The sequence below is a fragment of the Geotrypetes seraphini genome, chromosome 3, assembly GCF_902459505.1.
Source record: "Geotrypetes seraphini chromosome 3, aGeoSer1.1, whole genome shotgun sequence".
In the NCBI taxonomy this organism is placed as follows: Eukaryota; Metazoa; Chordata; class Amphibia; order Gymnophiona; family Dermophiidae; genus Geotrypetes; species Geotrypetes seraphini.
Window position 1 is genome coordinate 184,922,209 of NC_047086.1, and position 235,041 is coordinate 185,157,249.

The 235,041-nt window shown below is 44.2% G+C and overlaps 2 protein-coding genes across 4 annotated transcripts; both read left to right on the top strand.

The window, feature by feature from the left end:
• Positions 1–13,853: 13,853 nt before the first annotated feature.
• On the top strand, positions 13,854–153,531 carry AMHR2 (anti-Mullerian hormone receptor type 2). Of its 3 annotated transcripts, none has more exons than XM_033939718.1 (11): positions 13,854–14,035; positions 36,138–36,308; positions 43,119–43,280; positions 62,389–62,475; positions 101,845–101,981; positions 110,910–111,134; positions 118,872–118,986; positions 126,601–126,761; positions 137,071–137,218; positions 137,857–137,993; positions 152,773–153,531. In XM_033939718.1, the coding sequence occupies exons 2-11, from the start codon at positions 36,251–36,253 to the stop codon at positions 152,911–152,913; spliced, it is 1,371 nt and encodes a 456-aa protein (XP_033795609.1). In that variant the 5' UTR covers positions 13,854–14,035; positions 36,138–36,250; the 3' UTR covers positions 152,914–153,531. The 3 variants fall into 3 exon arrangements, with proteins under 3 accessions (XP_033795609.1, XP_033795608.1, XP_033795610.1); XM_033939717.1 differs by lacking the exon at positions 13,854–14,035 and adding an exon at positions 30,424–30,767; XM_033939719.1 differs by lacking the exons at positions 13,854–14,035; positions 152,773–153,531 and adding an exon at positions 30,424–30,767 and having other exon boundaries at positions 137,635–137,991.
• Positions 153,532–187,865: 34,334 nt separating this feature from the next.
• On the top strand, positions 187,866–208,501 carry PRR13 (proline rich 13). The gene is made up of 4 exons (XM_033939299.1): positions 187,866–187,978; positions 190,210–190,263; positions 194,898–195,301; positions 206,450–208,501. Exons 2-4 carry the CDS (start codon positions 190,242–190,244, stop codon positions 206,501–206,503), a joined length of 480 nt encoding a protein of 159 aa, XP_033795190.1. The 5' UTR covers positions 187,866–187,978; positions 190,210–190,241; the 3' UTR covers positions 206,504–208,501.
• Positions 208,502–235,041: the final 26,540 nt, after the last annotated feature.

The window sequence follows — 235,041 nt, forward strand, 5'->3', positions numbered from 1 at the left end:
ATCCTATCATTCACTCTAAGAACTCCCTCTCCCCCCACACACACCTTTATTTCCTGTCTGTCCAAATTAAATTGTAAGCTCTTTAGAGCAGGGACTGTGTTATTTGTCAAATGTACAGTGTTACATACATTATAATAGTAGTAGTTAGAGGTATTGCATATTATTGAGTGACTCAGATAAGAGCAGTCGTGGAGTACTTTCAGGCATATCGCTATAGGCATTGGATTGCACTGGAACAGTCCCTAGTGGGTTCAGTGTCTGCTCTTTTTTTTTTTTAATGGCTACCCTGATGCTATAGGGAGCTGCCTCCTAACATATGTCTCGGTAGTTGCTGCCTTTCAATATTGAGAGCCACTATATTGGGATAGAATGTATTGGGAGCCAGAAGCCCTAATGTCTTAGCATACTCCAATCTATTCTGTGGATTTTTATACCATCTGTATCCTCACAAGAAGTCCTAAAGTGGTTTACAATAAACAAAATATACAACTAATATAAAGTAACATAAAGGGTTACCAAAGTAAACAGATTTAAGACTACAATGAAATATTATAAACATTTAAAGTCCTAATCTCCACTGTGATAGCATTCCAGAGACTTTGCAAAGAAAAAGGAATGTTTATGAATTCATTTAAAGCGAACAGATTTGAACAAGGAGAACATTTAATCAAGTGCTGATGCTGTCTTAAAGACAAATCACTAGAAAAAAAATTCAAACTGTTAGGTTGGGCCAATTAGGCCTTAGGCCCCTCCCCGGTGCATCCCATAGTAATGTAATGTAATGTAATTTATTTCTTATATACCGCTACATCCGTTAGGTTCTAAGCGGTTTGAAGAAAATATACATTAAGATTATAAATGAGAAGTAAGAAGGTACTTAAAAAATTCCCTTACTGTCCCGAAGGCTCACAATCTAACTAAAGTACCTGGAAATTAATAAAGAAGAGAAAATAAAGATGGTTGAAAAAAGAAAAATTCTATGTGAACTTATAGGATGGAAATTAAACTGACAGTGAAGAACTGTATGAAAAATACATATGGAATTCAGTTAGAGAGGGTAGGTTACAATCTATTTATGGTATTTGTTTAATTGGAAGGTGTTAAGGTGGGTAATTTGGGGGAAGGTTATCTGAAGGTAGGTGAATCTTCTGGAGGTAAAAGAGGAGGGGTTAAGATATTTGGATGAATTTTTTGAAAAGCAGGGTTTTGATTTCTTTTCTGAATGTTTTGAAGTTGTCTGATATTGTCATAAGATTGGAGATGGAATGGTTGATTTTTGCTGCTTGTGTTGCTAGAAGGTTGTCAAACATTTTCTTGCGTTGTGTGCCTTTTAGTGGGGGGAAGGCGAAAGGGTTCGAGGTTCTTCTGTGTCTTGAGGTGGAGATTTGGTTTAAGCGGTTGTTTAGATAGCATTTAGATAGCCATTAGCAGCTAAGTTATTTTTTCTTGCTTTTGCTATGGATGTTATGAGCTGGATTATACTGCCTTTTGTTACATTCACTCACTGACTTTCATCTGTATTAGGCGTGCCGTTTGATACCACCTGGCAGGCTACTTTAGTTGCCTTGTTTTCTTGGACTATTTTTCAGCATTTACACATAAACAGCTTTTGTAGGAGTGGAGTTTTTTTGGCCAGATGAAGCTGAACTGAGGCCTTTTTCTCCACTTCTTTTCTTTTTCCTTTTTCCCTTTCTCTTTGGGGAGTGTGAATGTTGTGGGTTGTAAGTAAGGCCTTGTAGTGTTGCTGGGTGTGTGTATCGTTTGTCTGTGTGGGGCTTGTTTTTGAGTGAATAAGGGATATATTCGGGCCCTAATCCTTGAGTATTTATTTCTAGTGGAACTAATTGTTTGGATTTGGATATGGCACAAATGTGGAATTCTGGAGCGGGATTCTCTGACACCTTGAGAGCCGAGATTCTAACGGCTCCGTCTCTAAGTATTGAGAATGCAGCAGGTATGCTTGATGATGGATGGATGGATGTGTTTAACAAACAGAAAGACCTTATTCGTTTAGAACTACATAATGCTTCCCTTGTGGATTATTGCAAATTAGAGATCATTCCTAGGGGTCTTCGGATGACCTGTGCCCCTCGGTTATTTGAGGATGATTCAAATTTTGTTTATCATTGGAACAAAATTTTAAATTGTTGTTCCTTAGATCTTATGTTATTATTGATCCAAACGGCTCAGTGGCGCATTCAGGGTGAACAGCAGGTTGTTACTGAGGCCTTAGAGGCCCTTAAGAATACTGAGGCCTATGAGAGTAAACTTACTGATATGAGGGGCAAGGCTGACGGCTTTAAGGGTGAGTTACGTCAGCAGAAAATTAAAAAATTTCAGCGTGACCAGAGGGATTATTCTTCTGGGTTTGTGTATGCGTGGATGAAACGAGACACTAATGGTAACAATAAAGGGAATCAGAAGAAGACCACTAGATTTCAAACTTCTTCAGAGAGGTCTAGTGGTAGTGAGGATCCCCAACCAAGAACTGAGAAGGAAGGGGAACTCAGACAACCCAGGGGGCGTGGCAGCAACCGCAGGGGTCGCAAGAAATATCAAACCAGGACCCAGTCCAGAGCAGACCAGCTGTGGTAAACATTTCAAGTTATGTTTTATCGGCAGCTGAGGAAAGTGTGTTGCCTAAGGGTTGACTTTTGTGCCCACTGAGACACACTCTCCCTTCCAGTTCCAGGTTGAACTTGAAAATTTTATTAGGAAGTTGCATTTGAGATTGTTCTTTGATTCCATCCCGGGTTTTCCCCTAGATCGCTCAGTTGTTAGAAATAAATCTTGCTGGACTCCCCCGGGCCTGTTAGATCCGGTCCTTTGTGCCTTCCGTTTAGCAATATTGAAAGATATTACAACTTTGGAAGTGACCGATAGGCCCTTCCATCATAATTTGCTGCGGGAGGAGCGGGAAGCACTGGGGAAGTTGAAAACGGAGACTTCAGTAGTGATACGTCGAGCTGATAAAGGTGGTGCGGTGGTGGTATGGGGCGAGAACAATACCTAGCAGAGGCACATTTGCAGCTCCAGCAGGCCAATAATTATGTTCCCTTAGATAGGGACCCTTCTGATGATATCTTTGGTATGCTTGTTGGAATTGTGAATGTTGGTAGGAAGGCTGGCTTCCTTACTAAAGCTGAATATAATTTTCTCACGTTTAGATATTTTAAGGTGCCAGCCTTCTACTTACTTCCTAAGATACATAAAAATTTGCAGAGGCCTATAGTCTCTGGAAGGGATTCTCTATTAGAGCGTGTGTGTAAGTATGTGGACATTCATCTTCAGCCTTGTCTCTCTTTAGTAAAATCTTTATTAAAGGACACTACACACTTTTTGAACTTTCTGGAGAGTTGGGAATCTATGACATCTGAGGTGACGTTTTTTGTTACACTTGATGTGTCGTCCCTATATACCTCTATTCCCCAGGACGAGGCTTTGGAGATATCAGATTTTTTGAATCGAATGCCTCGTCCGTGGTTGGTGCCCCCGGAGTTTTTGCTAGAATTGACTGCTCTGGCTAAGAAAAAGAACTTTTTTGTTTGAGGGTCAATTCTATATGCAGCTGTCAGGAGTTGCTATGGGTGCAATTTTTGCCCCGACTATAGCTAATCTGTTTATGGGAGCGTTTGAAGAGAAGTTTGTTTACTCTTCTGGATTTTTTCCTTTGATGGTGGGAAGGCTCCGCTTTATAGACGATATTTTTTGTCTATGGAGAGATTCTTTGGAAGAGCTGTTGGCATTTAATGCTTACATTAATGGGTGCCATCCCTCCTTGAGATTTGAAATGAAGTTTCATCAAACTAAGATTGCTTTTTTGGATGTTTTGGTGAAATTAGTGGATGGAATTTTGTGTACCACGGTGTACACTAAAGATACTAATCGTAACGCCCTGTGCAGTTCAGTAGTATGCATCCTCATGCTATGAAAACCAGCATTCCTTTTGCCCAGTTTCTGAGGTATAGGCGCATCTGTAAGACTACAGCTGAGTTCCGTCATCAATCTGTGACCCTACAGGATAAATTTATTGATAGGGGGTATCCGGTTTCTGTGGTGGCTCAGGCTATGAAGAGGGCTTTGTATAATCACAGGGAGGCTTTATTACAGTATCGGGATGGGGTTCCCACTCAGGATCTGGTACCTTTCGTCTCTACTTACAACCAGTTGTCTAGATGTTCACAGCGGGTGATCCGCCGACATCTTAACATTTTAAAGATACATCCTTGTTTTCAACAGCTCAATATTTTGTTCTCTTATGTGTGTAATCGAAATTTGGGCGATGTTTTAAGCACCAAAGTTCCATCTGACACATATGCAGCCATAACACCCGGACATCAGATGTGTAGTCATTGTTCTGTCTGTTCTCTAATGATCGAATCTGATGTGTTTCAACATCCTAAGACTGGTTTTGTCTATAAGTTGAGGTGTTCCACTTCATGCTCCACTGAGGGGGTGATTTATGTGATTCTTTGCCCCTGCTTGAAAATTTATGTTGGACATATTTACCGTCAGTTCAAGACAAGACTTATTGAACATAGATCATGTTTGAATACACGGCGTTTGGAGGAACCGCTGGTGATGCATTGTTTAGAAGCACATCATGATTTTGGAGCCCTACGATGTATTGTGATTGAATATATTGCACTCCCGGTTCGACGGGGGGATTGGAGACGTCTCCTGTGGCAAAAGGAGCAGAGATGGATTTACCAGCTACAATCAGTCCATCCTGAAGGTTTAAATGCCTGAATAGAATGGTCCGCCTTCTTTTGAGTTTGAGTGTTTTTTGATTGGTGGCTGCATGTGGAGGGGCGGAACTTTTGGCCTTTTTAAGAGCCGGGGTGAAGAGTCTCTCTGTGCCAGTTTTGATCGATGAAGTGGTGAGGATGTTTGAGGAGTATGATGGGTCTGGAATATCGGGATGTGAAGCAATGATATGAACACCCCTGACGCAGCTATTTGATGCGAAACGGAGGGTTCCCCGTTGGTTGTAAGGACTGCCTGGCCTGGATTTGGAGGCCATTAGCAGCTAAGTTATTTTTTCTTGCTTTTGCTATGGATGTTATGAGCTGGACTATACTGCCTTTTGTTACATTCACCCACTGGCTTTCATCTGCATTAGGCGTGCTCTTTGATACCACCTGGCAGGCTACTTTAGTTGCCTTGTTTTCTTGGACTATTTTTCAGCATTTACACATAAACAGCTTTTGTAGGAGTGGAGTTTTTTTGGCCAGATGAAGCTGAACTGAGGCCTTTTTCTCCAATTCTTTTCTTTTTCCTTTTTCCCTTTCTCTTTGGGGAGTGTGAATGTTGTGGGTTGTAAGTAAGGCCTTGTAGTGTTGCTGGGTGTGTGTATCGTTTGTCCGTGTGGGGCTTGTTTTTGAGTGAATAAGGGATGGAGGCCTCCCAGCAGGAGGGATTGGTCACCCTCCTGCTGGCAATCTTCAGGGGCTGGTGGGTGGTGTTTCAGGCAGGAAGGATTGGGCATCCCTCCTGCCGTGATCTTCAAGGGAGTAGGATGTTCTGACAAGAGGAATTGGGCATATCTCCTGCCACATTCGTGGTGGGTAGGGGGTGTTTCAGGAATGAGGAAGTGGGCATCCCTCCTACTGTGTTCATGGGGGGGGGGGGACTGGCGGCCGCTAAACTTATAATAATAATAACTTTATTTTGTATACCGCAATACCACAAGCAGATCAGAGCGGTTTACAGAGGAAGAGACTGTACATATACAGCAGTGGTTTCAAATATGCGGCCCACCAGATACTATTTTGAGGCCCTCGGTATGTTACCATTGTTCTGGAACGTTGCTCGCCTCACTGCTGTAACCTCACGCAAGCGCTTTCCTGCATCTTTCTGCATGTTGCACTGCTTTTAGCTGTGTATAGCTGAAATTATCAGAAGCAATTAAGGAAAGATTTATAAACTACTAGCTGATGCCCCGGCGTTGCACGGGTATTTAATTATAGCAATAACACTGTAAATGGATTCAAATAAAGATATTTTATAATGGTCAATGAAATTATTTTTTTACAGCTTAATAAAAAGTACAATATTCAAATTATAATGTGAAATATTTGACAAAATGAATACAATACAACTAACGCAAAACGTGATTATAAACAACAATTTTAGATTCACCTCCTGGAGCAAGAACATATAAATTCTTGGGTGAACCCACCCTTGAGCAAGCAACATAGAGTTGTGGGCCGCGAGACCCCCAGAACATATCACCCCAGGTAGTGAGGGATCTGCAAACCAAGTTTCGTTCAAATCGGTCAAGCCGTTGTTGAATTACTGTGAGAATGGCAGCTTTTTACATTTTTTCCATTGACATGAATGGGTGAAATCTGATTTTCTGTTTGTAGCACCGCCCACGTGTGCAGGTGGGCCGCGAGACCCCCAGAACATATCACCCCAGGTAGTGAGGGATCTGCATACCAAGTTTCGTTCAAATCGGTCAAGCCGTTTTTGAATTACTGTGAGAATGGCAGCTTTTTACATTTTTTCCATTGACATGAATGGGTGAAATCTGATTTTATGTTTGTAGCTCCGCCCACGTGTGCAGGTGGGACGCGAGACCCCCAGAACATATCACCCCAGGTAGTGAGGAATCTGCATACCAAGTTTCGTTCAAATCGGTCAAGCCGTTTTTGAATTACAGTGAGAATGGCAGCTGTTTACATTTTTTCCATTGACATGAATGGGTGAAATCTGATTTTCTGTTTGTAGCACCGCCCACGTGTGCAGGTGGGCCGCGAGACCCCCAGAACATATCACCCCAGGTAGTGAGGGATCTGCATACCAAGTTTCGTTCAAATCGGTCAAGCCCTTTTTGAATTACAGTGAGAATGGCAGCTTTTTACATTTTTTCCATTGACATGAATGGGTGAAATCTGATTTTCTGTTTGTAGCACCGCCCACGTGTGCAGGTGGGCCGCGAGACCCCCAGAACATATCACCCCAGGTAGTGAGGGATCTGCATACCAAGTTTCGTTCAAATCGGTCAAGCCGTTGTTGAATTACTGTGAGAATGGCAGCTTTTTACATTTTTTCCATTGACATGAATGGGTGAAATCTGATTTTCTGTTTGTAGCACCGCCCACGTGTGCAGGTGGGCCGCGAGACCCCCAGAACATATCACCCCAGGTAGTGAGGGATCTGCATACCAAGTTTCGTTCAAATCGGTCAAGCCGTTTTTGAATTACTGTGAGAATGGCAGCTTTTTACATTTTTTCCATTGACATGAATGGGTGAAATCTGATTTTATGTTTGTAGCTCCGCCCACGTGTGCAGGTGGGACGCGAGACCCCCAGAACATATCACCCCAGGTAGTGAGGAATCTGCATACCAAGTTTCGTTCAAATCGGTCAAGCCGTTTTTGAATTACAGTGAGAATGGCAGCTGTTTACATTTTTTCCATTGACATGAATGGGTGAAATCTGATTTTCTGTTTGTAGCACCGCCCACGTGTGCAGGTGGGCCGCGAGACCCCCAGAACATATCACCCCAGGTAGTGAGGGATCTGCATACCAAGTTTCGTTCAAATCGGTCAAGCCCTTTTTGAATTACAGTGAGAATGGCAGCTGTTTACATTTTTTCCATTGACATGAATGGGTGAAATCTGATTTTCTGTTTGTAGCACCGCCCACGTGTGCAGGTGGGCCGCGAGACCCCCAGAACATATCACCCCAGGTAGTGAGGGATCTGCATACCAAGTTTCGTTCAAATCGGTCAAGCCGTTTTTGAATTACAGTGAGAATGGCAGCTGTTTACATTTTTTCCATTGACATGAATGGGTGAAATCTGATTTTCTGTTTGTAGCTCCGCCCACGTGTGCAGGTGGGCCGCGAGACCCCCAGAACATATCATCCCAGGTAGTGAGGGATCTGCATACCAAGTTTCGTTCAAATCGGTCAAGCCGTTTTTGCGTGATCGCGACACATACACACATACATACATACATACATACACACATACATATCTCCGATTTTATATATATAGATAACGAGTTTTACCTCATGCAAAGTTGTTATTTCTTTAATAAGGCATTAACTATTTTTTCTACGGCCCTCCAAGTCCAAAATGTGGCCCTGCAAAGGGTTTGAGTTTGAGACCGCTGATATACAGCGATGTTACATCATGGCAGGGAGATCCTTTGCCACGATAAGCTTAGTGGCCGCATCTACTTACATTGTAAGTGTCTCCCACTCTACTTGGGAGATGTGTACAGCCACCTAGGTTCACCTAAGGCGACATCTGGGGCAAACCATACCCACAGCTAGCCTTAGGCAGGCATGAGGGCCTCCCTAGGCTCCGGGAGGCACCTCTAATGTAGGCAGCCTGCCTTGGGAGCTTTTTTTCTTAAAACGTGCATCCCGATTGGCTGGTTAGACAATGGTAGGACGCCTACCACTGCCTACAATCGGGACGCAGTTTATAGAATCAGGGCCCTAATGTAGAAAATTGAGTTCCTGTGTTCTTCAACGGGGAGGGGGGAGGGTATGTCAAAGAACCAAAGTGGTCTAGTACACAGTTCTTCAACCGCCAGTCTGCGGACTGGTGTCGGTCCGCAGAAAATTCCTGCCGGTCCGCGCAGGGCCGGTGAGATGGATGCCGTTAAATTTCCTGCCCCGGAAATCTTCTGTTCCTCCCAGCCTCGGGCGATTAGGACAGGCTGCCGATGTCGGGCATTCCCTCTGTGAGTCTCGCCTATGCGGAAACAGAGAGTTGAAACAAAATAGGCGGGACTCAGAGAGGGAATGCCCGACGTCGGCAGCCTGTCTTGATCGCTGCCCCTGCCGAGTCGCCGAAGAGGGCCTCGGGGAAGGTGCAGGTAGAAGGGAGATGGTCAGCGTGCACGGGGGGGTGTCAGTGTGTGGATTGGGGCCATCAGCAGCGTCTGTGCTGAGTCTGCCCATGTGCAGGATGCGGCGGGTAGGGGCCTCCGGCTCGTCTTAGGCGGCAGGGCCTGCGGTGCAAAGCTGTTTTTGCCGGCTAGGGGGGGTCGCAAATGTGCAGGCACAGCAGGAGTAAGATCATGGGGAGCCTTCAACAGTGGCTGTCTCCTCTCCTAGCAGCTCTGTACTTACCAGGGCAGTGATTCACTTCGGCAACTTCCCCTTTCCTCAGAGGCGGCAACAGACCCAAGGCTGCCTAAGGAAATCACTGCTGCAGGCAAGTACTGAGAGCTGCTGGAAGGAGAGGAAGTCACTGTTGGAGGCTGGGAAGCTGCTGGATAAAGGGAGAGCTGCTACTGCACCTGGAGGGAGGTAGAAGGAGAGATGCTGCTGAGAGGGGAAGAGGGAAAGGGATGGGAAGAGAGCTACTGTTTGATAGGGGGGAGGAGGGAAGGGAGAAGGAAAAAAGGAAGGAAACAGCTGACAGGGAGATTAGAAGAGGGAAAGGGGAGAGACAGGAATGAGAAAGTAGAGAGATTGATGCTGGAAAGGGGGTCAGCAGAGAAATGAGAGAGGGATAAAGATGCTAGATCTGGTGTAGGAGAGATAAAAATGAAGAAAGCAGTGAAGCTGGAATGAATGATGTAAAAAGGAGAGATGAGGCACAGGCTGGATGGAAAGGGGAGAGGGGCATAGAAAGAAGTCAGATACATATGGAAGGGGGAGAGGCCAGACAGTGGATGGAACGGGCAGAAGCTGGAAGGAAAAGAGTGGAAAGAAAATGAAAGCAGAGACCACAAAAGGTAGAAAAAAATCATTTTATTTCTATTTTGTCATTACAATATATCAAATTTGAAATAATATATCCTGCTAGAGACATAACTGGGGACTGCAAAGCCTAATACTTTTCCTATCATGTGTGACTGCAGTATTCTGTTAGCATGATATTTCTGTGTAGCATTCTGTAATAATTTGGCTTGTTCAGTTTTCTTGATAGTAGAGGGGATATATGTGAAGGGGAGGGGAGACAGGGGTTTTGTTGGTCCTTGCTCTGAAAATTTATATTTATAAAATGACAATTGTACAGAATATTGTTTCTTTTTATACTTTAATAAAATACGTTCAATATAAAATCATAACTGAGGCTTGTGCAGATGGGATCAGATGATTTGTGGGGACCAAGCTTGCGGAGACGGGGCGGAAATGTGTTTTTTTATTTCGGTCTTAGTAGTTTGCCGGTCCACAAAATAATTCTTTTATTTTTGCTGGTCCACGGGTGTAAAAAGGTTGAAGAACACTGGTCTAGTAGGTTGATGTATCTGTAGTGTGGCTTTTAGTATGGAGGATAGTTGGCCTCTTGGTTATAGGATAAGTTGTATTGTAAAAAAGCAGTAGCCTCTTATCTCTCATTTGAATGTTCTGATTTGTGCTTATTAGGTGTTTCATAAGTTTTATGCTGACATTGTATTTTATCTCTTATTTGAATTTCAGTACTGTTAATATGCTTATTTTTAAAAAATGTTTCATGGCATTCATATTATTAAGTTTTAATTTGTATTTATGTTTATATTTGGTCTTTTTACTACTGTTATACTATTAACAAAATTCTAAGCTCTGTGTTGAATTATAACTGCTGTACACTGCCTTGGGTGAATCTCTTCATAAAGGTGAGTAATAAATCCTAATAAATAGATCACCTCGACCTGATGGTATACATCCCAGAGTGCTGATAGAATAGAAAAATGAACTTGCCGAGCTATTGTTAGTAATTTGTAATTTATCTTTAAAATCTAGCGTGCTACCAGAAGAGTGGATTTTTTAAAAAATGGTTCCAGAGGTGAAATTATAGTCCAGTGAGTCTGATGTTGGCGCCAGAACAAAATGACAACATGTGCATAAGCATGGATTAATGAGACAAAGCGAACATGGATTTAGTCAAGGAAAATCTTGCCTCACCAAAGTACTGCATTTCTTTGAAGTGGTGAATAAACATGTAGATAAAGGTGAGCCGGTCGATATTGTGTATTTGGATTTTCAAAAGGCATTTGACAAAGTTCCCAATGAAAGACATCTGAGGCAATTAGAAAAACCATAGGATAGGAGGTAATGTCCTTTTATGGATTGAGAACTGGTTGAAAAACAGAGAGTAGGTTTAAATGGTCAATATTCTCAATGGAGAAGGGTAAATAGTGGGGTTCCCCAGGAGTCTGTGCTGGGACCTTTGCTTTTTAACATATTTATAAATGATCTATAGATGGAAATAATTAGATAATTTTCTGATGACATAAAATTGTTAAATTGCAAGGGGATTGTGAAAAATTGCAAGAGGAGACTGAGAGACTGGGCATCAAAATCACAGATAACATTTAATGTGAGCAAGTGCAAAGTAATGCAAGTGGGAAAGAGGAATCCAAACTAGCTAAGTGATGCAGGGTTCCACATTAGGAGTTACCACTCAAGAAAAGGATCTAGGTGTCATCATTGAGGATACATTGAAACTCTCAGCTCAGTGTGTAGCGGTGACCAAGAAAGCAAATATAATAGAAACATAGAAATAGATGGCAGTTAAGGGCCACAGCCCATCTATTCTGCCCACCCCAATGACCCTCCCCTACCTTTCTCTGTGAATAGATCCCACGTGTCTATCCCATTTGGCCTTAAAATCAGGCACGCTGCTGGCCTCAATAACCTGAAGTAGAAGACTATTCCAGCGATCAACCACCCTTTCAGTGAAAAAGAATTTCCTGGTGTCCCCGTTCAGTTTCCCGCCCCTGATTTTCCACGGATGCCCCCTTGTTGCCGCGGGACCCTTGAAAAAGAAGATATCTTCTTCCACTTCGATGCGGCCCGTGAGATACTTGAATGTCTCGATCATGTCACCCCTCTCTCTGCGTTCCTCGAGTGAGTACAGCTGCAACTTATCCAGCTGTTCCTCGTACGGGAGATCCTTGAGTCCCGAGACCATCTGGGTGGCCATTCTCTGGACCGACTCCAGTCTCAGCACATCCTTACGGTAATGCGGCCTCCAGAATTGCACACAGTATTCCAGGTGGGGCCTCACCATGGATCTATACAATGGCATAATGACTTCAGGCTTACGGCTGACAAAACTCCTGCGTATGCAACCTATGATTTGCCTTGCCTTGGATGAAGCTTGCTCCACTTGATTGGCAGTCTTCATGTTCTCACTGATGATCACCCCTAAGTCTCGTTCTTCAGTTCTTGTTAGAATCTCACCATTAAGGGTGTAAGTCTTGCATGGAAAGGAATGGAAAACAAAGATGAAAATGTTATGTCTTTGTATCACTTTATGATATAGCTGCACCTCAAATACTGTGTGCAGTTCTGGTCACTGCATCTCAAAAAAGATGTAGCAGAATTAGAAAAGATACAGAGAAGGGCGAAGAAAATGATCAAAGGGATGGGACGACTAAAGCGGCTTGTGCTCTTCAGCTTGGAGAAGAGATGGCTCAGGGGAGATATGATAGAGGTCTATAAAACTACTGAGTGGAGTGGAACAGGTAGATGTGATGAAGCTTCTAAGTAGTAGATTTAAAACAAACCGGAGAAAATTAAATTCTAGAATTCATTGCCAGAGAATGTGGTTGAAAACAGTTAAGATTAGCAGAGTTTAAAAATGGTTTGGCTAATTTCCTAAAAGTCCATAAGCCATTATTGAGATGGCTTGGGGGAATCCACTGCTTATTCTACTACTAGCATTATTGCTATAGCGCTATCCATTAAACATACATGAGAGGGTCCCTGCTTGAAAGAGCTTACAATCTAAGTAGCATAAAATCTATTTTACTATTTGGGATCTTGTCAGGTACTTGTGACCTGGATTGGCCACTGTTGGAAACAGAATACCAGGCTTGATGGACCTTTGGTCAGACCCAGTATGGCAACTCTTGTATTCTTATCTTTTTTATTATGAAACTTTTTTTATTGGTAAATAGAATAACAACTCACAACCACAGAATACAGAGAAGGATTGTAACAGTTACAAGAAAAGTCAAAGGAGGGCACCTCCCCCCCAAAGAGGACTGGACTCTGATGTCCTCTCAGGGAACGAAGAAACCCAAACACCCCCAAACCCCTCCACCCCCAAACCCCAACAGAAAGAATCCCAGGTCAGACAGGTGGAGCAGAATACAGTTGCAACCCATTCACAATTCGACTACGACTCCGCGGCGGCAAACTGTCCAAGTAGGGAAGCCAAGTATGAATAAAGTTCTTGTATTCTTATCTTTGATGCGTATGTTTCTCTCATTGTAATCCAGGTTACACAATGAAGAGAGATCAGACCATACTACATCAAGCAACCATGTGCTTAGGCTCCCTGATTGATATGTAACAGGAGAGAGACAGAAAACAACATTTTAGGGATCCAGCCCTGATTCCAGGCAATACACACTTTTAAGCCACATTTGGCTGCTGCAAGCTCCAAGGCCAATTTCTCTTACACCATAATGTTTTCTTCTCTGTCACACAAGCCCTCTCTTGTACAGGTCCTGTATTCCAGAGTACTACTGGAAGCATTGGATATTAAATGATATTTTTCAAGCGAAAAGAGAATTTGCTGTCAGTTCACAGAGTTTCTAAATTGCTTTGGTTCTCTCCCAGTAGAGATTTATTGTATTATTTGATTCAAGAAATTATATTTCTGTGATTAAGAGCACATTCTCCTTCAGTGTTGGTGCTGGAAGGGAGTCTGTACTGTCTCTTCCACCCCCCCACCCCCGGGCAGCTGTTGGTTCAAAGGCTTTTCCTTTCACAGATCAGCCTACTTGGAACCTGCCCCATTCCTCTTGGCTGCCACAACCACTGGGGGAGAGAGGCTGAAGCATCAGAAAGTATCCACAGCTGCCAGTTATACTACCTCTGGCTTTGTTTCCTTTTAGTTGTCCTGTGTACCCAAATGTAATTGCCTTGAGCTACCCGTGAAAAGCCACGAGTGAACGAGCTAGCTAAATGTGTGTGTACAGAGACGCCAACATTGCACAAGGATTGGAGATGCCAAATACAATATAAATTACAGCTGGATAAAGTGGAGGAGTTTGCTTAATATTGGGGGATGCTCAGCACCCACTAGCACCTGCAGAGCTGGCTTCTTTGTGTGTCAATCTATCTACAGGGTAAGGCAAAAACAAAAAAAAAAACAAAAAAAGTAACTTTTACATTTTTTGCAGATTTGTTTTAAGCAATGGCTTTGAATTCCATGAAAAAATTTTACATGCTTATTTAGTCATCATACTTATGTATGTTAAATAAACATTTAGGGTGTGTCTTACAAAGCCGTGCTAGTAATGCTGCCGCTGTAAATACACCAAAGCCCGTAGGAATTGAGTGGGCTTTGGTGCATTTACTGCGGCAGCATCACTAGCACAGCTTAATTAAGGGCCCCTTTTACAATCTTAAGCAATGTTGATGTTACATATTAGCATTATAACCTGGTGGGTTTTTTTTTTTTGTTTTTTTTTAGGCTTTTAAAATGTTCAAGCTGAAACACAGTAAAATGACGTCATTCAAATGATACAGTTGAGAATGTGTTGGAAATTTGCAGTCATTTATTTTATTTTTGGTATTTATATACTGCTTATAGCCTAAGCAGTTTACATTCAGGTACTTCAAGCATTTTCCCTATCTGTCCCGGTGGACTCACAGTCTAATGTACCTGGGGCAGTGGAGGATTAAGTGACTTGCCCAGGGTCACAGGGAGCAGTAGTTCTTGAGATGATACGCAGCCACTGTCGTCTTTGCTCTGAAACTTTGTTCACCCAGTGTCTGAAGTCTCATTTTGTCTGCTTCCAACACCTTGCCTGTGATTGCAATTCCACTCTGAAAAGATTTTAAAGAAATTATCTGTGAAATGTCATATTAACAAATACAAATTATTGTGTACAAAAGTCTTGTCACTGTGCCATCATTTGAACCAGATACAAAGAGCATCAAGGTCCTTCAGAATCTGAGACAAGCAGGTGTTTGTTTTGGGCCCGACAAGGGCCGTGTTTCATTGTGAAACGCATAAGGGCTCATTTGATGAAAGAACAGAAATGGAAAAATAACTCCAACTGTCTGAAACACCCAATCGGTGCTATAGTAGGCACAGACCTGCCTTGTGATTTGCAGATTGGTTCACAAATAGATCTTATAAGCACACCCTGATTGAGATTCTGAAGGCCCTAGGTGCTTTTTGTATCTGGTTCGTATGGTGCACGTTTAACCCTCTCCTACATTCTACAGTGACATCATTAACAGTAAGCTGGTAACCAGTAGGTTTTTCTTTCCAAATAATGGTAGCTTTACAATGCAAACATTTTTGAATGCATGAAAATTGCTGGGTGGTCATGCTGAAAGGTCTATAACTGTAGCATGTTTAAAGATAATTTCATTCCACTTAGCACATACAGTACATGTGGATAGTAACGGCAATTAAAGCTGTAAAATTTCACATTGAAATTCCAAGTGGTTGCTGAGAAAACAGTAAAAAAAAAACCCAAAAACATCTAGGGGGCTATTTTGTTTTACCTCACCCTGTATATATAGATATAGATATAGATATAGATATATAGATAGATAGATAGATTATAGTTGATTACTAACATAGCATAATATTGTATTTCTATACCGCATAACCATAAGTTCAATGCGGTTTACAAGTGTTACATAATCTACAAAAAAGCCAGGCCAGGGGCAAATACAGGCTTAGAATTTACCCCTGTAATCTGTAGTCTTGAAGGCTCAAGTAGGATAAATAGGAAGACTCCATTTATGCTATATGAGACTGGAAAAGATGATAATAGTAGAACCGTGTGGACAACTTGCACTAGGACAACATTTCTCTTGAATCTGTATGCTCCAAATGGTCCATAAAGGGTCATGGATTTGATATCCCACCTTTCTGTGGTACAACTAAAGTAGCTGACACATATGGAGGTATGTTTTGTGTCCTTAATGGGCTCACAGTCTAAGTTTTTGTTTTGTACCAGAATCAATAGAGGTTTAAGTGATTTGCCCAGGGTCACAAGGAGTTGCAGTGGAAATCAGTCTTGGTTCCCCAGGTTCTCAGCCCACTGCACTAACCATTAGGCAGTATCCATTTTCCACTCAGGGGTCTTTGAGAACTCAGATTATTGAGAAGTGGTGGGGGGCATAAACTATGGGGCTCATAATCGAGTAGGATCTTTTTGGGGGTTCTCAAGGCAGGAGGGTCCTGAAGGTGTGTAGTCTTTTTTTCTTCTTCTTGCAAGTGAACTTACAAGTTTGGGGTATAAGGTGGTGGTTTGGAGGCCATATAGGTTGGTACCATGTTGTAGAAGACTTTGTAGGCAATTACCAGCCCCTTGAATACACATCATTTGTTGATAGGTAGCCAGTGCGCTGCACACAGTTCTGAGGCGATTGGGTCACAAATGAGAGAGTTTTATAGGAGGCAGGTGGCGGCGTTTGTACTCGTAGTCGATGGAGATTATTTGAAGTAGCAACACACTCCCTTAGGTGCCTGAACCAATCAGAGTCTTAGGCCCCTGAAGGGAAGGGCCTGCCATTTTGAAGAGGTGGGCTTACCGGCAGGAGTGAGTGGGCATCCCTCCTGCTATCTGCAGAATAAGGTACAGGGGTGGGTCAGGGGCATGGGGAAGGGGGAGGGGTTCGGGTGGCTGCCGAGGCAGGGAGGAGTGGGCATTCCACCTGCCAATCTTCACAGGGGGCTGTCATCGGGAGGGGCTGGTGTTAGGGGTGGGGGCAGCACAACTTTTTTTTTTTTAATAGGGACAGATGTGTATGAGTAACACATGCACAACATCTGTGCCCATTAAAAAAAAGATAAAAGGAAAGTCTTCCTGCCTTGAACTGCTGAGCGTTAGCAGGCTGCTTCGGGGCTTCCCCTGCTGCTCAGCTGTTCAGACTTCCCCTGCCAACTCTGCACGTGACAGTCGCTTTTCCAACGACTGATTGGATGGGATTATGGTGGATGTCTGTGAAATTAATTTGCATGAAAAATTGTTTTAACATTGATCGCCATTTTGAAATCAGATAATTTACCAACAATATTAGAGATTATGCCAGGACAAGCAGGCAGCATATTCTCACTAATGGGTGACATCACTGGAGCCCCAGTACAGACACTTGAAAAGTGAATCGCAACTTTAAGCTTAGAAAGTTTGCGATTAGCCCGCACCACGCATGCGCAAGTGCCTTCCCGCCTGAAGTAGGTGTGCGGTCCCTCAGTTTCCGCTGAGCTAGAAAGATGCGTTTTTCAACACCTGTTGAATTTTTTTCTCTTGCTTGCCTTCCTGCTCACATGGGTTGTGACCATTTTGTCACAGTTCTTTCATTTTTGGGGTTTTTTATTTTCTATATCAAGTTAAAAAAAAAATCTCTCTCTTTCTTTTTTGCCGTTGCGGGCTTTGGCCCAGCGGGGCCTTATGGACTCTTTTTGCCATAGAGTTCGATTTGTCAATGGGCTGTCTTCCCATCCATGTCCCGCCCACAGATGGGTTTCAAAAAGTGCAGTCGCTGTGCTCGGGCCATTTCTGTAACCGACCCTCACTGCTGGCTTGCAGTGTCTGGGACCCAAGCACTGTGCCAATTCCTGCTTCCGCTGCTCGACCCTTCAGAAGTACACTCTCAAAAATTGGTTGCTTCAACAAAAACAACTTTGGCGCCGCAATGGACACGGAGCCCAGTTCATCTCTAACACCGTCCGCGCCGACCAAGACTGCACCGACCAAGACAACACCGAGGATGGATCCCACCAACTTTGATTCTGATGTCACAACTCACTCTGCGTAAGCCAGCTAAGAAGCCTTTCACTACCCCTTCCGGGATGCAGGTCGAAGTTGCATTGAGTCAAGTCCTGCCTACCTCACATAAGTCCCGTAAACGCATGGCTCCGATATTGGTGAGTGCCTCTTCTTTGGCCTTATCATCCCCGGACCATGTTGACCAGCCATCCGTACCAGCTAAAAAGAAGCAAACGGTACCGGCACTTTCCCTTAAGCAGAAAATTGACAGTTTGCTTCAGGAGGAGTTAGGAGAGCATTTTACCCTCTTCGCGCTGATTCACTTTTTAGCAAGCACGGCACCGACCCTCCAGGAGCTGGTCCGGTCTGAGTAGCTCATAGCACCGACCACTCCTCTTAATGCAGACATCCTTGACCCTGGACTCGAGCATTCCACTTCGGCACCAATCCTCCTCGGCCACATCTCGAGAGGCTACTCCGGCACGGTTAGGCAAAGTCTCCAGTAAATCTAAACATTTGGAGACCTCGACACCGAGCTGTCGACACCGATCCCATCATTTCAGAGATTCATATTTATTGGGAGAAACTGAGCCTGAAATGCCATCTACTACCAATGTGGACTCTTCTGCTTCTGGGTCACCTAGACGTTCACCTACCAGAGCTGCTTCTTCTTCAGAGAAACTTTCTTTTTCCAAATTTTTGCGACAGAAGGCACATGATCTGGATGTTTCATTGGAGGCTGATTCCAAATACAGCAAGCAGTACTTAGACACACTTGATTATGATCTCCCTCCTAAGGAACGCTTCCACTCCATGCCATTCTGAAGGAAACTTTCTATAAAAACCTGGAGACTCCTCTCTCTGTGCCAGTGGCTCCTAAACGTTTGGAATCTCTGTATAAGGTGGTACCCTTACCTGGCTTTGATAAGCCTTAATTGCCCCATGAGTCTCTCGTGGTTAAATCTACTTTAAAGAAATCCTTTGGGGCAAGTGTGTATGCATCCATTCCTCCTGGTAGAGAGGGTGGGACAATGGACAAATGTAGTAGACATCTGTACCAAAACTCAATGTTGGCAAACAGAGCATCCAATTATACCTTTTTCTTTTCCTGTTACATGAAATATCTTCTTAAACAAATTTCATCGCTTCAGCAATATCTGCCTTCACGTAAACCCAAAAAATTTAAATCTCTGGTCTCTACCTCTCTACAACTTCGAAAGTACATGGTAAGATCTGTTTATGATACTTTTGAACTCTCATCTCGAGCAGCAGCTATGTCGGTAGCGATGAGACGTTTGGCATAGTTATGTGTTTCAGACTTTGACGTTAACCACCAAGACATCTGGCTAATGCTCCATGCCTTGGTGATGAGCTCTTTGGAGCCTCCATTGACATTGCCACCCAAAAGCTGTCCGCTCATGAGACCAGATGGGATGTGTTGGTTAAGCCCAAAAAGAAGCCTCCACCTGCTCAGCCTTTTAGGTTCAAACAATTTTTAATGATGCAAACACAGCAAATACAACACTAGCGCACCCCAAAGGTGCACAGTACAAATAATGCATCATATACAATAATAAAACAAGCATATACAATAAAAGAGTAACATCAACCAAACTCCCTCCTCTTCCTTCTCTACATAGGGCAAGTGAGATTAATGAGAGTGGAAAGGTACTCCAAAGCCCTGCACTCTTATGAACCCCAAAAATGTCACACCACCCCTTCCCCCCACCTGAATCACTTATCCTATCTTTAACTAATTGCCAGAACCTTCAATACACCCCATTTCCCCTCCTCAAAACCCCCCTCTCCTCCCCCCAATGATACTCTCCACCCCGCCCCATCAGAACTCACCATTACTCTCCCAACCCAACTAACTAACAAATTAGGACACCCATCTTAAAACCGCACTGCGACCCTTAGGATGTAAGACTTGCAGATAAGGCTCCCATATATTCAAAAAATAACATCTTTCATTTCCTAGACCCTCCGGCATCTCGCGCCTCTGAAATGGCCAACTGATGCAATTGGTTCTGCCAGTGCCAATATGCCGGAGGGTCCGGAACCGTCTAGCACTGAAGAATACATTTCCTGGTCAGTAAACTCATCTTCCTATACAAAGCTCGATGCCCCCTAAGTAAATGGCCAAAAGACTGGCAAATCCAAGACAAAGTGGTCCGGGGTACTGCATAAGACTCTCCCAATTAACCCTGACATATAAGAGATTATATGCCTCCAGAAGTGGCCTTTTAAACCTGCTTCCTCTTATCAATGCAGATATACTGCCAAACCTACTCCTCAGGCACCTATCCAGCCTCGTTGACAACCTAAACAACCGTCTGCTCCTTAGAAACCTGCACAGCCTTTTTGATGTGCTCCTTCAGAGCATAGCCAGCATTCCTCTGCTACTTTCTCTGCCTCAACCAATAGGGGGACATCTTCAGATTTACATCAGTCGCTGGGAGCTCATTACATCGGATCTTTGGGTCATTTTCACTCCCTTCCTCCAGACCATCCTCCAAAAGAGTCCTCTCTTCAACTCCAGGAGGTTCAATCTCTCCTCCTCCTCAATGCCATCGAGGAAGTCCCTCCCTCTCAACACGACCAAGGCTTTTACTCCCGATATTTCTTGGTCCTCAAAAAGATGGGAGGTCTGTGACCCACCCTGGATCTCCAAGCTCTCAACAAATATCTTGTCAAAGAGAAGTTTTGAATGCTCTCTCTCGCCCTCCTTTATCCCTATTGGCTCAGAACGAATGGCTATGCTCTCTGGAACTCAAGGAATCCTACACGCATATACCAATTCAGCTGACTTCCAGGATATATCTTTGCTTTCAAATCAGTCGTCACTACCAGTACAAAGTTCTTCCATTCGGCCTAGTATATTCTCCCAGAGTCTTCACAAAGTTCTTGATTGTAGTGGCAGCAGCCCTCAGATCCCAAGGTTTTCAGGTGTTTCCTTATCTGGATGACTGGTTGATCAAGGCTTCATCGTCTCAGGAGGTGACCCTGGCGATAACTCACCATTTCTTTCCTTCAAACCTTGGGCTTCGAAATCAATTTCCCAAAGTCCAACTTCCAACCAACTCAACATCTTCAGTTCATCGGGGCTATTCTGGATACTACTCTCATGAGGGTGTTTCTTCCTCCAGATCCCCTAGCTGCCTTGCTTCATCTAAGTCAATAGATGTTTCAGCTACACACAATCTCTGCAAGATGCATGATGGTTCTCCTGGGCCACATGGCCTCCACGGTTCATGTCACCCCACTAGCCAGATTGCATTTTTGCACTCCTCAGTGGGACCTAGCTTCTCAGTGGTGTCGGGCGACATATCCGCTCTCACAGCATATCTCTGTAAGCTCATCTCTTCTGCAGTCACTCCACTGGTGGATGACCTCTTCCAATCTATCCAGAGGTCTTCTTTTCCATCTTCCTCCGCATCACCAGGTACTCGCGACAGATGCTTCTACTTATGCCTGGGGAGCACACATAAGCGGCTTTCAAAAGCAGGGTTATTGGACTTCCAAAGAATGCAAATTTCACATCAATTTGCTGAAGCTCAGAGCGATGTATTACAAGCTAAAAGCTTTCCAACATCTCCTGACCGACCAAGTTCTTCTTCGCACAGACAATCAAGTAGCGATGTATTACATCAACAAGCAAGGAGGCACGGGCTCTCTTCTCCTTTGTCAAGAAACTCAAAAGATCTTTTTCTGCAAGTAGTCTACATACAGAGCAAACAGAATTCCTTGGCAGACAACCTCAGCAGAATTCTCCAGCCTCACGAATGGACACTCAGTTTGACAACTCTTCAGTCCATCTTTGCACAATGGGGCACTCCTCAGGTGAACTTATTCGCAGCTCCACACAACCACAAACTTCCCAACTTCTGCTCCAGGCTTTACTCTTCTCACCGCCTGGAAGTAGATGTGTTTCTTCTGGATTGGACGCAATTGTTCCTCTATGCGTTCCCTCCCACTCCTCTCATCCTGAAAACTCTTTTCAAACTGAAGCAGGAGTCAGCCACCATGATACTCATAGCTCCTCGGTGGCCCAGACAACATTAGTTCTCCCTTCTACTTCAACTCAGCACCAGGAAACCCATACTTCTTCCAATATTCCTACTCTGCTTACACAGAATCAAGGAGCTCTTCTTCATCCCAACCTGCAATCATTACACCTGACAGCTTGGAATCTCTCAAGCTGACAACATTGCATCTCTTTTTGATGCTTCCAGGAAATCAGCCACTCAACAGTGTTATCAACAAAAGTGGACTCAATTTTCTTCCTGGTGTCTTCCTCATCATCATCATGATTCAGCTTCCTTGTCTTTGGAATTGGTGCTGGATTATCTCCTTCATCTCTCTGATTCTGGTCTTAAATCTACATCTATCAGAGTCCATCTCAGCGCTATTACAGCTTTTCGCATGCCAGTCGAGAGAAAGCCTCTCACTGCTCATCCATTGGTCTCCAGATTCATGAAAGGGCTTTTCAATGTTAAACCACCTCTCAAGCTTCCACCTGTCTGGGACCTTAATGTAGTTAGTTCTTTCCAGGTCATCTCAAATTTCTCACCTGGAAAGTAGTTTTTCTCATCTCGCTCATTTCTGCCAGGAGGGTCAGTGAGCTACAGGCGTTGGTCATAGATCCACCTTTCACAGTTTTTCACCATGATAAAGTGGTCCTACACACGCATCCTAAGTTTCTACCAAAAGTAGTTAGACTTTCATCTCAATCAATCCATTGTTCTTCCAGTTTTTTTTCTTAAGCCTAAGCTGCACACTTTTGACTGTAAATGTGCATTAGCCTACTACATCGATTGGACAAAGCCTCATAGAACATCTCCCCAACTCTTCATCTCATTTGATTCTAACAAGTTGGGTCATCCTGTCACCAAACAGACTATATCCAACTGGTTGGCTGCCTGTATCTCATTCTGCTATATTCAGCCCGGACTGCCTATGGAGAGTCTTGTCCCTGCTCACAAAGTCCATGCTATGGCAGCTTCTGTAGCTTCCTCAGATCTACTCCTTTTGAAAAAATCTGCAAAGCTGCCACCTGGTCTTCAGTTCATATCTTCACTTCACATTACTGTCTGGAAATTTTTTCCAAACGGGATGGGCACTTCGGCCAGTCAGTTTTTGCAAAATTTGTTTTCTTAAAGGCCAACTCTCCCTTCATCCCTTTCTAGTTAACTTGGAGGTCACACATTAGTGAGAATATGCTGCCTGCTTGTCCTGGGATAAAGCACAGTTACTTACCGTAACGGGTGTTATCAAGGAACAGCAGGCAGATATTCTCACAACCCGCCTTCCCTGGTTGGCTTCTTAGCTGGCTTATTTTAACTGAGGGACCACGCGCCTACATCAGGCGGGAGGGCACTAGCGCGCTAATCGTGAACTTTCTAAGCTTAAAAGTTGTGATTCACTTTTCAAGTGTCCATACCGGGGCTCCGTTTGACGTCACCCATTAGTGATAATATCAGCCTGCTGTCCCTGGATAACACCTGTTATGATAAGTAACTGTGCTATCTGGGCCCATGTCAAGAAGAAGCCAAAACCTGGGACTGCACAATATCAATAAGAGCCTGTCTAAATGCCATGTACTGGCAATGACTACAAATCAGTGAGCAGAGAAACATTGTCAAGTCAACTACTGACTGGTCTTTGGGTATTATAGTGGCAAACTGGTTATTTTTTAAAAATGGGACTACCACAAGAGGACCTGTCTGCATCAGGATCTCACAACAACAAAAAGTACCCCTATATTGTTCCACTATGCCCTATTGATAGTCTGGAAGTAGAATCTAATGTGTGCATCCCTCCAGCTCTCCTAATCTCCAAGACACTGTTCATTACAGTGACTGTATGAATATTTGGGTTATACGGACCCTGGTTAGCTATGTGAGAACCCATGCATGCCAACACTACCTGGGAAAAAGGAAATCAAGATGTGTGGTCTGGGATATTTCTAACAGACCTGAGCACACCAATAAAGACATTCAGCAATAGGAGATTCACCCCAGCAGAAGAGCCCTTTTAATCTGTGCCAGAGAACTGAGATAAAGCAGACACTTTCCTTGGAAGGAAGATCATACACAGCTCTTCCTATCGCTTCTATCTCACTGTTAGGATTTTGCAAATGATGGTCTTTTTGTACTGTGTATTTAACAAAGGTTGCTAAGAAAACAAATAGAATGTTAGGAATTATCAGGAAAGGAATGGAAAAGAAAAATGAAAATGTTATAATGCCCTTGTATTGCGCTATGGTACGGCTACACCTCGAATACTGTGTGCAGTTCTGGTCACTATAGCTCAAAAAAGATAGCGGAATTAGAAAAGGTATAAAGAAGGGTGATAAAAGGGATGGGACAACTTCCCTATGAGGAAAGGCTAAAGCAGCTAGGGCTCATCAGCTTGGAGAAAAGATGGCTCAGGGGTGATATGATAGAAGTCTATAAAATAATGAGTGGAGTGGAAAGGGTAGATGTGAATCGCTTGTTCTTTTTCCAAAAATACTAGGACTAGGGGAAATGCGATTAAGCTATTACGGTAAGTAGTAGATTAAAAAAAACTGGAGAAAATATTTCTGCGCACAATGTGTAATTAAACTATGGAATTTGTTGCCAAAGAATGTGGTGAAATCAGTTAGCTTAGCGGGATTTAAAAAAGGTTTGGATAATTTCCTAAAAAATAAGTCCATAGGCCTTTATTGAGATGACTTGGGAAAATCCACTGCTTATTCCCAGGATAAGCAGCATAAAATCTGTTTTACTACTTGGGATCTAGCTAGGTACTTTACTATTGGAAACAGGATACTGGGCTTGATGGACTTTTGGTCTGTCTTAGTATGGCAATTCTTATGTTCTTTGATTTTAATGACGTGAAAGAACGCTAAGGCCAAGGGTCCTGGATAGTGCAAAGTTTGGGGAGGTTGTGAGTTTAACTCTCACTGCAGCTCCTTGTGAGTCTGGGCAAGTCACTTAACACTTCATTGCTCAAGGTACAAAATAAGTACCTGCATAAAAAAAAATATGTAAGCTCCTCTGATTGTAACCACACAGAAAAAGCAGTACAGTGCTCCCCTGTGAATTTGCGGTCCACGATTCATGATCCCGGTCATTTGCGGTATTTTCTTGCTGCGAATGACCGGGCAGGAGAGGGCAGCCGGAGCGCTGGTGAATGAAGGAAATCATTTGCGGTATGCTCCGACTGTCTTTTCCTGTACTAAAGTCGGGCCTCACCAATCAGGAGCTGCTTGTCAAAGCAGCTCCTGATTGGTGAGGCCCAGCTTTAGTACAGGAAGAGATGGTTGGAGCGTATCGTGAGTGATTTCCTTCACTCACTGGCGCTCTGGCTGCCCTCTCCTGTCTCCCCTGCTAAAAACCGTATTCGCGGTTCTTCAACATTTGCAGGGATTCCTGGAACGAAACCCCCGCGAATATCGGGAGAGTACTGTATATCAAGTCCCATTCCCTTTACTCTTTATGTGTTTAGTGTACAACACTATGTATATCTAGTAGCACTGTAGAAATAATAATTAGTAGCAGTCGTGGTAATCTTTTCTGTAACCGCTCCCTCACTGTGGAATGCTTTACCTCTGACCTTGAGACAAGAAAATAATCTCAATAATTTTAAACCTAACCTTAAAACATTTCTTTTCAGAGATGCTTTTGAGATTTATACTTAATTTTTTAATCCAAAATCTCAGACATCAGGCCTTACATTAATGATTCCCTTTGTACCTTTTGTTTTTTTACCTCCCCTTTCTTTTCTTTTATGCAATGTATCCTTCCCATTTGCCCATGTGTATCATGTTAAGTCTGTATGGTAATTGGGAATTTGTTCCCTTTATTTTATTTTTTAAAAACTTTGTATTAATTAAAGATTTTTTAAAACTTTGTATTAATTGACTATAAAAGCGGTATATCAAGACTTAAATAAACTTGAAACTAGTATTTTTATTTTTATTTTTTTTTTGCTGTGGTGAGCACTTACTGAAGCTTTGCAAAAGGACCTCTACATTAGGAGCAGTCTGAGAGTGGCGTTTGGGTAGAGCCATAACTTAGCCAGTCAGCAGCGAAATTCGGTCCACTATGTAACCAGCTAAGTAAGCACAACAAGTTAGGGCAGTAAAATGACTGTGCTAACTTCATGCACTGAATTAACCAGGCACTGATCTAAATATCAACTGGTGCTCGGTTAACATCCGGGTCAGCACACACACATAGATATTCAATGCTGGTAGCCACGCTTGTCCTGGCGTTGAATATCTGGGGTTAGCTCAGCCCATAGCTGTGAGCAGCTTACAAGACACTCAGTGGCATAGCGAGGGTGAGAGGCGCCCTTCCCAAGCCCTCATTTCCACCACCACCACCCCCCCCCCCGATCCCCCCTTCCCTTCCCCCGTACCTCTAGTTGAAGTTGTTGCTCATGGCAACCCCCATCGGCTCTCTCTCTGATGTCACGTCCTATACGCGGCACCCGGAAGTGATGTCAGCAGGAGAGCCGACTGGGGTCATGAAAGGCACTTTGTTGACTGCTGCGAACAACAGCTTCAGCTAGAGGTACGAGGGGGTGGAGAGGAGGAGGGGTGCTGGCACCCCCACCAACATGGCAACCAGTGCAGACATCCCCCCCTCGCCTTCCCTTACTACGCCACTGAAGACACTTACCACTGCAGGCTAAATATTAACCCTTGTGTTATGCATTTATACTTTAACTAGTCTTTAAGCCTGTTACATTAACGGGTGCTAGAACAGATGTGTGTGTCTATCTTTCTTTCTCTCTCTCTCCTTGGCTGCTGTCTGTCTTTCTTTCTTTCTGTCTCTCTCTATCCTCGCCTGTCCACCACCACCCCTTGCCTGCTCCTCTTGTCCAGTAGTAGCCCTTCTACCTTCCTTTTACCTCCCCACTGTCCAGCAGCACCTCTTCCCTGCTCCCCCTGTCCATCAATACCTATCCAGCAGCACCCTTTCACTGCTCCCCCTCTCCAGTAGTACCCCTTCTCCCCCTGTCCAGCATCCGCTAACCTGGGCAGCCCCCAGCACTGCCATCCCCCCAAAGCAGCCCCCTTTTCCTCTCCCCTTCCACTTCTTACCAGCATGGGACACCTCGCAGTCAACCGCTGCTCAATCTACTGCATGCGCCCCAAGCTGCATGCGCTGCAAGCCGCCCCAAACCGGCACATGCGCCGCAAGCCGCCCCACACGCCGCAAATGGAATGCGGCCACGGAAGCACACAGCACAGCGGCAGGGAGCACAGTCTCCTAAATGCACATGCGCGCTTAGGGTTTTATTATAGAGGATTCTGAAAAAGAATCTGAGCGTTATTATCTTTCATGTATTGTAACTGTGTGAGTCTAAGGTTAACCCATCCTGTAATTTGACATGCTTTAAGGATGGATATAAATTGCACATTGTTTCGTTCATAACTGCTCTGCTGCAGCCAAATTACTGGGCAGACTGGACACACCATCTCATTCTTCATTTAATATTTTAATGTAGTATTATCACGATACTGCCTAATTGTGGTCCAAATGTGGTGTCAGCCTGGACTCGATCCCTGTTTCCATTCACCCTGCAAAGTGCACAAGGAGCAGGTGCACATTAATTCCTTATTAACCAATCCTTAGGGGTATAATTAATGTACAATTAAATTTATGTGATTGGAGTTTCATAGTTCATTTCAGAGCTAAATTTGAATATAAATAGAAACAACATCACACTTAATCCTGGGGTGGTACCACAGTGTGAACAGAGCCAGATTTAAAAATCCAGAACTGAACTCTATATAACCCTGGAATAAATAAGGTGGATGCAACCTGACTGGCCAGTCTCCCTCCGCTGTGCAGTCTTACTGTGATTGTGGAGGGGAAGCGAATAGTACGGGAATAGGAAGGAGCCCCGGGGTGGAGTGCCCTGGGAGTACGGTTACCATAAGGCTCCAGAAAAAGGAGGACGGATTGAGACGTCCGGGTTTTACTTCCATTGTAAGCAAAGGAAGTGAGGAGAACAGACTGAGACATCTGGCTTACTCCTACTAAAAGCAATTGAAGTAAAACCTGGACGTCTCAATCCATCCTCCTTTTTCTGGAGCCATATGGTAACCCTACCTGGGAGGATACAGTAACCAGGTGCTGTTGCCTTTCCCTACCAGCCCCTATTTCATTCTCCCTAGGGCAGTGTATTACAAAGTGTGTGCTGCCCGAGATTCCAGGTGTGTTGTGAAACGCCAGGGAGGAGGAGAGGTGCCGGCACCAGTTAACTACCTAGAGGACGTGCCTCTCAAGGTGAGAGGGACATCCTGTAGGTGGTCAGCTGACCCCAGCACCTCTTGTTATTTCCTCGCCTCTTCCCTTCCAGCAGCCCCCACTGGTAGCTCACTCCCCATTTGGAGGGCCTTCACACACGCATGGACATCAATGTGATGACATCATGCATGCACGTGATGCCATAGCATCAACATCTGCACACTTCCGAGCTGCAGCCACCACATTTAGTGTGCCGTGGCTTCGGAAAGTTTGTGAGACTCTGCCCTAGGGGATAGGGTGGTCTCCACTGGGCAACTTGGCTGAGGGAAAAACCATGGTGTGGGCTGGAGATGCAACTTAAAAGGGGGTGAACCAAGTGGTTTGACCTCTTTTCCATTCCTATTCTTAGCTGGTGAGCAGAGTTTGCAGGGAAAAATGTAGATGGATTAGGTTGTTCCACCTCAGAAAGGCGGGTCCTTGAGATAATATGACCCATCCAGGAGGATGGTACATAGAAAAGGGCACAGTATCACCTATCTGGGGGAGCTCCATGCTATCCAAAGGGATCAGGTGGAGGCAGGGCCGGATTTAGATGAAAAGAGGCCCTAGGCTATTCCACTTATGAGGCCCTTTCACCTCCCATTGAACCCCCCCCAACCCCCCCCTCTGATGCCAGCCTGCCTGCCTCCCATCCCCCTTCCACTGAAACCCCCACCCCACCCCACCCCCGATGCCAGTCTGGGCCACCCTGTCCTGACGGATCCACGTTTTGCCTCTTTCCCCGCAGGGCTGGGCTTTGCCCAGCTGTTTCCGGACTGACGTCTTTCCCTCCCCGATCTCCTCCCAGGGCGAGAAAAAGAAAGGGAGAAGCCGAGTCGGCGCCCCATTGCGGCTGGAGCCGGTTCCGATCCCGAAGGTAACCGGGGAGCGGCTAAAACCTGAACCGGAGGCAGGATCGGACCGGGGACCAGCGCTCGCCCTCACCCGGGGCTGAGACCGATTCCCCTCCGGAGCCGGGAAAGGGGTGTGGGGGTGGGAGAGAGGAGCAGCGGGATCCGATCCAGAGCTGGAGCATGTGTGCAATTCGGATTCCCCACCCCCGGCTGAATTTTGATGAGTCGCTGGCGCAGGCGCCGTGAGGAGTGACATAGAAGCACACCTCACGCCACCAGGACTCATGATATTTCAATAGCGCATGCGCGCTCTAGGATTTTAATATTTATGATATAATCATGAAAATATAAAATAAAGCACGTAATATACATTTTAAAATATGCAAATTAAAACATATGTTAAGAACTTACTTAGAATTCCGTGAAATGAAGATATTGTCACAAAAAAATTTTTCAATAGTCTATAAACACTTCGCTAAAGTATTGAACCTACTGAACTCAAAAGGCGAGAATCAAATGATCGTGTACGCAATCCTAAAATAAGAATCTTTTCTAATAACATTAACACGTGTTTCATATTATCGAAGTAACACGAATATAACCGAACGTCGGGATATCAATAGGTCTGTTCGTTTGTCTGTTCCAATCTACACCAATCTGCACTTTATTTATGCAAGAACAAACCAGAGCTTAGTAGCATAAGGCACGTCAATATTTGCCATAGCAATCAGTGAACGTATGAACTATACTTTGGTGCAATCTAGTATATACAAACGAACAGACCCAATGAGCCGAACGCGTTGATTTTAACCAATACATTTTTGTGTTTGTTATTAGTCATATGCGTAGAATTTCTCCTTATTTTCGGTTCAGTGTTTTAGTGTTCACTGTTTTTAGAATAGTGTAATTTTAATTTTGCTAACAATTTTAATGTAGGCCCCTCTTGATCTTGAGGCCCTAGGCTGAAGCCTAGTTAGCCTATAGGAAAATCCGGCCCTGGGTGGAGGCACAAGGAAAAGAAGTGCTGGCTGGCCCTTGAAGATGGGCTGAGGGCTGGATGCAAAAATGCACATTGGGAAGAATGATTGACTGGATAATCATACTGTATGTTCGACCAATAAAGCTGAGACCTTGTATGCCAAAATAATTTTGTGTGTTTATTGTGGAGGTAGGATGAGGAGAGGGAGATACGGCTGCCTGTGTTACTGCTGGTTAAAAACAATTTTTTTTTTAAAAGGGATTCCATTTCCTGGAGCATAGCCATTCATCCTCTATTTGGACTCACCCCCTTCCTGGTGTCCCCATGATGCTGAGCAGAGACTGGGGTGATGTCTACCTAACCTGTCCATGAACCTGCAGTGTTTTCCTTCCGTCCTTCTACCCCCTTTCTAGCCGGTCCCACTAGGTCCCTGGGAGGCTTGCCCACCAATAAGCTCAGCTGCACACTTTTTTCATGTGTAATTTTGTTTGATATCTTTGTGAGAGTAGAACTGCCCTATGAGAAACTCTCACTCCCACAGTCACCTGCTAAGAAAAACAGAAGGGTTCACTCCATGAGCAAAGAAAGAGCAAAAAAAAAATCCCAGCCAGACAGAAAAAACAGGAGAAAGACACAAAAAGAGGGAGGAGAGTGATCGAAGAGAGAGAGAGATAGGAAAGGAGACAGAGAGGCAGACAATAGAAGAGACAGACCGCAATGAGGAGAAAAAGGCAGTCTAAGAAGTAAGCAAAGAGAGACCGTGACGGATGGCAAGAGAGGCACAAGGACAACATCTGGGAGGAAGATAAGAGAGGGAGGCAAAGAAAAGCATAAAAGAATTGCAAGGAAAGGAAAAGTGGGAGATAGGGAGCAGTCACCTCTCCAGGCACCAGAAGCCCAGTGAAAAACCGTGGACCCAGCACCTGCTTCAATGCTGCTGGTTCCTTGGCTGCAGTTATCGGCGCTGCTGCTCACTGTGCTCAGGGGAGCACCCATTCCTGGTGAGTGTTACATGGGGGGGAGAAGGTTTGGGTCACAAGAAGAAGAAGAAACTGCTGCTTTCAGGCTTCGGGAACAAATTATAGCTGCCAAGTCATTTTCTCATCTATTCTTTCAGCATAACTAAACAGCAGTATGAAATGTAGGCGGAGTTGTCCTTGTGGGACCCGGTGTCTGGAGGGAAACCTTTGTCCAGTTATGGTCCATTGTGGTGGTTGTAGTTCCAGGTTTCCAGTGTCAGAAGCAAGAATACGGCTACCACAGTAAGGCCCAGGCTATGTTAAAGTTTTCCTCCAGAATATTGGTTGCTGGACAGAAAGGTGAACGAAAAGTGCCACCAGGAGTTGGCTGGTGCTGTCATAACCCCAGGGCAAGGGCAGACTGGCAGTGTTCTGGGCCCTTGTGCAACAAGAGCCATGGGCGCTGTTCCTCTACTGAGTGGCAGTTCTCCACCTATAGTCCTGCCAGTGGGAGGTGCTATTTCACTATCACATTTTCAATAATGAGGTTATGGTAAAAATTTTAATAAGATTTGAGGCCCTTTAGCAGATTTTGTTATCCACCAAGCAATAGACCAAGCCTTCCATTTTATTGAGTTTTACACACCTCCGGATTGGGAGGGGGGGGAGAGGTTTATATTATTATTGTTGGTAGTACGTGCTGTTATTTGGTGCCAATTGTATTTTTGTGCGCACTTTGTATGTTATTAAAATGAATACTTACAAAAATAATAATGAGGTATGGGCAAGCTCTGCAGAACTCCCTAGTGATTGAAAACACAATATTGGAACACCCACACACACTGGCAGCAATGCAGTTGGAAGAGTCCTGCTCAGCTTAAGAGGGAACAGTGGCCATGGGCCCTTAACCACCTTTTAAAAGTAATTCAATTAGATGGAAGCTAGGGGAGAGTGGGCTCCCTACTATTCTGAGTCCTCAGGCACTGTCCTGTTGTTCTAATCCCAGAGGAGTATTAGCTTATGCTCAGATCTCAGGGATTGATTCTTACCGTCACGTCCTTGCAAGGACTATCTCTGGCTCTTAGACTTTTCATATCCCTGCAAGGCTTGGCTGTCGCAGTCATAATGCAGTGGAAGAGTTAGAACAGTGGGCTGAGAACTAGGGAAAGCTGATTCAACCCACTGCTGCTGCTTGTCACTTCGGGCAAGTCACTTAAGCCTCCATTGCTTCAAATATAAACTTACATTGTGAACCCTTCATGGACAGGGAAATACCTAGTGTACCTGGATGTGTGAAATGAAAACCTCCTTCCGTCTTTAGGGATCAGCTGTTACTGTCTCACCTCCCCTCCCTGTGTCACACTTCCTTCAGTTTAATTGGAGCTGCCTGTGAAAGTGACACACAGTCTCCCATCCCTACAGGAAGCTTTTCCCCGTCCCCGCGGGAACTCATTTTCCTGTCCCATCCCGACGAGTTCTTTTCCTGTAATCTCTGCCTTAACCACACAGGCCTCAAGTTTCAAGTTTATTTAAAATTTCTTATACCGCCTAATCAAACCTTCTAGGCCAGTGTTCTTCAACCACCGGTCCATGGGCCAGTGCCGGTCCACAGAAATTTCTTGCCGGTCCACAGGGCTAGCATGTGCATCAGGCCCAAAACAGTATTCTTCAACCACCTGTCCACGGTCCTATCGATGAAGCATTACCCTCGAGCCAGCTCCCTCTTCCTAACTGATTCAGTGCACAAAGCCACGGACAGTGGCTCCTACAGGCATCCTGCGCCTGAACCGGAAGCCTTCTCTCTGATGTTGCAACGTCAGAGGGAAGGCTTCCAGATGAGGCACAGGACGTGCAAGGTGCAATTAGTACTATTATGGGGGCGGGGTCTGGGGTGGAGATGGGCGGGACCTGGCCCATGACTTAGCCCAGTGTTCTTCAACCGCCGGTCCACAGAATAATTATTTTATTTCTGCCGGTCCATAGGTGTAAAAAGGTTGTTCTAGGCGGTGTACATAAATGTTAAAACCGTCTATTAACTAAAATACAGTTTAAAACCACACAACAACACTAGGGCAAATACTAACTTTAAAAGACTAATTTAAAAAAAAAAAAAAATTTACAAACAGAGACATGAGGGAGCGAAGCGCTAGAACTACAATTTGTAAAGAAAAGAAAACATGTAAGGGAAAAAACAATAAGAAGGGGAGCAGATATTAAGAATCCTTCTAGGTACTAGGTCATCCTTAAAAGGACAGTTAGGTTTCAAAAGCGTCAAGGAATAGAAATGTCTTTAATAGTGTCTTAAAGTCTGTTAGTGTAAGTTTTTCGCGTAGGTAGTTTGGAATACTGTTCCAAAGAGAGGGGGCGCTAACAGAAAAAATTGCAGACCTTAATGTATTTATATGTTTCAATGATGGAATAGTAAGAAGGTTTTGAGCTGTAGATCGTAAAGTCGTTGTAAGGGGTAAGTAGGTTATTAATAAATTCTGGCTGGTTGTTTTCTCTGGTTTTAAATGTTAATAAAAGAATTTTATAGGTGATTTGTTGTATAGGCAACCAGTGAGCTTTACGTAAAAGAGGGGTGACATGATCATATTTTTTTGCATTAAATACAATTTTTACTGCAGTATTTTGTACTAATTGGAGTCTTCTTTCCTTTTTTGTTGTGCCTGTGAAGAGGGCGTTACAATAAGGCTTGTGCAGATGAGGACAGGCAGGCAGGCAGGATTTAGGAAGCGCATCCTCAGCTAATTCTAGAAGTTGACCTGGAGTGAGGCATGGGAGGAAATAGGTAGGGCTATAATCACATGACCTTTTTTTAAGATCTTAAAATGGAGACATAGCTAATAGTAACTTGGGAAACAGCGGAGATTGACTTTTTACTGATATTTATCCTTCCCATGCTTTCATGGTTTGTCAAAGGGTTTCTTTGTGTCAAGACTCTGCCCATCCCAAGAAAGACTCACTACCACTGCCATACTCCTTGCCATCCCTTTACAGGGATTGGTTGATGCTGCTCCAGCTCTCTCCATTTATGCTGAACGTGACATAAACAGCCCCTATTCCTTCAAGGATTAGCTATCACTGTCGAGCACAGTCCTATCCTTGCAATGATTGGCTGAATTTGGCTCCACTGTTGCACCCTTTAATATTCCTTGGTTGTTGCTCCCAATGCTGTGCTTTCTGTGTCACACTTTTCCTAAGCAATTCTGAAATGCAACCAGCGGCCTCCCTCCCTGCTTTCTTTCTGCCGTGGTCCACCCCCAATGATGCAACTTCCTTTTTTCCATCTAGGCGGACCACGGCAAAAGGAAAGAATGGAGGGAGGCCGCAGGATGTGTTTCATAGTTGCTGCTGCAGCCACCAGTTCCCTGGAACTAAAAGGATGAGAAGTTGTACAAAGGTGAAGGTGACATTGGACTGGCGCTAAATAGCCCCCTGGACCAACTGGTTGTTTTTTTTTACAAGTAGAATGGAGGAGAGGTTTCAAAGAAATGTCAAACTGGCGGTGGGGAGGAGTAACGGGGAAGAACTTATAAGGCCAGAAACAGGGGATACTAGAGAGAGCCTTGCAGTGATCTGGAGGGAAAGAAAAGAAAGGGAGAGAAGTTGGACATGGGGTGTTGTGAAGGAAAGGGGAACGAGATACTTGAAGGGAGGACAGTTGGGAAGAGAAAGGTAGAGAAGGTGGACCTGGGGGTGGTGTAGAGGGAGGGAGTGATATAGAATAGGAGGATATGATAGTTTGAAAGAGAGAGAGAGATGGTGGACCTTGGGGAGGGAGGGAGAGATATGGGATGGGAGGGCAGTTGGGAAGAGAAAGGTAGAAAAATTGGATCTAGGGTTGAAAGGAGGGGAGGGAGGGAGAAATGTTAGGTCTTGGGGGTGAAAGGGAAAGAGAGATGCAGCATCTCTTTTTACCTCTCTCATCAAGAAGGGAGAGAAGAAGAACAGAAAAGAGAGTGAGAGATATTGGACCATGAGGAGAGAGGGTAAAAGGTGGACCCAAAGAAGGCAAGAGAGATGGGATAAGAAGATGTTAGGGGATGGAGAGAAAATGACAGGGAGATATAGCTTGACAAGAGAGGAAGGGGGGATGCTGGAGGTGCTAAGCCATGTGGAAGAGGTCAAATGGGGATGACAGGATGTGAGAGAGCAGTTAGTACAGTGGTGGTAATGGGGAGTAGATAGAAGGAAATAGGAGGCTCGGAAAGGAGTGAGATGGGAAATGGGAGAACTACAGAATAAGAGGAGATATAAAATTGATAGGTAGCTGAAAATTTTAAAAAAGGATGAGAAAGAGGGTGAGATTTGAGTGGACCGAAGAAGAAAAGAAAAAAAGATGAAAGTTGAAAGGGAAAAATCAATATGTTGGACACAGGCATAGTGAGGGAATGAATGGAGTAAGAGAGGAGGAGAAAAAATGGACAGCAGACACTGGAAAGACATTTAGAAGATAGACAAAAATCAGAAAGAGAAACTGGGACCAAGATGTTGGAAAAGCAAAACATCCAGACAACAAGGTAGAAAAAAGTGTTTTATTTTGAATTTATTAACTAAAATATATTAGCTTTGGGATATGTACATCACAAATATATTTGTATCTATTCAGTGGCATGTAATTGAGGGGGGGCGGCTAGCCCAAAATGAGTGGATAGGCACCAAATTTTCTCCCCACCTGAATGCAAAATATAAATACTTGAGCTGCTGAGGATCCCCCAAGCCCTGTCAACTGAAAACCTTCTCCTCTGGTCCAGCAAACAGAAATCTCCAAGCTTTGCACCTGGTGGCCATATTCTCAAGCTGCCACTGCTTTCATGGATGCATGAAAGCCAAGGGGGTGGAGAGGCAGCAGCAGCAGCTCTGAAATACTGTTGCAAGCTGCAGAACTTGGAAAGTTCAGGTCACTGGACCTGAGGAGGGGGAGGAGTGGTCATCAGCTGGTGAGACTTGGGGATCCCCCACCAGCTACAGCAAGGGAGATGTTCATTTTGAGGGGGCCTAAGCTCAAAGTAGGAAGCCCAGCCCTCTCTCATGGTTATGCCACTGATTGTGTTTAGTACAAAACGAAGTACTTGCTGAGTTTAACGTTTTGGGGTTTCCAGTTCAGATTCATATTTCTATTTCTAATTTATGATCCATTGTTCTGTATTTGGTGAAGGTCTGTCTGTGTTTTGTGTGTGAAGTCATTTAAAATTGTTTTATACGTATATGGTAGAAATGGTGCATGGGGAAATTGGGAGAAGGGCCCTCTCCTTAATTTCTGCTCTGGGCCCTAGCATTATTGGACAAAACAAATGTTTTGCACATACATTTCTTCTATGTTATTTTTCATAAGGACTTACTGGTGCCATGCATACTTTTCCTGTTTTAGAAAGTAAAGTGCCTCAAACTTCTATTTCCTTTTGAAAGAGTCCAGAACAGGACCTGTCACCTGTGCCTTTTACCAGGGGCCCAATATCAAGCAGGAGACACCCAACCAAGGGGAGGTGTTGAACAGCAGCAGGATTCGCTGTGAGGAGAATATGTGCTGCTATGGAATCTGGTACGAGTCCAGCGGAGAGAGAGAACCTCAGGTACAAGGTGAGGACAGAGACACCCCCGATGGGTAAAAGGTGAGGGGAGATGCACAGGAGAAATACCTACAGATATGACAAGATGAAAAGAGAGACAATCTCTCTTCAGGAAGAGGATGAGGACAAAGACAACCCCATAGATACATGTTGAAGAGAGTGATACCCCCATGGGAACGGGTTGAGGGGGTGACATATAATAGGTAACAGGGGTGTAGCCAAAAGCTCATTTGGGGGGGGGGAAGAGGTGGACTGAGAGGTTCAAGCATTTCCTCTCGGCTCTCCCCCACCCCTTCCCCACTGCCACTTTTAAATTGTACTTTTGTACCTTTGCTGCCAGCCAAAGAGATCTGATGCTTGATGCTACTTGTTCTGCTCAGGCAGTGAAGAAGTGAGCAACATACGTACTTTAGCTGTTGACTCCGGCACTCCCACACAATCTCAGTTCTGGCATCAGTGTCTCCAGCAAAATTCTTAAGGTTTTCCATACCCTTTATCATACGTGTAGCTCTTCTCCTCTGAGTCTCCGCTTCTCCAGGGAGAAGAGCCCCAGTCTGTCTAGCCTGTCTGCGTATGAAAGGTTTTCCATACCCTTTATCATACGTGTAGCTCTTCTCTGGAGCCTCTCAAGTATCGCCATATCCTTCTTCAGGTACGGCGACCAGTACTGGACACAGTACGCCCGCATCTGGAGTACTGTATCCAGTACTGGTCACCGTACCTGAAGAAGGATATGGCGATACTTGAGAGGCTCCAGAGAAGAGCTACACGTATGATAAAGGGTATGGAAAACCTTTCATACGCAGACAGGCTAGACAGACTGGGGCTCTTCTCCCTGGAGAAGCGGAGACTCAGAGGGGACATGATAGAGACATATAAGATCATGAAGGGCATTGAGAATGTGGAGAGGGACAGATTCTTCAGCCTGTGGGGAACTACAAGAACAAGAGGGCACTCAGAGAAGCTAAAAGGGGACAGGTTTAGAACCAATGCCAGGAAGTACTTCTTCACTCAGAGGGTGGTGGATACCTGGAATGCACTTCCGGAGGGAGTGATAGGACAGAGTACTTTACAGGGTTTCAAAGAGGAATTGGATAAATTCTTGAAAGAAAAAGTTGTTGAAGGATATAGATAGGGAAGATATAGGATAAAGAAGGATACAGTTAGAAGGATATAGATAAGGAAGGACAAAAGGGATGGAAGGATATAAAGGATCACTTACAGGTCATGGACCTGATGGGCCGCCGCGGGAGCGGACTGCTGGGCACGATGGACCTCTGGTCTGACCCAGCGGAGGCAAATTCTTATGTTCTTATGGCAGCAAACTTCTTTGGCCGACAGGGCTTGAACATTGCTGGCAGCCATTAAACCAGTGCCTGCAGTTTTGGAGGGGGCTTGAGCCCAAAGTGGGGAGATGGGGGGGGAAATCTGCAGGTCCAACAATGCAAGGAGTGAGGGAAGGGGGGAGGGTCCAAAGAAAGGGAAGACACCCCTTCTCCCAAAAATACAAACTGAAAAGGAACACACTCACAGTTACAAGGAGGAGCCAAGCCCAGCCACATAAAAACACAGAAAATGATGGCAGATAAAGGCCATGTGATCTATCTATTCTGGCCTTTCAGACCTACTTCTAAGTTCTACAATCCCTTCCTCTCCCTTAGAGATCCTCTATGCTTATCCCATGCTTTCTACTGAACCCCCTGCTATAAATGTCATTAGGTACTGGATGAGAAGAAAGACAAAGGTTGTTTTTCATGTACAGAGTCTTAAGAAGCCAAATTCCTTATGGGTCTGCTCCACATTGCCCCTTCCTCCATTAATCTCACCTCTAACCTTCCTGGTTTAATTCTTCTGAGCTGGCATCAATGTTTTGTTGCTGTTAGGTATTTTTGTTTATATATCTTGTCTGTCTGGATTAAACTGAACCAGCTAACAAAAGTGGAGGATATCAATATCAAACATCAAACATCAAAAATATATTATATCCAAAAAATATCAATGCTTTATCAATGAAATGCTGAACATATAACAGTACAGTACTTCACAGAAGGAGAAAAAAAAAAGACCTTAGATTCCTTTGACAGGCAAATGAGATAATATACGCCTGTTACAAAGGGTAACATCAATCATTGGTCAGGAAAAATAAACCTCTCCTTAACCCAAATATTGGATATAGCTTTGACATTTCTTGGATATACAGGGTGCCTATAAAAACACGCCTTGATTTTAAATGGTTACAAAATCAAAACTTATTGGAATATGTTTATAAATAAGATGACAGCAAATACAAGTCCCAAAAAGCACAGTTAGCAAGATCTTATTAATAATAATAATAATAATTTTATTTATATGCCGCCGTACCGGGAATGTTCTAAGTGGTTCACAGCATGAGAAAAAGCAATACATACATACATTTTCGATGAAAATCACAGTAAAATTCAATAAAAAGCAATGCATACATTTCAATAAAATTGATCGGAATAAAAGTACAAACATTATAATAAAATTGATCAAGATAAAAGGGCAAACCATGCAAGTAAGAAGCATGAAAATCAAATGGAAACATGGTTAAAATTAAAGAAAAAGTAAGATCATTCTGATGTCAGCCTATTAAATAATTGAGTCTTTAGTAATTTCCTAAAGTCTTAAGTAATTTCCTAAAGTCTAAGTAAGAAAAAGTACAGTTAGCAAGATCTTACACAATCGCTTGCACAAGTGGCGTACCTAGCATATGTGACACCCGGGGCCCATCATTTTTTGACACCCCCCCCCCCCCCATCTATATCAAAAATATGATTTTTAGTAACAATCCACATATCGCACAAGAGTATACCTAGGAAAAGGCAGCATCTTAAACACTGCAGTGAGCACTAGAACACCAACACATACATTGTAAAACTAAACAAGCCAGATCCCGCACAGTCAATTGATCCTGTAGTCAATGCCAACTGAAAACTATGTCCTTTTCATACACACAGAACAGAGATACACCCTCGCCCAATATGGAATAATCACAAACTAAAAATAGAAATATGTAGACAAAAGTTAAACTGAACCGCCAAGAAACCAGACTCTGCATACAATGCAACACCATAACACCACAAAAACAGTGACACATGTCCCCTAATACTGTGCAAAATATAAAGTAGATGTAAATTTGAAAAAACTGATACATAACAATCACCACTTTACAAATTAACAAATAAAAATAAAACAAATAATGAGAAATAAGAAAATACCATTTTATTGGACTAATCCATTTTTCAATTAGCTTTCAGAGGCCAAATCTTTCTTCAGAACAGTACAGTATACTGCTGTTATGGTATCCTGTCCTGAGGAAAGGGTTTTAGTCCAAAAAATTGCCTTATTTCCATTTCCTATTTATAAACTTTTATCAATACAGTTCCAATACTACTTAATTCTAAGTAAAGCAACAAAAAATCTTTCTACCTTTTGTCGTTTCATCTTCTCTTTGCTCTCTTCTTTCTATACAACATTTGTCCTCTCCTTTCCATGCAACATCTGCCCTCTCTTTGCCCCTTCCACCCAGCTTCTGCCTTCTCTCTCTCTCTACCCCTTCCATCTACTGTCCACCCTCTCTCTCTTCCATATGGCATCTTCCCTCTTTCTATGTCCCTTCAATAAACTGTATATCTGGGGTCCCTTCTCTCCTTTGCACAGGATTCATTTCAGCTTCCCCCTCTCCATTTTTCTGTCTCCACCCCCTCCCCTATGCTTCGGCATCTCTCTTTTTCACTTCTCCTTTCCTTCCTTCCTTCCTTCCCACTCTACAACATGGTGTGGTATCTCTATCTCCTTCCCTTACCTCATGCCATGGCATCTCTTCCTCCCCCTCCATGGTCTGGTATCTCCTTTCCTTTTTTCCTTTCCCTCCCTCCCATGGACTTGGCATCTCTGGTTCCTCTCCCTTGTCTTCCTTCTCCCTCCTTCGCTCTCTCTCCCCAATTGGGTGCTGCTGCTGCAGCATTTCTCTCCCCCCTTCCCTGTGTAGCAGCAGCATTTATCTCCCCCTTCTCTGTGCAGCAGCAGCATTTCTCCCCCCCCTTGCCTTTGCAGCATTTCTTCCCCTCTTGCCTGTGCAGCAGCAGCAGTATGTCTCCCCCCTTGCCTTTGCAGCATTTCTACCCTCCCCCTTCCCTTTGCAGTATTTCTACCCTCCCCCTTCCCTGTGCAGCAGCAGCAGCAGCATGTCTCCCCCCTTGCCTGTGCAGTATTTCTACCCTCCCCCCTTCCCTGTGCAGTATTTCTACCCTCCCCCCTTCCCTACCCAGCATGTCTGGCCAGTTCCCCTGCTGAAAGCTGCGGGCGTCTACATCTCACCGATCCGCAGCTGCGTCAGAAGCCTTCTCTCTGACTTCATGACATCAGAGAGAATGCTTCCTACGCAGCTGTAGATTGCGCGAGGAGCGGACGCCCGCGGCTTTCAGCAGGGGAGCCGGCCAGAAGCTGAGCAACGCTGGAGAGCACCTGCGGACACCCCTGTTTACTGCCGCTGCTGCTGATTAAAGAAAGGCAGCAGTGGCAGAATAGGGAGGGTGGCCGGCTGTGCACCCCCTTGGGGCGTGCACCCGGGGTGGACCTCCCCCCCTTGGTACGCCACTGGCTTGCACTTTCACCCTTATAAGCTGCAATTGGTGCAGAATTTACAACCTATACCATATAGCTTCCTATACCCCACAAATTTTAACAAGGATGCATTGTGGCTTACAATAAGATTCTTAGGTAATCAACAGATACCATATGAAACTTTATGAATTGATGAAACTGTAGCTTCAAAAGGTGAAAGAATAATCCAATAAATTCTGGTTTTGTAACCATTTAAAATCAAGGAGTGTTTTTGTGGACACCCTGTAATATATTTTTGATGTTTGATATTGATTTTTTTTTATATTGATATCCTCCACTTTTGTACAGTAGTTGGTTATTCAAAAAGTGTGTGGTGGTTTTCTGTCTACATAGTAACATAGTAGATGATGGCAGATAAAGACCCGAATGGTCCATCCAGTCTGCCCAACCTGATTCAATTAAAAAAAATTTTTTTTTTTTTTTAATTTTTTCTTCTTAGCTATTTCTGGGCGAGAATCCAAAGCTTTACTCGGTACTATGCTTGGGTTCCAACTGCTGAAATCTCTGTTAAGACTTACTCCAGCCCATCTACACCCTCCCAGCCATTGAAGCCCTCCCCTGCCCATCCTCCACCAAACGGCCATACACAGACACAGACCGTGCAAGTCTGCCCAGTAACTGGCCTAGTTCAATATTTAATATTATTTTCTGATTCTAAATCTTCTGTGTTCATCCCACGCTTCTTTTTTTCTTCTCTGGATTAAACTGAACTCCAAGGAGTAGGAACCGTCTCTGTAAAGCTAAACTAAACTAAAACTTAGCTTTATATACCTGGTCATCAATCAAAGGAAGCTCGACTCGGTTAACAGTAATTAAGTAAAAGGAGCATTAATAAAACAACTGAAAATTACAAAGAATTAATTTTCAAAGTGTTTAGCAAATAAAAAAGTTTTTCAAAGATTTGCGAAAGAATTGAAAAGAACTAGAGCTTCTCAAAGGGCTCCTTTTACTAAGGTGCGCTAGCATTTTTAGCGCACGCTAGCTGAAAAATTACCGCCTGCTTAAAAGGAGGCGGTAGCGGCTAGCGTGCGCACTAAAACCGCTAGCGCACCTTTGTAAAAAGAGCACAAAGTTAAAGGGAGTTCATTCCATAATTGAAAAAATTTGAAAGCCAAAGAATTACTAAAATCCTTGACTCCTTTAATCCCTTTTCTGGAAGGGAGGGAGAGTTTGAATTGTTGAATGCCTCTTGCATGGGAAAATCTGTAAATGTTCCATAGCAGAGGAACAAGAGGAATAAAAATACCATACAAACTTTTAAAAGTGATGTAAGCATATTTGAATGGAATCCTGAAATAAACTGGGAGCCAATGAAGGCTCAAAAGCAAAGGAGTCATATGGTTGAATTTGCTTTTTCCAAAGATCAACTTTGCCGCAGTGTTCTGAATCAATTGTAATCTTTGGAGACAAGTCTTTGTAATGCCAAAATAAATAGCATTACAATAATCTAACCGGGATAATATGTGTATGGTTGGTAATTCTCTATAAATGTCTAATAATAATAGCAGGGCCTAGAAGGGGCAGAGAGAGACATCCCATGTGCAAGGTATGAGATGAAGAGAAGCAGTCGTAAGTATTAGTTGAGGGGAGAGAGACTCTCACAAACATAAGATAAACGAGAGCCACAATGACTGAGGAGAGAGAGGAAACATAGAAAGAGATGAATATATAAAAGAATTAATATGGAGATAGAAGAATAACATGGGGTGATTCGGTAACATTAAGGGAGCAATTTGAGTAACAGAGAGGAATGTAGGGAGAGCTGTGGGAGTGGCGGTGAAATATTAGAAGTGGGAATTTCCCTGGTTTGTGAGGATGATACTGGTTTAAAGCACTGTGTAGGTCTAGTAGCACTTTAGAAATGATAAGTAGTAGTAGTAGTAGTATATAAGGAGAGGAAAGGTAGTTGTACTTTCCCTTCCCCTTTCTTTCCTTTCATACCCATTGCAATCAAGTCTTTGTTTTGAACTTAATCCCCCTATTTTTATTTAGATTGTTGTTGTTCTTATACATAACTTTAATATTTTAAATAGTTGTTTATTATTGTAAACCGACCAAATACTTATGATGGTCGGTATATCAAAATATTAATAAACTTGAAACTTGAATATGTGCTGAGTTCAGTATGACTGTCTTTCTTCCGTGTCTGATGCTGCTTCTTCCTTCCCTCCAGGATGCTGGAATAGAAAAGCCATTACATGTACGGCGACCTGTGAGGCTCTGCTTCAGCCCATCACTTCCACCTCCTCCCTGTACGCGTGTCACTGCCTAAGTGACATGTGCAATGTGAATATCAGCACTACCTTGCCTCCCGTCCATCATCCTCACACCACTTGTAAGTAAAAACGCAGCTCCAGAAAAGAGAGGGAGAGGGTAGGGGATAAGAAGATATTAACATCTCAGCTGTGGGTAAGCGGTGCTTTGTGATGAATAGCTATGGTGCTTGTCACATTCAGATAACTTTATTACTTTATTGGCATTACACTTTTAAATGTGTTGCTAAAGTAAAAATAAAAAATAAAAAAACACCCCAGAAAGAAATGATTTACAAAATAGTAATTACAAAACACAATTACAGAAACAAGGAGGCTGATTGGTCAAGCTACGTTCCTTAGAGAAAAGCTGGGCATCTTTAGGATAAATCTTCAGATCTATCAGAAGCATGCTGGGGGGAGTCCTGGGGTTCGCTGTAGTCATAGATAGTGGTGTAAATTCTACCGCATGTGATACAAGCAGCTCCTGCAGGGAAGGGTCCCCATGGAGGTGGGGGAGGGGCCTTTGTAGCTGCTTTTATATCTTCTAAGGTGGATCCTCCCCTGCTTTGGGAACCCTTTTATTGATGTTTTGTTAAGGGGGTGCTTCATCTGAAATTTTACCACTGGTCTCGGAACTATGGGCTAGATTTACTAACCTGACTCTCTGTGGCCGATTCGTGGAGGCCCAACCAATTCATGAAACAGAAAAATTAAAATGAGAGTGATCGGAGGAACGCCCCCCTCCAACCGCATGAATCGCTAGTGTGCGATCCTGATGCATGCGTAGACCATCTTCCTTGCCAGTAGATGGTCTGCGCATGCTCTCAGCTTTTTTTTTTTTTTTTTTTGCAAGCCCTTCGTGCCCGGCAGAGCTTTTTTTTTTTTTTTAGTTTTTTACTGTTTTTTCTACTTCGCGAACCCATGGTTTTAACCCGCGGGTTAAAACCACGGGCTCGCACTGCGGGGAAGGGAAGGCGAGTCAGGGGCTGAACAGGGCAGGAGATCAGCTGGAAAATTGGGGGCTGAGAGCAGGACATCAGGGCAGAGAGCAGGTCGTGGCAGAGAGAAGTAGAGCCGGGGGAGGCAGAGAGCAGGTTGCAGCAGAGCAGTGGCGTACCTACATATGTGACACCCGGGGCCCATCATTTTTTGGCACCCCCCTCATCTGTACGAAAAACATGATTTTTAGTAACAAGCCACACGTCACACATGAGTACCTAGGAAAAGGCAGCATCTTACATATTGCAGTGAGCAGTACAACATCAATACACCCATTGAAAAACTAAACAAGCCAGACTAGTACAGATCAATCCTGCAGTCACTCCTAACAGAAAACCATGTCTTTCGAACACACCGAACACAGAAAATACCTTTGCCTAGTATGGAATATGTCATGACAAACTAATCCCTCCCTCTTTTACAAAACTATAGTGTGGATTTTAGCCACGGTGGTAACAGCTCTGACGCTCATAGAATTCTGAGCATCAGAGCTGCTACCACCACAGCTGGAGCTAAAAAACGCTCCACAGTTTTGTAAAAGGGGGGATAAAATAGAAATACATAGACAAAGGTTAAATTGAACCAGCAAGAAGCTGGACTCTGCATGAAATGCAACACCACAGAAACAGTGACACATGTCTCCTAAAGCAATAAATAAATAGAAAATTTTTGTTCTACCTTTGTCTTCTCTGGTTTCTGCTTTCCTCATCTTCTTGTTACTCTCTTCCTTTCATCCACTGTCTGCCATCTCTCTCTGCCCCTATATGGCATCTTCTTTCCTTCTATGCCCCTTCCATAAACTGTATGCCTCCCCCTTCCATCTCTCCTTTCACCCCTATTGGTCTGGCATCTCTCTCCTCTCCTTCCCTCTCCCACACCTCTCTTCTGCAATCCCTTTCTTCCCTCATTTTCCTTTTCAATTTATTTTCTGCATCCATCTAGATTACGTTCTTACTACCCTCTCAACAATTTCCTTTTTTACTGTCTACCTACAGCTCGCTACCTCTTTCCCTCACCACCTCCAGTATTTCCCTAACTCAATCCTTTTCCCCCATCATGTGACCTCCTTTTATTTATCCCCTCCTCCATCCTCTGCCCTCTTCTCTCCACTTCCATCATCTGCCCCTTCTCTCTTTCCCCCACTTCCATCATCTGCCCTCTTCTCTCTCCCCACTTCCATCATCTGCCCCTTCTCCCCACTTACATCATCTGCCCCTTCTCTCTCTTTCCCCCACTTCCATCATCTGCCCTCTTCTCTCTCCACCTTCTCCCCACTTCCATCATCTGCCCCTTCTCTCTCTTTCCCCCACTTCCATCATCTGCCCCTTCTCTCTTTCCCCCACTTCCATCATCTGCCCTCTTCTCTCTCCCCACTTCCATCATCTGCCCCTACTCCCCACTTCCATCATCTGCCCCTTCTCTCTCTTTCCCCCCACTTCCATCATCGGCCCTCTTCTCTCTCCCCCTTCTCCCCATTTCCATCATCTGCCCCTTCTCTCTCTTTCCCCCACTTCCATCATCTGCCCTCTTCTCTCTCCCCCTTCTCTCCACTTCCATCATCTGCCCCTTATCTTTCTTTCCCCCCTCCTTCCATCATCTGCCCTCTTCTCTCTCCCCACTTCCATCATCTGCCCCTTCTCCCCACTTCCATCATCTGCCCCTTCTCTCTCTTTCCCCCACTTCCATCATCTGCCCCTTCTCTCTCTTTCCCCCCACTTCCATCATCTGCCCTCTTCTCTCTCCCCCTTCTCTCCACTTCCATCATCTGCCCCTTCTCTCTCTTTCCCCAACTTCCATCATCTGTCCCCTGCTCTCAATCTCTCCATCCACCACAGGCCCATCTTTCTCCCTCACCGTTCCGATTTTGGCAACAAGATCGGCAAGCCCCCCCCCCCCCCCCCTGCTTCAGCACTGAGCGGCATCGGCGCCCCTCCCCCTCTGCGACGGCACTCAAATTTGGCCTCCTTCTTCTGGCATCAGCAGAACTTCAGATCGGCAACAGGTGCTTAGTCAAGCTTCCCCTGACTGAACTGCCTGGGTAGAAACAGGAAGCTGAGTCAGGGGAAGCTTTTGACTGAGCACCTGTTGCTGATCTGAAGTTCTGCTGATGCTGGAAGAAGGAGGCCGAACTTGAGTGCTGTTGCGGGGCAGGGGGGGGCGCCAATGCCGCTGAGTGCCATTGTGGAGGGGGGGCGCGGAGGGGGGGTGCCGATGCCGCTGAGTGCCGTCGCAGCCCAGGAATTTTCCGGACCTGTCCAGCTGTGCACCCCCACTAAGGCTGCACCCGGGGCGAACCGCCCCGCCCTTGGTACGCCACTGCAGCAGAGGCAGAGAGCGGGTTTATTTCAGGGCTGCAGGGCTGGCAGGACAGTTGGAAAGGAGGTGAGCGATTGGTCCCCAGCAGTCGCTTCTTGTTGATCGGTCAGCCCAGTCGGTGTTCAAGATTTTTGTTTTGTGAATCACGTCCCTGCCTACTTTGCATGCCGTTTCCCTCATTTGCATGCACAGATCGGAATCGGATCGGTACACAGGTTAGTGAATAGGGTCAGAGGGAAATTGGGTCGCAAAGGGCTCACAAACTGATTGGTACACGATTGGTTTGCTTATTCAATCTAGCCCCAAAATCTGTCTAATATTTAGTAGTTTGGGGGGGGGGGGGGGGTTATGGTCCACCACCAGCATTAAAACCAGAAATCTGATACCAGGCCCTGTGAGGGCTTCGGCATTGAATTTTGGTGTGTGTGTATGAGGGGGTGGGGGGTTCCAAAGCCTGCTAGCGCATGACTGGTCAAGTTAATATTCAGATTTATCCATCCATGGGCTAGCATATAAAGATAGGACAGCTATTTAAATGGTCCTATATATGCACTAAACCTGGCTACCAACAAATACAACCGTATCCCCAAAACACAACCTCAATACTCTCAATCCCTGCATAAAATTCTCTCAGCCCCACAACTCCCTTTCCATTTAAAAACACCCCCCACACTCCAGTTATGCACCCTTTGTCCACATCCCACACCTTTACCATGCACTCATGCATCACCTCCACTTTACCTCACTCTTCATTGTCCCACACATAACGCCACTACTCCTCAGTTCATGACTACATTTACAAATCTGTGCTGGAAAACATTCTCAAAGTCACGCCTTCACTTGCTGTCCCAACTTGTTATTTTAGTTTCTTTGTATAACTTTTGCAGAACAATAATAATAATAATAATAATAATAATATTAATAATTTTATTCTTATATACCGCCATACCGAAAAAATTCTAGGCGGTTCACAACAAGCTAATACATGGGATACAGATAAAATACAAATTAGAATAATGGACTTAAAAACAGCTAAAGACAGAAAGCATTTACATTATAATGCAGAAAATACTGGCATGGCAGGGAAAGAAATAATACATAGAACAGATAAAATACATCAAGTTGACTATAAGGAACTTGATTGAAAAATGAAGCAGAATGCATTAAGATATCAGCCTATCAAAGAGTTGAGTCTTAAACAATTTTCTAAAATCAAGATAGGAAGAGACCTCTAACATAATTTTTCCAAGCCATACATTCAATTTAGCGGCTTGAAATGAGAGGGTTCTCTCAAAGAACTTCCTATAACGACAGGATTTTATGGAGGGATATGAAAACAAGTGCACTCTATGTGTGGTCTTTTTGGCGTGACTCAAAGAAAAATGAGACACAAGATAACCTGGTAACAAACCTGAAACTGATTTATAACAAATACAGGAAAATTTGAACAGAATTCTCTACTCTGTTGGCAACCAATGGAGTTTCAAATAAAAAGGAGTAATATGCTTCCATTCATTTAACCCAAAAATGAGGTGAACGGCAGTATTCTGAATTACTCTCAATTTTTTGGAAAAAAAAATGTTACTGTTAGTGCGAATTTCTCTCTTCATGAAGTGCAATTGCCGTACTAATACAGTGAATCTGAAAATAAGGAGCACACATGGAGCTGGCAGGGGACTCACTAAAAGCTACAGAAGTGAGAAGTATTCATAGGAGGGGGAGCCATGTGTGCCGACCTGGAACGGCACAGCTTTAACTGTTTCTGAACTCTCTCCTATACGGCTGTAGGAATGATGTGATGTCTAAATTCTGACAGTTGCACTAACAGTAACATTTTATGCTCAAGGCTGCAACAACAAACAAGCCAGGCTGAGCCAGAGAGAAGTCAACTCCCCCGGGCTGTGAGGATGAAACACCAAAGAGCTTCTGAACCGAAACTATGCCAGGATCCAACTGAATCTGCCCCTTCCAATCCCCATGGCAAAAAAGACACCCACCGGACAGCTGCCCAAAGAGATGGAAATTTGCAAGAGGTTTTATGGAGTTTCTGCCAATATTTCCAGCCCCTGTGTTTTCATGTCACTAGAGCCTCTGAGATTCCAGGTTTGGAAACTCTTTAGCATAGTGCTGGAAGATTCTCTAGCATAGTTCATACCAGCCGATATTCATAGTAAGTTAACCAGCTGGAAATGGCCGATGACTGGTTAACATGCTTGATCGTGGCTAGTCAGTCATTTTCAGTGGCATTTAACCGATCATCCTCCTGAGGCGGAGTCTTATTAAGTCCCAATATTCAGACCTAACTATTAACAGCCTTTTTCATGAAGAGATTCACCCAAAACGGTTTACAATACATTGAAAAACTTTTGGATGGATCTTACCCCTCATGCCCGCAGTAGACTTTTGAATGTCTGATTTGGAGTTGTGATTGTTTGAATGCTCATGCTTTGAGTTTGTAGGGTGGGTTGGGAGGGTGGGGAGGGGGGATAGTTGGGGATTATGTTGTGCAGATATATAAGAAACCTGTTTTATTTTGTTACCTTTTAGAGAATGACACGGTGGTTGTTACCCGCGGCTAGCCACAAGTAGCCGTGGGTAACCCGCCAAAACGGGGAAAGAAAAATAGTAGTTGCTGCGTGGACGGTAACAAGGCCATTCACCGCCCCGTGGAGCGGTGAATGGTCTTGTCCCCGCAGTGAGGCAATCAAGGATCGCGCGGTCCAGCAGCCCCCACCCGCCCGATCGCAGCGTTCAGCCAGCTCCCTCCCTCCACCTCACCTTATATGCAGAGTTTGCCGGCTTTCTTTTTCGCCCCGCAGCACGCTTTCAAAAAGCCGCACACACGCGGCTGCTCGAGTTGTTCAATCTTCTCCTCTGTTGCAACTTCCTGTTTCCAGTTGTGTCAGAGCAGAAGATTGAACAACTGAGCAGCCGCACGTGCGCGGCTTTTTGAACGCGTGCAGCTGGGGGAAAAATAAAGCCGGCAAACTCGACATCTAAGGTGAGGGAGGGAGGGAGGGAGCTGACGAAACGCTGTAATCAGGCGGGAGAGGGCTGCTGGACCCCGGCTCACACTAGGAAGGAGGGAATGAAAGGGAAAGAGATTCTGGGCAAAGGGGATGAAGAGGGAGAGAAAGAAACCCACAGCAGGAAAGAAAGGGGAGGACAGGCAGGTGAGCCAGATGCTAGAAGCAGGGGGGGGAAGAAAGAGGGAAAGAAGCTAGATGGGGTTGAAGAGAAGAGACACTTTGGTGTGGAAGAGGAAGATAGGGGAAATCTGGACACAGGAAGGTAACAGAAAGAGAGGAAATTATGTACATAGGGACAGAGACATAAAGGGGACAAGCCCTGGGGATGGTATATGGACCGGGGGGGGGGGGGCGGCAAAGCCAGATACATAGGGGAGATATTAGATATGGGGAAAATAGGAACACAGAAGCGAGATTGTTTGGGGACCGAGCTCGCAGGCTTCGGCGGCTTGCACAAATTACATTGTAAAGTGCCACGAAAGTAAGAGGGAGGTAGATAGATAGGCCTCGCGAGAGGATCTGAAGGGTGGTAGAAAGGAACAGATGGTAAAGGAGGGAGGGAAGGGTGGTGGTGGAAAGGAATAGAACAGGCATTGAAGGAGGGTAGAGAGGAACAGACCCTGAAAGGAAATGTGGAAGACAGAGTGGGGAGAAGACACTGGAAGGGAAGAAGACAGATGCCAGACTATGGGGGAGCGGAGGGAAGAAGATGGGTGCTAGACCAACTTGGGGGGGGGGGGTGAAGGGAGAGTCACAGTAACAGCAAATGGAAGATGCAGAGAGAAGACACACAGTGGATGGAAGAAATTGAATGAGAAGATGAGAAAAGCAGAAACCAGACAACAAAGGTAGAAAAAAAAATTATATTTATTTTTTTTGCTTTAGGATAAAGTAGTATATTAGTTGTGTTGATAAAAATTTATAAACAAAGCCCTGCCAGCTGAACATCTCTTTCTCTAGTTCAGCAGCCAGAACTTTGATTTATAAGGAAGGAATAAGCTAAATAATGCAGTACTGAGGCTTATATGGATGCTGTGGGGACGGTGACGGGGTGGTGAATGGGATGGCAGTGACGTTGACGGGTGGTGAAGGGGATGGCTGTGACAGTGACGGGGCGGTGAAGTGGACGGTGGGCCGGCGATGGGGCAGTGACGGGGACAGATTTTTTCCCCGTGTCATTCTCTATTACCTTTTTTTTGCGTGCACTTTGCTATTTAATACATATATTTCAACATGCTCTTAGGTATTATATAGTGATTGAAATGTGTCAGTTTTGAAAATTTATATCTGCTGTGTATATTGTGTGTATATGAAAAATGAATGGAAAAAAATTGCATTACAATTAGTAAAGGGGGCGGGATCTGGGGAAGAGCTTGGGTGGAGCTTGGGAAGTCTGTGCTTGGGGGGTACTCAGTTGATATTTGTTAGACTTCCCTGCTGGCACGCCCTACTGGCATTTCAGGACCTGTCTGGAGGGCCTCTGCGCATGCGTGGATGTCAACGTGATGATGTCACACATGCGCGTGATGTCATCACGGTGATGTCTGCGCACTTCTGGGTGCCTCGAGCCGCGAGAGACACTGCCCTAGGTACATTATGTAGAGGGTGAGCCTGCCAGGACAGAGAGGGAAAAATGCTTGAGTACCTAAATGTAAACAACTTAGGCTATAGTAAAAGTGGCATATAAATACTAGATAAATAAATAAAACAGTTAAGATGTCGGCAAAAATCTAGCAGATTGTTAATGAAAGAAAAGATTTCATGAGTTGGCAGTCCTACTGAGGGAGCCTTTAGCAATCTGTAAGCAACATGTTCTGACTGTTGATTCTATGCCTGTGTGCTTGGATAGGGAAAAAGATGCCTTATCGCTGGAAGGTCAGGCGGTACAAAGAGGAGAGTTCTGTGAGAGGCCTGTGACTTATATTTCTGCTATCTACTGTTACAGCTATGTATAAGGGAGGGCAGTACAGCACCTGCAAAGAGAATAAGGATTTGGTGTGGGGTTTGGAGGCCCAGCAATGCACTCTGGGATTGTTTTTCCATTCTGACAGTCAAGGTTAGTTGAGTCATTCTGAAACCTGACTCATGCCTCCCAGGCTCCAGTTCAGCCAATTCTCCAGTTGATGGGTCCCACCTCATGTGGGTGAGGATTTTATGTTTTCCACAGCCCTATAGTTTGTCTTCCAGCCTGGGATCTTAAGAGCTGAGCCTGCAACCTCTGGTCCCACACCAGGGACTCTGCTGATGGTCTTTAGCCTACAGGAGCAGTTCCTCTTGCTGGACTATGAGGACAGCCCTGTTAATGTAGCCTGGCTGCTCATTCCTCTCCCATGTCATATATGTGACTTGGATATTTACGGTGCTTCTGTTAGGAAAACTAGAAGTCACCTAGAGTGCCAAGATTCTGATAAAAGGCCAGTACTTACTATTTCTCTTTTATTTCTTAAGACTTATTCAGTACCTAACCTTTGTGAAGAAATTGATCCAGGGCAGTGTACAGCAAGTAGTGGCATAAATTCAAATCTGGGGATCCCAAGCACTTTTTCTAACAGTTCCCCCAACCCCTAGCAAAACTTTAAAGTTAGCAGGAGGAAGAAGCATGTGACAACACTATGCTTTGCAATGGGACCTTCAAACATCTTTCTTCAATACAATTAGCTGAATATTAACCCAGACTGTTGGAAGGAAGGTAAGCACAATAACAATCACATAATCATGCAGCTGCTGTCATAAGATTTGCCCCTCAAGTAGCAGGAGATGATACATTTACGTACTTATTTGGCTTTCCTGTGGGGGGTGAAGGTCACTGGGATCCCTTCTTGACTGGACCCCACCCCACCCTCTACACTGAAAGGCCTGCTTGAGTGAAAGTTATGCCCCAATAGCAAATGTTCTTCCTGCCTCTTCCCCAGCAGTCATAGGGGAATATGCCACAGTGTTCACGGTAAAATCCGATGGGCCGCCATCACGGTCACGCTGACCCTCTAACATACTTCAGTAGCATAATTAAAATGAAATAACTACTTCTGAAGGTTAGGGGGGACAAGCGGGGATGGAAGAGATTACATGCGGGGACAGAATTAATCTTAGCTGGAATAGGTTTGATTTCTGTCCTATGCAACTTTAGTCCTTACTTTATCCACTTATTTAAGTGGTTAGCAATCTGAATATCACCACTAACCCAAGGACCACCCCAGACAGTGGCTGGGCAGTCACAAGATGTATTCAGCAGCATTCCTGCGTAAGTGCAACTGAATATTGCCAGCTGGTGTAGCTATTAGAAGTACACAGAAGTAGGGAGGGGGGTCCAAAGAGACTGAAGGTTGTGGGGAGATGAAGGGGAAAAAATAATAGGTCTGAAAACAAAGGAGAGGGAGAGAGTTGGTGGACAATAGGATGGAGGGAGGGAGGGAGGGAACAGAAACGGAGAGAAGTTGGATCCAAGGGTCATTGTGAAGGGAAGGGGATAGAAATTCTGGATAGGAGGATAGTTGGGAAGAGAAAGGGAGAGATGATCGACCCTGGGGTGGTGAGGATAGGACGGAGAGATACTGAATGAAAGCAGAGTTGAGAAAAGGAGAGATGGTGGATCTGGGGATGGTGAGATCCATTGCTGTAGCGCTCTTTCATTCTTCGAGCTGCCGGCAGTGTGAGTGAAGTAAACACACTGCCTGCCGCGGCTGGAAGCTTTCCCTCTGATACAGCTTCCTGGTCCCACTTAGACACGAAGCAGTAGCAGAAGGGAAACTTCACTCATGCTGCTGGTGGCCCGAAGAGCATAAGTTTACTGCCTTAACAGATCCCATGGAGGAGAGGATCGCAGGCAGGGGGAGTGGTCATTAGAGAAATGCTGGACTGCGGGGATGGAGACAAAAAAAAAAGAAAGAAGCCAGACCTCTAGGGGAGGGAAGGGAAATGGAAGGGGAGGACAAAGATGGAAGATGGATGGTGTGCACGGAGAAAGAAGAAAACGTCAAATGGGCAGGAGATCCTGGCAAGTGAGTTAACAGAAGACAAACAAAAACCAGAGCCTGGGACCAACATGATTTGAATAATAAAATGACCAGACATCAAAAGGTAGAAAAAATCATTTTATTTTCTGTTTTGTGATTACAATATCAAAATAATAAACAACATGCTAACATCAAAAAATGAAAATATTCTACTGATAGACTTAATTTTTACAAAGGGATGTAATGCTCAGAGACATGGAGGAAAAAGGGGAACGAGTTCCCCCAAAAACCTCACCACCCAATCAATGCAGTACTTTCCAATTAACAACAGATAGTATTTTTCAATGTACTGGAATGAAATAAAATGAAAAACTTATCTTTTAGTTATAATTCTTTGGCCTCGACGTGCCATGTTTCAAATCTTCATCAGGAAGCCAAACGGAAAAGATTGATAAGACACAAGTCTTACTTACAGGGTGTCAGTCTCTCAAGAGCTTTACAGAAAAGGCTTTAAAGAAAAAATTAGAAGGGGTGTATATTTTTCCTCCAATTGTGATTACAATATGTCAGATTTGAAACGTGTATCCTGCCAGAGCTGGTGTTAGACAGCTAGTATGAACTAGGACCTAACAGAGAGAGGAAAAGTCTTTTTTGTTTATTTTGTTTACACCACAGTGCCAGTGTGGGTAGGAGAGGGCAAAGGGGGTGGGGTGGCAAAAAAACTACAAAATAAACCTGCCAGGATGTTTTAAAAAACACCCAACTGGGCAGGACAAATTGAAAACTCGATTCAATAGGCTGAATCAAATCGAATTAAAAATTTTTTCCTGAATCGGGCAGCACTAGCACTCACCCCATTCAACCATCATTTTTCTTTTTCCTACTTCCACAGCACCCCATTTCTTTTCACTGCCCCTCATCCTATCTCTAGTATTCCATGGCTCAGCATTTCTCAGTGACTCATTGCAGAAGACATCCATTCTCATTTCACATCCTCTTAAGCACCACAGGCGGAGCTTGGTTTAAATGGTGTTAGGTACATTCTTTGCATTGTGACTCCCTGCAGTTAGTTGCTTGTAAGCATTTGGTTAATTGTTCAAACAAAATATATATATACTAGTCTTTAAGCCCGTTACATTAACGGGTGCTAGAAAGCAGCCCCCTTTCCCTCTCCCCCTCCAGTTCCTCCCTGTCTCTCCGTAGCCCCCCTTCTGTCTTCCCCCCCTAAGCAAAATGATCTGCCTCCCAGCACACCCCTCCCCCCCGAAGCAGCTCCCTTTCCCTCTACCCTGCCAATTCCTCCCTGACAGTGTCTCCGTGGTCCCCCTTCTGTCTCCCCTCCCAAGCAAAGCTGTCTGCCTCCCAGCACACCCCTCCCCCCCAAAGCAGACCCCTTTCCCTCTACCCCTCCAATTCCTCCCTGACTGTCTCTCCGTGGCCCCCCATTTTTTCTCCCCCCCAAGCAAAGCTATCTACCTCCCAGCACACCCCTCCCCCAAAGCAGACCCCTTTCCCTCTGGCCCTCCAGTTCCTCCCTGACTGTGTCTCCGTGGCCCCCCCCCCTTCTGTCTCCCCCCCCAAGCAAAGCTGTCTGCCTCCAAGCACAGCCCTTCCCCTCTCCAGCTCCAGTTCCTCCCTGTCTCTCCGTGGCCCCCCTTCTGTCTCCCCCCCAAGCAAAGCTGTGTGCCTCCAAGCACACCCTTACCCCAAAGCAGGCCCCTTTCCCTCTTCCTTCTTCCCAGTTCCTCCCTGTCTCTTCGTGGCCCACGCGATTTTCTCTTCTCGCGGTCTGGCCAGCTCCCCTAGTCCCTTGCCACCGCCGCCACCCCCTTCCTTTCCCGCGGTCGACAAACCTCTTGCCTCCAGCAGCCGCTGCAGCACTGTAAACACGTTGCTTCGCGGCCTCTACTGCCCCGATTTGCTCTTCCATGTCCCTGATGACGTCATCAGAGAAACGGAAGAGCAAATGAAGGCCGCGAAGCAGCGTGTTTACAGTGCTGCGGCGGCTGCTGGAGGCAAGAGTTTTGTCGACCGCGGGTAGGGAAGGGAAGGGGGTGGCGGCGGCGGCAAAGGACTAAGGTAGCCGGCCAGACCGCGAGAAGGGTAGGCTGAGAGGAACCCGGGACCGTGGCAGAGGCTCGTTGCACAGTGTAAATACAGTTGCTCAGTGTGAGGCTTCCTTCGCTCTTCCGGGTCTGCATTCCGACTCCTCAACGCGCCAGCCTGAGCCGGCATAGGCGGTTGAGGGTGGAAGGTTGTGGTCGGAGTTGCTAGGCTGCAGCGGATGTGTGAGTTGCGAGTGTGGGGCCTGCAGCGGCGCGAGGTGGAGACGGAGAGCAGGCTGTGGTGACGTTGTAGGCGCGCATGCGCACTCGTATTTTCGGGACATCTCAGGGAACACGATTTTTTTAGTGCGCATGCGCGTCTACCATTTTATTATATTAGATAATACTTGTTTTTTTTTGTACAGGAGGACAGAATAAATCCCCGTTAGGCTTTCTGATGAACTAGGACACAAGTACTCTAGTTGTCTTTATGCTCCAAAATGAAATATACAGGTAGCATACAAGTAGCTAAGATGCTAGGGTCAATCTTGGGGATCTGCGCCCATGAAAAGGATCTGGGTGTCATCGTAGACAATATGATGAAATCTTCCGCCCAATTTGCGGCGGCGACCAAAAAAGCAAATAGAATGCTAGGAATTATTTAAAAAAGGGATGGTTAACAAGACTAAGAATGTTATTGTGCCCTTGTATCGCTCCATGGTGCAACCTCATCTGGAGTATTGCGTTCAGTTCTGGTCTCCTTATCTCAAGAAAGATATAGTGGCACTAGAAAAGGTTCAAAGATGAGCGACCATGATGGTAAAGGGGATGGAACTCCTCTCGTATGAGGAAAGACTAAAATGGTTAGGGCTCTTCAGCTTGGAAAAGAGACGGCTGAGGGGAGATATGATTGAAGTCTACAAAATCCTGAGTGGAGTAAAACGGGTACAAGTGGATCGATTTTTCACTCTGTCAAAAATTACAAAGACTAGGGGGCACTCGATGAAGTTACAGGGAAAGACTTTTAAAACTAATTGGAGATTTTTTTCACTCAGAGAATTGTTAAGCTCTGGAACGTGTTGCCAGAGGATGTGGTAAGAACCGATAGCGTAGCTGGTTTTAAGAAAGGTTTGGACAAGTTCCTGGAGAAAAAGTCCATAGTCTGTTATTGAGAAAGACACGGGGGAAGCCACATGGAATATTGCTACACCTTGGGTTTTGGCCAGGTACTAGTGACCTGGATTGGCCACCATGAGAATGGGCTACTGGGCTTGATGGACCATTGATCTGATCCAATAAGGCTATTCTTATGTTCTTATAACAAGTTCTATGGTTTCCAAGCTAAAACAATCTATTTACTGCAGAGATTTATAACAATTAAAATTGACATCAAATCTGAATATAAAGGGGATGGGACTTGATACACTGCCTTTTCTATGTGGTTAATATCAAAGTGGTTTACATATTTTGATTGTTACAGTCGTCCAGGTCTTGCCACATCTAAGTAGGTAGAACTGACATTTCAGCCATTATGCTGTGGTTTCTTCACATACCCTGAAGAAAGCCACAGCATGATGGCTGTACTGTTAGTTCTGCCTACCCAGATGTGGCAAAATCCAGACAACTGCAACGATCATGATGCCAGCCACAGAAGCCTAGAGAACAGTTGCTTATTTTGTTCTTGGGGCAATGAAGTGTTAAATGACTTACCCAGTAAGGTCACAAGGAACCTCAGTGGGAATTGAACTCACAACCTCAGGGTGTTGATGCAGCTGCTCTAACCTCTAGGCCACCTGAATTTTTTTCAGAGCTGTCAGCAAACAATCACAGACTGGCACAGCCTTCTCTACAGTCCTCTACCACAGAAGACCTTGGACGCTGAAAATATTCTTTGTTGTTGCTACTCCCTACGTCTTACTTATCAATTCACTTCTCCCTAAAAGGCACTTCTTTTCTAGCTTTCAAAGAATTTGGCTTAACAGATGTCTTTTTAACATAATATACTATGCTGAGAAAACCAAAACCCGAGCTATGAATTTGTCTTTGGAAGATGAGATATCATGACTTGTTTACAGTTTTAGGAAAGTTTTATTTTCTGCCTGAATTCATAGCCTAGTGGTGTGCTTTGTATTTAGATCCCCAGCCTAAAGTCACTGTAAATTGCTTCCCATCTTCTTATTTTTCAAATTGAGTGCTCTTGGGATGGGCCCCAAAGTGACGGGCTGGGTCAGGAACTGGTTAAGTGGAAGACGACAGAGGGTAGTAGTCAATGGAGATCACTCTGAGAAAAGGAATGTTACCAGTGGTGTGCCTCAAGGTTCTGTTCTTGGGCCTGTTCTTTTTAACATTTTTATAAGCGATATTGCTGAAGGACTGTCAGATAAGATTTGCCTCTTTGCAGATGATACCAAAATCTGCAATAGAGTAGACACCCAGGATGGAATGGCCTTACAGAAATGACCAGAACTGAACCTTGCCACATCATCTTCTGAAGAAAACTGAAAACCCATCTGTTCGAAACTTAATCTCCTGTACCCTCTCCTCTTCTCCTCCCCTTCCCCTCCCACATCCACTCCCCCCTCTTTTCTCTCCCCTCCCCTTCTTCTCCCTCCTACCCTCCCGTCCTCCCTCCCTCCCCATCCTCTCCCCTCTCTCCTCTCTTTAAAGTCGCCTTGAGCCTATATAGGTATGAACGACGCACAAATAGAAGATTACATTAGATGGTGTGAATGACATGAAGAAAGACCTGGAAAAGCTTGAAGAATGGTCTGAAATTTGGCAGCTAAAATTTAATGCTAAGAAATGCAAGGTCATGCAATACCCCAAGGGTATGGTACAGATTAGGGGGTGAAGAACTTATGTGCATGACGGAAGAGCGGGACTTGGGTGTGATTGTATGTGATGATCTTAAGGTGGCCAAACAGGTTGAAAAGGTGACAGCGAAAGCTAAAAGGTTGCTAGGTGGCATGGGGAGAGGTATGGCCAGTAGTAAAAAGGAGGTATTGATGCCCCTGTATAAGACTTTGGTGAGACCTCATTAAGAATATTGTGTACAATTCTAGAGGCTGCACCTTCAAAAAGATAAAAAGGATGGAGTCGGTCGAGAGGAAGGCTATTAAAATGGTATGTGGGCTTCGTGATAAGGCATATAGGGACAGACTTAAAGATCTCAATATGTATACTTTAGAAGAAAGGCGGGAGAGGGGAGATATGATAGAAACATTTAAATACCTATGTAAATGCACATTAGTCGAGTCTCTTTCAATTGAAAGGAAGCTCTGGAAAGAGAGGGCATAGGATGAAGTTAAGAGGTGATAGGTTCTGGAGTAATCAAAGGAAATACTTTTTTACAGAAAGGGTGGTAGATGCATGGAACAGTCTCCCAGAAAAGTGGTGGAGACAGAGACTGTGTCTGAATTCAAGAAGGTGTAGGATAAGCACGTGAGATCTCTCAGAAAGAGAAAGAGATAATGGTTACTGCGGATGGGCAAACTAGATGGGCCATTTGGCCTTTATCTGCCATCATGTTTCTATGTTTCTATCTGCAAATTTAATCACCTTGTTCATAGTTCCAATTTCTAGATCATTTATAAATAAGAATGGTCTGAAATTTGGCAGCTAAAATTTAATGCTAAGATGGGCCATTTGGCCTTTATCTGCCGTCATGTTTCTAAGTTTCTAATTATCAGTCTGCTAGTGAAGGGGAAAAAAGACCAAACTATTTATAGAGAAAGAGGCAAGGAAATGACAAGGCAGAATGATGAACAGTGCAAAGCTGCATGGTTTAACCTGGCTAAGCTATGCTGAGCAGACTATTCACCAGTATTCAGTGGCACTTAAGTGGGTAATACCACTGAATATTGTGTATGACCACCTTAGCACTAGCAAGCTAGTACCAGGGCAGTCCAGGGGCAGAATTGGAGCAGAGCTGGTAGCTAACTGGGCAGGAGCAATATTCTAATCTAATCTGGTATTTCTGAGTCGCACTATGCCTAAACAGTTTCAAGGCGACTTGCAATATTTCAAGTTACAGAATGAAAATACTACATTATATTGGTTTGAGGAGGACAGAATTATGAATAGGGTAATAGAGATGAGAGAATGGAGGTTCTTTGATTGTGCTGAGTAGCGGATGGGAATTAGTGATATTAGATATACTGAGTTAGTTGTCTACGGTGTGTATACTTTCAAGGAAGAGAGTTTTTAATTTTTTTTCCAGAATCTATTGTAGAATGTTTCCATCCTGATGCCAGTCAGGAGATTGGTCCAGGTCTTGGTGCCAAGATATGTGAAAAGCGAGTCGAATACGTGTTTGTATTCAGCCTGCTTCCTGGTTAAGTAACCAGGTAACGTTAGGACAGCAAACAGGCTGTTCTAACTTTAGCTGGTTTGCTAATCAGGAAGTGAGATAAATATCATCTTAATATCTAGCTGATCATGTTCCCAAAATCCTTGTTCCACACCCCACTACAAGATTATCTCCCCTTCTGAACCCCCCTCCTCCCATGAACAACCCCTATTTCAGACCCCATACTGAACCTCCAACCCTCTTGTTGGTCCCCATCCCAAACCTACTTTAAGGTCCCTGGTGGTCTAGCAGGCCACTCACTCCTGTCCAAGATGGCTCTGAGTCCAAAAGGGCTGCCATGACTGCTGCTAGAGGTCTCACCGCCTCACCACCCAATCATCGCAGTGTTCAATATAGGTCAAGACTGTTGCTGATTATTAATACTTAAGCTTATATTTTAAGAGCTTAAGAATATATTTCAAATTTGAGAGACTTAGCTTTTAGAAATGTCTCCGGCTCCCTCTTCCTCAGTGCTGTAGTGCACAAAGCCGTGGGCACTGGCTCCTCACGCGTCCCACACCTCATCTGGAAGCCTTCTCTCTGACGTTGCAATATCATAGGGAAGGCTTCCAAATGAGGCGCAGGATGTGCGAGGAGCCGCTACCCATGGCCGGCCTGAAGATAACACCAGTGAGGGGGGCAGGCCAAAAGGCAAGGTACAGCATGGAGGGAGGGAGACAACAACGGTGGGAGGAATTATTTTATTTTTTAATTTAGTGATTGATTTACATCTGCTGTCTGTTCAGGAAGACATGCATTTGTTTCTTTTCCTCTGGAGTTGTACTGCATGCAGAGTCTTGACCCTTAAGGTTTGTTTGTATTTATTAGTATTTTTAGGGGTCCTTTTATCAAGCTACGGTAGGGGTTTAACACACGTAATACCGCGCATTAAACCGCCTTCCGCGCTAACCGCTAACGCCTGTATTGAGCAGGCGTTAGTTTTTTAGCCGGCCGCAGGGGTTAGCACGTGATGAAATGTCCGACGCACTAACCCCGCTAGCGCAGCTTGATAAAAGGACCCCTTAGTTTTTGGTCCCATATAGGGGTTATCTGTGTTCTGGTAGGAATGAATATTGAGAAGCATACAGTGTGTTTTGTGTAGTCTAATTTTATAATCCAGTATATATATATATATATATATATATACTTGAGTTTAATTTTCATCTTTATGATGAGAAAAAGACTATTCTGTTATTTCAATGTTGGAACTGGTATTGTATAATTTCTGTGATTTGACTAATAATTATGTCAAAACTATAAAATGAAAATAAAGAAAAAAAAATTGTGGTTAACCATTATGTGTTGTTAATACAAGTATATTATGTGTGTGTATGCATGAAAAATGAATGGAAAAAATGGGGCTACAATTCTTATTATTATGGGAGCGGGGTCTGGGGCAGAGATTGGATGGAGATGGGCGGGGTCTGGCCCACGACTTAGCCCAGTGTTTTTCAACTGCCGGTCCGCGGACTAGTGCCGGTTCCCAAAATAATTATTTTATTTCCACCGGTCCATAGGTGTCAAAAGGTTGAAGAACACTGCTCTAGGTACAGAACCCACTCTGGTCCAGCATCTTCCTTTTTTGCCCTCCTCTCCTCTGGTTCAGCAGGTTCTTTACACTCCTCCCTCCTCCTCCCCCTCTCTTGCCAGCCCCCACTGTTTCCTGGTGAATATAAAGCAGCATAAAGACCCAGCGCTTCTGTCTAAGCCACAATACTGATGATTCTGCTAGTACAACTCCTCAAAAGTTCATACCAAAAGTGATGGGACTGGCAGTCATCAGTGGCACAGCTTAGTCAGCAGCTCTGCGCCTCTATGCTGCTTTTTCACCAGGAAGTCACTCCACTGGCAGGGGTAAGGAAGCTGTGTTGCTAGACGGGGGTGGGGGGCGGGGAGGGCCATCTACAAAAGTCTGCCCAGGGCCCTTAGAGCAGGGGTTCTTAACCTGGGGTCCATGGACCCCTAGGGAGTCCATGGATGGGTTTTAGGGGGTCCTTAAGGACCAGATAAAAATTAACATTTATATTCACTATACAGCCTAGTACAGTTGATTTTCCTCGCAGATAACGAGAGTAGATGTAGTAGTAGTAGTAGTAATGGTAGTAGAAAATGTAGTAGATCTGTTTTAATTTGCACAAGAGGATTGTATTTCATAATTATAATGAGTGGCTATTACTTTTTGCATAAAAAAAGAGTGGGGTTTTTTTGGGGATTGTTTACTTTAAAGTGTAATAATAATTTGTGTATGTCATATGTGTATGAGACAATCAAATCTCGATAAATAAAATGCATTATATTCATTGCATGCAAAGTTTTGATTATGTGAATATTTCTGGGGAAGGGAGTTCCATAGCTTTCATCAGATTCTTAAAAGGGTCCTTGACTCAATAAAGGTTAAGAATCACTGCCTTAGATGGTTAAAACAGCCCTGATGATACACAGAATCTACTTTGCCACAGGCCCTCCTAACCTCTCCTCTGTTTCTCTGTTTTTTTCAGATGAGACCCTTCCAGGCAGCCCAGTGTCTAGATGGGTATATGTGGCTGTTTCTTCATTACTGCTGGTGGTGACCTTGGTCGTTCTAGGTACGGCAAGACATATGGTGCACTCTACATAACTGATACAGCTAGGATTGGGATGGGGGAATTAGACACTGATGTCCTGCAGGATCTGTTAGAGCTAGGGGCAGTCTGACCACTGGGACAATAGATCAATGCCTGAGAACCCATAACAGTTGGAGGCCCACTGTGCCCTAACCTCTATCTAGTTTAATCACTTTTGATAGGGGGTTAGGGGTTGAGTTACTATATTAAGAAAAACCCCAACCCAGACACATAACCCCGCCCTGTTCTAACTCCAGCCACGCCCCGATTCGGACCTAGCCTCGCTCAGTTCCGGCTCCAGCCCCACCCCCGGAAAGCTTCCTCTCTTTGCGAGGAGCTCCAACCACGCCTGGAGGGCCTGGAGCATGCGTGGATGCATGTGACATCATCCATGCATGCTCAGAGGCCCTCCAGATGCGGCCAGAGCTTTTAGGGGCTTTCCAAAACCTGGACAAACACCGGGTTTTGGAAAGTCCATCTAAAAAGAGGACATGTCCAGGTTTTCCCGGACGTCTGGTAACCCTAGTTAGGGGCTTGTGACCTTTTTGTCCAAGGGTCCAGATCACTGTCAGTCTGCCCTTGCTTAAAGTGCAAGAAGACAGTGTACCTAATTTACCCCCACCTCCCCTTTTTACAAAACTGTAGCGCGGTTTTTAGCATCGGCTGCGGTGGTAACAGCTCCGACGCTCATAGTGAGTGTCGGAGCTGTTATCGCCACAGCCGACACTAAACACCACACTATGGTTTTGTAAAAAGGGGGGGGGTAGATTTTTAGCCAAGGCATAATCTATAACGGCTTCTAATACTACTAGTTATGAGTGGAACCCTTAAGAGAGGAAAAAGGATCTCAGAAACATGCTCAGAGAACTTGGCATGCAAGGAGTAACTCCAAGGGGTCCTTTTATCAAGCCGCACTAGCGGGGTTAGCACGTCGGACATTTCATCACGCGCTAACCCCCATGGCCGGCTAAAAAACTAACGCCTGTTAAATGCAGGCGTTAGCGGCTAGCGCGGCAGGCGGTTTAACACGCAGTATTACGCGCGTTAAACCCCTACCGCAGCTTGATTAAAGGACCCCCAAGCCTTATAGGTTCCAGATTTCACTCATTGATCCACAAAAATCTCTCTCATATACAATACACCCAAATGAATTATATACCCAATAAAGTGAAACACTGTGTAAAAGGTATTACAATATTTTTGCAATAAATGAACATGACTTTGTGTCTTATCTATTATTCCATACTCCACTAAATACAGCCAAACCTCAGTTTGCGAGTAACGCGGTTTGCGAGTGTTTTACAAGACGAGCAAAACATTCCCGCAAATCATGCCTCGCAAACCGAGCATTGACTCGCTTTGCGAGCCCCCTCCCCCCCCCGCGATCCGGCATCCCCCCGCTCGCGTCACCCCCTCCCCCCCCACCACAATCCGGCATCCCCCACTCACCCATCCACCCACCCAAACACAATCTCTTATCCCGATCTGGCACCGGCTCCAGCACCAACACACAGGACATGCCGGTGCCGGTGCCCGAAGATCCTCCCTCTTGCTTGGGCATGCTCAAGGCCTTCTAATTCTCGCTCTCTCCGAGAATCTCCAACAATAAAATTTTTAAACAACACAAACCACACTGTACTCAGAGAAAATATTAATTATAATTTATATTTGGGGTTTCTTTCAAAGAGGACAAGGCAGATGACTTTAAAATATGCAATGTCATCTCAGTAACAACTATACAAAAATAGACAAATATACCCCCTCCCCTGTTACTAAACTGCGATAGCGGTTTGTAGCACAGGGAGCTGTGCTGAATGCCCCGCACTGCTCCCGACGCTCATAGGCTCTCCGCGCTAAAAACCACTATTGCGGTATAGTAAAAGGGAGGCCATAGTGCAAAATATAGACAGCAGATATAAATTCTCAAAACGAACACATTCTGATCACTAAATTGAAAATAAAATAATTTTTCCTACCTTTGTTGTCTGGTGATTTCATGAGTCTCTGGCTGCGGTTCCTTCTGACTGTGAATCCACTAGTTCTTCTCTTCTTTCTGCCTCCTACATGCTTCCTCTCCTCCAGACCTCATTCCATTCCCCAACCAGCATCTTTCTCTGTCCTTCCATGAGTCCAACTTTTTCTTCCTCTCTCCCTGCCTGCCCCCTGCCATCCGACACACTCCATTCCCTCCCCCAACTTTTTCTTCCTCTCTCCCTGCCCCCCTCCTCCCCTTTCTTTCTTTTATTCTCTGTCCCCTTCTTTCTTTCTTTCTTTTTTTCTTTCTCTCTGCTCCCTTCTTTCTTTCTGTCTGTCTTTCTTCCTTGTCTCTCTCCAGAGAAGGCAGCACTGTTAGTTGGTCATTGAAGGAACAGCAGCCTGTTTAGTTCTAGGAAGCATGAAGCTCTGTGTCTTTCTTTCTCTCTCCCTGCCCCCCAAGCCACCACTGCCTGCCCCCTCCCCCAGCCACCGCCACCGCCGATTTCTCCCTGCTTCCCTAACACCACAAAAGCTAGGCGTGTGCAGTCATTGCACAAGTGCCGGGCTCACAAGCCTCCTCCTCCGACATCAATTCTGACATCAGAGGGGAAGTTCCGGGCCAGCCAGGCAGCAATTGGCTGGCCCGGAACTTCCTCTCCGAAGTCAGAAATTATGTCGGGGAGGAGGCTTGTGAGCCCGGCACTTGTGCAGTGGCTAAAAGCGCCTGGCTTTTGCAGCGTCGGGGAAACTGAGAGAACGCAAAGACAACGCGAGTCTATCACGGAGCCTGGTATCATGATCGACCTTTTGGGCACCCCTGGTCCACAATGACACCCAGATCCTTTTCGTGGGCGCTAACTCCCATGGTGGACCCTAGCATCTGGTAACTATGATTTAGGTTCTTCCCAATGTGCATCACTTTGCATTTGTCCACATTAAATTTTATCTCAGGCATTAACAATTAGGCTAGTTAAGAGTCAGCAAAACTGTTGGGCACTATTATGTAAGTGGTATAGTACATAAATACAAAGGGGGCATTCATATGTGCAGGACATGGGTGGAGCGTGAGCAGGACAACCACTTACGTGTGCCACATGAAGATTTATTTATTTAAACATTTTCTTACCCACTTATACCTAAGCGACTCACAAAATTCAATCATAATGTTAAAACATACATGAATATAACATACAACATAAGAACATAAGAAGTTGCCTCCACTGGGTCAGACCAGAGGTCCATCGTGCCCAGCAGTCCGCTCCCGCATGGCCCATCAAGTCCACGACCTGTGAAGTGGTTTCTGACTATTTCTGTAACCTACCTCCACTTCTATCTGTACTAGAGAATGACACGGTGGCGGTTTACCCACGGCCACCGCATTTTAGCCGCGGGTCACCCGCCGAAACGGGGAACGAAAACTAGCAGTCGCTGCGGTGACGGGGACAAGGCCATTTACCGCCCGTGGGGCGGTGAATGGTCTTGTTCCCGCAGTGAGGCATGAAGGATCGCGCGGTCCACGCAGCACACACCCGCCTGCCCAATCGATCCTACTGTTTAGCCAGCTCTCTCCCTTCTCCTCACCTTAGTTTGTAGGTTTTCTTTTTCGGCGACCCGCACGCTATCAGAGAGCTGCGCACCTGCTGCTGCTCAGTTTCGATCTTCTGCTCTGACGCAACCAGAAACAGGAAGTTGCAGCAGAGCAGAAGATTGAACACTGAGCAGCCGCGCGTGCGCGGCTCTTTGGGAAAGCATGCATGTCGCCGAAAAACAAAACCTACAAACTAAGGTGAGGAGAAGGGAGAGAGCTGGCTAAACAGTAGGATCGATTGGGCAGGCGGGTGGTGGCTGCGGGGACCGTGCGATCGCTCGTGTTCCCGGCTCAAATTGGAAGGAGGGAGTGAAAGGGAAAAGGATTCTGGGCCAAGGAGATGAAGACGGAAAGAAAAACCCACAGCAGGAAAGAAAGGGAAGGACAGGCAGGTGAGCCAGATGCTAGAAGCAAGGGGGGGGGGAGGGGAAGAAAGAGGGAAAAAAGCTAGATGGGGTTGAAAAGAAGAGACACACTGGTATGGAAGAGGAAGATAGGGGAAATCTGGACACAGGAAGGTAACAGAAAGAGGGAAAATTATGTGCATGTGGCATAGGGACAGTGACATAAAGGGGACATGCCATGGGGATGGTATATGGACACAGGGGGGGGGGGCAATGACAGATACATAGGGGAGATATTAGAAATGGAGAAAATAGGAGCACAGAAGCGAGATGGTTTGTGGGGATGGGACAGGGACCGAGCTTGCAGGCTCCAGTGGCTTGCACAAATTACATTGTAACGTGCCATGAAAATAAGAGGGAGGAAGGTATATAGATAGGCCACGCGAGAGGAGCTGAAGGGTAGTAGAAAGGAACAGATGGTAAAGGAGGGAGGGAAGGGTGGTGGTGGAAAGGAATAGGACAGACATTGAAGGAGGGTGGAGAGGAACAGACCCCGAAGGGAAATGTGGAAGACAGAGTGGGAAGAAGACAGATGCCAGACTATGGGGGAGCGGAGGGAAGAAGATGGGTGCTAGACCAATTGGAGGGGGGGGGGGGTGAAGGGAGAGGCACAGTAACAGCAAGTGGAAGACGCAGAGAGAAGACACACAGTGGATGGAAGGAATTGAATGAGAAGATGTGGAAAGCAGAAACCAGACAACAAAGGTAGAAAAAAAAATTATATTTATTTATTTATTTTTTGCTTTAGGATAAAATAGTATATTAGTTGTGTTGATAAAAATTTATAAACAAAGCCCTGCCAGCTGAACATCTCTTTCTCTAGTTCAGCAGCAGGAACTTTGATTTATAAGAAAGGAATAAGCTAAATATTACAGTATTAAGGCTTATATGGATGCAGAGGGGACGGTGACGGGGCGGTGAATGGGATGGCAGTGGCGGTGACGGGGCGGTGAAAGGGATGGCGGTGACGGTGACGGGGCGGTGAAGGGAATGGCGGTGACGGGGCGGTGCAGAGGATGGTGGGCCGGTGACGGGGCGGTGACGGGGACAGATTTTTTCCCCGTGTCATTCTCTAATCTGTACCCCTCAATCCCCTTTTCTTTCAGGAACCTATCCAGACCCTCCTTGAACCCCTGTAGCGTGCTCTGGCCTATCACAGCCTCCGGGAGCGCGTTCCATGTGTCCACCACCCTCTGAGTGAAAAAGAACTTCCTAGCATTTGTTCTAAACCTGTCCTTTTTCAATTTCTCCGAGTGCCCCTTTGTGCTTGTGGCTCCCCACAGCCTGAAGAATCTGTCCCTGTCCACCTTCTCTATGCCCTTCATGATTTTGAAGGTTTCTATCATGTCTCCTCTAAGTCTCCGTTTTTCCAAGGAGAATAGCCCCAGCATTTCCAATCTGTCAGCGTATGAGAAGTTTTCCATACCCTTTATCAGTTTTGTTGCTCCTCTCTGGACTCCCTCGAGTACCACCATGTCCTTTTTGAGGTACGGCGACCAGTACTGGACACAGTACTCCAGATGTGGGTGCACCATTGCCCGATACAGTGGCAAAATGACTTCCTTCGTCCTGGTCGTGATACCCTTTTTGATGATACCCAACATTCTGTTCGCTTTCCTTGAGGCTGTCGCACACTGTGCTGATGCTTTCAGTGTTGTGTCCACCATCACCCCCAGGTCTCTTTCAAGGTTGCTCACCCCCAGCAATGATCCCCCCATTTTATAGTTGAACATCGGGTTCTTTTTCCCTACATGCATGACTTTGCATTTCTCAGTGTTAAAACTCATTTGCCATTTCCTTGCCCAGTCTTCCATCTCATTAAGTCCCTTTGCAGGTCTTCACAGTCTTCCTTGGTTCTAACCTTGCTGTAGAGTTTGGTGTCGTCCGCAAATTTAATAACCTCACAGTTCGTCCCTGTCTCCAAGTCATTTATAAATATGTTGAACAGGAGTGGTCCCAGAACCGATCCCTGTGGGACTCCACTCATGACCCATCGCCATTCTGAGTAATGGCCCTTTACTCCAATCCTTTGTTTCCTGCCTGCCAGCCAGTGTTTGATCCATCGGTGGATATCCCCTTGTACCCCATGGTTCCACAGCTTCTTTAGCAGCCGTTCGTGGGGTACCTTGTCGAAGGCTTTTTGGAAGTCCAGGTAAATAAGAACATAAGGACATAAGAAGTTGCCTCCACTGGGTCAGACCGAGGTCCATCTCGCCCAGCGGTCCGCTCCTGCAGCGGCCCATCAGGTCTGCGACCTGTGAAGTGGTTTCTGACCACTTCTGTAACCTACCTCAAGTTATATCTGTACCCCTATATCCCCTTATCCTCTAGGAACCTATCCAAACCCTCCTTGAACAGAGTTCTGGCCTATCACATTTTCCGGAAGCGCGTTCCATGTGTCCACCACCCTCTGGGTAAAAAAGAACTTCCTAGCATTTGTTCCAAACCTGTCCCCTTTCAATTTCGCCGAGTGACCCCTAGTGCTTGTGGCTCCCCACAGTTTGAAGAATCTGTCCTTATTCACTTTCTCTATGCCCTTAAGGATTTTGAAGGTTTCTATCATGTCCCCTCTAAGTCTCCTGTTCTCCAGGGAGAACAATGATGCCTATGGATTCCCCTTTATCCATCTGGCTGTTTATTCCCTCAAAGAAGTATAGCAAGTTCGTGAGGCATGACCTTCCCTTGCAGAAGCCGTGCTGGCTTGCCTTCAGCTGCCCATTGTGATCGCAGATGGTGTCCTTGATCAGTGCTTCCATCATCTTTCCCGGGACCGAGGTCAAACTCGCCATCCTGTAGTTTCCCGGGTCACCCCTTGATCCCTTCTTGAAGATGGGTGTGACATTTGCTATTTTCCAGTCCTCTGGGATCTCCCCTGTTTCTAAGGAAAGGTTACATATTTGGCGAAATGTTTCTGCTATTTCGTTTCTCAGCTCTTTTAGTAGCCTTGGGTGAATGCCGTCCGGACCTGGTGATTTGTCGCTCTTTAGTCTATCTATTTGACGGAGGACGTCCTCCCGGCTTATCTCTAGTTTGGCCAGCTTCCCATCCCGGTCTCCATGTAAGATCTCCTCGGGTTCTGGAATATTGGATGTGTCCTCTCTCGTGAAGACAGACGAGAAGAACTTGTTTAACCTGTCAGCTATCTCTGTTTCCTCTTTCACCACTCCCTTCCTGTCTCCATCATCCAAGGGTCCCACTTCCTCCCTGACCGGTTGTCTCCCCTTCACATACTTGAAGAATGGTTTGAAGTTTCCTGCTTTCTCTGCCAGTCTCTCCTCATATTCTCTTTTTGCTTTCCTTATCACTCGGTGACATTCCTTTTGGTGCCTTTTGTGTTCATCCTGGTTGCCCTTGGTTTGGTCCTTTTTCCATATTCTGAACGATGCTTTCTTGTCGCTTATCACCTTTTTCACTGCATTTGTGATCTACACCAGGTTTTTTGTTCGGTTCTTTTTACACCCTTTCCTAAACCTGGGGACATACAAGTTCTGTGCTTTGTGCACCGTGTTCTTGAGTAGGGACCAAGCTTTTTCTACGGTCGCCATCTTCCCTGAGCTGCTGCTGAGTTTCTTTCCCACCATTTTCCTCATGTCCTCATAGTTCCCTTTTTTGTCTCTATAAAAATGTGGAGGGGCATAATCAAAATATACGTCTAAATCCATTTTGGGCCTAAGTCGCTAGTCGCACAAAGTCCGACATGGAAAAAGTCCATTTTCGAAATTTTTTTTTTTTTTTAAATTTGTTTAATCGTCCACCTGTACGTCCAACCATCTGATCATCCAGACCGCTAAGTTGTCTATCTTTATACTCCATTTTCATCCAAAAATTCATCCAAGTCAAAAATGCCTAGAAAAAGACCTTTTGGATGTGGGCGGGGTCAGGCAAAGTGATGGACTGGACACCCAAACATTGCACCAGAGTAGTGGGGTACCTTACAGGGCACTGCTGTGAACTTCACAAAAAGGGTGTCACATACACATCTCACCACAACAACCTTATAGGTCATGGTGAGCACCCCAAAACACCCCCCAGAACCCACTAGACCCACCTGTCTACCACCCCAATAGCCCTTATGTCTGCAAGTGCCACTTATATGGCAGTACATAAGGGTTTTTGGGCGTGCACATGTTTCACCATGCATGCAGTGGTTAGAGTGGCTTATGGGCCTAGAACCTCCTCTCCATGGTTCACTAACCCACCCCCAAGACCACTTAAGCCACCTCTGTGCAGCTCTACTAGGCTTTCCTATGCCAGGCTGCCAGGTGCTGATGTTCTGGAGGCAGATATCTGACGTTTTTATTACGAATTATATGGCGGGGGGGGGGGTGTCAGTGATCACTGGGGGAGTGTGTAGGGGTCTGTACTTTGTCCCTGCAGTGGTTATCTGGTCACTTTGGATACCTTCTTGTGACTTAGACCTGGTTTTAGATGGCCTAAGTCACAACGTCCAAGTTCCGTCTAGGCAGTGTTGTTAAACTTTTGGTTTTACATGCAGTACGACTAAGTCTAGGACGGCCCTGTCCCACCCAAATCCCACCCTCACCACTCCTCCTAAAACACCACTTTTAGTTCTGGGCATATTGCAGCATTGTGAAGGCCTAAGTCATTTTTAGATACGTGAAAAACCCGGTTCGATTATCGGCACTTGGACGACTTGTCTCACTGATTATCTAAGGGCCGATTTAGGCCGGTTTTTAGACGTATTTCTGTTTCGATTATGAGCCCCATAGCCTTTAAGAAATTGTTGAAAAGACTTCTGTCTTGTTGTATGAAATACACAGTATGAGATGTTGGTGGTTGAAAACCTGAGTTGTATTAGGTTGTCTGAGATTGATTTTTGGTAAAGGAGAAGTGATTGGTGCTGCTATTTTTGTCAGGCTGATATTTTATTTTGATTTTATGCTGAATATGATGTATTTTTTGGGGGGGAGGGGGTTGTTTTTTTGTAAGATGTCTGAATTGTTTGTGAAGTACTATATTATGTGTGTGTTGTTGTACTTTGCCTTGTAAAAGGTGGATTAAACTAAACAAACCATTTAAAAGCTTCCACAAAGAAAGTAGTTTTCGGTACTTTCTTAAACTTTTGTAAATCCAAAAGTGCTCTTAATGGTCCTGTCAATTTATTCCACAGTGACGCCCCTGCTATTGAAATTGCAGCTACCCTTGCATTTTCATAGTGTACTTGTGAAAACTCGTTTAATGATAATTACTGTCAAGATTTGCGGCTGTTTGGTGTTCAACTGTGAGTCTCATCTACTGCTGGGGTTTTGTTTTTTTTCTTCTCTCTCCTCTTTCTTTCTTTTTTGCTTCTTTCTCTTTCTTTCCATTTCTCTTATTTTCTTCTGAGGGTTTGGGGTTCTTGGGGTGGATATTGGGGGGGCGGAGGGGATTCGCTATTATTGTTCCTTTCTACTTAATTGCCTAAGGTATATTGTTCAAGTTCTCGGCTTGGCTTGTTGCTATTGGGGCACTAGACTTGTGGTCCCCACTATAATGCCAGTATTGTAGGGGTTGGGTGGGGAGGGGAAGTGTTGGATTTTTTTCTCATTATGCTCTGCTGATCTTCTATATTTTTGAGGGGGCCTTTCTGGTGGGTTTGTTCACGGTGGAGCTGCAGTTTATTTTTTGCATATGTTTCTTGTTGTGGGGAGGGGGGTTACGGGATGAAAACACAAAATTGTGGGACAAGTGTTCATATTTGTATTGCTTTGTTGATTGTTGTTCGTGTGGTATCCTCAATAAAAACTTTTTGAACAAAATGATAATTACTGTAAGAAACATGCATCCTCGCTGCATTTATGTGCCCACTGGTGTAACTGTGGGCGCCTAGAATTTAGCTGTCCTGAAACCGGATTATGTTAGTATGCTATAATGGCATCTGGGCGCCCAGGTGTCAATAGAATAGGTTCTCATCACTCAGCATGGGGGCACCCAAAAAGGAAAATTTCCTCTATATATATACCTGCGTTATTATCAGTGCATACGCTTACATGCCCATCTACAGCTGTATGATTTTTATAAAAGCCACTTTTTTCCCGGGCAAAATCGATTTTTCATGTGGAAAAGTCTTTCTGCAATTGCCTCCTAAGTTGGACTGCTGAGTATCCTGAACTATAGCTAGGGCTTCTGATCCTGAGTGTTTAATGGAATTTAGCTGAGGGAATAGGGGTTTGTTGGTGCCTTTGTCCTGTGAAATGAAATTCTAAATGCAGTTTTAAGTGAGTTCAGTTATGAAACATGCACTTCCTTTCTTTTTAAGGCGGAGTTAGTGAATATGTGCTAGCAGTAGCATGAAGGCACCCAAGGAGCCCAAGTTCATTCCCTCTATTCGGTCTTTCTCCAAACCTGTCCTCACCAGTCTCCTTACTCCCTCCTCTCCCCCCCCAACTTCTTCTAACTGTTCTACTGTAATTCCTGATGTTGTGCTGGTTCCTGTAACCTTTTCACTCTTGGCGGAATTCTGCACAAAAATTTTTAAAATTCTGCATACAATATTTTGGAATTCTGCAAAATTTATTTGTAGTGTTTTGCGTGGAATTTTCCTATCCTGAAGTCTGCAATTCCTTCCTTTTCTCAGATTCCAGCCTCCTCGGTTCTTTCTCTCACTCCAACTGCAGTTCTGTCTCCCTCTAAATCCCATCCCTCTCTCACTGAATTCCCTCCTTAGCCCCGTAGTCTGGCATCTCTCTCTCCCTGTCTACATTGGCTAAGAATCTCTTCCTCCCTTCCCTTTCCCTTTCTGGTCTTGGTTACTCTTTCTTCCTCTACTATCCCCCCACCCCCACTTGCAGGTCTAGTATCCATGTCCCCTCACCCTACCCACCACCTCTCTCGCTTGCACCCTGAATCTCTTCCCTACTCCCCATGGTCTGGCATCTCTTTCTTTCCCTCTCTTTTCAGTCAAGCATCTCTTCCTTCTCACCCCTTTCTGGCCTGGGTTTCCTTCTCACCCCTTTTTCTTTCTACTTACAGGTCCAGTATCCATGTCCCCTCACCTCCTCCCCCTGTAGTTCTAGCATCCTTGTCCTCTCCGCTCTACTTCTCCCCCCGCAGATCTAGTATCCATGTCTCCTCTTTCCCCATTCCCTCTTGCAATGCAGAATCCATGCCCCTTTCCTCTCTTCCTCCCCCTGCAGGTCTAGCATCCATATCCCCTCTTCTCCTGCCCCTCCCCACCAACTTGCAGTCCAGGATCCATGTCCCCTTCTCTCCCCCCCACCCCCACTTACAGTTCAGCATCCTTGTCCCCTCCTTTCCCCCCCATCACGGGCCTAGCATTCATGTTCCCTTCTTCCCCCCCCAAAAAAAAAAAATAAAATTGTGGTCTAGCATCCATATTCCCATCAATTCCTCCTCCTACCCCCCACCCCTGCGTGGGTCTGGCCTCTTTCCCTCTGACCAAACCCCCTTTCCCCGTGAGATCAGACATACCTGTGAGTCTCTTAGAGCAGCAGCAATGATAGCAGCCAGCCAGCAGAGGCAGCACTGTGAATAGGCTGCTTGTGGCCAGTCCTGCCAGAGCTTTCCCTCTGCCACGTCATCTATCTACAGGAAGTGATGCAGCAGAGAGAAGGCCCCAGCGGAGCTGGGTGCAAGCAGCCTGTTCACAGTGCTGCCTCTGCTGGCTGGCTGCAGCCACTGCTGCTTCCTTGGGAGGCCCGCAGATATGTCTGATTTCACAGGGGGGGGGAGGGGAGGTCAGTCCGAGGGAGAAGGGGGACATGCGGGGGAAAAGGAGAGGAGGATTTGGGGAACAGGGGCATAATGGAAAATCTGCATGGATAGTAAATTCTGTGCTGCACAGTTGCGTAAAATTCAGCCAGGAATATCTTTTTTAGTTTTTTGCTGTTATTTCCCTTATTTTTTTTCCTGTAATTATTTTCTTTTCGGATATTTTTGTATCTATTCACTGTGACTCTTTTTTATTTTTTTAATGTCTTCCTCTTCTTTTCCCTCCCAATGATTTCCATTGTGCCCCAGTGTTTAGGACCCATAACGCAAAATTCTCTGCACCTCAGGATTTACTCTATGCCATCTTGGCGGGGTGCACTATATGGCTACTGACCAGTGGCGTACCTAGGGTATGTGGCACCCGGGGCCCATCATTTTTTGACAACCCCCCCCCCCCCCATGTAAAAAAATATTTTTTGTAATGACCATGAAACGGAATAAATGGTCAGAATAGAAACAGGCAGTGAAAATTTTCTTATATTCCAAACATAACATAACATAACATAAATTATGTCTGAATTGTCATGACATCAGAAGTACATATGGAGTAGTTGCAGGTGATGCTTGGGACAGTTCTGATTGTGTTAGTTCGGTTTTATGTGTTTTTTGAATAGAAGGGTTTTTATTTCTTTTTGAAGGTTTTGCAGTATGTGGTCGATGTCAATTGGTTGTAGGGTTGGGGATCGAGTGTTGCAGCTCGAATGGCTAGGAGGTTGTCGAACAGTTTTTTTCCTTTTGACGTTTTTGGTTGGAGGGTGTGTGAATGGTGCGTGAGTTCTCCTATGTCTGTTTGAAGTGGATTGAATTATTTAGCTGAAGAAATTAGTTACCCCCTCATCCCACACACATTAATTCTCTTCCATTTTTGTTCCCATTATAAAAAACACTGATAAGTTCCCAGAAAAAAAATACATTAAAATAAGAAGTGAAAACAAAGGCCCCTACAGATGAGAACATAACATAAGAATAGCCTAACTGGGTCAGACCAATGGTCCATCATGCCCAGTAGCCCATTCTCATGGTAGCCAATCCAGGATACTAATACCTGGTCAAAACCCAAAGAGTAGCAACATTCCATGCTACCGATCCAGGGCAAGCAGACACTTCCCCCATGTCTTAATAACAGATTATGGACTTTTCCTCCAGGAATTTGTCCAAATCTTTCTTAAAACCAGCTACACTATCTGCTTTTACCATAACTTCTGGCCACTTCATTTTTAAGTTTAGATCTTTCCTTTCAAACAGAGACCTTGCTAGATGTCAAATACAGCACAAGGTAACTTCACATGGACTTAGCTGTGCAGGAATGTGAATCTCCTCATACACCCACCATATAGTGCAAAAATGTGCAAAGGTCTGTTTTTTTCTTTCGATCACTACATAGCCTAATGCCACACAAGCAGCGCTGTTACAAACATATTCTGTAGGTCAATGCTAAGGATAACAAAGTTTCCTTCCTTGGACCAGAAGGAGATACTGATAAACCACTGGAAGAGATCCCAACACAACACCCAAAGACCCACTCAGTGTGTGAACCAGTTGAGTGGAGTGGACTAACTGGGGGGTGGAAATGGGCCCGGAGTTTGCTCAGCAGAATTTCCCAGACCACCTCTTCCTCTCAACACATTGACACGCTGCCGCTGCCACCACCACCACTAGAAACACCTCACTGGGTAGGCCAGCTATGCTATAAACTTTATAAAACACATTATTATATTTTCTTATAAAGCACATATTTTAACTGAACTCTCTGACATCCTCAGCCTTTCCATTCACAAAAATAGAAGGAAGAAAAGTTCCCATTTCCTGCTGTTTCATGTCCCCGGCCTATACAATATTTTTTTTCTGCAGACCCTTCAAAAGTCTGACCAAATCCTCGTTTCACTTGCATTATAAAGTACTGAGGATGCCATCTCTCCCCAATCCCAGGTCCTAAAGTCTAAGACAGTAGCGCAAACTAATGCTGCCAGATTCAGGAAAAAAAAATTTCGATTCGATTCAGCCTATTGAATTGGTTTTTCAATTCGATTTTCCTGCCCAGTTGGGTGATTTTTTTCAAAACTCCTGGTGGGTTTTATAGCTTTTTCACCCCCTTTGGCTTCTCCTAACCACACTGGCGCTGTGGTGTAAATAAAATAAAGAAACAAAAAGGCCTTTTCCTCTCTCTGTTAAATCCTAGCTCACGTTTGCAGTCCAACACCAGCTCTGTCAGGATACACATTTCAAATCTGACATATTATAATCACAAAACAGAAAATAAAATTAATTTTTCTACCTTTTGTTGTCTGGTTATATTTCAAATCTTGTTGGTCCAAGGCTCTGGTTTTCTTCTGATAACTTGCTTGCCAGGGTCTCCTTCTTTCTGCGTGCTAACCATCCATCTGCCAACTCTGTCCTCCCTTTCCATTTCCCTTCCCTCCCCAGGAAGTCTGGTATCTTTCCTTTTTTTCATCTCCCTCCACAGATCCACCTTTTCTTAACTACCCTTTCATCCGGCATCTCTCCCTCCTTCCCCACCACCCCAGAGTCCACCATCTCTCCCTTTCTTTTCCCAATTACCCTCTTATCCAGTATCTCTATCCCTCCTCCACACCATCCCTTGTGTCCAATTTCTCTCCCTTTCAGTTCCTTCCCTCCCTAAATCCCATGGTCCATCATTTCTCTCCTTCTCCTCTATTTTCAGACCCATTATTTCTTCATCCCCCCCCCCCAAAGTTTGGCATATGCACGTCTCTTTGAACACCCCCTTCCCTCCGTGTACTTCTAAACCAGGGTCCCCCCCAAAGGCCTGTCCCCCCTTAAAGGTCTGCCTGTCCCCCCTTGAAGGCCTGCACCCCCCTTGAAGGCCTGTCCCACCCCCTTGTAGGCCTGTCCCCCCCCTGAAGGCCTGTCCCCCCCACCTTGAAGACCTGCCTGCCTGTCCCCCCCCTTGAAGGCCTGTCCCCCCCATTGAAGTTCTGCACCCCCCCGAAGACCTGCACCCCCCTGAAGGTCTGTCCCACCCCCTTGTAGGCCTGTCCCCCCCCCCTTTGTAGGCCTGTCCCCCCCTTGGCCTGCCTGCCTGTCCCCCCCCCTTGAAGGCCTGTCCCCCCCCCCTTGAAGGCCTGCACCCCCCCTGAAGTCCTGCACCCCCCCTGAAGGCCTGCACCCCCCCTGAAGACTTGTCCCACCCCCTTGTAGGCCTGCCCACCCCTTGTAGGCCTGTCCCCCCTTGTAGACCTGTCCCCCCTTGAAGGCCTGCCTGCCCCCCCCTCGAAGGCCTGTCCCTCCCCCTTGAAGGTCTGCACCCCCCCCCCCGAAGGCCTGTCCCCCCCCCCTTGAAGGCCTGCCTGCCTGTCACCCCCCTCCCCCTTGAATGCCTGCCTGCCTGCCCACCCGCCCCACCCCGAAGGACCGCTCGCCCACCTGGCCTCCCCGCACCACCTATGAAGCAGCACTACCTATGCTCCCGGCCTTGCCGTTCAGTCCCCACCACCACCACCACCCCCGAAGGACCGCTCGCCCCACTGACCTTCCTGCACCACCTATGAAGCAGCCGCAGCAGGATCGCGACGTCAGCTATCCCTGAGCTGCTTAGGCACTGCTTCCTGACGACAGAGGAGGGGCGGGACCGCGGCGCAGGAAGCAGCGCCCAAGCAGCTCAGGGATAGCTGACCTCGCGATCCTGCTGCTTGCTGCTTCACAGGTGGTGCAGGAAGGTCAGTGGGGCGAGCGGTCCTTCGGGGGTGTGGGGGGACTGAACGGCAAGGCCGGGAGCACCCCTTCAGGGCTGGCACCCGGGGCGGACCGCCCCTCCCGCCCCCCCCCCCCCCCCCCCCCCCTTGGTACGCCACTGCTACTGACTCAAGTATTCACACACAGCACCCTTGGATGGTGGAACTTAAGAACATAAGAATTGCCGCTGCTGGGTATGACCAGTGGTCCATCGTGCCCAGCAGTCCGCTCCCGCGGCAACTCTTAGGTCAAAGATCAGTGCCATAACTGAGTCTAGCTTTATCTGCAAACGTTCTGGTTCAGCAGGAACTTATTTAACTTTGTCTTGAATCCCTGGAGGGTGTTTTTGCCTATAACAGCCTCCGGAAGAGTGTTCCAGATTTCCACCACTCTTTGGGTGAAGAAGAACTTCCTTACGTTTGTACAGAATCTATCCCCTTTTAACTTTAGAAAGTGCCCTCTCGTTCTCTCTGCCTTGGAGAGGGTAAACAACTTGTCTTTCTCTACTAAGTCAATTCCCTTCAATATCTTGAATGTTTCGATTATGTCCCCTCTCAGTCTCCTCTTTTCAAGGGAGAAGACGCCCAGTTTCTCCAGTCTCTCACTATACAACAGCCCCTTAACCATTTTAATCGATATAAGAGGGAAGCTGCTGCTTCTACATCAGTTTGGTAATTTAAAGTAGAAAATGACACAGGGATACATTTTTCTTCATCATCACGGGATCTCAATTTCCCCGCCCCCATCCCTGCGAGTTTTGTTGCTGTCCCTTTCCTTGTCCCTGCCCCATTACTGAAAGCTCTGCCTTAATTGCACAAGCCTTGAACACTTATGATTTTAAAGTGATTGAGGCTTGTACAGATGAGAACAGAGGAATGGGGCAGGGACAGGAAAAGAACTCGATGGGACGGGAAAAAGAGTTCCCACAGGGATGGGGAAAACTGTGTCCTCGTGTCATTCTCTAATTTAAGGTCAATAGCTGTGGCTTCTTCTTCCCTGCAGACCAGGAGTAGAGTGCACTGCACTGTCAAAAGCATAAGATTCAGGCCCCAGCTACTAACTTTAAATTACAAAACAGAAATGTGTAGGCAGTGTAGTGGGGGAGTGGATGGGACATGCTCCAACCTTCAAACACTGCTCTTTCTTGGTTCAGAAGAGAGGAAGAGCAAAGTCAGTTTGACTCTGATGTCATCCAGCTACAACAGCAACCAGATTACATCACCGGATCCTCATGAGAGAAGACAATTTTCAAGGTGATTTTTTTTTTTTCTTGCTTAGAATTGGGGGTTTCCAGTTATACTCAAAGCTTTTGACTAGAAACATCTGGTTAATTTTAGAACAGCTATTTCTGTAGTCCAACTTAACCATTTGACTTTAAGTGGCTGGTGCTGATCTTTGATGCTTTCTGGCAATATAGTTGGACACATTTTAAGAGGGTTGGGTAAATCTCAGTTACCTAAAGAAATCTCTTGAATACTGACCCACTGTAATTTATAATCACCTTGCAACCTTGGTGCTGAAGGCCTTAGCACCACAGAAACTGTACAAGCATTTCCCCTCATTCTATAACAGGGCATTTAAATTTATGTGCTGATTGCATATGTAAATGTATAGAACTATTACCAAAAAAACAAACAGAGGAATTGGAGTGATAAATCAAAATCCAAACACACTAAAACCTCCAGTAATAAATGCTGCGCATAATTACCAAAATGGATCTCATTGAAGGAGGAAAAAAGGCCTCAGAAGCTATGAGGAATATGTTTCTGTGTAAAACTAGCTCTCTTCCAACCTTCTATCATAGGCCAAAATTTCCTCTTATTAACAAAACATGCAATCCACATTTATTTAATGTTATTACAAAACTTGTTAAATGTACTGTAATGTGAAATAAATGCTTATCTGAGCAATGTGCTGTACACTCCCTCAATATTCGCGAGGGTTAGGGGCAGAGCCGGCCCTCGAATATTGAAAATTTGTGAATAACTTTTGGGCCAACTCTGACCCATCCCCGCCTCCCTCCCGCCCTGCCCCTGGCATCCCGGACCTTACCTGGTGGTCTAGCGGTCTTTTGGGGCAGGAGCAATCTTCCTACGCTCCTGCCCCATGCAGATCACTCATCCAAAATGGCTGCCATGGGGCAGGAGCGTAGGAAGATTGCTCCTGCCCCAAAAGACCGCTAGACCACCAGGTAAGGTCCGGGATGCCAGGGGCAGGGCGGGAGGGAGGCGGGGATGGGTCAGAGTTGGCCCAAAAGTTATTCACAAATTTTCAATATTCGAGGGCCGGCTCTGCCCCTAACCCTCGCGAATATTGAGGGAGTGTACAGCACATTGCTCAGATAAGCATTTATTTCACATTACAGTACATTTAACAAGTTTTGTAATAACATTAAATAAATGTGGATTGCATGTTTTGTTAATAAGAGGAAATTTTGGCCTATGATAGAAGGTTGGAAGAGAGCTAGTTTTACACAGAAACATATTCCTCATAGCTTCTGAGGCCTTTTTTCCTCCTTCAAGGTTGCAAGGTGATTATAAATTACAGTGGGTCAGTATTCAAGAGATTTCTTTAGGTAACTGAGATTTACCCAACCCTCTTAAAATGTGTCCAACTATATTGCCAGAAAGCATCAAAGATCAGCACCAGCCACTTAAAGTCAAATGGTTAAGGAGGGAGTGTACAGCACATTGCTCAGATAAGCATTTATTTCACATTACAGTACATTTAACAAGTTTTGTAATAACATTAAATAAATGTGGATTGCATGTTTTGTTAATAAGAGGAAATTTTGGCCTATGATAGAAGGTTGGAAGAGAGCTAGTTTTACACAGAAACATATTCCTCATAGCTTCTGAGGCCTTTTTTTCCTCCTTCAATGAGATCCATTTTGGTAATTATGCGCAGCATTTATTACTGGAGACTACGAGACTACGACGGGAACTCACGGCAGCCATTTTGGATGAGAGATCAGCATGGGGCAGGAGCATAGGAAGATTGCACCTGCCCTGAAAGACCGCTAGACTACCAAGTAAGGTCCAGGGAGGTCTGGGAGGTGAGAAGGAGGTGGGGGTGATTCCGGTTTTAGGAAATCGTGTATAATCGAAATCGTGAGTCCTAAAACCACAAATCGGGTGGGGGAAGTGTAGATCTAGTGCTTTTAATTCAAGTGAACCTTGCCATTGCCACTTGAACTGAAAGCACTAGATCCTATTGTCAGCAGAGAGAAATAGCCTGCAAGATTTATTCCTGGATCAGAGGCATTGAAACTCCAGGTTGTGTTGGAACAATCTACAGCACGTTGCTCAGATAAGCATTTATTTCACATTACAGTATCATGGGGTCAGCTGGGGTGGCCCCACAGTCCAAGCAACACCAAGCTAGCTCCAGCGATGAAGAGCCCTTGGTCTTCTGCCACTCTCCCACTGCTGTCAAGAAGTCCGGAGTCTATACAGGGCCCGGCACTGGCACTTGCTTAACTGACGCAGAGCCTTCGAGTCTATCGCTTGTGAGGCCCTGTTGGTACCGCCCTTCTGACGCAAATGCGTCAAAGTGGGTGGAGCCGACAGGACCTTCCCAAGTGTGTGGACATGAGGGCTCTTCAGCAGAGGGGGCATGCTGCTGGATAAAGGGGGCGAGAGACCCGCACCACGTACCCCTAGGGATACACGTACCGCGTGTTGAGAAACATTGGTGTATAAAATTTTTATAACACATCCTTATTTAACAAAAGGTATGTTGAAACAGAAAGGCTTTTAGTTGTTTCCTAAAAGAAAGTACTGTCAAGGATCCAATATTTAGGGGCCACAACCATAAATATCTACTCCCTTTAATCATCCAACCTCACATGACGACAAAATGGCACTTCCAATAAATTCTGACTCTGTGACCTCAACACCCATGGTGGGGGGGAGTATAAATTTTCAACATATTTGCAAAACAACCAAGAAATTTATAATTTAAAACCTTCAAAACCAACATCAACATTTTAAAAATACATTTCTCAATGGTTAAACAATGTAATTGTTTTAATATGGGTGAAATATGTGCAAAACTAGGACAACCTGATATAAGTTGCACCAGTAGCGTACTAAGGGAGGGGGGTGGGGGGGGAGGTCCGCCCCGGGTGACAAGCCTTGCCGTTCAGTCCCCCCCACCCCCCGAAGGACCGCTCGCCCACCTGGCCTCCCTGCACCACCAAGAAGCAGCCGGCAGCGGGATCGCGCCCCCGCCCCGCCCCAGGTGCAGCACAGCCGGCCAGGTCCCGATACTTTTGTGGCGCTTCCCCGACCAACCGACAACAGCCCTGGTCCGACAAACCTCCCTGCCCTTAACCACGAATCTAAATTACCTTCTTACAGCAGCTGTAAGAAGGAAATTTAGATTCGCGGTTAAGGGCAGGGAGGTTTGTCAGACCGGGGCTGTTGTCGGTCGGTCGGTCGGGGAAGCGCCACAAAAGTAAGGGGACCTGGCCGGCTGTGCTGCACCCGGGCGGGAGAGAAGGAGGGGGGGAGAAGGACGCTGAAAGCACTGGGGAAGACAAAGGGGTGGAGAAGGACGCTGAAAGGCCATGGGGAAGACGGGGGGGGGAAGGAAGGACACTGAAAGCATTTGTGGAAGACAGAAGGGGGAGAAGGACGCTGACAGGACATGGGGAAGACGGGGGGGGAGAAGGACGCTGAAAGCACATGGGGAAGACAAAGGGGTGGAGAAGAACGCTGAAAGCACATGGGGAAGACGGGGGGCGGGGTGGAGAAGGACGCTGAAAGGCCATGGGGAAGACAGAGAGGGAGAAGGACGCTGAAAGGACATGGGGAAGACAGAGGGGGGAGAAGGACACTGAAAGGACATGGGGAAGACAGAAGGAGGAGAAGGACACTGAAAGGACATGGGGAAGACAGAGGGAGGAGAAGGACGCTGACAGGACATGGGGAAGATGGGGGGGGAGAAGGACGCTGAAAGGAAATGGAGAAGAGAGAGTGGGGAGAAGACGCTGGCAGGGAAGAAGACAGAGATGCCAGACTATGGGGGGGAGCGGAGGGAAGAAGATGGGTGCCAGACCAATTTGGAAGGGGGGGAGAAAGGGAGAGGCACAGTAACAGAACAAATGGAAGACGCAGAAGGAAGAGAGACAGTGGATGGAAGGAACTGAATGAGAACATGAGGAAAGCAGAAACCAGGCAACAAAGGTAGGAAAAGAATTCTATTTCTTTTTTTTTTTGCTTCAGGATAAAGTAGTATATTAGTTGTGTTGATAAAAATGTATAAACAAAAAAGGCTCTGGTAGAAACCCGTTTACAAAGTATGTATTCTTCCCAATTAATATTTCCAAATTAATAAAGTCTTTTTGCTTATTTTTAAATGGGTTTCTACCAGAGCCTTTAATTCAGTAGCATAATTAAATGAAATAACTATTTCTGAAGTTTATAGGGACGGGTGGGGACGGAGGGGATTCCTCGCGGGGACAGGTGGGGACGGAGGGATTCCTCAAAGGGACGGGTGGGATTCCTCACGGGGACGGGTGGGGACGGGTGAGACTTTGGCGGGGACGGGTGGGATTTCTGTCCCCGCGCAACTCTCTAATCGCGATGTCAGCGATCCCTGCGCTGCTTCCTGCGCCGCGGTCCCGCCCCTCTTCTGACATCAGAGGAGGGGCAGGACCGCGGTGGAGGAAGCAGCGCAGGGATCGCTGACATCGCGATCCCGCTGCGGGGTGCTTCATAGGTGGTGCAGGGGGGCTAGCGGTCCTTCGGGGTGGGGCAGGCAGGTAGGCAGGCCTTCAAGGGGGAGGGGGGCTGACAAGCAGGCAGGCCTTCAAGGGGGGTGGGTGGGGGGGGACAGGCAGGCCTTCAAAGGGGAGACAGGCAGACAGACCTTCAAAGGGGGGACAGGCCTTCAAGGGGGGGGGACAGGCAGGCAGGTTTTCAAGGGAGGGACAGGCCTTCAGGGGGGGACAGGCAGGCGTTCAAGGGGGGGGACAGGCCTTTGGGTGGTGCAGCCTTCAAGGGGGGGGACAGGCCTTCAAGGGGATCAGGCAGGCAGACCCTCAAAGGGGGGGGGCAGGCAGGCCTTCAAGAGGGGATGCAGGCCTTCAAGGGGGATGCAGGCCTTCAGTGGGGTTGCAGGCCTTCAGGGGGGGTGCAGGCCTTCGGGGGTGGGATGCAGACCTTTAAGGGGGGGACAGGCCTTCAGGGATAGGGCCCTGGTGTAAAAATACACGGAGGGAATGGGGAGGTTCAAAGAGAGGCGCATATGCCGGACTTTGGATGGGAAGAAATAATGGGTCTGAAAATAGAGAAGAGGGAGAGAGATGATGGACCATGGTTTTTAGAGAGGGAAGGAACAGAAAGGGAGAGAAGTTGGACACAAGGGATGGTGTGGAGGAGGGAATAGAGATACTGGATAGGAGGGTAGTTGGGAAAAGAAAGGGAGAGATGGTGGACACTGGGGTGGTGGGGAAGGAGGGAGAGATGCTGGATGAAAGGATAGTTAAGAAAAGATGGATCTGTGGAAGGAGACGAAAAAAGGATAGATGCCAGACCTCCTGGGGAGGGAAGGGAAATGGGGAAGACAGAGATGGCAGATGGATGGTTAGCATGCAGAAAGAAGGAAGAAGGAGACCCTGGCAAGCAAGTTATCAGAAGACAACCAAAGCCTTGGACCAACAAGATTTGAAAAATAACCAGACAACAAAAGGTAGAAAAACTAATTTTATTTTCTGTTTTGTGATTATAATATGTCAGATTTGAAATGTGTATCCTGACAGAGCTGGTGTTGGACTGCAAACGTGAGCTAGGATTTAACAGAGAGAGGAAAAGTCCTTTTTGTTTCTTTATTTTATTTACACCACAGCGCCAGTGTGGTTAGGAGAAGCCAAAGGGGGGGGTGAAAAAGCTATAAAATAAACCTACCAGGATGTTTGAAAAAAACAAACAAACACCCAATTGGGCAGGAAAGTTGAATCGATAAACCAATTCAATAGGCTGAATCGAATCAAAAAAAATTTTTTTTCCTTGAATCGGGCAGCACTAGTTTGCGCTACTGTCTTAGACTTTAGGACCTGGGATTGGAGAGAGATGGCATCCTCAGTACTTTATAATGCAAGTGAAATGAGGATTTGGTCAGACTTTTGAAGGGTCTGCAGAAGAAAAATATTGTATAGGCCGGGGACATGAGATAGCAGGAAACAGGAACTTTTCTTCCTTCTATTTTTGTGAATGGCAAGGCTGAGGATGTTGAGAGTTCAGTTAAAATATATGCTTTATAAGAAAATATAATAATGTGTTTTATAAAGTTTATAAGCATTGCTGGCCTACCCGGTGAGGTGTTCCTAATGGTGGTGATGGTGGCGGCAGCGTGTCAATGTGCTGAGAGGAAGAGGTGGTCTGGGAAATTCTGCTGAGCAAACTCCGGGCCCATTTCCACCCCCCAGTTAGTCCACTCCATTCAATTGGTTCACACACTGAGTGGGTCTTTGGGTGTTATGCCTGGGTAGTTGTTTTGGGATCTCTTCCAGTGGTTTGTCAGTATCTCCTTGTGGTCCAAGGAAGTAAACTTTGTTAACCTTAGCATTGACCTTCAGAATATGTTTGTAACAGCGCTGCTTGTGTGGCATTAGGCTATGTAGTGATCGAAAGAAAAAAACAGACCTTTGCACATTTTTGCACTATATGGTGGGTGTATGAGGAGATTCACATTTCCTGCACAGCTAAGTCCTTGTGAAGTTACCTTGTTCCTATTTGACATCTAGCAAGGTCTCTGTTTGGAAGGAAAGATCTAAGCTTAAAAATGAAGTGGCCAGAAATTATGGTAAAAGCAGATAGCATTGCTGATTTTAAGAAAGGTTTGGACAAATTCCTGGAGGAAAAGTCCATAGTCTGTTATTAAGACATGGGGGAAGTGTCTGCTTGCCCTGGATCGGTGGCATGGAATGTTGCTACTCTTTGGGTTTTGACCAGGTACTAGTGACCTGGATTGGTTACTATGAGAATGGGCTACTGGGCATGATGGACCATTGGTCTGACCCAGTTAGGCTATTCTTATGTTATGTTCTCATCTGTAGGGGCCTTTGTTTTCACTTTTTATTTTAATGTATTTTTTTTCTGGGAACTTATCAGTGTTTTTTTTTATAATGGAAGAGAATTAATGTGTGTGGAATGGGAGGGGGGTAACTAATTTCTTCAGCTAAATAATTAAATCCACTTCAACCAGACATAGGAAAACTTGCACACCATTTACACACCCTCCAACCAAAATCGTCAAAAGAAAAAAAACTGTTCGACAACCTCCTAACGCTCGACCCCCAACTCTACAACCTATTGACCTCGACCACAAATTACAAAACCTTCAAAAAAGAAATAAAAACCCTTCTATTCAAAAAACACATAAAACCAAACTAAAACAATCAGAACTGTCCCAAGCATCACCTGCAACTACTCCATATGTACTTCTGATGTCATGACAATTCAGACATTATTTATGTTATGTTTGGATTAATGGTTACATATATGAGGTTCAATAAAAGAACATTTTCAGTGCCTGTTTCTATTATGACCATTTATTTATCATGGTTATTACAAAAAATATTTTTTTACATGGGGGGGGGTGTCAAAAAATGATGGGCCCCGGGTGCCACATACCCTAGGTACGCCACTGAGTTGCACTATCGCATTCTAGGCTACCTGTGAAGCACAATGAGGTTTTTTTCACAGACCTAATAATAATAGTTTATTTTTATATACCGCCAAACCATCAGTTCTTGGCGGTTTACACAATAGATAACAATGTCTTATAAAAGGAAATAACACAATTCAATAAAAGACACTAACTAATAAAATACAACTCTAACTTATTGAAAATAAAATATGACAATACAGATTATTTATACTAAAATAGATAAGCAACTTTAAACCTTACTCCATAAAAATAATAAAAATCCGCCTATCATAATAATTTTGAAATCTATTAAATATTGTATTGTAACTGGTCTGAAGATGTGCTTTTGAAGGCTGTCCATAGATTGCCTGTTTTTTGTAAATATACTACCTTTTGAGAGCAACATTATAAGCTGATCTTCCCCTTGTATATTTCTCCTGAGAGGGCCTTTCTTTCTGGATTTTGTGAGCCAGCTGCTTGTCCTAAATGTCAGGCCTCTGAAGTGAGCTTAGGTCATATGTTTTGGACTTGCCCCAATATTTGCACTTTTTGGAATGCTATTTTTCTTTTTGTAGAGCATATTTGGTCCATAACTATTCAGCGCTCTCCTTTGATTTTATTTGGAGCTGTTCCCCATTATCAGGGCCGCCATCAGAAATTTCTGGGCCCCTTACTGAGCAATCCTATTGGGCCCCCCACGCACCCCTTCCCCCCTCCCGACCCTCCCTTCTTCCATGGGCCGAATACACACATATTTTTCTCTGTCGCCGCACTCTTTGACAAAAAGATTTGTAAGCCTGCAACCACGTCAAGGTAGACTCTTTCAGCAGGGCCCTAACCTAACCTAAACTAAACTAATCTATACCTATCTATTCTAAACTAACATATGTCTAATACTGAACTAATAACAAACTAACAAACATCTGCATAATAAATAACTAATAAATAATAGTGCTAGTAGCTATAATTCACTTTTGAATGTAAAATCTCAGTTAAGGATTTCTTTTGACCTTTGTAGGCCAGAAGTAGATCACAATTGCACAATATTTTTTGGAAAAGTATTAAATGTGTTTTTATAAATATATAAAAAAAAACTACACATCTGAGCGCATATCTAAACATACACATCTGAGCGCATATCTGAACATACACATCTGTATGATCCCATCCTCCTCAGCTTGCCTATAACTGCATCATGCATGTTAAACATGTACGATATGTTGATATGTGCACCTTCCTTCCTTCCCATCCATCCTCCTCAGCCTGTCCTTACACATCCACAGCTGCATGTTAATGATGATGTATATATTATGATTATAAATAAGTGCATATGAGCACATCATTAACATGCAGCTATGGATGAATATATAATGATGTTATGAGTGTGCACCTCTTCCTTCCCATCCTCCTCAGCATGTCACATACAGCATGTTACATTACACAGACTTTGTGTAATGTAACATGCTGTATGTGACATGCTAAGGAGGATGGGAAGGAAGAGGTGCACACTCATAACATCATTATATATTCATGAATCAATCTGATAATCACCACCAGGCTGTGTGTGTTATGGGATGGAGGAAGAAAGGTGCATGTTTAAATTGTGCGGGGACAGAAATCCCACCCGTCCCCGCCAAAGTCCCACCTGTCCCCGTGAGGACTCCCACCCGTCCCCGCGAAGAATCCCTCCGTCCCCACCCATACCCGCGAGGAATCCCATCCGTCCCCGCCCGTCCCCATGAGGAATCCCCTCCGTCCCCGCCCGTCCCTATAAACTTCAGAATGGGTTTCTACCAGAACCTCTAATGTTTATAAGTTTTTATCAACACAACTAATATACTACTTTATCCTGAAGCAAAAAAAAAAAAAAGAATTTTTTTTCCTACCTTTGTTGCCTGCTTTCCTCATGTTTCTGCTTTCCTCATGTTTCTGCTTTCCTCATGTTCTCATTTAATTCCTTCCATCCACTGTCTCTCTTCTTTCTGCATCTTCCATTTGCTCTGTTACTGTGCCTCTCCCTTTCTCCCCCCTCCCAAATTGGTCTGGCACCCATCTTCTTCCCTCCGCTCCCCCTATAGTCTGGCATCTCTGCCAGTGTTTTCTCCCCACTCTCTCTTCCCCATTTCCTTTCAGCGTCCTTCTCCCTCCCCATCTTCCCTATGTCCTGTCAGCATCCTTCTCCCCCCTCTGTCTTCCACATTTCCTTTCAGTGTCCTTCTCCCCCTGTCTTCCCCATGTCCTTTCAGCATCCTTCTCTCCCTCTGTCTTCCCCATGTCCTTTCGGCATCCTTCTCCCCCCCTCTGTCTTCCCCATGTGCTTTCAGCGTCCTTCTCCACCCCTTTGTCTTCCCCATATCCTTTCAGGGTCCTTCTCCCCCCCTCTGTCTTCCCCATGTGCTTTCAACGTCCTTCTCCCCCCCCCTCCCGTCTTCCCCATGTCCTTTCAGCGTCCTTCTCCACCCCTTTGTCTTCCCCATGTCCTTTCAGCGTCCTTCTCCACCCCTTTGGCTTCCCCAGTGCTTTCAGCGGCTTTCTCCCCCCTCAGTTTTACCCATTTCCCTTAAGCGTCTTTTCTTCTCCACACCACCTTTCCTCACTTTCTCCCTCCCTGCCCCTTCCTTTGTGGCGCTTCCCCACCCGACCGACAACAGAACAGGCCCAGCCGGACAAACCTCTCTGCCCTGTAGCCGCGAATCTAAATTACCTTCTTACAGCAGCTGGAGCATTGAAGCTGCTGTAAGAAGGTAATTTAGATTCGCTGCTACAGGGCAGGGAGGTTTGTCGGCCGGGCCTGTTGTCGGTCGGTTGGGGGAAGCGCCACAAGGCTAAGGGGACCTGATCGGCTGTGCACACTCCCCCCCCCCCATGGCTGCACCCGGGACGGGGCGGGCCGCCCCCCCCCTTCGATACACGACTGCCCTTTCCCTACCTGCCCTGCCGCAAGCAGCTGACCGGAAGTCTTCCCGATGTCAGCGCTGACGTCGGAGGAAGGGAGGGCTTTGCTTAAGCCCTCCCTCCGACGTCAGCGCTGACATTGGGAAGACTTCCGTTTGGCTGCGGCAGGGCAGGTAAGGAGAAGGAGAGGAGACTATGCTTGCGACCCTGGGGGAGCCCGGGCCCCCTGTCAGCTCTGGGCCCCTGAATGCAGGACTGGTAGTACTGCCCTGATGGCGGCCCTGCCCATTATTATCCTCGTAAGAAGGGGGCTCCTGCTTTCCTCAAGTGGACTGTTCTTATTGCCCTGAAATGCATTTTGCTGAAATGGATTGAGAGTGACCCGCCAGATTAATCAATTTGGAGATGTCGTATGATTACTCTTTTGATGTGGGAACGAAGATATGTGATAGATTTTTCCTCTCTACCAGGCCGCATTTTTCAACGCACTTGGGAACCATTTTGGACTACCATGACTTCCTTGGCTCACAGACGATTACTAAACTGTTGATTTTATGTTTCTTTGAATCATTATGTTAACATTGGTATGTCTGTATTATTTGTATTAATTCATTGAATATGTTGGAATTATACTTGGGAGGAGGACCCGGGGGTGGGGGGGAGGGAGTAGGATGTGAAGGGATAAGTGGGATATTGACTGGTATTTGTACAAAAATTTGAGCTTGTTTGTGTTTCTCTTTGTTTATTTGATTTTCTTGATAAGCTCAATAAATATATTTAAACATAAAAATATTGTATTGTTTAAATAGATAAGTTTTAAAATCTTTCCGAAACTGATGGTAAGTGAGGGCTGGAGTAATAAGAGCATTCAAACATGAATTCATTACTCCTGTTTGAAAAGCCAGTGTCCTATCTAAAAATTTCTTAAAACGGCATGCTTTCGGCTGAAGGAAAATAAAACCAACCGGTTCTACATATATTTTTTTGTACAAAGCATTTCAATAGTCAGTGGGAACACATATGCTTGCACCACTATCTGAAAATTCTCATAACTCAAAAAAAAATCGTTCTGTAAGTATGCACAAAACTGCCATAATGCATAATTGTCAGATGGGTGTTCACAAAGGCGGGGCCCCCACTTTCAGGCATAACTTACAGAACATTGTAAGTTAAACATAGTAGTAAAGAACAGCAGATAAAGACCTGAATGGTCCAGCCAGTCTGCCCACCAAGCACACTCTTTATTGACACATGATTAAGCCTGCAGTTAATGTGACATAAAAAACTCGATCATTGTCTTTAGCATTTCTGGGACACCGATCATAGAAGTCCACCCAGCACTGTCCTTATGCTCCAACTACTGGAGTTGCTGTCGAAGCCCACTCCAGCCTTCCCAAATCCATCGTGTCATTTGTAGGACACGGATGTAAAAGTCTACCTGGCACTGTCCTCACATTCCAATTGAGTTGCTGTTTAAGGCCTCTAAATAGGGTATACAGGACACAGACTGTACAAGTCTGTCCTGCGCCAGCCTTAGTTCTTCACAGACAGAGTTGTTGCTATCTAAGTACCACTTAACACATCATACAAGCGTGTAGCCATTTCATTTTTTTGTTGTTTTGTTATGCCATCCATTGTCTAATTACATAAGAACATAAGAATAGCCTTACTGGGTCAGACCAATGGTCCATCAAGCCCAGTAGCCCGTTCTCACGGTGGCCAATCCACGTCACTAGTACCTGGCCAAAACGCAAGATGTAGCAATATTCCATGCTACCGATTCAGAGCAAGCAGTGGCTTCCCCCGTGTCTTTCTCAATAACAGACTATGGACTTTTCCTCCAGGAACTTGTCCAAACCTTTCTTTAAATCAGCTACACTATCTGCTCTTACTACATCCTCTGGCAACGCGTTCCAGAGCTTAATATTCTCTGAGTGAAAAAAAAATTCCTCCTAGTGGTTTTAAAAGTATTTCCCTGTAACTTCGTCGAGTGTCCCCTAGTCTTTGTAATTTTTGATGGAGTGAAAAATCAATCCACTTGTACCCGTTCTACTCCACTCAGGATTTTGTAGACTTCAATCATATCTCCCCTCAGCTGTCTCTTTTCCAAGCTGAAGAGCCCTAATCATTTAGTCTTTCCTCATATGAGAGGAGTTCTATCCCCTTTACCATCTTGGTCACTCTTCTTTGAACCTTTTCTAGCGCCACTATATCTTTCTTGAGATAAGGAGACCAGAATTGAACGCAATACTCCAGATGAGGTCGCACCATGGAGCAAAACAGGGGCATTCTAACATTCTTAGTCTTGTTAACCATCACTTTTTAAATAATTCCTAGTATCCTATTTGCTTTTTTGGCCGCCGCCACACATTGGGCAGAAGATTTCATCGTATTGTCTATGATGACATCTAGATCCTTTTCTTGGGCATTAACCCCCAAGGTGGACCCTAGCATTTGGAAACTGTGATTCAGGTTATTCTTCCCAATGTGCATCACTTTGCATTTGTCCACATTAAATTTCATCTGCCACTTGGACGCCCAGTCTTCCAAGTTCTTAAGGTCTGCCTGAAATTTTTCACAATCCACATGCATTTTAACAACTTTGAACAGTTTAGTGTCATCTGCAAATTTAATCACCTCACTCGTTGTTCCAATTTCCAGATCAGTTATAAATAAGTTAAATAGCATCGGTCCTAGTACAGACCCCTGCGGCACTCCACTGTTTACTCTCCTCCATTGAAAAAAATTACCATTTAACCCTACCCTCTGTTTTCTATCCGATAATCAATTCCTAATCCACAACTGAACTTTGCCACCTAACCGATGACACTTAATTTTCTCAGGAGCCTCTCGTAAGGAACTTTATCAAAAGCTTTCTGAAAATCTAGATACACTATATCAACCAGCACACCTTTATCCACATGTTTATTCACACCTTCAAAGAAGTCAAGTAAATTTGTGAGGCAAGATCTCCCTCGGCTGAACCCACGCTGACTCCATCTCAGTAAATCATGTTTGTCTACATGTTCCACAATTTTATTTTTTATAATCATTTCTACTATTTTGCCCGGCACCATAGTGAGGCTTACCATTCTGTAATTTCCTGGATCTCCCCTGGAGCCCTTTTTAAAAATTGGTATAACATTGGCCAAGAGCAAACAAGACAGAACTGCAGATCTGTACAAGACGCAGGCAAAATTTATTTGTGACAAAAAAAATTTTTTAAACCCTTTACCAATCAGGGGACCCGACACGGTCCGTGTTTCGGACAAACCTTCGTCAGGGGTCCATAGAAAAAGTAGAGGGAAAAACAAAAAGTCACAAAAAAAACTGTATAGTGGCAGCAAAGTATGGGCGACGTCAAGATCCGTCACTGTAATAAGCCGTTAAAAAAAGATTGGCCACCCTCCAATCTTCGTACTACAGACAATTTTAGTGATAGGTTACAGATCACAAACAGCAGGTCAGCAATTTCATTTTCGAGTTCTTTTAATACCTTGTGATGTATACCATCCAGTCCTGGCGATTTATCACTTTGTAACTTGTCAATTTGGCTTAGTACATCTTCCAGATTCACCGAGATTTCTTTCACTTCCTCCACATCATCACCCTTGAAAACCATTTCTGGTTCAGGTAGATCTCTTACATCTTCTTCCGTAAAGACCGAAGCAAAGAATTCATTCAGTCTTTCCGCTATGACCTTATCCTCCTTGAGCGCCCCTTTCACTCCTTGATCATCCAACGGTCCCCCTGATTCCCTCACAGGTTTTCTGCTTCTGATGTACCTAAAAAAATTGCTGAGTTTTTTCCTCTTTTGCAAGTTTCTCTTCATATTCTTTCTTAGCTGTCTTTATCAATGCTTTGATTCTAACTTGCCAGTGCTTGTGTTTCTTCCTATTTTATTCATTTGTATCTTTTTTCCATTCTTTAAAGGATTTTTTTGGCTTTAATAGCCTCTTTCACTTTACCTTTTAACCACGCTGGCTCTCGTTTCCTCTTCTTTCCACCTTTGCTGATACGTGGAATACATCTGGTCTGGGCTTCCACGACGGTATTTTTAAATAACATCCACGCCGGGCTAAAAGCCAAATATCCTCTAATAACAACAGGCTTCTGCTCATTATGACAGAGGTTGCCATACAACAGATTACGAATAACTGGAAAAATTGGAAGAGGCTGAATTACAGCTTTTGGTGGAACTCTTTATGGAAAGGATAATTGCTATACAGCAGGGAAATTTTAAGAAATTTCAGGTTATTTGGGAGCCATTAACAAGATACTGTAAAGACTGAAATTATTGCATAGAATAAATATTAATTCCCTTTTGTTCATACATGTCCAGGGTGGGGTGGGAGATGGAAATATTTTATGATTTATTTTATTTATGATTAATTGTTGGATATAAGGGAGGGGGATATTTGATGAAAGCTATAATTTGATGATATAATAAGTAATGTTAAAGTATAAAATGATTGTATTTGTGTTATACTTATTGTGAGTTTTAAAAATATGAATAAAGATTTATAAAAAAAAATAACATCCATGCCTGGTTTACAGTCCTAACCTTTGTAGTCAATCCTTGTAACTTCTTTTAATCATTTTCCTCATTTTATCATAGTCGCCCTTTCGAAAATTAAACGCCCTTACGGTAGATTTCTTTTGCGATGTTATTCCCAGTATCAGCTCAAATTTGATCACGTTATGATCACTGTTTCCCAGCAGACCCAACACAGTTAACTCCCGTACAATGTCTTGCATTTCACTAAGAACCAAATCTAAAATAGCACCCCCTCTTGTTGGTTTCCAGATCAGTTGCTTCAAGAAGCAGTCATTTATGATATCTAGGAATTTTACCTCCCTAGCACTCCCCGATGTAACATTTAACCAGTCAATGTTGGAGTAATTGAAATCAGCAAGTAACAAAGCTCGTACTCTATAAACAAATATATCTATAGAACCCCCTACAATTCCACTCAGTACTGCCAAATAATCACTCACAGATAGAGGAAATACACCACCACAATCATACACTACACACTAAATTCAAAGCAGAAACAAAGGGAAAAAGAACACAAGAGAACCAGAAGAAAAAAAGAAAGTGGAGAAAAAGCCTCAGTTCATCTTCATGGGCTCAAAAAACTCCACTTTCTCTCATATGGGCTGAATCAAGTATCAGTGGTAGCCACTCCCCAGTTGGAGATTGAAACATCCAAAAGTCTTGGAAAATGCAGGGAAAGTTCAAAAATCACTAACTGGCACAGATTTAACTCAGTGCATGAGATGGCAAAAACCAGATACTTAGGGTCATCTCATGCCTCTCGTGCCATGATCCCCCAAATGAACATGCACATGTAGGAAGTCCAAAGACCAGCCCCCAGTAAGCTTCAAGTGAACTTCAAAAGAAACCAGACACAGCTCAAAAAAAGCTCAAAGAAAACAAGAAAAAAAACCTAAAAAAATGTTCACCATTCAATCTAGGAAGATCCAGAGAACTATACAATTTTATTTGAATATTCTGCGGATCTATCCCTGCTTTGCTGACACCCAGTTTCTGTTTGCATTTGGAAGAAATACCAACCTCTCTGATATACTGTACTGAGTCCTAATGAATTGAAGCCTCTGCATGACGGTGCTTTGGTGACCCTAGGTGGGCACCTGAGATGTGGCAGATGCACAACGTATCAAGTAATGATGGAAGTACAGGCTTTTGTGCACCCCTAAGACTTTGCAGCCTTTTCCTCTGAAGAGCAGCATCTCCTGTCAAACTATCGGGGTGGTGTATGTCATTCAATGCCCCTGTGGTCTTCCGTACGTGGGGCAGACTTCTAGAGCCTTTAAGACTCGTCTGCTTGAACATCGTTCTTGTCTATCCACTAAGTGAATGGATGAACCCCTGGTTGCACATTGCATTAAATTTAAACATGACTATTTCTCCCTGAGATGTTGTGTGCTGGAGTACTGCCCTATTTCTCCCTGAGATGTTGTGTGCTGGAGTACCGCCCTAAACCTGTAAGAAGAGGGGATTGGTGACGGTTGCTCTGTCAAAAGGAACAATGATGGATCTGCAAATTTTTGAGCCGGGAGGTTTGAATACTCGGGTGGAATGGTCCGCTTGCTTTATAAGATTTTTTTTAAGGTTTTTTTTTAAACAGTGTCTGGTTTCCTTTGAAGTTTGCTTGAAGCTTCTTGGGGGCTGGTCTTTGGACTTCCTACTTAGTCTCCTATTGGCTGCATGGGGGTGGAGGTGTTGCTTTTCTTCCTCCTCTCTGCTTATTTGTTTAGACCTTTTGGGGGCAGAGCCTTCTCAGCATTTTTCACCAGCTGCTGCTGACTTTCTTTATCCCTGGTGCCATTGTGCAGTGATTGCACTAGCAGTGATATCTGTGAATGTGGCTTTTGCAAGACTCCTGAAGCAGATTCGGTGAAACAAGGAAGTTCCTTGTCGGGTCCTGTAGTGAAGATGCCGTTTTGAGTTCTGCTGTCCTGCATGTGCATGTTCGTTTGGGGGATTATGGCACGAGAGGCATGAGATGACCGGCAGCTAAATATTTTTTATTTTGCCATCTCATGCGCTGAGTTGAATCTGTGCCTGTTAGTGATTTTTGAACTTTCCCTACATTTTCCAAGACTTTGGGATGTTTCAATCTCCAACTGGGGAGTGGCTACCGCTGATACTTGATTCAGTGAACATTTTGATTCAGGAAAACGGAGCCCATGAAGCTGAACTGAGGCTTTATAGAGTATGAGCTTTGTTACTTGCTGATTTTACATACTCTTCCCTATTAATTTAGTAATTGAAATCACCCATTATTATAGTGTTGCTCTTTTCTCCAGCTTTCCTAATCTCTGAAAACATTTCTTCATCTGTCTGCTCATTTTGTCCCGGGGATGGTAGTATAACCCAACCTTTATATTCCTTCCCTTCACACATGGCATTTCTATCCATATGGATTCCACACTGCTATCTATGTCATGCAGAATGTTTATTTTATTTGATTCAATTCTCTCTTTAACATATAGCGCAACCCCCCCCCCCTCCAATTTGATCTACCGTACTCTATGCTTGGGATATAATTTGTACCCAGGTAATACAGTGTCCCATTCCACCAGGTCTCTGAGATGCCTATTATATCTATCTCATCATTCAGTGCTATATACTCTAACTCTCCTATTTTAATTTTTAGGCTTCTAGCATTTGCATACAGATACTTCAAATTTATGTTTTTCCGTTGCAACTAAAGGCTGCTGAGAAGACAGGAAACATTTGAGTCTTTTACTCTGCCTTCCTCTTAAACCCTCCCGGCTTTCTATCACCATTATCGGAACTTCTCTACCGGGACTCCCTAAATATCCTGTTTCAATAGTATCCTCCAAGGATACCTCACACCGAACCATCCGCTCCCGGGCAACTGTCGGCTTTCCCCCACATCTCAGTTTAAAAGCTCTCTATCTCCTTTTTAAACGTTAGTGGCAGCAGCCTGGTTCCATCCCAGTTAAGGTGGAGTCTGTCCTTTCGGAACAAGCTCCCCCTTTCCCAGAAGGTTGCCCAGTTCCTAACAAATCTAAATCCCTCATCCCTGCACCATCGTCCCTGCATTGAGACTTTGGAGCTCTACCTGCCTTTTGGGTCCTGCGTGTGGAATTGGGAGTATTTCTGGAAATGCAGCCCTGGAGGATCTGGATTTCAGCTTTCTACCTAAGAGCCTAAATTTGGCTTCCAGAACCTCCCTCCCACATTTTCCTATGTCAATGGTACCTATATGTACCAAGACAGCTGTCTCCTCCCCAGCACTATCTAAAATCCTATCTATGTGACACATGAGGTCTGCCACCTTCACACCAGGCAGGCAAGTGACCAGGCAATCCTCACGCCCATCAGCCACCCAGCTATCTACATGCCTAATAATCGAATCACCAACTACAACCACTGTCCTAGCTTTTCCCTCCTGGGCAGAAGCCCCTGGAGACACATCCTCAGTGCAAGAAGATATTGCATCCCCTGGAGGGCAGGTCCTAGCTACAGGATTATTTTCTACTTCACCAGAGTGACACTCTCCTTCTAGGAGACCTTTCTCCTCCAAGGCAGCACAGGGGCTACCAGACTGGAGATGGGACTTCTCTACAACATCCCTGTAGGTCTCCTCTATGTACTTCTCTGTCTCCCTCAGCAACTCCAAGTCTGCTACTTTAGCCTCAAGGGAACGCACTTGTTCTCTGAAAGCTAGGAGCTGTTTGCAGCGAGCACACACATATAACTTCTCGCCAACTGGGAGAAAGTCATACATGTGACACTCAATGCAAAAGACTGGATAGCATCCCTCTTGCTGCTAGACTACTGTCTGCATCTTGTTATTGAGCTAATTAACCTTTTTAAGCTACTAGGAATATATTAGACTAGTATAGAGCGCCTTAGGATTTTATTAAAAGTTTGTTCTTTTAAGATTTAAACTGTCTTTAGAAGAGAATCTACAACTGAGCTTTTCTTCCCAAACCTATCAAAGCTCAGAGCAAAATAAGGTATACTTACCCAAAGATATGTCTTCTACTTTTCTCCTCTCAGAAGGAGAATGTCCTCTTCCCTCCTTCTCTAACAGACTCTAAAGGCTACACTACTGCCTGACTGATTTTGCTGAGTTAAAAAGAGAACTACAAAAATATAACCCAACAAAACCCAAGTTTACCTTTCCCAAGTTTGAATACCACTAGACAAAATGTTCCAATGGATGTATTTTTTTTATTTTCTCAGCAGAGCAGATCCTTTCAGTACCTCTTCAGGTGTGGGGAAAAGGGTGAGTTTCCAGATCTGGTGAGAGGGCTTGGGGGTTAGGTGTTTCAGGTTGTGCAGATTGTCCTTGTTAAGATCACCTGGAGAAATGTGAAGGGTAATTTAGAAGTAGTATAAGAGTAATTTGAGCCTAGGGATGGGTGGGCAGATAGTAGTTCACAGGTTGCTGCGAAAACTATCTTTAATACAGATACTCTACAACCTCTCTCTGAGAACCAGGTTTACTGAAAGTTAGGCACTAGGCCAGTATTCCTCCCCTCAAGGGTCACCTGTGGAATCTGATCTCTTAAAGTCCTCCAGAGTTCAGTTCCTCTGTGTTCATCCCACACCATTTTGAATTCCATTACCATTTTTGTCTCCAAGTTTCAAGTTTATTTAAAAATTTTATATACCGCCCAATCATCCTTCTAGGCGGTGAACAATGTCTTAAAAGCATATATAGAATAACAATACATCCTTTGAAACAATAATGATTATTAAAAAACATTTAAAAACAGAAACAAAAAAAGGGAAGGGTAGAACTACAGTTTATCAAGTAAAAAAAAAAAAAAAAAAAGAGAGAACATATAGGGAAAAAACTAAAGGGAGGGTGTCTAAAAGTAGAAAAAAAGCTATGTAGCCCTAAAAAAGGGGATTTAGGTCTCGAAAGCATCAAGAAAAAGAAATGTTTTTAAATTCGTCTTAATATGGTGAAGAGTTGATTCTTCCCGTAAGTGGACCAGAATATTATTCCAAAGAGATGGAGTGCTGACAGAGAAAATAGTAGACCTCATTGTGTTGATAAAAGATTTTTAGAAGAAGATTTTAAAATCTTAGAAGAACTATAGGGAATAAGAAGGTTATTGATAAATTCTGGTTGACTATTTTGGTTAGTAAAAGAATTTTGTATGTGATTTTATGTTCTACCGGCAACCAATGAGCTTTATAAAGGAGGGGAGTAACATGGTCTAACTTCTTTGCATTAAATATGATCTTCATTGCAGTGTTCTGTATAATTTGGAGTCTTCTTATTTCTTTTTTAGTTATGCCCTTATAGAGCGCATTGCAGTAATCAATACAGGAAATCATGAAAGAGTGGATCAAGATATTCAGAGAAGTAGGCTCTAACAATTTGGATATAGATCTAATCATTCGTAGCCAGTAAAATCAGCGCTGAACCACTTTGCTAATATGAAGATGATAATTGAGTTTACTGTCGAAAGTGATTCCTAATAATTTTAAAGAGGGCACAACTTAAAGAGACTGAGTTTTAAATGAATGGGAGTTAATAGAGAAAGTCCTTCCCTTTCCCACCACTTCCCTTGGCAGGGCATTCCAGGCATTGATCATTCTCTCTGTGAAAAACAATTTCCTGATGTTACTCCTCTAAGTCTACCACCCTGTAACCTCAATTCATGCATAAGTGCCACACTTAGGTGCTACCATATATAGAAACATGACGGCAGATAAAGGCCTAATGACCCATACAGTGAGCCTATCATATCTTCATCTTATGCCCTCTCTTTCCGGAATTTTTCTTAATTTGGAAAAGACTCACCTCCTGTACATTAACACCACAGAGATATTTAAACATTTCTATCATATCCCCTCTCTCCCATCTTTCCATATACATGTTAAGTTCTCTAAGTCTGTCCCCACACAATTTATGACAAAGGTCACTAACTAACTTTGTAGCAGCTCCCTGGACTGACTACATCCTTTTTTTTTTTTTTTTTTTTTTAGTTCAATAAATTTTTATTGAGTATTTTGGAAAAATACAATGAGCAATTCAGATACATATAACATTTTGTATATATATGATCTATAAATATGCATTTAACTATAAAGGACCATAATATTAAGAAAAGCTCAGAGTAATGAAATTATTTGTGAAGATTGTATGAGAAAAGAAAACGAGATAGAATAATAATAATAATAGACTGACTACATCCTATTTACACTTCTCCCTCCGTATTCGCAGGGGATGCGGGCGGACCATGGGCGCAAATATGGAAAAATCATGAATAACTTTCTAAATGTTATTCGCAGTTTTTAGAAAAAGCCTTCTGTTTTTATTATTGGAATCGCAAATAACTTTTCTACAGTTATTTCTGGGCAGGCAAGTAAGCAGTGATTTCAGGGCAGGCAAACAGCGATTTCTGGGCAGGCATGCTGGGAAGAAGCCTTTCTCTCTATGGATGCTGGGAAGCAGCATTTTTCTCAGTGCACACTGGGAAGCATGGAAGCAATGAATTTGTGGGAGAAAGCATGGTAGCAGCGATTTTCAGAGTGAATGTTGAGAGATACACTTTTTTATCGGTACAGTAAAAGGAAAAAGAACTTTAATGATGATGTAATATGGGGGGGCAGAGCCAGCTTCCTAAAAATCGCAAATAAGCGAATCCGCAGATACAGAAACCGCGGATACGGAGGAAGAAGTGTATATCTTTTTGGAAGGTGCAGTCTCCAAAACTGCACACATTATTCCAAATGAGGCCTCACCAAAGACTTATACAGTGGCATTATCACCTCCCTTTTCCTACTGGCCATTCTTCTCTTTATGCACCCAAGCATCTTCCTGGCTTTGACGTCACCTTTCTGCCTGCTTTGTCACCTTGAGATCATCAGATACAGTCACCCTCAAGTCCCCCTCTTCTTCCGTGCACAAAAGTTCCTCACCTCCTATACTATACCTTTCTCCTGGATTTTTGCTGCCTAAGTGCATGACCCTGCATATTTTAGCATTAAATCTCAATTGTTAATTGCCTATCCATTCTTCAAGCTTCACCAGACCCCTCCTCATATTATCCATACCGTCCAGGGTGTCTATCCTATTACAGAACTCTGCAAAGAGGCAAACTTCACCCAGTGAAGAACTCCGGGACTTACAGTTTACACAGGTCCTTTATCTTTTCCTCTGGTTACTCTTACACAGGGCTGGCGTTAAGGGAGGGCAAACAGGGCAGCTGCCCTGGTACCACAGCTCCAAGGGACCCTTCGATCCGGACATCTCTTCCCCCTTCTGGCTCTATCTTCCACAATATCACTCCCAAAGATGTTAATTAGGGCCGGCCTAAGGACAGATCCCTGCGGCACTCCACTAACAACATCCTTTTCCTCCTAGCAGACTCCATTTATCACTACCCTTTGTTTCCTTCCACTTAACCAGCTTTTAATTCAGTTCATCACTTTAGGATTCATACCACATGCATTCAGTTTATTTATCAATCTCCTATGCGGCACCGTGTTGAAAGCTTTGCTAAAGTCCAAGTACACTACATCTAGCACCCCTCCCATATCCAACTGTTTGGTCACCCAGTCAAAGATCAGATTCGTGTGCCATAGACTTGGTATAAATGTTTGCACCTACATTTAGGTACACCGGTGCAAATTTAGGCTACTATCATATAGCAGAATGTTGGCACAAAATGCCATTATAGAATTGGTACTCAGCACGTATCTTCAGGGTGTCTAAAATGTGCACTCAGTTATAAGATTGCCCCCCAATTTTTTGTTTAATGGTTTGTTTTGTGCAAGCTGAACAGCTCCTGACCGAATATGTATCCTATAAAGTCAGCTCAGAAACCTCTCCTCATTTCTTTTCTGTGTGTCTTCTTTCCTAGTGCTGAAATGGCTGAGGGTCTGTTTCACACTGAGGCGGGAAGAGACTATGGAGCTGGAGGAACTTGACACCAGCTTTAACTACATCAGCCTGAAAAATCCACCCAGTGAAGATCTCCAGGACTTAGAATTTACACAGGTCCTTTATCTTTTACTCTGGTTACTCTTACACAGGGCTGGCGTTAAGGGAGGGCAAACAGGGCAGCTGCCCTGGGCCCCATAGCTCCAAGGGACCCTTCGATCCGGACATCTCTTCCCCTTCTTGGTCTATCTCTCTCCCCTCACCTTCACGGTGTTTTGAAATCAAATTTTCCTTTTTCAGAGGGGCCCCAATGTGGCAACCATTCTCACAAGCTGCCTCGTTTGCTACAACTTCCTGTTTCCGCTGGGGTGGATCACGGCAGAGGGAAAGCTTCGGGGCAGCTGCCGTCAGCTTGTGAGAATAGCTACTGCATCGGGGTCCCTCTGAAAATGGAAAAGTTTGATTTCAAAAGACCGTGAAAGTGAGGGGAAGGGAAGAGAGATGGACAGAGAAAGGGAGGAGATGTCTGGACTGTGGGGTCCTCTGGAGCTATTTTAAATTAGCCCAGGGGATGAGAGAGAGGTGGTGGCAGTGGCGTAGTAAGGGGGGGCGGGGAATGAACAACCCCAGGTGCCATCTCGAAGGGGGTGCCAGCACCTCTCCGCCCCACCATGCTTGTGCTATCCCTTCCCCCACCCTGTACCTCTGTAGATCTTCGCCAGCGCAAGCAACTTCTCCTGCCTGTTGTTCACGCCAGCCTGGTTCCCCTCTGAATCACTTCCGGGTCATGGGGCCAGGATTTGATGTCAGAGGAAAACCCAACACTGACGTGAGCGGCATGCTGGAGAAGCCACTCAAGTTAGTGAAGATTTACAGAAGTACAATGGGGGGGGAGGGAGAATGCGAGTGGGGAGCATGTGGAGAGGAGGGCGCGGGAATCACCTCCTATCCTCGCTACCCCACTGGGTGAGGGAGTGATTAGGAAAACATATTACAAAAGGGGGGAGAGAGAGTTGGTAGGCAGTGGGACGGAGGAAAGGATTATACAGTCATCAAGAGGTGAGGCTACTTTGAAAGAGCTGTTGCCAGGGAACTGCAGCAGTACCATGTGGGGTAAGGGGAGGGGAAAATAAAAGAGACGCCGGACCACATCAATACCCTTCCCTTCCCGTGTTTAAAAGCAGACTGAAAAACCCACCTTTTTGATATAGCCTTCAATCCTTAACCCTACTCCTTTGCCCTCCAACCCAGCCCGCTGATTAACCGTTCCCCTTAACTGTATCCATGACATCCTGTTTGTCATGGCTATTTAGATTGTAAGCTCTTTCGAGCAGGGACTGTTTTCTTCTTCTTTGTGATTCTGTGCAGCGCTGCGTGTGTCTGGTAGCGTTATAAAAATAATTAATAGTAGTAGTAGTAGAAAGTAAAAGAGATGCCGGCCCATGGGGAGGAGGGAATGGAAAGAGAGAGAAAGACATTGATCTGCATAGTTTGTGGACTGGGGGGAATTCTGGACAGTATATGCACTGCCACTGGGGGAGCCTGAGCCAATAATTTTTTGGGGGGGTCCCTGGCAAGGGAAAACAACAGCAGAGATGTTGGACCCAGGGGAGGCAGGCAAGCAGGGGAGGCAGACAAGCCCTGGGAGGGGAAGAACCTGAATGGAAGGGCAGTTGGGAAGAACAAGAAATATGTTAGAGCAGGGGATGAGAAGGAGAAATGTTGAATAGGGGTGGACAGGTGGGAGAGATGCTGGATCATGGGGTGAGAGAGGCAGGATGAGCATCAGGAAAGAGAGCAGGAGCAATGTTGGACCATGAGGGGGAGGAGAGAGGAGGTGAGTTGATGGACTGTGGATGGGAGGGACAGAAAGATGGTGGAGGAAAAAGGACAGGGAGATGTCAGGCCATGCGGGGGAGAGGGACAGGAGATGCTGGGTTACAAGAATGGAGGTAGGGAATATATTGGAAATTGTGTAATCATGGGGGAGAGACTGAGGGGGTGGCAAGGAGAATAGTAAGCAGAGAGGTAGAAATATGGTAATGAGGAGTATGTAAATGAATGATAGAAGGGAATAGGATGCTGGGGAATGTGTGAGATGGGAAGCAAGATGGAAACTTGGTAAGCAGCTGAAAAATAAAAAAAAGGACAAGGGAGAAATTTGAGTGCATGGAGAGGCAGGAAAGTAAAAAGGGCAGGAAGAGCTAAAAAGGGAAGATCAAAGACAGGAGAAAAAACATGGATAGCAACTACTGGAAATGGAATTATCAGAAGACACAGGAAAGCAGAAGAGACAAAATGGGCCAACATGATGGAAAAAGTGTAGTTACTTACCTGTAACGTAGGTTCTCCGTGGACAGCAGGATAGTCAGCCACATATGGGTGTTGTCCCAACAGCTCCCAATTTGCGGATAAGCTCTCCAATAGCTCAGAGAGATTTTTTTTTTTCTCTGACCACGTGCAGTGCCCGGGCCCCACTGGGCATGCCCGAGCCCTCCCCATTTCCCCCTGCTTCCCCCTAATCCCCAGGATGTTCCTAGCTGTGGCCGGGTCGGCCGTATGGGGAGGCGGGTGGGTTGTATGGCTGACTATCCTGCTGTCCACGGAGAACCTACGTTACAGGTAAGTAACTACACTTTCTCCTAGGACAAGCAGGATGAGTCAGCCACATATGGGTAACTCCCTAGCCGAGGAATGTACCGACTGAACCTGTGCCTTAGCGCTTTGTGCATCCCTCGCCTGGCTGTGGAGGCCGAGCCGGGCAGGGTAATCAGGCAAAGCAGGTGAAGTTGTGGAAACAAGGTTTTAGATAAAGTGCGAATGGGTATCTGGGTGGTCAGAGATTGGGTACACTGGTCCCAGTGATGTCTGAGGTGCCCTTTCAGGGATCTCATGTGTAGTCTGGTGTGTTGCACAACAAAGACCGCAGCCGAGACACAGGAGGGAGTGTGCTGACGATGAGCTGCTGGCAGGGATGCACTGGGCCAGGGATGTCATGGCGTCGATCTGGTAGTCCCGTAGGACGGCCTTAGTCTGTGTGGTGTCGCTGACTGCCCAGATGAACGATATCCCCTGGGTGGGTATCAGGTGGGATTTCATGTAGTTGATGAGGAACCCCAGTTCTTGGAGGAGGGTTATGGTGGTTGTCGGGGCTGCCAGCTGTCGAGATATGATAGGACGAGCACCCCTTGAAGGCGAGGATGTGCCACTGCCATGCACTTTGTGAACGCTCTTGGAGCCGTTGAGAGTCCAAGGGGCAGGACCTTGTACTGGAGGTGTCTGTCTTGGCTTTAGAAGCGACGATGCCTCCTGTGGGCTGGGTGCATGGGATACTAGCCAATACTCGGGCTGAAACAGGGCCAAGACTGTACCCAGAGAGTGCATCTGGACCTTGTTGTATGCACCTGTTGAACTTGCAGAGATCCAGGAACAAGCGTTGTCCTTGTCCATGGTTAAAAAATAAAAAAAAGGACAAGGGAGAAATATGAGTGCATGGAGAGGCAGGAAAGTAAAAAGGGCAGGAAGAGCTAAAAAGGGAAGATCAAAGACAGGAGAAAAAACATGGATAGCAACCACTGGAAATGGAATTATCAGAAGACACAGGAAAGCAGAAGAGACAAAATGGGCCAACATGATGGAAAAATAAAATGTCCAGACAACAAAGCTAGAAAAAAAGTTTTATTTTAAATGGATTACCAGGACTATGTTAGATTTGGGATATGTGCATCACAGATAAGTACCGTATTTTCGCGGATATAACGCGCGCGTTATACGTGATTTTACGTACCGCGCATACCCCTCGCGCGTTATATGCCTGAGCGCGGTATAGAAAAGTTTTTAAACATAGTTCCCACCCCGCCCGACGCCCGATTCACCCCCCCAGCAGGACCGCTCGCACCCCCGCCCCGAACGACCGCTCGCACGCGCTCCCACCCGCACCCGCATCCACGATCGGAGCAAGAGGGAGCCCAAGCCCTCTTGCCCGGCCGACTCCCCGACGTCCGATACATCCCCCCCCCCCGGCAGGACCACTCGCACCCCCACCCCGAAGGACCGCCGACTTCCCGACAATATCGGGCCAGGAGGGAGCCCAAACCCTCCTGGCCACGGCGACCCCCTACCCCCCCCCCGCACTACATTACGGGCAGGAGGGATCCCAGGCCCTCCTGCCCTCGACGCAAACCCCCTCCCCCCAACGACCGCCCCCCCCCCAAGAACCTCCGCCCGTCCCCCAGCCGACCCGCGACCCCCCTGGCCGACCCCCACGACACCCCCACCCGCCTTCCCCGTACCTTTGTGTAGTTGGGCCAGAAGGGAGCCCAAACCCTCCTGGCCACGACGACCCCCTAACCCCACCCCGCACTACATTACGGGCAGGAGGGATCCCAGGCCCTCCTGCCCTCGACGCAAACCCCCCTCCCTCCAACGACCGCCCGCCCCCAAGAACCTCCGACCGCTCCCCCAGCCGACCCGCGACCCCCCTGGCCGACCCCCACGACCCCCCCACCCCCCTTCCCCGTACCTTTGGAAGTTGGCCGGACAGACGGGAGCCAAACCCGCCTGTCCGGCAGGCAGCCAACGAAGAAATGAGGCCGGATTGGCCCATCCGTCCTAAAGCTCCGCCTACTGGTGGGGCCTAAGGCGCGTGGGCCAATCAGAATAGGCCCTGGAGCCTTAGGTCCCACCTGGGGGCGCGGCCTGAGACACATGGTCGGGTTTGGCCCATGTGCCTCAGGCCGCGCCCCCAGGTGGGACCTAAGGCTCCAGGGCCTATTCTGATTGGCCCACGCGCCTTAGGCCCCACCAGTAGGCGGAGCTTTAGGACGGATGGGCCAATCCGGCCTCATTTCTTCGTTGGCTGCCTGCCGGACAGGCGGGTTTGGCTCCCGTCTGTCCGGCCAACTTCCAAAGGTACGGGGAAGGGGGGTGGGGGGGGTCGTGGGGGTCGGCCAGGGGGGTCGCGGGTCGGCTGGGGGACGGGCGGAGGTTCTTGGGGGGGGGCGGTCGTTGGGGGGAGGGGGTTTGCGTCGAGGGCAGGAGGGCCTGGGATCCCTCCTGCCCGTAATGTAGTGCGGGGTGGGGTTAGGGGGTCGCCGTGGCCAGGAGGGTTTGGGCTCCCTCCTGGCCCGATATTGTTGGGGAGTCGGCGGTCCTTCGGGGTGAGGGTGCGAGTGGTCCTGCCGGGGGGGGGGATGTATCGGACGTCGGGGGGGGGGGCATCAGGCTTTCAGAATGGGGACAGACCTTCAAGGGGGACAGGACTTCAAGGGGGGACAGTGCACGGAAAGTCAGGGGGGGTGAACGGAGAGTCGGGACAGCGCACGGAAAGTCAGGGCAGTGCACGGAAGTCAGGGGGGTGAACGGAGAGTCGGGACAGCGCACGGAAAGTCAGGGCGGGCGAAAGGAGCGTCGGGCATCATGCGCGTTATATGCCTGAGCGCGGTATAGAAAAGTTTTGGTACATATCATCGTGATTTCTGCGCGCTATACCCCTGTGCGCGTTTTACACAGGTGCGCGTTATATCCGCGAAAATACGGTACATCACAGATATTTGTATTGTGTTCGGTGGCTTACCAGACAGCTAATGGAGGGGTGGAGGAGGGCAATGGCCCTGAGCCCAAAGTAGGTGGGCACTAAATTTTCTTCCCACCATGTCCTTCCCAAATGCAAAATATAAATACCTAAGTTGTCAGATTTCCCAAGGCCCTGCCTGCTGAAGACTTCTTCCAGCCCAGCATCCAGAACTCTTCAAGCTCTGCAGAGCTTGGAGATTTCTGGGTGCCAGACTGGAGGAGGTGGTCTTAAACTGGCAGAGTTTTGGGATCTCCACCAACCACAGCAAGGGAGATGTCTAATTTTGGGTGGACCTGGACCTGTGACCTGTGACTCCTGTGTGTTCAGTACAAAAAGAAGTGCATATCTGTTTTTATTTCTCCAGTGTTATAATACTTGCTGAGTTTAATTTCTTGGGGTTCCCGGTTCAATTTCTATTTCTATTTGTGATCCCTTGTTCTGTATTTAGTAAAGGCCTGTGTTATATGTGTAACAAAGTCATTTAAAGGGGTTTTTTTTGTTGTAGTAATGGGAGGTGGGATATCGGGGAAGGGTGCAGGGAAGAGAGAGGATATGGGGCCCCCTCCTTAATTTCTGTTCTGGGCCACAGCATGTCTAAAACTGGCCCTGCTCTTACATAAACACTTAGAGTTGCAGTGTGCTTCTTGCTCAGAAAGTGAGGGTAGCCCTGGAGTAGAGAATGACATGGGGAAAAAATTTGACCCCCCCCCCATCTCTGGCTCGTCCCCACAAGCTCGTCCCTGTTCCCGCCGCATCCCCACAAACCGTCTTATTCCATCCACACAAGCCTTGAATAGTTATAATTTTATAATGAACTTATTTTATTAAAGTATAAATTGTACAATATTCTGTACAATTGTCATTTTATAAACACAATACAAAACAAGGATCAGCAAAACCCCTGTCTCCCTTCCCCTCCACTTCACAAATATCCCCTCCACTATCAAGAAAACAGAATAAGCCAAATTATTACAGAAAAATCATGCTAATAGAATACTGCAGTCATACATGACAGGAACAGTGTTAGGGAGTGCAACTAGGGCAACTACCCCCTGTTCAGAGAAAGTCCTAAGCCAGCTGGATGCTAAAGAAGCAGTCCCCAGTTATGTCTAACACCATATATATTTCAAATCTAATATATTCTAATCACAAAATAGAAAATAAAATCATTTTTTCCCTACCTTTTGGTGTCTCGTCATTTTATTCTTCAAATCATATTGGTTTCAAACGCTGGTCTCTGTTTTCTTTTGTCTTCTCTTAACTCACTTGCCAGGGTCTCCTGACCATTTGATATTTCTTCTTTCTCCATGCTCACCATCCATCTTCTATCTCTGTGTATGTATTGTTCCCCGTGTTCAGCATCTCCCTTCTCTGTCTCCTATACGTCCCTTTCTAGTATTTCCACTGTGCCCATCTCACCATTCTATGATCCCCTCCCCCTGTGTACAATATCACTCCTCTATATTCCTATGCCCCCCCCCATCCAGCATCTTCCTTCTGCGTTCTTATTCTTCCCCATGTCTAGCCATTTTCTCTCTGTGCCCATATACCCTCCCATATCTAGTATTATCCCTTTGTATCCATATACCACCCCTATGCAGCATTTCCCTTTTTGTCCCTGTTCCTATGCTCCCATATATGCCCAACATCTCCCCTCTTTTTGTATATCTCCCTGTGTTCAGCTTCTCCCCTATCTTACTCCCTTACACCAATGTGTCTCTCACACTCTCTCTTTCTTCCCTCCTTCTGCTATGTTCAATATTTCACTCACTCTGCCTTCATCCATTTGGTTCAGCTTTTCTCTTTCCCTTTCCTTCTCTCTCTTCCTCCCTGCAGGTCCTGTACCTTTCTCTCTTCCCTCTAGCCCCTTCCCATTGGTCCAATACCTCTGTCCCCTCCCTTTAGCACCCATGTGTGGGTCTGGCACCTGTTTCCTCTCTCCCCCAATCCCCAGACCAGATCCAGCAACTGTCTCCCTTCCCTTCAGCTCCAGCCGGTCCAGCCAAGCAGCCCCCTCCCTCCCTCCCTCCCTATTGCAGGTCCAATAACCCCCCTCCCATGCACCCTCCCTCGCTCCCGTTCACAGCTACTGGCAAGAAAAACCCTGCAACTCCCATGTCGGCCCCTTTGCGCTTCCCAGGGCGGGCCTACCAGCCTCTTAGAAGCATTCGTAGGATAAAGAGGCAACATCGCATGCAGGGCTGCTCTGGAACCTTCTTCCCACCGAGTTCCTCCTTCCAATATAACTTCTAACAAAACCGGATGTTACGTCAGAAGGAGGGACTCGGCCGGAGCTCATCAGGTTTTTCTAAAACCTGGACAAATGCTGGGTTTTGGAAAGTCCATCCGGGAGCCTGGACAGTCCTCTAAAAAGAAAACATGTCCAGGTTTTCCCAGATATCTGGTAACCCTACCCTGGAGGCACTATATAATGGAAAGAAAAACCTGGAAACAGAGAAAGATGGAGTCAAAGCATCAAAAACAACCAGGCCAAATAGGCATCTGTTATAGTACTCTTAAAGACAGTGCCACACACGTTGGCTTCTTCCTGTCCTCCGAATACCATGTGGTTCCATCCTTAGTATGGGCTAGGCTATCTCCTCTTGTGCCTCAATGAAACAGACAAACACTTCTCATGTTTTTTTTGTTTATTGCAAACTTGATATACCACTTTAGCTGCCAAGTACTAGGTCAAATCAGTTCACAATTAAAGACAGTGAGCAATACGCCAATACATTTAGAACAGAATATGACCAACATACAGAAATAGGTGCAAGGACTGCTCCCTGAGTGATCCAATGACTTATCCCAGCACTCAGTTGCCAAACGCCAGAGTGAAAAAATGTTTTTTTAAGTAAACTGAGCTTTATGGTTTAAGGCACAGCTGGTAGGGAAATGAATCCATGCAGTGCCAGAGCTGATTGGATGATGGCAAAGTTGAGTATGAAATGAGTGTCATGTGACCAACTGTCAGGGTTAACAGATTTTACATATGTAAAATCTGGACCCCCCTAGACCCGCCCCCAGGTCTGCCCAGTTCCACCCATCCCTGCCCTGTTATGTCCACGCCCCAGCCCTGTCCCTCTCAAAGTGTCAGGTTTTGAAAAGCCATCCAGACATGCCCTCTTAAAAAGAGGACATATCTGGGTAAATCCGGATGTCTGGTAGCTGGTAGCCTCCACCTACATTCCTACCAGTAGGGAGAAGGAGTGCTTTTCCATGATCACATTTTCAATAGTGAGGGACAGGCAAGCTCTTCAGGACTCCAAGGAACCTACCTATGTCTAATGACTGAAAACAGAACACTGAAACACTGCCCCTCCCCACTAGCGGCAATGCAGTTGCAGGGCTCCCGCTTTGCTTAGCAGGAACAGTGCCTCTGGCACAGTTGACTGAGAGATAAGTCTCTGGTGCATGCTGCAGTCTCTGTGTGAGTGTATAAAGTGCATTGTTTGTATCTGATTCTGCAGGTTTTGAAGGTGAGCTCAACTGCCATTCTCTGGCAGGGAAACTTCCATGGAGAGGATGTTGTGATTAAATCTTACGCTGCCTGTGGATCAGCACAGTTCATGAATGAATGGCGGGTGCTCAGTTCTATGCTTCCAGTTGCTCACGAGAATGTGGCACACCTCCTCACGGCAGGGAGTGCAGGGCTTGGGAACGAGCGATTACTGGTTTTGCAGTTCTACCCAGCGGTGAGTACCTGCTCCAGTCCCAAGACTCTCAAATGAAGGTAGAGGTGCAAAAGCCAGGAAGGTTTGGGAGAGTCACAAAGAAAGGGAATCATGTTCTCCTGTTTCTTTAACCCTCCCTTTACATCTCCTCATATCCCCAATGGAAGGGACCTATTACCAATTCACCCCCCCCCCCTTTTTAAGGTCCCTTTTCCATGCAGAATAATCACTTTCACTGTTGGCAAATCAATATGTAAATAAGTCTCAGTTAGTCCCACCCTAGAGTCCTCAGATGGACCTAAACTGAGGCTGTCTTTTTATACTGGTTTCTTGCTGATGGAATGTATATACCCTATCACAATCTCGTAGTGAATGACAGCCTGTATCTAAATGTCAAGAGCAGGGCAGGTAATATGAACAAATCAAAAGCTAAGGTCCTGCTATACCAGAGATGGGCAACTCTGGTCCTCGAGGTCCAGTCGGGTTTTCAGGATTTCCCCAATGAATATGCATTGAAAGCAGTGCATGCAAATAGAACTCATGCACCGTGAAATGGCCCCCCACACCAGTGAAAATGGCAGGAGGAATGCCCACGTCCTCCTGCCACCAAAGGCCCACTCCCACGCCAGGTCCCCCAAACATCCTCTACCCTCCCCCCCAAAAAAGGCAGCCTCGCACCAGTGAAAATGGCAGGAGGAATGCTCATGTCCTCCTGCCACCGAAGGCCCACCAAACATCCTCTACCCTTCCCCTTCTCCCCCCCAAAAAGGCAGCCTCGCGCCAGTGTAATGGCAGGAGGAATGCTCACGTCCTCCTGCCACCAGGTCCCCCAAACATCCTCTACCCTTCCCCTTCTCCCCCCCAAAAAGGCAGCCTCGCGCCAGTGTAATGGCAGGAGGAATGCTCACGTCCTCCTGCCACCGAAGGCCCACTCCCATGCCAAGTCCCCCAAACATCCTCTACCCTCCCCCTTCTACCCCCCCCGAAAAAAAGACAGGAGGAATGCCCTTTCCCTCCTCCCACCAGAGGTCCCCCGCCAACTTCCGAACCCCCCATACCTTCTCAGAGATGTTGGTGCAGGGTGGAAGCTCTATCCATCCTACTCTTAGGCTCGCTACTCCAGAATGGCAGGGCTTTCCCTACCTGGTGTATCACGTGATGCATGGGGAGGGGCCTAAGGCCCTAATTGGCTTAGACTTTTCCCTCTTGTATCCCACGATACAGAGGGAGGAGTCTAAGGACCTGATTGGCTCAGATGCCTAAGGCTGCTCCCAAGGGGCAGGGCCTTAAGCGTCTGAACCAATCAGGGCCTTAGGCCCCGCCCTGTACAAAATATGATGCATGGGGAAGGAAAGCTCCACCATTCTGGAGCGGCAAGCCTAAGAGCAGGTCGGACTGAGCTTCCATCCTGCTTCAACATCTCTGAGAAGGTTCGTGGGGGTGGAAGGGATGGCGAGGGACCTCTGGTAGCAGAAGGGAATGGGCATCCTTTCTGCCTTTTTTGGGGGAGAGAGGATAGAGGATGTTTGGGGGGGACACTCCTTCGGTAGTAGGAGGTAGTGGGCATTCCTCCTGCCGTATGGCGGGAGAGGTTATAAGTTGCATTGGTAGGCGATAGTAGACATCCCTCCTAACATTTTCGCTGCCATGGAGGGTCATTGTGTCCTAACAGCAGTGACAGGAGGCTCAGCGATTGACACTGCACCTCCGTTCAAATCATTTGCATGCAAACTTTATAGCGCATCGATTGCTGCTGGAGAACAGGCCAACAGCGATTGAGTCAATATCTTTAGTGCATCTATGCCAGTGGTCTCAAACTCAAACCCTTTGCAGGGCCACATTTTAGATATTTTAGGTACTTGGAGGGCCTCAGAAAAAATAGTTAATGCGTTATTAAAGAAATGACAATTTTGCATGAGGTAAAACTCTTTATAAATCTTTCCTTTTTGTTAAAACAAGTAATCCCCCTTAATGTGGGCTTGATGGAATTATTGGTTGCTTTAGTATTACTACAACAGTAGTTTATTTCCTTTTTTTTATATTTCCATTCTTGTACTTTTTGTATAATGTATAATTTTGAAAATTACATTAAAAAAAAAAAAATAAATCTTTCCTTTTGGCTAAGTCTTAATAATAATATTGTAATTTATAGCTAAAGAGACATATGATCAAGAAACTTTTATTTTACTTTTGTGATTATGATAAACATACTGAGGGCCTCAAAATAGTACCTGGCAGGCTGCATGTGGCTCCCAGGCCACGAGTTTGAGACCACTGATCTAGGGCATAGTCCATGTGTCTTCCCTTAGCCTCTCTTCCCCTCAAACCCATCTCTTCTAGCTCTGTGACTGTGCTACTCTTTGCTTCCTCTTTCTTTTCCCAGATCCTCCCTCAGCACTTCTCCTCCTCTCTATGGTAGTCCTAAGGCATGAAGCCAGTCTGACCTACACTTCAGCTATTTGTTCACTGCTGTTAGGCCATTGGTCAGATATTCCTTAGCTAGACAATAGGCTGCAGGGGAAGGTGGAACCAGTAGCTTAGGAGACACCAACCTTCCATCATGCTTTTCCCTATAGCCTATTGGCTGGCTAAGGAATGTCTGACCAATAGTATCTCCTAAGTTACTGGTCCTAAGCATATTGGCTAGCTAAGCTAAGGAATAAGTGGCAGGGAGAGGTGGGAGCAGTAGTTACAGAGAAGATTGGAAAAACTTTGGCTCCAATGTCTGGGCAGCAGTGCTGCCCGATTCTCGATTCAAAGTGGTTCACCGATTCGAATCGATTAAAAAAAAAAAAAAATTGGTGCTGCCTCTTGCTGGCTGGCCACTACCGCACCTGCTTTAGAGGGCGAGGGGGGAGGATCAGTCGGGAAGTGCAGGTGTCCAGCTTCCTCCCGGCCTCCCGCTGGTGTCCGGCTTCCCCCCTGGCCTCTCGCGCACCATTTACCTACTAGCAGCAGCCTGCAGAGAAGATCGCTGGTGCTAGCGATCTCTGCAAGTTGCCATAGGTCTTTGGAGCTGTTTCCTTTGCTATGGACCTGCCCCTCCTCTGATGTCAGAGGCAGGATCGCAACAGAGGAAACAGCTCCGAAGACCTATAAGTTTCAAGTTTCAAGTTTCAAGTTTCAAGTTTATTTACATTTGATGTATCGCTTATTACAAATTTCTAAGCGATGTACAATTTAAAAACCAGCAGATTGTGGTAATACATACAATTTTACTACTTTGGACAGTTGACAAAACAAATTGAGACAAACATGATTGAGAAGGAAGGAAGGGGAAAGTTACAGTTGCATTATTTGTTAAAATTTACATAGAGGGGAGAGTACAATAGGTATAAATAGGGGAGAAAAAAAAGAAAGAAAAGGAGAAGAGAATCTTAAAAACATATGAGTTTAAAAAAAAGATCATTTCATAAGTCAAATGCATCTTGAAACAAGTAGGTTTTTAACAATTTTTTAAAAGAGACAAGATCCTTTTCATTTTTAATAAAATTTGGGAGAGAGTTCCATAATGAGGGGGCTACCACTGAAAACATGTCTTTACGTCTAGTGCCAATAATTCTTAATGAAGGGACTGAAAGTTGGTTAGATAAAGATGATCTTAAGGATCGCGGAGGATTATACGGAACTATCATTTTTGATATAAAAAGGGGTTCGTTTGATATTAAAGTTTTATAAACTAGGAATAAAGTTTTAAAGGTGATTCGGTGAGAGATTGGAAGCCAGTGAGATTTGATGAGTAAGGGGGTGACATGATCGTATTTCTTAGCTTTGTAAATTAATTTAATAGCGGTATTTTGTATGATTTGTAGTCGTCTCCTTTCTTTCTGAGATATGTCTGAGCTTGCTGAGATCAATAGCCCCAGCGATCCTCTCTGCAGGCTCCTGCTAATAGGTAAATGGTGCGTAGGAGGCCAGGGGGAAAATGCAGGCCTTCCGGGGGGAGGGGGAATGTGTAGTCCTTCGGGGGGGGGGGGTACAGGCCTTCAGGGAGGACAGGCAGGCCTTCAGGGGAGGCGCAGGCCTTCAGGGGGGTGGTACAGGCTTTCAGGGGGGAGAGGCAGGCCTTCAGGGGGAGGGGTGCAGGCCTTCGGGGGGCTGGTACAGGCCTTCAGAGGGGACAGGCAGGTCTTCAGGGGTGGGGGCCAGCCTTCAGGGAGAGGTACAGGCCTTCAGGGGTGGGATGCAGGGCTTCAGGGGAGGGGGGCCCTGGTATATAAGTACACGAAAGGGGGAGGGAAGGGGGGGCTCAAAGAGATGTGCATATGCCGGACTTTGGGGAGAAGAAATAATGGGTCTAAAAACAGAGGAGAGGGAGAGAGATTGTGGACAATGGGATTTAGGGAGGGAAGGAACAGAAAGAGAAAGAAGTTGGACACAAGGGATGGTGTGGAAGGGGGGACAAAGATACTGGATAGGAGGGTAGTTGGGAAAAGAAAGGGAGATATGGTGGACCCTGGGGTGGTGGGGAAGGAGGGAGAGATGCTGGATGAAAGAGTAGTTGAGAAAAGGTGGATTTGTGGATGGAGACAAAAAAAAGGAAAGATGCCAGACCTCCGGGGGAGGGAAGGGAAACGGAAAGGGAGGACAGAGATGGAAGATGGATGGTTAGCACGGAGAAAGAAGAAAGAAGGAGACCCTGGCAAACAAGTTATCAGAAGACAACCAGAGCCTTGGACCAACAAGATTTGAATAATGACCAGACAACAAAAGGTAGAAAAAAAAATTGTATTTTCTGTTTTGTGATTACAATATGTCAGATTTTAAATGTGTATCCTGCCAGAGCTGGTGTTAGACTGCAAACGTGAGCTAGGATTTAACAGAGAGAGGAAAAGTCTTTTTTGTTTGTTTATTTTGTTTACACCACAGCATCAGTGTGGTTAGGAGAAAGCAAAGGGGGTAAAGAGGCTATAAAATAAACCCACCAGGATGTTTGGAAAAAAAAAAAAACAAAAAACACCCAATTAGGCAGGAAAATCAAATCGAATCAAAAAATCGATTCAATAGGCTGAATCGAATCAAATCAAATTTTTTTTTCCTGAATCGGGCAGCACTACTGGGCAGTGCTGGAAAGAATATTGGGGGTTCTCTAACACCCACAAAGCTGGCGCCTCTCTGTAAGTTTGAGCCAATCAGTTCAATAAGTTTGGATTGGTCTCCTGGTTTCAAGTTTCATGAGACTTGAAACCACAAGACCAACCTGAACTTATGGCACTGTGCATTTCAGATTTGCCGAGAGCCAAATCATGGTGAGCAAGCAGGAAGCCCATTGTTCTGCAGCTGAAGCCAGGTGAGAGGAAAGAGACTTGGTAGAGCCTGGGGAAATATATGAGAGAGAACTGATGGCACCATTCAGAGGGCGGCGCTGGCCCAGGCAGGCGGAAAGCTCGCTCTTGCCAGCTGACACACCGCTGGACCACTAGGCAATGGGAGACATTTAAGGAGGTGCGGGATAGGACGAGAAGAAGCGGCACGGGCCCATGCAGGCAGGCGGAGGGCTCACCCCTACTGATGCACCGCTGGACCACCAGGCAATGGGGGAGATTTGAAGAGGTACGGAACGGGACGGGGGTGTTTTAAAAAGGTACAGGGGTTAAAAAAGGTTGTTTTTAAATTTTTGTTTCATTGTTTTTCATACTGGAGGTTGCTCCCTGCTCTAGGAGGGGGTGGGGGTTTATGCTGTGGTATCCTTGATTAGTGTTCCAGTTTTGTATGGGACTTGTTTCTGTTTTGGGCTATGCCCTATTTGTAATTTATTTTGGAAAACAATAAAAATTGTACCATAAAAAAGGGAGGGGGGATTAAAAAAGGTACTGGGGGGCAGGTTACAGGACAGGGCAATGCAGTGGGACAAGGTACAGAGCCTGGCAAGGAGAATTTGGTTCAGAATGTTTTTTTCTTGTTTTCCTCCTCTAAATCTAGGGTGTGTCTTATGGAGTGAAAAATATGGTAAAACATACATAAGATAAAAACAAACCATATCATAAATTCTACATAATTAGCAATTTCATCTCTGCAAATGTCCACTGATAAATCGCAAGAATACAATAGCTAATATAGTTAAGCAGATAAGAACATAAGAATAGCCTTACTGGGTCAGACCAGTGGTCCATCGAGCCCAATAGCCCGTTCTCACGGTGGCCAATCCAGGTCCCTAGAACCTGGCCAAAACCCAAGGAGTAGCAATAAACCAGCTACGCTATCCGCTCTTACCACATCCTCTGGCAACACGTTCCAGAGCTTAACTATTCTCTGAGTGAAAAAAAATTTCCTCCTATTGGTTTTAAAAGTATTTCCCTGTAACTTCATTGAGTGTCCCCTAGTCTTTGCAATTTTTGATGGAGTGAAACATCGATCCACTTGTACCCATTCTACTCCACCCAGGATTTTGTAGACTTCAATGCCAATTAATAAATGCCAAATAATAAATCACAAAAATGCAGTAATAAACAGCTGAGGTTTTAACTGTTTCTTAAATTGAAACTGGTTTGTACACAGTTGCAATTGGTCCACCAGAGCATTCCACATTTTAACACCAGCAATACAGAGTCATCACTCTAGTATCTGCATAATCTCCCTGTGCTGTTGGAATTAATAACTTTGAATTTTCAGATCGTAAAGATCTATTAGGTTTATACAGTGCCATAACTTCACAAAAATACTGTGGTGTTTGATATAAATAGGCTGATGGACCACAGAAACAACTTTATGTTGCACCCAAAATACAACTGGTAACTAATGTACCGTATATACTCTAATATAAACCAACCTTTTTTCTTCCAAAAAAGGAGGAAAAAAGGTTGACTTGAATATAAATCATGGGGGTTTAATATTCAAGTGCAGTGCCTTGCCTTGCTCTGCCCTGCCAGGCTCTTCACCCTTTTCCCCTTCCCTCACTGCTCTGCCAGCTCTGCATCCAGCCCCCTCACTCATTTTCTCCCCTGCCCTGCCCTGCCAGTTTCTGCACCTAGCCCCCCCTTCCTGCCAGGGTCTGTACCCTTTCCACCCTCCCTCCTGATGCCTTGCAGGCCTCTGCTGGGCCTGCCGTGAGACCTGATGATCCCTCCTGCTTCCTGTCCCAGCCAATTCTAATTATTTTTATCTCCCTCCCGCCTCCCCCGCATACCTTAAGTACCCTGGTGGTCCAATGGATAATTGTAGCAGAAGCAACTTTCCTTCACTCCTGCCCTTGCAGAGCTGCTAGCTAATTGGCTGCAGCGAGAACTCATGGCAGCCATTTAGCTAGCAGCTCTGCATGGGCAGGAGCGAAGGAAGGTTGCGCCTGCTGTAATTCACCGCTGGATACTTAAGGTAAGCAGGGGCGTTGGGAGGGAGATAAAAATAATTAGAATTGGTTGGAACAGGAGGCGGGAAGGATCCCTCCTGTCCTGGCCACCACTGGACCACCAGGTCTTATGGCAGGTCTGGCAGAGGCCTGCAAACAAGTTTGGGAGGGGGCGGGTCAGCACTGACTCGAATAGAAACAGAGTCCCCCCATTTTGGGGCCATTTTTTTGGCCCAAACATCTCAATTTATATTCGAGTACATATGGTAATTGCTTTAGAATTGGTGTAATATGTGCCATTCTGTCAACTCCCATTACTAAGCTAGATGTGTGAGAGGGGCTGACGATACATATGGCAAAATACAACGCCGTGTGTTTTGGCCCTTCAAATGTTACAGAATATATAAAATGTGGTTCCTGATGGAAAAAGTTTGGGCAAGCCTGATTTATACATTATGCTTTTCTTTCTACAGGGCTGTCTGAGACACTACCTGACTCATCACACCAGTGACTGGAGTATCACCTTGCGTCTGGCCTTGTCTGTGGCTCGAGGCTTGGCATTTCTCCATGAAGAAGTATGGCAAGATGGTGAGAACTTGCCCTGTTTCTGGGAGGTGGGACAACTAATTGAAAAAAGGCCAAAAATAGGCCTAGGGAATTATTTCATATAGTATGATATTTGATCGAAGGCAGTAGTACCTAGCTCTAATTCTCGATCTGATGTTGGAAGATATGCAACCTTTTTAGAAAATGCATTTGCCTGCCTTTCAGCCTACTGATTCCAGGACACAAGATCGCCTGTTGAAGAAACTGGATGTACGCAGAGTGCTGCTATGTTTTCTGGAGGTCACTAACAAATTTCATCTCTCTCTGACCATCTGTTTGTACCGACTCATTCAGTTAAGCAGGGCGCTCCCACTTCCAAGGCCACTATTTCAAGATGGATCCATAGGGCCATTTCGTCAGCCTACATTCTTTCTGGGGAAACAGTCCCCTGTTTCCATCAAGGTGTATTCTGCCAGGAGTGTGGCTTTTTCGTGGGCCGAAGCTAGAGCTATCTCCCCGATGAGATTTGCAGGGCGGCAACATGGTCTTCCCTACACACATTTGCCAAGTTTTACAGAGTGGATGTGGCGGCGAGACAGGATTATGCCTTTGGGTCCTCGGTCTTATGGGCTGCGTAGCAAGCTTGCCCTAGCTTTTTGGGAACTGCTTTTATATTTCCCATCTGCCTAGAATGTCTCATCTATTGCACTAGAAAAAGAGATTATGTACTTACCCTGGTAAGCTCTTTTCCAGTAGATAGGTGAGACATTCTAGACTCCCGCCCTGTCCTTCCTGTGCCTGCCTACTGTTTAAATCTGTTTATGCTTTTCCAAGCTGATTCTTGGATGCCTTTCAGCCTTTGGGGCTGGGAAGAATACTGTATATATGTTTCTGTTATATATGAGAGTAGTTTCTGAGCTCCTATGAAGCCTTTGTTGGCAGTTAACGTTTACTGTTTGATTTTACTACTTGAACAGAACAGTTGTTTCTGAGTGTTTGCTACAGGTGTCTCTACTTCACATTTATTTGGTGGCTCTCAGTGCTTGGGTTCTAACTGCAGGTGAAGCTAAGGAACCCAGTAAAATACAGCACAGGCAAAAGAAAAAATCCAAAGTGGATTCCTTCTGCAGATGGAATGCGACCACGGGGACACTACCCATCCGTCTAGAAGAGTGTCTCGCAAACTCTTTTACTGGGCAGCACAGTAAACTCTTGGCTGCGGCTGAAGGGTACCCATAAATGCATGGATGTCGACATGACGATGTCACGAGCATGCATGAAGGCCCTCCAGACAGGGCCCTGAGCCAAAGTGAGGGGTGCTGAGGAGAGGCACCAGCGAGGAGAAGAGGTGCGGGTGCCGGCTAACTGCCTATAGGACATGCCTTTCATCGCAAGAGGCATGTCCTGTAGGCAGTCAGCTGGCACCAGAGTCTCCCAGCACATCACTAAGGCACACAGTTTGCAATACACTGGTCTAGAATGTCTCACCTATCTACTGGAAAAGAGCTTACCAGGGCAAGTATATAATCTCTTTTTATACAACACAAGCACTTGCTAATGACTAGAAAGGGCTTGTTAAATACTTTGGGCTAGATTCACTAACCTGCCCGAATTGGAACAATCCGTTTTCGATTCAGGCAGGTCTGACTGATTCACATATCAGTCATATTCAAATGGGGGCAATCGGAGGAACGCCCCCATTTGCGAGCAGAGATCGCAAAAATGCAATCCCCGCTCATGCGCAGACCCTGAGAGTAGTGACAGGAGAAGCAGCCTCCTGTCACTGCTGTGAGGGCTCTGCCCAGATCTCTCCTGCCTGCTCGCCCCAACGCTGGCTCCCATGGCTCTCCTGCTCTCTGCCACCCTTCCCTGCAGTGCGAGCCCATGGTTTTAAAGCGGGGTTGCACAGCGGAGAACGGCAGCAGAGAGTAGGAGAGTCAGGGGAGACCGAGAGAATAGCCCACCCACTGCCCCGACACCCCAGCTTGGCCCAACACCCCCCTGTACATACAAGTTGGGAGCAGGAGGTGTGCTCGGTCCCTCTTGCTCCATTGGCCTCCCTCCTGCCACAGGCCCCACTGGCTCAACCGCCACACCCCTAACCAGCCCTATGGGATGCACGACCGGCCCATCCCGGGCCCTGCCCACCTGCCCCGCGTACCTTACGAATGTTGGGAACAGGAGGGGTGCCTAGTCCCTCATGCTCCTTAGGCCTCGATCCTTTTCGGGAGCAGGAGGAAGCTCAAAGTCGTCCTGCTCCTGCTGCTGGCTGGGCACCCCTCCTACTCCTGAAGATGTATCCTGGGGGCCTAAGGAGCAGGAGGGACCAGGCACCCCTCATGCTCCCAACATTCGTAAGGTATGTGGGGCAGATAGGCAGGGCCCGGCCTGGGGTGGACCAGTTGTGCGTTCCATGGGGCTGGTCGGTGGTGCGGTGGTTGAGCCGATGGGGCCTGTGGCAGGAGGGAGGCCAACGGAGCAGGAGGGACTGAGCACCCCTCCTGCTCCCAACTTGTATGTACGGGGGGGGGGGGGTGTCGGGCCAGTAGTTAGACTCTTCTGTTCTCTGCCAGCCCTGACTCTCTGGCTCCCCTGACTCTCCTGCTCTCTGCTGCCTTTCCCCACAATACAGGTCCGCTTTAAAACCATGTGCTTGCACCGTGGAGAAGGGCGGCAGAGAGTCAGGGCGAGCAGGCAGGAGAGATGTAGGCAGTGCAGTGCGGCAATCGGGAAGAGATCCGGGAAAGAACATCGGGGTGGCAGGCAGGAGAGATTCGGGGCAGCAGAGAGCAGGGCCGACATAGAGCAGGGCAGAGAGCAGAGCTTTAAATGGAGCTGGAGAGTCGGAAAGCCATTTTTGATTGGTCCCCAGCAGTCGCTTTTGGGGTTGATCGGCCAGCCCAGTCAGATTGGAAATTTTCTTTAGTGAATCGTGTCCCTGTCCACTTTGCATGCGTTTCTCTTCATTTGCATGCACAGATTCGAAGCGGATCGCAGGAGAGGTTAGTGAATAGTGCAGGAGGGAAATCTGGTCGCAAAGGGGTCGCAAAGCGATTGGTACACAATCGGTTTGCTTTGTGAATCTAGCCCTTTGTACTTAATAAATACCGAGAACATTCAGAAATGAGGTGATTCAGTCTATTGTATTAATCATCCTACAGTATATAATAATTTGCTACAGTTGTCCATCTGTGCTGAAATGTAAGTGAGCTGGCCTGGATAGCCAATGAAAAGATACAATAGTCTTCCATCTCAACTGTCATTTTGAGGCACAGACATTCCATGCTGCTAATTATCACCTAAACAACAGCAGTTTAGTTTATACTGAATTTACTCTGTCAGCAAGCCAAAATCCATAATAATTTGGCCAGAACTGTAGATACCTTATACAAAATAGACATATAATATAGACCAGCTTCATAAATACTTAATTTCTGGGTAATAAGTCCCGTTTTTATACATAAGAACTTGTACAAAGGAGCAACTTATGTATGAATTTTTGTTTCCAGTGCTGATTTTTTTTTTTACTTATTCCACTGCACGCAGAAAGCTGTGCTGCTTTCCTGACCTTGCACATTGTCATTATCAGCTTCATGTTCCATGATGCTCCAAGCCTGCAAGGTCTGTATACCGCCAGAACAGAAGCCTGCCCAATAAGGAGGAGGAGAACCAATCATCCATCCCCTTTGAAGAAAGCGAACTGGCATGGAATGGACTGTGCTATTCAGACATTATGAAGTAGGATTCGAATTGCTGGCACCACGTGTTTTGCCGCGTCATATATAGAGGAGTGATTTATATATCAACTGTACCAATTTATTTACTGCTTTTGGTCCCTGCAGCTTATACAAAGGAGCAATTTATAACCCAGAAATTATGGTACTCAAGAGAAAACAAAGAAATGTAATATTAATCCAAGTGGGGCATTTGAAATTAAAATGTATCTGGCAGGCTTTGCTCTGTGTTTGTCCTGGCAGCAATAGCAAGTTAATGTCTCTGCAGAAGCGACTTGAAACAACTGGTGAAGAGGCTGTAGTGTCTTATTTATCTGTTCCAATTAGCTAAAAAAAAACAACAAAAAACAACCCAGCAATGACAGCTGTTCTAATAATTCAGCAGTCCTGAAACCAGTCTCCTCTGCTGGGTGTTTAGAAGGCTTTCTGCCTTGCTTCTTCACTACAGTCTGACTCTGCCCTGCTTGCAGGAAAACAGCTGGGGAATTTGACTGAGGCAGCTGCTCCCCTCTCTGCAGGGCTGGATCACCCCCAGACGCTTTTCTCTCCCATCTCTTCTAATGTGAGCATTCCCTTTCCCTTTTCAGACCAAAATACTTTGTTTTCCCCTGATCATTGGCAATAACCCTCCTTGTGTTCCTATCAACTCTAGTCAGGTGGAATAGGGCAGAGTGTAATCCCATGAAGCACTGGTCATCGGCGGCAGCCATCTATAGAATGTCCAAGTACCCGAGAACCACATTTCAGAACTGCTCTGCTGCAGCTGTGTGTAGAGAACGACACTGTGACAAAATTCATCACCGTTCCCGTCCCTGTGGATAACCATGGGAAACCATCCCTTGTCATTTTTTAGTGTCTATCTCAACCTCGGTCCTTCTACACCAGCATTCTTCAATGCAAGGCTTGAGGGTCAGTGGCTGTGCCCATTCATACTCTGATTCTTCCCTTTCTCCTTAAAGAATGACATGGAGATGATTTCCCACAATTATTCACGGGGGGCGAGAACGGTGATTAATTTTGTCACCATGCCATTCTCTAGCTGCCTGAGCCATAGGGGAACTCAGGAGAGACTGTTACAAAGAGCATAATAAATGTCATCACATAAAGACCCTCATTATATATTATCAAGGAGTTTCTTTAACATCAACGATCTTCCAAAGTCTTCTGATATATTATGATTTACTTGAAAATTATATTGTTAATCCTTTCAATATAATTTTCAAGTAAATCATAATATATCAGAAGACTTTGGAAGATCGTTGATGTTAAAGAAACTCCTTGATAATATATAATGAGGATATAGTAAATAGATGATGAATTATTTAGTTCCTCATATAAATAGAGAAAGATATTTGCCAAATATTGGATGTGTGATCACATAAAGACCTGCACAGTCCAACCAGGTAGCCAGAGTTGAATCCAGCACTCTGAACAGGTTCCACTTCATCATGATTAAATACCAGTATACTTTGGGGCTAATTTTCAAAAAAGAAAAACATTCAAAAGACCTCATAAAGTGGCACTTGGAATGTTTGGATCCCCAAAACGTCCAAATCTCCATTTTTAATACCTACTTTCTAGATGGTTTTCTATGCCAACAGTGCATCTAAATTTCATGGGGGCGTGTTTTGGGTGGGCTTAGAACTTGGACGTTTTGCAGCAATAATCAAACATTCCACAAAATGTCCAGGGTACCATTTAGACATTTGGGGCTAGAACAAATAAGTGCCAAAAAGTTGCCCAAACTAACCAGATGACCACAGGAGGCATGAAGGCATGCCCCACCCTCACATTCCCCCCAATGGTCATTGATCCCCTTCCACCCCCCGAAGGATATAATAGAAACAGTACATACCTCTTTCTATGACAGCTGCAGATATTATGGCCAGTCCTAGTAGAGCAGCAAGAAGGTGTCTGGAGTGTCGGTGCAGTAGACCCCAGAGGACCCAGGCCCATATCCTACCCTAAGTGGTACACTTCTGGTGGAAAGTGCGAGCCCATCAGAACCCTTCTATACTGACATTTAGGTGACACCTGCAGGCATAATGGCTATTGGAGTGGTAGACAGGTAGGTCCAGTAGGTTTTGGGTGGGTTTTGTAGGGTTCCCCATAACAATGTAAGGGGATTATATAGTGAGATGTGTACCTTTGTATGAAGTTCACTGCAGTGCCCCACTACTCTGCTGGCATTGTCTGTGTGGCCAGTCTGCTAAAAAATGCTGGCCCCTCCTACTGTACATCCCAATAGCTTGTTTTATGAGTTTTGTATTTGGATGTTTTGTTTTTTGAAAATGGTCAAAAAAGATAGATGCAGTAAGGTTGAACACGTCTAGAAATGGTCATTTTCGGAAAAACAAACAAACCCCAAGATAGACATTGTGTGGTTTCAAAATGGCCATTATCTCTACCTGATTTTTGAACACACTTCTCAGACTGTCCAAACTCAGACTTAGATGTCATATCGAAAATGCCCCTCCACATGTGCTCTCAGGGTTTCCGTAGCTGCCATTGTATTTGCTGCAGGTTTATGGGTCTCACTGTGTTTTGTCAGATTGGACCCGACATTTCAGCCACCATGTTGTGGCTTTCTTCAGGGTATGCTCTGAGGTCCACAGTTTGTCTTTGTAAATAGTGGGAAAATCAGTTGGTCTCTTTTTTTGCCTTCCACATCTCTATCTCTTTCTGCCAATTTTGGAGCATAGACTATAGAAGTCTTCCCAGCACCGGTCCTACTTCCTAACTACTGGTGTTGCCATCAAAGCCCTCTCGAACCTTGATCCTGATCTGTTTTGCTATTTACAGAACCCAGACTGTAGAAATCTGTCAGGCATTGGTCTTACTTTGAAACCTCTGGAGCTATCATTAAAGCTCACTCTAGTTGTGAGGTCATTTTAAGTTTTCCTATAATTGGATTCCATTCTTTTTCTATAGTGTTCCTCTGCATTTATCCGTGAAAAGAAAAAACAGGAAGACCCGATGTTCCAACGACAAAACAAACTGGACGAAACACAATGTTCTTGACCTTCCTTTATTTCTTCAATAAATGTTAAAAAATATCCACATCAACCGTTAGCTTCTAATACGGTTGATGTGAATATTTTTTTAATATTGATTGAAGAAATAAAAGAAGGTCAATAACATTGTGTTTTGTCCTCTGCATTTATCCCACGCGTTATTGAATTCTATCACTGGTTTTGTCTTCATAACATCTCCCAGGAGGGCATTCCAGGCATCCACCACCCTTTCAGTGAAAAAGTATTTCCTGACATTGCTCCTAAGGGCTCCTTTTATCAAGCCGCGCAAGCGGGGGTTAACGCGCGTGACGTTTCATCTCGTGTTAACCCCCGCGCTGGCCTAAAAACTACCGCCTGCTCAAGGGAGGCGGTAGCGGCTAGCATGGCCGGCGGTGTAGCGCACGGTGTAAGCACGTTAAACCGCTAGCCTGGCTTGATAAAAGGAGCCCTAAGTCTCCCATCATGCAACATGAACACTTTTAGGTTGTGTGTTGAAGTCAATTTTCAAAGACAAAATTTCTCTTTCAAAATTAGCAGTCACAGGTGTATGCGCTAAAAACACATTATATCTGCTTTTGTGAAAATAGGACTTATATATATATATTTTTTTTTTTTTAATGTGCTGCATTACTTCTACCCAAACATACCTTTGGAGTTCCTCTTTTTAACTTGGCTGAAAGTACACATGCTGCAGATGTTTGTACATGCCTTCAGCCAAGCAGAGAATGTCAGTATACAGTTAAGCTATTTCACCAAGGGAATTGCCTTTGAAAATTGCTCTTCTAATAAGTAACACGTGTATATTCTATATTTATATCCTTCTGTCTTTATTTTAAATCTATAATCGGTGCTGTGATTGGGTCCAAGGCTTTGACTGTCCTGTGCTACGCTGTCGCCTCTCTTCCCAGGCTGCTATAAAGCAAGCATTGCCCATCGGGACCTGAGCAACGAGAATGTGCTGGTGAAGAACGACAGAACATGTGTAATCTCAGACTTTGGCCTTGCCATGGTGCTTCAGAGATCCCAGAAGGAAAAGGCAGGGGAGAAGAATTCAGCTCTTATCACCATGGTATGAATCGGACCCATTTCTGCTGTGCTCTGTAACAAGTGCCTAAGTGTGTTTCTTTGTACGTAATATGTGCCTGCATGCTTCTTTGTGATGTGTGTCTGTGTGTTTTGCACAAGTGATAGATGATGCTCAGTTTATAGGTCCCCCCTCCCTTTTCTTCTGTCCTAGGCAATGGTTAATTTGGGAAATACCCTCAGAAGGTCCTGCCAAACACAGAAATGGATGAAAAAGCTTGTATAGACTATAGTATGCTCTACCTCTGTTTTTTAATAGATCAATACAAACTTAGGGCTCCTTTTACGAAGGTGCGCTAGCGTTTTTAGCGTGCTAGCTGAAAAACTACCACCTGCTCAAGAGGAGGCGGTAGCGGCTAGCACATGCTATTCCGCGCGTTACGGTCCTAACGCGCCTTCGTAAAAGGAGCCCTTAGTTTTAAAGAGAAAGAGGATGCTTTTTGGATATTCAGAGAACCACCTTTGAAGCACATTTTAGAAAGGATGTTCAAATTGGAATTAAGACATCTCAAGGTCCACTAGCATTTTAGAACAGGAGTTACTGATGTAGAACAATACAATACATGGAGAAATGGATGTTTATGCACTGGTTATGTGCGACATGAACATTATTTTTTGGGGGGAGGTGGGACAGGGACATTGAGCACTAGAGGATTAAAGGGACAACTTCCCCTGTAAACAAGAGAAAAAATGGAATCATGCAATGACCCCAGATATATAAAATAAAAAAATACTCAGCAGGTCTCAAGATAAACCTCCCAGTTAATCCTAGAGAGCAAATAAAATTCACACACGCATCAAGAATTTTGGGGGCTAAGAAAAGTTTTACTTAGCTTTATTTAACAGCACAAATGCAGATAACTTTTCTTACATACATAATCAGGAAAGCCCCCATGACCAAGGAGTATGTCTCCTGGTCCATAAAATAATAATCACTTTGGTCCTGCACTCTTTGGCCCCTAAATACTATTAGTAATAAAAGAATAACCCCTACCTCCTACAATTATTTAAGCAATAATCCCCAAGATGAATGTAGCAGTCCATGTGCTAAGTTTTCCTCCCACTTTGACTGGGGGAAAAATGTTTAGTACACAGAGCCCATAATACTTACCCCCTCTTCTATTAAACTGCGCTAGCAGTTTTTAGCACAGAGAGCCGCGCTGCTCCCGACACTCATAGGAACTAGCGCAGTTTAATAGAAGAGGCCCTTATGTCTCCACTTCATTGTTCTGTGAGCAAGTGATAGGGAATGGATTTCCTATTAGGATCTGCTAGGTTCATTCAAGTGACCTGGATTGGCCAATGTTTAAGACAGGATCCTGGACTTGACAGATCATTTGGTCTGACTTAGCTTGATGCTTATTATGTTCACAAACAACCAAGCACAAATATATATATACTCAATCAACATTAAAAGAATCACTTTTTTCTTGCATTAATTAAAAGAATTCTGGAGGTCTCCATTAGTGCAGACCTTTGGGAATGCCAGTTTTGAGTCATTCATAGAGAATATTTTACTCGTCAGGATCATTTTTCAGGTTATTTTGATTCTCCCAAGTGTCAGAAATGCTAACAGCAGGTGCATTCTTCTTTTTTTTCCATGCATTTTCCATGCATTCCTGCCCACACATTGAAAAGTTTTGGTGGACCATTCTGCTGTTAGCAGCGAGTTTTTTTATTGGATAAATATGAGGCTTTCCATCTTCCTCTTCTTGGTCAACATTATTTTATGAGGAAGATGAGAGTGTTGGGGAAAAAAAGAGATTGTCTGTTTGGGTTGGGAAGGATCCCCCATCATACTGGAAATGGAGAAATTGGTTACATGATCTCTTGCTCCTTAAACATTGAATGGCTCGAGTTACCCTAAATGTAAAAAGAAATGCCTGCAAATTTGGGAACCCTACATCTAGTCCTTACCATCCTGGGTATGTAGTAACATCTTGAACACTTTATGAGCTAACATAGAAACATAGAAGATGAAGGCAGATAAGGGCCATAGCCCATCAGGTCTGCCCACTCTACTGACCCACCCCCAAGTCTACTATCCTAGGGATCCCACTCCTGGTGACAGGTTCCCTTGGCTTAACTCTCTAAGGGATTCCACATGGGCATCCCATTTGCTCTTAAATTCTTGCACGCTATTTGCCTCGATCACCTGCACCGGGAGCTCGTTCCAAGGATCAACCACTCTCTCGGTGAAGAAATATTTCCTGGTGTCGCCATGAAATTTCCCGCCCCTGAGTTTGAGCAGATGCCCTCTTGTGGCTGAGGGTCCTTTGAGAAAGAGAATCTCTTCTTCCATCTCGATACGGCCGGTAATATACTTAAACGTCTCGATCATGTCTCCTCTCTCTCTCTACGTTCCTCGAGTGAGTACAGCCGCAAATTTTTCAGCCTTTCCTCGTACGATAGATCCTTGAGCCCCGAGACCATCCTGGTGGCCATCCGTTGCACCGACTCTACTCTCAGCACATCTTTTCGGTAGTGTGGCCTCCAGAATTGCATACAGTATTCCAAATGAGGCCTCACCATGGTTCTGTATAATGGCATTATGACTTCAGGCTTCCGACTGACGAAACTCCTGCGGATGCAACCTAACAACTGTCTTGCCTTAGATGAAGCCTTCTCCACATGATCAACAGTTTTCATGTCTGCGCTGATGATCACTCCCAAGTCTCATTCTGTTGAAGTTCTAGCTAAGGTCTCACCATTCAAGGTGTAAGTTCTGCACAGATTTCTGCTGCTGAGGTGCATGATCTTGCATTTCTGAGCATTGAAGCCCAGCTGCCAGGTCGAGGACCAAAGCTAGTTTAAGTTGCTGATGGTTGGTGGCTTTGAGAAATTAGTCGTGGGGACAGGGTATTTTTTTTTTACTGGGTGATGGGTTAATGACTGTTATTTATGATGTTTGCATTCTCTGATATTTGCTGCACTGTGGTATTCTCCATGCCTCATTTGGATCAGCTGTATTCCTTAGATGTACTAATTTATGGTGTAGTCACTGATGGCAAACTGTTGTATTTAAGGTTTGGAGACTATAAGACACCAGGTCCCTGGATTGCTTGTTGACTGGAGGCATGGAAAGGACTTCTATCTCTTTAACCTGATAGTATATAAGGGTAGGGTTGTAGGGGAAGGGGGGAGTTGGGTAATAATAATGTTGAAAATGTTTTTTGTCATATTGCTGCATTCTGATTGTAATACAACTTGTATGTCAGGATTGCTGATGTGGTACTCAGTTGTCAACAATAAAAATGTTTGAAATTAAAATAATCACTTTTTTTTTTTTGGGGGGGGGGGGTTGGGGTATGTGGATGCTGAATAGGGAGGTCTCCTACTAATGTATTTACTAGGATCTGTAAAGTACTAGGCATTTTTTCCCCAGACATAACATAGGAGGAGAACTTAGTACATGGACTGCTACATTTGTCTTGTGGATTATTACTTAAAAAATAATTGTAGAAGGTAGGGGCTATTCTTGTATTACCAAATCCAGAAACTTGTCCAAGATTTTTATAAACTTGGCTAGCCTTGACCAGATTCTCTGGCAACAAATTCTGTTGCTTAATTGTGTTAGCTGAAAAAAAAAAATTCCTTAAATTTGATTAAAAATGAGCTACTAGCTAGTTTCATGGAATCTCCTGTAGTCTTACCCCCTCTTTTACTAAGGTGTGCTAATCGAATTAGTGCGCACTAAACGCTAACGCGTCCATAGACTAACACGCACGCGTTAGCGTTTAGCGTGCACTAATCGGTTAGCGCACCTTAGTAAAAGAGGGCTTTAGTGTAACTAACTACAGAATTCCTTATTCCCTTATTCTACACTAGAGAGTTACGCGGGGACAGAAATCCCACCCGTCCCTGCCAAAATCCCACCCATCCCCGTGAGGAATCCCTCCATCCTCACCCGTCCCCGCGAGGAATCCCCTCCATCCCCGCACGTCCCTATAAACTTCAGAAATAGTTATTTCATTTAATTATGCTACTGAATTAAAGGCTCTGGTAGAGACCCATTTACAAATAAGCAAAGAGACTTTATTAATTTGGAAATATTAATTGGGAAGAATACATACTTTGTAAATGGGTTTCTACCAGAGCCTCTAAAGTAAATATAAAATATAAATACTCAGCTGATGAGAACCCCCAAGCTGTCAGCTGAGGACTTCCTTTGCAGTTGGCCGTGGGTCCCTTTTTCCAAGCTTGGCATGCAGCAGTAGCGTCCCTGAGTCACAGATGCTGGCACCTCAGTGGCTCATGGATGTTGCCAGCAACTGCTGTGCTTGGTGGAGGGGAGTTCTGGCCGTCTCTAGAGGAGGTACTCTGCTGGTCAGTCACAGCAAGGGTCAGCAAGTACTTCAACACTGTAGAAATAAAAACAGAAATGTATTTCCTTTTCTTTTGAACACAATACAAAGACATCTGCTATATACATTTCCCAAAGCTAACATATTTTAGTCAATAAATTCCGTTTTTTACCTTTGTTATCTGGAGACTTATTTTTCCATAAAGTTGGTCCCAGTTTCTTTTTTCCGCTTTCCCATCTTCTGTAAATTCTTCTGTTGCTGTCCATTGGTTCCTCCTACCATGGTCCAGCATTTATCTCTTTCTCATCTTTCACCTCTGCCCACCAGACCCCTGCCCAACATTTCTCCTTCTATCACCCAGCACCATGCCACATCTCTCCCTCCATTCCCTTCACCACTATGTCCAACATTCCCCCCTCTTGCATCCATTTCAATCTGCCTCACTGTTCCCTTTCCACCACAATATTTCTCCCTCTCATCTGTACCTCACTCCCTCCCTATGACCAAAAATTATCCTTTCTTTCATTCCCTGTGTACACAACCATCTCTTTCCCTCCCTTCCTCTCTCCCAAGTTCATGCTTTCTGTGTCCAAAAATGCATTCCCTCCCCCACCTCAGCATCTCTTTCCCTCCCTTCCTCTCTCCCAAGTTCATGCCTTCTGTGTCCAAAAACGCACTCCCTCCCCCCTTTTTTGTTCTGCGTTTGTCTCCCAGCCCTCATCTGCAAGCAAATTACCTTAGCAACTTTCTCAGCCAAATGGAGCTCGAGCCATGAGGCTCGTCTTCTATTTCCTGCCTACCCTGCCGCAGCACACATAGCTTACCGGAAGTCTTCCCCGATGTCAGCGCTGACGTCAGAGGGACGGCTTTGCTTAAGCCAGCGCTGACATCGGGGAAGGCTTCCGGTCGGCTATGTGTGCTGCAGCAGGGAAGGTAAGAAAAAGAAGACGAGCCTCATGGCTTGAGTTGTATCGAACCCTGCAGGATTCCCGTGACCTTTAGAAGGCATCCCCATGGGATCCCTGCAACCCTAGGGGGCATCCCCACGGGATCCCCGTGACCCAAAGGGGAAACCTGCAGGATCCCCGCGGGTCCCACAGGATTCCCGTCGTCCCCGTTCAGTTCTTTATTCTACACCACTTATGACAGATATGTTAAAGCTTAAACCCTGACTTGAGAAAACCCCAGAAATGAAAACAATGTAGCCACCATCATAAAGTCTTTCTAGATCTGCTTCCCCTTTTTTCTACCATGCCCTATATATCAATTATCTACCCCAAGGATACATGAATTGTTAATTTTCTCAAAATTGTCATATTTAGTTCAGTAATGGCTGAGTGATAAGGCTACTAATGCCATAAAACGAATAGTCACCCCTCTAATGTGAAAGAGCTGCTAGTCTCTGTGCCCTTCATCAATTGAATGTTGACTTATGAAAAACCACTAGGCTTCGAAAACTTACTTTCTGCTGTACTGCGTTCCACAGACCCATCCAGTCCTGAGATCCATCTATGTTTTTGACAGAGATCTTTTGCTTGTCATCTCAGAAAAATGACTGGTAAGTGAAACATCCTAAACATATATGTTCCTAATATGGGCTCCGTAGAGAATAACACAGAGACAGAATTTATCCCCATCTCTTGGATAACAGTGGGAAACCATTCACATGTCATTCTTTAAGGAGAGAGGGAAGAATGAATTGGGCACAGCCACTGACCCTCGAGCCTTGCATTGAAGCTTGGTAATCTCATTGTAAGGCCAGAGATATCAAGTCCTTTATGGTGATTAAAGGTCTTATGAGGGACACGGGTCTTGCTGATCCTTGAAGGCTGACTCACCTAACAGGTTTAATTGTGGTTCACAGTTTGTGAGAACGGTAAGCTCTCTATTTTATTTCCCTAGACCTAATATAAAAAATATGTTGTCAGATTATATTTATTTGGCTAAAGGTATGAGATAATGATGACTGCTATCTCCTCCTACTTATTTGGCACTAGTGTGACTCCTACAGACTATTAGGCAATAGGATTCAATAAAAGGAATAACATGTACTGCAAACTTGCAGATTATGCTGACAGTCTCCTAATATTCGTTTCTCATCCAAATTCCTCACCACATTCGTTGATGACACTGGTTTTTGAGTCTGGGTATATAAAACTAACTGGGATAAACTGGAACTTATAGTGTTTGTACATAGCAGGACATGGGGGGACTCTGATTTTCAATGAACCCCGGTGAGCTTTTTGGGGGGTAATTTTTCATCAGGACCCTGAAGAAATTATGCAACTCAAATGTGAGAGAATCATTAATATTGTTGATGGTTCTATTTTTAGGTTGATCCCATTAACCTTGTCCAGGTGAGGTAGGCTTTTTTTTTTTAATTGGAAATTTTTATTGTAGATTTTTTTATATATATATATATATATATATATATATATATATATACAATCAAACTCTTATCAGTAACGTAGCACAAATTGCAAAATACTCATAGCACAATCCTATGGACTGTGATTCTTCAATGCACCAGTCCCACGGTAACAGTCCCCCAACAGGAATTCTTCCCTCCTTGCCCTCCCCATTCCCCTCCCAACTCTTCATTTCAAATTAGTCCCTTTCGAAAGTTTAAATTGACTTCATTTTTGACAGAGACTCCCCAGTTGATGATGTTTCACAGCTGTCAATCTGTACATGACCCTGCAATCCTCCAGCTTAGCAATCTCTTGGAGCCAATCCATATCTACTCTGTAGATTCCCAGATGATTGAACTGTTCCACTTCCCTTATCTATAAACTGTTCCACACACACCAGGCCTTTAGCATCCCAAATCTTAAAGATATTAATATCCCTGCCTGGCTGGAACTCCATATTGTATCTAAGAGGGGTATACCAGGAATATTTCTGTTTCCTCAATAACGAGCTCCTACCCTACTTCCAGGCTCCCAAGGTGGTTAGCACACATTCTAGGAGCCCCTCCTATCTCCCCCACAGAGGCACCCACAACAAATGCATCAATAGGGTGCTTCCAATCCCCATTTGTTCTATTGAGACCCATTGTTTACAGTCCTGAGTCTGCCATTCTAATAGGACTTGCAGTTTTGCTGCTTGATAATATTTGAGTAGGTGGGGTACCGCTAAACCCCCTTCCTGTTTCCTCAAATAAAACACCTTTGTCCTACTGTAGGTCATTTGTGGGCCCATATAAACCTCAAAATTTGTTTATGGAGGCCCCCCCAAAAAAAATTTCCCTTCCCACCCATATAGGAAGTGTTTGAAACAAAAATAGGAGCTGGGGTAATATTATCATTTTAATTACTTCAATGCAACTTAACCATGAAAAATAAAAAATCCTCCATCTATCTAGGTCTTTTCAAACTTTTCATATCACGGGAACATAATTAAGATCATACAGATTTGAACCATGCCGCTCTATAAAGATTCCCAAATCTCAAGACACAAACCCACCTGCAGGGGAAATTACCTTGAAGAGCCCGCTCCCTAGCCTCTGGCAGATTTACATTCAGAAATTCAGATTTATTCATATTTACTTTGAATCCAGAGACCCTTCTACCTTAAAGGAGACCCCCCATGACAGCTGTTAAGGAATTTTCCAGTTCCCCCAACGTAAATAAGTCATCCATGAAGAGACTTAATTTATATTCTGTACTATTAGACCTAATCCCCCAAATCCGGTTATTCTCCAACACTTATTGAGCTAAGGGTTCAATTGCCAAAGCAAACAAAATGGGGGATGGGAATACCCCTGTCTTGTTATCTGATAAAGCTGAAATAGCACTGAATATCTGCTGTTAATTTTAATACTAATTCTTAATATATACTCAGTGCTCAAAAAATAGATTTATAAATAGCACAGCTACACTTTCTCATCTAATAATTTTCAGAAGCCTCAGAGGTGACTAGTTTCACACAAGCCACTCTGCCCATGATTTACTTGAATCGTCATGGCCTTCATGTGCTAATTCATTTGTTTTCCATCGAAAAACATTTTTTGAAAAATCATCATGCTATTTTGATGTACAAAAGTGCTTAGCTTAAAAACTATGTTCCTGTTTGAGGCACAGGCCAGAAAGTCTGACATAGGCCATGTTTTGTTCAAGCTGTATCAAAGACTGGTCCTAATGCACTGAAAGGTGTTATACTTTCACTTCTTAGTACTCAAAAGAGTCAGGGTTAATTGTAATACAACTCATTAGGCTATTGTACAATGTCTTTATCCAGCCCAAATAACAGGGGGCCTATTCCAATCCAGGCCACAAGTTGAAATAAAAATGGCCAAGAGAAATGGTCAAAGGCCTTCTCTGCATCAGTTGAGAGAAAAGCCAGCTCTTTCCCACTTTTGTGTGTTCCCTCAGATTTAACACTCTCCAAATATCCCTTACTTGTCATCCTGCAATAAAGCCAGATTGATCTGGATTAATCAGCTTTGGAACCCAACTCATCAATCTATCACCTAAAATCCATGTAGTGTTGACTCCCAGAAGAGAAATTGAATAGTAGGTTTTACAGTTACCCCAGCAAGTTGCATGAAATAGGTTAATTGATCCATCCCCTTCCAGGAGTTAGAGATTCAAACATGGCGTTAAAAAGGAGGACCCAATATCTCTGGTAGAATTTTCACAGTAAAGCCATCAAGGCCTGGAGTCCTCCCTAGCTTTATAGCAGGGGTAGGGAACTCCGGTCCTCGAGAGCCGTATTCCAGTTGGGTTTTCAGGATTTCCCCAATGAATATGCATTGAAAGCAGTGCATGCAAATAGATCTCATGCATATTCATTGGGGAAATCCTGAAAACCCGACTGGAATACAGCTCTCGAGGATCGGAGTTCCCTATCCCTGCTTTATAGACTGAAGAGCTTGATATGCCTCTATCAATGTGATAGGAACTATTGTGACCGGGCTTGACTGACCTAAGTTCACTGAATCCAGATATCGGGCTCGTTCATCTTCCCCTACCGATTCCTCTCCTGCATATAAAGTTTTGTAATATTGGACAAAACTCTTCTGGATCTCCTCATCTGTTCTCACCAACTCTCCTATATCTTTCATAATAAGAATATTATTTTGTGTGTGGTGGAGCTTCAAACGGTGTGCCACCAAGTGACTAGTTTTATTATTGTATTAAAAAATTTCTGCTTGAGCAGTTGACAGGCAAAATTGCATCTTCGCCATCTCATAATACTGAAGGCTTCTATGAAGTCTTGTAGTCACTGTCTTACCCCCTCATCTCAAGGTCCATATTTGAGTCCTTTCCTACTTCGCTATCTGTAGCTTGGATTGTGAGAAAGGTTAATTTCCTGATGCAGCGACCTGTAAAACAAGGCCTTGCAAGGTCTCTTGTTGAGAAAAAATTAGAAATCAGATTGTGAACTTTGCAATTCCTGCACTGAATAGAGTTCGGCAAATATGTGGATTACAATCATCGCTTGATTTGGAAGCAGTGGTTGAACGATTCCTGATGGATTTATGAAGTGGCATTACGTATGGAAAACAAAGACTGCTTTAAAGCTAAGTTACTGCTATATTTTTTTGATAACCTTTTGATATATATTTTTTACACTGAGTGATCTTTATGTGTGCTTGGATTTTGCCTGGTTTTTGTACCAGAGAATTTTTCTCCCCTATATGTAAGGGTTTTTTTCTCTGGTGTTTTTCTGATGCTGGCCAATGTTTAGAACTGAACTCTCTAAGTGAACTTTGCTTCTTTTGAGAGAGCAATTATCCTTTTTGGATTTTGAGACCCATTTGGTAGATATAGAGACTGCCTGACTGATTGCTTGGTACAAAAATTAAGTAGACACAGTGAGTTTGGGTGTAACTTAAATAGACCAGGGGACTACAGGTGTTTGTGTATCTCTGTTTCTCACATGTACCACATATTTCTCACATGCCTATGTATTTTTTTAAATCTTGTGCCTGTATGTTTGAAGTACAGTATATTTTTTGGTGACTAATGTACTTAATCTGTTTTCCAGACAGGGACGCTGAGGTACATGTCTCCTGAGATGCAAGATGGTTCCGTGAATCTGCGGAGCTGGGAGTGTGCACTTCGACAGGCTGATGTATACTCTCTGGGGCTCCTCCTCTGGGAAATCTTCAGCAGGTGCAGCAGTCTGTACCCAGGTGAGAGCAGGTTACCCAGGTGACCAGAACAGCAACAGAGGCTGAAGCTACAATGCATGAGACCCAATAATCTCTCTCACTTTTGCTTTGGCTTCTTCTCTCCTCTCCAATATGCTTTTACTCCTCTTACCTCTAATAATAATTATTTTTATTTTGCCATCTCTTTTCTCCCTGCATTATAGCTTATGATTTCCCCTCTGCCAAATGACTCTCAAGGCCTATCAATGTGATATAATTGAAACCAAATATTTTTCTCTATCCATTTTAGCTTTCTTTGTCCTCTCTCCTTTTTCTTTACCATGTCTTACCTCCACTCTGCCTTTCCTTTAACCTCCCTCCCATCCTTATCAATATCTTTCTCTGTTTCTTTCTTTGTCTTCCCCTATTTTATTCTATCTCCTTCCTTGTTTCTATAGTGTCTTATGTTTTTCCTTCTTTTTTCGTTCCTTTCCCTCTGAATCCTTTCTCTTTTTCTGTGTTCCTATATGTCTATTTTCCCTTCTAATATTCCTCTGTTCCTCCATACATCTCTGTCAGTTTACCTGGCTTGTGGTCTCCTTTTCTGTTTCTCTCTCTCTCTCTCTCTCTCTCTCACTCTACCATCTTTCTTTCCTGTCTCTGAATATCTTCTCTTCCAGGTTCTGCAGTACCTGATTTCCAGCTTGCTTTTGAAGCAGAACTGGGGAGTGAGCCCACCTTCAGCACACTACGGGAGCTGGTATTGGAGGAGAGGAGGAGGCCAAAGTTCCCTGAACTGTGGAAGCAGAACTCACAGGTATGACAACCCCTTGTTTGCTTAAAGGAAAAAAATATATCCCAGCCTCATAACGAGATGCCAAGCCTCACTCATTAGGAACGTATCTTACTCATTTCAAAGCTCTCTGACTCTCATACCTAGAGCCCCTTCTCTCATTCGTTAGAGCCTCAAGGCCACTGCACTGATCCTGACCACTGCTTTCATGAGGAACAAATCTAACAGAAGAAAAGACAAGTGGCCGAACCAGTAGGAAGAAATTCAAGCCCACCTTCCTATGTACTTTGCCTCTCCCTATTGTATCTCTTCTCTCTGTACCTATAACAAAAGGTGCTACGCACATATTGTAGTCAGAGTGGAGAGCACTTTTCAGCCTGAAAAATTTGGACTTGCTTAGCTACCTGGGCAAATATCCTTTGAAAATTATCTCATATTGCCTTGGACTATACTGCTTCTTTGGTTTCTTAGCTCTTGGGGCTGCTGTCTTGGATTCTCATCTGATGGCTCATCTTTACTCAGCATTGGGATTTTTTCCCCCCAACACCAGTAACTTCTGATATGCTTGATTTCTCTGACTTTTAGTTGGTTGATTGCTATTATACAGTTGGACATAAATCGTTTAGAGCAGTGGTCTCAAACTCAAACCCTTTGCAGGGCCACATTTTGGACTTGTAGGTATTTGGAAGGCCTCAGAAAAAATAGTTGATGTCTTAGTAAAGAAATGACAATTTTGCATGAGCTAAAACTCTTTATAGTTTATAAATCTTTCCTTTTGGCTGTCTTAATAATAATATTGTAATTTATAGCTAAAGAGACATATGATCAAGAAACTGTTTTATTTTACTTTTGTGATTATGATAAACATACCGAGGGCCTCAAAATAGTACCTGGCGGGCCGCATGTGGCCCCTGGGCCATGAGTTTGAGACCACTGGTTTAGAGGATAGCATAGGGTTAGTTTTGTTGGAAAGATTTACCATTGCATAGACGTAGGGGGAGGTGGTTAGGCATGTGTAGTTAGGTGCACACTGGGGAACCTAAAAATCGGCAACAATCAGGACAGGGCTTTGCGTGATTCTGTAAAAGTTTTGCACATTTTATAGAATCACATTTAACGCCAGTATGTGTCTTAACTTTTAGGCATGTCTATTTAAGCCAAGGAAAACCAGGCCTAAATTCCTGCACCTAAGTTGTGCTCAGATAGGGGGTATTCTATAACAGTGCACATAAATTTTAGGAATGCCCATGATCTGCCCATGCTCCTCCCTAGGCTGTGCCCCCTTTTCAGATTCACACTTTGGAAGCGACACGTAACACTCTGTACAATGCACCTACCAAGTTGTGTGCACAACTTCTAATTAATGCTAATTTAGCATCAATTAGTAGGTTTGTTAAACAATTAAGTTGTACGTACAACTCAGCTATGTGCACTGATTTGCGCACACAACTTAAATAAATAGTTTTTGTTTAGGGTGGTATATCAATGCTGATTTTCTAGATTTTTTTTCTTCTATATTTTTTAAGTGTTTTGAAGTTAATTAAGTAATTGCTGATTTAATGTATTTGTTTATTTAAATTATGTGTGTTTGTTGGAATCTGCCTAGAAATGTTGATAGAGCAGAATATAATTTTTTTTAAAAACCCAACGAATTTGGGTGTGGATGTGTAAGTGCATTACAAGCTGTTCTGTAACAGCCCATAACTGCAAAGGGGCCTATATGTGGCTGAAGCATGGGAGGGACATGGGTGAATCTTTAATTTACATGTATAACATATGCTTATGTTGATATGCTGCTTAGCTTGATAACCAAATCAGATCGCCAATAGTAAATAGGAAAGATGACAGTGTTCAAACATAGGCCAATCATGCCAAAATATATAAACCTAGCATACCAGATCCTTCATACTACCATTCCCATTTCTAATAACCTTAATTAATTCATTCTGAAGTATTCTGAGCTCATATGCTGTTCACTGAAACCAAGGATAAAATAATGTGTCTCAAGCAATGGTTTAAATGTCTTGAGTACTGGATAAGAACATAAGAATACTGGGTCATACCAATGGTCCTCTCGCCTAGAATCCTATTTCCAACAGTGGCCAATCCAGGTCAAAAGTACCTGGCAGAAACCCAAATAGTAGAACATTCCATGCTACCGATCCTAGGGTAAGCAGTGGCTTTCCCCATGTCTTTCTGATCTAATTGAGGGTGGAAATGCATTCCATAATTTTGGTGCAAGGAAAAAGATGACCGAATTCCTGGTAGATTCATAATGAGCTTTTCTAGGCATTGGTAGGATTAGTCAATAAGAATCCAATGAATGGAGAAAGCGAGATAGTATGTAAGGGAATGATTAGATTAGCAAGATAAACTGATTCACCCAAATAATAAGCCATGTGGGCAAGAAATAGGATTTTAAACCAGGTTCGATATTGAATAGGAATCCAGTGTATAATACTGTAAGTTATGTGTGTAGTAGTGCCCATTTATGCCAAAATATAGACATGCCAATGCCAACTTATGCTAGTATTCCATAACGTCATTATGGTGCCCAGGTGCCGTTTTGCAATTACTGTGCTCCATTGAGGCACCAATATTGTGGTACCCAGTTATATAATTGTTTGCTTAATCTTTATGATGGTCCATCCTTGGCATGTCTGCTGTTAGGAGGTGGTTAGTTAAAGAGGATTCCTACCTGTTCATTTAGCTTCTTGGACTGTTGTTATCCCTGTCAGATGTGGGCTATTAAAGGCCCTTTCGTGGGGCCATCAGGCATAGCAGTTCAGACCTGATATTTCACTCCTCCAATGCTCTAGCACCACAACAATGACCTCTTTCACCAGCAAATCATTATTGCCTTTGTTTGCTGTGCAAGGCTCTTATCCCATTGTTGACTGGAGTTCTGATTCTGTAGTGCTCTTAGTTTCAGAGGGTCAGTGTTCACAGCTGTGGATCTCCTGCATAAGCTGAACTGCCTCTGAATCTCATAGACTCCCTTATCTCTTACGCTGTCTAAGATGGGAAAACAGTTATGCTGTCATGAATAATATTCCTTGCAGACAAGCAGGGAAGATGCAGGCCCACTTGTGAAGACATCTAAAGATCAAAAAAAGCTTTTAAGCTTCTCCTGAGCATGTGCCCCACCTTTTGCACTAGCTGAAGTCCCTCCTCCCTCAGTCTAACTTATCCATGCTCTATGACAGTTGCAACTCTCCTCCTCAGGATACACCCAACAGGATTCCCCCCTTACCTCCTTCAGCTGTCAGTCAGTCTCTCTGCCACCTGCCCCGCCGGTCCCTCCACTGGTCACTTGCCAGACCCCATCAGCCTAGGACCTTGAACTCTTCTGGCTGCTCTCCATGAGGACTCTCCCAGTCACTCACTCTACTGGTCACTCACACATTCTCCACCAGGCTCTCTGATGGTCATCAAGCTTGAGCCTCTGCATCTCCCTTCCTGCTTGCGGCTTTGCAAAGAGAAGTGCAGCTGGGAGAAGGCAGTCGACCAGCAGAGGTAAACTCTCATGGGATGGAGGGAGGCACGAATTTGAGATGCAGAATGGAGGGAAGGACGATGAGGGGAAGTTGGGACACGGAAGGGAGAAGGAGGGTCACATTTGGATAGGAAGGGAGGAAGAGGGGACATATTGGCACAGGAAGGGAGAGGCAGGACCTCGGATCATAAGTATGAGTCTGACGTAAGTCAGATGTTCTTAACCCAGGGACTGCCTGCAATCTCTACTGTCCCTACCTATCAAGCCATAGGAGCCAACTTTTCAGAATTATTGGGGGGTGCTAATCCCAACAGATATTACCTCTCCCTGGACACAGTCAAGGAATTTGTTCAATACTGGGGTGCTCAAGCACCATAGAGCTGGCTCCTATGCATCAAGCAGGTCATTACTTAGATCTGAGGTCTGTAAAATGATTCTTATTCTTGTTTCATTTTTGTCCACTACATTTATTTTGTGATTTTTAGTATAAATGCACTGTTCTCTCCCCCTATCAGCTGTGAGTTCCCCATTCAATCTACTTGGACCCATAATATTTGTAGCCAAGATAAGACTGAGATCGCTACTTTGTGCATACCAGTCTTGGATGAATTCTCAGATTTATTTTGAGTTGAGAGATCAATAGCCTTCACTCATCACATAAATACATGAGGTGAGTCTCTCAATTGAAAGGAAACTCCAGAGTGAGAGGGCATAGGTTTAAAGGTGATAGGCTCAGGAGTAATCTAAGGAAATACTTTTTTACAGAAATGGTGGTAGATTTTGTCACCTGTCGGGGTCTCTAGAAGCTTGTGAAAGACCACCGACAGGCAGCAGCACTACCCTGGCGTGGCTCCCAAAGTGGAAGACCTCACTGGTGTCCCAATACTTTGGGCTTCGCTACAATAAAGTACAGCGAGCCAAGTCAAATCAAAACAATGTCCAAAGTTTAATTTGTATCCAAAACACAATGATTAGAAAAACCAAAAATCATATAAAGAAGCACTAGCGTGCAAGCTTCCTTTTTCCCAAAGAAAAAAACAACAGATTTTTATCTTCCAAACAGTTCAGTGAAAGAACTTCAGGGTTTATGTTAGGTAAGTTCACAATCAAGGTTCTAGGGCTTCACCCTGCACTGAACCACAGTCTCTGTAAGAGCACACAAAACTAGTCCCATAAGAAGTCCTCAAGAATACTCTTGAGTCCTGGACTTTCAATCCAAAAATCTGGTTTCTTCACCAGGCACTTACATTTCACATTGTAAAGCAAACTTCAATCGTGAAAAGAAAAAAAAATAAAGCCTTACCGCAGGCTCTTGTTATTCCAGCAATAATCCGTTTTCAGTCCTTCCCACTGTTGGGCCACAGAATTGCTGGTTCCCCTTTTATTACTTAGCTTTAACAAGCTCCCTCTGAATCCCAACCCTCAGATCTTCGGGGCTCCTACCCCAATTCTGTGAGTCCTTGGAACTTAGATAGCTAACAGGGAAACTGCTTCACAAGCCAGAAAACTTTCTTCAGTTTCTCTGGGCTTTTGCACAGCTGGAGTGCAGCAACGTAATCAAGCTGGTGCAGCACTGCTCTGAGCTTGGCTTTACACGTCCCCGTGAGGAATCCCTCCTTCCCCACCCGTCCCCGTGAGAATCCCTCCGTCCCCACCCGTCCCCGCGAGGAATCCCCTCCGTCCCCACCCGTCCCCGCGAGGAATCCCCTCCGTCCCCACCCGTCCCGCGAGGAATCCCCTCCGTCACCATCCTTCCCTATAAACTTACAGGAAATAGTTATTTTATTTAATTATGCTACTGGAATATTAAGGCTCTGGTAGAGACCCATTTACAAATAGCAAAGAGACTATTAATTTGGAAATATTAATTGGAATGAATACATACTTTGTAAATGGGTGATCTCCCAGAACCTCTAATGTAAATATAAAAATATATACTCAGCCTGATGAGAACCCTACACACTGTCAGTCGTGAGAGGACTTCCTTAGGCAGTTGGGCCTTGGGGTCCCTTTTGTGCCAAGCTTGGCATGCAGCAGTAGCGTCCTGAGTCACAGATGCTGGGCATCCTCAGTGGCAGCATGGATGCTGCAGCCGCCTGCTGCAGCTTGGTGGAGGGGAGTTCTGACCATCTCTAGAGGAGGTCCTCTGCTGGCGGTGCTTGGGGATCCCCACCAGTCACAGCAAGGGCCAACAAGTACTTCAACACTGTAGAAATAAAAACCAGAAATGCATTAAGAACACAAAACAAAGATATCTGCCATAACATTTCCCAAGGCAGATGACTCTATGCAATGTCACCTCGGTAACAAAATACAAAAATAGACAAATACACCCCCTCCCTTTTTACTAAACCACAATAGTAGGTTTTAGCACAGGGAGTTACGCTGAATGCCTCGCGCTGCTCTCAATGCTCATAGGCTCCCTGCGCTAAAAAACAATATTGCGGTTTAGTAAAACGGAGCCATAGTGCAAAATATAGACAGCAGATATAAATTCTCAAAACAGACACATTTTGATCACTAAATTGAAAATAAAATCATTTTTCCTATCTTTGCTGTTTGGTGATTTCATGAGTCTCTGGTTGCACTTTCTTCTCTTGACTGTGCATCCAATCTTTCTTCCTTTCTTTCAGCCTCCTGTATGTTTCCTCTCCTCCAGACCTCATTCTCTCCCCCAACTTTTTCTTTCTGTCTCCCTGTTCCCCTTCTTTCTGTCTCTCTGTCTGCCCCCTTTCTTTTTCTTTCTCCGTGCCCTCCCCCAAGCCACTCGGTTTGCTGCCACCGCCATCGGGGAATAGTCCCAAGCCACCGCTGTCCCAAGCTTTCCCTGCAGAAGCGTCGCGCTGACCAGCATTCCGCTCCCTGACGTCAATTCTGACGTAGAGAGAAGTTCCGGGCCAACAAGGCATTTCTCCTCATTCCATCCAGCCTGAGCCCATCTCTCCTTGATCCAGCATTTCCCTTCTGTGTCTGTCAGAATTACCATTCCACCTATTTTCCAGCATCACCCTTCTTTGTGTCCATCTCACCTATATCCCTAACTCACCACTTTTTCAGAATCTTCATTTGTCTCTGTCTTGTCTTTACCCCATGTTCACCATTTGCCCTTTCAATGTCTTTATCTCCCCCCCCCACCCACACTTTTTCAGCATTACTTCTATGTCTCTATTTCACCTCCTCTTCATGTCCCCTCTGTATCTCTATCCTTATTCAGAAGGTCCTGCTACCCTTTCTCTTCTTTGTGTCACTATCTCCATTTTCAGCTTTCCCCCCTTTTCCTTTGTTACTGCACCTGTAGCCAGAATCTTTCACCCCTCTCCACTCCGGCCCAGCCCAGTATGAAATATTTCCTTTTGTTTCTCTCCTTCTCTCTCTCCCTCTCTCTCTCCTCTCCTCACCCCTCTCTACGCTCTCTCCCCCTCCCTCATCTCTTCTGCCTCTTCTCCTCCCTCACCCTCTCCCCTCTCTCTTCTCCTCCTCCCCACGAGTCCTGCATCTGGCCCTCTCCCTTCTACCTGCACCTGGCAACACCCCCCTGCTCCGCGGCTCTCTTAAGCAACTCGTCAGCAGCGGTGATCAAGACAAGCTGCCGACATCGAGGCCTTCCCTCTACGAGTCCCACCTTTGTGGAAAAAGGAAGTTGAAACAAGCGGGACTCGCAGAGGGTAGGCCCCGACGCCAGAAGCTTGTGTCGATCGTTGCTGCTGAGTTGCCGAAGAGAGCCGCAGGTAGAAGGGAGAGGGAGATAGGAAGGCTGTAGAAGCTCCGGAGCATGACACCGAACCCGGCCAGGATGATTTCTTTTTCAGGCTGCTGCTGCCGCTGCCATCCCCCCCCGAAATGACAAAAAACAGCCTAATGCCCGCGTCGGGAAATAGCCATGCTGAGCAGTGAGCTCAGCACGTACACAGAGGAAAGCCTTGCTTGCTGATTGGTCCGGCGGCACGGTGGGGCGGGGCCGCCGGACCAATCAGCAAGCAAGGCTTTCATCTGTGTACGTGCTGAGCTCACTGCTCAACATGGCTATTTCCCGACGCGACGCCAGACTTGTAAGCTGCATGCTTGCATCGCCAGAATTTAGGTAGGTTGTTTTCATCCCCGTAGGAGTCCCGTGGGCCTTTACACACCAAACAAAAATAGTTTTCTATCAATCTTCACCACTATATTCTTATACAGCTCGGTACCTGCAGTACTTAGTGAGAAGCTGCCAAGCTCACATCCATGGCTTCCTCGATGTCAGCTTCAGGCATTGTCCATTCATCCGTGTCCATATTTTCTGGAATACCCAGCTGCTCTGATGGCTCCTGAGCAATGGAATCCTCACACTCCATGGGTTCCTGAGCGAGGTCTGGCCTTTGCCTGGTCTGGAGAACCTTCTCTGCCAGGTCCTCGTGTGCAGCCTGTCTTACTGCCTTGGAGAGCTGCTTAAGAGTCTTTGGGCCACACCCTGTACTAGGTGTGTGTGTGCCTGGCTTTCATGCTCTTGGGCTCCCCCCCAGGTTGCTGGGCAGAATACCACTGGGAGCCTGATTAAACCTCTTAGTGTAGCTGGGGTTTTTACTGGGCCGTGGAGCTAACTTGTATTCTGGCTCCTGATCAGGTTCAGATGGCTCAGGATAGGCAGCTCTGCTTTCGGTATCCCCTGCCTGTTCATCCTCGATCACTCCCTGGTCTCGGGCACAGGTTTTAGGCTGGGGTTTCCCTCGGCCATGACCGTCTCGGGGAGCGGAAATGTCACAATTTGTGGAATCTCTTAGGGAGAAGAAGAGATAGAGGATGCTGCAGATGGGCAGACTGGATGGGCTATTTGGCCTTTATCTGCCATCATGTTTCTATCTTCATCCTTCCCTTGACATCCTTGCTTCCTTAAAGAAGGTCACTAAAACTTTGTCTAAACATAAAACCCTGGTTCTCTTCTGAACTTGGATTGCTTAGGAAGCCCCTAAGGAAGGCAGAAAAGATAGTGACAGCGACATACATCCCCCGCTAATATCTGGCAATACAAATCTGTTCCATGTGATTATAAATCACTGCTGAAACATCCTAAAATATCTTGTATTTCTAAACATATCTGCTCTTCCAATAACTACTTGTGTCATCCGTTTCATATAGTTATTTTTGATCCAATCAAACTTCCAAAACTCTTTCACCAGTATATACAGCAGATGAGTTTGTATTATCAGGGCCGAATTAAAGTGTAGGCCCAGTAGGCACGTGCCTTGGGCCCGAAAATGTCAGGGCGGCCAGCTGGTGCGACCCCGAAGCCCCTCCCAAATGTCCCAAACACTCCCTGACTGCATCCCTGGATTCGCCAGCAGCGCCCCCATTCCCCCCCACCTCGCCATGTAGCTGAACCCCCGCTGATCCTCCCATCCAAGCCTCGCCATCCCTCCTACCACGAGATAAACATCAATACCGCGAGACAAACAACAAACCTCCCTCCAGCAGTGTCAGCAGCACTCTAAATAGGCTGCTTTGTGGCCTTCTCCCTCCGGTGATTCCCTCTGCCATGTCACTGATGACATCAGAAGGGAAGAAGGGGTCTACTGCATGGGGGGATGGGAGGGAGGGATAGAAAAATGCAATGCAAAGTTCTGTTTCACAGGGGGGATAAACAGATGCTGCTCAAGATTTCTGCTTCGGGGGGGGAGGGGGATGGCAGGGTCCAAAGAGACGTGCATATGCTGGACTGAGGGGGGAAGGGAAGAAATAATGGGTCTAAAATAGAGGAGAGGGAGAGAGATGGTGGACAATGGGATGGAGGGATGGGGTAGGGAGATAGAGATACTGGATAAGAGGGTAGTTGGGAAGAGAAAGGGAAAGATGGTGGACCCAGGGATGGTGGGGAAGGAGGGAGAGATGCTGGATGAAAGGGTAGTTGAGAAAAGGAGTTGCTGGGGTCCTTCGCTGAAGCTGTGGGGATGGAGACGAAAAAAAAAGAAAGATGACAGACCTCTGGGGGAGGGAAGGGAAATGGAAGGGGAGGACAGAGATGGAAGATGGATGGTTAGCATGGAGAAAGAAGAAAATTACAAATGGGAAGGAGACCCTGGCAAGCGAGTTATCAGAAGCCAACCAGAGCCTGGGACCAACATGATTTGAATAATGATCAGACAACAAAACATAGAAAAAATAATTTTATTTTCTGTTTTGTGATTACAATATGTCAGATTTGAAATGTGTATCCTGCCAGAGCTGGTGTTAAACAGCAAGCGTGAACTAGAACTTAAAAGAGAATGGAAAAGTCTTTATTAAGGTGCACATTTAGCACGAGCTAAATCGGTTAGCGTACTTTAATAAAAGGACCCCTAAGTATCTTAATAAAAAATTTGGCCCGTGACTTAGCCTTTGTTTTAGATTTCGGCCCCTTATGTGACTGAGTTTGACACCCCTGACAGAATGAGGCAGTTGAGAGGAGTATGCAACTTAGTTATTAATATAGACTTATGTTTTGGATAGTATTACTGTTTTACAATGTATTTGAACACTTATATACGTATGGAAAGGATTCAGAGTTAAAATCCTGGGCAAGTAGGTGGGAAGGGGGGATTTGTTCAGAGATGTTTGGGGCTTGCATAGAACTAAGGGCTAGATTCACTAACCTTTGCGAGCCTTCTCCGGACCAGTTTGCGAGCCTTCTCTGACCCGACCTGATTCACTAACCTCCTGGCCGATCAACCTCCCACCCGATCTGATCCACCCATGCAAATGAGGGGAAATGACATGCAAAGTAGGAAGGCAGCAATTCACTAAACAGAAGGAACACCGATTGGGCTGGCAGATCCAATAAGAAGCGACTGCTGAGGACCAGTTGTTCACGTCCTTGCCGACTGTCCTGTTCTCTGCCACCCTGTCCCAAACGACTCTGCTGCTCTCTGCTGCCCTGTCTCTGCAGTGCAAGCCCGTGGTTTTAACTCGTGGGTTAAAAGCATATTCTGTATATCTGCCTGCAGCATGTTATGTCATATCTGGCTAAAGCGTGTTCTGTAATCTGTTCCATTAATGTCCACTCAAAACTGCAGCCCCCCCCCCGCTTTGTTTTGACCTCGCTTATGCGGTCTGCGCATGCGTCTGGATTGCTCTGCAGCGATCCGTGGGGTCGGTGTGGGACATGCCTCTGATCAAATAATTTGCATGAAGACTTGGCCACGGATCGTCCACAGATCGGCCAACAAAGGTGAGCTTAGTGAATCTAGGCCTAAACTAAACTAAACCTTAAGTTTATATACCACATCCTCTCCATAATTATAGAGCTCGGTACGGTTTACAAGAGCTTAATATAGGAAGGAATAACATAAAGGATTTGGAGGTTGAGTACAGGGGGGAGGAGAGCATTACATTTTTGTGAAAAGCCTAGTTTTCAGGTGCTTACGGAATAGTTGGAAGAAGCCCTGATTCCGTAGTGGAGTAGTAATATTATTCCAAAGCCCTGTGATTCTGAAAAAGAGAGATTTTCCTAATTTTCCCGCATAGAGGATACCTTTTAGCGAGGGGAAGGATAGTTTAAGCTTTTGGGTGGGCCTGGTGGTGTCAGGACTCGAGGAGTTCCAAGATAGTGGGAGTAGGGGAGGGAGGATGCTGGGTAGGACCTTAAAAGCTAGGCAGGCGCATTTAAAATGAACCCTGGAAATTACTGGGAGCCAGTGGAGTTTGGACAGAAGTGGGGAAACATGAACAAATTTGCATTTTGCGAAGATCAACTTGGCCTCAGTGTTCTGAATTAGTTGAAGTCTTTGAAGACTTTTTTTAGTTAGACTTAGATAGATGGAATTACAATAGTCTAGTCTGGAGAGGATGATGGATTGAACAAGGATAGCAAAATGTTGTTGGCGGAAGCAGGATCTCACTTTCCTCAGCATGTGGAGGCTGAAAAAGCATGATTTTACCAAGGAGTTGAGGTGGTCATTGAAGGAAAGAGAAGAGTTGATAATGATGCCTAGAACTTTGCTTTGAGAACTCAAGCTGCAATGTGGCACCAGAGGACAGTGCGAAGAGGGTAGGCAGCTGTTCTAATTTTGGGCTGAGCCAGAGTAGTTTTTTTGGACTCGTTCAGTTTCATTTGAACTAAGAAGGACCAGGATTGGAGTTTCGTTATGCAAGCTGTTATGTTCTCAGAGAGGTTGGTAAGGTTCGAGTCTGTCTCGAGAAGGAAGTCATCAGCATATGTATAGATAGTTTTAAGAGAAGATAGATGGAAGAGTTTCAGGGAAGACATTTAGATGTTGAAGAAAATAGGGGATAGGGGTGATCTCTGCAGGACTCCGCAAGTTGGTTTCCAAGGAGCGGACGTGGTGCCATTTGTGTTGACAGTGTAGGAGCGGGAACATAAGAAGTTCGAGAACTACTCTAAGACTATGGAGTCGATGCCTATCTCAGAAAGTTGATCAATTAGAATATCGTGGTGGACAACATCAAAAGCTGCAGAGAGATCGAATTGTAATAGGACAGCAAACTTATTACGAAAGTGTTATTGTTGCACCTTTGAAATTAGTGAGACCAGTAGGGATTCAGTGCTGAAGTTGGGTCTGAAGCCATATTGGTAAGGTAAGAGAATGGAGAATCTCTCTAGGTAAGAAGAAAGCTGAGTGCAGATGATGGCCTCTAGCATTTTAGTCAGGAAAGGGATATTTGCTATGGGACGGTAGTTAGAAGGTGAGGAAGGGTTAAGATCAGCTTTTTTCAAGTACAGGATAACATTCGCTCATTAGATGGACCATTTGATAGTACATTACTTTTCGACCACACATCTCGGTCTTTATTCATTAGGTGATTATTGGCTTGTGAAAAATCAAGCCAATCAAATGTTTCCTGGAGAAGGATGAAGACCTTAATATTTGTAATTGTCCAGATGTGACTGCATTATTGTTACTCTCTTCTGCTAGGTCTTCTTCATGCCATTTTATGTTTTCAGAATGTAGCAGTAAAATTTTTCTACAATGCCAACCATTATGACTATGTTACCCCTTTACTGAGCAAAGACCATTAGATGCCAATACAAAGCAGAATTCTGTGTAAAATTCTCCTCATGCACAAAACATTCTACAAGGAGTTGACATATCATCTATCAAAAATGCTTATTTCCTATCAGGTATCAAGATCACTATGCACCACGGACAGGAGCATGACTTTTAGGTGCCGGTGTTTAGGCATTGCTGTTTGGGTGCTGTTGTATTGGTACTGGACTTTTGAGCACCCCAATTGGGCAGTGTCTAAAAGTCTCCCCTCCCTCACACTCACTGGGATCTGACACCGCCAGTTTGGGTGTCCAAAAGTTGAGTGCCAATGGCTTTTTTAACTTAAAAAAATAAGTTTGGGACTGCAATTTGCATAACGCTGTTATCTATCTTAATAAAATTTTTAGGGTATTGATTATTTTAATTTACTTTTGATAAATTGATGGTCATAAGAAGATTATGGATTTTTTAAAAAAATTTCTTTCCTTTATATGTGAATAGAGTTCTTTTCAAAATTGTTTGTATTTGTATATTGTAAACCACTTTTATCCTTTTTTGGGCTGTGTATGCGGTATAGAAAGTTTTTAAGAAACATAAATATACCTAAAGGATAATACCTATACCCTGGTGCCCAAATGGAAGTGTCCAAAGGTCCTGCTTCACTATCATATATATCTATCATCATGTATAAAACAAAGCTTTCTATTTCAAAGTACAATATTTAATCACGTACGGTATTTTTCAGAATTAGAGAATGACACGGGGGCCGTTTACCGTGGTAAACCGCGTGTCACCGCAGTAAATCTGCAGGAATGGGAACATTTGCAACTGGTTTACCACAGGAATGGGGACAAGACCTTTCACCGCCCCACGAGAATGGGGACAAGACCTTTTACCGCCCCGTGGGAGCGGTGAAAAGTCTTACTCCTGTGGTAAAAAAAATTGTGCCCGTGTCAGACTCGGCATCTCCTCCCCAGCTTCTCATGCGCTTATTTTACCTTCAAGAGCCAGCCATGCCACGATGAAGACAGAAGGAACCCAAAACCAAAGCCTAAGACCAATGTGATTTGAAGAATAAAATTACCAGACAACAAAAAGAAAAAAATTAATTTATTTTATATTTTGTGATTAGAATATTTTAGATTTGAAATATGTATTCTGCTAGAGCTGGTATTAGACATAACTGAGGACCGCAAAGTCCAGGCTGAGCTTATTTAGCTTCCAACTGGCTTAGGGTTCTCTCTCTGACCAGGGGGCAGTTGCCCTAGTTGCACTCCCCTAACATTATTCATGCCATGTGTGACTAAAATATTCTGTTAGCTTGATTTTTCTATGTAGCATTCAGTTGTAATTTGGTTTATTCAGTTTTCACAATAGTGAAGGGGATATTTGTGAAAGGGAGGGGAGATGGGCTTTGTTGAACCTTGCTCTGTTTTATTTGTGTTTATAAAATGACAATTGTCAGAGTAGAAGCTTACGCCCACACACACGCGACTGCAGGGTGCACAGGCAGGCTTCGCTGGCATCAGTTTCTTTTCTAAAGCGCTGCGAAGGTAAGAGGGAGGGAGACAGATTTGGCCAGAGGGAGGGAGGGAGGGAAGGGACCGCGCGCCTTCCTTCCATTAAGTTTCTTTATGCTGCGAAGGTAAAGGGAAGGGAGGGAGATTCTCGGGCCGCTGAAGGGCGGTGAGGTGGCGAGAGGGAAGGGTGGATGCTACGGGGACGGGGTGGTGAAGGGGACGGCGGGGACGGGGACAGGGCAGTGAAGGGGACGTCAGGGACGGGGTGGTGAAGGAGATGGTGGTCCGGTGACCGGGCAGTGACGGGGACAGATTTTTTTCCCGTGTCATTCTCTATTCAGGATCATTCTGGGAGGGTGGTGGTGGGATGACCTCAAAAGTTCAGAGGAGGTGGGGAACAGAACTAAAGGTATAGGATGCCTCACATCCTCGCAGCAGTCCTAGCTGTAGACTGCTAATGCACCCAGCTAAACTCAACTGCAGCACTGCTGTCAATCACCATTAGTTGAATTGGTCTCATTTTGTTAGTTGCACACTTCCAGGGATCAGACAGAATGGAGTGGCTATACTGAAGGGTTTGTCTTTCTTCTTCATTACAGTGTTACAGGGCAAAGAACTGACACATCAATGTCGCCTTCAGAACAGAAAAAAAGTCACAGTTTTCTGTCTTTTACTGTACTTTGAACACTGCATTAATCAGGAAAGGATCTAGCCTAGAGTAGGACTTTAGGTCCATGGGACAAGTAGTGAGTATAAGTGATAGACAGACTTGAGAGAGAGAGGAGGAGTGGTGTCTAAGAGATGCTTAGCTTCACATCCATTTTATCTTTCAGATATACAGCTGTCTGAAGGAAACCCTGGAGAGCTGCTGGGACCCTGACCCGGAGGGACGACTGACTGCTGACTGTACAGAACAGCGCCTTCAGCAGCTCATGGAATATGGGACCTTGGAAAATGGTCAACATGTGGAATAACTCCTTGCCTTCTCCAACACTACCACCACCTCTATGTATTCAACTACATGCAAACATACTGTACATACATAGAGTTACCATATTTAAACAGGAAGAAACCCGGCCGCATGGCCCTGCCCTGTTCTGCTTCCTCCCCCAAAAGCCACATCTGTTTTTTTCTGACCTCTAAGCTCGAGGCTTTTCAAAACCTGGACAAACTTCCGGGTTTTGGAAAATCCGTCAAGAAACCCGGACAGTCCTCTAAAACGAGGACATGTATGGGTTTTCAAGGACATCTGGTAACCCTATAGATACACACACAGGACGTAATTTCTGGTGGAATGGCCTGGAACCCAATTCCACCATTATATTTCTTTTTTTTTTTTAAATTCTTTATTGATTTTCCAAATGTCAGTAGTGCAAGTCACAATCTATAACATATAATAAGTCAATAAAAGCACATTTAACTTACAAATATACATAACCAACCATTTTATCCCCCCTCACCCAATTCTTAATCAATAAAACACAGAAACTTAGATTTTCCCAATAACCTTACCCTATTCAGATTAATAATATCCTCCCATCCTCCTCCCATCCCCCCAGGTGTAAATACTCAAAGGTCAAAATTAGGACAGAAATATCACCCTCTCCCACCCTTCCCTGGATGTGTACGAAAATAAAAATTGACTCATAATCTAAGACCTACTATAGTGAAGTAACATAAAATGTCAACGGGCCCCAAACCAATTTAAATAAATTTCTGTGCCCCAAACTATCGGCATTCATTCTGGAGCACAGATTTGCCCATCAGAAAGGAAAATTTAGGCGATCGTAATTCTTCCAATTATGGGTTACCATCTGCATGGCTATCCCGGTCATGATTAGGAAAAGACGGCATTTATATCGATCCATAGGGGGCTTAACATGTAATAATGTTCCACATATTATCGCCTCGTACGTCAGTGGAATTGATGATTCCACTATGTTGTTAATCTTACCCCATATTGACCTCCAAAAATTAAGTATCAAAGGACAATAGAACAACAGATGATCCAGTGTCCCAATATCTAGATGACAGTGCCAGCATCTATTAGATTTAGAACAGTCTAACTTTTATAACCTAACCGGGGAGAAGGAGAGCTTAGAGCTGAGCAGGGAACAGCTACAATGCTTAAATAGCTCTGATTCTCATTAGAGAATGACACGGAGAAAAAATCTATCCCTGTCACTCCCCCTTCCCCGGCCCACCATCCCCTTCACTGCCCTATCACCGCCATTCCCTTCACCGCCCCGTCACCATCACCGCTATCCCCTTCACCGCCCAGTCCTCGCAGCATCCATACAAGCCTCAGTACTGCAATATTTAGCTTATTCCTTTCTTATAAATCAAATTTCTGGCTGCTGAACTGGAGAAAAAGATGTTCAGCTGGCAGGGCTTTGTTTATAAATTTTTATCAACACAACTAATATATTACTTTATCCTAAAACAAAAACAAAAAAAAATAAATAAATAGAATTTTTTTTCTACCTTTGTTGTCTGGTTTCTGCTTTCCGCATCTTCTCATTCAATTCCTTCCATCCACTGTCTGTCTTCTCTCTGCGCCTTCCATTTGCTCTGTTACTGTGCCTCTCCCTTCACACCCCCCCCAATTGGTCTGACACCCATTTTCTTCCCTCCGTTTCCCCATAGTCTGGCATCTCTGTCTTCTTCCCTTCCAGCATCTTCTCCCCACTCTCACTTCCCCATTCCCTTTAGCGTCTTCTCCCCACTTTGTCTCCCAATTTCCCTTCAGCGTCTTCTCCCCACTCTCTGTTCCCCATTTCCCTTCAGCATCTTCTCCCCACTCTGTCTCCCCCATTTCCCTTCAGCGTCTTCTCCCAACTCTCTCTTCCCCATTTCCCAGCGTCTTCTCCCCACTCTCTCTTCCCCATTTCCCAGCATCTTCTCCCCACTCTCTCTTCACCATTTCCCAGCGTCTTCTCCCCACTTCCTCCACTCCACCTTCCCCAGGTCCCTTCAGCGTCTGTTTTTCTCCACCCCACCTTTCTTACCTTTCTCCCTCCCTGCCCCTTACCTCCACAGCAGGCAATTTCTAAATATATTTCATACCAGCAGCCAGAGTGTTGAAATCACGTGTGGCTGCAGGAAAGGTCATCTCTGATGCAACTTCCGGTTGCATCAGAGATGACCTTTACGGCAGCCATATGTGATTTCAATGCTCTGGCTGCTGGTAAGAAGCACATTTAGAGAAATTCCCTGCCGCGAAGTTAAGGCAGGGAGGGAGATGTTCAGGCGGCGGCGATCGGGCTCAGGTGGCGGCAGCTATCGGGATGTACAGTGAGTAATCACTAGAAAAGGAAAACCGTACAGCACCATAAAGAACAGATTCAATTTGCAGTGAAGTGTGATGTCAACATCTGGAGTGTAAGAGGTGTTTATATAGCAGTGATTCGCTAGCTGAGTTCAAAAGCACATTGCTGCAGAAATATTACAGATGTTTCCATCCCGGTGGTGATCAGGCTCAGGCGGTGGCAGCGATCAGGATAGAGGGAGGGAGTGCGATCAGTGACCGCGCGTGTTTCCTCCCTTCACTGCGATGAATGGCCTTCTCCCCATACCCGCGGTGACCACTTCCTTTCTCTCCCCCATTTCGGCAGGTTACCCATGGCTAGCCGCGGGTAACAACCACCGTGTCATTCTCTAATTCTCATCTCCTGTGGCTTCTACTCCTGGCCCTGACTCCACAGTTCCTTCACCTCTGCTCCCCATTTCTTTCTACAAATTAAACCTTATATATGCACGTACACGTACCTGGGGTAATTCTATAATAGGGTGCCTAAGAAAAGAGGGTATGAAGGTGCTTATTTCAAGCCCATTCTATATAGAAAAGTAGGCATATTCGCTGCAGAATATTAGTGGAAGAGGCAGAAAGTGTGCCTACAATTAAGATGCAATTGATTACACTAACTTTATGGCTTGTATAAATGCTTGTACCTAAATGTGAGCCATAATAATGCACATAAAATTAGAGAATAGTTTAATTTATATGTGTATTTGCATATTATGCCCATGAGCATGGCCACTGGCAAAGTAAGCACCATTAAAACATAGCCCATATTTTTCCACTAGTCATTATTCTATGACAGGTGCTCTCAACCCAGTCCTCAGGACACACCTAGCCAGTTGGGTTTTCAGGACACGCTCCATGAATATGTATGAGATAGAGGTTCCCTTTTGGAGGCATCTTCCATATATATTGACAAGTTCTTATATCCTCTGGTGAAAGAAACATGAGAAAGATTTGCATACAGCATGCTAATTTCTCTCTTGCATATTCATTGTGGATATCTTAAGAACCAGACTGGCTGGGTGTGTCCCAATACCTGGGTTGAGAAACCCTGTTCTGTGAGATCATTTACACATACGAGGTCTGATAATTAAGTTCATATACTCATCTGTGTATTTCAAAGTTTTTGGCTTTCATCTAGTCCTCTAAGCCGCTTCTTTATTTTTTTTATTTTTTACGTTAACCTTACAATTAACAACTATCCATACCTCTTTCTTCATTGTAAACCTGTAGTCCTTCTCATGATTAGATAAAATGACAACTTTTAGGTGGGTCAAATGATATTATTAGAATTCAATGGAAAAGTAGGAATACTTTATAGTGTTGAGTTGATCCATTGAGAAATATATAGGGCTCCTTTTACGAAGCCGCGTTAGCGGTTTAACACGCGTAATAGCGCACGCTAATATGCCGTCCGCGCTAGCTGCTACCGCCTCCTCTTGAGCAGGCAGTAGTTTTTCGGCTAGCGCAAGGGTTAGCGCGCACTAAAAATATACATGCAATAAATCCGCTAACGCGGCTTCGTAAAAGGAGCCCATGGTGTTATATTACATTTATAGTATTCGAAGGTGCAATTATGGCTCAAAGTTAATGGCAAACGGGATTAAATTTCTCATCAGATTTTATTGAATCTGTCCTAGATATTCTGTCTTTTGTTCCATGGGAACAAAATACCATGGATAGTGTACTGTTGTGGGAAGAACTTTTGTTACTATCTAAAAGATATATCAGGGCAGAACTACATGGAGCGACATTAACTCAATATTGCAAAAAAAGAATATATCCCTAGAGGATTAAGAATTTTTAAAGAACCCCGTTTGTTTACTGATGATAAAGAATTTAATGAAAAATGGGTAGCAATATTGAACAAATGCTCCCTTGATCTCATGATGCTGATAGTTGATAAAACTAAACAAGTTATGAAAAATATGAGAGAAGAGATTGAAGGAAAACTTAAGCGATTAAAAGAAAATTCTTCAGAGGCTGAATTTAAAGTACAACAAGAAAATATGAAAAAACACTTTCCGATCAGATGTCCTAAAGGATAAGTTCAAAAAGTTTAAGAGAGATGAAGCGGATTATGTACGGCAACAAGTATATCCCTGGTTAAATAAAAAAACAAATGAGAAAAATGGAAAGAACAATAAGAAGGTGGTGCCATTCGATAAGACTTCGGAATCCTCAAATACTAGTTACAGTTCTGATGATGATTTTTTTTGGACAACAGACAATGATACCAACGACGAGGATGCTGGAGATGAGGAAACACCCGAGGACAGTTTCAGAACTTCAACCCACGACCTCAAACCCGTTCTCAGAGAATCCGGACAAATCAGTATCAGGAATCCACATAATAAACCTGTCTAAATATAAGCTTACTAAAGATGAAACACAAGTTTTATCAAAAGGGTTAACATCTGTACCAACCAGGAGACCTGATCATTTTCAGACACAAGTTGATATTGAAAAATGTATATATGAACTTTGAAAATAAAAATGTTTTTGGGTCAACATAATGAAACTGAGTCTGGAAGAGATACAGTAGTTCCATTGTATTTCCAAAATCTATATGGATCCCTCTGGGACCAATGGACCCTATCCTTGAAACTTTTTACAAACTAGTTTCTAAAAAAATTATAGAAAATAAAAGTAAGAGATATAAACCTATGTACAATCTAACTAAAGGAGAAAGTGATGCGATATATACTTTGAAACAAGATAAAAACCTAGTCATTCGGAGAGCAGACAAAGGTGGGGCAATAGGCCTTCAGGATAAGGAAGATTATCTGACTGAAGCCAGGCGCCAGCTTAGCAGTGTAGATCCAACATCAGATTTACAAATTCTGATTAATAAAATGACATATCAAGCAAAAGAGATTGGATACTTAAAGAAAAGAGAATTCAGGTTCCTGAATGTGTTACATCCTACTCTCCCAGTAATTTACTTATTGCCTAAGATTCATAAATCGATTGAAAAACCACCAGGGCGTCCCATTGTTTCAAATAGAGGTTCCTTTTTGGAGGCATCTTCCATATATATTGACAAGTTCTTATATCCTCTGGTGAAAGAAACAGCTTCATACACTAGAGATACTACAGAGTTTTTGAAAAAAAGTACAGTCATGCTCAGTAACAACAGATATGTTTATGGTAACGAAGGACGTATGTTTATTATATACAATCATATCACAACATGAGGCATTATTAACTATTAAAAGATCTTTGGAAATTAGACCTCGTCCTCATACTGTACCAACCGAGTTCATTGTGAAATTAGTAAAAACTGTGATAGAGGAGAGCTTTATTTCTGTTTGAGAATGAATTATTCTGCCAGACATCAGGTATAGCTATGGGGGATAACAATGGCCCCATCAGTTGCCAATCTTTTCATGGCAGAGTTTGAAACACAGTGGGTTTATTCATCTCAATACTACTCCCGGGTAGTTATGTGAACTAGATATATTCATGATATTTTCTTTATATGGAAAAATACAGAAGGAAAACTAGAACAATTTATTGGATATCTTAACAACTGTCATCCTAAAGTAAAATTTACTCTACCTATGACAAATAAGAAATATCATTCTTAAATGTTCTGGTTAGGAAACAAGATACGAACATAACTACAAAAGTATATAGAAAGATTACGTATAAAAACTCGATGCTACATTACTCTAGTTTCCATTCTATACCATTAAAAAATGGATTACCCTTTTCCCAATTTTTACGCCTAAGACGGATCTGTACATCTAATGATGAATATAAAATACAGGCTATAGAGTTGAAAGTTAAATATGAGAAAAGGGGATATCCAGCTAGCATTATAAAATCGGCTTACAAAAGAACTTTATTTAATGATAGGAATTGGCTTTTGAATTCAAATATTGATGTTACTGAACAAGATGAATGTGTTACCTGTGTGCTAACATATTCTCAAAATAGCTGGCATACAGCACAGACGTTAAGAAAATATTGGAATATGCTGAATATAGGGGGGTACATTTAAAGATAAACCACTCAGGATAGCGTAACGCAGAAATAAAAATCTAAAAGAGCTACTATGCCCATCAATGCTTCCAGAAGAAAATTTGTTGTCAAAAGAAGAAGCAGGCCACAGTAGCTGTGGGAGCTGTCAGATGTGCACCCAGATGGAATGTACTAACATCTTTGTGAACACGGGAGACAATAAGAATTATGATGTATTACAAAAAACAAACTAAGTCAGAAGGGGTGATTTATGTAATAAAGTGCCCATGTAATCTTGTTTATATTGGACAAACATCCCGTAGGTTGAACATTAGATTAACAGAACATAACAGACAGGTATTGGGAGCACCACTGATGAGATACTGTGTAGACAAGCACCATGAGTTTTAAATCTCTAAAAATACTGGTTTTGGAAAAAGTCTTGAAGGGTATGAGAGGTGGAGAATTCAGTAGGTTTCTGGCTCAAAAAGAACAAAAATGGATTTTTAAACTAAATACTATTATACCATACGGGTTGAATAGTAATATTGAGTGGCAACATTTTTATTGAAGCAAAAGTTGAAATTGTTATCAGATGATTTTCCCGATTGTGATTGGTTTGACATCATTGCTTGATATTTAAAAAGAAAAAAAGACGCTGCCACTAGCTATGAGAAGGACTACAGGTTTACAATGAAGAAAGAGATATGGATAGTTGTTAATTTTAAGGTTAATGTAAAAAAAAAAAAAAAAAAAGAAAGCTGTGGCAAGATAGTGTTTGAACTAGATATCTATATCCTTTCAGGAATATTACCATTCAAAGAATGGTAATTTCAGTGGTCTAATTTCTGACCGCAAAATGCAGGCCGCGATGGGACAAACAGAAGCGGCTTAGAGGACTAGGCGTGCTATATGTGCAACTCAAAGATTAGAAGTTGAAAACTTTGAAATACACAGATGGGTACCGTTAATATATACAGAGAATATAGTACTGTGCTTAATAGTATGAAGAGTGCTTCTCATAGAAAATAATATTATTTTGCTCACCAATTTTAAAGCAAAGAAAATATCATAGGTGGTAAAGTTCTGTGAAACTCATATGTGAATTAAGAAGGAAGAAAACAGAAGTGATAATAAGGTTTAGCTGCATATGAATATGGACATGTGCTAAATCTTTAACAAAGGTGCAACATTTATTACTATGAAGAAAAATATGAGGAAATGAATTGCAGTGCTATAAAACCTATGTATGAATGAATGAAGACCTGAACAAGGATAAAAAGAAGTATGAACTAAAATATTAAATTACTAGTGTTTAAGCTCGTTACATTAACGGGTACTAGAATATATGTCTGTCTGTCATTCTTTCTTTCTATCTCTCTCCCTGCCCCTGTGTCTTTCTTCCTTTTTTTCTGCCTCTCTCCCTCCCGCTGTCTGTTTGTCTTTCTTTCTGGCCCCCTTTGTCTGCCTGTCTCTCTCCCTGCCCCTGTCTCTTTCTGTCTCTCTCCCTCCTGCTGTCTATCTTTCTTTCTCTCTCTCTCCCTCCCGCTGTCTGTCTTTCTCTTTCCCTGGCCCACTTTGTCTGACTTTCTTTCTGTCCGTCTCTCTCTCTCTGGCCTCCTTTGTCTGTCTGTCTTTCTTTCTGTCTATCTCTCTGCCTGGCCCCCTGTCTGTCTGTCTTTCTCCCTGCCTGCTGTCTTTTGTTCTCGTGCGCTGCCTACCTGCCTTTCTGTCTCTCTCTGTGACCCCCATGCCTGCTTGCCTTTCTTTGTCTTTCTCCGTGGCCCCCTTCTGTCTCCCTCCCAAAGCAAACCAAGATTGCTCCCTGCCCCCAGCACACCCCTCTTCCCCAAATCAAAGCAAGTTCTCTCCCTGGCCCATGTGCAGCAGCAGCATTTCCCTCCCACTGTTTCCTTTGCAGCAGCATTCCCTCTCCCTCCATTTCACTGTGCAGCAGCAGCATTTCCCTTCCCCCACCCCACTTCCCTGTGCAGCAGCATTCCCTCCCCTCCATTTCCCTGTGCAGCAGTAGCAGCAGCAGCAGCAGCAGCATTTCCCTCCCCCACCCCACTTCCCTGTGCAGCAGCAGCATTCCTTCCCCTCCATTTCCCTGTGCATCAGCAGCAGCATTTCCCTCCCCCATCCCATTTCTCTGTGCAGAAGCATTTCCCCCCCCACTTCAATGTGCAGCAGCATTCCCTCCCCTCCATTCCCTGTGCATCAGCAGCAGCATTTCCCTCCCCCCACCCCATTTCCCTGTGCTGCAGCAGCATTTCCCTCCCACCCTTCCCTGTGCAGCAGCAGCATTTCCCTCCCCCCTTCCCTGTGCAGCAGCAGTCCCTCCCCCTCTATTTCCCTGTGCAGCAGCAGCAGCATTGCCTCTCTATTTCCCTGTGCATCAGCAGCAGCATTTCCCTCCCCCATCCCATTTCCCTGTGCAGCAGCAGCATTTCCCTCCCCCTACTTCCCTGTGTAGCAACATTCCCTCCCCCTCCATTTCCCTGTGCAGCAGTAGCATTTCCCTCCCCCCCCCCCACTTCCCTGTGCTGCAGCAGCATTTTCCTCCCACCCTTCCCTGTGCAGCAGCAGCATTTCCCTCCCCCCCCACTTTCCTGTGCAGCAGCAGCAGTCCCTCCCCCTCCATTTTCCTGTGCAGCAGCAGCATTTCCCTCCCTCCACCCCTGTGCAGCAGCATTTCTGGCTGGCTCCCTTACCCTTGCAGAAGTTATTTTTGAGTTTAAAGCTGCCGCGGCGGCTCCTCTCACGATCCACACCTGCGTAGGAAGCCTTCCCTCTGACGTGATGTCAGAGAGGCTTCTGACGCAGGTGTAGCTCGTGAGAGGAGCCGTGGCGGCGGCTTTGAACTTAAAAATAACTTCGGCAAGGGTAAGGGAGCCGGCCAGACTGCGGGCCGCAAAACAGTTCCTGGGGAACTGCGAGTTTGACACCGCTGTTAGACGGAGTGAGATGGAGTGAAGGTGGGAGGGGGAGTCGCTGGCGTGTTCCCTGCCTCCATGTTCGAAAATGAAATTCGGTACGGACCCAGAGACCACGGTGGCAGGGAACACGCAGTCTTAAGTGCGCATGCGCGCTTAGGGTTTTATTATAGAGGATTAATTTTATAAATAAGAATTTAGATAAAAAATAAATAAAATAATAAATAAAGGGGTAGATGGTGGATAAAAGCCAATGATTGATGTTCAAACTTCAGAGTGCACAAAAACATTCTTTGTTTATAGATGCTCTAAGTCTGAGGCAATTTTCCACCTAGTATTAATGATTAGATAAAATTACAATTTTTAGGTGGGTCAAATGATATTAGGATTCAATGGAAAACTAGGAATACTTTATAGTGTTGAGTGATTGCTCCATTGAGAAATATATAGGGCTCCTTTTACAAAGGTGCGCTAGTGGCTTTAGCGCATGCTAAAATGCCGCACATGCTAGCTGCTACCACCTCCTTTTAAGCAGGCAGTAATTTTTCAGCTAGTGCACACTATAGCGCGCTAATCTTGTGCATGCGCTAAAAACGCTAGCACACCTTTATAAAAGGAGCCCATAGTGTTGTATAGTGCTGCAACATAAGAATAGCCTTACTGGGTCAGACCAATGGTCCATCAAGCCCAGTAGCCTGTTCTCACGGTGGACAATCCAGGTCACTAGTACCTGGCCAAAACTCAAGGAGTAGCAATATTCAATACTACCAATTCAAGGCAAGCAGTGGCTTCCCCCCCTGTTTTTGTCAATAACAAACTATGGACTATTCCTCCAGGAGCTTGTCCAAACCTTTCTTAAAACCAGCTACGCTATCCACTCTAACCACAACCTCTGGCAAATTTATGAACTTAATTGCCAGAACTCGTATGTAAATGACTAGAATATTGCCATTTATGCATATTTCTGATACACAAATCTAGGTGGCTCCTTATAGAAATATCCCCAATATGCACACACATCCATACAAATGCAAATACCCACACACATTTAGACCTACACACCCCCTCTACAGTTCACTGCCTTATTTCCTCCCTCCCTATTACCACTGTGTGGTACCAGTAATCCAGAGGAATGTGCTATGCATTTGTAACTAAATAGAGCTGCAAAGAAAAAAAAAATCTTCTGGTGATATTTACTGCTGGTTATAGTAAAATCATATAGAACGAATGTGGTGATTAGTTGTGGTTTGTACAGGTGGGACATGTTTTTTTAGAAGCCTAAGATATACTCCAACATTTTTGGATCAGTGCAATATGCCCTGGATGGTATCTAGTTTAGAGGTAGACACATTCCATCCACTCAGCCTCTGCAGTGCATGGGAAAGGAAAGGAAGAAAGGAACCCTCCTACAGTTGCTTGCTTGATCTTCTGAGGTAGACTTTTTCCTCCCCTCTAACTCTGGAGACCTTTATAAAATTGTCTCTCAGGGGTCCCTCATTTTGAACTCCTCTCACTGGGTGGAACTACCACTACTACTATTAATTATTTCTATAGCGCTACCAGATGTACGTAGTGCTATACAGAGTCACAAAGAAGACAGTCCCTGCTCAAAGGAGCTTACAATCTAAACAGATAAGACAAAACCAAAATGTCATGGATACAGTTAAAGGGAACGGTTAATCTGCTGGCTGGGTTGGAGGGCAGAGGGGAGTAGGGTTATGGATGGAAGGTGGGTTTCATTCTGCTTTTAAACAAGGGAAGGGGCTTGGCGGACAAACTCAGGTAATTTATTCCAGGCATAGGGGGCAGCTAGATGAAAGGAACAAAATCTAGAATTGACAGTGGAGGAGAAGGGTACAGTTAAGTTATCAACACACGGCGGTATTTTATTTTTTCTGTTTCAGCTCCTCAAACTTGGAACTCCCTTCCTATTTATTTAAGAGAAGAAAATAACTTAGATAAATTTAAAAGTAAACTTAAGAGATTTCTTTTTAAAGATGCCTATGAAGCTTAGAAGTCCGTACCTACCGCTATAAACTCTTACAAGGTTACTGTCTTATTCCCCTCCTATTGTTTTCTACCATAATTGTTCCTCTTTCTATCATCAATATTGTATTTCCTTACCCATTCATTCCAACACTGGAAAAATGGGCCGAAAAGTGGCAAATGAGCTTCAACATAGGGAAATGCAAGGTCATGCATATAGGGAAAAAGAACCCGATGTTCACTTACAAAATGGGGGGGTTCACCACTAGGGGTAAGCAACCTTGAAAGAGACCTGGGAGTGATGGTGAACACAACATTAAAGGCGTCGGCGCAGTGCACCTCAGCCTCAAGGAAAGCAAACAAAATGTTGGGTATCATTAAAAAGGGTATCACGACCAGGACGAAGGAAGTTATCCTGCCACTGTATCGTGCAATGGTGCGACCGCACCTGGAGTACTGTGTTCAGTACTGGTCGCCGCACCTCAAGAAGGACATGGCAGTACTTGAAAAAGTCCAGAGAAGAGCAACTAAACTAATAAACTCAGGGGAGGGAAGTTTCGTGGAGACGTCAGGAAGTACTTCTTCACGGAACGAGTGATAGAGCATTGGAACAAGCTTCCAATACAGGTGATCGAGGCCCGCAGTATCCCAGACTTCAAGAACAAATGGGATACCTATGTGGGATCACTGCGGGAATCATACCAATAAATAGGGTCGCTAGGATATAGAGGGGCCAGTAGACTTAAAAGGGGTCAATGGTATGGGCAGACTTGATGGGCTGTAGCCCTTATCTGCCGTCATCTTTCTATGTTTCTATGTTTCTAAAGGGCATGGAGGACCTCTCATATACCTACAGACTGAAAAAGTTGGGGCTCTTCTCCCTGGAAAAGCGGAGACTTAGAGGAGACATGATAGAAACCTTCAAGATCACGAAGGGTATAGAAAAAATAGACAGGGACAGACTTTTCAAATTAAGGGGAACCACACATACAAGGGGGCACTCAGAGAAATTGAAAGGGGAGAGGTTTAGATCAAACGCCAGGAAGTTCTTCTTCACACAGAGGGTGGTGGATACATGGAATGCGCTGCCGGAGGATGTAGTGAGCAGGAGCACGCTACAGGGCTTCAAAGAAGCCTTGGATAGGTACTTGGAGGACAAAGGGATAGAAGGGTACAGATAAGAATAGAGGTAGAGGTAAGTTATAAAATTAGTCAGGGACCACTGTTTCAGGCAATAGGCCTGATGGGCCGCCGCGGGTGCGGACCGCTGAGCAAGATGGACCTATGGTCTGCCTCAGCGGAGGCAACTCTTATGTTCTGTTTCTTTTGTTATTGTTTATATTGTTAGTTACTAATCTTTTATGTTTGCTTAGTGTCTACTTGTTTTTAATAACCCCAGTTTTAATCTGTAATTTGAAAGATTTGTTCATCGCTTAGAAATTTGAGTAAGCGATTAATCAAATACACAATAAACTTGAAACTTGAAACTAAGAGCAGCTTATCTGAGGAACGGAGTTCTCTGGGAGGTATATAAGGAAAGAGAAGAGAGGAGATTGAGGGGCAGCAGAATGAACACACTTGTAGGTCAGCAATAGGAGCTTGAACTGTATGTGAAGGCAGATAGGGAGCCAGTGAAGTGATCTAAGGAGAGGGGTGACATGAATATAGCGAGGGTGGTCGAAAATGAGTTGTGCAGCAGAGTTTTGCACAGATTGTAGGGGGGAGAGGCGGTACTGCGGGAAGCCAGTTATAAGTAGATTGCAGTAATCTAAATGTGAAGTTACAAGGGTTTGGACAAGGGTCCAGGTAGTGTGCTCAGAGAAGAAAGGGCGAATTTTTGAAATGCTGTATAGAAGCAGCAGGCCTTAGCAGTTTGTTGGATGTGCATAGAAAATGAGAGGTCAAAATCAAAGACGACTCCGAGGTTATGAGCAGAGAAGATTGGAATGATGACAGTATTATTTACAGAGATGGAGAACAAAGGGTAGAGGAGCAGAAGGTTTAGGAGGGACACATTCAAATTCTTCTAGAACAGGGATTATCAGCCCAATCCTCAGGACGCACTTAACCAGTCAGGATCTACAGGATTATCCACAAATGAATATGTGTTGGATAAATTTCTGTACAATGCAGGTAATGCATGCAAATTTCTCTCATTAATCTGGAACATCCTCCTGGGCAGCCTTCGACAAACACTCACATACTTCCAATTCAGGAAAGCGCTGAAAATACACCTTTTCTCCTCACTGCTCTGACCCATTCCCATGCAGTCACCTGCATGATATCTTCCATGCAATTTCCTGCATGTCTATGTCTCTATAGCAATTCTAATATTGTGTAAGTTGCAATGTTTCCGGGCTGACATTTGCGGGATATAAGAGTTGGAATGGTATGGTATAAATATTCATTTTGAGTATCCTGAAAACCTGACTGGCTAGGTGTGTTCTGAGGTTTTGAGAGCCCCTGATCTAGAACCACACCAGAAGCACACTTCTGTGTTCAATAAGTCTCCAGCATTCTTGGCTCTGCCTAGGCATTAACCCTACCCTAGCCTAACTCAGCACATGACTAGGTCCAAAATGTTGAAAAGGGACCCTCTCAGCGGTACTAATTCAATGAGTCGCAATCCAGATTTTTGTCCTTTTAAGTCGACTCCTGGCAAAAATAAATTGGGGGGGGGGGGGGTGAGAGAGGGGAGGAGGCAGAGTTACCACTCCCTGCAGAAATCTGTATATTGTCCTCCATTCAGCAGGATGAGTCAGAAAACAGCACCTCTTACTGCTTTCTTCACTGCCAATTCTTTGCAATCAGAACCACACCTCATCCTGTTTGTGGGAATTTAATAATAAGAGGGGGAGAGTCCATCAAAGGGTTAATCATGCATTGACTGACATCATCTTCAGGTACAATCTTGAAAATCTTCAACATGGCTCTGGAAGCCTTTCGTCAATATTCACCTCTTTGATGCTCTTGGTTCCAGAGACTGGCGTTGCTTTTCTCAGGGGGGGGGGCATCCTACTGTTAGATTTACTTATTTTGCTTAGAGATGAAGTCCAGGGTGCACAGAGGATGGAGGAGAATAAAGGAATGGATAAAAGAAAGATGCTGAAGGGTAGGAAAAGCCAGTGGAAAGGAAGAGAAAAATCAGTAGCCCAGTGGAAAGGACAGTGAAGTGACATGAAGAGCTATGGGCAAGCAGTGAGAGAGAGAGAGTTGCGGCATAGGAAAGGGTAAGAGCAGGTAAAAGAGGTAAACAATAGAGACATGAAAGAGGACTGAGTAGAAGAATAAGACAAATTGCAGACACTGGAAGATGCTGAGAGATAAGAAAGACATAGGTAGTATTCATAATGAAGGGAAGATATATGAAGAAGAGAAAAATGTAGAGATGATAAGATAAATAAAGGTAAAATAAAAGGGAGAACCAAGACAAGGAATCAGAAGAGAGTATGGTGAGGAAATAAAACTAAGATACAATAGGAAAAAGAGATTAGTTTCTTACCTTGATAATATCTTTTCCAGTAGATAGGAATGCTGAACCTTAGGGTATTCTGTCCATTTTTGCAAGCATACTGCAGAAAGATATCAACCACAGCTTTTGAAACCTTCTCCTTCTCCCAGGACACTACTACCCCCTTCACTTCATTCGAAAGTATGCAAGAGCTCCAGAATAAAAGTCAGGAGAAAGAGGGACACGGGGAACTCCCTAAAACCAAGGTTCTGATCTGCTCATATAACAGTCAATAATGAGACTGTAATGTATAAATGAACAAACATTACCATTGAACAGTAAAACACATCAAATAAAAGCAATCTTAGCTATGGAGAGGACCCATGAAGCATAAGGCAGAAATAGGCACATCAGAAATTATCAGGCATTCCTATCTACTGGAAAAGATATTATCAAGGTAAGAACCTAATCTCTTTTTCCAGTACAATAGGAATGGTATTGCAATAGGAAAGCTATTTTACCTTATGTTAGGCTATGTCCATAAGGAAAATGATGTAATTTAAACCACCATAGGCTATGTCTTTTCGGAAAATGCTGCAATTTTAAACACCCTATGTTCACTAAGGGCTTCTTTTATGAAGGTGCGCTAGGGCCTTAACGTGCTAAATTGCTGCGCGTACTAGCTGCTACGCTTTAGCGCATGCTAATCTTGTGCGTGTGATAAAACCGCTAGTGCACCTTCGTAAAAGCCCTATGTGTATATTTCCAAATCTATATGTTATCACTATACTGTAATAGCTGAGATTTATACCTCTATGTACATCAAGTTTGTTTTTCCCACCAAAGTTTGTCCTGCTTATACTGTGAATGTACTCTTGTAACCCGTTCTGGGCTCCTTTAGGAGGACAGGCTAAATAAATATATTAATATTGAACCTTAGGAACACATCTAAGCAGTCCCCGAAGTCTTGGATGGGAGAGATAAGCCTGCTTTCAGTACTGAGGATCCAAAAGCAGAATCCTTGTGCGCTGCCACATCCACCCTATAGAATTTAGTGAAAGTGTGTAGGGAAGACTATGTCACAGATCTACAGATCTCCTTTGGAGGTATCACCCTTGATACCGCCCAAGAGGAGGCTATTCCTCTGGATGAATGTGCTTTCAACGACATTTGCGGTTGTTTGCCACAGACAGTGTAGGTGGAAGAGATCGTAGTCCAAATCCACCAGGAAATGGTGGCCTTTGGAGGATGGTCTGCCTCAGGTTGACTCTTTGATGAGGACAAAGAGATGGTCTGATAGACAAAATTCATTAGTCACTTCCAGGTAATGCAAGAGAACTCTGCAGACATCCAGCAGTTTTAAAGCCTTGTCTTTGTTCTTAGAACCCATAGGCTGAAAGGCTGGTAGCCTGACTTCCTGGCTGATGTGAAATGCTGAAACAACCTTTGGCAAAAAGGAAGGTACTGCACACAAGGTCACTTCCATTTCCGTGATCCTCAGAAATGGTTCCCTGCACGACAAAGCTTGCAATTCTGAGACTCTTCTAGGAACACAGTTTTGATCATAATATTCATGAGAGAAGCTTCCTCCACAGGCTCATATGAGTCCTCTCAAAGACCCTCTAACACTATGTTGAGATTCCAAGAAGGGATCTTATATTGACGACCTGAGCCTCAGGGCTCCTCTGAGAATCTAATAATGTCTGGGTGAGCAAGCAGGGTTACTCGCTTCTCTTGGCCTCTAAAGCAAGCCAAGTCTGCCATCTGCACCTTAAGTGTTGCCACTGTTAATCCCTTGTCCAGGCCCTCTTGAAGGAAGGCCAATACTGATGCTACTGAGGCTTTGTTGGGCTCCAGATTTTCCTTATTGCACCAGCACTGAAAAGTTTCCCATGCTTTGACATATGCCGAAAGAGTGGATGATTTTTTGGCCTTCAGTAGGATGGTAATGACCACTTCTGAATATCCTTTCTTGGCTAGCACCGCGCGCTCAAGAGCAAAGTGACCCAGATGTAGAGTTACCATATAGCTCCAGAAAAAAGAGAATGGATTGAGACATCTCAGTTTTACTTCCATTGCTTTCAATGGAAGTAAAACCCAGATGTCTTTATCTGTCCTTCTCACTTCCATGGCTTTCAGTGGAAGTAAAACCTGGATATCTTAATCTGTCCTCTTTTTTCTGGAGCTATATCGTAATTCTACTCAGATCTTCTAGAGCAGGGGTAGGCAATTCCGGTCCTCGAGAGCCAAAGGCAGGTCAGGTTTTTAGGATATCTACAATGAATATGTATGAGAAGGATTTGCATGCACTGTCTCCTTAAGATGCATATTATTATTTTTATTGTGGATATCCTGAAAACCTGACCTGCCTTTGGCTCTCGAGGACCGGAATTTCCTACCCCTGTTCTAGAGCAATCGTTCCCTGTGTGAGCAAGTCTGGATACAACTGGAATACAGAGACATTCGTCCACTTGTAATAATAATAATAAAGCTTTATTTATATCTCATCATACCTTTTCAGTTCTAGATGGTATACAGTAGCGGAAAAGTACAAAGTGGATAACGAACTTTTTCGGTTCTAGAGAGTGTACAGAAGTTGATAGTTACAAAGAGGGGACAGTTGTCAATACAGATTAGGGGGGTAGGGGGAAGAGAGGAGGAGGAGGAAGTAGAGGAGGAAAGGGGGAAGGAAGCGGGAAGAGAGGGACAGAGGACTTTTAGAAAGGGTCAGGGGCTTGGAGGATCAGATGAACTTGTCAAATATGTGGGTTTTCAGTGCTCCTCTGAGAGCTTGGTAAGTGGGGGAGTTCAAGAGGAGATTGCTAAGGGTGTTGTTCCAGATTCCTGCTTGGAAGGAGAATGTTCTGTCAAGGAATCTCTTGTAGTGGCATCTCTTGGGAGCTGGGAATGAGAATATACCAAGGATGCCTGCGTCAATCCAGGGCCACAAGGATCACCCTCCCTGGGTGAGATGCTATGTGATGGACCACCTGGCATCTCACATATAGCTTAGTAGAACTTAATAGTAATGGACTTCAGCCATGGTTGCACCTACGCCCCCAACGTCCTACAATGTCTTGGAATGCCACAGGGCCAACGAACACTCTCCCGAGTCCAATGTCTGCCTGCTGAGGTAGTCTGCTTGCATATTGTCCACTCCAGCTATGTGTGCTGCTTGATGGCCAGCAGGTGCTTTTCTACCCAAGCGAACAGTAGTTTCACCTCTAGTTGGAGCAATGTGCTTCTGGTGCCTCCCTGTCGGTTGACATAGGCCATTGCTGTAACATTGTCTGAGGTTTTGCAGAGCCAGATGGACCACTCTCAGTTTTAGCCTGTTTATTGACCACTTTTGATGGGATGGTATCCATTTCCCTTGAACTGGGTGACCACAGCAGTGTGCCTCCCAGCCAAACAGGCAGCCTGTTCCAGGCATATGGCGCGATATGAAAGAAGGGATGGAGTCTGGAGGCTGGTGGTGGAGGAGAAGGGTACAGATAAGAGGGACTTACCCAATGAGCAGAGTTCACTATGGGGAGCATAGGGGGAGATAACTGAGGAGAGATTTTGAGGGACTACAGAGTGGTTGCACTTGTAAGCCAGTAAGAGGAGTTTGAACTGTATTTTGAAACAGGTAAGGTTATGCATTTAGTCACCTGTGCCACCAGGGAGTCTACCTTTGGCATAGCAAACATTTGCAGTAACTCTAGGATACAGCCTAGTCATGGCTTTCGCCCTTTTGAGGGAGCCTTCTGGGACATCCCAGGGCTCTTTATCAAGGAATTTCATGTCTGGGTGCCAAGGAAAGGATGTAGACCCTGCTCAAAAGAGGACACTGAGATGACTAGGGCTGAGGTGGATCAATCTTGAGTTCATGAAGAGACTCAGTAATAATGTCTGGCAGGGCCAAAGACTTGAACAGCCACTGTATGGAGGGATCCTCTCCCAGGTCTGTGGCTGGGTCTCCATCCTGATCCTCAACATAAGAGGTTGAATTTCCCATCAGGGAGGCCTCGCTTTAAGACAGTAAGGGGATCAAAACTGAACGTTCATCCCCTGAATATCTGTCCAACTGAAAATCAGAGTCACAGAGACTCATAGAAGCACTCTGAGGATTCTTAGGGGCGTGTGCCAAAGGTCGCTCTTCAGGAGATTTAAATTGCATATTTTGGCCATATGTATGTGTCTGCCAGAGCAGATTAATAAACTCTGAGGTAAAGGCCTTAGGAGGCAACTTTCCTTCCCATTTAAAAGAGAGGAGGCACCTCTTTTTTGGCTGCAGAGCCTCTGTGCCAGTTCACCATGCCACATTGCTGTTCCGGAGCTCCTAGGGAAATTTTCACTCCCCTAAGAGGCTCAAAAGCTGTATGCCATGCCCCAGAGACCACATGAGAGCTAATCCTGAAGTTTCCACCTCCCCAGTCGCTTGACATGGCACGTAGTTCAAGGGTGCTCTTCAGCCACCCATCCTTTGCAAACAAGATATGATATAGGGGTATTAGAGTCACAGGATTCCAACCCTGGCACTTTGGAAGCAAAATGAGGTGTTTTGGAGAAGTTTGAGAACTTAAAAAAAAATTTGGGCAAAATCTACTGGGGAATTTTATTGCCCAAACACAGTTTAAAATCATATCAGGACTGATCAAAAGTTCAAAAATCAGGATTTTAGGGAAGGGGGACTAAGGCCCTAGCTGTAGAAATAGTTAAAAAAAGCTTTTGAATAAGAACCCTCCCCTCCCCCAATTTCCTACAGGCTGTCACAGCCTTACTCACAGACCATGTGCTAGGGAAATGGTGTTGCTGCTGCCTGCTTCAGCTCCTCTCAGGTGTAGCTATTCTAGGAGAGGGCCTTTGCTTCCAGTTACTGCTAGAATCTTCAGGCTACCAGTAGGACCTCCACGGATCATACTCAACCCCGCAAGACCGCTCATGAAAAGGGAGGAAGGGGAGTTTAGATGAAAATGCAGCCAGCATTGTAAGCATCCCGAAGGAACACTATTAACGCCTAAATAGCCTGCATTTCAGCCCCTGACCAAGGGAGCAGACCCTGGGCTCAACTAATCTTCAGCAGGCTGGCTGAAACAGGTCCCCGAAGGATACACCTGCCAGCTGTAGATTTAAAATCTGCTCCTCTCTATGCAGGCAGAGTAGACTCTTATCAAAAGAGATCTCTGATTTCACGAAAAACACTGCCACTAGAGCAAAAAACTGCAAAACTATAGCAAAATAAACTCTTTTATACTCGCCTGCAGAAAGAGAAAACTGAAGGGGGCTGCAGACTCCTAGGGTAGGAGAAGGTTTCAAAAGCTGATTGACATCTTTCTGCAGAATGCTTGCGAGAATAGATAGAGTACCCTAAGATTTAGAACACCATACCTATTGCATTGGAAAAACTGTTTATTTTTTATTTGTCTGGAATATCTCTCCTTATCAGCTTGGGTGTTATTTTATGAGGTTATGGGGATCTTCTCTACCTCGCTCACTTGGGGGTAAGCATGAAGGCTTCACTCATCATTGAATACCATTTCTGCCACTGGTATCTCCCTCACACTTTCCTCAGAGAAAACTAAAGCAAATAATTATTTTAGTCTCTCAGCTATTGTCCAAACTTGGTAGATAAAGAGAAAAGTGACTGCCGGGGTTGGGGGAAGCAAGGGGGTTGTGAGAACCAGGATGGGAGTTGGAAAGGGATTTAGTTCATGCCTAAACTGAGGTTTCCTGTGACTATTAGTTGTGCTCTGCACTGATACTATAGTAAACTCTAAAATAGTCCTTTTAAATGCTAGTCTATGGAACTGTACCAGAGACTTTAAGGATCAGATTCTATAAACAGCGCCTAAGCACGCTTACATCGTAAGTGTCGATGCGGTTGTCAATCAAATGCTAGGCGTCCTTTATAGAATCCCACCTAGTGATGCCTAGGCCTGCTTAAGCATCGCTAGACATCCTAGAGCAGTGATCTCAAACTCGTGGCCCGCCAGGTACTGTTTTGAGGCCCTCAGTATGTTTATCATAATCACAAAAGTAAAATAAAACAGTTTCTTGATCATATGTCTCTTTAGCTATAAATTACATTATTATTATTATTATTACTATTATTATTAAGACTTAGCTAAAAGGAAAGATTTATAAACTATAAAGAGTTTTACCTCATGCAAAATTGTCATTTCTTTAATAAGACATTAACTATTTTTTTCAGAGGCCCTTCAAGATCCTACAAATCCAAAATGTGGCCCTGCAAAGGGTTTGAGTTTGAGACCACTGCCCTAGAGGTAGGTGTCGGTATATTAGGCCAGGTTTTACTTGGCCTAACTTTCCGGCACCTATCTCAGACACCTAACAATGCCTAAGTCAACCATGTCTATTCTCCGCCCCTAACTATGCCTACTTTTCAGATAGGTGTCACTAGGTGTCCTAAGAGTTCCATGCAGAACTCTTAATTGGTGATTTAATTTTGTTTTATTAGCTGAAAACTGGTGCGTTCAATTACCACTTCAATTAAGCCAATAATAATAATAATTTAAAAAAAAGTTGTGCGCAGATTCCAAATTTAGACATCGCTAGGCATCCTTGATTAAGACGCCTAATGTAGGCATCCTATACAGTATCAGGCCCTAAATCAGTGGTCTTTGCTAATTTTTAAGTGAGGGATGTTTTAGGTCCAAAAGGGCTGAAGAAGAGCTGACAAGTATCTTTCGACTCGGGGCCATGATGCCAATAGCGCTTCTCGACATTAATTCCTACCAAAACACAGACAAAAGAGGAAGAGTGTGGCGTAGTGGTTAAAGCTACAGCCTCAGCACCCTGAGGTTGGGGGTTCAAACCCAAGCTGTGACCCTGAGCAAGCCACTTAATCCCCCCCTACCCCTAGTTACATTAGATAGATTGTGAGCCCACCAGGACAGACAGGGAAAATGCCTGAGTACCTGAATAAACTCATGTAAACCATTCTGAGCTCTCCTGGGAGAACAGTATAAAAAATTGAATAAATAAATAAACCCTTGCTCATACAATGCAGAAGTTTCAAGTTTAATAAGATTTGTTATCTACGCAGTATCATATATTTCAATGCGTATAACAATTTTCCAATGCATAAAAATAAAAAAAGGGTGGACAAAATATGACATTACATACAAATCATATAAGTTCTAATACAAACATACAAAAAAGGGTAAATAGGATGGACTACAGTCTTTAATTAAAAAAAAGAAAGATTTAGGGAGGAACATATAGGATGGGATCACATAAAATCCATTAGGATCTGAAGATTTTATATTTGGGAGGTTAAGCTGTCTATGTATTGAATGCATCCTTATACAGAAAGCTTTTTAAGGAGCACTTGAATTTTTCTAAGGATGGTTCATAATGTAGGTACAGTGGTAAATTGTTCCACAAAATAAAAGTGCTAATATACATAAAAAGTGCTAAGATGCCAGACTCTGCATGCAATACAATACCAGAGAAATAGAAAGAAATGCATTTCTTCCTGAACAAAATACAGTATTGATAACAGATGTAAATTTTCAAAACTGACATATTTCAACCACAGAATTGAAAATAAAATAATTTTTCCTACCTTTGTTGTCTGCTGACTTTATTCTTCTAATCATCTTTTCCCAGTCTCTGGCTATGCTCCTAACTCTGTTTCCAGGACCTTCTTATCCATTTGCTGTTTGCTCTCCTTCACTTTCTGCCCTACATCCATCTTTTTAGACTACACATGCTAAGATCAGTGTTGGTATCTGCCATTTTTACTATTGTGAAAATTTGACATTGCCACGCCCTGAAGCAGTATTTTGCATACGAAACATGCATGTTGGCGTACCGCTGCTCTCGGTATAAGCTAAAGTCTTAACTGGGGCTCTGAAGATAAGTCAAATTTAAATAAGATATTTAAGTTTCTAAAGAAGTTATTTAAATAAGCAATAAGTAGTAAGATTTCCACATGAGTTTATGAGCCGATGAAGAAGCATAGCAGCTTACACCTCCATAAGTTTGGTATTTTATATACCTGGAGTGCTGTTTCTGATGGCTCTGAAGCACTGAAGTTTCAGTGTTACGAGGATCATTTGCATTGCAATATTTTGTCTATGATGAAGTGACATACTCTTGGTTTGGATATATGTTTGGAGAATTTTGACTCTACATCCAGCTTTGGCATTAACTTTTAACTTTCTTCCATTTTTCTGCTTCCTTTTCAATCTGTCTATTTTTCCCCTCCTCTCCATGCAAGTGCACCATCTCTTCCCTTTTTCTATCCTATTCCCATCAATCCTAAACAGCATTTCTTCCATCTCTCTTCCCCATTACTCCCATCCCTGTGCACCTCTTCCCTCTCTCTCCCCTCCTGTGTTCTGAAATCTGTCTTCCCCCTTCCTAAGGTCATAAGAACATAAGAATAGCCTTATTGGATCAGACCAATGGTCCATCAAGCCCAGTAGCCAGTTCTCACGGTGGCCAATTCAGGTCTCTAGTACCTGGCCAAAACTCAAGAAGTCGCAATATTCCATGCTACCGATCCAGGACAAGTAGTGGCTTCCCCCCATATCTTTCTTAATAACAGACTATGGGCTATTCCTCCAGGAAATTGTCCAAACCTTTCTTAAAACCAGCTACGCTATCCGCTCTTACCACAACTTCTGGCAATGTGTTCCAGAGCATGACTATTCTCCGAGTGAAAAAAATATTTCCTCCTATTGGTTTTAAAATTATTTCCTTGTAACTTCATCGAGTGTCCCCTAGTCTTTGTAATTTTTGACGGAGTGGAAAAATCGATCTACTTGTACCCGTTCTACTCCACTCAGGATTTTGTAGACTTCAATCATATCTCCCCTCAGCTGTCTGTTTTCCAAGCTGAAAAGCCCTAACCTTTCCTCATAAGAGAGAAGTTCCATCCCTTTTATCATCTTGGTTGCTCTTCTTTGAACCTTTTCTAGTGCCACTATATCTTTCTTGAGATAAGGAGACCAGAATTGAATGCAGTACTTCAGATGAGATTACACCATGGAGCGATACAAGGGCATTATAACATTCTTAGTCTTGTTTACCATCCTTTTTAAAATAATTCCTAGGATCCTGTTTGCTTTTTTGGTCACCGTCGCACAATGGGTGGAAGGACTCATCGTATTGTCTACGATGACACCCAGATCCTTTTCTTGGGTGCTAACCCCCAAGGTGGACCCTAGCATCCGATAACTGTGATTCGGGTTATTCTCCCCAATGTGCATCACTTTGCATTTATCCACATTATATTTCATCTGCCACTCGGACGCCCAGTCTTCCAATTTCCTAAGGTCTGCCTGCAATTTTTCACAATCCGTATGAGTTTTAACAACTTTTGAACAGTTTAGTATCATCTACAACAGTGGTTCCCAACCCTGTCCTGGAGGACCACCAGGCCAATCGGGTTTTCAGGATAGCCCTAATGAATATGCATGGAGCAGATTTGCATGCCTCTCACTTCCATTATATGCAAATCTCTCTCATGCATATTCATTAGGGCTAGCCTGAAAACCCGATTTTGCCTGGTGGCCCTCCAGGATAGGGTTGGGAACCACTGATCTACAAATTTAATTGCCTCACTCATCATTCCAATTTCCAGATCATTTATAAATAAGTTAAATAGTACTGGTCCCATTACAGATCCCTACGGCACTACACTGTTTACTCTCCTCCATTGAGAAAAATTACCATTTAACTCTATCCTTTGTTTTCTATCTGATAACCAATTCCTAATCCACAACTGAAATTTGCCACCTATCCCATGACGCTTTAATTTTCTCAGGAGCCTCTCATGAAGAACTTTATCAAAAGCTTTCTGAAAATCTAGATACACTACATCAACCAGCTCACCTTAATCCACATGTTTATTCACCTTTAAAGAAGTCAAGCAAATTGATGAGGCAAGATCTCCCTTGGCTAAACCCATGCTGACTCTATCTCATTAAATCATGTTTGCCTTCGTGTTCCACAATTTTATTTTTTATAATCGTTTCTACCATTTTGCCCAGCACTGAAGTCAGGCTTAACGGTTTGTAATTTCCTGGATCTCCTCGGGAACCCTTTTAAAAAATTGGCGTAACATTGGCCACCCTCCAATTTTCAGGTACTAAAGACGATTTTAGCGACAGGTATTTCATGTTTGATTTTAGCGACAGTAATTTCATGTTTGAGTTCTTTAAGTACCCTGGGATGTATACCATCTGGTCCAGGTGATTTATCACTTTTTAACTTGTCAATCTGGCTTAGTACATCTTCCAGATTCACTGAGATTTCTTTCAGTTCCTCTGCATCATCACCCTTGAAAACCATTTCCGGTATATCTTCTTCCGTAAAGACCGAAGCAAAGAATTCATTCAGTCTCTCCTCTATGGCCTTATTGTCCCTAAGTGCCCCTTTTGCTCCTTGATCATCCAACGGTCCAATGGATTCCCTCACAGGTTTTCTGCTTCAGATATACCTACAAAAACTGTTATGTTTTTGCCTCTTTTGCAAGTTTCTCTTTATATTCTTTCTTAGGTGTCTTTGTCAATGCTTTGCATCTAACTTGCCAGTGCTTGTGTTTCTTCCTATTTTCTTCATTCGGATCTTTTTTCCATTCTTTAAAGCAGGGTTGTCCAACCTGTGGCCTGAGGGCTGCATGCGGCCCCATGAAGCATTTTGTGCGGCCCTGGTTGAGGGCAATGCAGTGTTTTCCTCTGCTGCCCCTGGGTGTTTACCGTCTTGCCAGCTCCCTCCTCTGTCTTGCTGCAGCTTTTGCGCGGTCTCAGAAAATTTATTTTAGGTCAATGCGGCCCAGGGAAGCCAAAAGGTTGGACACCCCTGCTTTAAAGGATGGTTTTTTGGCTCTAATAGCCTCTTTCACTTCACCTTTTAACCACGCCGGCTCTCGTTTCCTCTTCTTTCCACCTTTGCTGATACATGGAATATATCTGGTTTGAGCTTCCACGATGGTATTTATAAATGACATCCACGCCTGGTTTAAGTCCTAACCTTTGCAACTAATCCTTTTAGCTTCTTTTTAACCATTTTCATCATTTTATTGTAGTCACCCTTTCAAAAATTAAACACCTCTCCAGTAGATTTCTTTCGCGATGTCATTCCCAGTATTAGCTCAAATTTGATCACTGTTTCCCAGTGGACCCAACAACTCCTGTACTATGTCTTGCATTTTACTAAGGACCAAATCTAAAATAGCTCCCCCTCTTGTTGGTTCCCAGACCAGTTGCTCCAAGCAGTGGCGTACCTAGCATATGTGACACCCAGGGCCCATCGTTTTTTTTGACACCCTCCCCCATCTGTATGAAAAACATGATTTTTAGAAACAATTCACACGTCGCACAAGAGTATTCCTAGGAAAAGGCAGCATCTTACATACTGCAGTGAGCAGTATAACATCAAACTAAACAAGCCAGACTAGTACTGATCAATCCTGCACAGTCAATCCTAACAGAAAACCATGTCTTTCGAACATACAGAAAACAGAAAACACCTTCACCTAGTATTGTAATTGAAAAGGCTTAGGTCCCAATTCCTGCCCCATTCTTTCTCTGCCATTTGGAAGTCAGATGCATCTGGGGACATATTGTAGAGGCCAGAAATGATCTCCAAACATATCCAAATTTTATTATGAGCTTCACATCTTTTTATATCTTTTACATGAATCAGTGTTGTCAGCATGTGTCAGCATGTGACGTAAACACAAACCATATATGGACACAGGTCACATGAAACTTTAAAGACATCAGCATTTTCCTCTATCTCTGGCTGGAGTCCAAAGGGTCAGAAAAAGCCTTGACCAGCAGAGCTTCTAATCTAAATCTGTCTGTAAATACGGCTTAACAAAACAATTGAATTCACTTCACAACATCTCTGTTCAAACATACATGTCCTTGTAGTATTTTCAAAGAGGGAAAGACAAACAGAGTCTGGCCTTCTTACAGCCTTAAACAACATATGCCTAAGGAAAATTACCAAGGTTCATGATATGTGTCCCTTCAGTAATCACAAACTAACCCCTCCCCCTTTTACAAAACTGTAGTGTGGTTTTTAACCACAGTGGTAACAGCTCAGATGCTCATAGAATTCTGAGCACACCCCCAATCCCCCACCACCCCACAGACCAACCAAACCTCGCTTAAAAAAATCAAAGATCACTGAAAAAACTAGCTTACTCCCCCTACTATCCAATCGACCCCACCAACTTCCAGAACCTTCAAGGTTTCTACCTTAACATAAGATCGATGAGAAATAAATCCATCCTTATTAAAGACTGGCTCACCGAAACCAATCCCGACATCATTCTACTCACTGAAACCTGGCTGCATTCAGACACAGATATCATTATCAAAGACTGTCTTCCCCCAGGCTTCAAGATCTTGTCCCTAGCCAGAACTTGGGGAAGAGGAGGTGGACTAGCAATAATCTTCAAAGACCACCTAAATTGCATCACACTCAACACCAAATCCTCCCCCAACCTTGAAATGCTAGCCGCTTCCCTAACCTCAAAATCCTTAGCCTCCTCCCTAACAATCACGCTATGTTACATCCCTCCAAAAAAAATGGACCCTAGCCAAGGAAGACTTCGCCGAATTTCTACTTTCCAACTCTTTAGTAAGTCCATACAACCTCCTATGTGGAGACATCAACATCCACCTAGAGCAAACAGACCTTCCAGACATATCCGACTTTTGGTTACTAATCTCGCAACTAGGCTACTTCAAGCCCCCGCCCATCACAACCCACCAAAGAGGCCATCAGCTAGACCTAGTGACATTCTCCACCAAAAACCCATCCACCCCAAAATTTTACTGGAAACATGACATCTGCACAGACTCCCTATGGTTCGACCACAAACTATGCCACTTCTCCATCCAATGCCAACAAAAAGCCACAAGAAACAGAATATCGAAAAACACCAAAACTCACACCACTAGAGGTAAAATCGACCCAGCTGAATTCTGGCCCCTCTACGAATCTCTCTCTAAACAAAACGAAGAAACGGACCAAATCATGACCTCTTGGATCAAAGACAGCACAATTATCTTAGACGAAATCGCCCCCTTAAAATCACGCAGAATTAGATCTCCAATCCAGGACGGTTGGTTTGATTCGGAGTTACTACAGGCAAAAAGAGACCTAAGAAGATCAGAAAGACAATGGATTAAATCTGGTGCCCAAGAACACAGGGCTAAATGGAGACTTAAACTAAAAAACTACAAAAACCTCACCAAGGACAAACGAAAAAACTACTATGCCCACAAAATTGGAAATGTTACAAACAACAGCAGCAACCTTTTCAAACTGGTCAACGACCTCTACAACCTTGAAACTCTCACCGACACCTGCGTTAACGAATCCACCCTAACCGCTAACACCCTTGCAGACTTCTTTAACACAAAGATCCAAAAATTAAGATCATCGATATCCGCCCCAGCCAGCCCCCACGGGGACTTCCCAATCCTTCCAAACTCAGACAGGCCCAAACTAGACCCAGGATCCAGAACAGACCTAAGCTGGAATCAATTCACAAATATCGACTGGCCAACCTTCAACACATATTTTAACAAATATTCAAATTCCTTCTGCAGACTGGATACCTGCCCCCCCAACATCATGAAAACTGCGCCAATACATTTTAAAGCCAATATGTTAGCATGGGTAAACTTATTGCTAACCACTGGCAGTTTCCCAGCAGAACAAGGCCACATTTCAATAACTCCCATCATAAAAAACAAGAAAGAACCATCAAGCACCCCATCCAACTACAGACCTATCGCAAGTATCCCGCTCTTCACCAAAATAGCAGAAGGGGTGGTAAACGCCGAACTTACCACATACCTAGAAAAATTCGATATCCTTAATGACAACCAATCAGGCTTTCGCTCCAATCACAGCACCGAAACCATCATAGCCTCCCTCCTAGACCACATACACACACTCTTCAGCCTGGGATCCAGTGCCCTGATTTTACAACTGGACCTGAGCAGTGCTTTCGATCTAGTCGACCACGACATTCTCCTAGACTGCCTTGCCTACATTGGCATCTCCGGCCAGGCCCTTAACTGGTTCAACGGGTTCCTATGGAACAGATCTTACAGGGTATTTAAAAATGATTCTCTCTCCTACTCCTGGGAAAACTCCTGCGGTGTACCACAGGACTCCCCCCTGTCCCCCACCCTGTTTAATATCTACCTCACCTCCCTAGGAAACCTCCTGCAAAGCCTCAAGCTAAAATTCTTTATCTACGCAGACAACATTACCATTGTCATCCCTCTAACCAGTTTCACTCAAGAACTCCTTAACTCCCTCACAAGCATACTTAATCAGATAGAACTCTGGATGCTATCCTACAGACTAAAACTAAACCCAGACAAAACAAAATTCTTCCTAGCAACCCCCAAAGACAAAATCAAAGACACCACAATCCAAGTAAAAGGATCCACATTCCCCCTCGAACAAACCTTAAAAGTACTGGGTGTAACACTGGACAAACTACTAACCCTCGAGAAACACACTGATATCACAGTCAGGAAAAGTATCTCGATACTTTGGAAACTCCGCACCATAAAAAAATACTTCGACGAGTCTTCATTCCGCCTCTTAGTACAATCCTCCATCCTCAGCATACTGGACTACTGCAACATCATCTACTTGAGCTCCACAAAGAAAACCATCAGGAGATTAAGGATGATCCAGAACACCGCTGTCCGCTTCATATTTAACCTGGAAAAAATGGGACCATATCACCCCTTTCTACCACAAACTCCACTGGCTCCCACTAGAATCCAGAATCACATTCAAATTCGCCTGTTTTTGCTACAAAACAATATTTGGTTTATCCCCAAGTTACATCACCCCTCACTTCACCCTTAACCACAACTATAAAAACTCCCGAAAAATTCAACTCTTCTCCTTCCCCTCCCTAAAACTATGCCACTCAAAAAAATTCCTCAACAAAACCTACGCCTTCCAAGCCGCCAAACTAAACCCTTGGCTAGCCCAAATGGTCCTCAAGGCCTACAACTACCTCGACTTTAGAAAATTACTAAAAACTCACCTATTCCGAGACCAAGACCCCTAATGCCCCTTTTCAATCCTCCCCCCCGCTCTGATCTACTCCCCTCCCCCATCTCCCTCCTCTCCCCCCTACTTCTCTCCTTGCTGTTCGCAACTCTATGATTCAATTCAATATGTAACCATTTGTAACTATTCTCGCTTTGCTGTTGCTAATCTATGTTCAATTTGATATGTAACCACTTGTAATCTCTGTCTAACTAATGTGAACCACCTAGAACTCTTCGGGGTATGGCGGTATACAAAAATAAAGTTATTATTATTATTATTATTGCCACCACGGCAGGTGCTAAAAAAACACTCTACAGTTTTGTAAAAGAGGGGATAAAACAGAAATACGTACACAAAGGTTAAACTGAACCACCAAGCTGGACTCTGCATACAATGCAACACCACAGAAACAGTGACGCATGTCCTCTAAAGCAAAAAAAAAAAAAAAAAAGAATCTGTTTCTACCTGTCTTCTCTGGTTTCCGCTTTCCACATCTTCTTGTCACTCTCTTTCTTTCATCCACTGTCTGCCCTCTCTCTGCTCCTTCTATATGGCATCTTCTCTCCTTTTATGCCCCTTCCAGAAACTGTATACCTCCCCCCTTCCATCTCTCCCTTCACCCCCATTGGTCTGGCCTCCATCTTCTTCCCTTCCCTCCTCCAATGGTCTGACATCTCTCTCCTCTCCTTTCCTTCCCTCTCCCACATCCCCATGGTCTGGCATTTCACTCTCTCCTCTCCCTTCCCTTTTCTTTCCTTATCTTCCTTCCCAATTTATTTTCTGCAGATGTCTAATTACATTCTTACTACCGTGTCATCAATTTCCCTTTTCACTGTCTACCTACAGCTTGTCACCTCTTTCCCTCACCCCTCCAGTATTTCACTAACTCAATCCTCTTCTCCCCCCCATCATATGCCCTCTTTTTATTTATCCCCTCCTTCCATCATGTGCCCTTGTTTTCTACCCCTTCCATCCAGCATCTTCTCCTCTCTCTGTCCACTTCCATCCAGTGTCTGCTCCCTCTCGCCACTTCCATCCAGTGTCTGCTCCCTTCTTTATCTCCTCCCCACTTCCATCCAGCATCTGCTCCCTTCTCTCTCTCGTCCGCACTTCCATCCAGTATAGGCTCCCCCTCTATCCTCCCCACTAATAGCCAATATCTGTCCTTTCTCTCTCACACAAGGGAGTCATGAGGACAGGATGTCAATAGATCAGCCAGGGGTGTATTGTTCAAAAAATCACTTTATTGATGAATAAGCTGCAATGACTCAATAGACTCGACACTGCAGTGTTTCAGCATCTGTGCTTTTATCAAGAGTCTGGCTTGAATGTAGCACAGTGCATAAGTGCACTTTGTTAGACGCACTGTAGAGATGTCGGTAAGAGCAAAAATGAAAACTAGTGTCAGGAGCTTGCATTTTGTCGTTGAGGCCCGTCCTTGGCTTCTGATTCAGTATCCTTTCTCTCTCTCCATCCACCCCTCTTCCATCAGCATCTGCCCCTTGTCTCTCCCTTTCCCCCACTTCCATCAGCATTTGCCCCCTTTCTTTCCCTCCAACCCAATTCCATCCAGTATCCTTCCCCCTTATGTCTCTCTCCCCTTTCCCTGCACACCAATTCCATCAGCATCTGCCCCTTTTCTCTCCCTCCACCACCCTTCCATACCAATATCCTGCTCCTTTCTCTCTCCCTCCATCCCAATGTCACAAAGCAAGGTCCTGCAAAGACTGCAGCTGCTTGCTCTGCTCCGGAAGAAGTGATGTTGGAGGAGGTGGACTGGCAGACGTGGGGAGTCGCTGCAAGATCTCGCAATGACTGCGGCTGCTGGTACACCTCATCCAACGTCACATATTTCTTCCAGAGCAGAGCCGGAAAACAAAGTCATTGCGGGACCTTCCGGCACCTCAGCATGGCTGGCGGTCCACCCCTCTGACGTCACTTGTTCTGAAGCAGAGCCAGCAGATGCAGTCATCGCGGGATTTTACTGCACCTCCCCAAGGCTGCTGACTCTGCTCTGGAACAAGTACATTGGTGGGGGTGGACCGGCAGCTGCGCTGAGGTGCTGAGATTCCAGACCCAGCCGGCTGTGCACCCTCTAGAGCGTGCACCTGGGGCGGTCCACCCCGCCCTTGGTATCCCCCGCCACTGGCTCCAAGAATCAATCATTTATAACGTCTAGGAATTTTATCTCCCTAGCACTCCCTGATGTAACATTTAACCAGCCAATATTGGGGCAATTGAAATCATATACTTTACTCAGGGGAAATAAGTTTCAAACATCAAATCCCTCTAATAACTTATTCATATTTAACGCTGAAGAGCAGTCAAGCATTGAGATACTGCTTCAAACCTACCTAGACACATACATAACTTTTCTTCCAGACTAAAAAAAATTTAGGAGAAAAAGGCCTCATATAAGCTTCATGGGCCCAAGAAACTCCCAATTATGATAATCATTCAAATGGCCTTTATTAAAATCTAGAAGAATGCAGATGCACAAAGCAACACAATGCAGACTGATTATTTTCAGAGTCAAGCTGCACAAAGAAAACAGAACAAATTATTTAGCTTGCTCTGGCTCCAAACAGTCCTCTTATTGGACATTCACAGGCTGTTTCCAGCGGCGTTCAAACCGCAACTCCGTTTCTCAAGCAGAGGTGGTAAAGCAGAGATCTCTGTTCTGGTAGGAATGAATGTTGAGAAGCATATACAGTGGTGCCTCGCATAACGAACGCCTCGCACAGCGAACGCTGCGCACAACGAACTTCATGTCTTGCTTCCCACAACGAACTTCGTTTCACACAACGAAGTCGCCCGAGCTGCATCCTTCCGCGCAGGCACCGCGCTTAACTGCCCTCTCTCCGCCTGGCTCCCTGTGAAACAAGCACTGGCGCTACAGCCGACACCCCGCCGAGAAGAGAAAGTGATGTCGGCAGGGAAAGAAGCACGGTATCAAGCAGCTGTGGGTCCTGCACCGCTGATGCGGCTGCATCCACTGAGAGAGCCAGCGAAACTGAATGCACATCATTCGGGCGGGAAAATGCCAACTCAACCGGCGCCATTACTACATCTTCCCCCGAAGCGTCCACATACCCTGCAGCGCATAACCCCGATGGTGTTTGCTGCTTCCCACACCGGAAACAACTTTTAACCACCTCTGCTGCCATGTTACTGCACCGAAAAAGAGAAAAAACTAACACCACAGAACATGAAAACCACCGGGCCAACCAAAAATAAGCCAAGAAAAAAAAAGTGAACAGTTAAGTCCCAGTTTTTGCCGCTGAGACTCTGCCCTCTCTCACTGTAAAATTAGACTCTACTTAGTCTGTCTTTAAATTTAAAAAATGTGTGTTGTTTTAAAAAACAATTATGTTTTTAGATGTATCTAAATAAAAATAATAACAAAAAATTTATCTTTTTTTATGTCATCTTAGCATATTTTATGCTACAGAACGAATTATTTTTTTTAACATGTATTGCAGGGGTGCCCAACGCGTCGATCGCGATCGACAGGTCGCTCGCTCAGGCGACCCCAGTCGATCGCAGAACGGGTTCCCTTCTCTTTTTTCCCCTCCTGACTGGCCCGCTCCTGAATTCTGCTGCTGCCTCCGCTGCTCAACATTAAAAAAAAACAAACAAAAAAAGGCTTGGAGAACTTATGCTCCGGGGGCTAACATGTGCTTGTACCGGCTTCCCTCTGAAACCGGAAGTTATGTCCGGGGAGGGGGAGGGGGTAAGAAGGGAAGCCGGCACGCACATGTTAGAGCCCTGTTCGCGGGCTAAAGCGGGAGACAGGTCAGTGAAGCTTGCGATTTGCTCTTCTTGCTGCCAAGTCCTGCCTACTTTCTGTTTCCTCAAAGGCAGGACCCGGCAGCATTTTTCCCAAAATGTCGATCTTGGGCCGATCAGCCTTCCTCTTCCCGACCTCAATTGTGCCGTCGGAGAGGAAGTTCTGGCCAGCGGAACTTCCTCTCCGACGGCAAAATTGACGTCGGGGAGAGGAATGCTGGTGGGCCCGAAGCAAGGAGAGCTTGGCCGGCGGCGGGCGGCTTTGGGGGCCTGTTATCCGATGGCAGCGGCAGAAGCAGTGGCTTGTGGGTGGGCAGGGAGGGAGAAAGAGGGCAGGCAGGGAGACAGAAGGAAAGAAGAGAAACAGAAAAAAAGAATGGGGGCATGAAGAGAGAAAGAAAGAGAGGGCAGGGAGAGAAGAAGAAAACGTTGGGGGGGGGGAATGAGGTCAGGAGGAGAGGAAGCATACAGACTAAAAGAAGGGAAGAAAGATTGGATGCACAGTCAGAAGAAGAAAGTGCAACCAGAGACTCATGAAATCACCAGACAAGGTAGAAAAAATGATTTTATTTTAAATTTAGTGATCAAAATGTGTCTGAATTTATATCTGCTCTCTATATTTTACAATATGGTCCCCTTTTACTAAACCGCAATAGAGGTTTTTAGTGCAGGGAGCCTTTGAGCATCGAGAGCAGCGCTGGGCATTCAGCGCAGCTCCCTGCGCTAAAAACTGCTATCGTGGTTTAGTAAAAAGGGAGGGGGTGGGTATTTGTCTATTTTTGTATGGTTGTTACTGAGGTGACAGTGCATAGAGTCATCTCCTTTGACCTCTTTGAAAAAACCCCAGAATAGGAATGATAATTAACAATTGTATGCGTACAGTGTGCGTTGTATTTTTTTTTTTAAATTTTATTGTTGGTAGATCATTTTGACTTGGTCATTTTAAAAGTAGCTCGCAAGCCCAAAAAGTGTGGGCACCCCTGATGTATTGTTATGGGAAAACGCTTTTCACATAACGAACTTTTCGCATAACAAACTTGCTCCTGGAACCAATTAAGTTCGTTGTGTGAGGCACCACTGTATTGTAGTTTAATTTTGTGGTTAACCATTATGCATTGTTAATAAGATTATATTGTGTGTATACTGTATATGAAAAAATTAATAAATAAAATGGCATTACAATTAGTTCTACTATGGGGTGGGGGTCAGGGGCGGAGCTTGAATTGACTCCCTAGTCATTAGAAGTAGTATAAAAGCTCTCAATAAATATATACCCCCCCCCCCCAATATCGAATTCCACCGCTCGCTCTCTCTCTTATTTCCTGATTCAACTGCGTGTACCTTTCATCGCTAGAAGCAGCCCGACCCAAACCCCAGACGCCCAATCAAGCGCTCCAGTCATCTGCAACTGCCCAATAGAGCGCAGGGGGCGGGGCGACGGGCTTCCAGGAAGTAAAAGACTTTCTGCAGCAGCAGCAGCGCTAGGAGTAGTCCGAAAAACGCAGGCGAAGTCCTGTTCAATCAGGAGATTAAACTAGCACAAGGTGAGATTCTCTTTTGACATATCGCAGGGCAGCACTTAGTTGTCTTTCTCGCCAGTGAGATCCCACCCTCACCTTTTATGGCTCCATTTTATCGCGATATTATTCCGATATAAGGGTACAATATCCCGATATGGCAACAGGCGAGCAGTTTTTAGTCAAATATATTTACGGGTTTTTTTTTTAAGTGGCTGTTTTGTGGCGCTCATTTCTAGAGTTATCTCCGTTTTATGAACTTATGTAACTTGTAAACTAAATAGCGAGAATAAAAGGCTGTTTGAAGGTCTGGAGTGTCCTAAGAATTGTGCGTAGGAGATCCTTGCTGTATTGGACATAGTTGGACGTGTGGTTTTTGGAACCAGGAAGTGCAATTTGTGTTGATTGAAAAAGAGAAGGAGTAGCAAAGCTGAGAAGGGGGGGGGGGGGGAGAGAGACAAATGACGGAAGACAGAGCAAAAGAACAAGAAGGTGAAGATAGAGGATAACTCAGACATAATAAACATAATAAATGTGAAGAGCTAAGGATTTAACTCGGACAAAAAATATCCATTAATGCAAAACATATAAAATACAAAAGCAAATCATTAATTTCAAACATTATTTAATTAAAAAATCGATCAGAAAGAGAAAAATCATAATTAAAACAGCCTACCAGTTTGTCATTAGAACTTAAGATGTCATACCCAAGGTCCATTTAGACAGCTGTATTTATTCATTCAATTTTTTTAGCCCATCCTCCCAAAGGAGTTCAGAACAGGTTACAAATCAGGTACTCAAGGGGCCTCACAGTCTGTCTAATGTACCTTGGGTCACAAGAAGCAGTGTGGGGTTTGAACCCACAACCTCAGGGTGCTGAGGCCATAGCTCTAACCACTATGGCACACTCTGTGCCCAAACCAGCTCATAAGTACCTAGCAGAATCCCAAGAAGTAGCAAGATTCTTGCTCTCCCGTCTCTACCTCCAGGAACTTATCCAAACTTTTTTTTTAAAAACTCAAGCTATGATAACTTGTCTTACCGCATCCCCTGGCAATTGTTAGAAGATAACAAGCAAAAAAACAGGGAAATATCACTGAGCCTAGCATACAACACCAATGTTTTGAAGTTCTGTTGCTGCTTTGGGATAAAAAGGTCCAGCAGTGTTCTCCTTAAGATGCTTGTATAGAAAGTGGAACATTTCTTGAACATGAATGTACATTTTCTTCCTTGTGCCATATGATATTGGGGTTGAAAACTACTTGAACCTCAGGCCTTTTGTATCCCCACCTCACCTGTTCTTTGTATTTTCCTTTTGTATTTCGGAGCCCGTATTCTGTGCTGTTCTAGAACACATCTATTTGCTTTGGCAGTCTTGAATTCTTCATTTTAGTTATTCTAACCAGGGACAGCTTAATCATTAGGCTAGTAGTCTTTACTTCTAGTTCTCAAGGTCTACTTAGGGGTCCTTTTACTAAGGTGCGCTAACTGATTTAGCGCACACTAATGATTAACATGCGCTAAATGCTAACGCGTCCATAGGATATAATGTAAACTGTTTGAAGCTTCCTTGGGAGAACAGTATAGAAAATTTAATAAATAAATAGTAGTAACTTATTTATATGCATATCTCTTTCTTGCATAATTAGGAATATCCTGACCTGTTGGTGGCACTTGAATATTGGGAATGAATACCAGGGTATTAGATAGACTAGGCAATTGCCTACAGTGACAAAAAGAGTAGCTGCAGTCAACGCTTGAATATTGGGAATGAATACCAGGGTATTAGACAGACTAAGCCCACATTATCCCTTGAACTCATTCAATATTCCAGTAGGAATCTAGACTTACAGATTTATTATAGGAAGTTTTTTGGAAAGTTATCTCCTATTCCTTTTGTAGTATTTCCTCATAAATATTTTGCAGTAGCTTGGCTCATGGGTCCTCGAAATAATGGACTAATTGTATAAATTGTAGTATTCTTGTCTTTCTTATTGTATATATTCCTGTTACTAGATGGGATTTAGTTTATGATTTTCTTTTCAAAGATGGCTTTCTGTTGCACAAGTTGAAAATGAACAGGACTTTTTAAAATCATTATGTAGAGTGCTAGAGAAGTTGCAGGGAGTTATAGAAAGTACTCTTGCCTAGTTCTAGAGCCAAGGCAGAAAAGCAATCTTAGGCCATTACATCGAATTCTTTACAGACAGCACAGTGATCATTTGGGTCTGATTAATTTTTCCTGTGTTTATTTTTAGGTGAACAAACTATCCACTTCACCAGCTGAAGAATGTGGAACCCCAACACAGTTGGTATGTGGATGGTCTACAGTGCGTTCTGTTCTTTTGTAATTATATTACCTAATAGATTGTTTACGCTTTTAAAAAGTTTCAGAGGCTCTTGGTCAGGGACAGTCACTGGAAAATCTGGACTATATGAAAGTAGTGAGGGGGGTTACAAATGGGGAACAGGATGACCACTTGATAAGTCCAAAGGAAGGCTCCAGGAGAGGCCTGAATGTAGAGGAAGCATGGGAATAAACCCTAATAAGTTTTTAATAAGTAAGTGATGATAGTCATTAACAGATAAAAGCACCTGGACCCCACCTGTTCTGATCAGATGGTCACTGTTTCATTGCAGATCTGTTCACTGTCTTTGATCCTCTCTTTCCTAATGTTTCCTACTTTCTTCAGGCTTGTCCCTTGCCTACTCAGTTTCTGCCATTGTTCTGATTTGGTGCTACTCTTGCTGGCATGAAATTCCAGGCACTGCTTGTTTCAGCAACAAAGTATTTTCTCGTAACCTCTCTTAAAGGTTCATCTTGTCCTTGGGATTATTTTGGGTTGGAAAATTATGTCCTATATTGGGAGCAGTTGAACAGAACACCTTTCTGGTTGGTTTGACCCATCCAATCTTCAACCCTGCTGCTAGGCTATTTGCTGATGCTGTGTTTTGAAAATATTGGAGGGGCCATGGCCCCAGTAGCCCACCCCATTCCTCTACCTATTTTACCTTACACAGAGGCCTTCTAGCTGGTAAGTAGAGCAAACTGTTTTGAGTACTAGCAGCAGTCAGAGTGTAGTGAACAAAAACAGTTCCTTAACCAGCTAACATCTTAGGAGTGTATTTATCAACATGGGCCTCTCTTAAGATGATTTATTTTACCACTGAGTCATGCTGTTTTTATCACAGATCCCATTTTATCCAATGAGACCTAGTTACAAATAACTTAGATTAACATTAGACTTAACACGTCTTAACATTAGCCCACGTTGATAACTTCCCTCCTTACTCTTGGACTGGTTACTTTCCTCTGTGTGGAACAATATTTAGGCAGATGATATTAAAGTTTATATGAATGATAGCCACCGGTGTACTCCCTCATGCAACATTTTTACCATCTCAAAGAACTCTTGCATTTTTTAGCATCCCTCTATATACGTGCATGGGGCTTTATGGGGTAACTTTCAAACTGATTGATGAGTGCAAAGTATCCACAGACTTTCTACCTAGTTTTCAAAGAGAAAACACATATGTACTTCTGAAAACTGCCATGGGTATGAAGTACCTACAGACTTCTGAACCTGCTTTTTCTGCAGGTAAAGTTTCTATGGGAAAATAACATAAATATCAAAATTTAAAATCTACGATAGAAACATAGAAACATGACGGCAGATAAAGGCCAAATGGCCCATCTAGTCTGCCCATCCGCAGTAACCATTATCTCTTTCTCTCTCCGAGAGATCCCACGTGCCTACTATCCCAGGCCCTCTTGAATTCAGACAGTATTATGTTGTGGGAATACTTTGCAGCAGCAATGGCAGAGAAGCTTATGAAGGTTGAGGGGGAATATGGCTGGTGGAACAAATTGTCTGATCCTGGAGGAGAATCAATTTCAGACTGACACAGATCTGAGATTCAGGAGAAGATTTTATCTTCCAGCAGAACAGTGATCCTGTGCATAAAGCTTGTTGTCCCTGCCAGCCAGCGTGGATCCTTGATATGGGAAAGGAGGTTGCAAGATCAAAGAAACGAGAGAGTGCACAGGAGCTCAGGTCTAGGTGGCAGGAGATATGCTTCTCAACTCTACAGAGAGAGCCATCACAATTGCTGGGATCCCACAGTCCATTACAGAGTGTGTCAAGCAGATCTGTGTTATCATGCTGGAGGTTGACGTGGGGTGCACATAGCTGTCTTGATGATGTATCTTCAGCGTTTCAAGAAAACATCAAATGTTCAAGTTGTTGCTTGCCGTGTTGGTTTTGACCAGTACTTCTTTGTGTACTTCTAAGCACCCAGTGCTGGCTAATGCTACATACAGCATGTTGAGTTAGATGGACCTGCAGTCTTATCAATACAGTAAAGCAAAGTGGAGTGTTTCAGCAAGAAGAAAATGAATGTTTGTGAATGGCCAGTATAAAACCTGAACCTGAATCTAATAGAAAATTGGTGGCAAGACTTGAGATAGACCAAAGGGGATCCTCCAGCCAATTTTATTTATTTTGACATTTTGTTGAAGCTTGAGCAAGTCTGCCAGGTGAGTGGGCAAAGCAGAACAAAAAATGGGTCATAGGTTGAATGAACCACAACAAAGGATGGGTCCTAGATTATATATTTTGAAGATACAGACTTAGCTTTTTAACGTAGGGGCCTATTTATTCAAATTCAGTTTCAAATATTACTTCACAATTATCTATTACAGTGGTCATTTTGAGGGGGAGTATGTGGAAATGGTGTTCCCATGGTTAGCAAGGTGGTGGAATACTTGGGAATGGTGTTCGCCTTGTTAAAGGTCTAAAGCACCAATGCACAAAAGGTTTCTTTGCAAGTAAGACCAGCAGGGGAAGCCCCGATCAGCTGATCATGGCTCCAGAGCTGGCAGGGGAAGCCAGGAATCAGCTGGGAGGGAAGGAGAACAGCATTGGGGTTTTTTTGTTTGTTTTTTAGGAGGAGGAGCTGTGCTAGCAATTTCTCTTCTAAGCAAGCACCAGGCACAGTTCCTCCCCTTTTTACTGGTGCTGCTCCGAATGAATAGCATGCTTATCATTTGCATGCTATTCGTGCTGAGCATCATCCTTTGGGGAAAAATTGTTCCTGCCACAATAATTTTTACCGTGGCATCGGAGTGTTGTGCATCAGTCCCTAAGACTTGAAGTAGTGCAGTTTCTGATACTGTTATAATGAAATTGCATCCTTGACTCCAGATGTTAAGTCTAGTTTGCATTGAAAGGTATGAGAAATCTATGTGATTATTGTGATAATAGATAACCCCATCTGAGCTATCACATATTTGTTATGTAAACAGAGGGAGGATCCCTGGAGGAAAGATTACAAGGAAACGTGACTGCAGTGAATGGGGGTAGCGTAGTTTAAGACTACATATATAGAAGCAGTGGTTCCCAAACCTGTCCTGGAGGACCACCAGGCCAGTCGGGTTTTCAGGATAGTCCTAATGAATATGCATGAGAGAGGTGCATATAATGGAGGTGCCAGGCATGCAAATCTGCTCCATGCAAATTCATTAGGGCTAACCTGAAAACCCGACCGGCCTGGAGGTCCTCCAGGACAGGTTTGGGAACCACTGTATAGAAGCAATCTGGAGTGCGTGTGACTCTGCAGACAATGCAAGCTCAAGTATGAGAGGAAAGTGGGTTAATGAAGGAATGCAAACATATTATCATTTTCTAGTATGTAGGCCTATATCAGTACTGCAGCTGAGGGGTGGACTGCATGAATTCTAGATGCCGCTAAGGACACAATCCAACATTTATATCCTCCAGCATTGACATAGGCCAGGGGTAGGCAATTCCGGTCCTCAAGAGCCGGAGCCAGGTCAGGTTTTCAGGATATCCACAATGAATATGTATGAGATGGATTTGCATGCACTACCTCCTTGAGATGCAAATCTATCTCATGCATATTTATTGTGGATATCCTAAAAACCTGACCTGGCTCCGGCTCTCGAGGACCAGAATTGCCTACCCCTGACATAGGCTAAGAGATGTGTTCTTAGTTTTCAGTTTGTAATGCTTGTAACTTTCTAGTCTGTAAAGTCTGTAGATGTCTGCAATATTTTGACTAATAGTCCTAGGCAGTAGGCCTATGTTCAACTAGTAAACTAATATTTGTTCTTGGGTTGGCTTGACTGTGACATGATACTGTGCCTTCTCAGAGGACAAGCAGGCCTTCCTATTCTCATATCTGGATTACGTTATTTGATGGCGCCCGTTAGTAAGTTATAGTTAGAAGTTTCTAGCAGTGCCGCACTGCACATGCAAGGGTTGATCAGTCTTTGTTTTTCCATGGAGCAAAAAGGACGCATCTCAGTGCTTCTTCATGAACTTCATAGTGCCTTCCCATTTGGGGATTTTTGATTTATTTCTTCATGTTTAAAAGAATTTTGAAAAGATGGACTTGGTGGAAAATCCACTTCTTATACCTGGGATAAGCAGCATAGAATGTATTGCTCTTTTGGGATCCTGCCAGTTATGTATGACCTGAATTGTCCACTGTTGGAAACAAGATGCTGAACTTGATGGACCTTTGGTCTGTCCCTATACAACAATGTTTATGTACTTATAACTTATTCAATCAAGACTTCTTGGTTTCTTCCGTACTCTACACTTTAAGCATGAAAAAAAACTATTACTGTATATTGGGTAGACTAGTGAAACAAATTTCTATTTTAATGCATTTTCAGTGAAAAATTGTGCAAGAGTGGAAGATTTTTACACCTATTGATGCATTATTGCATTATGATCTTGTATAATATGATGGGTTTTTACATTGTGGATAGGATGGGCAACATAAAAATTGAAAGAATAAATCGTGTGTCTGTGTGTTTGACCAGATAAAATTGGCTATCACTATGCAAATTGTCCTGTATAATCAATGAATTGTCAGTGTGTCTTTACTGACTGTTTTCTCTTCTTATTTTCTTTTACAGGACCTCCAGGTTCTTGCCCTGGAGGAGCTTTTCCCTCTAATCCTGCTTTCCCACCAGACAGTAACCCTGCTTACCCTCCCACAGCTAATCCTGGCTTCCCCCCAGGCACTATGCCTATGGGTCCTTACCCTGTACCACCAGCTGGCATGCCAGGGCAGCCCATTTATCCTCCAGGGAATGCCATTCAACCTCCCTTCTCTGGGCATCAGCAGCCTGGCTTCCCAGTGCCCCCTATAGGCCCCCACCCCCCAGGCATGCCAGGGCACCCTATTCCAGGATGCATTGGAGTGAACCCCCTCATGCCAGGGGCAGTAATTGCAGGACACAAGATGAACAAGAAGATGAAAAAGGCTCACAAAGCGCATAAGCCTCATAAGCTGCATAAACATCACAAGCATGGAAAGGTCAGTGTGGAGCAGAGGTCATGTGTATGTGAAATGCAAGGGTTGGGTGAATGCGCATGAGGTGTAGGGGTCACAAAGAGGTGAATGTGATCATAGGGTCAGTGGCATAGCGAGGGTGGGAGGTGCCTGAGGCAACCCCACCCTCTTTCCCACCCCTCTCACCACCACATCTGCCCCTTCCCTTCCCCTACACCTCTTTAACTTACCCAGTGTGAGCAGCATTTCCAACTTGCTTCTCATGCTGGCCTTGACTTTCCCTCTGACATCACTTCCTGGTCCCACAACCAGGATGTGACGTCGGAGGGAGAGCTGAGGCTGGCTTGAGCAGCAGGCTGGAGCTGCTGCTCACGCTAGTGAAAAGCTGGGGAGCAGAGAAGAGGAGAGGTGCCATCGCCGTGGGCATACTGCTCCCTTCCTTACCTCTGGGAGGGGGTGTGCAAAAAATGAGGAGTGTAAAACTCGGACATGTCCTTTTTTTTTTTTTTTTTTTTTTTTAAGAGAACTGACCAGGCAGGCATCTGGACGGGTTTTTTAAATTGTGGAATCTGTCTGGGTTTGGCAAGGAATCCGGTGGCTCTCACCTCTCGGCTGCAATTCTGTTTTCTTCAAGCCACTGGCAGCTCAGCGATGTGAGCCTGCTGCTGTCGGCCTACCCCGGAAGCTGCCTGTCTGCAGGTCCCGCCTTCACGGGATAGGAAGTTGCTGCAGAAAGGCGGCTTCCGGGGCAGGATGAAGACAGCAGGCTCACGTCACTAGTTGCTAGCGGCCTGAAGAAATAGAATTGCAGCGCCAAGGAGGTAAGAGGAAGAAAGCCACTGGAATCCTTGTAAGCCAACCCTGCCAAACTAGCTTCTGGGGAACTGAACCAGGGGTGGGGTGAGGGCAGAGTCAGGATGGATGTGGACGGGGTTATGTGTCCTCTGTTTTTTTTAAGGCCAAAAATATGGTAAGGTACTATTTGTAGTATCTATGGCTGAGATTTTATATGAGTACTCAAATCACAAAAGTATGAATGCATTTAGTGAATCTCTTTATAAAGACAGTTGTTAAATCCAAATGAATACATAAGTTGTATGGGCTACAAAAAGGTGCATATGTAGTGCACTTTGCAAGAGACACCAGCATGGGATTTAGTATTTAAAGGGAGACAAGTATAGGATTTAGAGATCAACAGGCAGGGGTTTCAAAGGTCACATTGGAGTGATTGCATGAGTATCATAGATCAGTGTAGAATGCAGGAGTTTAAAGATATAAGTACTGGGGGTTACTGTAAGGTAAGCAAATGTGATGGCATGGGGGTAAAGATGCTACAGTTGAAGTGGGTTCTGAATTTCAGTAGGTTTCAAGAAAAGATAAATTGGTGGAAACTTAATAGAAAGGAATGTCTGCATACATACTTGCCCAGATACCTCCAGGAATTGCTTTAAATCTGTATTATTACATCCACACCGAAGTCTGTAAAGTAGGTGTTCAATCTGTACCTGCGAATTGGGTCTTGCAGATAGACACACACATTGTTTTCTGCTCCTCCTACTTAGCAGAGGAACACAGAGCCTCCAACAGTTTTTTTTTTTTTTCTGCAAGCGATCTGTGCAGAAGTGTTTCTGCTCTGCTTATTTATTTATTTTTACATAAGTTTGTTCTTTTTGGTGCTTTGAGACCCCTTATTCAGGGGTTCTTTGTATAGGAAAGGAAGCAGTTCCCATGGAGCCAAATTGCAGCTTCACAGGGCAAGCTTTGGGTGGACCTGTGGAGGCGGCCTACTATGTGCCACCATCAGAACTCAGAGTCTGTTCCCCAGTTCTTCCGACCTTGTCAGAGACTTAAGCGCAGGCTGCGTGCACGCTGAGTAAGAGCCCTTGGGAAATCGGGGCACAGGTTGTATATTTTCCTGCCCCCAATCATGTGTCGAGGTTCCAAGGTGGTGGAGGTTACGGTTAGGGTCGGTCCAACTGGCAACCCAAAGATCCTGAAGATTGGACTGTTTGGAAAAAATTTGAGAGAGAAATTCCTTTCCCTTCACTTCAGCTGCAGAGACAGAACTGACAGGCAGGGCCTGGAAGCTTGTGGTGTGCCCACCAGCTGCACTGCATGAGCCGGGGTTCATGAGACATGCTCTCCATATGAGCTGGACAAATTCCAGGGGAAAGCTACATACTGGGGTTGAGGCCGACTACAGGCAAATCCCAGACTAGACTGCAAGGGGTCCCCAGATGTGGCGCGCTGCTGAGACTGTAAGTACAGTCCCAGTATTTCCTATGGGAAAATTGGGGGAGGGGAGTGTCTAAAAATGTCATTTTTGGCAGTTTGTGGGGGTAAGGTTCAGGTCTCTTACCTCCAAAACTACTGTTACAGCATTTTTTGATTTTTTTAAATATTTATTTATTTAAAAAATTTCTATATCGTTTAAAACTAAACAATTTACATAATTTATATACATCATTTAAAAACAAAAACATAATAAACTAAACATACAAAAAATCCTCCACAAATTGGGGCGATTTTTCTGGCAGTGGCCATCTTGGATTTTATCAATCTTTTTTTCAGCTTTTTTATTCTGCCTCATATCCCTCATAGTAACATAGTAGATGACGGCAGATAAAGACCCGAATGGTCCATCCAGTCTGCCCAACCTGATTCAATTTAAATTTTTTTAATTTTTTCTTCTTAGCTATTTCTGGGCAAGAATCCAAAGCTCTACCCGGTACTGTGCTTGGGTTCCAACTGCCGAAATCTCCGTTAAAACCTACTCCACCCTTCTACACCCTCCCAGCCATTGAAGCCCTCACCAGCCCATCCTCCACCAAACGGCCATATACAGACACAGACCATGCAAGTCTGCCCAGTACTGGCCTTAGTTCAATTTTTAATATTATTTTCTGATTCTAGATCCTCTGTGTTCATCCCACACTTCTTTGAACTCAGTCATCGTTTTACTTTCCACCACCTCTCTCGGGAGCGCATTCCAGGCGACCACCCTCTCCGTAAAGTAGAATTTCCTAACATTGCCTTTGAATCTACCACCCTTCAACCTCAAATTATGTCCTCTGGTTTTACCATTTTCCTTTCGGTGGAAAATATTTTGTTCTACGTTAATACCCTTCAAGTATTTGAATGTCTGAATCATATCTCCCCTGTCTCTCCTCTCCTCTCCTCTATGGTATACATATTCAGGGCTTCCAGTCTCTCCTCATATGTCTTCTGGCGCAAGCCTCCTATCATTTTCGTCACCCTCCTCTGGACCGCTTCAAGTCTTCTTACGTCCTTCACCAGATGCGGTCTCCAAAACTGAACACAATACTCCAAGTGGGGCCTTACCAATGACCTGTACAGGGGCATCAACACCTTCTTCCTTCTACTGGCTATGCCCCTCTTTATACAGCCCAGCATCCTTCTGGCAAAAGCTACAGTTTTTTTGCCTTTAGATCTTCGGACACTATCACCCCAAGGTCCCTCTCCCCATCCGTGCATATCAGCTTCTCTCCTCCCAGCATATTTGGTTCCTTCTGATTTATTAATCCCCAAATGTATTACTCTGCATTTCTTTGCATTGAATTTTAGTTGCCAGGCATTAGACCATTCCTCTAGCGTTTGCAGATCATTTTTAATATTTTCCATTCCCTCTTTGGTGTCTACTCTTGTTACAAATCTTGATATCATCTGCAAAAAGGCACACTTTTCCTTCTAAACCTTCAGCAATGTCACTCACAAACATATTGAATAGGATCGGCCCCAGCACCGAACCCTGAGGGACTCCACTTCTCACCTTTCCTTCCTCTGAGCGACTTCCATTAACCACCACCCTCTGGCGTCTGTCCGACAGCCAGTTGCTAACCCAGTTCACCACTTTGGGTCCTATCTTCAGCCATTCAAGTTTGTTCAAAAGCCTCCTACGAGGAACTGTATCAAAGGCTTTGCTGAAATCTAAGTAAATTACATCTAGCATATGTCCTTGATCCAGCTCTCTGGTCACCCAATCAAAAAATTCAGTCAGGTTCGTTTGGCACGATTTACCTTTTGTAAAGCCATGTTGTCTCGGATCCTGTAACCCATTAGATTCAAGGAAGTACACTATCCTTTCTTTCAGCAACACTTCCATTATTTTTCCAACAACTGAAGTGAGGCTCACCGGCCTGTAGTTTCCTGCTTCATCCCTGTAACCACTTTTATGAATAGGGACCACATCCGCTCTCCTCCAATCCCCAGGAATCACTCCTGTCTTCAGAGATTTGTTGAACAAGCCTTTAATAGGACTCGCCAGAACTTCTCTGAGCTCCCTTAGTATCCTGGGATGGATCTCATCTGGTCCCATCACTTTGTCCACCTTCAGTTTTTCAAGTTGCTCATAAACACTCTCCTCCGTGAACGGCGCAGAATCTACTCTATTTTCTCGTGTAACTTTGCCAGCCAATATCGGTCCTTCTCCTGGACTTTCTTCTGTGAACACAGAACAAAAGTATTTGTTTAGCACATTTGCTTTTTCCTCATCACTCTCCACATATCGGTTCCCAGCATCTTTTAGTTTAGCAATTCCATTTTTCATCTTCCTCCTTTCACTAATATATCTGAAAAAATTTTTGTCTCCCTTTTTTACATTTTTAGCCATTTGTTCTTCCGCCTGTGCTTTTGCCAGACGTATCTCTCTCTTGGCTTCTTTCAGTTTCACCCTGTAGTCCTTTCTGCACTCCTCTTCTTGGGTTTTTTTTAAATTTCACGAACACCAATTCTTTTGCCTTTTTCTCTTGTTTTTATTGATTTTCTTCACATAAAGGTCCGTAGCCATTTTTATCGCTCCTTTCAGCTTACACCACTTTCTTTCCACTTCTCTTATGTCCTCCCATCCTAACAGCTCTTTCTTTAAGTACTCTCCCATTGCATTAAAGTCCGTACATTTGAAATCTAGGACTTTAAGTATCATGCGGCTGCTCTCCACTTTAGCCGTTATATCAAACCAAACCATTTGATCGCTACTTCCCAGGTGAGCACCCACTCGAACATTAGAGATACTCTCTCCATTTGTGAAGACCAGATCCAATATCGCTTTTTCCCTTGTGGGTTCCGTCACCATTTGTCTGAGCAGAGCCTCTTGAAAGGCATCCACAATCTCCCTACTTCTTTCCGATTCCACAGATGGAACATTCCAGGTTGAAATCTCCCAACAGCAGAACCTCCTCTTTCCTTCCAAACTTTTGGATATCCACAATCAGATCCTTATCAATTTGCTACGATTGAGTCGGTCTGTAGACTACACCCACGTAGATAGAAGTTCCATCTTCTCTTTTCAGAGCGATCCATATAGCTTCTTCCTCTCAGGTCCCTTGCATTTCGGTCGCTTGGATATTGATCTTTACATAGAGAGCTACTCCTCCACCTTTTTGACCATCTCTGTCCTTCCTAAAAAGATTATATCCCGGTATGTTTGCATCCCATCCATGTGATTCACTGAACCATGTCTCTGTGATAGCGACAATATCTAGATCTGCCTCTAACATCAGGGCATGCAGATCATGAACTTTGTTACTTAGACTGCGAGCATTTGTGGTCATCGTTTTCCAGAGGCATTAACCTTGGAACACAAGGCGAGGAGACCAAAATAGTAAAATTTAACAAAAAATCATTAATGATGAAGTCCTCAGCCTCTGATCAGATGAATTCATGTGTGGATTACGCAAAACTGCCCGCAGAGGAGCATCCATTTACTGCATGCCACGGCACGCGTAGGGGGAGGCAGGAGCTTCGGACCTCACCCCCTCTAAATCTTCTAGGGCTGGGGAACCGATGTGGGTCCAGGAATTGGGCAAAAAAATCCTGCCTAGTACCAGTTTTTGGTAACAGCGTGAAATGCAAGCTCACTGAGTCTGGGGATCCCTTGCAAGACATATCTGGGGTCAGCCGGGAGTTGGCCTTAGTCCTGGTACATGACTTTTCCCTGGAATTTGTCCAGCTCATGTGGAGAGTATATCTCATAGAAACATAGAAACATAGAAGGTGACGGCAGATAAGGGCCAAGGCCCATCAAGTCTGCCCACATCAATGACCCTCCCCTACCTCTCTTTGCGAAGAGATCCCACCTTTCGATCCCATTTAGTCTTAAAATCAGGCACACTGCTGGCCTCAATCACCTGCATCGGAAGACCATTCCATCGATCCACCACCCTCTCGGTGAAGAAGTATTTCCTGGTGTCGCCATGTAATGTCCCTCCCCTGATTTTCCATGGATGCCCTCGTGTTGACGTGGGTTCCTTGAAGAAGAAGATATCCTCCCCCACCTCGATACGGCGCGTGAGGTACTTGAATGTCTCGATCATGTCCCCCCTCTCTCTGCGTTCCTCAAGGGAGTAGAGCTGCAGTTTATTCAGCCGTTCCTCATACGGGAGATCCCTGAGCCCCGTGACCATCCGTGTGGCCATTCGCTGGACCGACTCTAGTCTTAGCACATCTTTGCGGTAATGTGGTCTCCAGAATTGTACACAGTATTCCAGATGGGGTCTCACCATGGACCTATATAATGGCATTATGACTTCGGGCTTACGGCTGACGAAACTCCTTCGTATGCAACCCATGATTTGTCTGGCTTTAGATGAAGCTTTCTCCACCTGAGTTGCAGTCTTCATGTCCTCACTGATGATTACCCCTAAGTCTCGTTCCGCTACAGTTCTCTCTAGGATCTCACCATTAAGAGTGTAAGTCTTACATGGATTTCTGTTGCCTAGGTGCATGACCTTGCATTTTTTGGCATTGAAGTTTAGTTGCCAGGTCCTGGACCAATTCTCCAGTAGGAGGAGGTCGTGTGCCATACTATCGGTCTTGGATTTGTTGTCAGGTCCTGTTGTGTTCTTGTCCACTATATTGCATAATTTGGCATCATCGGCGAATAACGTTAATTTACCCTGAAGCCCTTCAGCCAAGTCCCTTATGAAGATGTTGAACAAGATTGAACCCGGCTTGTGCAGTGCAGATGCACCGCAAACTTCCAGACTAGTGCCTAGGTTCCTGTGGACCCAGATTGCATTAGTTGGCAAACTGATAATATAAGTAGACTCTCAGTTAACTGGCACTCATGGGGATATATAGATACCAGATAAATGTAGTTTCTGGTAGCTTGAAAGTTAATAAAAGTAGGCCTAACAGTATACCCCAGTGTTTCTCAACATGCGGTATGTGTACCCTTGGGGGTACGCAGGCCTCTTGTTGGGGGTACATGGCCTGGTCGCCAATTCCCACCCCCACCACTGAAGCCGCTTCCGGTGATCTCTGCCTGCCCCCCCCCCACCTGCCCTTGAAGCCAACACAGTTACCACCTTCTTTGAGCCGTACTCGCTCCTTCGGTCTTCAGCAGCACTGCTTGCATGGATGGTGCACGCAGCGATTCACATGCTGCATGTAAGTAGCTGACCCTGAAACCTTCTCTCTGATGTCAGAGGGAAGGCTTGTGAGTCAGCCTTGTGCAGCATGTGAATCACTGCTTGCGCCTTCCCCACTGCAGACAGAAGGAGCGAGTGTGGCTCGAACAAGAACTGGGTCGGCTTCGGGTGGGGGGAAGACAGGCAGGGAGGGATCCGTGGCAGGGGGCAAGCAGGAAGTCTGGATCCCCAGAAGCAGCAGCGGCTTCTATAGACGGGAAGTTACTTAAGTGCAGGGAGGGGGAAGGGGCACGAACTCGTCATAGATGGAAGGGAACGGGCATGAACATGGGACCCAGAAGAGAGGGAGGAAGGGGGCACTAACTTGGGACATAGGAGGGAGGAAATAGAAAGGGAGAATTGTTCGGTATGAGTGTGTGAGTGATAGGGAAAGATGGTGGCACATGGGGAAGGAATCCCTCTGTCCCCGCCCGTCCCTATAAACTTCAGAAACAGTTATTTCATTTAATTATGCTACTGAATTAAAGGCTCTGGTGGAGACCCATTTACAAATAAGCAAAGACACTTTATTAATTTGGAAATATTAATTGGGAAGAATACATACTTTGTAAACGGGTTTCTACCAGAGCCTCTAATGGGCGGAGTCTTAAGCAGTTCATCCGGCCAAGATTTGTAGAGAGGCAACTTGGTCTTCTCTTCATACCTTCAGGAGGTTCTACAGAGTGGATGTGGTGGCTCGGTCTGATGCCGCTTTTGGGGCCTCTGTTTTGCAGGCAGGCTCTTCTGTCCCGTAGATGTTGCCATTGTTTTAGTACATCACCTACTTTACAGACTCCTGAGTGGATGTAAATTTGGTAATGTTTCTTTTTTTTTTTTAATAATCTTTATTCATTTTAAAATTTCAATAATTGAAGAACAATAAATAAAACATTTATACTATAGACATCACTTAAAATATTACAATATTCTTACAGACCAATAACCCTCCCACCCAAATTATTCTTTATCATTCAAGAATCTATAGATCTATCATAATTCCATAATTCACTACATATTTTAAACATAAAATTACACATTTATCCACATAGACATATTTTAAACTTATAAACCACCTTACCCTATCCATAATAATATTTGATTATAACCTATATTTTCCTCCCCCCTCCCTCCCTGAATGTGCAATTCTTCTAACAACAAATGTATAATTATATTAAATCTACAAAAGATGTCAATGGACCCCCATATTAGATTAAAGTTTTTAAAATTCTCTAACTGACCAGCTCTCTTTTTTTCATATTTATATATTTGACATAAACTTGCCCACCAGAATGTAAAATTGAGACGATCCCAGTTTTTCCAGTTACATTACATTAGTGATTTCTATTCTGCCTGTGCCTTGCGGTTCTAAGCGGATTACAAATTAGAAGAGATCTGGACATTACCGAGAGAATTATATAACAATGATTCATGTAAATTACATGATACGATAGAGAATTACAAATTAGAAGATATCTGGATTTTTCCGATAGAATTACATAGCAAAGATTCAAGTAATTACAGGATACAGTGGAGAATAACAATATATTCGGGTTACAGAAGAAAATTACCTAACATTGAAGGAAGAAGTTTATTGGATACAGATGGTAGATGCTTATTTAGGAATCTGAATATTTTTGGTAGGTATGGTTCTAGGAGTTGACTAATGTGTTATTCACGGAGGAGAGAGCATGTGCGAATGGGGAGGAGATTAGTAAGTAGGGCGTGTTTTTTGAATAGAACGTTACGTGTAATCAATTGTATAGCTGTACTTGTCATAATTAATAAGAGACTTCTTTTATATTTATCTAGGGGGTCTTTGATATACAAAATGGTACCACAGATTATTACTTCATAAGTTAAAAGAATCTCAGATTCTAAAATATTAGTAATATGTCCCCAAATCGATTTCCAAAAAACCAGTATCTTAGGGCAATAAAACAGCAAATGATCCAATGTTCCTATGTCAAGATGACAGTGCCAGCATCTATTAGACTTTGAATTATCCAACTTATTCAATCTAACCGGGGTCCAAAAAGAACGATGCAACAGAAAAAACCAAGTTTGTTTCATAGATGCTGAAGCTGTACACCTCATCCTCCAAGACCAAATACGTGGCCATCGAGATGCAGAAATATACTGCTTAATCTCAATACTTCAAATGTCTCTAAGTTCAGATATTAATTTATACCACTTAGTGGCTTGATGTCCTAGGATGTCCGTCTGAAAACGGAGGAATTGCAAGCTGTAATAATTTTTCAAATTACGCCACTCAGGGAACCCCTTCTGAATAGCCTGCTTCAGTTGCAACCATTTATAAAATTTAAATTCAGAAATACCAAAAAATTGTTGCAACCGTGAAATTTGGTAATGTTTCTGTTAATCCACAGAGGAGTCTGTAAGGCCTGCCCTCTGTCTATTCTGATTCTTTCTGTATCTCCTGCCTCAGATGTTTCTCCTTTCAGGCCGAAGTATCTTCCAACCAGCAAATGGGCCCTGCATTCTACATTCGAAATCATGCTCATTGCACACAGCAGATGGGTTCATATGGCCATGTTGAATCAAATGTTTTCTACTAATAATCAGTAAACATCCCAGTTGATACATCTCTACTTCTGTTGGCCTTATTTGGAATTTCGTACAGATTTGCTTTCTGTTTCTATGTCTCCCGTTCTGGTTCAGATTGCTGTTCATGCCTGTTTTTCATGTTTTCTGCTTATTAATTGTTCTCTTATCTGTTGCAGAGCAGAATAATGTTATGTTTGCAGGGAAGTTTCCTGTGCCCCCTTCTGTGTAAGCTTTGTTCCAGTGCTGTTCGATTGCTTTTGGACTCAACTGTAGGGGGCTCTGTGTTCCTCTGCTGAGTAGGAGGAGCACAAAACAATGTGTGTTGTGGCTTTCTGCAAGACCTGGTTTGCATATACAGATTAAAAACCTACTTTACATACAAACTCCTCTGTGGATTAATAGAAAGATTACCAAAGGTCAGAAGAACCTAATCTTCCAATAAATTTGAACCCTGGATAAAAATATAAATATAAGCTAATTATTAACATGAGAACACTCTTGGACTGTGGCACTATAGAATTCTGAATCCGAGCCAGGAGATTTTTATGATTATCTACACTCCTCCTGGAAAAAAAAGAGGGCAAAGAGTAAATGACTCGGGTTAACACTAGCAATGCCAAAATAAGGCTTTGAAGTATTTCACTGGAGTGGGATCACCCCTGTCCTTTTCTCCCCCTACCCATCCTGCCCTAGGACTCCCCGGCACATGATACTTCTGATGCTAGAATAGAACAGAGAATAAACACAAATAATGGATTACATTTTTTAAACCCACCTGAATTAAAGCAAATAAGAAAAGTGTTTCTGGATTTTAGTCTTTCTCAGGCTACATGGCTTGAAGCCAATTATAAAGGTTGAGAAAATCATTAGCTGTAGCACTATAGCATCACAGGTTAGTGCTTTGCAAGCCACCTTCTGAAAGAGAGGAGAGATGGAGTTAGAAGAAATAGAAATGAAAAGTATGTTATCCTACAGTCCCTTTAATTGGTTTGAGTAAAGTTATGTTCTTCGGGGCAACAGATTCTGTATAATATGAGAGGCATCCTGCCTCCATAGATGCTACAGTGTCCTCTGGGGAGGACAGGTTTGCAGATGGGTGGTTTGCGCTTGGAGGCAGCATTATGTGCAGGCAGTGAGGCTTCACTAATTTGTGTGTATGTGTGTTTTTTTTCCCTCACAGCATTCTTCCTCCTCTTCCTCCTCCTCCTCCTCCAGCAGCAGTGACTCAGATTGAAACCTGAGAAGGGTCCTTATCCTGCAGCCTGCAAGGCACGTCCACCCCCCCTTCCTCCAAACCTACTTTCACCACAAAAGCTCATGTTCTCTTCTTCCTTTGGGACTGCATGGCAACACTCCAGCAATGCTTCCGCCAGTCCTGATGGCATCGAGGAATAGCTAAGGAGAAGGAGGATCAAACACAGTTATTAGCATTTCTGTGATGTACATGCCCCCTGCCTTCTCTACCTGATCTACTATCACTGTGCTAGGGTTGCCATGTTAAAGGAGGGTTTCAGTCACCTTCTACATCCAGTTGCTGTGTGATCTTCAACATATTATTTAAATCTCTCTGTACTCTACCGAAACTTGTAGAGGATGTAATACTGACAATAAGTGTTAATAGAACTAAGGCTGGGGTAGGATCTATGGCATAGTGTGGCCCCAGACAGGTCATTCATGGCTCCCACAAAATTTCACACTAGCTGAAGCCCCTGCTGAGTTTTATTCATTAGATTTATCTGCGGCCTTTGACACAATTGACCATGACTTATTACTTAAACGACTGGAATCTCTAGGTATTGACGACCAAGTTCTAAACTGGTTTGTCTCATTTCTTTCGAATCGCTCATCAACAGATTTAACGATGAAAATTCTAAAGTTTTTTCCACATCCTATGGTATTCCCCAAGGTTCTACCCTGTCACCTCTTTTGTTCAATATTTTTCTTTCCCCACTTTTAAATATGTGTCAATCAATAGGCTTTACATCTTTTGCATACGCGGATGACATCCAGCTCCTTCATCCTATAGATCCTGAAAATAAAGATGAAATTAGGGCAATCAATAAAAAACTCGAAACTATAAAAAATTGGCTAAATTCTAATAAATTAGCTTTAAATATTAAAAAAACCAAATCAATGCTCTTTACTTGGAAGAAGGACACAACTCTGAGTACCCTCTTTTTCCTCAATGAAATCCCCTTAGACCTGGTACCTTCCTTAAAAATTTTAGGTGTCATCGTCGACGATAAACTCATTTCACTACCATATAGGCAATATAGTTAAAACATACTTTTTCAAATTATGTTTGATACGATCGATCTCTAAATTTCTCGAGCCTAAATCCATCAACATATTAATTCATTCTCTGGTCATAGCCAAAATTGATTATTGCAATTCTCTTTTACTCAATATTTTGCAAAAAGAAAAAAGAAGTCTCCAAACAATACAAAATACAGCGGTTAAACTCATCTACAACGCTAAAAAATATGACCACGTCACACCCTTGATGATTGATTCTCATTGGCTTCCTATCAGCCATCGCATTACTTTTAAAATATTACTTCTAGTTTTTAAATTTTTAACCTATAATGAACCTCAATTCATAACCAGAATGCTTATTCCTTATAACACCTCCCGGTCTCTTCGTTCAACTTCGCATAACCTCCTAATTGTTCCATCCCTGAAAATTATAGGCACCAGAAGACATGATATGTTTTCGGTCATGGCCCCTCAACTGTGGAACTCTCTACCACAGTACATAAGAGACGAAAAAGACCTTTCATCCTTTAAAAAAATTTTAAAAACTTATCTTTTTAAAGATGCATTCAACCTTTCATTTTCCGACCAATAACCAAAAATCTTAGGGTTTTTTAAAATTATTTTTACCCTCCCTCTCGTTTACTTCCCTTTTGTTTTTTTTCACTCTAACAAGAAATTGTAACTTTTCCCCCCATCCCTTGAGATTCATGTTAGTCTTTTTTTGTAAGTCTGAAGTTATTTTCTCTGTACCCACAACCCTGTTTTTACAAAGTTGTACATCGCTTAGTAAATTAAATAAGCGATCCATCAAACGCTAATAAAAACTTGAAAAACTTGAATTCATAATGAATGGCTCCTAGAGAATAGCCTGCAGCCAGTAATGGCTCCATTTTAATAGAATTTTAAATATTTCCCTTGCTTTAGGATGTTAAAATTGGAGATTATACAATAAATGGTATGTTAATTGTAAGATTTACGCCTGCATCCTCCTCCTTTCTTTACAGTACATTGGGGCAGTGGAACATCTTTTTGGTGAAAGGAACCAAGAGATCTTGAGCATCCTCCCCCCCAACCCCCCTCTGTGCCCTAGTTGCTGATGCTGTGTTGATTAAACTATTGGTCAGATCCACCCCATTCTATTACATATGAAGTGAATGAAGCAAGAGGGTTACAAGATGTGAAGGTGTACTGTAGGCCTGAATTTCATGGCTTTTCATGGGGTTCACATCCTCAGGGCACAGACTCTGCATTCTGTCTTCTAGGGGTATTATGTCCATGTCTGTTTTGTAAAGTATGCTGGGGTCAAACACAGGAGACAGAAAGTAAGCCAAAATTTAGAGGATTGGGAAACTTGACACAGAAATGTGGTAGCCAAGTTTGTGGAAGAACAATGAAACAACTTGTCAGGTATTCATTTAACTTTCTTTCAAAAGCAAAGCAGAAAAAAGAATTGCATCCATCAGAGGTGAGGGTGCTTTGACTGTGCTGAGTCTACTGGTAAGAAGACAGTTGTGATCTACATCTGGCTAGCTTAAGCCACTGGTGCAATGGAATACACAAAGAGAGCTGCAAGCTAGTTCCCAGGGCAGGAGAATAAAGCACAGTTACTTACCATAACAGGTGTTATCCAGGGACAGCAGGCAGATAGTCTCACGTATGGGTGACATCACTGATGGAGCCCCGGTATGGACCACTTTAAAAGTGCATCGCCACTTTAAGAGTTTAGAAAGTTCACAATTGCCCACACCACACATGTGCGAGTGCCTTCCCGCTCGATGTAGGCACACGGTCCCTTCAGTTAAGATAAGCCAGCTAAGAAGCCAACCCGGGGAGATGGGTGGGTTGTGAGAATATCTGGATAACACCCGTTATGGTAAGTAACTGTGCTTTATCCCAGGATAAGCAGGCAGCATATTCTCACGTATGGGTGACCTCCAAGCTAACAGAATGAGATGGGAGGGAGTGTTGGCCTTAAGAAAATAAATTTTGTAAGACTGATTGCCGAAGTGCCCATCCCTTTTGGAGAATGACTCCAGACAGTAGTGAGAAGTGAATGTATGAACCGAGGACCAGGTGGCAGCTTTACAGATTTCCTCAATGGGAGTAGATCTAAGGAAAGCAACAGAAGCTGCCATAGCTCTAACTTTATGGGCTGTGACACGGCTCTCCAGTGCCAGTCCAGTCTGAGTCTAGCAGAACAAGATGCAGGCAGCAAGCCAGTTGGAAATTGTTCTCTTGGAAACAGGATGCCCCAACTTGTTTGGATCAAACGAGATGAAGAGTTGGGGAGAAGTTCTGTGTGGCTTAGAAAACAGAGATTGGGAGTAAATGGGCAATACTTGGACTGGAAAAGCGTCGCCAGTGGGATGCCGAAGGACCTTTACTCTTCAACATCTTTATAAATGATCTGGACATAGGTACGACGAGCGAGGTGATTAAATTTGCGGACGATACGAAGTTATTCAGAGTAGTGAAGACGCAGGGGGATTGCAAAGATCTACAACGTGACATAATCAGGCTCGAGGAATGGGCATCGACATGGCAGATGATGTTCAACGTGGATAAGTGTAAAGTGATGCATGTCGATATCAAAAATCTCAATCATGAGTACAGGATGTCCTGGACGGTACTTGGAGAGACCTCCCAGGCACGAGACTTGGGAGTTCTGATATACAAGTCGATGAAGCCCTCTACACAATGTGCGGCGGTGGCAAAAAGGGCAAACAGAATGCTAGGAATGATAAAGAAGGGGATTACGAACAGATCGGAGAAGGTTATCATGCTGCTGTACTGGGCCATGGTGCGTCCTCACCTGGAGTACTCCGTACAGCACTGGTCACCATACATGAAGACAGACACGGTACTACTCGAGAGGGTCCAGAGAAGCGCGACTAAGATGGTTAAGGGGTTGTGTAGTAAGATTTATGGTTAACTAATCTGTTACATAAACAAATACGTGCCTATTAGTTTTCTAGGGAAGACCATAATATCTCATCCAGGTTCAGCAAGCTTTGCCTACTTACACGACACAGAGACCCAGGCTATGAGAAATACTTTATTATGAAAATAGAAAAATATAATTCATAAGCCAGCAGCAATAACTAATTACTGTTCACATAATATCTGAATACATATATGAAACTCAGTATATAATTATCTCACCACACTTGTTAGATAAATGAGTAAAGCCATGACTCCCCCAAGATTCACACAGGTTGAGCATGTAGGCATAGCTAGATGTCCTTGACTAGAATACAGTTCTGGTACATACCCAGAATGCATCAGGCAGACAGCAAAGATGTATTCTTCTTTCTCTTCTTGCTAGGTTTAGGCTGGAATGATTTCTTGCAAACAATTGTTCAGGCTTGATGATGTCAGAGAGGCCTAACCTTCAGGTGCAAATAAGGAAACACCCCTACAGTTGGAGGAGCTGCCATACAGCGAAAGATTAGAGAAACTGGGCCTCTTCTCCCTCGAACAGGGGAGATTGAGAGGGGATATGATCAAAACATTCAAGGTACTAAAGGGAATAGACTTAATAGATAAGGACAGGTTGTTCACCCTCTCCAAGGTAGGGAGAACAAGAGGGCACTCTTTAAAGTTGAAAGGGGATAGATTCCATACAAACGTAAGGAAGTTCTTCTTCACCCAGAGAGTGGTGGAAAACTGGAATGCTCTCCTGGAGGCTGTCATAGGGGAAAATACCCTCCAGGGATTCAAGACTAAGTTAGACAAGTTCCCACTGAACAAGGATGTACGCTGGTAGGGCTAGTCTCAGTTAGGGCGGTGATCTTTGACCAAAAGGGCCGCCGCGTGAGCAGACTGCTGGGCATGATGGACCACTGGTCTGACCCAGCAGCAGCAACTCTTATGTTCTTATGTAGTAAGCCAAAACTTGTTTACAGTCCAAAGTATGCAGGGCTGCTTCTCCAGCATGAGAATGAGGCCTAGGAAAAAACACTGGCAGAACAATCGACTGATTGAGATGAAAGTCGGAGACAACTTTTGGAAGAAACTGGATGTATACGCTGAACCACCTTATCATGATGGAAAACTGTGAAGGGTGGATCTGCTACTAGTGCTTGTAACTCACCCTGCTGGCAGAGGTGAGAGCAATAAGAAAGACCACTCTCCAGGTAAGAAATTTGAGATGAGCTGTGGCCATTGGTTCAAATGGTGGCTTCATCAGACTGGAAAGAACCACATTAAGGTCCCAGACAACAGGTGGAGGCTTGAGAGGTGGTTTCACATTGAAAAGCCCTTTCATGAATTTGGAGACCAAAGGATGAGAAGTAAGAGGTTTACTCTGTACTGGTTCGTGATAAGCTGTGATAGCACTGAGATGGACTCTGATGGATGTAGATTTAAGTCCAGAGTCAGACAGAGAAAGAGGATAATCTAACACCAACTCCACTGCCAAGGAAGTTGGGTTGTGATGATGAAGAAGACACCAGGAAGAAAACCGAGTCCACTTTTGTTGGTAACATTGCTGAGTGGCTGGTTTCATGGAGGCATCAATAATCTGACGGACAGGCTGAGAAAGGAGAAATTGAGAAGAACTCAGCCCGAGAGAAACCAAGCTGTCAGGTGTAGAGATGCAGAAGCGACTCTTGATTCTTAGTGAGCAGAGTAGGAAATACTGGAAGAAGTATGGGCTCCCTGGAACTAAGTTGAAGAAGAAGGGAGAAACAATGTCTGGGCCACCGTGGAGCAATGATAATCATGGTGGCTGCTTCTCTCTTGAGCTTGAATAGAGTTCTCAACAAGAGAGGCAGTGGAGGGAATGCATATAGAAATAGGCTCATCCAATCCAGAAGAAAAGCATCCGCTGCCAGACGGAGAGGAGAGTAAAGTCTGGAGCAAAATTGGGTCTACTGGTGATTGTGAGGAGCTGCGAATAAGTCCACCTGTGGAGTGCCCCATTGAGCAAAGATGGACTGGAGAGTTGTGAAGTCAAGAGTCCATTCGTGAGGCTGAAGAATCCTGCTGAGGTTGTCTGCTAGCGAATTCTGCTCCCCTTGAATGTAGACAGCTTTTAAGAAAAGATTGCGAGCTGTCGCCCAAGTCCAGATTTTCTGGGCTTCCTGACACAACAGAAGAGAGCCTGTGCCTCCTTGCTTGTTGATGTAGTACATTGCTACTTGATTTTCCGTGCAAAGGAGGAGGACTTGAGGACAGAGGAGATGTTGAAAAGCATTGAGGGCATAAAACATCGCTCTGATTATAGGAAATTGATGTGAAATTTCCGCTCTCTGGTCGTTCTAATGACCTTGAGTCTGCAGATTGTCCATATGAGCCCCATAGGCATAAGGGGATGTGTCCATCGTGATGACCTTGAGATGAGGGGGAAAATGGAAAAGGAGACCTCTGGAAAGATTGGATGGGGTCATCCACCATTGAAGCAACTAGAAGAGATGATATCACAGATATGTGTTGTGAAAGACAATCCATTGCCTGAGACCACTGGGAAGCCAGAGTCCACTGAGGAGTGTGCAGATGGAGTCTTGCCAGTGGTGTGACATGGACAGTTGACGCCATGTGGCCTAGAAGAACCATCATGTGTCTGGCAGAGATGGTTTGAAGAGGAAGCAATTGCTTACAGAGATGGATGAGAGTCTGAAGCTGATCTGGAAGAAGAAATGCTCTCATGAGAGTGGTGTCTAGGATTTTCCCAATGAACTGAAGCCATTGAGTTGGAATGAGATGTGATTTGGGGAAGTTGACTTTGAATCCCAGAATCTGAAGAAAAGAATTGGTCTGAGATGTTGCTTGGACCACTTCTTGAGATGAAACAGCCTTGATCAACTAGTCATCCAGGTAAAGAAGGACTTGAAGGCCGTGTGATTGAAGAGATGCGGCCACTACAATCAGGTACTTTGTGAATACTCTGGGAGAAGATGCCAGGCCGGAGGTACTTCCTGGAAGCCAGATGAATCGAGATATTTGTGTAGGCTTCTTTGAGGTCTAGGAAGCATAGCCAGTTGTTCTGACTGAGGAGAGGATAAAGCAGAGCAAGTGACAACATCCTGAATTTCTCCTTTACTAGAAATTTGTTGAGAGCTCTGAGATCCAAGATGGGTCTCAGTCCTCCGGTCTTCTTGGGTACTAAGAAGTAACGGGAGTAGAATCCCTAGCCCTGATGATTGAGGGGAACTTCCTCGATGGCATACAGCAGAAGAAGGGATTGCACCTCCTGCAGAAGGGAGGACCGAGCAGGATCCAAAGCAGACTCTCTTGGAGGGTTGTCTGGTGGAAGAGTCTGGAAATTTAGAGAGTAACCCTGACTAATGATGTGGAGGACCTAAAGATCCGATGTTATGAGTTCCCAACGACTGATGAACAACTGAAGACGACCTTCAATGGGCTGAGGTAAAGGCTGAGAAGTGATGAGACTGGCTATGCTCCGGAGAAACAGGTCAAAAAGGCTGTGTAGATTTAGGTGGTGCAGCCTGTTGTTTCTGCTGTTGTTGACGTGGCTATTTCTGCTGTTGCCTTTTTCTGCGAGGTTAAGATTGAGGTGGCTGCAGAGGCCTAGCAGCAAAACGATGCCGATATGAAGACTGTAGTCTGAAAGGGCGAACAGGTGGAGGCTTTTTCTTGTTTTTAACCAAAGTATCCCACCTGGTTTCGTGAGCTGATAACTTTTGGGTAGTGGAATCTAAGGAATCTCCAAAAAGTTCATTGAGTCCTGGTGGTTGACATCCAGCTCCGACACTCTAAGCCAGACTAAGCACCGCATAGCCACGGACATAGCTGCAGCTGAAGAAGTGAGCTCAAAAGTGTCATAAATAGAGCGTACTAAAAATTTTTGTAGCTGCAGCAAACTAGAATGTAATTTTGGAAAAGAAGTACCTTACGCTCAGGTAAATATTTCTGTAGTGTGGACACTTGCTTAACTAAGTGTTTAAGATAAAAAGAAAAATGGAAAGCATAATTGCCGGACCGATTGGCAAGCATGGCATTTTGAAATAAACACTTGCCAAAGTGATCTATTGTCTTTCCTTCTCTGCCAGGAGGAACAGAAGCATAAATACTGGCCCCTGCAGATTTTTTAAGTGTGGACTCCAACAGGAGAGAATCATGAAGGAACTGAGGCTTGTCAAAACTCAGAATTGAAACCACCCTATAAAGGGAATCAAGCTTACGAAGAGCCCCAGGGATGGTCAAAGGAGTTTCAAGATTTTTATAAAAGGTTTCCTTTAGAATGTCGTGGAGAGGGAGCTTAAGAAACTCCTTAGGTGGCTGCTCTTAATCTAATGCATCCAAAAATGCTTTAAATTTCTTTGAATCAGCCTCCAGAGAGATAGAAAGAGTCTGACATTTCCCTCAAAAATTTGGAGAAAGAAGACTGATCTGGTTTTTGAGCATGCTCTTGAGAATAATGAACTTGAGAGTCAGAAGAGTCCTCAGCATCAGTCAGAACATGCTCTTCAGAATCTTCTCAGAGATCCGTGTCCCGTGTCGGTGGAAGACGACGGTGAGAACTGGGTGTCAATGGCTCAAGGTGTTTCATTTTCTTCGAGGATTTACCCGATTTGACCGACATCGCCTCGGAGATGTATGTGAAGAAGAATGATGTCGAGCGGTATCCGACATCGAACTTGAACCAAGCCCGTCGGCACCGATGAAGGCTTTTGTTCTGGTGCCGAGACAGTAGACACCGGTGCCGTAAGGGTTGATTCCGATAACAAAGGCTCAGACCGGACCAGCACCGGAGGAGCCGGTGTCACAATGACAGGGAGTAAGAGTTGTAACTACTCCCGTAACTCGACTCGCAGCACTTCTTGAATTTGCTGCTTAAGAGTCTGCACTGGTACCACTGGCTGTTTCGCCAGTATATTCGGTGCCGCTCTGCGCTCTGGAGATGAGGCCGATGATGAGGCACTCACCTCAATCTTAGGGCACCTCGAGATCTGCAGGACTTGGCTCACTGTTGAAGTGACCTGAGGACCTGAAGGGGTGGGGGAAGGCTTCTTAACCAGCTTACCCACTGGATGCGACACCGAGGTGGATTCCAGCGATGTCGAGTGATGTAATATCGACTTTGGTACGGACTCCAACGTCGGTACCGATGCCGAATCTCCCTCCATAGTGGAACTGAAAAGCAAACGTTGCTGAATTTGGCAGTTCTTGAGGGTCCTCTTATGAAGAGAAGAACTACGAGTGCATGAATCAGCCCTGTGGTCTGGCCCCAAACACTTGAGGCACCAGCGATGTGGGTCAGTAAGAGAAATAGGATGAGCACACCGTTTGCACTTTTTGAAACCCGTTTGCGGATGGGACATTGATGGAAAAATGGCCTCTGCAAAATCAAAAGTTGAGGCTTGGGGCATGGAACAGGCCCTGCCGGGCTGCGACCGCGAAAGGGAAAAAGTTTTTAAAAAAAATTATTTATTTTTTTTTACTTTAACACGAAAAGAAAAAAAAAGCTGACAAAAAAAGCCGCGTGAGCGGGGAGGCAGTGAAAAATTATCAACGGCTGTTGATAAGTGACTTCTTAGCTCCGCAGAAACTAAGAAACTGAAGGGACCGCGCACCTTCTTCAGGCAGGAAGACACTCACGCATGCGTGGTGCGGGCTATCACAAACTTTCTAAACTCTTAAAGTGACGATGCACTTTTAAAGTGGTCCATACTGGGGCTCCGTCGGTAACGTCACCCATACGTGAGAATATGCTGCCTGCTTGTCCTGGGATAATCACTGTTCCAGGCAATTGAATTAGAGGGGAGCAGAATACCTATCTGTTAAACTAAATTAAAACTTAGCTTTATATACCGGGTCTTCAGCCAGAAAGGAGCTCAACTGGGTTAACAGTAACTAAAAAAATGCTTAAAAAGTAACAATCAGAAAATATTAATATGACTAGTTTCCAAAGTGTTTGCCAAATAAAATAGTTTTTAAAGATTTACGAAAAAGTTGAAAAGGACCAGGACCCCTTAAAATAACAGGAAGTTTGTTCCATAGTTGAGAAAATTTGAAAATCAAGGATTGACTGAAATTCTTGATTCCTTTGATTCCTTTCACTGAAGGAAGGGAGAGTTTGAATTGTTGGGTGCATCTTGCATAGGAAAATCTATAAGCATTCCATAATAAAGGGACAAGAGGGATGAAGATACCATATAAAATTTTAAAAGTAATACATGCACATTTAAAGTGAATCATGAGATAGACCAGAAGCCAATGAAGGTTTAAAAGCAAAGGAGATGCATGGTCAAATTTACTTTTGACAAAAATTAATTTCGCATCGGTATTTTGTATCAGTTGGAGTCTTTGAAGGCAGGTTGTTGTTATGCCAAGATAGATAATGTTACAGTAATCTAGCCGGGATAATATGATAGATTGGACCAGAACAGAGAAGTGTTGTTGTTGGAAAAGGTTTCTGACCTTTCTCAACATTCGAAGGCTAAAAAAGCACTTCTTGACAAGAGAGTTTATTTGATCCTTAAAAGTAAGAGAAGAGTCTATGAGAACTCCCAATATCTTGGAAGAGAACTTGATCTGCAGGGAGACCCCGGAATCCAAAGTTACAGTTGGAGGAAGACAGTCCAATTTTGGGCCAAGCCATAAAAGTTTTGTTTTTGCAGCATTTAGCTTCATCTGGACAGACATAGCCCAGGCATGGAATTTGAAGATACAATAATTTATTTTAAAGGTTGGGTTGGTAAGATCTGAATCAATCTCAATCAGTATAAAGATGTCATCCGCATAGGTGAACAGTGTTTCCCAAACTGACAACTTGTAAAGGTTCAATGTAGTCATATAGACATTGAACAGGATTGGGGAAAACGGAGAACCCTGAGGGACCCCGCAAGGGGGCCGCCAGGATTTTGAGATGTCACCTTTAATAGGAACGAGATGATAAGAATTTGGAGAACTAGTCAAGAACAGCCTGATTACGACTGATGTCTGAAAGAAGACAGTTGAGACAATTTTAGACCCCCATCAACTGAAGACAGGGATTGGAGTTAGAATTTTTCTAAATAGAGGATCAGGAAACTCTGAGAATTGGAGCAAATTTCATTTTTTATATATATACTAGCTGATTACCCAGCGTTGCCCGGATATTTATCCCAATCTTCCGGTATTGATAGACTTGTATTCAGTGATTATGCTTGGTAAAACAGGAAGTATTTGATTGTTTATTTTGTGGATATCTTCATTTTTAGCAGCAAGAATGACCCTCTGTATGGGGCTGAACTTGGACTTAAACGCCATTGGGAGTGTCATTATTCATCTCAGGGAGCCTGAAAACTATGAATTATACACTAATATCTGTCATTTTAGATCATTTTTACATGTCACCCCCTTCCCACCCCCACAGTATTTTTTCTCAAATAGTAAGTCATATGTATACCAAGTTTGGTTGAAATCTGTCCATGCATTTCAGAGTTATGGAAAAGATAAGTGATGCTTGCTTTTGTTAATTTTTTGTTTGAATTACCCGTTAAGTCACATACTGGGGTTGTGTTGCCTATGATAGAAGTATGGAGGGGAGAGAGTGAGCAACCTAAGCTCCCCTTCATAGCTCCAGAGCAAAGTTTGCCCTGCAGCTTCTAAGGCATTTTTCCCCATGATTGCTGTTTGTGAGGAATTTAATCCTTATAATGTATGTTTGATGATATTAGGGGTTAGACATTTGCGTGCGTAAGTTCCTAGCATTAGCATTTTACTGGAGTTTTTGGAAAGTGGAACATACATACATATACACACACACAAACAGATACATCCGATTTTATATACAGTAAACCCACAGTAATTCACGGTATTTTCCGACTGCCTCTTCCTGTATGGTTACACCAATCAGGAGCTGCTTTGACACTCTATCTGGCGTGTCAAAGCAGCTCCTGGGTATAGCCTGACTTTAGTACCAGGAAGAGGCAGTTGGAAAATACTGCAAATGATTTTCAGCACCCACTGGCGCCTCAGCTGCTCTCTCCTGCCTTCAATCAGATCCTAAACCACATTCACAGTTTTTCAGGCTCTCAGGCTCCATCTTAGCACACCACTGTTGTAAAGCCTTCCAGGCTTTGGCATAAGAAGCCATAGTAGAGGGTTTCTTTGACTGCAAAATTGTTGAGATGACTACATCAAGGCTGAGCATTCAAGAGCCATGCTGTAAGACCAAACACTGAGTTCTCCATGAGCACCAGCCCCTGACTGAGAAGGTAGGGATGAAGAGGAAGTTGGAGTTTCCTGCCCGCTGAAGAAGTACAAGATCCGCATGCCATGGGTAATGAGGCCAGTCTGGAGCTACTAGAATTACAAGGCTGGGATCCATCACTATCTGGCGGATGACCCGACCAACCATAGGCCAGGGAGGAAACACATAAAGGAGCTCATGAGCCAGCCAGGGCTGAACCAAGGCATCCAGCCCTAGGTTTCCACGCTGTGTTCGTCGACTGAAAAAGGGCCTGGCTTTTGAGTTCTCTACTGAAGCCATCAAGTCCATCTGGGACTGACCCCAGCGCTGTACAATCAGACAGAACGCTTTCTGCGAGAGGGACCATTCTGGGTCCAGGACTTGTTGGCTGAGGAAGTCTGTCTGAACATTATCAACTCCGGCCACATGGGCCGCCGAGAAAGACAGATGTGCCTCCACCCAGCAAAACAGCATGCGAGCCTCCTGGCCCAAGGGTGCACTTCTTGTGCCCCTTTGATAATTTACGTATGCTACCGCCATGATGTGGGAGAAAACTTGCACCGCTTTTCCTTCCATGAGAGGCTGGAGAGAAGTAACGGCAGCCGAATTGCCTGGAGGTCCAGACGATCAACCATTGTTTCTGATGAGGAGTCCACTGCCCCTATATGGAGTGGTCCCTGCAGTGAACACCCCATCCCAACAGGCATCCTTCTTAAGAGTCATTCACTCTGAAATCCGAAAAAGCCTGCCCTGGTGGAGATCTTCTCCCTGAAGCCAACATGAAAGGTCACCCTACAAACAGTCAAACTGCTACGAGCTGGTACCATCCAAGGGAGCAGCATCTGAAGGGGATGATGCTGTGGAGACCACCAAGAGAGGAGGGACTCCTGAAAAGTGCGCATGTGCACTCTGGCCCAGGGGACCGCCTCCAAGGAGGCTGCCATGGACCCCAGTACCCGCAGATGCCAGGCCGCAGACAGAAACACATGACCATGCCAGGTATCGAAGAGAAGACCCAAATACTCCAAGGACTGGGATGGCGTTATGTGGCTCTTCCTGAAGTTGACAATCCAATCCATAGTCTGCAGCAGAGATACCACCGTCTCCACCACACTTTCACACTGCTGATGAGACAGAGCCTAGATCAACCAATCATCCAAGTAATGATGAACCTGGACACCATGCTGGTGGAGAAAGGCCACCATAACTACCATCACCTTGGTGAAAGTGCAGGGTGCTGTTGTGAGGCCAAAGGGCAGAGCTGCAAACTGGAAATGCTGTTGCAGAACATGGAAATGCAGAAACCTGCAATGCTCCAAGTAGACTGGAAAATGATGCCAGAGACTTTGCTGGAGAGACAGCAGCTATGACTGTGTACATTGTTTCCACGCGGAAATCACGAATCCGCAAGAATTGATTGACTGACTTGAGATCCAGAATGGGTCTCCAGTCCTCAAGACCTTTCTTTGGCATGATGCCGAAACCAGATTTGTGTTATGGAACGGGTTCTATTGCTCTGATGTCTAAGAGATGCTGCAGGGTAGCACAGACCTTGGACTCCTCCAGCCGACATGTGAGCCCTTTCACACAGTAGCTGAATGGAGGACAAGGATTTTCTGCCTCAGAATAGCTCTAAAATGACCAGACTTCAAGATCTTCGGACAGCCAGTTGGCCAAACACTAACTGTAACCTCTGCCCCCACGGATCCTTGCCACGCGATCGGGGGCAGGAAACGCAGCCTGCGTTCTGAAACCCAAGGGAGTTTCACTCTGAGCCTGTGCTCAAACTCCTAACATGGTCAGCAGGCAAGCGAACTCCTAGGGGAATGGACCCCGAGTGTAAGAATGGTGGCACACAGCAAGTTGGCTGCACAGATCCACCAAAGTTTCTCTGTGAGGCAGCAGTCCGGCTCTGCGGGACTGTGTCCTTTCCTCTGACAGGGGACTTCAGGAAAGGGGTCTCATCTCAAGACACTGAAGCTACCAAAAATGAACTTTAAATGAAAAAATAAGAAAAAGAAGCAGAGCAATTCAAAAGACTTCCGCACAGATTGCTTGCAGAAATTGAAACTGTATATGGCTCTAGCTCTCAGTCTAAGAGGGAGGAGCATGTGTTCAGAAAAGTGTTGGATTTCTGCAACTCCAGGATTGCGGGTTGGGATTGAACACCTAGAGCAGTGTATTGCAAACTGTGTGTCTCCTGAGGATTTCAGGTGTGCCTTTGCACTCTGGGGAGGAGAGGCACCAGTGCCAGCTGACTACCTAGAGGACGTGCCTCTCGCGATGAGAGGCACGTCCTGTAGGCAATCAGCCAGTGTCAGTGCCTTGCCTCTCCTGCCCTCTTCCCTGCTGGCACCCCCCTCTGGCATCTCAGGGCCCATCTGGAGGGCCTTCACGCATATGCGTACAGTGACGTCACACATGTGCACTGCACACTTCCGGATGCCTCAAGCTATGGCCACTACGTTTAGTGTGCCATGGCTCGAGAAAGATTGTGAGACACTGACCTAGAGTATGGAATCTGAAAGGGACGTAACAGAATTTATAGTTTAACTAATACTCGTATGTAGAAATAATTATGTCTATATATTACCTTTAAGTGGTCTAATGCTGTTACCATACCATTTTACTCATAGTTTAACTACAAAGTACCATTGTCCCATGGCATGAGCTATCAGAGGTGGTCAGTGACTCAGATATTTTGGCGGGGTGAGGGGTGGTAGAATGGGGTGGAATAGGGCATAGCAAGGCAAGTTAAAATTCGTGGGGTAGGGTAGTGGGAAATGGACAGCAAGTGTATTTTTGAACACAACAGAGAAAGACCCCTTCACAATATTGCTCTGGTACATATGTGTCATCTGCCTCCCCACCTAGTACCTCTGTTACTGATGGTAATGGTACACTGATCATACTATGTGCCAAAAATAAATAAAAACAATGCACCAAAATATTAGCCCTAGACTCCTCCCCATACATTGTTTTAGATGTTACATCTGTGAACAGTAATGTTCAGCAACATTGTAACAGAAATCCTGTGGTTAATGACAACCATTATCAGCTCAAAAAAACAAAACCCTAAGGACTAGTATAGCCAATAGTGTCTAGAACAATATAAATAAAGAATTGGCTAAACGGTCCTTATCCCTTGCAGGGAATGTAAGGGCTAGAAACTGCTTAAACCGCTACTGGGTAATAGTGTATATAAAGACTAGTGTTCCAAAGTGACAAAGCACTTAGCACAAAAAATAAAAAAGGAACACTACAATCATAAAAACACTTTATAAACTTGCTCGAGGAGCTCAGAACCGTAAGATGGTATGGAAATCACAAACAGGGATAAACCCTACAATGTGTTTCAACATGTCTATCATTGCTCCACCTCGAGTTTGTATAAAGTTGTTTCATATGATGTAAATCTTGTTTCCAAAATGTATATAATTGTTCATGAATGCACTTTTTGATGAATTTTCAATTGTTCTTAATATGTTAACTTCAACTTAGCTCATTTGTGAGTCAAATCCAAATAAGAATGTGTCTTGCTGTAGCGGGGGTCTGAAGCATTTCGCCAAGACTGCTTCTTCAGAGAACCCACTTAAACTGGTTAACATTCAATGAGAAGAGTTTCATTCTAACAAAAAAAGATGAAAAATTCAATTTTACTATGTAAAAAATTGACATTCAAAGCAAACTTACAACGCTGCTGGTGGATACCTTCAGACACTCCTGACTTCTCTAATATCCGGTTCATGTTACGTCACTCTCAGCTGCAATCCCAATTTATCATTTAGCTAAACTGTCACTCATTTATGAAGAAACGCCCACCACTCCACCTCGGGATTTAACCCTGTGGGAGCTACCGTTTGCCAGTGATATATCCATGATTATTCTTTTTTCCACAAGGCTGCCATATTCCCCCTCTCTTCAGTCGTGGTGCTTCCAAAACCAGATACTTGAGATCATCTAAAGTGTGTGACTGAGTGTGCCAGTGTTGTGAAAGGGGAGCTCCCATATCTCCCCTTCGAATTTTACTTAGATGATAGACACGTTGAAACACATTGTAGGGTTTATCCCTGTTTGTGATTTCCATACCATCTTACGGTTCTGAACTCCTCGAGCAAGTTTATAAAGTGTTTTTATGATTGTAGTGTTCCTTTTTTGTTTTTTGTGCTAAGGCCTAGAAACTAGTCATTTAGATAGTCCATATCCTCTCGTTTATCCATGAAAGGCTCATACTGATGTCCATTATCTAAATGACTAGTTTCTAGCCCTTACATTCCCTTCAAGGGACAAGGACCGTTTAGCCAATTCTTTATTTATAATGAAAACCATCACATGATTTGCATATAAATGGATTCTGGTAGGTTAGGAAATAAGTACCAGGCTTCAGATCTGCCTTTAATAATAATAATAATAACTTTATTTTTATATACTGTCATAGCACAAACAGTTCTAAGCGGTTTACAAGAGAAGAGACTGTATACAGACAGCGACATTACAGCTAACTTTCAAATTTACATTGGCTTGTTAAGTTTAGTCAGGTTTATCTGGAAGTGTATTGAAAGTACATCAGGTTGAGGTGGAGTCAGAGAAATTTGTCAAAGAGATAGGTTTTTATTGACTTTCTAAACATTTGGTACGAGAATGCATTTGAGATGAAGTTGGTTAAACATTTGTTCCATTTGCCTGCTTGGAATGATAGTGTTCTGTCGAGGTATCTCTTGTAGGTACAGCCCTTTAGGGATGGAAGAGCGAACAAGTTGGTACTGCGTGTATTAGTTGTGCCTGGGAATTCAAATTGATGAGACAGATAAGTTGGGGATAGTGTTGTTAAGTTATCAAACATCTGGAATATATATTAGCTCTATCTAATGGTTAAAGCAACAGGCTGAGAATCAGGGTTCAAATCTCATTGCCACTTAGCCAAGTCACACTTCTGTTGCCTCAGGTGCAAACAGACTGTTAGCCCTGGTGGGACAGGAAATTAGTTACTGAATTTGAATGTAACTCACATTGAGTTACTACTGAGAGAGGTATGAATGAAATCCAAATGCAAAATTCAGTACCAGGCCTAGTATGAATCAATACAAAACCCTAAAAATGTCACACAGGACCTATAAGGCAAATTATACCTTACCATAGTAGCCCTAATTTACAAAATTTGTACTACAAGGGCCTACTTAGGCAAAGGCCCAAAGTCAGCACCGTAAACTTTGCAGTGGCGGTAGCTCAATTCATCTTTTAAAAAAACTAAACGTGCTGGATTAATACTGATCAATGTACACAGACATTCAGTACTTAAAAGAGGTTTTGGCTTCTGAAAGCTAGTCAAAAAGCTGTATTAAATTAGTCCAAAAAAGTATTGCCTTATTTTTTGGGTTTTTATTTGTTTTATTTTGGTATCTTTTTATTATTAATGGCTATAGTAAAATTTCTTCCTAAGTTACAAGTAAAATTCTCTTTTCTTCCTTTATTGTCTGACCATTTTTTTAAGTTCAATAAAAGCATACATAAAAACAAGGCGATATAAGGTATAACCATTGAAACACAACAAAGAAAGGAAGTATGGGTGTGGTATCATATAATAGTTGAAATGTAACATACAATTAAGTTGTCATAACAATAATATTATTAAAAGGGCATGACAGAAATCTAAAGCAGTGGTTTCCAAATTTAAAAAAAAAGATTTTAAAGATCTGTTTTTGATGGCAGCAACTCGTTCAGATTAAGCAGATAAGGTATCTTTCCAGTGTTGTAGGAACAGTTTTATAGCCAATCAAACTAGTAAATTCAATAACTATTCTTCTGGCAATGTAGATTGAAGACCTTTGCAACCAGGTAATGCAATATTACAAATGATAGGTTCACTGATCTTGAATAAGGAACTAATTATTTTTCATATTTGTTGCCAAAAAGAATTAATGCAATTGCAATAGAATAAAAAAAATTGAAAGCTCCTTTTTCCACATTGCAGGTCCAACAAGAACCGGTTTCATTTTTCCTAAAGTTAGCAAGTTTATGTGGTGTCCATATTGCCCTATGGAGGACAAAGATCATAGTTTGTTGCAAATTAGCTGATTTTGAGATTTGGAAAACAAAGGACCATATTTGCTCCCATGTTTTGTTAGGATTGGTAATTTTAAGATCAAATTCCCATGTGCTTTCAGTATCAACAGGATGATTGAATTTATCTGTTTGCAGAATCTTATACCATTTAGATGTACCTCCTTTAGATTTGTGTATTTGATCGGTAACAGTGCGAAGAGTAGGAGGAGATGATGTTAACTTGGTTTGATGCATGAAAGTCGATATACAATGGATTAATTGTATCAATTTAAAATGTTGGCCATGAGGAAGATTATACTTTCATTGAAGGTGGTCAATAGGAATCCAAGAGTCATCGCTTCTGAGATGTTGTATTGAACAGATCCCACTTTTTTGCCACAAAGGCCAGTTAATGACTTCATTCTGAATTTTGAAGTTAACATTATGCCAAATTGGAGTTGAAGTAATTAGTAGCCATTTTGTCATCAAACATTTTTCAATCCAACAGATTGTCTTTTTATGATATAGTTATATTTAAGTGGGTTGTTCAGCTATAAAAAAGGTAAATATTGGAGAGGATAATTATTCTATTTCACAGATTCCCACAATATCCAAATTGGCGTTTAGTCAACTGGAGAGGAAATAAACCAACATGAATTTTGTTTCAATAAATATACCATGATAGTCATATAAGTCTGGGAAGTTGACACCTCCATACTCTTTCTTAGCTTTTAATTTATCTATTGCAATACATGGAGGTTTATTCCACCAAAGGAAAGCAGATGTTATTTTTTCCAATATTATTATTTAGTTACTTGGAAGAGAGAAGGTAACATACTCAGTGTTTAGTTTAGTTTTGGAGTTATCATCATTTTTATGGTGTTGAGATGACCCCACTAGGATTTTGAAGAGATGACCAATTAGAAGTTAAATCCTTGGCAATCTGAATGAGATTAGTTTAATTTAGTTGCATTGTTTATCAATGATGGGGGCCAAAAAATATGCCAAGATATCTTAGTTTAGTGTCTTTTCCATATGAAATTATATTGCTCACTCTCCATTTTGACTTACAGGCAATTTAGTGGTAGAATCTCCATTTTGGATTACATTTGTATTCAGACAAAGTCAAATATCATTGAATGGTCTCCAATAAAGAAGGAATTGAGGAAGGAGTAGTATAAATAAGGATGTCATCTACATACACTGAATAATGAACGATGGTAGATCCATTGTGAATGCCTTGTATAGCACAGTTACTTACCATAACAGTTGTTATCCAGGAACAACAGGCAAATATTCTCAACATGTGGTTGACGTCATCCATGGAGCCCTGTAGCAGACAGCCTCGCAAGCAGACTTGCTTGAAGAACTTTCAAAAAATTTGCGAGTGCTGCACTGCGCATGCGCGAGTGCCTTCCCGCCAAACGTAGGTCGTGCGTCTCCTCTGAGGTACCTCAGTTCAGATAGCTAGCTAAGAAGCCAACCAGGGGAGGTGGGTGGATTGTGAGAATATCTGCCTGCTGTCCCTGGATAACACCTGTTATGGTAAGTAACTGCTTTATCCCAGGACAAGCAGGCAGCATATTCTCAACATGTGGGTGACCTCCAAGCTAACCAGAATGAGATGGTGGGAGCATTGGCAAATTAGGAGAATAAATGTTGTAAAACTGCCTGGCCAACATGGCCATCCCATCTGGAGAAAGCATCCAGACAATAATGAGAGGTGAATGTATGAATCGAGGACCAAGTGGCAGCCTTGCAGATTTCCTCAATAGGAGTTGATCTCAGGAAAGCTACAGAAGCTGCCATAGCTCTGACTTTATGGCCCATGACTCGACCCTGCAGAGGGAGACCAGCCTGAGCATAGCAGTCATCCAGTTGGAGATGGTTCGCTTGCAAACAGGATGCCCCAACTTATTTGGATCAGAGATGAAAAGTTGAGGAGCAGTTCTGTGAGGTTAAGTGCGTTGCAAGTAGAAAGCCAAAGCATGTTTACAGTCCAGAGTATGAAGAGCTGTTTCTCCAGGATGAGAATGAGGCTTTGGAAAAAACACTGGAAGAATAATGGATTGATTGAGATGAAATTCTGAAACCACTTTAAAGTAAGAATTTAGGATGAGTACTGAGGACCACCTTGTCATGATGGAATACTGTGAAAGGTGAATCTGCCACTAGAGCTTGTAGCTCACTGACTCGTCTAGCAGAGGTGAGCTCAATGAGAAAAACCACTTTCCAAGTGAGAAATTTAAGATGAGCCAAATCTATTGGTTCAAAAGGAGGCTTCATCAATTGAGCAATAAGAACATTGAGATCCCAAACCACTGGAGGTGACTTGAGAGGTGGATTGACATTGAAAAGCCCTTTCATAAATCTGGAATCCACAGGATGAGCAGACAGGGGTTTCCCTTCGATAGGCTGATAAAAAGCAGCAATTGCACTGAGGTGGACTCTAATGGATGTGGATTTGAGGCCAGATTGAGATAAGTGCAGCAGGTAATCCAAAACCAAAGACAAGGAGGTAGATTGCGGCTCCTTGTGATGAATAGTACACCAAGCAGAGAATCTAGTCCATTTCTGGGTGTAACACTGCCTAATGGATGGCTTCCTGGAAGCCTCTAGAATGTCCTGTACAGATTGAGAGAACTGTATAGTGGCAGTTAGGTTGAGAGGTACCAAGCTGTTCAGGTGTAAAGACTGTAGGTTGGGATGAAGCAGAGACCCTTGACTCTTGGTAGAAGTAGAGGCTCCTTGCTGCTGAGTTGTAGAAGGGAGTACCATGGTTGTCTGGGCCACCGAGAAGCTATCAGAATCATGGAGGCATGCTCCTTCTTGAGTTTGACAATTTTTCTAAAATGTTTGTTGTTTTTTTTTTTTCAGTTTTTGGACCAGATATTTTAAATCTGATCTGTACTAGTTTAAGTACAGGTACCCTTCCAAAAGTATGGAAGGAAGCAGTTATTCATCCCATAATTAAAGACTAAACAATCTGTTCACAAGAGGTTTCAAACTATCGACCTATTTCAAACATTCCATTCTTGGCAAAGCTTATAGAAAAGATAGTTTCCCGCCAAATCTCAGATTTCGAAGAACAAACAAAAGTGCTCCATCCAAACCAAACCGGATTCTGGCAACATCCACAGAACTTTCACTTATTGAGTTGACCATTAAAATTCTCTATCACTATCAGTCTGTCTTACTTATCTCTTTAGACCCATCATCGGCATTTGAAACGATAGACCATAAGCTTCTTCTGTCTCATCTATGTGAAATTGGTATTAAAGACCAGGTCTTGGACTGGTTTTCATCTTTTTTTACAGATTGTTCTTCCAAGGTAGTATTTAATTCTACATCGTCTGATTTATTTACAACTGATTATGGGATCCCTCGGGGTTCCATTTTATCTCCCTTACTTTTCAATATTTTTCTGGCCCCCCCTTTTAACATTAAGGCAATCTATCAGGGTTACAATGTTTGCTTATGCAGATGATGTCCAACTAATTCACCCGATAGATCTAAATAATCAATGAGAAATAAAGTTCATAAACCAAAAACTGGAAAAGATTAAGTTCTGGTTGGACTTACATATGCTCTCGCTGAACATTGAAAAATCCAAAGTAATGATTTTTCCCAATAAGGAAGGACTTTCTATGCAGACACCTCTTAAATTCAAGTCTCAATCTATTAAAACCATATCTTCACTTAAATTACTTGGAGTAACTTTTGATAATAAATTTAATTATCATCTTCATATCAGTACAGTGGTCCAACGTTGCTTTTATCGGCTACCTATGATCAGATCATTATCCAAATTATTAGATGCCGCATCTTTGAACATTTTGATTCATTCACTCGTGATTTCGTGCATTGATTATTGTAATGCCCTTTATAAAGGTATAACCAAAAAAGAAATACGAAGACTTCAGATAATATAGAACACCGCCGTAAAGATTATATTCAATGCAAAGAAATCCGACCATGTTACCCCCTGTTGCAAGAAACATAGAAACGTGGAGGGGCATAATAAAAAAAAAACGTCTAAGTCCCCTTTTGGCCTAAGTCCTTAAACGTTCGAAGCAGGGAAAGTGTCCATAACCAAAACAAACGTGCGCGTTCGCGGGCAGGGGGGCGATGCCGGTTCAAGGGCGGGGGGACTCGCATATCAATTCAACGCTCAGTTTGCGAGTCATGATTTGTGAAAATGTTTTGCTCGTCTTGCAAAACACTTGAAATCACATTACTCGCAAACTGATGTTTGACTGTACATAATTATAACAGCATTTGGGGTGCATATGAAATTTGGATTAACTCAATAAGTAGGATCCAAGATGGCCACGGTCGTGGTTCACTGAGCAACCGCCCGCAAAACCTTACCTTTGAAAACTTTTTTTTCTGGCGTTTCACGCTGTAGAACTTTGACCATGCCAAAGAGGAGGGGAAAGGGGACCTCGCGGCGTCCCGGAATAGCCTCCTCTGGCAACATTGAGGAGTTGCTGAGACGGATGCAAGGCGCCATTGGAGCGTCGGTGTCGCCCCCGGCTGAGACACTTCCTGGCAACGGACTGGAGGCGTCTCTTCGGGCTCATGAGATCTCGCTGAGCCCCGACGTGAGAATCCCTCCTCCCAACCCTCGAGCCGCCAGTTCCCCGGGAGTGGGGAGGCAGCCGGAAGTCGGCATGAGCTCCCTCCCAGAGGCTGCAGGGAACGGCGAGATGAACATCGACTCAGGCTCGCACGGATTGCAGCAGAGCCTGAGTGCATATGAGGATATTACAACGCTGGGGTCAACCCTGACACAGGAGGAACGGAGAGGAGAGGATCCTTTAGCTGGTGAGCCTAATCTATCACTATCAAATTTGCAGACTTTTAATATTGTAAAGCCCCAAGAAGTTACACTGGAGGCTTTGTGGGATTTGATTGTCAATTTGGCTAGAACAGTAAATACTAATCATCTTCAAATAGAGGGGAAAATAAAAACTCAAGAGAAAGAAGTTCTTCAGATAAAACAAGACCTGGGAGAATCAAAATTAGATATCCAGAGTATTAAAGATCAACTTAAATCTTCCAAGTTGCTTCAGGACACTTTAATTAAGGATAATATAAATCTAAGAAGGAAGATAGAGACATTTGAAAATTTCTCTAGGAATAATAATTTAAGATTGATTAATTTTCCACGAATTTCAACAGTGACTCCAAGAGAAATGTTAAAACGGTATTTGCTGGAGATATTGGAAGTATCGGAAGATTCATTGCCTCCTTTCACCCAGGTCTATTATTTACCTAATAAAAATCAGGATCTTCAAGAAAAAACTCAGGGACCAATTGATGTATCTGCTTTACTTGAACTATCTGATAAAGAAGTTGCAATACCTGCTACATTGATTGTGACCTTGGCTATTACGTTGGATAAGAATTGGCTTTTGAGACTTTTCTTCAAAAATAAAGAGAAAAAGTTTCTTGATTTAAAGATACAGATGTTCCCAGATTTGGCAAGAGATACACAAAGACGTAGAAAAGAGTTTCTATTATTAAAACCTGGAGTTTTGGCTCTTGGGGGAACTTTCTATCTTCGCCATCCCTGCAAATGTATAATTCAATATAATTCTCAGAAATATGTTTTCTTTGAGCCAAACCAGTTGACGGCCCTTCTCTCCTTGTCCCGCCTTGAGAAGGGGAAAGAATGAGGGCTTCAAGATACTAGACGCCTGAACATTAGTTAACCACGTATCAGTTATCTTTAATGAATAGTTCTTTGTTAATTCCATTTACATCATGGATCATAATGGTGGACTTGAGAGATTATACAAAAATTTGGTTTCTATGTAAAATTATGAGGTTTCTCTTTGTTCTTTTGTTGTAATCACTTTCTGTACAAGATTTATCTTGATTTGTTAATTTGAAATTCATAAATAAATAATTTAAAAAAAAAAGGAAATTTGGATTAACTTCCAAAAAGATAGTCCCATTGACCTTTAATAGTATTCCCCTCTTATACTTCTATACTTTATGAATCTGCTGCACACATCCTCTCACCGGGGTGGGAGGGGGGTGGGATGGGATGATTGTGATATAGTTGATATCATAAGTATTTTGATATTTTCAGTATTTATTATGAAATAAGATATACAATGGATTAACATATTGTTTTATGTATGAATACATAAGTCAGATGTTTTCTAATTGCATTAATTTCTCAATAAAAATTTAAAATTAAAAAAAAAAATTAAAGTGGACTGATGACTTTTTTTAAGTTGTTTAATAGTATTTTCAAGTTCGATGATTTCAGCATTAAGTTTCTTATTAAGCTTGTGATCTCTGTAGATTAAGTTGGCTGTAGGGGGTAAACTATCTATGTGGATAGTAATGTTGAAAAAATTGCTGGTGATATGCTCTTCAGTAAGAAGAGAGGGAGGGTCGGTGGAACTGGTAAGATTGGTTTGAAGAACAAGCCAAATGTTCACACATAATTGTGGAATCCTCTTTGAGTTGTGAAACTGTGTCTTTGACTTTTTCACCAAAAAGATTATCTCACAGACAGGGTTCATCAGTCAGTCTGTCATGGAGGTCTTCTCTGAGGTTCGATGCCTTAAGCCGTGTGCCGAGATGCAATCGCTACTGCTTCAGTTCGAGACATCATATCATATGCATCATAGTTAGTTTAAATGAGGTGGTAAGTTGACTCTTGAAGTGTAACATGTAAAGTTGGCACTTTGTCTGATGAGGCAGTCTCCAATTGTCGAAAGATGGAGTGTTGAAAATAGAGTATTTGGAGTTGATCAGCTATTATCTTGGAGGAAAGCATTGTGCCCTGGTAGACATTACGCCCCATGGCATCGAGTATACGATATACTTTTACTGGAGAATTACATTGTGTTTTTGTTGTTTTAGCCTTTTTGATAGCTGACTCTGAAACCAAAGAATAGTGAGGCAGTTGTTGAAGATCATGGCCAAGTGCCTTTTGAACTTTGTATTTTAATTCCAAACGTCTGGATGCTGTAGAAACAGATTGAGGTCTATGCCAGTTCTCCTGTTGAAGATCCTGTCATACTTGGTGTACTGGTAGAGCAATAAATTCCTTTGATGGGGTTTTACAGGACTGAAGAATAGCCTGAAAATCTTTTTTCCCTGCTATTGTAGAAGCTTGGTTAAGACTAAGGGGTCCTTTTATCAAGCCCATCTTTAAAAAGGGATCAAGAGGTGACCCGGGAAACTACAGACTGGTGAGTCTGACCTCGGTTCCGGGGAAAATGGCAGAAGCACTGATAAAAGAAAACATCGATGAACATTTTGAAAGAAACGAACTTCTGATAACCAGCCAACATGGTTTCTGCAAGGGGAGATCGTGCTTAACGAACTTATCACACTTCTTCGAAGGAATTAACAAACGGATGGACAGATGAGACCCCATAGACATCATATACCCAGATTTCCAAAAAGCCTTAGACAAGGTGCCTCATGAACGTTTACTCCGGAAACTGAAGAACCATGGGGTGGAAGGAGACGTACATAGATGGATCAGAAACTGGTTGGTGGGTAGGAAACAGAGGGTAGGAGTGAAGGGCCACTACTCGGATTGGAGGAGGGTCACGAGTGGTGTTCCGCAGGGCTCGGTGCTCGGGCCGCTGCTATTTAATATATTCATAAATGATCTAGAAACAGGGACGAAGTGTGAGATAATAAAATTTGCGGACGACACCAAACTATTTAGTGGAGCTCGGACTAAAGAGGACTGCGAAGAATTGCAAAAGGACTTGAACAAACTAGGGGAATGAGCGACGAGATGGCAGATGAAGTTCAATGTTGAGAAATGTAAAGTATTACATGTGGGAAGCAGAAACCCGAGGTACACCTATACGATGGGAGGGATCTTATTGAATGAGAGTACCCAAGAAAGGGACTTGGGGGTAATGGTGGACATGACAATGAAGCCAACGGCACAGTGCGCAGCAGCCACTAAGAGAGCAAATAGAATGCTAGATATAATCAAGAAGGGTATTACAATCAGAACGAAAGAAGTTATCCTGCCGTTGTATCGGGCGATGGTGCGCCCGCATCTGGAGTACTGCATCCAGTACTGGTCGCCGTACCTAAAGAAGGATATGGCATTACTCGAGAGGGTTCAGAGGAAAGCGACACATCTGATAAAAGGGATGGAAAACCTTTCATACGCTGAGAGATTGGAGAAACTGGGTCTCTTTTCCCTGGAGAAGAGGAGACTTAGAGGGGATATGATAGAGACTTACAAGATCATGAAAGGCATAGAGAGAGTAGAGAGGGACAGATTCTTCAAACTTTCAAAAAATAAGAGAACAAGAGGGCATTCGGAAAAGTTGAAAGGGGACAGATTCAAAACGAATGCTAGGAAGTTCTTCTTTACCCAACGTGTGGTGGACACCTGGAATGCGCTTCCAGAGGACGTAATAGGGCAGAGTACGGTACTGGGGTTTAAGAAAGGATTGGACAATTTCCTGCTGGAAAAGGGGATAGAGGGTTATAGATAGAGGATTACTGCACAGGTCCTGAACCTGTTGGGCTGCCGCGTGAGCGGACTGCTGGGCACGATGGACCTCAGATCTGACCCAGTGGAGGCATTGCTTATGTTCTTAAGCTGTGGTAGGGGTTTAATGCGCATTAAACCGCCTGACGCACTAGCCACTAATGCCTGCATTGAGCAGGCATTAGTTGTTTAGCCAGCCACGGGGATTAGCGTGTGATGAAATGTCCGACGCGCTAACCCCGCTAGCGCGGCTTGATAAAAGGACCCCTAAGTAAGGTGGACACTTTCTGTAAGAATTTGGGATCAGAATATCCTCCGCTTGTTCTGGTTGCTGAGGTGGATCTATGTGAGAAATAGGATCCTGATCCTGGTGGAGTGCTTGAGGATCTGCAGGATCAAGCCACCCTGGGGATAAGGCTGGATCATGTGGTGGAGAAGCACAAATAGAGGTCCTAGGACTTTAGTGAAGGTCCTGGTGGATTGAAAAGGACTCAGGGAGGAAAGCATCTGGTATAGGAGGTTGTTCTATGCACTGGGCATTGCTGAACCTCTTCCTGAGGGGTTAGTGGCACAGGGGTAGGTTGCTGTAATAATGCAGCACTATACTGCATAAACTGCTGTAACAGAAAAAATTAGATACTGTAGAAATAGAATCTTGCCCTGGGGGAAAAGTTGCTGGCACCAGGAGAGGCATGGAAGGCCGTTTTGATGGAACAGGGTCCTGCTCAGAGGATACCTGGGAGGCAAGCCGTTTAGTTTTAGAGTAAGCTTTAAGGATTTTGTAGGTTTACCTACATCCTGAAGAGTCTCCTGCTCTGGGCTTGGAGAGGACCGCGAGGCTGAAATTGAGCCCATGGGAGCCTTTCCTGGTTTACCTTTTAGACGTGCAGCAGAAGTAGTGTCCTTATCTGTGCCGTGAGCTGCAATAGTGGAAGCCAATGGAGAAGGAGTTACACATCTCTCTAATACCTTTTTTTAAAAAGGTTGTTAAAGTCCGCTTTGGGTACCCCTTTTTTTTTTTTTTAGAAACGGTCACAAAAAGAAATGTCTAACATGTTTATATATATATATATTTTTTTTTTTTTCCCCAAGAGAGAGAGTCAAAGAGAGGAGAAAGCTGTGACTTGTCAGGAGCAGAAGAAAAAATTAATGAACCAAGGGGAGGGGCTCCGGAGGCTGTGCACCCTGCATGTGCTCAGTAAGTTTTAAAACCTTACTATACCTAGAGGAGAGCACAGACACTCAAACTCAGTCAGAGGACTTCATCTTCAAGTGTGCCTGCATTTCCCCTGCTTGTCTCCAGAGAAAGGAAACCAGAGGTAGCTTGCTGCTGGGGACATAAGCCACAGAAATGGCCACATGAATCCATCGGGCGATCAGTCATAGATGCCAGTTGATTACGCAGAGGTGGAGCAATCAGGACAAAGAGGAGATCAGATATCCAAAAATCATTAGTCCTCTTTAAAAGTGGAGCAAGACTCTCTTGACGTCCAACTTGCGAAAGATCTGCTCCGTTTGCTTCGAGCCTGTGGAATGAAATGCATGTAAACGAACCTTCTGGGTGACATGGAAAGCAGAAAATAACTTTGGTAAAAAGGAAGGAACAATACGAAGAACAACTCCAGTATCTTGTAATGAGGAGAAAAGGTCTCTGCATAAAGGAGCTTGAAGCTCTGAAATACACCGTGCCAACAAAGGCAACCAGAAAGAGAGGCCTGAGCATCAGATCCAGAAGAGTAGCAGCCTTAAGTGGCTTGAATAGGGCTTCCACAAGGCTATGGTGTGTAAGGTGTGCTGGATTTAGTAAATGGCACTGAAAACAGGTGCCAGTAAAAATCAG

Bases quoted from the DNA above. Each gene is read 5' to 3' on its own strand.
- AMHR2 (XM_033939717.1), top strand. From the start codon at position 30,698: ATGCTGCTGGTTCCTTGGCTGCAGTTATCGGCGCTGCTGCTCACTGTG. The intron at 62,476-101,844 runs GTACGGCAAGAC...CTTCTTTCCTAG, and splicing joins GGTGACCTTGGTCGTTCTAG to TGCTGAAATGGCTGAGGGTC. The intron at 137,219-137,856 runs GTGAGAGCAGGT...CTTCTCTTCCAG, and splicing joins GTGCAGCAGTCTGTACCCAG to GTTCTGCAGTACCTGATTTC.
- PRR13 (XM_033939299.1), top strand. From the start codon at position 190,242: ATGTGGAACCCCAACACAGTTG. The intron at 190,264-194,897 runs GTATGTGGATGG...TTTCTTTTACAG, and splicing joins GTGGAACCCCAACACAGTTG to GACCTCCAGGTTCTTGCCCT. The intron at 195,302-206,449 runs GTCAGTGTGGAG...TTTCCCTCACAG, and splicing joins AACATCACAAGCATGGAAAG to CATTCTTCCTCCTCTTCCTC.